General features: G+C 43.4%; 2 protein-coding genes and 1 pseudogene across 16 annotated transcripts; 2 read left to right on the forward strand and 1 right to left on the reverse strand.

Moving 5' to 3' along the window:
- Positions 1 to 9,619: 9,619 nt before the first annotated feature.
- On the forward strand, positions 9,620 to 229,268 carry RBFOX2 (RNA binding fox-1 homolog 2). 15 transcript variants are annotated; one of them, XM_077339652.1, is made up of 15 exons: positions 9,629 to 10,204; positions 57,588 to 57,638; positions 150,913 to 151,137; positions 172,537 to 172,683; positions 186,969 to 187,022; positions 195,104 to 195,196; positions 198,008 to 198,068; positions 204,517 to 204,570; positions 204,695 to 204,787; positions 205,924 to 206,056; positions 209,752 to 209,791; positions 215,752 to 215,828; positions 219,945 to 220,033; positions 221,237 to 221,309; positions 224,466 to 229,268. In XM_077339652.1, the coding sequence occupies exons 1-15, from the start codon at positions 9,992 to 9,994 to the stop codon at positions 224,518 to 224,520; spliced, it is 1,458 nt and encodes a 485-aa protein (XP_077195767.1). In that variant the 5' UTR covers positions 9,629 to 9,991; the 3' UTR covers positions 224,521 to 229,268. The 15 variants fall into 15 exon arrangements, 14 of the variants coding, with proteins under 14 accessions (XP_077195760.1, XP_077195757.1, XP_077195761.1 ...); XM_077339638.1 differs by lacking the exons at positions 209,752 to 209,791; positions 215,752 to 215,828 and adding an exon at positions 212,372 to 212,414 and having other exon boundaries at positions 9,630 to 10,204; XR_013231380.1 differs by lacking the exons at positions 215,752 to 215,828; positions 224,466 to 229,268 and adding an exon at positions 212,372 to 212,414 and having other exon boundaries at positions 9,631 to 10,204; positions 221,237 to 221,304.
- Positions 110,160 to 112,574, reverse strand: LOC143838819 (proteasome subunit beta type-6 pseudogene; annotated as a pseudogene).
- A 37,435-nt stretch (positions 229,269 to 266,703) lies between the features above and the next one.
- On the forward strand, positions 266,704 to 275,179 carry MB (myoglobin). The gene is made up of 3 exons (XM_077340957.1): positions 266,704 to 266,906; positions 271,507 to 271,729; positions 274,563 to 275,179. The coding sequence occupies exons 1-3, from the start codon at positions 266,812 to 266,814 to the stop codon at positions 274,707 to 274,709; spliced, it is 465 nt and encodes a 154-aa protein (XP_077197072.1). The 5' UTR covers positions 266,704 to 266,811; the 3' UTR covers positions 274,710 to 275,179.
- Positions 275,180 to 288,358: the final 13,179 nt, after the last annotated feature.

The following is a 288,358-nucleotide window of genomic DNA, read 5'->3' on the forward strand; positions in this document are numbered from 1 at the left end:
GATTCAGGTTAAGGCAGCTTTATGTGTTCAACTGAATAGCATCAGTTCTGAAGTGCAGTGCTTTGCACTTAACACTAGGTGGCACATGTGAATTTGAAGGGTCTCTGCCATGCACAAATTGATTATGGTTATGTCATTTCCTTATCTAAAATAATAAATGGATTGCAAATCAAGATCTGGTATTAAAAAATAGGAAATTGCAGTACTCATTTTGAAGGCTTTCCTGTGGTTTATTAGCAGAGAACCTTTCTCAGAAACCTATTTTTGTTAACATTTGTAACAGCACTACCCACGGTCTTAATGTGCTTCCTTTGTGCAGTTGTTGGAGCGGTCAGAGGTCACACTGAAGCAGTCCAGATCACAGAAGAGGTATCAGATGCATGGTACTTAAGCAATTCAGGGAAAAGTGCTCTAGCAGCCAGGGTGACAAGCTAAAAAGGTAAAGGTAAAGGTATCCCCTGTGCAAGCACCGAGTCATGTCTGACCCTTGGGGTGACACCCTCTAGCGTTTTCATGGCAGACTCAATACGGGGTGGTTTGCCAGTGCCTTCCCCAGTCGTTACCGTTTACCCCCCAGCAAGCTGGGTACTCATTTTACCGACCTCGGAAGGATGGAAGGCTGAGTCAACCTTGAGCCGGCTGCTGGGATTGAACTCTCAGCCTCATGGGCAAAGCTGTCAGACGGCTGCCTTACCATTCTGCGCCACAAGAGGTTCGGTGACAAGCTACACATATAGAAATTTATGGTCACAAATATATCATGGATTGGATTATAGCAGCACCTTCAGAACTCTGGAATAATTGCTTATATGTGTGTGTGTGTGTGTATACATTATTGATTTTTATACCGCTGCTCTTCCAATCTCATGGCGGCTTACAACGATAAAACCCATAAAATCATCCCTTACAATAATACAATAATAGGCGGCTGGTGATCACATATTAAACTATTCTAATTTCCCAATTCCCATGCTTCCCTGTTCAGCCGGAGGCTCCACTATATATTTCTGATAAGACCTTGGAAGAGGCCTGTGTCTCATGGCTTAAGTGCTACTCAGCCCACTCCTTGTAGACTTTTAATAGGTTGGATAATCGATGTAGATTAAAACAGACATTGAGGGAATCTTCAGAGCAGTTCATAGGCCACATGTTTGTTAGCAGAAACCAAATCTGGCTCTGGTATGCTATAAGGAAGGCTGTTAAGGCAGTGTATGTAAACAATTCTGATAACATCTATATCACCAATGGGATTAGAAATTGGGCAGGAGAGAGAATCAAATACTGTTACCCTTTTTGTAGCGCAAATTATGAAAAATCTTATTAGTTTTACAACCACTCAGCATATTTTCAAGTTTATAATACAAGCATGCTTATAAATAAGCTTTGTTATGGTGTAGCTTTAAACATTGTCCTTTATAGTTGCCTGCTGTATTTTTATTAGAATGTTGTCTGGACATAATTTGGCCATCAGGTGCCTTGGATGATCATCTGACAAACCCATAGTTCCACTTGCAATGCAGACTACATGTCTGGTTTTATGCTACCTGCTGCCATGACACAGATGCAACTGCTGGACCTATAGCCAAAGCCTCATGGATATCCTGCATCTAACTGAATGGTAAACAACATTAATTAATGCTGTGCGGTCAGGAACAAATACTGAAGCCAAATAGTCTTTGCTCCCTCTCCATCTTGGACTGGGAAGGTAATTAATTTGTGATTCTAACTGAATGCACATATAGAGATCTATCAAGCTGTCTCTATTTCCACATGCAGTTCAGCTGTAGCATTCAATAACCAGACTAAGAAAAGCTATCTATTAACCAAGGCTGACACTCAGGCATGTCTGTGTCAAAAGGCAGAGGAAAGCAGGTCTCTTACATAAGCAGGATTTCTCTGGATCTGCGTTTTCCTCTGTCAGGTTAATTGTGCCCTATCCCTAGTCTCCAGAAGTTTTGCCTGATGAATGTGAAAGTTTCCTCTATCATCTCTGTATTCACCAAGCAAAGGAGGAAAAAAACCCATGTGAATATAAGCACTATCATGCATGTACATCTTGATTGCGAGGCTCCATTTGCATATCTAAAAATTTGCACAGCTGATAGTGGCTAAGGAGAAACAGGAATGGGGACCATTCTCTCCCCCCCCCCCCTTGCAGCCAGTACAATATGAAAAAATGGTGGAGGGGCAGTTTCCAATGGACATTGTTGCGTGGCCAGTTGGAGAACTGTTACTAACAGCTTATGATGGATCCTTAACTTGGCATTGGTGTTTAAGAGCTCTCAAAGTTTGTCATCTGAAACATTTCACATACCACTGCTTCTCACCCTGGGGCCTTATTCCAACATACACGTGACGACATATGAGTGGCTGTAGGTCAGTTCACTTATCATGCAGAGGCTAGTCCAAGCTTGCCACAAAGTACATATTCAGTTGTGGTGATGCACAAGTATGCAAAACACAAGTAGTGGGATCCCTGTATAAAGGGGCTCTGCTGGGGCTTCACAGCAAGTTCTTAACTGAGGTAAGATATGAACCGTGGACATTCCCAGTTTCTTGTGGTCCATGGCTTCATGAACAGTATTAGGTGGTTTTCTGTTAGAGCTACACTACTGACATAGAAGCTTTGAACTACACAGAAAATGTAGACATAACTGCATTTCCCACCACTACATTACTAGCTACTCCATATATGGAAGAATCACAGAATAGGAAGGGGCCCAACGCAGGATCAGCCCAAAGCATCCAAGAAAAGTGTGTATCCAACCTTTGTTTGAAGACTGCCAGTGAGGGGGAGCTCACCACCTCCTTAGGCAGCCTATTCCACTGCTGAACTACTCTGATACCTAGCCTATATCGTTGTACTTGTAGTTTAAACCCATTACTGCGCGTCCTTAACAAGACTTAAGAGGCTTGTTAGATATAGGCATTTTTTTGGTGCTAAAGAGCAATTCACACAGGGACTGTGTTCAGTCCTAAAACTATATAGTAAAGGGTATGTGTTAAGCCTGGGGTGGATGCAAGTTGCCAGATTCATAACCTACAGTAGAAATAACCCCTGAAATGGCTTTGAAAGAGCAGTACTTTCCCAGGTCAACCCTTTTGGGTATAATCTAACATTTTAATTAAATCTGCATAATGAGTAGTCACAGCCCCACCCTGATGCCACCAATACCCAGAAGATGGGGAGATGCATTTGGGGTGTCTTGTCTCTGAACTGAACAAGTAGGGCTGAAACAGAGGTTGGATCCAACCAGTTTTTCTGCTGCAAAAACATCAGTGTCTTGAAAGTGTCCATGTGGTCGGCACATGGGTAGTGGCCAATATGTGGGCCACCGACAGGATTGTCATAAGTATTCCCTGCTAGGTAATGGAATCTAATAAAGAAGACAAGAACAATCATTTGACCTTCTATTTCAGCAGACAGTAATTGTACGTATGGTTCCACTGGGTGCGTGCCATTCTATGTAGGATTGAGAGACATTTAAACAGATTTTCTTTTAAAAAGCTTTCCTGTCTGGCAGTTCCTGGCAAAAACTCTGCAGTTTAGACATGATGCCTGGATACAAAAATATATGAGTGCCAATCAAATGTTACAAGGTAGTTAGAATTCAGACTAGAAGGCTGGATAACTTTATTTCTACAATTGTTTAAATTACAACAGAATTAACTTCTAGGTTTCAAAGCGAAATGAGTAACTGAGAAATGGAATGGAACACCACTTAGGTTCCACACAGCATCACTGTTAAAAAATACGGTCATCTGAAATGAGACACACATTCCTTTTAAACTCTGGAACGAAGGGTGGAGATAGGCTACTATGCCTCCCCAGCCCACTGCAAAGTGATTAGTCCTTTCCACAGATATACTCATTATGACTAGCAGCCATTTTTTTCTAAACAAATCTCTAGCCTTTTTTTTACCTTCTTAAAAACTGAAAGCTTGGGAATTTAAGAGAAGCAGAATGCATTATATTGTTCTATCTCCTAATATTGATTTTCCCCCCCTTTAAGCCAAGGGAAGGGAGAAAATGGTTGCTGCAGGTACAAGTGTAGAGAAAATGGCTGTCTTGTGGGCAGACATGGAAAATTTCAAGCTTTCCCACCCATGCACCAGCCATCCAGGCTTTGCTGAGATCTTTCCCAAACCTGCTTTGCAGCAACGTTTTGAGAAAGACTGGAGAAAAGCCAAGTCTGGAGCAGGGTGCTCACATGTACCACAGTGCTGTGGGGGGAGCAGTGGGGGGAAAAAACCTTCCGATCACTGCAAACCCAGGGCAAGCAAGCTATGTGGAAATAATTTTTCCGCAGTCATCTTCAACACGGGATGTACACCACTAATAGGCACCAGGCATATCACACTCGGTTGGCAAACACCCCATTCATTGGGGATCCGTTACCAAGCGCATTCTAAGATTTTGGTTATCACTTAGAAAGTCCCTAATGGCCATGGAGCCACACATCAGTAGTGTTGCCTCTTCTGCTATGCTCCACTCCAACAGCTTTGCTCATCCAAGCAAAGTGCTACTTTGAAAATGGAGAGTATCAGCAATTACTGCACTTTTGTGCATTCTCAATGGTGGCTCCCACCTTGTGGAATGTCCTGTGTGAGGAGGTCGGGAAAACTTCCATACTTCTATCATACCACAGAATGTGCAAAGCAGTAATATTTAAGAGGGTGTTTTAAAAGAAGTTAGTACTATAGTAAAATGAGGGAGTCCAGTAATTAGATTGTAAAGTGTTCCACTGCAATGGTAATAGTAGGTTATCACCTGCTTTTATTGCATTGTCTTATATCGAGTAATCTTTCTATATTGTTTGTAGCAGTGTTTCCCAACTTGTGGGTCGCAGGCCAGCCTCCCTTAATGGCCGCTCCTGCCCTTTGCATCATTCTTTCATCAGCTTTTCACATTCTCACCTTCCACCTCCCTTTGTGTCAATAATGAGGGTGGAAAATCTGTCTGCCAACTAGTAACTTTATGGCAATAGCCAGAAAAAAGTGGGAAAGGTTGGAGAGCTGGTAGGAGCTGTAATGCAGCATCTTACCTGTGGGTGTTGTAGCACACCTCACCTCTTACTGCCACCTCCTTTACCACCATTGGTCACCTTCACACCTCAAACCTCCCCCCCAGTTGTCAGGGAAAGCCTTATCAATTCGTCATTTGGAAGGGAACACTCTTTGTTATGACCTATTATGACCTCTGTGTTATGACCCACAAGTGACATGTTTCTCTTAATTTCTCTACTTGCACATCCTTGGAGCAGCCAAATGGTCTGTTGCTACCATAAAATGGCTGCCATTGCTACAGTGAGCTTGACAGCTGCCCTTTGCTGATGTCCCTGAGATCAGGGAAGGGCAGAGGCTTGAGTCATGAGGACTTAGAGTAGGGATATAGAAGAAACCTTTACAGAGTGAAGGACTGAAGAGGCTGACTCTCACAGGCAAGAGATAAAAAGTTGAAAAAATACTTCTGCTTCCCTGATTGGACAGTGGGAATCATTCTTATGATGTCCTCCATCGCAGAGGGAAAAGTAGTTTTCACAATAGTAAAGTCAGGTGTACAGGGAATCAGAAGCCTTCTGGGAGTCAATATATGCAGTATGTTTGCTGGCACTCAGGGCAGCTGTTCAGTTGCTGTGTAAAACAGTACAATGGACTAAAATGGACTCCTGGTCTAATCCATCAGGTTGCTTCTTATGTACTTGTGCTATTTGAAAGATTACTCACCTAACAAAGGAACACTAGGGTATCTCCTAGGAATTTCAAGAAGAAAAGGGTCATTGCATTGATATACATGTTGTATAATAGTAAAAAAAAAAGTTTGTCACCTTTTAGGACAGCTAGATTTGAGTCCAGTAGCAACTTAGAGGTGTAAGCTTCTGAGAGTCAAAATTTTCTTTGTCTTCTTTTAGGGTGGTCATCTTATAGTGTCCTTTTGATGCCATGTATGTCTGTGGAAGGAACACAGATGTTTGCTGTCTCCTAGCAGTCCCCCTGAAAAGTAGATTGGGGTTTTGAGAGCCGTGGGACCCACATGGAATACCGCTGCACAGGTTAGTGGGTGCAGGGAGGAGAGGGAAAGCAACTGAAATTGCCTTTATGTCACTGCAGCTTCACTGATGAAAAAGGTCAATTTCATCTTGCTTCCTCTTCCCACTACAGCCCACTCAACCTCATTAGTGAAACCAGTCTATGCAGATCACGCAAACCCAGTAATCTACATTTTGGGGTGTTGGAACAGACTGCTAGAGTGAGGTGAATGCCGTGAATATTCACCTTCTATTGACAGCACTCACGGTGAAATTCTATGGCTTCCAACATTTACTTTGAGGTAGTCCTACTGAAGCCACTGTTTCTGAGTGGTGCTTCACACACTCACATCTTCAAAATTACTCAGCTCAAGATATGAACAAGTGGGCTGCCTAACATTCCATGGGAAGACAACCAAGTAAAGATGTAGAACAAGCAGATTAAGTATACAGATCATAGCTGACACATTTCCTGCCTAGGCAGCACAGGAACAAAGCTTGATAGAACACCAAAGAAATCTATGAAAGCTAGACGCCATTGCCAAAGTTATGCATTTCCATTTGTGTGACTTATGATCTCATGTGGCAGTAAACGGACTTTGACCACACAGGAAATAGTGGCGTCATTATGGCAGCTCATCAAACCTTTGTTATGGACTTTACCCCTACTACACCACACTTTTTTCTCACTTCTGGTTAAATTCTGAAGTTGTCTAGAGTTTTTATACCAAGGACAGATCTGCTTGTGCTTAAGCTTGTTCAAAGTCAGAAAAACCACATCATTGACTTGCCAGTCACATCACACAAATACTGTAGAATTTTTGCATTTTAAAGATCCTATTTTTCAACATTAGTTTTCTAGCAACAGCGCTTAAGGTATGCTTTCCTTCAAGCTCTCAGCTCTTACCATTCACTGCACGTGCTCATGAGTCTTCTAAATTCAGCATTATAAACAACACAAATGACATAAAATGCCTGTAAACATAAATGATCCAAGTCAGCAGTTCCTTGTGCAGTCAGGGCCTGTCCATATATATTTTAATGTTTTAACTTTATTGTTTCACAAGATCGAGATATCTGTCCTTGGTGCAGCGCTTCCGCTTACAGTACTGCCATAGGAAGTTCTTGTCCATGGCTCCAGCTTGGACTGGTCCAAGGATCAAGATTGGACAATGCCAGTAGCTTCCAAATGCATAGTGCAGGGAGGCAATGCCAGCAAAACCAAGGATTCACAGGGGCAAGCAGATTCCATCTTCTAAAAATGTTTATGTTACTTTATACACACTTTCCCCAAAGCAGCTTACATGATTTTCTACTCCTGTTTTATCCTAACAGCCATGTGGGGTTGATTCAGGTGGGTGGCTGTGTTGCTCTGAGGCAGCAAAACAAAGTTTGAGTCCAAGACCAGCAAAGTTCTATTCAAGGTATAAGCTTTTGTGTGTGTACACACTTTGTTAGATATGAGGAAAGCAAATGCTGAGTGCATGACTATGCCAGTCACCCAGCAAACCTCCATGACAGAGAAGCAATCTGAACCCATGTCTTGAAGATCCTAGAGTTACATTCTAAACACTACACCACCCTTGATATCATGTCATCTGAAGGTAAGGGTGAGAAAAGACCAAGAGACTGAAATGGGTACAAGATGGCAAGGAGCAGCAAGTATGAGAAACAGGCACTAGGCAGGGTTTCGTTTGCTAAGGCAAGAGGGCCTCAGAGAAGCAACCATTCCTCAGATAAGGAGCATTCTTGGAATAAGCAAGGATCAATTACTTATCTTGGGAGTGGGGTCATGCAAAGTATCAGTGCTGCTGTATCCTGTTGTAAGGATTGGTCAACAACAGAACTCCAGAAGACTATCAGAGGCAATAGGGAAATACTTAAATATGTAATTTCACACATGCAGTACGAATTGGTAGAATTCATAACATTTCTGCATATTTGAGACAGGTTTATAGTCAGTTTGGATTGGATCAGCAGATTCTAAACAGGTAGTTTGTGAGCTACCAGTCCCCCTCCTATGTCCCCTAGAACAGTGGTCCCCAATCTTTTTATCACCAGGGACCACTCAACACTGGGGACCACTCAACGCCTTTTACTGAGGCCTGGTGGGGGGGTAGTTTACTCCTCTACTCTCAATCACTGCCCTAACGCTCTCTGATCGCTATGGTAATGTTTAAACATCCTTTCAAAATAAGATACAAACACCCCACAACAATGAAGTGTGTTGTAAAGGGCTGGGGGGGGGGGGAGAAGGCATCCTTCGGGGCCCACCTCAAATTAGTCGAAGGACCACATGTGGTCCGCAGCCCACAGGTTGGGGATCGCTACCCTAGAATGCTGAGGAATAAATTGTGGAAAGATCTATTCTAGTGTTTTTTTGTTTTTAAAAAAACTTATTTCTTCTAAGTGCTGCTTACCTGGTAGTACCTCTATTTCTGGTGCTCTTTCTAGTCCATGTTCTGTTTGTAGGTCAGTACAAACCTTGATAATATGCACCCGTATGGGAAGTATAGCTCAAGACATTTTTCATGACTCAGAAGGCTGGTGATATCTGACTTTGATGGCACATTAGTATCTGAACTATAATCTATTTCAGGTTTTGGCCTTATCTGTAAGGAGTTTTTTTATAGTATGTTGGCTACCCATTTATTAAAAATCCCACTGCTATGTTCCAAAGTACTGCTTTGTGGAGCGCATTTTCCCATGTAAGGTTCTGGCAGTTTTCTAGAAGGAAGCCTATTCTATAGCAAATTTGCCCCCCCCCCGGTTGTTTTCCCCCTTATGAACTGATCCAGAATTTTCGCATTGCTTAATGAATTTCTCACAACAGAGCAAGGCTGACTTGTGGCCAGAACCAGCAGCCCATTTGGATCTACAGAAGATACATAGTGTGTTCGCCAGCCAAAAGCGTCAAAATGAACGATCTGCCCCCCCGCCCCCCGGGTCCTCCATCAATCACGGGTCCTCCGCCGGAGACAGACCAGACTCCCAATTTCAGTCTTCGCTGCACCCCCACGGGGCTCTGCCGCGCGTGCCTCATCTTTCCGCACACCTCGTGAAGCGGCTCCGGCCCGCAGGCTTCTTTCCAGCGCCGCTTAAATGGCGGCGGCGGCGGTGAGGACGCGCCAAGAAGGGCTAAAGGAGGGAAGGCCTGGCCGCCGGTGCCGTCGGGCGCCCCCAGTCCGCTCCAGCCTCTGGAGCAAGCCCTGGCAGGGCGGCCGCCTGGAGCCCGGGCTCTGCTTCATTTAGATAGGGAAACTCGGGCGGCCAGAGTTTGGTTCCGAGCCCTCCAGGGGAGCGCCTCCGAGGCTGCCCGCTTAGCCGCCCTGAGGGGCTCCTGGAGGCACCACGCGAGGCGCGCTCAGGCCCTGCAGGGGCCCGGACTGGAGCCGCGGCCTTTGAGGCTGTGCGCGGACGCCTGGCGCGCCTTCCCCTCTCCTCTCCCCCCGGCAGCCGAGCCGAGGAAAAAGTGCCTCCCTCGGGCCTCGCCTCGCCCGGGCGGCTCCCGGTCCCACCCAACGGCCCCTTCTAGCCCCGCCCCCTCGCCGCCGTTCTCCCCCGCTCCCCAGGCCCATTCCCGGAGATAGCCGAGTGGCGGGGAGGGGGTCGCGCCGTCCGCCCGCCCGCCCGCTCTCGCCCGGCGTTTCCGGAGATTGCCGAGGGGCTTCGGCCTTTCCCCTCCCTCCCGCTCCTCGGCTCTTTTCGGCGCTGGCCGGCGGGCCGAGTCCCTGTCGGAGTCTCCTGGCTGGGCGTTTGGCCGCTCGCCGTCGCCTTGGCCCGCAGACCGCGTTTCCGAGCCGCGCGGCCGCTCGATTGGGGCGGGCCGGGCTTGGGCTGGGCCGCGGCGCTCGCGGGGTTGTCGCCACCGGTCGGGGCCGCCTCGTCGCGAGGGACTGCGAGGCTACGCGGACGGCTGCGGCTCCCCCGGGGGGAAGCGGGGCGGCCGGGGTCCGGCTCGGATGGCGGAGGGCATCCCACCGCAGCAGCAGCAGCAGCAGCAACAGCAGCAGCTCCTCCTGCCCAGCGGCGGCGGCGGCGGCGGACTCGCCCCTCGAGGGCTCAAGCGGGAGCCCGAGCTGGAGCAGCCGATGCCCGGAGGCGACGGCGCCGAGAGCGGCCAGAGCAAGCGGCTGAGGACGGAGGCGGAGGCGGACGGGGGCGGCGGCATGCAGGTAGCGGCGGGGCTCCCGGGGCCTGGAGCGCGCCTCCGCTCCGCCCGCCCGCCGGCCAGGCGCTGCCCGCGGGAAGGCCCTGCGCGTGGGGCGGACGGGCGAGCCTCGGGCGGAGGCCGCATCCCGTTCTCTTTGCTCACACTTTTTGTTCTTTCCTCCCGGCCAGCCCTCCGCCCCTTCCCCGGTTGGTGGCGGCGTCCCCTGAGGGAGCGTGTGCGCGGCGGCCCTGCGTGGAGCAGCCGCCCGGGGCCAGGGAGTGAATGGCGTGGAGGAGCCCGTCACGTGCCACAGCCCCTCAAGCGCTGCCGCTCGGTTTTTGGGTGTTGTTTTCCCCGTTGGCACTGCCCAGACACGTGCCGGGAAGCCCCAGGAAAGAGCCGGGGAAGAGATCAGAGCTCCTCCCAGCGGGTCGCCGGCTGGGCCTGAGGCAGCGGAACCAACGTGGAGTCCAGAGGCGCCTTTCAGACAGCAAAGTGTTACTCCAGGTGTGAGCTTCCGTGGCATTGGATCTGAGGAAGGGCGCGTGCACACGAAAGCTCATGCCTTGAAGACGACTTTGTGGATCTGAATGGGGCCGCTGCACTCCAGGTTAAAGCAGGTCAGGGAGGATCTCTGTGGGAGCTGCTGGGATCCACCTAGGGAGGAAGAAAAGAGGGTTTTGAAGGGGCAAAAAAGACCCGGCTTTCCTCGTTTGGCCCACTAGCAAGTTTGTAATGTCTCCTAATGCCAGTATATGCTTTATTCTATTATTTAATTTTATTATTTAATTATTTATATATTTTTTAATTTGGATTTCTATACCGCCCATTCTTTGCGGCTCTGGGCAGTTTACATTGAACATTATATTACATAACTTACATGGAACGTTATACAGGCTGTAACATCTGCAATCCTCAGCTTCATTTGCAGCAATTTACAGCAAAAGTGTAGCCAGTGAAGTCGTTGCAGTCTCTTTCCCTCCTCGGTTTGAATGAGGCGATGTTGGGTTTCTTTTAGAAATGGGGGCAATCAGAGTGACTCTTGTGAAAAGTTTTCTTTCTCTTTGTTTGCTGGGGGAGGCCCACTCTTAAAAACGTCACACAAGAGTTCACTCACATTTGTGGTTCGTCCAGGTCAGCTAGTGTGCTGTTTAGCAAAGTACAAATACAGCGACTGAAGGGCGACTGATTCTTAATCCTCAGCAATTGGCATTTATTTATTTCACAAAATGTATACCTTGCCTCCCTGCCCTCACAACGGGCCACAGGGCAGGTGTGCTGCAAGGGCGGCAACTCAAAGCAAAACAAGAATTTACTGGTGTGAGGCAGGTGTGAATCAAGTCATTAATGCACTGTATTGGGAGTACTGTCATGTAGAGCAGGGGTAGTCAACCTGTGGTCCTCCAGATGTCCATGGACTACAATTCCCATGAGCCCATGCCAGCATTTGCTGGCAGGGGTTCATGGGAATTGTAGTCCATGGACATCTGGAGGACCACAGGTTGACTACCCCTGATGTAGAGAATCTCATGGAACAAGGCCTCCTGTGATGGGAGCACTCTGGTCTAAAGAGAAATCTATCTGTAAGTGTGGTGTCTCAACACTGTGATACTCTAACTTCCTGCATGCTGTTTGGCCCTGAAAACAGCCATCAGGAGATGTTAAGGTTTGAGCAGATCTAACCTTCCTTCTGGTGGTGTTTCCTGGACCAAGATCACACCTCCAGGTAAATAGTCTGGTATAAAGCTGGAGACCATATGGGTACCTGTCTTTTTCCCTGGGGCTTAATGCTGGTAGGGGGCAGTTTGATTAAGGAAAGGACATAGGGATCGCTTTCCCCAGCTCCAGAGCTGTGGAGCTGATGGCCTCCCCCAGCCCAGCTGCCATTTAGGCCCCAAACACATCTTGACTTTCAGTCACAGAACTGAAGACTTGCGTGTCAATTAGCTCTAAGAAATCACTTTTAAAGCATTAAATAGATCCTGCAACTGAGAGGGAAGGAGCAGTTAACTTGAACTTATAGAGACTTGCTGCAGTATACTGGCCTGAAACTTTAAAAAATAAAGGACAGTCATGAAATGTTGGGATCAGTTGTATGTGATTGTACTGAGCTTTGATTCTGCAAGGAAAGGAGATTGATTATGGTCTATTGAGCTGTGGTGCTGTAGCACATGGTTCTTGCCAATAAAGGGCATCGCAGTGGCCCCCAACCTTTTTCGGGCTGGGGACAAGGGGAGAGGGGGGGCCGGGGAAGAGGGAGGCACCGGCGCCCACAAACCAGCAGGCGTGCCTCGCCCCCCCCTGGTGCAGTGCTCGCTGCGCCGGGAGCGATCGGCTGCCTGCCTCCCAGCGCAGTGAGCGCTGCGCTGCGGGGGGGGGGGGAGGCACCAGCGCCTGCAAACACACAGGCGCAGCCAATCACTCCTGGTGCATGCACCGTTGTGGGGGGAGGGAGGCGTGCCAGCGCCTCCCTCCCCTCTGCTGCGGCCTTGTACCAAGGCCTCCACAGCCCGGTACCAGGCCACGACCCGGTGGTTGGGGAACACCGTCTTAGAGGACAAATTTTTGACATACTTATTCCAGCAAGCCAGCTCTCTGTATGCTTTTTCTTGGCTATTGATGGGGAAATAGTTCTCTGTGCTTGCAGAGTTCTTTTGGCCATGGCAAGCAGCGGTTGCTCCCATTTGTGAATGAAGCTGAAGATTGCAGTCATTGGCATGTCAATCAGACATGGAGAGTAAACCTAGGTGGGTAAAGAAAGACTATTTCTCTGTTTTATAAGCCAGTTATATAGATTATAATGTTCAATACGGATCGCATCAGTCAACGCTACTAAGTGTAAGTATGTCAGTGCCATTAAGTTACAACTGACTTGACAACTCCAGTAAAAGCCGTTCAAGGCAAGGGAGAAGCAGAGGTGGTTTGTCTTTGCCTTCCTTTACAGAGTCTTCCTGGCTCGTCTCCCATCCAAGTACTGACCCTGCTTTCTGAGACCTGATAAGACTGGACTATGTCAAAGATGTGAGGCAAATCGACTTTTAGTGTACAAATAGAAAGTGCTCGACAGTTGAGAGAGTAAAGAAGCTTGAGTATGTCATTATTTATGCATTAAATGTGCAGAGGATATTACATTCTTTAGCTTCCCTGATCTTGCAAATAGTATATTAAACAGATCGCTTGTAGCTCAACCCAAAAGTTAGATTCTGGAGGTGGTAACTCTGTTTGTTTACTCAGGATCTTACTATAGATATGACATGCATTCAAGGGGATCCAGTACATGTGAATATAATAAACTAGAGAATACTTCATCCAGAAGTAGGCTTGTCACTGGTAACCTCTTTTTTCCCCTCCCCTCAAACTGCTGGATGGCCTCTTCTTGAGTTGTGTGCTTGACTACAGTCAACCTGCTAGAACCAGTTTTAAGTGGAAGACATCAATGCTGTTTATTTTGGTCCCTGGCTTATATATTTCAAACTGCTTAATTTTGCAGTTGTGTTTCTTGGTGATGCTTACACAGAGCAGTAAGTAGAGGGGGTTCTTGAAAATTATTCTGGAGCTGCTAATGCAGCAGGATAGAAAGAGTGTTGTCTCTTACTGGCACCCTTTGTTTCTAGAAGCATTTGTACAGCATTTGTTATGAGGAATGGAATTTCATTCTCTGGTTGTGTGTTATGCTGAATCCATTTGGATGCACATGTAGTACATTGCCATCCAAATAATTGTTTTTATTATCTGCATAATTGATGAACATGCTTCCTTCTCCTCTGTGAAATTATGAGCAAGCAACAACAACAAAAACCTCAAACTACACTGAAACGATATTAAATAACTGAAGTATATTATGTCGCTGAGCTTTGCTGGGGCAGATCAGTGGGTGGCCTCAATGCTTGTTTCTGTTACTGAGGCTGAATGTGTTCCCGTGCTTTGAAAACAGTGTGATTTATTCATATCCATTCGCAGCTTTCTGCTGAAACTTCTGAGTGCCTCTATAGCTCTTGCTGGTGGTCCAAAGAGCTTACAGCTTTGGCTCTCCATACCATGTGACCGTTTTTTGCCCTAATTATACTTCAAGAAAGATAAGCAAAATGATAGAATGTATTGAGATCGCTTTGAACTTATTAATACTACTTTGTGGAGGTATGGACATTCTTGTACATTTCCATTTATTTGTTATGTCATGCTAATAAGGATATTTTGTGATTTAGGACTCGTTACTGCCACTGATGAAAGATATTGAATTGAAAACCGAAAAACCATCTAGACCCTGTTTTGGCTGAATCCTGGTGGAAATTATTATAAAGAGATAACAGAGACACTTATATTTCTAATATTATTTGATTAAGCCATTGGAAAGATTGTTTTTTCTCTCTTTTTTCCTCTTGTTTGTGGTCGAAAGTTGGCAAGGCACAGGCTTGCTGAGATAAACTAACACAGAAACTCTCTGGGATTTGTGTGCTGTTGTCTCCTCATGTGTCGTTATTCATAGATTATTTTATTTTTGTTTTCAAGGTTTGTTTATAGTTGAGATCTTTAAAATCTGTATTGGACTCTTCAGTGAGAGAGCTTGGTGTTACAGTTTGCTTTGTGGATCCTGAGCTCTTAATCACAGACATATAAGGCATGCAGTTTTAGTAAAGTAGGGGGGGGAATTACTACAAGAGATTGAGTTCACAGGGGATTTTAATATTCTTTTGACCAGTGCCTTATACAATGCCTCATACAGTGCCATATATTGTATGCCAGTTATTTCAACCATATATGGAATATATAGCGTGATTCATGTGTTCGTTGAGATGTGGATGAGCTGAGATGTTTGTTGAACCATGATTTGTCAAGCTGTGGATAAGTCTCACAAATACTTACACTTGTGCTTCCTCTCCCTCAAGGTCAGGCTTTCTCAGCAAAGGTTTCATGAAACCATGGGGTTTCTTGACATCCCTGGAAGGGTTTCCTGAATGAATGGGTGTTCATTAATTTCCTATGTATATATATATATATATTTTAAATTTAATATATATTTTTAAAATTTGTTAAACATTTATTGGGTGAACCCAACTGGGGGGTAAACGGTAATGACTGGGGAAGGCACTGGCAAATCACCCCGTATTGAGTCTGCTATGAAAATGCTAGAGGGCATCACCCCAAGGGTCAGACATGACCGGGTGTTTGCACAGGGGATACCTTTACCTTTTTTAATGACCATATATGGTCATGTTGACCCTTCCCTCCCTCACAAAATGGCCAATATTGGGTCTGGAGGGAGTGGGAAGGGGAAGGTCCTCAGATGGGTGTGTACACAGCCCATATTCTGTATGATTGCACCATTTTGGGGGTTTCTCGAAGCCTGAAGAATATTTTAGGGGTTTCTCAACAGTAAAAAAAAGTTTAGAAAGGCTGCTGTAGCCTCTCTTCTTAGGTGAGGCCAAAAAATTATAGTTAGGTCTAGGCCACAAATTATGTGCTGGACTTCATGCTAGATGTATTTTTTTATTACATTTATCCTGCCCTTCCTTCAGCATGAACGTGATTTTTCCTTTCTCCATAATTCCTCCTCTAGACCAGAGGTCCCCAACCCCTGGTCCGGAAACCAGTGCCGGTCCGTGGATCAGTCGGTACTGGGCCGTGGCTCCTCCTCATCCTCCTCCCCGGCTGCTACCTCGGGGGCTGCCCTGCCACTCTGCCACCAGCTCATCTTTGGTGCTCTCTGGCGGCCGCCATGTCTGGGGCTCCCCCTCGGTGTGGCACTGTGCAGCTGCTGCTGGCAGCGCCCCCCAGAGGGCGGCGGGAACTCAGGGGTGCTGGCGGGAAAGCAAGTGGAGCAGGGGCTCAGGCAGTGGCGGTGATGTCCCTCGGCAAAAGACTACCCCCCCCCCCCCCCGGGCCTCAGTAAAGTTATCAAGCGTTGACCGGTCCCCGGTGATAAAAAGGTTGGGGACCACTGCTCTAGCTCACCAAATATGCAAGAATCTTTTAAGGTGCTACCATATTCTGTTCTCTGTGTTGCAATTGACTAGCACAATTAGACTATGTGTTGCAATTGACTAGCACAATCTAGAATTTGTCAGTGATACATTCTCTCCCTGTTGAAAGAAGATTTCAGATCATGGAATCCTGATTTGGAATGCTGGTTTATAAGGAAGAGGATAAATAGTAATATTTGATTGATGTGGAAAAACTAGGGTGGTGCTTTCCCAAAAGTGATTAAAGCTTCAGTCTTAAGAATACTTTCCTGTGAGTAAGCCCTGCTTAATCGAATGGGACTCACTTCTGAGTCGATTTGTTTAGGATTTCTCTTTCTTACAAGCCACGTACAAGGAGAAAGATCAGGGTGTTTTTACTGCTATTGCAGAAATAGTAATCAGTATGTTAAGAAAAACTAGACTCGGTTGAAGACTTTTGATTCAAGATTTTATACAAATCTAGATTTCACTAATAGGGTTTTTTTTTAAGTTTGCCCTTGGGTAATATCTATGCACGGTAACATATGCTTATGGGAATGCAGATGGGTTTATGTAAACACAACTCTCAGGAAATTCAGATTTTAAAAACAAAGAAACCATTTAACAACCAGAGGAAAATGTTCTGAGTTTTTTTTTAAGTATAGTACTGAAAATAGAAAACTTTAGCTTGCATGGTGCCAAGAGAGTGTGTAGCATATGTGGTGGGATCTGTGAGAGACAATGTACAAAACTGGAAGTAAGTCATATCCTGTGATACTCTAACAGTCTTATACTGTAGCCTAATTTATGAAGTGTATAGGTCTGAAAGCATTTTACAGATTATCTTGTCTTTTCTGATTGCCTTAACATAACCTTTTCTATGTTAACCATTATGGGCATATTCTTCTTCCACAAGGATTAAAAGTTTTAGGGGATTTTGGGTGTAGTGGTGTGTATATTCAGTTTTTCTCTGTTCCTTGGTTCAAACTGCATGAGCAGTCTGATGTGTGTTGTCAATGGGCCAATTTGTTGTTGTTGTTTTCCTTCCAAGAGAGAAAGCATCCTTGAACATAGTGGGGCCTGCTTCTGGAAAGACATGCCTAGAATTGTGCTACCTTTAAGACCAACAAAGTTTTATTCAAAGTATAAGCTTTCATGCACACGCACTATGTATATCTGAAGAAATGTGCATGCACATGACAACATATGCCTTGACCAGGGCCAGGGCCTGGTCAAGGCATATGTCTCGACCAGGGCCAGGGCCTTTTCGGTCCTGGCCCCCGTCTGGTGGAATGAGCTCCCGGGAGAGCTGCGGGCCCTGCGGGACCTTCCATCGTTCCGCAGGGCTTGCAAGGCGGAGCTCTTCCGCCAGGTTTACGGTTGAGACCAGGCTTAACATCTATGCCCCCCCGGGACCTGAGGATTGGGATTAAAGAGACGGGTACCATCAGTATCCCCTCTCCACCTGCTAGTGGGGGAATGGGTAGTCGATTAGCCGCTCTTGCCAGGTAGCTTATTAATTGCAGATGTGTCAATGGGATTTTAATGTATTTTATGGGGTTTTATACTGTTGTAACCCGCCACGAGCCGCAAGGGAGTGGTGGGTAATAAATCCAATAATAATAATAATAATAAAGTTGCCCCTGGACTCAGACTTTGTTCTGATGCTTCAGACCAACACGGCTACCCACTTGAATCAAGGATTGTGTGATATACCCTCTACCTAAGGAGTAAGTAAGGAACTAAATTATACCTCATATAACCCTTGGTGATCAGATTTCCTGAGAATAGCTGTACCATCATAGCCATTATTAAATGTAGACTTACAAATGTTGTCATAATTAGTATCTCGCATTGGAAAAGTATATCCATGAGCAAAGAGGCTCATGTATTGTCTGTAATAAAAGAGTGGTGCTATGTCTATATCCAGTCCATGCTGGTTTATGCCAGCTCAGATAGCAACTCGTGTAAAATACTGTGTGGTATGAATACACCTGAGTCTTGACCAGCGCTTGCTGGCAGAACGCTTCCTCTATCATGAAATGTAGAACACTTAACACTGTAAATCGAAAAACATCTTTGTTCTCTAGATATTGCATTAGCTTCCTGACCCTATGTCTTCGTTCACTGTAAAGGTTACAGGTCTTGCTATTCCTGCTGTGATCTCTAATAATATACTGTTGTCACATTTTAGATTGCCATTGACAGTGCTGAGACAACTTATAAAGTTGCAGCAACTCGGTCACTGATCTTCATTTCACTATAAAATGTGACTTGTATACATGAAACACTTTACATTCTGAGCATAGAAGAGGTTTGAAAGCAGTCGTTTATTACCAAAACATTAATTGGGAAGGGTGTGCTGCATGCCCAGATATATTTATATTTCGTTATTCATTATCCCTACCAGCAGCAGATTTCTGCAGTTAGGGTTTCATTATCTAATCCATCTCTGATCAGCCTGGATAAACCCTGTTTGGCCAGTACTGATCTTGTTAGTGGGGTGGCATAAAGCTGCTTGAGCTGGGATTGGGACAAATCCGATCATGGCTCTGATGTGAATCTGGGGCTTGCGTCTCTTAGCCAGAGAGGAGAAGGGAAAGCAGCAGCTGCAGCTTGATGCCTGATTTCAGGGACACCCCCCGCCCTCTCCAATCTTTGTTAAGTGGAAGATGCGCAGCATTAATTTTGGGAAGGATTGGGTGCCTTAATTAAGGCCTCCCTTGTGGGGTGCTGCAGGGGGCAATACTCTCCCCCATGTTTTTCAGCATCTATATGTGCCTTCTGGCACAGCTGGTCTGGGGTTTTGGGCTGGGTTGTCATCAGTGTGCTGATGACAACCAGCTCTATCTCCTGATGGCCAGACTCCCCCCTGCCCCCCGGAAACTTTTGCCAGTTGTTTGGAAGCAGTGTCTGGATGGCTGAGGCAGGGTTGTCTGACACTCAACCCCTCCAAGACGGAGGTCCTGTGGCTGTGTAGGAAGTGCACCTCCCCTGCGTGGATGGGGTGCAGCTTGTGGCTGTGCCTGCGGCCAGGAATTTGTGAGTGATCATTGATGCCTCCCTGTCGATGGAGGCCCAGATCATGAAGGTAGCTCAAACAGCGTTTTACTGTCTTCACCAAGCTAGACTATTAGCGCCCTACCTGTCCCCTGAATATTTAGCCACATTGCTCCATGCAGCGGTCACGTCCAGATTAGACTTCTGTAATACGCTCTACATGGGTCTTCCCTTGTCTCTGATCTGGAAATTGCAGTTGGTGCAAAATGCAGTTGCTAGGGTCTTCGCAAGATGACCTTGGAGGGCTCATGTCCAGCTTATGCTAAGGCAGCTGCATGGGCTACCAATTGGTTTCAGGTTCAAGCTTTTGGTTCTTACCTTTAAGGCCATCCATGGCCTAGACCCGGCTTGTCGGAGGGACCACATGTCTCCTTATGTCCCCTGCAGGGTTCTCCACTCTACAGATATGAATTTTCTGGTGGTCCCCGGCTCCTGGAAGGCTTGACTGGCCTTGACCAGGGTCAGAGCTTTTTCAGTCCTGGCCCTGACCTGGTGGAATGAGCCAAAAGAGCTGAGGGCCCTGACGGAGCTGTCAGCGTTCTGCAGGGCCTGCAAGATGGAGCTCTAATGCCAGGCATTTGGTTGAGGTCAAGCCAGGAAACTCAGGTCCCTCCCTATATATGTGCTGTAGAGGCTTGTAGAGTTACTGCTTTTGGTAATTTGGCAAGATTCTTCTCCTGTGGATGATGGTGGTTATTGGAGATTGATTGTGGCAGAGGTGATTTTTTTAAATTCGTTTTTCTCGCTATTGAGGTTATTGTTGTTCTCTTTATGGGCTTGTATTGCATTATTTTATCACATTGTGTTTTTGTTATTGTTGTTAGGTGCAAAGTAGTGTCCGACCCATCGCGACCCCATGGACAATGAACCTCCAGGCCTTCCTGTCCTCTACCATTCCCCAGAGTCCATTTAAGTTCACACCCACTGCTTCAGTGACTCCATCAAGCCACCTCATTCTCTGTCGTCCCCTTCTTCTTTTGCCCTCGAACGCTCCCAGCATTAGGCTCTTCTCCAGGGAGTCCTTCCTTCTCATGAGGTGGCCAAAGTATTTGAGTTTCATCTTCAGGATCTGGCCTTCTAAGAAGCAGTCAGGCTGATCTCCTCTAGGACTGACTGATTTGTTCGCCTTGCAGTCCAAGGGACTCGCAAGAGTCTTCTCCAGTACCAGAGTCAAAAGCCACAATTCTTTGACGCTCGGCCTTTCTTATGGTCCAACTTTAGCAGCCATACATTGCAACTGGGAATACCATAGCCTTGATTAAACACACTTTTGTTGGCAGGGTGATGTCTCTGCTTTTTAGGATGCTGTCTAGATTTGCCATAGCTTTCCTCCCCAGGAGCAAGTGTCTTTTAATTTGTTTGCTGCAGTCCCCATCTGCAGTGATCTTGGAGCCCAGGAAAATAAAATCTGTCACTATCTCTATTTCTTCCCCATCTATTTGCCAGGAATTGAGAGGGCCGGATGCCATGATCTTCGTTTTCTTGATGTTGAGTTTCAAGCCAACTTTTGTACTCTCCTCCTTCACCTGCATCAATAGGCTCTTTAGTTCCTCTTCGCTTTCTGCCATTAGAGTAGTATCATCTGCATGTCCGAGTTTGTTGATATTTCTCCCTGCAATCTTGATCCCAATTTGTGACTAATCTAACCCTGCCTTTCTCATGATGTGCTCCACATACAAGTTAAATAGGCAAGGCGACAGTATGCAGCCTTGCCAAACTCCTTTCTCAATTTTGAACCAATCAGTGATTCCATGCCTGGTTCTCACTGTTGCTTCTTGACCTGCATATAGGTTTCTCAAGAGACAAATAAGATGCTCTGGTATTCCCATCTCTTTAAGAACTTGCCACAAGTTGCTGTGCTCCACACAATCAAAGGCATTAGCATAGTCAATGAAGCAGAAGTAGACGTTCTCCCTAGCTTTCTTCATGATCCAGCGTATGTTGGCAATTTGATCTCTAGTTCATCTGCCTCTTTGAAATCCTGCCTGTACTTCTGGAAGTTCTCGATCCACATATTGCTGGAGCATAGCTTGTAGGATTTTGAGCATAACTTTGCTAACATGAGAAATGAGTGCAATGGTGCGGTAGTTTGAACATTCTTTGGCATTGCCCTTCTTTGGGATTGGAATGTAAACTGACTTTTTCCAATCTTGTGGCATTGTACTGTACTGTTATTCTTTTATTGTAAACCGCTAAGATTCAGACTGGCTTTGGGAATGGTGGGGATAAATCCAAATATAATATATAATAATAATAATAATTCATACATTCAGGAATCCTCATGTTGCGTTTCTCCCCCTGTTAAGCCCTACTGTTCTGGTATTCTATGCACAGCAGTCTTTCTCAACATTTTAACCACTGAAAAATCACTGAAATATTCTTCATTCTTTGAGAAACCCCAGAATTGATGTGATCATGCAGGATATAGTTGGGAAGCATAGTTGTGTAGATGCCCACTTGGGGGCCCCATATAACCCCCCCCCCCAGGCCCATCATTGACCATTTTGTAGGAAACCCTTCCAGGGCTGTCGAGAAACCCCAGGGTTTCACGAAGCCCTAGTTGAGAAAGCCTGAGTTAGCATATTGAGACCAGGAACTTCCTGATATTTTTCAAATTATCTCCTGTATCCTGAGTGGTTTGATTGGAGACTTCCTGCTTCTTTGAGCACACTTCCTCCCTGCTTGCCTCCAGAACAGACAGAGTGAATGAAAGCAGAACAACCATGAGACAAGCCCTTCCCAATATTTTTAACATGGAGAAACCCCAGAAGTGGTGTGATAGTGCAGAATATGGTTGGGAAGCATAGCTATGTTCACACCCACCACTCTTCCCTCCTCCTCCATGCCCATCATTGGCCATCGATGTTTTTTTTTCAGCATGACCATATATTGTCTCATCACCTAATAAATGTTTAACAAAATTAAAAAATATATAAAAATCAGTTAATTCCCAGCCATTTGAGAAATCCTTCCAGGGCCATCAAGAAACCCCAGGGTTTCATGAAACGTTGGTTGAGAAAGCCTGAAAGACTAGTTTTTATTGTTATGCCGCATGAGATCTGTACACATGCATACAAGATGTGAGGTTTCTCACATATACAACTAATAATCTTTGCACCAGATAATACCTTGGCTTATACAAATTGTTGTATGCCAAGTAGCATTCATGGATATCAGTCAGAGATAGGGAAAAGGTAGCAGTATTATATTTTAAAACACATAATTTGACTTTTATAGTATCATCAGATCCCATGGTGTCTTTGTCATTTGCAAAGCAGAACAATCAGTGGACTGCATAAACACAGAAATAGTATGTTTATATTCTGTATATATTATGGTGAAAAATCAGCATCTCCTAAGAAGCTTAAAGCCCTGCAATAATTTTGTGTATTTAACATGGCCTTTCCCCCCAGTCAGGATCAACAAGGTGGCAAACATAAAAACATTGAAGCAAAATACATTTAAAATAGTAAAATTGAATGAAAACGCATAAACAACAGTAGATGGACCAGTAACTGTTCTTGGGGAATGCCAGATGAAATGTGAAAATCATCACCTCCAGGAATGGTTGAGGCCACTGCTGCTACGGCCTGCACCAATATAGGCATAGATTATAGTTCATATGTCTCAAGCTATTGTGAATTTCTTAAAATTTTCAGTGTGACTTAGAAACTTTAAAATGGGAGGCTTTTGTTTCAGTGTTTCCTCAACATACCAGTATATTTTCTTTGAGTATTCTCAAATTCTATTGGTTTTCAAAAGGCTGTGAATACTCTATCCCAGTGGTCCCCAACCTGCGGCCTGGTGCCGGGCCGCGAAGGCCATGGCGCCGGGCTGCGTTTCCCTCTCCCCGCTCCCCCCCCCGCAGTAAAAAACTTCCCGGGCCGCAAGCTTGCGGCCCAGGAAGCTTCTTAATGCGGGAAGGGGGGAGAGGGAATTAGGGCTGCGCCCGCGCATCACGCATGTGCGGCCGGGCCACGCATGCGCGATCCGCGGCCGCGCATGCGCAATTGCAGGCGGGGCAGTTGCCCTGCTGGTCCCCAGCCTAAAAAAGGTTGGGGACCACTGCTCTATCCTATACCCAAACTCTTTCACTACACATAGTATTCTTGAGCTTTACTGACCCTTCTGGTTTCAAAAGGTAAGGTCTAACAATGCCAAATTAGGGATATTTCCACTCTTTGGAGATATCTCCTTGTTTTAATTGAGCAGGGAAATTCTTTTCTCTCTAAAATTCTTTTCTCTCTTGGCCTGGAGTCTTCACCTAACATCCCAGTCTTCCTTTCTGACCTCCCCAGTATTTCATCTGTGTTAGACTGCTCTCAGTGAGGGCTGGATTCAGTCTGAATTTCTCCTCAGCATTCAGCTTTTGACTTTCTCTGCTCAGCTGATGCTAACCAGTCAGATTCCTTAAGGCAGCCTGTCACTCAAGGCTCCCTGGTTCAGTGAAGAATTAACCCTTCACAGTCCTTCACCTGTTTATGTAGCAGTTCTGAGATTTAACAGTGCAGTCCATTACACATGGCTTGATTTTAAAACTGCAGTTAACTTGTGAGATCACGGGTTGGTTTATATATGATCACTGAAATACTGGTTTGCCTCAGAAATGTTGCTTTCATTCTCTTTCCTCCAAAGACCTGGTTAGGATCCTAGCTTGTGTTGAGGTGAAGGCAGTAATAGATAACAAGCCAGGACATCTGCAATTGTACCTTGTGTGGAGCCATAGCTAATTCTAAATTACCCCTGAGCCTTTGGGGAGGGCGGTATATAAATCTAAATAAATAAATAAATGTTTATTCCTAGCTTTTATCTGCAAGTGGACTCAAGACAGCGTGGTTAATTTTTCAGATCCTGCTCTGAGTGCCCCACTAGCTCAGACTTACTGATGTTGAGGTGATTAGGCTATCCATAGCTTACTAAGTAAAATGCATGGTTTCGTGTGATGTCAGAGATTTGGACAGAGATTTTTATGAACTAGGTGAGCACATTTTTTGTGTCTGGTAGTCTTTTGATTTCCCTCATTCAAATACTAGTTGGTTACACCTTATGTTGTATGCAAGTCTTTTGAGTGATTGCCTCTAAGGCAGGGATAGTCAACCTGTGGTCCTCCAGATGTCCATGGACTACAATTCCCATGAGCCCCTGCCAGTTTGCTGGAAGGGTCTCATGGTAATTGTAGTCTATGGGCATCTGGAGGACCACAGGTTGACTACCCCTGATGTAAGGGATCGGAAGAGCATCCAGGAAAGCAGTGAGTCGGCCAATTATAGGCAACTAGTTCCAGATCGATGGAGTGTTTTATAGTTCCATTGAAGTTACTCTTGAAGTGCAGTTGTCATGAGACATTTCTTCTACTCAAGGATTAGAGCCACTTGGTTGAATTGTAGGATTTAACTTACTCCCCATTCTTTTTTATCTTCTCCCACCCTTTAAGAATAAATAAAACCACTTCTAGATTCAAGACAAATACTCTGCTACTAAATGCATAGTTTTCAAGAGCCAGTTTGGTGTAGTGGTTAGGAGTGCGGACTTCTAATCTGGCATGCTGGGTTCAATTCTCCCCACATGCAGCCAGCTGGGTGACCTTGGGCTCACCACAGCATTGATATAGCTGTTCTGACCAAGCAGTGATATCAGGGCTCTCTCAGCCTCACCTACCTCACAGGGTGTCTGTTGTGGGGAGAGGAAAGAGAAGGCGACTGTAAGCCGCCTTCGGGTAGAGAAAGCGGCATATAAGAACCAACTCTTCTTCTTCATCTTCATCATCATCATCATGGTGAGTCTGTTAGTAGGTTTCATATGCAAGTTTACTAATGGCTCAGAGCTTTCCTTTTCTGATTTTGGGGTATTTATTCTCTGCCTTTGTCTTAGAAAATGTTCTGCCTGTTTAATAGTGCAATTAAATATTGACCTGCAGCAAAAGCTGTCTGTGGGACTTGATAGTAGTCTGATGTTTTGCTCTCTCTTGTTAGGAAATTTCCCTGAATATTTAGGGACAAACTCCACTTGGATGTGTGGCTTGAATTAGCCAGATAATTGGCTTCTGGTAGGCTATTCCCAGTGGATTTGATTGAACAGAGATAGTGATGGTATATAAAGTGATCTAACCATATGTTGGAATGTATCTCTAGCAATGCTGGAATGTACTCTGTACTCTTGAAAACCCTCAATGGAAAAAGCTTTCAGCTTTGATCTAGAAATTGATAGAACCTGATATTAACTGTCTTCATATCTAGGCCCATCAGGAAGCACACATCTGGATATTTTTCTGGGTGTCGTGGACCGAAAGGTCCATTTTAATTTTTTTGCAGATATTCCAGTTGTTTGTGTTTTTTCTGTACTAGGGAAAGTTATATTGCAAGAAATCATTCTGGTGATGGTGATTTAAAACAGGGGTAGTCAACCTGTGGTCCTCCAGATGTTCATGGAATACAATTCACATGAGCCTCTGCCAGCAAATGCTGGCAGGGGCTCATGGGAATTGGAGTCTATGGACATCTGGAGGACCACAGGTTGACTACCCCTGATTTAAAGGATACCCCCCTCCCCCCATGGATTTCTTAGCTTCTAAAGGAACTTGTCTGTAAATATATTTAGTGACGTGCTATAAAAAGCAGGGGGAAATGGCAGAGGCCGTTTCCCTCATTTAGAATATGCTTGAATTCCTTTCTGTATTCTAACAGAAGAGAGCTAAATAAACAACCTTACGTAATGTTTCTCAACATATTCTCTTTCCCTAGAGGCTTTTGAGGTCCTGAGATCTGGACCCAGCTCAGACTCCTCCTTGAAGCTGGAACTGTGAATGCTTTTCTGCTGTCTGCTTATTTTAAGAGGCTTTCGCAGATAAATAGAGTAATTACTACCATCAAGGGGTATGCCTAGAAGTGCAGCCCTGCCAAGGTCTCATTTAGACTTGGTTTAGTACCATGTGGGATGGAGGAGACTGTGACTGCAATGGCAGGCATATCATTTGGTGTCTGTGGTGGTTATTTTCTCTTCCAGAGGAGTGGGAAGGGGGGCCTTCCTACAGATGTCTGCTTCTGAGAATATTTTTTTAAAGCTTGTAGCTCCAAGGCCTTACCTTTTAAATTATTTCCCTCTGAATTTGTTGGTGGAGCAGAATTCAGGGGAAGATTCTCTCTTTGTGAACTTAGAATTTCTGGCAATTTGAGAGTGGTGATCATTCTTCATGGTAGGCTAAAGCACTGGACTTTTGAATTTGAGTATCTTATTTGTATGACTCTCCTAAAACGTTGGGTTAAACAAGATTTCCATGAATTACTCCTAACTATTTGTTTTCGGAGCATAAGTTAATTTTCCAGGAATGTTGCATGGGAACAGACTTGGAACAAGGCTGTGGTTAAATCTTTGACTTCCAAATCTGGAAATGGTTTCACTATCATTCTTTGTGCCTGCTTGAGATGTGTAAAGCAAACAAATGTTGTAATTTTTTGTGGTTTGTCTCTTCCCTTGTAAAAGCAAATATTGTTTCAGGACACAGGGAATAGAGTTGTGAAGATTTCCTTTTTTCCCCAAAGGACTTTTCTCAATTTTTTCCCTATGAAATATGAATGAAAAGCCTTTTAGGATGAAGTGTTACTCAAAAGATATAACTTGAGTGAAATATTTTTTAATACCGGTGGCAGGTGAGCTGTGTAAGGCTCAGAGAAGTGCCCCCCACCCTGATGGGTCTCTGGCTGTGGAGGACAGCCCAAGACCAATGCTAGAAGTCACAGCAAGGCGGAGAAGGAGGCAGAGGAGGGCAAAGCTGAGTCACAATCGGCTCTCAGTGGGGGACTGTCTTTTCCTATTGGACAAATAGCCCCCACTGAGGGCCAGTCCCCTCCAGTTTAAGCAGTGCATCATTGTGGCCACAAATCACATTTTATTAGGGGGAAGATTACTTTGTTTATATCCTGCCTGTCTTCCCAGTAGGATCCAAAGTGACTTACATTGTTCTTCTTACCTTTATTTTATCCTCACCACTGTAGTTTAGGCAGAAAGTGTATGCCCGGCCCAAGTTCACCCAGCAAGCTTTAGTATTTAGTATTGGATACATTTGTTGTTTTGCTTATAGAAAACTAAAGTTTTCATATTTTTAATTTCCATAAATATGCCAATTAATATAACTTTATTTTAGTGGTAGTATTTTTGTTAAAGCAAGCACATGTTGCTTACAACAGGCTGTAACATGTGAACAGGGCTACTGTGTTTCTTGGGGGACAAGTCTGGACTAAGGACATATGATGCAGAGACTTTTTTGAAGGTGAACAGGTCTTGGTGGAATTTCATCTTCTGTAAGTAATAACTTGCATCCTTGTGATGGAGCTGGGTCCCCTGCTCTGATCTATACGGGAAGGTCAGATGCTTTAGGTTGCTTTGGGCTGATCCTGCGTTGAGCAGGGGGTTGGACTAGATGGCCTGTATGACCCCTTCCAACTCTTTGATTCTGTGATTCTATATAAAAATAAAGATTATTTATTAACTCACTTGGTTTTCAGGACTCCCAGGAGGTGGGAGAATGAGGTTCGTGGGGACAGCTGTGTTAGGAGCATGCTTGGTATCATCCTAGCCAGTGATTGGGATTATGGGATCCAGTATCCTCTGATAGGGTAGCTTGACAGATTAGGTAGAAAAGGTGACAGGCAGATGGGGAACAGTTGAAGCGAGAAGGGAAGCAGAACTAGGAGACAGAGCAGATCTAAGAGCAAAGGAAGCAAACAGAATGGGTTGAAGGAAGGTAGATTGGAGAAGAGAGGAGAACCAGAGTGAAATGGAATGAGTGAGGGGAGAGTAGGAGGATCAAGAAGCAGCAGAAAAGTTGGAGATGGATAAAGGAAGGACAGAGTGCCGGAAAGTAATGACAGTTGCCCTGGGGGAGCTAAGCAGTGACCTAACTTGACACCCTTCTTCTTACAGATCCAGCTGAACTGAGCTGTGTAGTGTTTTCATCTTAAGTTATCCACAGGACTACCTATGATGACAACTGAGCTGGACGTATCCTTGAAACCCCTTTAGGGAGTTTAGTCCCCTTCCCCATTCTTATCACAATTCTGTATAATTTTTTCCATTTCTTTTAGGCAGTAAAAGGCAAAAATAATAAGCATTCTTATGAATAATTTTTTTCAAAAAGCAAACAGGAATCCCCTTTTGTGTAATTTCCCTCTTGATGCCATGTTGTTTTTTTCTTAATAGCCACAGGTGGCCAGGCGGGTGACTGTTTAAGAAGCCTGCTATAAAACAGTTACTTTATTTTCCCTGATTATTCTCATGACTGATAATATCGTTTTTTCTATTATCTGTTCTGGTTCTACTTTACTTGTCACACCACATTTTTAAGTTCTCCTTCTGGGGTTTTAAACAATGGTGCAACTTGATAGAGTAATTTCTGCTCTCAGTTGGTATAACACATGCTTACAGTTGGTGTAACACATCTCCAGTAAAGCCCAGCAGGTTTCCTCTCTTACTATACCATTCCATACTATGTATTATGTAGTGATTATTGGTGGCTTTTTGAATATGCTATCCTTTAAGGAAAATCACCTGAATGTTTAATATTAAGCTGCAGATTACCAAGCTGGATCCTAATAATGCTAACATACTAATAAGAAACTTTTCAGAAGGCTTAACTAATGTGCAGCCTTTTTTGCAGCTGGCCTGCCTATGGAAGAATGTGCATGCACCACTTTTGTTGAGTTTGCCAACTTATATAAATTATATATGGCCTTGCCAGAAAGCTGTTCAAGATATAGTTTAACAATAATAAAAACACCATAAAATCCACATAACAGTATAAATTATAATATTTAACATCAAGTTATTTATGAGAGCCAGCTTGGTATAGTGGTTAGGAGTGCGGACTTCTAAACTGACATGCCAGGTTCGAATCTGCACTCCCCCACATGCAGCCAGCTGGGTGACCTTGGGGAAGGCGACTGTAAGCCGCTTTGAGACACCTTCGGGTAGGGAACCAACTCTTTTTCTTCTTCTATTGTTGTAACAACTGTCCTTTCGTGAACCTTTAGTGTTTCAAGCTGAAAATTCGTTTTCCTGCTGTCCCAGGGCTAGCGAGCATTAATGGAATGAATGAATGCATGCATGCATGCATGCAGTCGCCATTCAGCAAATTGGCTTGCAGTACCTAGTGTTGTCAAATGTATGGAACTAGAAGAGGAGTGCATACACTTCCTTGAGAGAAAAAAGAAGGGCAGAAGAACTTTGGATAGCTGCCTAGATGACTTCTAATATAAGTCCTAGGTGGCTTGTTCTGTTCCTTGTGAACTTACCACAGTATGGGCAATTCTGAAACTGTTTGAATGAGCCACTCCTATCTCTGTGGTTAGTAGATCAGCATTTCCAATAGGGACATTTTAATGGGGTTTTAAGTCATTTTTGAGTCATTTTAGAGCCTCTTGTGGTGCAGAGTAGAGCCTCTTGTGGCGCAGAGTGGTAAGGCAGCCATCTGAAAGTTTTGCCCGTGAGGCTGGGAGTTCAATCCCAGCAGCCGGCTCAAGGTTGACTCAGCCTTCCATCCTTCCGAGGTCAGTCAAATGAGTACCCAGCTTGCTGGGGGGTAAACGGTAATGATTGGGGAAGGCACTGGCAAACCACCCCGTATTGAATCTGCCATGAAAACGCTAGAGGGCGTCACCCCAAGGGTCAGACATGACTCGGTGCTTGCACAGGAGATACCTTACCTAAGTCATTTTTTCCCTTTGGATCTTTATGTCGAGTAAGGAGCACCCACTGTGTTCTACAGGGCTGCTAAAATTCTGGAGTAAATGTTGTTAAACACCAGGTCAAGGAAAGTTGTGAGTGCTAAAGTAGATGTCCTGTCCATCTACAAAGGCAGAGGCCGAATTAATTAATGCCGGAAGTAGTGGAAATGGCTAAAGTATTCAGGCAGCAATCATATTTAGAGATTAGAGTCTGCATCCCTTCTACCATTTTTGCTCTCAGTTCATCATTCTGCTTTTAAAAATAATGTATTTCATTGATACTCTCCTACCCACGGAGGACCGCCATAACTTGCATCATTCTCCTTGCTTCTGTTTTATCTTCACAATAGCACTTTGAGGTAAATTATGCTGAGAGTGCCTGTGACTGGCCCAAAATTACCCAGGAAGCTTTCACAGTACAGTGGGATTCTGGCTTTAATCTCCCTAGAATCTTAGCCTGGCACTCTAACTCAGGGTTTCCCAACATGGTGGCCACAAGTACATTTCCTGGTGCCTGCCAAATGGTTTAAGAAAAGGGCTGGAGCCAGTATGGCTTTTTGCCATTAGGGACTCTGGCCATTAAAGATCTCATTTTAGGTGTGCAGATCAAAATAATGCTGTTTTAGTGGCAGTCGTCAACACAGTGCATGTTTCTCATTCCTCTTAGTGTATCTTTTAAAATTACATCTCTGATCCCCTGCACTTGGACTTCCTCTGAGTGTGGCTTCTTCCTCCTTTGGCAGCCAAATTGTGATGGACTCCACCTCTCGCGGCTAATATTTTGTAGTTGCACCCTCTGTCAAAATTCCAAGGTTTGAATTGGTTGAGGGATCCCTGTTCTAACCACTACACATCATACTGCTTTGAATAATTCTCAGATATGGACTCTTTACCAGTATTTGATCTGTAGCAGCAAATGTGTCTTCGAATCTATTTTTCTGTGATCCTTGTAAATTCTGTGCTTTGCAGAAGCATCCTCTCAGTCATTAGATTCATGTAGGCCTCGATTATATTGCCTCTTTGCCAGTTAGTGAAGGGAATCTAAAGTGCTTTGAGAAAGTACTTGATGGTTTTAATCTGCTGAATGCTTAGTAGTAAAGGAATTTTTCTTAGAATGTCATATTGTATTTTACTGCATATGTATGCAGTCGGCCCTGACCAACCTCAGATTTAAGAATACCTAGAGTAGTGTGAGCTCATGATATTGTCTTTGTGTGTCCCTGTATCTCTTTTAAAGGCCCTTGCTGTACTTTTTTTTTTGGTATACACTCTTGTAAAATAGTGACCCAAGAATCTAGATTCTTTTTGTTTTCTGTCATTCCTCCCTGTATAGAAAAGGGAAGACATTTTTCCCTCTTCCATAGCTGCCTTATTTGCCTTTGAATGTTAAACCCCTGACCTTGCTGTTGATGGCAGTAGCCCCCACCCCATCTGCAGTGCTGTCACTGCAGGCATGCATGTGCTGTCCTTGAAAAAAGCAGATTGGATTTATTAAAATCATTGCCTGTTGCCATGGCAGCCGTTGTCACCGTGGGCTAATGGGAAAAGGCAATTACTGCCACACATCCAGAGGAGCTTTCTGAGAGGGAGGGTGGTGTATCCTGCCCTGATTAGCTGTAGGACTGATGGACCGGATGTCACGAAGAACATGTTGTGGGGGGTGGGGATGAGGTTTGACATGTCATCTTCTGATAAGATTTGGTCTGTAGAGTCATTTTTCTCCCAGTTTGTGGGTGAATCCAAATTGGAAGATTTCCATCCGTCTCTTTTAAAATGGGATGCCATTTATTTTAGACTTGAACAAATGTTCTCCTTAGGGAGAAAGAAAATCTTATCTAATTTGCCCAAAGAAACTCATTTCTTGAAAACAGGAAACTTTATGCCGTCTTAAGTAATTTTGCTGTCGTCCAGTTCATTCTGTCTATTGGCTGCTATAGTAGTTAGAGAAAGGTGTTGATTAACATTTGTTCACTTCCATCTTAAGTGTGCAAATAGTAGGTTGCAAGAACTGAGATTAGGGAAATATATTTTGGCAGAGTTGAACATGTGGGTGATGGCAGCTTTCTGTTTTCTGACACACATCTTAGCTTTTGGCGCAGTATCTTGCCATACTGTGTATAAAGAAGGATGCTTTTTTCGATTTGGACCTGAGGCCCTTGACTCTCTGATGGAAAATGAGATTCTGCAGTTTCTTTCTAGGTGCTTTAAAAAAGCAAACACAAGGCTAGCAGACTATCCCTTCTCATCACCATGGCGATTCATACCTTGGATTCATACTCGGCATGTCTAATAGTTGTCTAATAGACGCCATGGAAATGATAGGAATGAATTTGGGGAGCATTTTTCTGTGTAAGCAGACTTGCAAGACTGTTTTACAATCTTTATCCCAATGACTTGCTTTCAAATATGCTTGAGTCCATTCTTTTGGATGTAGGGAAGCAGAAGGTGGTAATAACCCCATGTGAGTTTTTTTTTCCTTTTTTCTTTTTGCTTTCTGCTTAGCCTACTAACATACTTCTCAGCATCTCTAATTGGGGGAGGGTCTCTGTGGCAGATTGAGAGCAGCCTCAGGCTCATTCCCAGGTATCCCTAGTTAAAGGGTTTTGGAGAAGAACCCTCACTGCCTAAGACACTGGAAAGCTGCTGCAAGCTAGAGAAAACAATGCTGAGTCAGAGCGATTGACAGTGTGACTCACCACATGGTCGATTCATATATGATTCAGAGACCCAAATGGTACAGATGAGTTTGCAAATGATCTTATGTCCTGTTATAATTTGTTTTTAAAAGCCTGAGGTGGGTGTTGGGATAGGGCTCCATACCCCCAAAGGCTGGTTTCCTAATGTGGCCCAATCACCAGTTAGTCTCCAGATCAATAGGGGACGATGTTCTTAGCCCTTTGAGCCCTCTCTTCCTGGCTCGCTCACTTGCATCCTGTGGAGGGTAGCTCAGTTCCATCTTTACTGGTGCCCTCCCAGCTGCTTTTAAAGACAGTCTGATGGGCCATACATGCTCTATGCCCCCTGCAGGGCTCTTTGCTCTGCGGGTATGAACCTACTGGTAGTCCCGGGCCCCTGGGACGTTCGCCTAGCCTCGACCCGGACCAGGGCCTTTATGGTCCTGGCCCCAACCTGATGGAATGAGCTCCTGGAGGAGGCCCTGCCAGAATTGCCAGCTTTCCGCAGGGCCTGCAAGATGGAGCTCTTCGCCAGGCGTACGGTTGAGGCCAGGGCAGATCCCTAATCCATCAGCCAGCTTCTTTCTCCTTTTTCTCCTCTCCCTTATGGAACTAACGTTCGACCTCTTTTTGAACAAGTGGGGAAAGCTATGGGACAGAATGCCATCTTTCTTATTGTAATAATGGGTATTTATGGGGTTTTATTGTGATTTTATCATTTTATTGTGAACCGCTGTGAGACCTCTGGTGAACGGCGGTATATAAATCCAACTAATAAGTAAGTAAGTAAGTAAGGCTGCTCCATTCTCTCCCGGGGAGTCCTCTGTGCAAGTGACATGGATGAAGGAGGCTGGTGGGTGATGCTGAGCCCCTCCTGCCTCCAAGCGCCACCCAGCATCTGCTGATGATCTGTAGCAGTAGCAACAATATCTGTCTAAAGAGTCAAGCCTGCCTCACTGCCCCAGACGGATAACTTTTTAGAAGGCAAGATTAAAACATGTTTACTTTATCTTGTGTCTCAAAAGCCCACTGTGTGAATTGTAAAGTTCCTTGGGATGTTTTTTGCTATAATAAAAACAGAGGAAATACCTGGAGAAGGTGGGTAAGCTCCCTTTCACAGGTTTTAGTTTACAAAGCCTTACTTGTGGCTTCATAATGAAATTTAGAGCCCTGTTCCAAGGAACTGTAACCTAAATCCTTTCAGGCCTTGGAGGAATGTTTGTTGTGTGACAGATACCTGTGTTCCAATTGCATTGCCTTTCAGCATGTTATTTGTGAAGGATTTAAAGATGGGGAGTGGACATTTTAATTTAGTCCCTCTCCATCTCTATCTTCAACAATTCTCTCACCTTACACATTCCAGAGAGAAACTAGAGAAGTATTGTGTGGGTGTGGGGGGGGGGGGGGGAGGAGAGAGAGAGAGAGAGAGAGAGAGAGAGAGAGAGAGAGAGAGAGAGAGAGAGAGAGAGAGAGAGAGTTGTGAACATAAAAGGGTGTAGAAGAGTGATTTCTCATTGTATTCATACTGGGATAGAAATAGGAAAGCGGCATGGCCTTAGTGTCAGTCTGGTTTTGTACACTTATAAATGAATCATTACGTTGAATTGTGACTGTGGGTATAATATGTGTGCCGAATTCCAGTCCAGAAGATATGTGAGCTGCCAGGATGCGCTTAGCTTGGTGTAGTGGTTAGGAGCATGAACTTCTAATCTGGTGAGCTGGGTTTGATTCCACGGTCCCCCACATGCAGTTAGCTGGGTGAACTTGGGCTTGCCACAACCATGATAAAGCTGTCCTGACCTAACAGTAATATCAGGGTGCTCTCAGCCTCACCTACCTCACAGGGTATCTGTTTTGGGGAGAGGAAAGGGAAGGCAATTGTAAGCCACTTTGAGACTCCTCCGAGTAGAGAAAAGTGGCATATAAGAATCAACTCTTCTTCTTCAACATGTAGAGATCAAGTATTCAATTTTCCATTTTGTTTGAAAGAATGATGTCCATGTATATGCCTGCCTTAGATAAAATGGCATGGTCTGGAGGCATAGCAGTAATTTGTATATTTTATGATTGCACACTAGATTGGGGCTATAAGTTTTTGAAGGCTTTGGGTTATTATTTTTATTCATAGGTGAAGTGGAGAAGGTGGAATAGATCATGCTAAAGACTGGGATATATGGAGGCAGCACTGTCTCGGCTTCATCATGTTTTTTAACATTTTATTCAGAGGCATTCTAGATATGAATGAGTCACTGAAGGAACTCAGAGGACAGGATCACAGCAGCTGTAAACATCTGTTCTGAACTGTATTGAATAAAGAAATTGGAAGAGGGAGAATTAATTCAGTCGTCAGTCACAAACAATACTAAATTTGCTGTTTCTGAAAGATCACTTGGATAGGAAAGAAATGTTAAGGCCAGGGGTAGTCAAATGCTGGCAGGGGGCTCCTGGGAATTGTAGTCCATGGACATCTGGAGGGCCGCAGTTTGATTACCCCTGGTTAAGGCTGTATAAATGTCGGTAAGATAGGATCTTGGATTGCAAGGATTAATGTAATGTATAGCACACTTAATATATCCATATCCTGCCATCCTTGGGAGAGGGGCACCGGGTGATAAAGTGCTAAAAAAACTAGAATTAGAATTTTTTTTCAGAATCTTGTTCTAGAAATAGTGTGAGGAGGTTTTAGCATGTTTGCTTTGAGTTATAATTAATGAAGACATATTTTTAAAAACCTCATATTAATTGTTATATCCCCAAAGCAGCAAATAATTGATCAAGATGTATATGGGAATCGAACTATGGTTTAAACTTTAAATGATATATTCAAACAAATGTTAAGCATTCAAGTGGAAATTATTTTTATAATAATACTTATAAATATTTAGAGGCATTTCCCTAAGGCATTGAAAACTTTTGACATGCAACTTTAGTACCTCTAAAGAATTGTGCATGATATGTTGTGGATGTGGCTGCCCACTCATCTATTTCAACAGAATTTAACACTCTTCCATGGATGTTGCTAGAATTCCTGACTTTAATGCCCAGTGTGTTCTGTATTAGGTTGGTGATCACAGCATGCCTTCTACTCTGTGAAAAAAGACATGTAAATAAGAATGTTAGCTTTAGTTTTGACTTGCATAGGCAGTCAGGTGAATTGATGATGATGATGATGATGATGTTATCCATTCAGTCGTGTCCGACCCTTGGCGATTCTATAGGAAAGTCTTCACCATGTGTCCCTGTCTCTATGCAAGTGCAGCTGGCAGACTGGTTATAGCAGATAAAATTAATCTAGGAGTTGGAATAGATGTAGGACTATCCTTAGCTTGTGAGTGGTGTGACCAGGACAGTCAACAAATCTCTAAAAGATGAGTTGCCCTCTCTAAGCCATTCCCTTTCATCTGGACTTGGGCTCATTGACCTCAGGCTATGATTCAGACCTAATGTCCATTTTCATTCTGATGGTTAGCATCTTCCAATTTGATGTTACCTAAGCCCAAAACCTTGGAACTTGCACCAAGTAGTTTCATGTAGATATTAATGTGAGAGTCATCTATTGCAGTGGTCCCCAACCTCCGGTCCGGGGACCAGTCCCGGTCCGTGAATCAGTCGGTACCAGGCAATAGCTCTTCCTCGTCCTCCTCCCCGGCTGCTGCCTCGGGGGCTGCCCTGTCACTCTGCCGCTGGCTCACCTTTGGTGCTCTCCAGAGGCCACCATGTCTGGGGCTCCCCCTCGGCCTGTCACTGCGCAGCTGCTGCTGGCAGCACCCCCCAGCGGGTGGTGGGGAATCAGGGGCGCCAGCGGGAAAACAAGTAGAGCAGGGGCTCAGGCGGCGGTGGCGACATCCCTCAACAAAAGACTACCCCCCCCCCCAGGCCTCAGTAAAATTGTCAAGCGTTGACCAGTCCCTGGTGATAAAAAGCTTGGGGACCACTGATCTATTGGATTCTGCTGGATAAATCCCACAGAGAAAAGGAACAATTCCAACACTACTTTTTGGCATGCTGCTGCATCTCAGGATTGGAGGTGCTGTGTTGTAGTTCCCCCCACTATCTCAGAAACCAATGATATCAAAAGCTGCTGAGAGGTCAAAGGGAGCTGATACAACTTACATTTGTAGTCCCTTGGCTTATATGTACGGTGAGGAGTGAGAGGTATATGGAAGGGTACCTTTTGTTTATATCTTAGTTGTAGAACACATTGCACTGTGGCCTGTACATGTTGCATTCCAAATATGTTTCCAAATTTGACTTAGTAAGTAGCTGTTTGTTTATATAGTACTTTAAAATCCCTGTCTTTGCTCCAGGGGCTTGGAGTGGCATACAAAATGGCCACCCTCGTTTTATCCTTCCAACAAACTCTGTGAGGTAATTTGGGGCTGAGAGATTGATCTGGACTATCCAAGCAAACGTAAGCCGCTTGTTGATTCCAAAATAATTTCCATTCAAAATGGCTTAGGTGATCTTCGATATAACAAGATGTTTCTGTGTGGGGTTTTAATTCAGCCGTTCAAAAAATCCTGAAACCAGAAAGCATAGTACAGTGATGCAGGTTTCAGCTGTTACCATATTACATATGGTAGAGCCTGTTTGGTGTAGTGGTTAGGAGTGCGGACTTCTAATCTGGCATGCCAGGTTCAATTCTGCGCTCCCCCACATGCAGCCAGCTGGGTGACCTTGGGCTCGCCACGGCACTGATAAAACTGTTCTGACCGAGCAGTAATATCAGGGCTCTCTCAGCCTCACCCACCCCACAGGGTGTCTGTTGTGGGGAGAGGAATGGGAAGGCGACTGTAAGCCGCTTTGAGCCTCCTTCGGGTAGGGAAAAGCAGCATAAAAAAACCAACTCTTCTTCTTCTTCATATTGGATAAATAAAGTCAGTAAATGTTGGGTCTAGGCTAGCCTTGATAATACCTGTAAAAGAATCGGAGTACCTGAATTATTTACTTCTCAGCCTGCTGTTAATATTAAGTTTCCACTGTGGCTTTGGGGCATTTTGCCAAACCATGGCACAATTGATTTCATTCCTTCTTTGGGAGAAATGTGTGTTTGCTCCTCGGGAATGGAGGAAGACAGGCTGCTTGTCAGTTTAAGGACTTCTTTCCATCAGTTGTTCTTAGCTCACGGCTTTGATAAATGATAATTGTAATTAATTGAGAGTTGCTCTTTCTACTTTTTTGTACTGACCAGTCTTCCCCACCAATAGAGCCAAATATCCTCTGACTATCTGATTAAGCTTATGTAGTTGCAAAGTTACCTTGAGAAATATTTGTCTGATATGCTTATCTTTAACAATGGAGGCAAATAGATGGGGCAAATAGATGGGGAAGAAATGGAGATAGTGACAGATTTTATTTTCCTGGGCTCCAAGATCACTGCAGATGGGGACTGCAGCAAAGAAATTAAAAGACGCTTGCTGCTGGGGAGGAAAGCTATGGCAAATCTAGACAGCATCCTAAAAAGCAGAGACATCACCCTGTCAACAAAAGTGCGTTTAGTCAAGGCTATGGTATTCCCAGTTGCAATGTATGGCTGCGAAAGTTGGACCATAAGGAAGGCCGAGCGTCAAAGAATTGAGGCTTTTGAACTCTGGTGCTATAGAAGACTCTTGCGAGTCCCTTGGACTGCAAGGCGAACAAACCGGTCAGTCCTAGAGGAGATCAACCCTGACTGCTCTTTAGAAGGCCAGATCATGAAGATGAAACTCAAATACTTTGGCCACCTCATGAGAAGGAAGGACTCCCTGGAGAAGAGCCTAATGCTTGGATCGATCGAGGGCAAAAGAAGAAGGGGACGACAGAGAATGAGGTGGCTGGATGGAGTCACCGAAGCAGTAGGTGCAAACGTAAATGGACTCCGGGGAATGGTAGAGGACAGGAAGGCCTGGAGGATCATTGTCCATGGGGTCGCGATGGGTCGGACACGACTTCGCACATAACAACAACAACAACAACAATGGAGGAGTGTGATATTTGAGGCTGATAGATTTTATCCTACCCCCTTCCCCAAAAATCTAAGGGCAAAGTACCTGTCCCCGAATTAGTTATTGCAACCACCCTCTGAAGTGTGTTATTCTGGAAGAGAGTGACTTACCAGTGTCAACCAGTTTGTATTGCAGAATGGAGATGTGACCTACCTGGGTGACAGTATCATGCTCTAATACAACACTGATTCTATACCTTTTTCCAATTGTTATCTTCTCTTTGGCAAAATGGGTTTTTCCCCCTACAAACAGCATGATGTAACTTTGCGTCTCTCCCGTTTTTGCCTTTCTAGGGCAGTGATTCTTAAACTAATGGCTGTTGGCAGTGTTCTTTCAGATGGCTCATGATAAGAGGAAGATGCAAAAACAGCTTCACTAGAGCAAAAGTTTTAGGTTGCAATAGATCATTCTGTACTCTTGTACATCGGTACTGGCTCAGTTCAGCTCCTTTTGAGCTATATTCCATTACCTAGGCTAGAGCGTGCACTAAGCAAGGAATTCCTACTTGTTTCAAAAAGTATTTTTTTCTTTTTGCATGTGAAAAAGCTATGTTGGAATTTTGTCAAATGGGCTCCCATGCAGCAGCCATACCATAAATTGTAGCTTGTTCTTTGCAGTTCACCACTTGGAGTAGTGGCCTTGTTAGAATATCTAAGAATATATGTGTTAAATCTGAACATAAAAATAAATGGGAAGAGGATACTGGGAGGAGTTGGGACTTACTGCCTACCAATCAGGTATGCTGTCTTGACTGGCCATCCATCCAATGAACAGCCAATCAGGAATGATGTCCTGCCCCTGGACTCACCCCCTCCAACGTCTTCCATATGGAAGAAGTGCCAGCCCAGTAAGCGGGAGCTCGGAGGAAGGGTGGAGAGCCTGGGACTGTGGGCCCAGTGGTGGAGGGGGAAGGAGGGAGGGACAGAGCCCCCACCAGCTATTGCCCCCACCCTAAGCAGCCCTGGCTGTGGTCTCGCCAGGCCTCAGCAGTGCTGCTGGGGGAGAGAGGGGGAGCCAATCCCTGCTAGTGTTTCTGCTGCCCTGAGCAGCTCTGGCTGTGGCCTTTCCAGACCATGGCTGGCCTTTTCAGGGTGACAGGGGGAGGAACAGGGTCCCTACCAGCACCCCACCCCCACCCCAGGCAGGCCCACTGAGTCCTCTATGGGCCTGCCTGGGGTGGGGGTGGGGATGGATGAGGGGAGTTCCTGTCAGTGCTCCCCCTGCCCCAAAAAGGCCTGCCTCGACTGGCCTGCCTGCGGTGTGGTGGGTGCCACAGTGTCCGTTGTATTTTTAGGCACAACAGGCTTTATTGCTACTGAAGAGAATAAAAGTATTGCCCATTGCATTCAGCTTGAATACAAGAGAAATTACATGAGTGGTTGTGAATAAAATTTGGGAAGTATTGCAAACTGCTCAGAAATGCAGTACTCTGCAGGTTATATTCTGTGCAACTGAGTAGACTGAGTATTGTATAAAGCAATCTTACATTTAAGAGTTGATACACTACCATTTTAACAACAATTTTATGGTAGCAAGCCCCATTGAATGAAATTATTATTAATTTGATTTGATTTTTATCCCCTCTCTCACTCAACATCCCACTGCAGCTAACAACCCAATTAAGATACAGTTTAAGAACTTAATTAAGAACTTTATAAAACCAGGATTCAGGAACCTCCATTCTCCAAATGGCTGGAGCCTATGGCTTGGTGGAAGAGCTCTGTTTTACAGGCCCTGCAGAACTGCTAGAGATCCAATAGAGCCCTGATCTCACTTGGGACCTTATTCCATGAAACCAGGGCCAGGGTCAAGGCCAGACACACTTCTTTGGTGCCAGGGATCACCAGGCGGTTGGCACTGGCTGAACATAATGCCCTTTGGGGGACATATTCAGATAGGCAATACCTAAGATATGTTGGATCAAGACTGTGTATAACCTTAAAGGCTTGTACAAACACTGGAATTCAACTGGAAGCCAGTAAAGCTGCTGAAGAACCAGTGTTATGAGTCCTCTATGGCAGTGGTCCCCAACCTGCGGGCCGCGGTCCGGTGCCGGGCCGCGATGGCCATGGCGCCGGGCCGCGGCTCCCTCTCCCCGCCCCCCCCCCGCAGTAAAAAACTTCCCAGGCCGCAAGCTTGCGGCCCGGGAAGCTTCGGGAGGGCAGGGAGAAGGAATCGGGGCCGGGCCACACCCATGCGGGCGGGGCTCGCGGGCGCGGCCCGATATGCGGCCGCGGCTCGCGGGCGCGGCCGCGGCTGCGGGCGATGCGTGGGCGTGGCCCGCGCGGGCCGCGAGCCGTGCCCCAATGCCCTGCCGGTCCCCAACCTCAGAAAGGTTGGGGACCACTGCTCTATGGTGTTTGAGTGAGGATCCAGGCAACCGTGTTCTGGACCAGACACAATTTCTGGAGCAAGGATAAGGAAAAGCCCATGCAGAGTGAATTACAGTAAATCAGCCTAGAGGTGATTGTTGCATAGATCATGGTGGTAAGATGCTAGTAGCTTAGCTTGACAGAAGTTTTAAAATGCCAGCTGAGCTACTCTTGCGATCTTGGCCTCCATACTCAGGGAGGCTTCCAGAATCACTCACAGACTCCTGGCTGTTTAGGCAGCTGTAAGCTGCGTACCATCCAGGCTGAAAAGGCATGCTTCCTGGTTTGGCCTTTTCTTATACAGATGACTTCTGTTGTCAAGGGGTTAAGCTTCAGGTTACTTTGCTGAAACCATTCCACCACAGCCTCCAGGCATCTCGCTAAGGAATCAAGGGGAGGGTACCCAGCCTTCTACCCATCAGGAGATAGAGTTAGGTATCATCCACATATTAGTGACATCCTAGCCCAAAATGATGAACCAGTTTGTTGAGGGGCCACATGAAGATGTTAAATAGCTTTGGGGGGAGAATTGCACCTTGTGGAACTCCACATTGCATCGGTGCCACTGATTCTCCCCAACTGCACCTGTTGTCCTTGATCTTGGAGAAAGGAGACCAGCCATTATAAGGCTTTCCCCTGTATCCCCGCATCTACAAGGCGGCAATCAAGAAGCCCCTGGTCAATGACATTGAACGCTTCTGTCAGATCTAATAGTATCAGCAGTACTGATCCGCCTTAGTTCAACTGATGTTGAAGATCATCCACCAGGGTGACCAGCACTGTCTCCACCCTGTGCCTAGGCTGGAAGCCAGACTGGAATGGATCAAGGACAGAGAAGCTTCATCCAGGAATACCATCAATTGATCCATTGCCGCCTGCTCTACCACCTTCCTCAGAAACACCAAAAGCAAGAATGGGCGGTAGCTGACGGGCTTCCACAGATCAAGAGATGGCTTCCTCAGTAAAGGATGCACTACTGCACCTGAAGTGATCAAATTCATCCCCAGGAGATGCCAAAAGGCCTCTAGTTCCCTTAATGTATGGAGCCTAATTCTGCATAGACATATTTGGGATTACTCTTTCTGTCACTTTTTGTAATAATGATGTCTATGGCACTTCAGCTTCAGTGAAAAACAAATGCCAGAAAATCTGAGACACTGCTCTGCTTATTAAACTAGTTCTGTTTCCTAAATCTATACTTGTGTGATCAGTCAGGATAAATTGACTGATCCCATTTACTTGTTCAATTACTGATTTTCTAAAATCTTCTGGAAGTCATTTGGGTATCCCCAGTGTATGGGTTCTGCTAGGAAAATGTGAAATTCTGTGGGATTATCGTGGGCTGAATTGGAAAAGGATATTTGGATGCTTGCCATTTGTTAATATTTTAGGAGGTCACAGTGAACCTAATTAAAAAAAAACACTTTATTATTTAATCATAACCAAATTGAACTATTACTTGAAGATTTTGGCTGAAGCTGAATTGAAATGGAGCTGTAGTTTAAAGAAGAACAACAAAAACTGAGTCAGAATAAAGATTGGACTAAACACTGATGAAATAAAGAAACATTTCCCCCTGTGCTTGCCAGCTCCACTTAAGAGAATCCAAAATATTTAAACATGTCGAAATATTTTTTGTATGATTGGTTTGATGATATTTCTGTCCCATCGCTTCAAAATCTTAATCCAGGTTATTTTAAAATGTCTCATAAATAGTATCCACGAACCTCATTTTCTTGGTACTTGCTAGTAGAAATGAAGAAGAAGGTGTTTGTAAATTCAGAGCCAGAAGTATGGCATAAATTGTAGTGTCTAGATTTGTATCCTGGAAGAAGTCTTGGTGATATCTACAAGTCTGGGGTCTTCTGGCAGGTTGCAGTTACTAGCAGAGTATACCAAAATAAGGGTCCTGCTGGATTAGACTAGTGGAAAAAGGAGATAACCTATCCCAGGCTTTCAAAATCATTATACATCAAAATGTGTCTTATCTCCGTTTTAATGAAGCAACCAGAATAGACTAGATTTGTGCCGTTTTCAATATTGAACTTTCATCAGTGGTTGTTTCCTATGTGCAGAAAATCACAGTAAAATTACAATCAGTGTAAATTCCATCATGGTAAATAAATTAACAAACCCAATTTGCAAAAGAAACATACCTCCTATGGTGTGTAACTTATTCTAACAAGTTTCCAATATATTCAGTATTCATATAATATAAAGAATGTTTTACCAACTAGAAAACATATTTAAGGTTATTTAAATATTATAACCCTTGAAAAATCACCTTACCGACTCAAAGTTGTACTATAAGCTCTACTGATATACCATTGGCCTTCAACTGGCAGGTATGGGAGAGCTTTGTCAAGAGACCGCTCCCATTAGATCATTGTCAAGCTGGAGTAATTATGCTCAAGCCCCAATTGAACCTCAACTATTCCTAGCTTGCTTGCACTTAAAGATATAGCTTTATAAAAAGCAAGAAAGCTCCAAACTGATATTCAAACCCCTACATATCAAAGTGTCCAATGAGTATATATAAATTTTTTCTCTAATGTCCAATTTGTTGTCCAACTTGTACAGTTTGCTCTATCCCGAAGAAGCATAGATCCTCTGCTGTGTGTCCTTCCTCCATGAAGTCCATAATATGATGTCTGAGTCTGGACTGATGCTCTTGGATCTGGACTTTTATTGGGCGACTGCTAATTCCGATGTACAATTTAGCACAAGGACATCTTACACAGTATATGACATTTTTGCTAGAACAATCAATAAATTGGTTCACCTTAAAAGAAAAATCATTCCTTGGCTCATTAAACTCTTTAATTGGGAGCAAAAACTTATGGACACTTCAGGAACCACACCTAAAGTTCCCCTTAGGTAAATTATCAGAAGGTATCTCTGTTGGCAATGCTTTCTTACTGACTAACTCCTCTATATTGTGGTTGTACCTCCATGCTAATCTAAGATCACCTTCACACCCTGGAGCTTGGTCTTCACATCTTTTGCAATTTGGGTTTGTTAATATATGTACCATAATGGAATTTACATTGATTGTAATTATACTGTAATTTTCTGCACATAGGAAACAACCACTGATGAAAGTTCAACATTGAAAATGGCACAAATCTAGAGTCCATTCTGGTTGCTTCATTAACTATTAAAACAGAGATAAGACACATTTTGACGTATACTGATTTTGATAGCCTGGGATAGGTTCTCTCTTTTTTCTGTTAGTACGTTTATTCAGAACCGCCTGTTTTTTTGTGTTGTAGTTGGATCAGACCAGTGGTCCATCTAGTCCAGCATTCTGGCTCACAGTGTCCAGCCAATTCTTCTGGAGACCCAACAAGGGAGAAGAAAGGATGAAGCCTTCTCCTGGTGTTGCCTCCTAGTATAGAGCATGTCCAGAGAAAGGCTACAAAGATTGTGAGGGGTTTTGAGACCAAGTCATATGAGGAAAGGCTGATGGAGCTTGGTCTGTTTAGTCTGGGGAGAAGACAACTAAGAGGTGATAATAACTATGTTCCAATACTTGAAGGGCTGTCACATAGAACAGGGGTCCCCAACCCCCGGTCCGTGGCCCGGTACCGGGCCGCAAAGGCCATCGTACCGGGCCGCCAGCGGCCGCGCCTGCCTCCCCCCCTACAGCAAGAGGGGGGGAAAGAGGCCGGCGCAGCAGCCGGCGCAGCAGCCGGCGCGCCAGCGATGCTAACGCACACGTGTGGAACGGCCGCGAATGCGCGTTTGCGCCCCCTGGTGGCCAAAACGTGCATGCACGTTTATGAGGAACTGCGGCAGCCAAGCCGCTGGCTCTCCCCCACCCCCGGAGGCGGTCCCCGACCAGATGAAGGTCGGGGACCACTGACATAGAAGATGGAGCAGGGTTTTCTGTTGCCCCAGGGGTTGGACCAGAACCAATCAGTTGAAATTAATTCAAAAGGATTTTCAGCTAAAAATCAGAAAGAATTTCCTGACAGAGCAGTTCCTCAGTGGAACAGGCTTCCTTGGGAGGTGGTGGGTTCTCCTTTGGAAATTTTAAAGCAGAGGCTAGATAGTCATCTGACAGAAATGCTGATTTTATGAACTTAGGCAGATAGTGGGGGGGCAAGAAAGGATGTGCCAGTGTTTGTCTCTTGTGGCCCTTCTTTGCATACTCAGGAAATTGCTGATCAACACAGGGATGGTAGATGAATTTCTTCTAGGCCAGGTGGAATTCTGGAGATTTTTGGCAGGGGGGATCACGTGGGCATGAAATTGTGGTCACTGTGGGTGGGCCGGTAGTTGTGAATTCCTGCATTGTGCAGGGGGTCCCTTCCAACTCTGTGATTCTATTCAGAGGTTTACTTACTCTGAATGTGGAGGTCCTGGTCTGATCTGATGAAATAATGAGATATTATTTCTTCATTCATTTGATTTTTAGGGTTTCCAGTTGAGGCACAAGGAGAACCTTGTACATCTAAGCTTCATGCAGTGTGACAGATGATAAATGCACTGTGGGCAACCTTACATAGGAGTTGTCATTAGACCTGAAAATGTTTGACAGACCTCTTTCTGCTAGTTATTTAAGACTCTTAAAATGTCACAGTAAGGATAAATAGCCATAGCTGAACTTAGTACCTGAGTAGAAACAGACAGTTTTATATTAAAAAGTTGGGTTCCCTCTGGTTACAGAAAAGCTTAAACTGTGAATTATTTTTAAAAAGAAATGAACTTTTGTCTTTGATAATCGATATCAAAACATTTTTATGACCAGAACTCCCCTTATATTTAGGTTTTGTTTGAGGGGGAGGAAACATTTTGTAGAGCAATAGTATATTTATAACAGAGCACAGTCCTGTAGAACTGTTGCAGCATCTGCGAGAACCCTGGTGTGCAGATGTGTTCCTATAGACTCATGGGAGAGGCTCATATATGTGTGTGTATGTGTGTTCAAGCCTAGTTATTTTCCGTGGTTTTATGTGGAAATGACAGAGTGTACCAATTTGTCTCCGAAAATCCTTGGGGAATTGGCAGCATCAGTTCCTTCTGGGTCTCCTCTAGTTGGTGACCTGGCAACAAATTCCCAAGTGCTGGTTGATGTAATTGATGAAAGTGGCCATTTTCTCTGAGATGCACCTGGCTCTACCACTAATTAACCATGAAACTGTAAAAGAGAGTTTGTTGAAATCATGGTTACTGCTCATAACCCAGGGTTTAATTTTTTTTAAATAACTTTATTCTATATCATTTGCTGAGTTGCCTTGGTAGTGTTGCCTTTATACCAGATGCTTGTTTATTAAAACATAAAGAAGTCTGTGAAAAATAGTCTGAAAATGCATCGTTTGTGTCAGGTCAGGCTGTATTTGTTGGGATCACTAGATCCTCACATGGGATTGTTTGTTAATTTGTATTTGTGGCATGGCAGGGAAGAGAAGCAATTAGTGTGATGGAGAGAGAAAAAATGGTTTTCTACCATGATCATTATGAAATACTTTTATTTTCCCTTTCCAAATGGTGCTTCTGGGACTGCTTTAATACAACATTGGAAGGAGAGAACAGTATAGAGGGAGAGGGGTTTTAAAATTCTTCCCTCCTCTGTTTTTCTGGGGAAAATGTTTTTCCCCAGCAGGGTGGTAGCAGTCCTGCAAGCAGGACTGGAGTGACGGTTTTCCTAGACAAGCAGAGGAGGAAAGAATTCACCCCCCCATTCTTCCCCTTGGGGAAAAAAAACAATTGTAGCTGCTGCATTTGGAAAAGGGATCTTTTAAAATGATCACAGAATAAAACATAATATGTAGTTGGCATCTGAGAAGGAAAGAAGAAAAGGAGTCAGTAGGTACAAGAAATCTTATCAATTCGGTTTATTTCCCAACACATTTAGAACCCCCATATTCTAACTTCAGGGATACTTAAATTATTAAGAATCCTTTCCAGTTGGGTCACAGAAATTATGCAGTGTACTCTTCTGCTGAAATCCATATAAATCTGTTGTAAAGCCCCCCCCCCCCCGCTGGTGCTATTGGGTACCTTTGACCTGGTGAACGACACAAATATGTGATAGAGAGTAACATAAAGTCCAATTCTTAGAAATGACATGGCACTCATAACTGAATAGTAGAATGGCATGCTATTGATTACATGAAATAGTATGTGGTCAAGAAAGAAAACTGCATTCATGTTATTGCATAATGTACCATCTTGTCAGTCTTATGAATTTTTGAGCACCATACTCTTACTTTCTACACTGAAAAACTGTAGTGTCGATGTGAAGTGGAAGGAATAAGTAAGTTGAAATAAAGTTCAGATTGTTAGAGCCTTGAGTCAAACTCTTGGCTGTGCTTACGAAGAAATCTTAACAACCAGTAATAATAATTTTAAAAATGTAACGGAGTGTTTGCCTGCATTTTGACTGGCTGTTGTTGCTATGATGATTTCTTACTGTTGCACTTCAGTAAGAGTTCTACCATAAAATTAATTGCGGAGACATATATATGTGACCTAGTCTGTGGGCATGTCTGCTTTTTGTTTTTTAATTACAGAAGGCTAGTCTCTCCCATGAATCTTTCCAAGAAGAAATTCACCGCTCTGATTCTTGAAGGTTAATAAAGTAGTAACATTTCAACTCTTAGTGAAATAATTTTTGTTTTAGTTCCAGGAAAAGCAAAGATATTTTCAGGTGTGTTTGAACTTTTCAACCATTCCCTCAAAAAATGCAGAAGAGACAGCACCAACAGCTATCTTACTAAAAAAAATCCCACACCCAAACTGCTGAAAAGTAATGCATGCTTGTTCCCCCCTCTGTTTGTTTATAATCTCATGACCACCCTTGTGAACTGAGAGAGCTGCTGCACCACTGGATAAGCATAGGGTTTGGTTTTCTCTCACAGAGGCCTTTGTTTGGAGCTGCAAGGAGAGCAGGAGGGAAATGAAGTAGGCTAGGCATAGTGGCCTTAAAAGAATTAGGGAGCTTGGGGGGGGGGAGGGACCAAAAGCTGTTTGGTTTTAACTGATTCCAGATGTTGCTGATGGAGCACAAAGCTTGCCAGTGTGTGTAGGGTGGCGCTAACCGAGTGGGCCTCCTGAGTGTTTCCTGTGCGGCCCCACAATCATAGAAGCCTAATCAAAGCCAGCCGTTGCTGCAGGAACTCTTACAAAGCCTTTCCTCCTCTTTCCAGTTTCCATTTTCTCAACAGGGCTTTAGTCTAGCTCTTTACGCTTTTGCATTTTCTGTTAGGGCACTAAGCAGAGGGAACTAAATAAGGCAGTTTAGTTTAGATGGGTTAGTTTTGGTGTATTGTGTTCAAGGTAAAGTTCAGTTGGTGTCGATAATTTGAGAAGGAACTTTTTAAAGCGAAAATTGAGGAGGTCTTTAGAGGTCTAGGAGCTACTTATCTGTGAGTTGTTTCTGTTCAACTGAGCGAACACATCAGTGGGCGAATCATGCATGGGAGGCATGGATCACATGGGACCTCAGTTCCACTCGCTTCTTTGGGAAAGTACCATGTGATGGGGCAAGTCATTGAAACGGTCTAGAGAGAGTGCCTCATGGATAAGTGACTCTTAAAACTGGGAGAACGCTTAAAGGACCACTGAATAGATTACTATGTTTAGCTCAAGTTAAATGTCAAGTGTTTAATATTTTTCTAGTCTGCAAGAGAAAGAAGACCTAAAGAATGGAGTTAGAGACGGACAAGTCAGATGAACACAAAAACAGCAGTATCAGGAAAAAAAACCCCTATGTTTTCAAGGAGAAACAGTGCTCCTGTTTGACTTTTCTGCTTATAAATTCTGTATACCTGTTATTCTCTCCATCCCCCAGTTTCATGTAATTGTTTTTCCTGTTACTCTTATGTGCTCTGAGAGGATGAGTGCTACTGTTATTTATGCCATATTGTACAGAATTTTTTCTTTCCGGTAGTCTCAGCTCATTGTATTCCCGATCTGATCTTTGAAAGGAAATCTCCTTTGCTAATTTGCCTCTCACCTTGCCTTTTATTGAGCTCATTTAAAATGGAGCAAATGGCACTCTAGCCCTAACCATCTGTCAAAAATATTTGTTTTCTTGTTTGAGTGAGCTAGTGTCATGCTCTTGCAATTAGACTGCACTATGTTATCTACCAAAATAGCCAGAGGGCAGGTTATACATTTTTCATTTTCTGTCCAGATACTTGTCTACACCCCACCCCTGTTCAGATTAAGAGTACTCAAATGGCTTTGAGTGAAATTAAAGTAACTCACACAACCATCATCAATAAAAAAGCAAACATATTTACAGAGCATTGTGGATTATAGCTTCTTGAGCATACAAGTAACGAATAAACTCATGTGGGGTTTTTTTGAAGGAAGAGGTTTTAAAAAATGTGACAAATACTGTTAGGTGCAGATGTGTTGTGTGTAATGTAATTATAACACTGTAATGTTCAGGGTAGTGTCTTTTCTTTTTTTTTCCTGTTATCTGATACCGAACCATAGTAACAATGCCAAGAAATGACAAAATGTCTGAAATGTAATATCCATTTTTCAACTCAGAAGCCTACATTGTGAGCCAAAGACCAAAGTATTTCCATCCCGATTTTTGTACTATGTTACCTGGTGATAAAAACCATCTGTTTCTTTCTGTTTTCTTTATCGTACTAACATCCTTTAGAAACTATGTATGTCTGATATGCTTTGCCTGGTAAACTGTTCCAAATTACTGTAATTCTGATAGTAGCAGAAAGCTATTTCTGTTCATCTGTTTCTCCTGGGTCTTTCACTATCTCATTAGATAGCAGAAGTCCCAGCACTAGGATTCCACCTTGTAAATTGAAAATAGATCTAATCGTCTTTTATTATTTTAATCTACTCTTTCTCTTTTATACAGTTCTGATCTCTTTGGAGTCTTTCAGTTACAACTGATGTGTATCTGGTATTTAAAGCCATAGGGCACAGCCACTCGACTGAATTACTCCATGTATTCTGGGTTTTCCCCCCCATGTGCTTATATTTTTCATGTGTACATTTAGTTAAAACTGTACTAAGATATGGGTGTATTAAGGAGTTCAAAGACCACAGTGCTTTTGTGTGTATTCAGTTATGAAGCTGCTGATTTTTTAAAGATTTGCAGATAGCCACTAAACATTATTTCATCATTACAAGATTCCATGCTCCAAGTGTCTAAATTTAGTTGTGGCTACTGCTAAGGAGAATTATCTTCTAGAAGACTGGGAAGCCTTGTATCTTGCTCTTTGAGGCTCCAAAAAAAAAAAAAAAAAAAAAACCCCACACCAAAACCCAGGAGGACCAGAGGTTGCCATGGAGATTAGAACCGTGTGCAGTCGGAGAGCAGCATAGTTTAGAATTCCAGGAAGGAAGAGGGAGTGATGTCATCAGATCTCTGTACACTACTGGTGTATTTGTCAGAAATAGTCTGTTAGTCATTGAGAAAGATCTCAACTATTTATGAGACTCCCCCAAAATTATTACTTTTGTTAGGCTCCTAAGGAAATACTGTGTATTTTCAACAAATATTTCAGGAAGCATTGGCCAGGATTCAATGCTGGTATGCAGAGTTTTAGTGTGCATGAAGATTGCCAGTAATTTCAGAAATTGCCCCATACTCCCAGGAAAATTATCTGGTGGTCTGGAGTCGTCTAGAGCAGTGGTCCCCAACCCCTGGTCCGGGGACCAGTACCGGTCCATGGATCAGTCAGTACCGGTCCGTGGCTCTTCCTTGTCCTCCTCCCCAGGCCTGGGAGGGGGCTGACCCACTGGTGACGTCATGTGGAAGCAGGGAATAGTTCCGCTTCCATATGAGCATCCTTCCGGCCTTTTTCAGTGTAGAATCACTGTAGAATCAGCCTGAATGGAAATAAAGAATATCCTGCAAAGCCGATGGGGTTGAGTGTTGCTCTCACAAAAGACCCCCAAAAGTAGTGAGTTTCTAGGATAAATCCTAGGAGCATTTAAGTGTCTGCCTCCCATAGAGTTTCAGGACTGCTGTGACTAGATCTCACTTAGTGTTCTCGTTCTGTTGCCTTCTGTCTCTTATGCAGCTGTCCTTTAATGGTTCCTTCAGAAGAAGATTCATGGAAGGAAATGGGCTGAGCTCTTCTGTGCTCAGGGGAGTTTGATACAGCTGTTGGATTCAAACCCTATTTATAAGACTGTCAAGGTTATATCGTTACTATTTACTGATTTTACATCTAAGAGTAAAATGGAGCCATCCCATATGGTCCATGATGGTTAATAAAAGATGTGAGAAGTACCTTCTGTTGCCATTTCTTTATCTGAGTGGTTCTTCCACATCTGCTTGTTGTGGCCATTGTTCTTCCTAACTCATCTGTACATACACCATTCAGAAACATTAGCACTGATTAATTTGAAATGCATATAGTTAATATTAAAAAACAATCTGTTCTCATTTCCAAGAAGGTTTGTCTTATTTCTACCACAAGTTTTCTCCACTGGTGTTAAAATAGAGTCTGAGTACAGACTGGTGACCAGCTGCTGATGCCATTTTTTACACCATGTTACACTTTCAGCAGATTATATATCTTGTGAAAAATGCAGTCTGCATCTGACAGTCTGTCCATATTCTAGTCCATTTGCTGGCAGGGGCTCATGGGAATTGTAGTCCATGGACATCTGGAGGGCCGCAGTTTTGACTACCCCTGTAATCTAGTCCATGGGACTGTTGAATTGTTGATAAGAGATTGGTGATGTCACTTTGTTGAAGAATGTTTAAAGTGGGTATGATGTGGTGCTCTATGGATGGATTTTACAGGAGAAGCTAGGACACTTGGGTTTTTAACCTCTGGCCATCACTGAATGGTCTCCACATCAGTTTGTCTGATGAGAGCAAATTTCCAGTTGCAAGTTACTAGTGTAGTTGTACTAGTTCTACTCATGGTGTTGGTGAGACTTTTGTGTGGTGCTCAACTCAAACAAAGTGAGCCCTCGAATCAACATGGCAAAAGCTGTCATTGAGAGGAGCTTGTCTGCTCGTGTGTAGATTTTTTAGGTGTGAAGCTCAGAGGTTTCTGAAGATTCCAGCGTTCAGAGGAACACTGAGAATTACTAAAGGTATACCCATGGTTCTGCTCATTGTCCAGTCAATTCCCTTTTTTGGGTAAAACTCTTAACTTCCTAAAAACCTGCCTTAATCTAGTGATGAAGAAGAAGGAAGAAGAAGAATAAGAAGAGTTGGTTCTTATATACCACTTTTCCCTACCCGAAGGAGGCTCAAAGCGGCTTACAGTCGCCTTCCCATTCCTCTCCCCACAACAGAAACCCTGGGGGGTGGGTGAGACTGAGAGAGCCCTGATATTACTGCTCGGTCAGAACAGTTTTATCAGTGCCGTGGCGAGCCCAAGGTCACCCAGCTGGTTGCATGTGGGGGAGCACCTGGCATGCCAGATTAGAAGTCCGCACTCCTAACCACTACACCAAACTTGGCTCTCCAGAGGGCTACATAGACAGAGGGCTACATAGGTATGCTGCCAATGAACATTAGTGGCACAGAGCTCAGGAATTTACCATCACCTGCCCTAGCTGGGAGTTAGATAGAAGGAAAACAAGCTGAAAATGGGAAGGGATCCTTCATGCTATGATGAGGAGGACATAGCCTGTCTTCCATGGGGTAAATCGGATACATTCTGTCCCTGCTGAATTGTTTTGTAGTGGAATATATACCCCTGTGTTCATACAAATGCACATTTCAATGCACACTGGGATATGTATGTATCACTTCCTTTTGAAAAATTATTAGCATACAAATGAGCAGATGTGAATGAAGCTCCTGATTCAGCAGGATGTGTGCACATTGAAGGCTGATTCGTTGCACAGATATTAGTTGGATCTGGGAGGGAAATGTGTCTGTGAAACTAAGATGTAAGGAACAGGTGGAGAAAGACCTTTTTTTGCCATCCCTGCCTTCTTTGAGGTTGGGAAAAAGAAAGGAAGGACAAAGAAGAAAGACCAGAACAAGTATGCATCTTGCAGACTGTTTGGGCGGATCTATCTAGTATAGTATAAATAATACAAAATCACATGTATGTGATCAAATTTGATATCATCATGCCTTTATTTCTGCACTCTTTCCCCCCTCTTAGATAGTAGAATTTAGATACACCAAGATGCCCTTTAGCAATAAGCAAAATAATATAATATTCCATAGCAGTTGATTTGATATTCTTGGTGAAGACTCTAACTAAATTCCTCTGTAAATGGCTGCCTGCATGCTTGTAAATAGGAAGAGAAATCTAATTCAGCATTGGCAGAAATTAGACATGTGGGAATTGAAGTTGCCTCACCAGGCTGTTTGGTTGTTGCTGGAGAGCAATTTGACTTTTTAAAAACTCGGTCTGTGTGTGTGTGAAGAATTGTATATGTGAATGGCTAATGCCTCTTCTAGCCCCCTCCCTCCCATAAAAGTTTCCATATGTGCATGTAATAAAGATTTTTATTCTCAGTGTTGTACTTTCTACTTCCTTTTTTCCCCCATCTCCCTACTGTTTAACAGGGATTTTCACTGCATTTTGGTTAAAGAGGATTGTTCAGCTGCAGTGCTAAGAGTTTAACTCTTTCTGATAGTTTCTCGCCCTGCCTGCCTGCCTGCCTGCTTTCATTTCCAACAATAGCAACTCCTGTAGAAAATAACTGCTGCACAAGAGGCAGTGGCAAGTTGCTGATCTGTAAAACTGGCAGTATCAGAATCTTCCTGGGGAAATGCCACTGTCACCAGTAACCCCACCCCCTTCCCTGTAGAGAGTGAGATTCAATTAGAGGCCCAGTATGAAAAGCAAGGAAGCTGGAAATAGTACAGGGCACATTTATACATGGAAAGATCCTTTTATCTTTTGGCCTTTATGCAGCTATCATATTTTAACCATTGTCCTTAATTGCTGCCTTTTCACTTTAATGCTCAAGCAAAATGAGTTTTCGTCTTCCATCACTTTTTATATTTGAGAGACCTTGAAATGTCTTTAAAGTGTAAAATGAACAAGCCACTTTGGTGACAGTCAGTGCATGCTGATGTAAAACTGCTATGGTGTCCAGACCCCATTAGACTCTGACCCTGATGTTCAGTTTAGAAATCACTGAGTTGATGGGTTAGCATTCCAGATTGCTTCCGTGGGCCCTCGTACTTCCTCTTTTCCCTTTGTGTTGCTATGCTTGATTCCGTCTGAGGACAAGATGTGGTTGGTTCTGATGTCCAGATTGAGCTAACTAAAAGTAGTCCTGAGAAAATGTATGTTAAGTCACAACTATGAACTCCACTTTTCTGCCTTGGTGGCTTTTATGAGTGCAGAAAGGTGGGGAGTATAGTTGTAAAATCAAATGATCAATACATGCAGAAATTCAGAATGTTAATTTTTGTGTAAGGACGCAAGCCTTTTTCTCTTGTCAAAATTACTTTGATATGTTAACTATCTTGTGTTGGCCAGCTTTTCACACTCCTCCTTTTTGTAAGTCATGCTTAGAATAGTTTTCACAAATGTGGTCAAAAGTAAATTTAGTTTTTCCAAACAGAAAATAATGTGGTAAACTTGTTTCTGGGCAGGGGTACTTTAGGCTGCAGATGAGGGCCCTTATGACTGAATAATATTTTCTACAAAGAGATTCCCTGTGTACATAAACCTAGCAGGTCTGGGACCATGCTACACTGAGAAGTCATTTCCCTGACAGCAAGAGCAAGGATTTCTTTCTCTCTGTGTAGGAAGGAGCATTCAGTTAAGCATCCTGAATTAATATAGTACAGGGACAGATTTCTCCCTGTTTAACAAGTAGGTTATAAAAAACTCTCTAAATGTGGACTATTTCTAAAATATGAAGAAAAGCAAATCATAAGGAGCTCGGCATTCCCATTTGATTATTAGCAGAAGTGATTTTTTAGGGGGGAGGAAATGACATTTCACATAGAAAATCACACACTATAGAAAGCAGATGGAAGGCAGAGAAACCCCTTGGGCAATGAAGTAGTATAATGGTTTCTTTTTTTACTAGTTTGCACAGTCTGAGAGGGTACTCAACCCTAAACTGGACTAGGAAGGCACATCAATTGACTTGAGTTTTTATCCCTGCTAATTATTGTATTTTGTGAAATGAAGCAAAGTATAAAACGTCAGAATTATATGAGACTAGAAATTAAGCCCGCTGTAGCTGAAATACAGCGGGCGCTAGTGGATTGGGGGGAATGAGGGGATAAAGGAAGGTAGAAGAGGGAAGGAGGGATGGGAGTGAGAAAGGAGGAGAAGTTGTGGGTGAAGGGATGAATAGAAGGGAGAAAGGCAGGCAGGCAGGTCGAAAGAGAGGGAGAGAGAGAGACAGGCAGGAAGTAGATAGAGAAATAGAGCTTTGCGGCTCCTGATTGGCCCCTCTGAGTTTTTATCACGGACAGGCCCCACCCCTTTCTCCTCCCACCTACCCCTTAGTGCTTGATTATTACCGCTCCACAGGACCTGTGGATTGAGGTAGCACTTTAGTTATTATCTGCTTCTGTTTAATAATAATGCAGCACTTATGTAGCACTTCCACAGTCCAAAGTGCTGTAGAGCTTTGAATCCTTATAATAACAGACCTGTGAGGAAGATAACTATCATTTCACAAACAGAACGAAAAGTTCCATCTACACAATATTTCTAGTGCCCTACCGGCCCCAGAACACCTAGCCATGGTGATCTGTGACGGTCACCTCTAGACTGGACTTCTGTAACTTGCCCTTATCCTTGACATGGAAATTGCAACTAGTTTAGAATGCAGCTGCACATGTCCTCACAGGAACATCTTGGAGAGCCCATATTTGGCCTATGCTTCAGCAACTGTTTTCATTTGAATTCCAGATCAAGTTTAAGGTATTGGTACTCACCTTTAAGGCCATCTGAGATCTGGGCCCAGCATACTTGAGGGACCACCTCTCTGTCGATGTCACCCTTAGAACACTTCGCTTTGCAAACACCAACCAGTGGGTATTCCTTGGTCCCAAGGAAGTAGGTCTGGCTCCAATCAGGGCCGGGATATTTTCAGTCCTGGCCCCTACTTGGTGGACTGAGCCCCTGGAGGAGATCAGAGCCCTGACAGAACTGATACAGTTCTGCAGAACTTGCAAGATGGAGCTCTTCTGCCAAACTTTTGTTGGGGAAGAGACGACCTGTCAGCCAAAGATGAGTAGACAAGAAAGAAATTTCCAAGCTGGCGATGGCAAAAACTTTATTCAAACAATAGAACGAGTTCCTAGGTATAAAACCTTGTTTTCGTATTTTACTTCGTCAGTGAACTGTAACAAAATCAAAGTATACAGACCTTATATAACATAAAAAATATATAATTTTTATGTAACTAAAATAGTTTTCTACCTTATTTCTTAAGAAAACTATCTGGCAACAGAACTATTCAAAGGGATGGCATTGGGAATACTAGCTGTAATTGAAATTGATATTGCTGTCTATTAAATATGGTTTTAATGAGTTTTAAATGGTTTAATGTATTATTTTGATTGTGTATTGTGTTATTGATGTTGTGCACCACCCTGAGCCAGTGCACCAGGAGGACAGTATATAAATGAAATAAATAGGAGCCAGTATCTTCTAAGATAGTGTTGGCAGCCCAGGCTTGGGAAATACCTGGAGATTTGGGGGTGGGGACTAGGGAAGGCAGAATTTGGGGAGTGAGGGAACTCAAGGGGAATGTAATTCTATGGCATCTGCCCTACAAATATGTTGTTTCCTTTAGTGGAAATGATCTCTGTTACCTGGAGATGAGTTGTAATCACAGGAAATCGCCTCAAGGAAAGAAAAAAGGATGTGATCTGTTTCTATGTTAGATCATTATGACTCTTATTGGGATATATAATCTCTTTTCCATCTTTTAAATAATAAAACTAGCAAAAAAGCCTGTTGTATCTAGAAATTCAACAGGCGCTAGGCTTCCCTCCCCCCACCTCAGCACCTCAGGCAGGCCAGCCAAGGCCTCAAGAAGTCACGACGAGCCTTTTGGGGGCTGGGGGGAGGGATGCTGCCGGGGACTCCCTTCATCTGCCCCCACCCTGAGCAGGACCGCCAAGCCCTTTAGAGACATCGGTGGTCTTTTTCGGAGCAGTGGGAAGCGCTGGCTTCACTCCACTCCACTCCTGCCCCCGCTGCCACTGCAGGCCACAGTGAGCCTTCCAGGGGCAGCAGGGAGAAGTGCTGGTGGGTCTCCTCTCATCCTCCCCGCCACCGCAGGTAGGCCAGCCAAGGCTTCCGGTGGCCTCTGCAGGTCTTTTTGGGGCAGCAGGGGGAAGTGCTGACAGGTCTCTGTTCTTCCCCCCGCTGCCCTGCAGAGGTTTCCGGAGGCATCGGTGGCCCTGCCCACGGTGGGGAGGAGTGCTAGTGGGTCTCCGCTCCTGCTCCCACCACCCTGAAAAGGCCCACAGAGGGCTCCAGAGGTTTTGGCAGGCCTTGCCGAAGCGGCAGAGCGAAGCGCAGGCAGGGATTCCGCTCCTCCCCCAAATGCCCCACGGCAAGGGCTGCTCAGGGTGGGGCCAGGGATGGAACATCACTCCTGATTGGTTGTTCGTTGGACAGATGGCCAATTAGGTATGGGACAGCCTATCTGATTTGTGGCTAGGCGATGAGTCCCAACTCCTCCCAGCACCCTGTTATTGTTTTATTTATATGCTCAGATTCAGTTGTTCATTTCTGCTTTCTTTTTTTTCCAGAATGAGCCTCTGACTTCCAGTTATCATGGATACCCGACAAGAGACAGTCAGGTAAGAGTAATTTCAGTAGTTCTAGCACAGGTTCTTCACTATTATTGTGGGATGAGAGCTGCCACTGTATAATAAAGTTCAGTAGAGATTTGTATATTCCTATTTGGGGCATCAGTACCTCTGTCCCTAAAGGGGTTAGAGCTGGAATGGGCAGAATGGCTAGCCCAGCCACGCTAGGAACGACTCCTGAGTTTCTGCCCTTGCTGAGTCATCAGGATGTGCATCCTGATGACTCAGCACAAATAATAAATAACAAATAATAATAATGTTAAAGGAAAAGTATGGAGAAATATGGACACTGCTGTAAAAATGTAGCCAAGGTATTAAGATGCTAGCTAAATATTAACTTTGCATGGAGTTTTCTAGGTCATTATATACATCAGCACAGTGACAGGGTTATTAAACTGGGAACATATAATGGCTGTAAATTCCTATAAGGTGTTATTCATAGAAATAGATGCTGTAGATATTAGCAGGCATACTTTTTGTGGATTAGGAATCAGTATTTCTGTGGCCAAGGATTCTCCCACACAGAGATAGTTATAGCTAGTGTTGACACCACATAAAGGAGTGTAATCACAGTGGATATACACACAAAGGAGTGCATTTAAACTGAGTAGCTCTGATTACTACTATGTCTTCGGTGGCATATCTTCTTGCTATCTACAGTTCTGCATAGTGAATCTTGAAATAGGATGAACATTTTTAAGTGTCTTTGGAACTGAATAATGGATAGTACATAGGCCTGGTTAATCTGTTCCAGGTAGATTCCAAAAAGCAGGACTCAGATTTGCAGGCATTTAATGTGTCTTTCACTGGTTGCCCACTTTGTAGCATTTTGATCATTTAGAAAGTAGCTTTAATATACTTTTGAGCATGAATACCTTTTCTCCCCTAAAGGGAGGGCTCATTCACCACTGAAATACAGCTGCAAAAGAATTATGTGGTACAAGTCTCTTTGCAATCTACTGGGTTTGCATGACCAAATGGTACTTTATGTCAAAAATGTCCTGTCTGCTTAAAACTCTGCATGTCAGGGAAAAGGGATCAAGCTTTAATATTCTTCCTGATTTGTTAACTTCACATATTCTGGGTAACCATCTCAATATGTAATCTCACCCCCTCCCCATTCCCTCCATATTCTGCTGACTTGTCTTATTTTGTAAGATGTGAATATTTATGTAGTTCTACAGGTCTCACAGAGAGCCTCTTGTGGCGCAGAGTGGTAAGGCAGCAGACATGCAGTCTAAAGCTCTGCCCATGAGGCTGGGAGTTCGATCCAGCAGCCGGCTCAAGGTTGACTCAGCCTTCCATCCTTCTGAGGTCGGTAAAATGAGTACCTAGCTTGCTGGGGGGTAAACAGTAATGACTGGGGAAGGCACTGGCAAACCACCCCATATTGAGTCTGCCATGAAAACGCTAGAGGGCGTCACCCCAAAGATCAAACATGACTCGGTGCTTGCACAGGGGATACCTTTACCTTTTTACAGGTCTCACAGAAGAATTATTTTTGGGAACAGAGTGTTTATTTTTCATAAGTATTGCCTAATTGGCACCTCATCATTCCTAATAGCAGTGTCTCCTGTGATATTTATAAGGTCACCAAGGGAAAAATGAAGCATGAAAACTTACCAATTGAAATCGTTTGGTTTTGCTACTCTTTTATCAGCAGTGTGTTTCAGTATAATTGGTTATCCCAGGAATAATACAGGTGGGCATTAGACAGTAGTTAGGCCAGTGCCTGTGCATACTTCAGAACCAATTTTATTCTTAAACTCTGATTTTTTCCTGTTTGATCTATTACACACAGAAATATTCTCATCTCTTTCTGGGTCTGATTTTTGCCTGCTGTTGAGGGGCTTTTTCTCCCTCTTGGCTCTGAGAAGGATACATTTCAGGCTTGGCTTTCATTAATGAGGCTTCAAAGCTTTTAACTAATCTCATTGGGAGCTGCTAGATCTGATGGGATAGAGATAGCCATATGTAATCTATCACTGAGTCCCATGCTGCATGGGTGGACTGCAGTGTCCAGGTCTTTGTTAAATTTTGCATTAAAAGGAAATTAGTAACTGCTTGTATTGCAACCTTTCCTTCTCCCTGTTTTAAATAAACTGGCTACAAGGCGTTTAGCAGAAATTTCACCTATTATTTTAGACTGTTTCCGCTTGCCAAGTAAAAATACAGCTTTGAGGGTACATCTGCTTTTTTCAAGTTAAATTTATTTCGAAACACAGCCCTTCACTGGCTAACGTGCAGTATCTTTATATCAGTTTGGTATAGTGTGAAAGATCTCTATTTAAGATCAGTGGAAGGGAATGTGTTCATACATACAGTCTCAGGCTCTCCCTTGAACTTGTATTTCCTTTCTTATACATAGCACACCATATGCACAAACGTGTTGAGATGTTCAGGTTTTTGTTCCTGTTTTTCTGGTGGCAACCAGGCTGTAAGAATGAACCATACCACTTTCTCTTTGGTTGTTTGGATCATTACAGTGTTGAAGGCCCTGACAAATTTTCTTTGGCTCAAGGAGCCAGCTCCCAAATTAAGGAGACCAACTCATTTTTTTCCATCTTCTAAGTTTTGTAATAGCAGTATTTCTAATGGTTGCTGTTCAAAATCTATTCACAGTTTCTGATCATTTTATTAAAACTATGACAAAAGTTTGGTATTGTGTAAATATTTGGTATTGTGTAAATAAATATGGGGATCACCACAATATTACAGCTCTCCTTTTTCTCATTATTTATTGCTCTTAAAATAATTTAATTGACTATTGGAACCAGTATAGAAATTAACTGACAAATTTGTTTACCACCACTGACTCGTGTAGAGTTAAAATATAAATAAGCAAACATACGCATATATTTTGTGCCATTTTGGCTGTTCCTGATGGAATGTTTTACACGGATTGTATTCTTTTTCATTTTTCTTTTGAACCAAGAGTACTGTAAACAACGTATTTCTATTTGGGGAATAGTTACATTCAGCCCAAAAAGAGAGGTATGTGTCAATTGGAGGAGAATGGGACTAACAGAAAGACTGAACTTAGGAAAATTCAACATCAGGTAAAACTTTGCAGTTAGGCTTCAGTTAACTTTATACCTTGTGCATCCATCTTAAACTGATCTCCAGTATTAACATAATGACATGCCAATTAATTCACTTGCTTTCCACCTACAAGGGGATAACTCATATCGCTTGGCCTTAGAGAGAGTATTGACCTTTGTATTTTCAACATTTGTTTTTGTATGTTCTGAGAAAGCCAGGGTGCAGCCTGATCCCAGCACCATTTTAAAACTGCATTTGCTCAGCATTATGCATGGGAAGCATTCATGAGAAGTCTTAAGATTGTGGCCTGAGATGTGGCTTAATGTGAAATAATAATAAGCTTTGTACTTCCACTGTTGGTCATCAAGAGACATTCCAGTACAATCATTGCTGAAAATACTAGGAACCATGGTGACCTGCTGCCTGGGAATTGTCGAGCCTTGTTGTATTGTAAGAACATTTCCATGATTCCCATAAACATAAAGTTGGTACAGCTTCCCTTCTGATGGAAGACAATGAAGATTAAATCTGTATGTATTCTTTTCTAGAATGCACTGTAGTAGCAGTTCAAGTCTCTTTTTAAGTATGTGAGAACACACCCGAAGATGGCTTGTGTGGATTGATTCATTCATTGTATTGGTTCACTCATTTAAAAATGGTTTGGAACAGGCTTGAGCTTATTGGCCTTTTTTTAAAAAATATTTTTTTTGTGAGGAAAGTACATTTGATTCAGATTTCATTTTTTTTAAAGGCTGTCTAAGGACTTTTAAGCAATTTTATGATCATACCTGATTTAAAGCATTTTTAAAAGAAGTTGATACTGATACTGAACACACAATTTTCTCTTTCCCCCTCCCATCATTTACAAAAATTCCAAAGATAACTCTTAGCAAAACAGAGGAAGAATTATATTAGGAGGCCCAATTTTCTGCAGATGTCTGTAGCAAGAATAAAGTTTAAGCAGAGTCACCCTTGAGGTATACAGTTTCCCAGGTATATAGTTTCCCATTTGCTGTAGATCTTTTTCTGGAGATTCTGAAGATTTTTGGCATGGGGGGGTCTCAATTCATCATGAAATTGGAGTCACTGTAGGCGGGCAGGTAGTTTTGAGTTCCTGCATTGTGCAGAGGATTGGACTAGTTGACCCTGGAGGTCCCTTCCAACTTTACAATTCTATGATACATAGAATAATAGAGTTGGAAGGGATCTCCTGAGTCATCTAGTCCAACCCCCTGCACTATGCAGGACACTAACAACCCTATCGCTCATCCACTGTAACCTGCCACTGCCTTGAACCTTCACAGAATCAGCCTCTCCGTTGATAGCTATCCAGCCTCTGTTTATAAATCTCTAAAGATGGAGAACCCACCACCTCCCGAGGAAGCCTGTTCCCCTGAGGAACCTCTCTAACTGTCAGGAACTGCTTCCAGATGCCATCTTTGTCGCCCTCCTCTGGACACACTCTAGTTTGTCTACATCCCTCTTCAACTGTGGTGCCCAAAACTGAACACAGTACTCCAAGTGAGGCCGAGCCAGAGCAGAGTAAAGCGGTACCATCACCTCCCATGATCCGCGTGACATGTTGTTTAACCTTTTGCTTTGCACCATGGCATTATCCTTTGCTCTTGTTTCTATGCATTGTTCTTTTCTGTGAGGTATAAGCTTGAATTGCATGATACATTTTTACCTTCTGTTGTTAACCAAACACCCTCTAGTGGCGAAACCATCAGTATTTACATTTTAATGAATGGCTGCTTAGCATCCCTGCCCCAAGGAAGTTATACTGGCCTCAGTGGAACACTCTGCCAAATGTGATCAAATGAGATCAGGGCCTTTCAGGACCTTCAACAGTTTGGTAAGGCCTGAAAGACAGAGGTGTTCCGCTGAGCCTGTCACTGAGGCCTACCAACAACATTATAGTTTGTTAGCCTTCTTGTCCATAACCTATTCAGCTAAATTCAATCTGAATGAATGTGATTATTCCTCCCCCTCTTTGGGAAAGAGACAGCTGGACTAGTTTTAATATTGATTATTGATTTAATTTTTTTAAATCCCTCTGTCTTTTGAATTCTTTTGCAAGATGTCCTTTTTTCTAAGCATCTAGGGAAGGGCAGGACATAAATGTAAAAATACATAAATATTTATGGTGACCAAATAAGCAACATGACTGACAGCAGTCGTGTAGAAGTATGCAACTTGGCTTTACCTTAAAAAATTATCTTACACAATGCAAGACAGGTGACTCAAATGAGTCCTGCAAATCCTCTTAAATTACTATTAATTTCCATTATTATGGTGTGTCCTAAATGAAAGGCACCCAGATATGTTGCTTAGAATGTGTGGGTTGCCCTGCAGCATAGAACACAGCTTCAGTGTTTCAAATGAATTTGTATAGAAAACGATTATGGGTCAGAATAACATCATATGTGGAATTTCTTCCTATGAGCTTTTCAGGTTCCTGTTTTGAAAAGGAAGCTCTGCCAGTTTTTTCACCCATTTTCTACTATTCCTGGTGTCCCGTCAATGTAATCTGTATTGCAGTTTTGGTAAACATTGATTTGTAAGTTAACCCTAGGTGGAAATGTATTGAACTGCAGGAACCAAAAGGAAGGTGAGAGATCTAGTTGTCCTAAAATGCTGCCTTGATTAATGTCTTTTTAAAATCAGAATAACAAACCTGAATCCATTTATCACAAAACAAAAGAAATATTCCAGTGAAGACCCCTCTGGATGCAACAGAAAGGTTTTTAAAAAAGCATTATTTTAATAGTGAGATTAAAGCTTGGGATAAAAAGTGACCATCATCTGAATCACAGGGTAGATATAAGCCAGGAGACTCAAGCTTTGGCCAAAGCTCCCTGTGCCTCTATTTGAGCTGCACTTTTTATATCTTGTCGTCGATCTTATTGCAAGCACTTTTAAATGCCTTAAACCAGGGGTAGTCAAACTGCGGCCCTCCAGATGTCCATGGACTACAATTCCCATGAGCCCCCCTGCCAGCATTTGCTGGCAGGGGGCTCCTGGGAATTGTAGTCCATGGACATCTGGAGGGCCGCAGTTTGACTACCCCTGCCTTAAACAGTCTCTGAACATTTCTAGACCAAATAACTGCAGCCAAATAACTTCTTAGGTGGCATGTCTAGTTGATTGCAGCATCATACTATGGTCCAGTTTTCAGTTCCAAATTGTCATCGCTCCCGAATCCTATGCTTCTTTATGGCCAGAAAAAAAAGTGTGTTTATGTTCAACGTGTACCGCATACAGAAACAAGCTTTGTGGTTGTGACTGTTCTTTACCATAAGAGGGCACTCATCGCCCAGGAACTATAGCTGAAAGTATTGGGAAACATTCATCTCTGCCATAGTCCTCTGCATGGTTTCCTGGAGGGGGGCAGGATGGGGTGGGGGTGGGGGAAACCAAGGCTGTGCCACCATGGTAGGCAACATCCTTCCTCTGTAAAGCTGTTTCCATTTTCTGAAAGCGGATTGTTCTACTTCCTGGCAGTTGGTGGGAGCTTGGAATATGTGGATAATACCTCTAGGTGGGCGGCAGTGGAAATAAGGAACGGAACATGACTGCTTATGTGAATGTGTAGCAATTGGATGGGAAGTGAGCACTAGGACGTAGGTGTGGCAGCATCTAATAAACATCTTTAGCTGCCTTTTAGGAGATGTGTTTGGATAGAGCTGTAGCCGATGAAAAAGAAAGAAAAAATAGTGCCAGGGAACTTGTTTCCAAGCAGGGACTTGTGTCTTTTAAGTACAGCTTATATTTTAAGCAGTGTTATTCGAATGATTTGTGCAGTCTCATTTCAATACAGCGTGGAAACCCCCCCCTTTCTTAAACTGAGGAGCTACATTTATTTAGGATGCGGTATTGTTTTAGGGCTTATAATGGGAGTAGAGAAGGCAGCTGGAATTGAGAAAAAGGCTTTTCCCTCTGTACCTACGGTTGTATTGTGTGACCCCCCCTCCCCTTCTGATAAAGGGTTTCCAGCTTCCAGGTGGGGCGTGGAGACCTCCCAGCATTACAACAGATCTCCAGACATAAATCAGTTTCCTGTGGAGAAAATTTATTTATTTATTTATCATACTTCTATACCGCCTTCCCGGAAGGGCGGTTTACATTATAACAAAGAACCTTACATAAAACAGTCTGTAAAACATATACATCAATAATCAACAATTGCAACCAAACACAACACAGTATAACAGTAAACAGTTGTGATACAAACAGGTCCAGGGCTCGTTGATGGGATTCTGAGGGGGGTGGCTTATTGATTGAATTCTGAGGGGGGGGGGTGGGGGGAGCAGGGGCCCTTGGTTGCTGTAGATTACGTCTGGTCTCGGCCAATGGCTCTTTCAGGGAGTGGATGCTATGAGCATTATACCCTCCCCAACCCCACCTTCCCCAGGCACCACCCTCAGATCTCCAGGAATTTTCCAATCCAGAGTTGGTAATCCTGCTCTGATCTGCACCTACCTTTGTTTGATCAGTGTTAGTGCCTTGAAAGGAGAAATTAGTACTGTTGCTCCACAGAAGTGGTTGGATGCATGTTCAGTTCCCTGATATAATCAGCATGGGGACAGGTGCTTTGAAAGCAGTGGGGGTTGCAGGGAAGAGCAGAAATGGTTCCTGCAACCTCCACTGGCAATCTGAGGACAGTTGCTTCAGTCTGAATGGTGGCATTAATAGACTTGGGAATGAGCTTAAAGCCTTTTGTTGCAAATGCCATAGCTGTCATGCTGAAGGGATCTGGTATGTGTTTCTCCAGGTGTCTGGCAGCTGGTAAGGAGAAGGGGTGTTTTCAGGATAGTTGTCACTTCCTGTTTGAGCCTTGTCAGTACGATGCCCAAGGGAACAATGTCTCCTTTGCCTTGCAAGTCTAAAACAAAGATGCGATGCCTACAGTCTGCTTTGTTGCATGGTTGTATATTGGCACCTAAAATGTCATCTACGCTACCTCAAAGGGGGTCCTCTCACTTGGGATGGGAGTGGGAATAGTGGAATCTTGGTTGGGGAAATGGTACTCCTCCCCACCTTTCATTGATAGCATTTTCATATGTGTGTGATTTCCACCAGGGAAAGAGGTAGCCCTGCTCTGTGTCCCAGCCCCAGTGATGGTCTCTTCTGTCTCACTCCAGCAGCTAAACATGTACTGTGTAGCTGAGTCCTGAGGAAGGCAGAAACATATAAGTACTGAAGGTCAGGGGAATGAAACAATATTTTACGTTTGTGCCTTCCCGTCGTAACATGCCAGTTTGGTGTAGTGGGTAGGAGTGCGGACTTCTAATCTGGCATGACAGGTTCGATTCTGCGCTCCCCCACATGCAACCAGCTGGGTGACCTTGGGCTTGCCACGGCACTGATAAAACTGTTCTGACCGAGCAGTGATATCAGGGCTCTCTCAGCCTGACCAACCCAACAGGGGGTCTGTTGTGGGGAGAGGAAAGGGAAGGCAACTGTAAGCCGTTTTGAGCCTCCTTTGGGTAGGGAAAAGTGGCATACAAGAACCAACTCTTCTTCTTCTTTTTCTCCCTTGGGATTTTCAGCTATGTATGTTACTACATCTGTCTCTGAACAAAGCTGTTGCTGTGAAATCCTTGGACTCTAACTGGCCTCTCTTCACATTGGCCAAGTTACTTAACATATTCAAAGAGAAAGTGTTCATGCAAAAGGCTCTAAAAGGCTCTGATGGTGAGAAACAAGCATGGCTTTATTTATTTATTTATTATATTTATATGCCACCCTCCCCGGAGGCTTTAAATTAAACTCTTAACATGCCTTCTCTACAAGTCCACACAGGACATACTTCACAGATTCTGTTCTGGACAACAAGATTCCTACTTACAGTTGTCTGTGTTTGCATCGCATTTGTGTTCACCTTCAATGTAGCTAGCATACTGAGACTTTCCATTTGCACATCAGGAATTATTTGGCATGCTGTTTTTCTCAAGTGTGGTGGTGGTTTGCATTAGGTTCACATGTGTTGCTGCTTTGATGGATATCACATGTCCACTTCCACACGGGAGTAGTTTGTGTGGGTGCCAGAGTTTCCAAAGAAATGAAGACTCGCTAACTTTCTCTGTGTCTGTAGTAGTGCTTGAAAAACAATTGGTATGAAGACACTAACAGGTCCAGGAGAATCAATGGGGATCCATTGTCACCCAATCAAGATAGTTTCAAGATAGTGTCCCGAACCTAGATTTGAATCCAGATCGAAATGAACAAGATGAGTAGGTTTTTATACCCTGCTTTTCTCTACCTTAAAGAGTATCAGAATGACTTACAATTGTTTTTCCTTTCCTCTCCCCACAATGGACACCCTGTAAAGTAAGCGGGGCTGAGACAATTTTAAGAGAACCATGACTGGCCCACGGTCACCCAGCAGGCTTCATGTAGAGGAGTGAGGAATCAAACCCAGTTTCTCTGCCTTAGATTGTTAACCACCACACTTATACTGGCTCTCAAGCAGTAACTATTTAGGTCATTTTGGTCCAGGGGCTCACAATTACCTCTTTCAAAAAAGATTTGGAACCTTTTTAAGAGAAAAATTTGCCTCTTGGACCACTCAACCAACAAGCCTGTCCAGACACTAATAGCCATGAAGTGCAAGGGTAGAGTCTAGATATGGACTTTGCATTTGTGAGCAGCATATTCACTACATCAGACCTCATCAGTGGAAATTAATCTATGATGCAACTAGGACCAGACTGTGTTCCAATAGCATCCTGAGATTTCACTTAATCAAGTCTAGCATTTAAGTCACAGTGGATATGTAGAATTGTATCTGCAAAGTGTATCACAAAAGCATCACAGTGGCACTTCAGTCAGCTTCTTCAGTAGTTTGGGTTAAGACCTCTCTTACAGTCTGGAAAAGTTCCACTGGCTGACATTGTGTGGATGCAGTGGTGACAGAAGAGAACCTGCTTCACCACCATCATTGCTAAAGAAGGAAGGAGGGCTCTCCAGTGATTTTGTCCACCACTCCCAGTCATCTCTGTATTCATGGGTTCTCACCCCTGGCAAGCTCAAGGAGACCACAAATGGGAGAAGGCTGTGTACACATCTAGAGCTGGTGGCAGCCACAGCACATCACAATTGTGGGCTTCCGAACAAAGGCCAGTCTAATCTGGCAGTCATTTTGTGTGCCCACCTAAAATGGCTTCTGATCAGCCACAGTCCTCCGATTCAACTGAGACTACCAGGTTTGAGGAACCACATCAGGACCTTGCAGACACCCCCCCCCCAGCCCCATCCTGATCGAGTTCACTTGAGTCCCCAGCGACACACACACACACAGTAAATCCAGAATTGATAGAGGCCATTAGAAGGACCATGAGGGAAATTTATCTTCGAGTCATTGAAGTTTCTGATTCAGGGACAGAGTATGCAGACTGGAGGCAGGGTTGCCACCACAGGAAACAGGAAAAGGAAGAACGTTTTTTTTTGTTTCTGCCTCCCTGAGTAGCTGGTGAGAAAACCCAACCTCAAGTGTCCCCCTGATTCCAGAGGAGATGGACCCTTTTTGGAAAGTAACCAATGGTTATTACCCCATTCTTTTCCCTTTCTTTTTCACTTGAGAAGATAAAGCAGTTCTTCCCTATCCTCTGCCTACTTCACTTTCCATGAATGCAGAGGGTTTTTCTTCACTATGAGGAGTTACAGTCCTGCCATTTTGCCAGCAAAAGGATGAATACAGAGAGGAAATGCTACAGACTCTCTGAACAGTCCTTATCTTTTGGCTGCTGCCTGTAGGGCACTGATGATAGTTCAGTAGCTGCTGCCTGGAACATAGGCCGGAATCTTATACAGCTGCAGGCAGTTATGATCTTACTCTTACCTATAGAGATCTGTGCTGAAGGCCTTTGCTTTTGTAAAGTATCAGCTATATTTGTGTTGGCAAGCATAATCTGCAAAATCAAAAGATCTGTATTTTCTCAGAAGTATCAAGATATCTGCCTTGAGTTACACTTTTGGAGCAATACCCCACCCCCTAAAATTGTAGGCTGCGTTTATAAGGAGAGAGAACCATTTGAATAAATTATTTCAGATTGAGAATGGCAGGTGAACATGTATAGTGTGCATTATTATAGGTGCCATTTTGATTAGAAGAGATGATGGAAAGTGAATTTCTGTTCCATAGATTCTAGTCTATAGTGGTACTTCTATTGCATGGTGAAAGCGATTTTCCTGGTTGCTCGTACTAATTGCATGCTGGGTTGTGTGCTGTAAGAAATCTATAATTAGAGGATAAGGGCTTTCTTTCCAACCAAGGTCACAGGCTGTTTTTTTACCAGTTCCCATGTTAAAAGGAATTGACAGTCTAAATGAAAGCCTGAGCAGATGCCATATTGCTGTATACCAAAAAGGGTCTTGTGACCTGTGTCTTCCTCCGTCTCACTCTTCAGCAGTGCAGCCAATCATATGGAAGTGGCTTGGGTTGCTGCCATCACCCGCACAGAAGATCACTGTTTAGTTCTTGGTTCAATTTTAGCAGAAATATTAGCTTTTAACTCATGGGAACCTGTATGGCAACAAGCTGCTTTCTGTTGCACAAGAAGCATTAAGCTGCATTCACACTGCTCTGCCGTGTAGCATTGAGAAGAGAAGGCATTGCTGACAGAGAGAGCTGGAGCTCCAAGGAAGGTTAGATGAAAAAGAAACTGCTTCTGTTTTCTAGCCTATTACTTTTGTTGCTTCCTGTTAACAGCAGAGAAGCTTGTGGTGCAGGCCTTTATTTATTTTTTTCTTTAAAAAATATACATGTTCTATGTTTAAATGATTTGCTGCATCCTGGCAGAGCCATTTTATGGTGATATTTCACACACACTGAGGAGTTGCTAGTCTCTTGTATGTTTTCTCTAATTTAGCCTTTCTGTTGTAGAAAGATATTTTTTCCAGAACTCAGACATCAGTATTTTACCTGGATAATGATTTTTGTCCCTCAGCAGTCTTTGGTGTATGGAATGTGGCTATGCTGCCATTACGGGTCACTTACTGAATGTTACTGTTAATAAAAAGTGATGATATTTATTTCCCAATAACAAAGCAATATATTGCTTTATTCACTTAATTTTTAGAAGCTGAGCACTTCCTTCCGTGGAGATAGATCAAGGTGGGTAGCCAAGTCAGTCCGTCTGTAGCAGTAGAAAAGGGTAAATCCACTTGCAGCTTTAAAGACTACAGATTTTGTGGTAGGGAATGAACTTTCATGACTCACTGAGGAAGTATCTGAAGAAGTGAGCCATGATCCACAAAAACTCATACCTGCCATAGATTTTATTAGTCTTTAAGAGGCTACTGGGCTCTTATTTTTTTATACTTAGAATAATAGAATCATAGAGTTGGACGGGGCCATACAGGCCATCTAGTCCAACTTCCTGCTCAATGCAGGATCAGCCTAAAGCATCCAGAATAAATATCTGTCCAACCGCTGCTTGAAGACTTCATTGAGGAGAATCTCACCACCTTCCTAGTTAGTCAATTCTACTGCTGAACTACTCTTGACTGTGAAATTTCCCCCCCTGATATCTAACCAGTATCGTTCTCCATGAAGTTTAAACCCACTACTGTGGGTCCTGTACTCTGCTCCCAACAGGAACTTTTCCCTGCCCTCCTAAGTAACAACCTTTCAAATACTTAGAAATCAATTATGTCCCTTCTCAATCTCCTCCAGCCTGAACATTCACAAGTTCCTCAGCCTTTCCGCATAGGGCTTGATCCTCTGCCCTCATCTAAACCTTCTGAATTTTGTCCACATCCTTTTTGAAGTGAGGCCTCCAGAACTGCACCCAGTGCTCCAGGTGGGGTCTGACCAATGCGATATAGCATGGGATTATGACATCTTGCGATTTTGATGTGATCCTCTGTTGAGACAGCCCAAGACTGCATTTATCTTCTTTACCGCCGCATCACACTGTCTGCTCATTTAGCTTACAGTCCACAAGTACCCCAAGATCACATTCACACACACTGCTACCCAGAAGTGTATCTCCCATCCAGTATGCATGTTTCTTATTTTTGTGATCCAGATGTAGAACTATACACTTCTTCTTATTGAATCGCATCTTATTCTCATTTGGCCACTTTTCTAGCATATTCAGATTTCGTTTATCTCTATTTTCTGGGGTGTCCTTATCTTCCCTACTTAAGCGTGCTCATGGCCAAGCAATGTGCATTTATTACTCATTTATTACTTTATTACGTTTGCATTCCAACTTACTTCCATCAAAGAGTGATCACCAGACCCAGGCCTGCTGAGCTTCAGCAAGACTTGCTATATCATGCACCCTCTAAACATACACTAGGACAATAGTATACAGGTCAAAGCAGAAAATATAGTCAAAAACAAGCTCAGGCAGAGACCCTCTTTCTTACATAGTATATCGTACAAAGGGTTCATGTTTTCAGTCAGAGCCTTCTTGTATGAGGACTGTATGACTAGAAATGTACATGGCTGGGTTGCTCCAGGTTCTTGTCATTTATGTGAAACATGAAATCCCTGTGCACTGATTTTAAGTAATAACCAGTCCCAGGAGATGTCTAATGCTGCTTTTTGGAGGGAAGTATAATGAGGTCTATCATAAAATGTTAGGGCCAGTACTTTCACTTGGGGAAGAGATTAGGTTTAATTTCTTTTTCCAATTGAGAGAAAGGTTTGCTCCCTGTATGACCTCAGAGATCAGTCATCAAGCCCAGAGAAATAAAGAAGTCCGTGTCCAAACTGAAGGTGCATGGCTGTGTCAAGGATGAGCTTGATCAGCTGGTAGACATGAAGTCTCCCACCCCCTTTCTTTCTCATTCAATATTCTTTGGATATTGGTCTACAGATTCAATAAGCAAATGGAGGCTAGAAAGCACAACCAGAAGTATCATGTTGAGTATGGATAATATACGTATGGTAGACCTCCCCACATTGAGGATTGCTGTCACACCATGTAAAGACTTCTTTTACATCAGAGCTGTGCATTTCCGAGGGTGGTTTCAAGTCTACAAATTCCCATATAAAAACTGAGATATTATAGTCCATTTGTGAATAACATACATCTTGGCTAAACACATTTGAATTGGATACAATGGTGGTAGGTTGGTTTTTATAAAGGCTGCAAAGTCTAGTGCAAATGTATAATCCCATATCTTTTTAACAATGTTTTAGAGATTGGAAGCAGGCTGCTTGCTCACACACTCCATTCTCACAGTGCCTTTCCTGTTTTACTTAATCATGATGTATTATGTCTGCACAGGTTTTAGTGCCAAGAACATGCCCAGCTTTTAACCAGTGTGTAAAGCTGATTTGCAGACTATGGGTAAAATTATCATAGTTCGCAATAACCATGGTATAGATCGACCATCATCATAGCTAAGAGATCAGGAAACAGTATGCCTGTGCTCACCCAGAGCCAAGTAGTGTTCCATTCATTATTTTTTACTTATTTATGCTCACAAACCAATTGGTCATTTGCAAATAAAAGATACAAAATACAGTATTTGATTATTAAAGGTTATAGACAAGTAATTTACCACTGCAAGAGGCACATGAAGGTTGACATCATTACGAATGAGAAGTGTAAGAATTTACAGAAAAGAATTAAGCAAATATCTAGTATCATCAGGAAGGAACATGTCTGTAGATGGACATAGTCTTCACTATCACTACAATATATATTTACTGAACCAATATCTCATTATGAATTCTGTATTTGTTTGAAGTATGGATGTGTTTCTTTCTGAGATTCTGTCTTCCCATGATGTCTTATTTGTAAATGCAAACGTTTAGGGCCAGTCTTAGTCCTTTTTTCTTTTCTTGGCAAGTTATAATGTTCCATGTAAATTATATTATTATTCCAAAAGATATTTACTAAATGAAACCTTTAGGTGTGTTTTTCTCTCCCATATTTCTGTAATCCACTAAGCAAGTTAAACAATTGAATAGAACAGAGAAAAATTACATGAGCTCAACACTGTTCCTGCATTGCGCAGGGGGTTGGACTAGATGACCCTGGATGTCCCTTCCAACTCTATGATTCTATGATTCTACCGAAAATGTAGAATTTGTTTGATTGAAAAGGGAGTTGCCAGATATAAAAAGTTGTCTTTGGGGTTTAAGTTTCTTTTGTATGGGGATTGCACATGGAGATTGATGTATTTCTTCCTAAAAATGCTATTATTCATAATTTATTTTTTTGTGAAACTGGTACTTGTAGTGGACCCAGATCTTGGGGGTGGTATACCAACTACAAGGAATTGATCCAATATCTAATTTCATTACTTGTTATATTTCCCCACACACTTTTGCCACAAGTGATCTACTGAGGCGTCCTTCCAACCTGATGGAGTAAATCCAGTGTTCTGTTAACCTTGTGAAACTAAAAGATAGAGATTGTTATTGTAACATGTTGAGAAACATTGCATAATGGATGCAGATATCAAATTCATCTTGTTTTCATTCTTATTGCACGAGTGCCACAGAAATCATATAATTAAAGTAAGTCATTGGCTTCATAGACTGACTCATCTTGGGTATCAAAATTGATAGGGTACTTTTCCAACTGATAAAATTCTGTAACCTTTTACTTATGTAGTCCAATGTATTCTAGTTAATAATAATCTGAAATGTACATTTTGTATATCTTTCTTCTAAAACTTGGGAAATAAAGTCTGCCTTGGAATGCTTTTAGCAGATGAAAGCTGTGTGTCTATGAAGGAAAGTATGTATGTGTTGGATTTTCCTTTTTGTTCACTTTAGGAGCCAGAAGTAAAAGCCAGGAACATGTATGTGCTTGCCGAGTCAACACTATATTTATTAGTTTAAATTCCAGCTTCAGGGCCAGACTCTTAACATCTGTGCCACAGACATTTGTGAGACATATCTGATTTCAGTGGATTTAAAAGGGTGTAATTCTGTTTAGATTGGACTGACATTTCCCAAAGCCTTTGCCACTTTATTGGTGGAAGTGCTGAAATTCTGTCACAGTGGGTACAATAGGCCATTTCCTTTAATACCTTGGACAAGCTAAACTGAATTTAATATCTAAAGGCTGCATGTAAATAGATGAACGAGTCAGGTGTATGTGTATGAATCACTTCAACAATTAGATTGTTCAGGGAAAGAGAAGAAATTCTGTGATGGAATTAATCTGCAGTACTTCCTGCTCAGTCCCTTTGTATGTCTCTTAATACAAGTGCTATAGGATATTGAATATGCAGAGTTATGGTTTTGTGATTAAAAATGTTCTGAAAAAAGGAAATAAGAGTTGTGAAAGCAAATAAGATCATTTGTTTCTATTGTAGGTTGCTTTGGATCATTTGAAGAGGCATCAAATGAACACATCAAATTAATAGTTGGATCTAGGTTCTACCTCTCAGTTTGCTGATCAAGAATTAACACTAATTTTCTTGCCCCACCGTGGCATTCATTTGTCATATTTATATCTTGCCTCACCTCTCCGGAATTTGTTCCTTATAAAAGTTGGTATGGTAGCTTAAGCTGCTAACCCAAGGCCACCCAGTAAGCTCCGTAGCTGCATATGGATTTTAATCAGGATTTCACAGCTGCAAACCCAACTCCTGCTATTGCACCATGATGGTAGATGAATCCAAGGGATCTTAAAATAGTCTAATGATGGGGGAACACCTGCATACTCAGCAAAAACTGCTCATATTTTTGTAAACATCTCCACCAAACAGGCTTGGGCATTTGTGGTTGTTCAGGATATATATGTGCTCAAACATACATGCTTGTTCCTTTCTCAAACCACAAACTTTATGTTCCTGAAGGGGGAGAGAAACAAGTAGTCTGGAGATCTTCAAATGGGTAGCCATGTTGGTCTGAAGTAGCACAATACTGAAATAGCTCCATTGTTGTGGCGGGGGAGATGATGGAGTGGCCCCGGTGGAGGGAGGCGGTGAATGAGGAGTTCTTAGTCTGAGGAAGTGCTTGCACTCGAAAGCTCACGCCTTGAATAAATCTTTGTTGGTCTTAAAGGTGCTACTGGACTCTGATTTTATTCTGGAGATCTTGTTAGACAGAGGGAGTAGATCTGGCTGGTCCCTATATTTCCTGATTTTTTTTCCTATACTTCCCCAGAAGGAGATTGAAGGGAACTGAAATTTCTAAAGCCTTCCACATTCAATCCAAAAACTGTGGAAAATATATTGTCCCAGTAATCCAGTAACTTTAAAGCATGCATTGAGAGCAGCTACTGACAGGCTGCCTATGCAATAAGCTGCAAGTGCATTTGAAATATTTTACGCAATATTGCTTATGGCATTCTCAGGTTAAGAGAAAATTGGTATTGTGAGCAAGGTAGGTTAGATTTTTAAAAGATCATCAATAGAGAAGACAATATAATCTGGGGGAAAAGAAATTGTGTGGCTTATTTTGATGATATTTCATGAGGCCCAGGATCTGTTGTAAGGGTCATTGTAGAAACTGGTTGGTTTACTATGCTGTGTTTAGAAGACTACTAAGCTACTTACTCCCTGGAAGAAAGATTCACTGTGTGTGGAAGGGATTGGGGATGTGTTTGGTATATGACAGCATGTTTCGCAAACGTCAGGAAAGCCTGGGGCATTTTTTTTTCTTTCCATCAGCCTCTTTATGGGAGAGATGAACAAAGGAGGAATAGAGAATGTATATGTACAGTTAAATCAACTAGAAATATGCCCTTTTGGAGTTAGTGGTGAAATTAGATACAACTTGGCATATTAAGCAACTACCATCTCCTACTATCATAATGGTACGAGAAGACTAACTAGAAATTTTTTCATTTCTCAGGAATAGATCAGTTTTTCAGTCTTTTATAAGGTGAAGAGTTCCATTCCTGGAATTTTATATTTGGCTTAATGCCATTAAGAATGGGAAACCAGGAATTAAGGCAATAAAAACAACCCTGGAACAGGTAAAAACAACAAGAAGTGATGCTCTCCACTGACCATCACAATAGTGGACTCTCTCACTTTAAATATGAAATTAAAAAAATAAAAATATGTTCAAGTCCACATTAGTTAAAATGTAGACTGTAGAGTAGAACATTCCAGCAGGATAAAGCAGGAGATAGAGGAGTTTAAGCAGAATCATGGCTTATTTTAACTGTGCCTCATTTATAATTGGAATATTGGACTTAATATAGGTGTTTCTTCTATTTAGAGACATGGAGGGCATCTTGATTGATGGATGCATTTGAAGGGAGAACAGTTCTTCAGCTTCCTGTCTCTGTGGAGGAAGATTGGCTGCTCCTTGACACTTCCACAGCTGATTTGTGGGCTAGGACAAACAGTGTTTTAATGCTTCCTGCAAAACAAATAACTAGAAACTAAACATAAACACCAGGATAAAAACCAAGGGTAAAGATGTAAGGGCTCAGGGAAAACATAGAAGTATAGAGAAATTTGATGTCTTTCCATTTTTATGACACTTTAAATTTTTTCCAGAGGAGAAATATGTGTGTGTCTGTGTGTGTGTCTGTGTGTGTGTGTGACAGATGTCACAACTGAATTTCTTGTTTTTCATTTAGTAGGGAAATCCATTTTCATCAGTCTTTTCTTTTTTATATTAACAAATGTGAAATGTTGACCAGTGTACCAAAAGGTGTTAAGATTCATATTGTACATCTCAGTAAGTTATATGTTGATGTTTGTAAGATTGATCATAATGGCAAAATTGGGTTTAAAAATATTGGTTATAAATTAGTTCTAAATTAAAAAAAACATGTGTAGGTTAAAGTTTATAAGAAATTTAAAAACATTGCTTCTGAATCGGGAAGGTCAGGATGAAAATGTTTGATTAAGAAAAACTTCCTTTTTACTTATAGAGTGATAATAAAATGATGGTTTTCAGTGTTTTCATTGCCTCTCAAAGAATACAAGGAAGTATTATTTATTTATTTAAAATATTCAACTTGCCTGTTCAATAAAGCCCGGAACAGCTGACATTATGGATATTAACCTATATAGTTAATGATAGCTCATGATAATACAAGGTACTGAAACACAACCAAACTACAAAACAATATCTTTATTCACACCAGTAGCTCTTCGCCTCCCCTCAGTCAAACTTCTGAGTTTGCCAAACCAGGCTTTGGAAGCCCCCCATTGAGAAATGTAAAACCAACTGTATGAAGAGACATCTCCTTTGGTTTGGGATGTTGGTAAGCATAGAGAACAGTTGCTTTTGAAACCATTGATAGAGGTCTAAGTCTTTTGATTTGATTTGGATCTGTGACAACCTGTGTTGGAGAGGAACTTCTGCTTTGTACTGTCTTCACAATTCAACTGGATGTGTGGCTGTGTTTCTATTATTTGAAATTATTCCATCTATGTCTGATGGAGAGATTGAAGACGAAGGAGGTAATCTTCTCTGTTACATTTGATTCCATGGGAAAATACCTGTATCTGAGACTGCATTTTAAATTGTTGGCTGGCAGCTAATCTTGGGGGGATTTAAAACTCAAGAACTAAACCAAATGTGACTAAACTGTATTTTGAATTCTGGGCAAGTCATGCTGACATGATGATGGATACTCCATTCTAGGGGACAAAATAATTTGACGAAACTTGCCAGGGGTCTTTATTTTTTCACGTTATGTCTGTTTAATTGAGCCATTCTAGTACAAAGGTGGAGAAAGTTACACTGTCTACATGGATGACTATGTCTTCCTGTGTACAGTTAGTTTCCCTTTGCTTATGCAGAGTTAGATTTATTCTAGCTCATTAGGGATTGCAGATGTGGTTGGTTTATATGGTTACTCTTACTTGAAGTTCCTTTATTCAGATGAATAACAGCTGGGCGTCCTAGACAGAGCCTGTTAGATTTTACATGTTTGCCATGTGCAGCCTTGCAATTAAAAGTGCTTCTGGCTTCGAAGAGGTAGGCAAACCTGTCTCTCCAGTTTACTGGAGAAATGGAATTAGCAAGATGAAGTGTCACTTTGTCCTGTGAGTATCTGAGGCGATGCCAGAAAAGGGCTTGTTGGGTCTTGTCTCCCTAGTCCTGTTGAATCTCTCAAGAAGAATGCCCCGTTAAAAAAATAAAGCACATTTCCAGTACTCCTTTTGGAACTGAAACTGAGGATGCTAGTGGAGTGGCTTCAGCTGCCGTGAGACAGAGGAGGGCCCCGGGCTCCTGGAACTTAATGCTTTCCATGGAATTGAAAGCAGCCCTGCCTCATTTTTTACAGTTATCAGGAGTTGAATTTTAAAAAATTCCAACCAACCAACAGTCTATCTTGTGCAGAATAATTCGTAAAACACAAATGGCAAGCTTTTTTTTTTGAGTGGGGGGGGGGGTTTGTTTGTTTCTCCTTTCTTCCTCCCAAGATGTTTTTCCTAGCCTCTCTCTTGGTAGCTCGAGGGAATATTGCTCAGACTATCCTCTTAGCTCTTGGGCTCTTGTGGCTTGTTTAGTGCCTTAGCCCAGTGAGTTGTATATTCGCAAATACATACTGATGTTGAACTTAAAGGGCTTTTATACAGTGACTAATGCCGTTGACTGCTAGGCAGGCAGACAGCAGTGTGCTCCAGGAACTTTTTATGAGGGACCAAGGCTTGGAAAGTATTTTGGAGAGAGGCTTTAGCTTCTCTGACCTTGGAAAATGAGGTTTTCATTCATTTTAAAAGAAGCTTTCTTTTTAAGTAGCCGCACTCCCATGCAGTAGTAGGAGATGGATTGTGTTTACTGCTGACCCCACCCTGCCTTGCCTGTTGCAAGCATCTGAAGCGGTGATTGTGTTTTTAAAAGCAGAATGACAAGAGAGAAATTCCCTAGAGGCAAACACAGAGTGTGAGCTCTATTCGCCAATACAGACACACCGGGTTGGGAACTCCCAGAGAGGGATAGAGTGCGAAGGCGAAGAAAGCGTAAGCAGAAGAGACAAGCAGAGCAGGAGGTGGTGGAGGAGGGAGAAAGCGCTACTTCTTTAAAGAACAACAAAATCCCCCTCACACACACACACACACACACACACACACACATCAACTTTGATCTTTAAACTGAGCAATTTGGATTTCCCTCCCTTTCCCCAAAACTTTGGTGTCCATGTTTTATTGAAACCCGTTTTGCATTCTGGGATCAACTCAACTGCTGGGTGGAAATTGCTCAGATTGACATGATGTACCTCTGGGTGAGTAGAGATCTGTGTGAGAGCTTACACGCTTTGCACATATAAGGAGTGGAAAGCTGAAGATCCTCTGCTAGTATGTGCAGCCTCCCTTTTTGGACTGCAGTCTTTTCTGTCTTTCTTCAAGCTAGATATTAGCTTTCCTCTCTTAAAGTACTTTTTAATTGAGATAAGTAACTGAGTTTTATAGGATTGCATTTATTTTACATTTGAATGCTTTTGATCGTATGCCAGAGAGAACGAGGACTTTGTTTTGGAACTGTCATTTCCTGACACCTGTAGGTAAGAGAAACAATTACCTTGTCCTCATAGGTGTCAGGCAATAGTACATATTTTTGTCAGATGCGGTTTCTGTGTAATGAAGGGAGGACTCTACAACTCAAGTTATATGATGATTGAATGCTAGCCAAGGAAGAAATATTCAGAAGTATTTTATAATCATGATTTGTCTGGCGAGGAACCTTGACTATGCTGCTATTCTTACCAGACTCCAGGACACAAAGTGTTGTGTAAACTTTCTTCTTCCAAGTTTACAAAGGCTAGGTTGTTTTGTAACTTGGAAGCTTTGAGCTGTTTTGTTACAGTAGGTCAGTAATTTATAAATAAATAATTGGATAGGCCCCATTCCCACTAGCCAAGATAATATCTGATTTAGAGGCTTGATGGTAAACACCCAAATTATTATTATTATTATATTTTGTAGAGCAATCAAAATTTTGTTCCATGGAAAATATGCTTAAATTCGGATTCTACCATTTCAGAATAAGTGATGCAAAGTTAATATTTCTTGCTTTCCAACACTTTAAACTGGACTTAGTTGATTATAAGAAGAAAGAAGTAAGAGAGATCTGTATATTTTACTGTTATCAAAGTAAACTAGTTATGGTGTCCATATAATTCTGATATCAGTGTTTGAGTTCTGTTGGAATGACAAAAGTTAAAAAGGAAGACCTATGGATGCGACTGGAGGCCTGAAACTAGAGGAATACATTGTAGTCAGTAAAGCAGTCAAAATCTTGTCCATTGTAGGGTTTTCTGAAGGCACTTCCTACAGTTGCCAACATTTTTTTTTCCAGTAACTACTTTTTGTATGGAGACTGTGAAAAGTTTATCTTGCTGATTTCTGCAGATTGAGTTGCTAAGGCCAAAGGACCAGGTATGGGGCCATGCTTTCCCCCTCTTTTCCCCTTTGAAGATCCAAAGCTGCTTACATCATCCCCCTGTCTTTCCATTTTATGCTCATAGCCACCCTGTGAGGTAGGCTAGTCTGAGAGCCATGTGGGACCAGCCGAAGGCCACCCGGTAAGCTTCCATGGCAGAGTGAGAATTCAAACCTGGATCTACCAGATCTTAGCCCAGCACTCTGACCACTACACCATGCTGATCCTGCATTAAATTGTGTGAAATTCTATATTTTAGAATACTGCTGCTAGTGTTGGTTAACGGTGTTAGACTGTCATTTTATTCAGTGAGGAATATAATTTTGAAATTAACACCAGTGAATGTACTGATAGCCACAAACACAGATGTTTTCCACAGGTGATTAGACAGCTCCATGGAGGTGATCTGTCCATGAAGACTAAAGGAAACTGCCACACCCGGAGTCAGTAAAGTTCCAAAACCAGCACTAGGAGGCAACATCCAAGAAGGTCCTTGACCTCTTTGGTCCTTCTGGAAAACTGGCTAGCTACTGCATGAGACAGGTGGCTGGACTAGGTGAACCAGTGGTGTGAGTTAGCAAGATACTTCTTATATTCTTCAAAGAGACAGAAAAGTCCCATTTTCTGAAGGGGAGACTATTGCTGTATAAAGTATATTCTACAAATGAAGGTAGAGCTTTTCTTATTCTTTCCCAGTGCTGAATTTTTTTTAGGTATCTAGGGAGACGGGACTTATACTTGCTCTGAAAAGTGTCATGTACTTTGATAGCATAATCTTAAGAAATGATGGATTATGACTACTGGTCCATTTGTCTCAAATGTTCTGCTCTTGATTGTGGTCTCCTTAATGTCTCATGTGAGTAATACTAATTCTCATTCCTTTCCCACAGCATTTGATTTTCATATGTGGCTTATCTTTGAACATGATGGTTGATCAGCCTGCTTTTGTAGCTACTATGAACCTGCATGGAGATTCCAGTCCTCCCAGTAATCTGTTATTTCTGATTGCTCCTATAGTTGTGCGTAGCCACTGCCTGGTCGCTTGGGTGTATGGTAGTGGCTTCAGTCGCATGATGCACTGCCAGAAAAAGGCAGAAGGAAGGCTTCTCTTTCCATGTTATTTAGGAAAACTGTGTGACATTGAGTTATTGATGAGGGCAGTTGAAGGTGGTTAAGGTCAGCAATTGTGAAACAATCTTTACAGATCTGGCATATTTTTATTGTTAGGTAAGATATGATTGGTTTGGTGACTGGGCTGGTTTAGTGTACGACATACTCTTTTTGTTAGGTGATTTGAACCCCTTTTTTCCGGGGAGGGAGATTATGCTGGAATGTGAGAGCAAACATATTTTAATGAATAAATGTAAACAAAATAGTAAAAAGTCCAAGTAACTTCTTAGGTTCATGCAAGAATGTTGAAACAGTTGATTTCTTTTGTTTGAGCAGTAAACTTCTGTAGAAAATTGAAAACTGTTTTTGAAAAGCAGTTTGCCATGTGGCATGCTTGAGAACAAGTTTGAAACCTGTCTGGTCTCACAGAAATCAATTTGTGATCTACTTAAATCTGGTCTTTTATGTAGGTACCTAGTCTTATGGTGCAGCATTGTTTCTTTGCAAACTTTGTTGTCCCTAAATGTTGTAAGTTCTGTGGCTCTTCTTCTCCTAGTCAGAGTGTTCGTTATTTTATACTTCTCTTCTTCATTACTTTAATTTTGTCTATCGTCTCACTCGCATGCAGAGAGACTGGACCTCTTAAAGAAAGACTTGTTTGTGGTAGCAAACACCCGTCTACTGATAAACACAATCAGTTTATATCTAGGAAATGAATATGTGTCAGTTCTTGCTCTCGCTGTCAAATGTTTGCTAAGCTGACACTTAAGAACTGATCCTTCTGCTTGTGAGCTACCCTTTGGGTAGTGCCATGTGAGCTTCTGTAACCTGTTGGCGAAACCGGTTGCAGCTGCTTCCTAATCCACCAGTAATTATGGTGTGGTTCCCCCCCCCCAAAAAAAGTTGTGATTGCAAGGACAAGTCTCAAAATTGAATCAATTTGTGTTTGATACCAGCTGGAAAAGAACAGGGGAAAAAACATTCAGGTAACCTACGTATTTCTCTTGGTCCAACATTTGCTTCTCTCTTCACTTGTTGCAGCCATATTGCCATCTGAACAGAATGCTATGCCTTTGCCTGTTCAGTACAGTACTGGCTGTTTCTATGCTTATCCCTCAGCTTATTTATTCGGTTTCCAGCTCAGGCATTGCCACTTAATTTGAACTGATACTTTGACAGGTTGCAGTGCCTCTTCATTGTCCAAGGGACAGAGGCAATAGTGCAGAGTAGTTGTTATATTAAAATTTCACCCTTCTTTTCCAGAGGGAAGACTGGAGATATCACATCCTTTATGCCTCAGAACTGTTCTTCATCTGCTCAGCCACATTTACACTAATGTTGGCTGAGGGTCACTAACTCTCCCTGTCACTGAGAACCACAGTTAGCTAATCAACCTATAGGAAAGGGCCACCACCATTTTTTCGGTTGGGATCACATGGGAGGATTGGAGGCTGTCTTCCTCGTCAAGAGCTATTCTTGCTGACACCTTTTATAAATTACTGGATCGGCCAGCCATGGAATCATAGAATTGGAAGATACCCCCCAGGGTCATCTAGTCCAACCCCCTGCAGAAAGCAGGAAATGGCCACAAGAGCCAAGCACTTCCACAATCCCTTCTGTTCACCCACTCTGCCTAAATTCATAGAACTAGCATTTCTGTCAGATGGCTATCTACCCTCTACTTAAGAGCTTCCAAAGAAGGAGAACCTACCACCTCCCAAGGGGTCATCTAGTCCAACTCCCTGCAGAAAGCAGGAAATGGCCACAAGAGCCAAGCACTTCCGCCTCTACATAAAAGCTTTCAAAGAAGGAGAACCTCCCACCTTCCAATGAAGCGCGTTCCGCTGAGGAACCGTTCTATTAGTCTCTGTGACCATGATTAGAACAGATACTCTTATGTGATGGTGATTGATTTATCTATGCTGTGCAAGGTGTATTATATGGGCTACTTCTCATTTCAGTTTCCCACCAATAATATTTCTTCTGACAGCTGCCATATCTTTCTTCAGAGCATATGGGTAAAGCCTATATGAATAAGGAGTTGTTCGTACCATTCAGCCTGCTGTTCTCAGTGTAAGAAATACCCAAGAATCTGCAGAAGAAGTTGGTACATAGCAACTTCTTTTTGGGCTCTATTTTTATTGCATTGAGAAAAGATGGATGTCTCCATCTATCCTGTTGGGGATACATCACCAGTTACAAATTCAATACAGTATCCTTCTAGGCAGTTTGCATTTAGGCATAGGCGTTTGCATCTGTTGATCTAAAGGACCCTCGTTTTCATGTACATGTATGATGGCATCATTACAAATAGTTCTGTTTTGCTATACAGACTGACTGTCTCTAGAAGAGAATTCTACCATTGGGCTATTTTTAAGTGCTCCAAAAATGTTTGCAATATGAATGACCATTACGTCTGGTTGTCTCCATTGTCTAAGTGTGGATGTCTTTCCATATAAAGAGGACTGACTCCTGGTTGGAAACACCCAACTGTGGCTTCTCAACAATCTGCAAAAGACTTTTGCTAGCTGGCATACTTGGATGTTTACATCAACATGGTCAATTCATGTCTGCATCTTCAAATAATTGAATTCATTGGAGTGATCTTCAGCTGTAGGCCAAAAACTGCCTGCTTTGTGACCTCTATTATCCTTAGAATTGAAGGTTTCTCTTCATTTCAGTCTAAATAGTGCATTGCGTTTAACAGATTCCTGACCTTGGTGGCCCCTTTTTTTGTTTCCTATTATTCTACATAAGAAACTTTTCCTTGTGTTTAAACTAGATCCCTAACTATTTTAGTGGAAGATGTTGAGTGTTGAATTTTGTCAATATTCATACAGGGTTTTTTTTATTTTATTCAAGTATTGCCAAGTTAGAAGAACTGTGCAACTTGCTTTCTGCACAAATTGCACCTTCAAACTGTAGGAAGCTTGGTGTATCTGAAGATAACTGGTGTTGGTCATGTTCACTGTTACCTGAACAATGTAGTTCCATATTCATTTTGCATTGTCATATGCATCCTGAATTTTTGAACAGAGTGTACTGGGTGTTCCTATTCTTGCTGTGGGGTAAGATGAAGCACAGGATGCCAGGAGTTCAGGTAGGAAGAATTGTATTTGGTGCCAAAGAGGTTCTTGTTCTACCTTCATTCTTTAGAGTTCTAATACACCCTGGATCCTTTAGCATGCCAGGATGTCTAAAGGTAAAGGTATCCCCTGTGCAAGCACCAAGTCATGTCTGACCCTTGGAGTGACGCCCTCTAGCGTTTTCTTGGCAGACTCAATACAGGGTGGTTTGCCATTCCCTTTCCCAGTCATTACCGTTTTACTCCCCAGCAAGCTGGGTACTCATTTTACCAACCTTGGAAGGATGGAAGGCTGTGTCAACCTTGAGCCAGGTTCAAAGCCCCATTGTGCTATGCATTCTACTGGGTGAAGCTGGGCCAGCTTCTACCTTCCCAGTCTTACCTGCCTCACATGGTTCTTGTGAAGACAGACTGAGAGGGCACTGTGTACTACGCAGAGTAAAAGAAAATCTAAAGGGTGACATTGTTGTACCATTAGGATTTTTTGGCCGCTGATTAATTTTGTAGTCTCAAAGAGCCATAACTAGCACTTCCAAGATGTCCTCATACAAACATTAGAAAATGCATAGTTCTTGAATACTTTATCTCCAGATGACTGCTTGGAACATTATGGGATGCCAATTCTTTATCTCTGGATGACCTGTTTGAAATATTCTGGGATGCCACATCTGTGCAGAAGTGTTTGGCAAGCTACCATCATGTTAAATAAATGGCATTATTGAAATATCACTGCTTTTCCTTGAGGGAAACATGATGTCTGAAAATTGGGTAATGGCACACCGAAGAAAATGGGCAGATGACCAAGAAAGGTTGAAACAGGAAATTGTGTTACCAATGGTTCATTGAAAAACCACTAAACTTTCCCTGGTATCAAAGGTGTCATTGCAAATCACAGGAATTCAATTTCTTCGGAGTCCTGCACAAGACAGCTTACAATTAAAATGACATAACAGTATAGAAACAAGCCATTGGAAATAAACAGCATAAAATCTATGCATAAAGCAGAAGCAGACCATTGAAAAAACTGGCGAGGTAACCTGTTAATTTTAAAAGCCTGGGTAAAAAGATAAAAGATGTATTATTCTTTGTTGGTCTTAAAGGTGCTACTGGATTTTATTGTGCTCCTTCAGACCAACACGGCTACCCATTTGTATCTATCCTTATGGGTAAAAAGATGTAATTGGTGTAGTGGCTATAAGAAAGAAAGGTGCTGCATGAGCCTCAAGATGGAGGGCGGCATTCCTGAGGCAAGATGCCACCACAGAAAATGCCCTGTTTTGTCTCTGAAGGTAGGGCCACAGAGAGGAGGACCTGAGATACTCGCAGGATGGGAGTATGGGAAGAGATGGTCCTTCAGGTCATCTGATTCCAACTCGTTTAGGGCATTAGAGGAAAGAGTACATCATGCCTGGTAAAGGATGGGTAATTAGCACAGATCTTTTGGTATGGAGTGATTTTACCAACAAATAAATAAATTGGGTTTTTTTTCATACTCTGTGCTTACATTTCTAAATTGATAATTAAAAATTCATGTCGCTTGTATACTGCTGTCAGCTAAAATGTAAAAACCCTTCTTAATCTACCATGTTTACTTAATCTGCTCCCTTATAGCCTAGATTAGATAACCATTTTTATATCCCTGAGTTCAGGGAAAGGGGGAGAGGGAAGAAATATCAGTGCCCGTATTTTGTGGAAATGGACTTCATTTTTTAGAATTTATAGGTAAATAATGTTCATTCAACTTTTCAACTGTTTCGCTCACCTAAACGTATACAGTGGGGTATTCCTAAAGGAATTTTCTGTATATCAGCTCAAACGACTGCTTTCTCTAGCACTCTGTGAAAATGCAACCTTAACTTCAACCTTCTGACTCGGACTTTAAGGAAGGATGGTGTCAGTGTATCCTGAAAATGTCTGCTTTGGTCTACTGTAACCTTTTCATTTAAAATATCTTGTACAAGCGAGAAGCTCAATTTCGAGCTGCTTTGGACTGAATAGGATATTTTCTGTTTCATTCCCTTCAGTCTCTGAGCTCATCAGCACCACCACCCTGGGGACTGGAAAGTCAAGTCTGCTGCCAAACCTGGATCTTAGCAACATGGTCTTACTCATGACACTTTTTCATTTGCCCTTCTGCAGAAGGTGCTGTTAGTGAAATGAATAATGATTACAGGGAGAGTTTTACGGAGTACAGCATGTAGACATCTGTGCCTTTGAACTTTGCACAGACTTTGCTTAGGGGACTGTAGCTCTGAAAGCACTGGATGGATGTTGGAAGTGATGCAACACCTTAGTTGGTCAGGCAATGATGTGGTTTCCCTGAATTGTCATTATCCGCTGAAATGGTCATCAGAAGTGTTTGTTTGAAAGAGATGTCTTAATTGGCCTTTCAGAACAAGATGGGACACTGTGATCGTATGCGTAGAATACATTTTGAAAGAGCTGTGTCCTGAGAGAGGGACTAATGATGTAGATTTTATTGATTTTTTTTATTTATGTATTCAATTTCTATTCCTCCCTTTCCTAAACGATGTTTTAAACACGTCCCGTTTTCCCCAACAGCAGCCATTCCCATGAGAATCTATTTGGTAGAGCTGTTCAATTGGTTCCTCTTTCCTTACTTCTATTTCTGCCCAAGCTAGAAGGCCCTCAGCTACTGGTCACCTTGATATTGGAATTTGCTTACAAATAGGCTGGCGCCACCTTTATGATCGGCCGGCATCCTAGGCTTCTAGAGCTTTCTCAGCCATTTGCCTACACAGCTAGAATACTAAGTATTGTCCCTGTAAATATTGCTCTTGTGTCTCCAATATTTCTTCTCTTTCCTGGTCAATAAAGATACCTTGGAGGGTGTTTTATCTAAATCAGGGTACCTTGCTCACTCACTCCCCCCCCCCCCATTCTGACTCTATTTCCCTCTGCTCCAAGCATTGCATGTTTCTGTATTTCCTCTTACCGTCCAGACTGCCTAATTTAATTGGAACAGATTTTCACATGTCTCCCTAGAACGAGAGATTGCCAGCCTTCTTGTCAAGAAGCCTGACATTTCTGCCGATGAAGACGTTATGAAGTGCAGACCTCCTGTGCGCTTTATCCTATTTAAAAGGTTAAAACCTCTTTTTTAGGTATTGTGTAGTGTGTCCATACCCAGAGTTGCCCAACGTGTGGGATGTGCGGCATGATGGTTCTCTGGACACATGGACTGTTTGGGCCCTTGTGATTTCTGCTCTTAAATAAATGACATTTTTATATGCTTATCAATAAAAGGAGATAATATTTGTGAGATTAATATAGATGTTTATTTCTGTGCCCTGTTGTGTTCTCTTTGTTTTCCTTTTTGTAAAAGCTAGCTCTCTTTAACTGCCACTCTAGAAAAGGTCAATGTGAAAGCGGACCAATTTTTGCTAGGCTTATTAATGCCACTTTTAATGTAAACTTAAAGACTCTATTATGAGAATTTATTTGAAAATATTCTGAGAAAATACTCTGATTTTTACTTATATTGCTCCTAGGAATTTTATGGGTTAGTAGTTGCTATCAATAGCTCGTATTTTGCATGTCCCATTATGGCTGTGAATGCCTCAAAACCCCCCCCCCCCTTTATTATGAAGAAATCCTTTCAAATTTTCCTTAAGACAAAATATGACTTGCTAAGAATGACTTTCTTAAAACCTACTCTGTTTAGATGTTTCAACATCCTGTAAGAGGCCAAGTCATACTTCACCTTCTCTCCGTGAATTTGTTTTATAGCTTTTGTTACTGGAACATAAGTATAGCCGGCTATGCTATGACACAAATCCCATCTGATTCCGGTAGAACTCTCTTGCTCGTTAACTGCAGCGGTGGTAGTACAGATGCTATGGATTCAGATGCCGAAACAAAGCTGCTCTTGATTTAATCCCATTACGTGATGTTGATCCTCTGGACCACTGCACTCTTAGTAGGAATCTGGCTCTAATCCTGTAAAGATCAATCTTGCCCGCTACTCTCTCTATCCTGATATTAAATCCCCCTTTAATCTTGTTAATTGCACCAAGCTGTTTTCCTGTTTGCTGGCCTGACCATACTGTACCTTCAGGCTGTTGTTTCTGACCTGCTTTTTCTTCTGTGCTGACAGTTATAGGGAACTGGGGTTTTACTGAGGTTACTTTTTAGAACAGTCGCACCCTAGTGATTAACTCATGTCATCCTGTTTATTTCCAAGACTTGAGCTATTGTAGTTAATTTATGTACTAGAGGAATTCACACATTCAAAAATCCACTCATGCAGTCTGTTGAAAAGATGGTTTGTGTGCTAGGAGAAGGCAGTGATTCTATAATTTTGGCACTGCTGCAGAATACAGTGTCTGGAAAGAAGGCTCATCTGTGGGTAAAAGAAGTTCAAGAAGAAGAAGAAGAAGAAGGGTTAGTTCTTGTATGCCACTTTTCTCCACTGGACGGAGTCTCAAAGCGGCTTATAGTCCCCTTCCCTTTCCTCTCCCCACAACAGACACCCTGTGAAGGAGGCGAGCCTGAGGGAGCCCTGATATTACAGCTTTGTCAGTGCTGTGGCGAACCCAAGGTCACCCAGCTGGGAGCGCGGAATCAAATCCAGTTCACCAGAGTAGACGTCCGTACTCCTAGCCACTACACCAAGCTGGCTCTCAAGGAGACAGAACCGTTCAGTTATCTAGTGAAACTGAGTTCCTGTATAGATATTGCCAGAGTCTTCAAATACCAAGATGTCATACCTCAAAAGTCATGAAGAATTTCAGTTCTTAAACTGGCATCTTTATCTGGTCCATTTAGCAACTTGAGGGAAGGTTGAGAGGAATAAGAGAATGATGTGCACTCAGACTTGGGATTCTTTGTTTTCCCATCTTGTTCTGTTCTGTGAGGCCACAAATGTTTTCTCCACCTGCTGTGTATTAATCCATAGGGCTGTTTTTTTCAGTGTGATGGATGGCTTCTGGCTCGAGAAATTAAAGAAATAAGACGGGATTTAACATTCATTTTAGTATATTCCATAAGCTATTTTCTTATAAGCTGTCATCAGTTTACGCCTTGTTGGTGGGCATGTGTGCCTGTATGCATTGAGGAGGAGGAGGCATGTAGATAAAGCATCTCTTATTATAGTATAGAGGCTCTAGATAAGAAACAATCAATGAGTTTGAAAACTGATCTGTCCTGGGACCCATAGGAGCAAGCTCCATTATCTAGAGACCTACGTTATTTGTAGCTGGTTTTTGTATTGCTGTATGCCATATCGCTGGGATGTAATCTCCTACCAAGTAGTACTGTTTGCAGTATTAGAAAACAGAGCAATATTGTGTTTAATTTAAAGGTGAAAACAATTTTGGGGGTGGGGGTGGGGGTTGTAGCTATTGTTGTTGTCACAGCTGTTTTCTTTCATGCCAAACCTTTAGGAAGCAGGAGTAGTTCCTTGGAGAAAGATTATCTGCATCTGGCTTACCTGATCCCAGCAATTCTTGGGTTAAGGGAATTGCATTTGGGGCAACATGGTGACTGTGTTGCCAGTAGCAAGAAGAGGGGGAACTTTGATTTCTAATCCGCTTTAGAGGAAGCTCCGTATCAGGGCCTCACAGAAACATCCAGTCAAGCAGCTCCTTTATCATAAAGGGGATTTTAATTAAAACTGTTCTCGCATCATGAGCGGAGTGAACGTCAGTGCCAGCCAGCCCAGTATTGGCCATTTATCTCCTTCAAACCACATTACTAATAATTGCTACATTAAATCAAAGTCGGGGAGATTAGAGGTCTGAATTGGGCAGGAGGCTGGTACCAGACCAGGGAGCTCCGTATTGCTGAGTCGCAGGGTATGTGTGTGATCCTTTGGAGTGGAGATGAAGATGCTGCAGATTCCGGGTGAATCCCTCAATTGTAGGACATGCAAGAAACTGGGCCCCATATACGGGAGTTGTTTGTTAGAGATGCCTTCTGAAATGTTGTTGGAAGTCATTAGACTAGTCAGACGTCTGGTTTCAGTCCCATCTTTCGCCCCCCATAAGTTGAGTCTGTGAGGGAAGAATGGATAATACACATTCCATGTAGTACATAGTTTGTTAATTCACAGGGTACCCTGTTGAGGGATATTTTGAACTGTTGATAGCCTACTGTAGGGCAATTGAGTTTTCTAATAGTTCGAAGGGCAAGCCCCTGCTTGTATTTTAAGGAATACAGACTATTGCAAACACAAATGAATACAGCAATATGTACTAGTGGAGAGTTCTTCGGCGGGTGAGCGCTGAATCCTAAGTATGGAAGGGGTTACTTCCTTATGAAGGTCACTTTTGGAATTACACTGTTATGAGGCATTGGTAGCAAAGCTTAATTATCTGCATTTCCTTTGATTTTTTTTTTGTTTTGATTTTTTGCTATCATTTCTTTCCTGCCATCTGTGTCATCTTCTTTTGATCTTCCGATAGGCAATAGAACATATTCCTTGGTCTGTGCTTAATGCTGCCAAATCTTGCTTATTAATTTATATATATATTTCCTCTTTAGGAACAGCGTTTGAACTGGTCCTTAATTCTGGATCCACAGAGTCCCTATCTGTGCTGAGACCTTTGTCATAAAGTATGAGAAAGACTTGTTGACAAGTGCCTGGGGCAGTTTGTAGAAATACTGAAATGTGAGCTGTGTTGTATAAGCAACTGCCTTCTCTCCCTAGAACATGCAAGTAGGAAGCACCCCTTTGGCGCATTAACTTTATTTCAATTGGTCCCTCGTACTCCAGGCATCCATCACACAAGTGGCTTGGTTCCATGCTGAAATCCTGGCCTCTATAGGTAAATGCCATTCCTAAGATCTTGACGACTGGGTGTAGAAATTATTCATATTCAGATTGGCTGCTTTTCCTGGGAGCTACTGTATCCTATAACAAGACGTGACAAATTTCAGCTTTCTCAGTATCATGGAAATGACTTGGAAAGATGGGACTTGGAATATTTCCCACCTTCTTTCCCCCTCATCAGTCTCCTGTGATCCCTCAAACGTTGTTGCTGACAGTCAGGGGAGCCTTGTGGATAGTATAAGGGCAGAGAGCACTGAAGTATGGCAAGATAATTGAGTGAAAGTAGCCCCACCTCCTTTCCCAGTATTACTGGAGATTGTTAGGGGAGGGGGATGGTGGGAAAGATCTACTTCTTTGAGTGACCTTGTACTTGTGGTTCCGGCTCCATGTGTGGCTTCCTTAGCTAGTCCTGTCTGTTCAGAGTTGCCATTTCTAAGTAGCATTTTTGTTATTTTACAACATTTTTTTCTTGACTTGTTTCTTGATATTTGAGCAGCTGCATTCCTTACAATATGGCTGGTCATTTGAGAGCCCTTCTCTTGGAAACAGAGCCCTGTTTCATGTTGTTTTTCTCATCCCACCCCAGAGAGTAATACTATGCACTAGTAAGCACCTTTTGACATCAGGGTTATGCCTATGAGTAGAAATGTGAAAGCTGGAAGTAGAGACAGAAAAATGGGAAATATTGGAAAGCACCAAAACTAATGTTATTTCCCCTCCGTTTTGCAAACAATATTAAGGAAAGGTTTCACTCAGATATCAGAAGAGTTTTATGTAAGACAATGTGTAGCGTTAGCTGTGTATAGGGTAGACATAAGCATTATATTTTTTTAGTATATTTATTCTTTCCATCTGATTTTGTCCACAATTAAGGTCTAGCAATAAACAGATGTATACAGCTGTCTGTCTATCTGAATGTGGAAGCAGAACTCATCAAAAAACAAAGTCTCAAAGTTGGCCACTAACTTTGGGATGTTCATGGAAGCTGCAGTGCCAAATATTAAGGGAATTGAACATCCTGTTGCATGATATCCCCAGAACTTCTCTTTGCAATCTCAGTGAAAGCAGTGGTTTACTGGGAGGGTGAAGAATATCTCCTCCTTTGCAAAGCAAGGGTAATTAACTTATCTGAGCTACGCTGCAATAGCCACTTTTTTCCTGTGACTGTCCTCCCTAGTCAACAGTGGTCTTGGCAACCACAGATATTCTTCCAGGAGTCTATTTTTACAGACATGTGCCCAGATTGAAGTATTTCTGGAAGTTGAAGCAAAGTCTTAGCCATAGTTCCACGAAAGGAGGAGGTGAGCTGTTTGAATGGCCAGAGAAGAAGAGTTGGTTCTTATATGCTTCTTTTCTCTACCCGAAGGAGTCTCAAAGTGGCTTACAGTCACCTTCCCTTTCTTCTCCCCACAACAGACACTCTGTGAGGTAGATGAGGCTGAGAGAGCCCTGATATTACTGCTCGGTCAGAACAGCATTATCAGTGCTATGGCGAGCCCAAGGTCACCCAGCTGGTTGCATGTGGGGGATCAGGGAATCAAGAAGAAGAAGGTTCTTGTATGCCGCTTTTCTCTACCCGAAGGAGTCTCAAAGCGGCTTACATTCGCCTATGTGAGAATACTTCTTTGTAGATAACTGTAGTTTCCTTAGTACAAAATTTGTGTTTTCTATTTTCAACTTCCTTTTTTCTCCCTACTTCTCAGATGGCAGGAAGCAATATATATATGTGCTGTGGTAGCATGGAATACAGTTTGCAGTTGTGTGTTTTGTGTATTGCGCAGACTCACAATTGCTTGTAGCAAACTAAAGCATTTATACTCTCATATCTCATAAATATGCCTAATATTACAATTTTATATGCTGAACTATAAAGGATGCACTTTAACACTGATATTGTCTATACTTCATTTTTCCCAGAGTTCAGTTTTATTTACCAGGGCATCACATTTTCTGGAAATTTTTCCTATGAATATTATTTCAAATGTGGGTATGAATTGGATTGACCATGTGTCCCCAGATAGATCAGATTCAGATATACATTCCAACACTATATCTGCCTGGGTGCCCAATGGGATGACACAAACCAGCACACATACTCCCCAAGTATTCAGGAACATATGGCTTTGAAAAGTAAACTGAAAAAACAACTTCTCTAAAATAATTCAATGATGTCTGAAAATGCTAAAGGAGAGAGAGAGCATCCAGAAAACTTGGGGGGAGTAGAACTGAGCCTCTCCAAGCTCCAGGAAGAGCAACATGGAAGGGATGAATTTTGTGGCTGGAGTGTGATTTCTAAAGTGTCCCCCCTCCCAATATCAGAGCTCTCTCAGCCTCACCTACCTCACAAGGTGTCTGTTGTAGAAAAAGAAAAGGGAAGGTGATTGTAAGCCACTTTGAGACACCTGCTGGTAGAGAAAAGCGGCATATGAGAACCAACTCTTCTTCTCTTCCTCCTCTACCCATTTGTCAGTACTATGGATTCAGATCTCTTCTGCTTGCTTTTGGGAGCTAACAAAATAGGTAAATACATCATGTAAGAATCAAAAACTGAAATTATAATTTGTTTACTTCAAAAGTTGGATTGATAACTGGTTGACTGATCGTACCCAAAGGGTACTTGTTAATGGTTCAGCATCCTCTTGGAGAAGAGTGACAAGCAGAGTGCCCCAGGGATCTGTCCCTGGGCCTGTGTTGTTCAACATATTTATAAATGATTTGGATGAGGGATTAGAGGGGATACTTATTAAATTTTCAGATGATACTAAACTGGAAGGGGTAGCAAACACAACCGAAGACAGAATCAGAATACAGGGTGATCTTGATAGGCTCAAGAACAGGTCTAAACAAAATAAAATGAAACTCAATAGGGACAAATGTAGAGTTCTGCATTTAGGTAGGAAAAACCATAGACGCCAATATAGGATGGGGGAAACTTGTCTTAGCAGTAGTATGTGCGAAAAGAATCTAGGAGTCTTAGTAGATCATACATTGAACATGAGTCAGCAATGTGACTCAGTAGTTAAAAAGGCAAATGGGATTTTGGGCTGTATCGTGTCCAGATCACGGGAGGTGATTGTACCGCTTTACTCTGCTCTGCTTCGGTCTCACTGTGTTCAGTTTTGGGCACCCCAGTTGAAGAGGGATGTAGACAAGCTGGAGCGTGTCCAGAGGAGGGCAACAAAGATGGTGAGGGGTTTGGAGACCAAGATGTATGAAGAAAGCTTAGGAGAGCTTGGTCTGTTTAGCCTGGAGAGGAGACGACTGAGAGTGGATCTGATAACCATCTTCAAGTATTTAAAAGGGTGCCATATAGAGGAGGGAGCAGAGTTGTTCTCTCTTACCCCAGAGGGACAGACCAGAACCAATGGGATGAAATTAATTCAAAAGAAATTCCATCTAAACATCCGGAAGAAGTTCCTGATGGCTAGAGCGGTTTCTCAGTGGCTTCCTTGCGTGGTGGTGGGTTCTCCATCTTTGGAGATTTTTAAACAGAGGCTGGATAACCATCTGACTCCGAACAGAGGCTGGATAACCATCTATTTGTCTTCAAATATTTTAGGAGTCCTGGTCAACTAGACACTCAAACAATGGAAACTATGAGTGGTTTTTGGAGACCACAGTAAAAAGTTCTGAATTTTGCTGATGAAGGCATAGTCTGTACCCCGCTATTCCCTTCAGGCCACTTTCAGCCTTCTAAGAATTACTGGTCTGATCTCAGGTTACAAATAACACACAAGGCATTTGTGGCTCCAAAAGTAACTTCTGAACCTGCTGGTCTTTATCAGATTATCTTAGCATCTGTCCCTGTCTGTTAGATCTCCAACATCCTCTCGTAGGAATGCGTGCTTCTGGAATGGTCCAGGGAAGTTTTCTAAAATGGGAAGAGCAGCTGGCTTTTCCAAACCTAGCCCCCTTTCTCGCCCTCTCCGATCCCATTTGCTGACAGCCAGAATTAATCCTCCCAAGTTTGACTGGAACAGCTGAGAGCAGGCATCCTGCATAGCTCAAGGCCTCTCAGTGGCTTCAGATTGCTTTCTCCCTCCCTTTCCCACTTCAGTACTGATTCAAGCAGCTGTCTCTGTCTGGGTTAAAAGCAGAGAGGGAGGTGTTAAATGATACGATCATATATTTGGTCATGTTAAAAAAAAAAGTGCCCAAACCTTTTCATTGCAGATATCAATGTGGCGTCTCTTTTCCCTCCCTGTGCATCGTCAGAAGGATTTGCTATGCTAATCCCAGCACCTGTCTCTGCTTGGGACAGTGGGGGGGGGGGAAGGTCTGGGGGTGGAGGGCAAACCAGTCCCAAATGCTTTTTACTGTCCTAGATTGAGAGTGTTCCCTCTGACGCACCTAGTGCCCAGAACATATATCCTTTTGGCTCGTATGTGCCTGCCTGTTTCCTCTCTCCTTTGTCCACTGCTGCATTCCCTTCTTCCCAGCTGTCATTCTGCTTCTGGGAATTGCAGGACGGTTGTTTGTTTTCACTTTGGGAATTGTAATTTTTGAGGCTTCTCGTTCTTCCTTGCACACCTCGGTTTAGCGGTGCTGGATCCCACTGGGGAAGCAGGGGGGCTGATCTGAACCCAGTCAGGCAGTTCCTGTATTTTCAGCTGAGCTAATATCAACCTGAGTATAAACCCAGAGGCCTGAGCCAAGTATTTCACAGCACTGCCAGAGTCCTGTGCACAAGACTGCAAGAGGGGGAGACGCAGGCTCGCAGTTTCCAGTTCTTTGTCTGCTATATAACTGGAGAATCTCTTGGCTATGTACGGTGTATACTGTATGGATTACCAGTACCCCGTTGTCCAGGTAAGTACAGGAAAGATCACACTGGGCTGCTGCTTTGTGTTGTGCATGTTTCCCATTGTACATTAGCTTCCTAGGCTGCTTTAGAGAGGGTGATATTTTTCCAAGCTCAGCTGTTTGTTATGAGGTACAAACTGCACACCCTTAAAAGATCTTTTCCTACAGCCAGATCCAAATTGAAAATTTGAGAACCAAGGCTCTTCTGGAAAATTTATATTTCCTTAAAGAAATGGTTCCTGACACAGATTTGAAAGGTGGTTGTGCATTTTCTTGGATGAGAAATGGCTTTCTTACATCAAAATCCCGCATATGGTATTCACTAAGGCCTTCTCATTGGTTGATGGGTGGTGCATCACTAAGGAGCATGTGACTTGAAGATACCTCCTTTCTAGTTCCAGCAACCAGAAAAGTACCATTTCCACTTTGAATTCACTCTTAGCAAAGTGACACGGCTCAAATTTTGTGATCTGCTGTAGCCTTTGACTGCACGTGTACGATTGGTGTTCTGATAGGAACACAGTTATATGCTCATGTTGGCTTTTGCAAGTGCTTTGCAAAAGCTTTCAGTGCTTTTAGGAATTAGTACTACTATAGTGATATAGAGTGTTGGACAATGATGCTGTTCATTTCTTCTTTAGTGGGTGGTGCTTACTGCAATGGGGGATCCTGTATCCCGAGCTTCTTACTATAATAAGCTTCCATCATTATTTAGAAACGTCATAATTATAGGGCAAGTCTGTAGAATGGCACCTTTTTGTGATTTATCTAATAGGGATGAATTCTGTGAAATGGGCTTTCTGGAAACAAATTCTGATGTCCTAAATAAATTTGGGTTCTGATTCAGCATACTGATCTTGACATATTTAGTAAACAAAACTAAAAACATGTGCTTGTCTAAATTGTAATGTTGTGTAAATATATTTTTAAAATTCCCAGTAATCTAAAGTAGTTTAATCAGACAACTTGATTATGATTTCTTTAGCCAGTAATTTCACTTAAATGAATTCAGACAAGTTTAGAACTTTACTTGAAAATTATTTTATAGCAATACTGGTAAATAATTTAAAACATAGCAACTAAGTAGTATTCACTTTGTTTTCATGGCTTAAATATTAAGGATACATATTAAGATCCTGAGCTATCAGCCTTAGCACTCACATGGTATATCACTGTTGCCCATCAGTCTGTTTAATCTAACTTGTACTTTTTCTGAGGGAACCTTAGCTTCATTGTCCATAGAAGAACCTATATGACTAGCTGGTTGCTGTTTTGGTTAAGGTAAACCTAATTCATAACTGCTTGAGCCTCATTCTCTGGTTCTCTTTGTTTGGGCCTATGAGAAACTTGTGCATTATGTTCTTCACTGATATACATACTTCCTAAGGAAATTCTCCTGAAAATTGGCTTTGCAACTTTGAATCTGCTTAATTTGGCTTTATTGTGTCCGTTCATTGTGGTGGTAGAAAGTGCTGCTATGTCACAGCTTATGGTGATCCCATAGGGTTTTCAAGGCAAGTTCAGAAGTGGTATGCCATATATTACTTATTTTGTAAAAACTTGAAAGGATTTCCACCTTTCCATTGCCACTGCTAGAGCTCAAAGAGAAAGGGCTATGTGATTTTTTTTAAAATGTCAAAGCATACTTTATTTCCAAGCTAAGTATTATTTTCTTTTTTTAAGTCTTGCTGATTTCCATCTCATATGTGAAATATAATGATCATTATAATAGCTGATTAATAATTTTCTAATGAATTAATGTATTTATATCTTGCTTTATGGTCACAGGATACTGCCTCAGAGGCTTACAAAATAATAGAAATTTTAAAATATATGAGATCAAGAATAATAAACAGTATAAAATATTAAAGCAGTAAAAATCAACAAGCGTTAAAACCAGCAATGTAAAACTCAACAAAGTGTAGTAAAGAAAAATAGCAACATTTCTTATAGTGGTAGTGTTAGGAGAAAGAGAATCAGATTTTGTTATTCTTTTTTCTGAGGGCATAAAAAGTATTCTGCATTGGTGTTAAACTTAACAGTGGTGATGCCAATTGTACCTCATGGGGGAAGGAATTCCATATCATCAACCTTACTGCTGAAAAGGCTTGTCCTACGTAGACATGTTACATTTTGTGAAAATATTGGGATAAGGTCTCACTAATATGCATATTAAAATCATAATCCAGTAGCACCTTTAAGACCAACAAAGATTATTCAAGGTGGGAGCTTTCGAGTGCAAGCATTCTTCCTCAGTATGAAGTAGCTTGCACTCGAAAGCTCACGCCTTGAATAATCTTTGTTGGTCTTTAAGGTGCTACTGGATTATGATTTTATTATGCTACTTCAGACCAATACGGCTACCCATTTGAATCTAATATGCATATGTTAGTATTGGAAAAAGTAACTTTTGAAATACTCTGGTACAAGTAATTTTGGACTTTAAAGGTCACCACCAGCACTTTGAATTAGGCCTGGAAATAAACTGAGAGCCACTAGAGATATAACAGAGTAAATATAATGTTATCAAGCCAGCTAACTCCTGTTAAGAACTATGCAGTGGCATTCTGGCTGCGTCTGGAATTTCTGGAGAGCTGTTCCAATACAGCCCATGTAGAGTGCATTACAAAAGTGCAGTCTGGAAGTCCCCAGTGCATATATATCTGGCTAAGTAAGATCTCTTCAGAAGAGGCCATAGTTGGTGTATCAGCCTAAGCGGGTGAAAAGATCTCTTTCCCCCAGCATGCACCAGCACATCTAAGATCAAAGCCATGTCCAAGAGAACACCTACATTTCACATCTTAGTCTTTAGGGAGAGGACAACCTCATCCTACAGAAGTACCACCTCTAGAATTACCTGCAATCATTGTTTACCAGATAGCTATATTTTGGTACAAATGGTAATCCTCGTTCCCCACAACTGGGTTGGGAGGACTATACTTGTACTAAGGGAGAAGTTCAAAACTTGTTAGTTGGTACTGCAATACCTATTTGATGGTAGGTGGTATTTGTAGTCTGAACCTGAGAAGAAATTATGTATTGGGCAACCCATTCCTAGACATATTGTTTCTGTCTTTACATCTTCTACAAATTGTCTGCATCTGCTGTCTTGGATTTTAATAATTATTGGTTAGCAGTTGCAATCCTGAATAGCAGTGATAATACCATTTGTTTCTGTTTGATGTCAGCTTTGCTTTTATCCAATTCATAGATGAGATTGCATCCACATTTCCTCTGTTGAGGCTTTCTGGGTATTCCCCATGCAGGGCTTTGGATTCCCATGTTTCAATTCTTTCTTTGATTGATCATGAAGGCTGGCTGGAATGTTTTGTCACTGAGCTTTAGAGCAGTGAAATTTTGATCAGCCTTAATCATTCCTTGAAGTGATCAGGTATCCTGAAGTAGATTCAGAGTTTTGAGGCTTGATTCCACTGCCCCCTGCCCCGGAAAGCCTGTATTAATATTATTCTGATATGTTCCTGTTGCCAGTTCTCTCCTATCCCTTTTCTGTTCCTCAAAATCTACTATGTGCTGAGACCCAGAAGAATTTATCTCCTTCACAGCATTTCAGTTGTGATTGCACTCCTTCTTGGAAAGGCTGGTGGGTTCAGTTCAGTGGAGGGGCTCCATTTATCAGTTATTTGAGTTCTGCTATGCTATTTTGAGAGATGCAAAGGACTTGACAATTTCTAGGGCTACAATTCAGGTTGATGAGCTCAAGAGCTATAAGTTCAGGAATTTGCACAGGGTTATGGAAAACCTCTGGTAGGCCTTTGTGGTGGTGGTACTGGCTAGCCTGACGGCTCCTGTCATCCAAAAAACGTGACCCAAGATTCTTATCTGATTGCTACTTAGGGTGGCAAGCAAACTGGAATATAACCCCCTTTGCACTTCATGTAATGTGATTCTATATTTAAATGTCTCTCTGTTAACATTTATTCTGATAATTGTGGTTCCTTACACTTGATTCTTATTTCCAGCCACAGATCCAGATTTCAGGTTTGTTTGCTCCCTTTGTGAACCCATACAGAAATGAGAGAAATATAAATTAAAATGTAGGTCTTATTCTTTCTCTGTGGAATCTGTTAAGAAAATGGGCTGGCTTCAAGAATAGTACCCAAAACGGGGGGGGGGGGGGGGGCATTCTTTTAGTTAGTCAGGAAACTCCAGCTGGTACAGAATGCTGCAGTTCAGATGCTGTCAGAAGCTAGGCAGAATATGCATATTATACCCATTTTGCAATCATTCAGTTGGCTGTCTATCAGTTCCTGGGTTCAAATCAAGGCCCTGGGTATCTTATACAACCAAGCCTTTCATGGCCTTGAACCCTCCTATCTGCAAGACTGCGTCTTCTCCTGTGCTCCCACATGACGGCAAATGCAATGAAGCAAATGGGTAAGATAAAAAGCTGCCTACATACCTTCATTCTGTGTTGGAGAACAAGGTCTGTGCCACTGTGTTTTTTATTTTCTGTTTTTATTGTCAGGAGGGAAGGTATTCCACCATATTCCAATAATGGTGGCCAGGTGTTTTCTCCTGGTCCCCAGTAGGGGTAGGTGGGGGATTGGTCTGTTGTCATGACCTTGTTGTGTTTGTATTTTATTAACTGTTCTGTTTTAGGGTTTTTTAAAGGGATTTGTGTTTTACTTATTTTATCTTGTAACCAGCCACGAGCAGGCTTTGCCGAGAGTAGTAGGCGATAAATTCAAATGATGATGATATCCTTCGTGAATTTTTTTAGTTTTATAATTCCATTTCCTAATTTTTTGTAATCCTTGTCATATTGCATAGTTTGCCAAATGTCTTGTTCTATTTGACTGCATTTTTTTAATGCTTGGTAGTCCTCCTTGTGTCTCAGGGGGAAAGGCAGTCTATAAATTAAGTAAATAGTAGTTCCAAACACCTATAGGCATAAATCTCTCTAGAGGAAATATAACAGAAAGACTGGGAAAGTACAGTGTCACTGAATATATTCTCAGTCAATTAATGCTTTAAAAAAAATTCCACAAAGGCTTTTGCCCACTGCCAAATAGATTTGAAAACAGTTAGCAAACGGAGAATTCTCAGAGGCAATATATGAAGTAGCCTTATTGCTCATTCTAGGCCTATCTAGATGCAGCCATTCTAGTTGTCGGGTTGTTTTTTATTCCATATCTGTCCTGCCCTTCCTCCAGGGTGCTCAGTATGGCCCATTATGCACGGGCGCCGAAACGGCGATTTCGGGTCACATGGAAAACGCGGAGGGGGAAGACGCGACGCACACCGGTTATGCACGGGGTGGGGCGCAACGGCGGCAAAACCCAGAGTAACCGATTATGCACGCGGCGATTCGGGCGCCGCTTCTGGTTGCGCCCCGCTCACCCGGAAGCTGCGCTTTCTTCCACGTTTCACTGACGCGGCTTTTGGGGCAGCATGCACCGAAGCTGCGGCCGGTTGCAGCCGGCACCGTGCGTTATCCGTGATTTTAGTCGCCGCCATTCCACCCCGAATGTGCGTTATTCCCCCTGTGCATAATGGGTCTATGGCACACGTGGTTGTCCCATGACCGCCTGCCTTTTATCCCCACAACAAACCCTCTGAAGTAGGTTAGTGGAGAATGAGTAGCCTAAAGTCACCCCAAAATTTCCATGCATACTGGGCATTTGAACCTGGGTCTCCCTAGTCCAAATGCAACATGCTAACCAGAGTGCTACATTTGGTTACAAAGGATCTTGTCATTAATTATACATTGGAGTCAAGAGGGTTTCTTATATCAGGGAAAGGGAAGTGATCATTCTTTTCTTATTAGTCTGCTTAAATTGCATGAGTTAATACTATCCCACCTGCCACTGCTGTGATTAATAGAGTATCATCCCTCTGCTGGCAGAGCAGCGTTTTTGAATGACACTGGTACACATGCTAGAGAAGTGCCAGGTAATCATCCCTTTCTTTGCTGGCGTGCAAACTTTATTAGGAGCCCCAGCTGCCTCCTTGGGTATCTACTGATAGCAAGGGTCTGTCAGAAACAGACAAACTTAGATCCTCTGGACTGAGCTGCTGGCAAAATGCATGGTGTTGAGTGTTTAGAAGGTCAGTCTCTCAACATCTCATGGCTGCCATGTTGTTTACAAAATGCAGCATGGACTTTGGCAGCCCTGAATAGCCATTTCACATGGTTCCCCAGCCCCAATATTTCAAGCTATTTTATGAAGCAATGTGGATCCACTCAAATGCCTTGGTTCCCAGGAAGGTCTAAAGCAGGATATAGTGGCCAATGTCTCTTTTCCCCCTGGCCCCCATCTGGTGGAACAAGCCTCCTGAAGAAATCAGAGCCCTACTCGAACTTCCACAGGGCCTGCAAAAGGGAGCTCCTCCACCAGGCATTCGCTTGAGGCTGACCGACTGAGAAAATCTGCTGGGCCCCCCCAGAGACGCCTTTCCATGACTGAACAAATTTGATCTCCCCAGTGTTGTTGTTATTTATGTTGTATTATAATTTGTTACTTGGTTGTTGTGATATTGTATTGAAACTTGTGTGTTATAGATTAGATTATTATAATGTTCCATGTAGAATTACATAATGTTCCATGTAAACTGTCCAGAGCTGTAAAGAATGGGCGGTATAAAAATCCGAATGAATGAATGAATGAATGAATGAATGAATGAATGAATGAATGAATGAATGAATGAATGAATGAATGAAGACATACATACATACATACATACATACATACATACATACATACATACATACATACATACATACATACATACATACATACATTTTAAAAAATGCAGTGCACTAGAATAGAAGGTCATTGGACTCCTTAATTCTCCTGTGAAACCTTCACAGAAAATTGTGCCAGTGTTCCTGGAGGACCTAACTCCAAGTTTATTTGATTTCCTCCAGTACGTATTATGCTACTACTATTCAGTGTTTAGGGTTTTAGATTAGGTGCTATCTGCTAAAACAAAACAGAAAAATAGAAAAAAGGCAGGACCGGATAGTTCCTTACATACCCTCTATTACAATTTTCTGGCCAGGCAGAACAAGTTTAAAAAGCAATGGCCATGTTGCTTGATAATACCCATTGAGTTTATAAACAAATCAGATTATTATTCTAACATTTCCAGATATAGAGAAAAGTAGCTAGTAGCTCTGTAATTATCTCAGTGATCCCCTTCTTTTAAAAGTAAATAGTTTATTAGAACAAGGAAATAGTGTCAATATATCTTGCCTTCAAACGTAGCTCCCCTTCTTGCAGTACTTGTAATACTTGCAATAATGATTTACAAAAATCAATTGTCTGTCTGAGCCATATGGAGGGTGGTATAAAAATCTAATAAATAAATAAATCATTTTTATTGCCACCCTTGGATATCACAACAGTGTCTCATCAACAGAGGATATACAGACTGGAGGAGACCAGAAGACTTATTCTTAATGTATTGATGGTTTCTCATAAAATTCAAGGACCAAATCTGGTGGGCAAAGGAGTTTAACAATCTATTTCAAGCAATTGTTTAACTAGGGCAGCCTTTCTCAATTTTTTTTACCATTGAGAAACCCCTGAAATATTCTTCAGACTTCGAGGAAACCCTAGGAATGATGTGATCATGCAGAATATGGTTGAGAAGCATTGCTGTGTACACACCCACCTGGGACCCCTTCCCTTCCCATTTTCTCCAAGCCCATCATTGTCCATTTTGGGAGGGGGAGGAACAGGTTGACATGACCATATATCAGGGATGGGCAAATTGTAGCCCTCCAGCTGTCCATGGACTACAATTAATTCCCATGAGCTCTTTTCAGGGGCTATACCTTTCAGGGGCTCATGGGAATTGTAGTCCATGGACAGCTGGAGGGCCACAATTTGCCGGCCCCTGCCATATATGATCATATCACCCAATAAACATTTAATAAATTTAACAAATGTTATAAAGAATTAATTAGTTCCTACCCATTTGGAACACCCTTCCAGAGTCATCAAAAAACCTCAGGGTTTCATGAAACCTTGGTTGAGAAAGCCTGCACTAGGGGCTTTGGCTGCAAAGTTGGCCTCAGTGATCTACAATATTTTTTTCATACTGGATTGCAGTTTTCACTAAAGGAATCTGAAAGATCCATGCTGTTGATGCTCTGAAAGCAACCAGAGTATCAGCATATAACTGAAAACTAAAATTGTGAATGTGAAATTACAAGGCAAATGAAGGGTGTATATCAGAATGTTGAATAAGCAAATGGAAAAATCTTGCAATGCAACATAAACCTCAGTTGGTAGAATTTGGCAAGTGACCAGAAAATGTTTTCTGTCCAACCACAAAGTATATGAATCTCCAAGTAGCATTTTGCCATAGGGCAAGGCCTTGTTTCCCCAAAAGAATTCTGATCTTCGCTCAGATACTTTTTTCTCTGCTGCACATATGTGCTTCACTATTATTGAGCACATTAGATTACAGAAAATACATTTTCAGAAGGCATCAACGCAAATTTTTAAGGAACCCAAGCCTGACGGAGCTTAAACAGTTTCGCGGGGCCTGCAAAAAGGAGCTTCTCCACCAGGCATTTGGTTGAGACCAGGCACAACCAACAGCGAATTAAGGGCCCCCGCTCCCCCCCACTCCCCCCCTTTCCCCCCCTTCCTCCCAGAACTCCACCAGAGCGCTCTGGACCTGTTGTGGTATTGCACTGTTCCATCGTTATATTATTTTATTATATTGTTATACTGTTACATTATTCTGTTATATGGTTACAACCACTGTTATTAATCACTGTATGTTTTTAACGAAGACTGTTTCATGTATCGTTGATTAGTTTTAATGTAAACCGCCCTGAGCCTTCGGGGAGGGCGGTATATACATCTAAATAAATAAATAAATAGATTCCAAGCAGTGACAGAGTTATAGGTACCACCTTTCTGTTTGAAATTTCAAGTTATACTCAGTTTGCAGCTAGGCAAACAGTTCATTAGATAGAATTTGCTGCAATAGCTAATGCCTTTCTCTGACCACATTATAGGCTTGCTTGCCAGCTTCCCCAATGAACAGTCATTGTGTGAGAAACAGCGCTTTCACCCAATTAAAGAAATCTTATTTGATTAACCATGAGCATTTTAGTTGATTAAATTGAATAATCTTTTAAATAGGCATAAATTAAAAGTGGAAAAAATTGCATAAATGGAAGGCAAAAGCAAAACCTAGGCAGAGGTACCCTTCTACTATGCCCATTGACTTCAAAGGGCTTACCTCTGCTTAGGACTGCGCCATTTATGTGTTTTCTGATTATACGTAAGTATCACAGCAGGAGTCATCTTAGAAGAGATCCTGCTGGATGGGGTTGAAAGAAGAAGGCCTTTTCTAACATGGTACCTGCCATGTACAATTTTTACAAATACCTATTCAGAAAACCGTCTTTTCTTTTTAAATCTGCTGCCCGATCTAACAGGGGCACCTTTGAAATCAATTACAGTGTTTTAAATGTATCTAATCTAATTTGTTTATCACTTAAACGTTGTGGTCTCATAAGAAAATGTATCAAATCAGAGGAGCGTAGTCAATTATGCCACACTTGCCTGAAAGAATTGATAGCTGATATGTGCTAACGATATATCAGAATTTTATTGAACATATATGAAGCTGCTGCATGGTGAATCAGACTGTTGGTGAGCCAACTGCAGCTGCTGAGTGCACTGTGGATGTCCAACGTTTCCTGCAGGAATTTCCTGCAGATTTTCTACCTGAGATCCTTTTATCAGTGGAGATGTCAGGGGTTGATTCTGACCACACCTTAATACAACACACTTTACTACTGTGCTACATTCAAACTTGTGCCTTAGACCAGGGGTAGTCAACTTGTGGTCCTCCAGATGTCCATGGACTACAATTCCCATGAGCCCCTGTCAGTGTTTGCCATTAATAATTAGAGTTTTTTGAGGGCGATTCTGGACTTCTTATGCATATAGAGAGTTTTCTTTATCATGAATGCATGGTATATGGAATGGTATTCTAGGTAAAGGGTACATGTTTTGTTGAGTAATATTAAACACGTTGATTTCCTCCTGTGCACTCAGAGTCAAAGCAGCCCATTTATTAAAGTCATTTGAGATATATCCATTTCATGTTGATTTCTGTGGGAACATTTAAAAAAATGTTTAATATGTTTGGATTACCAATGAAAGAGCCTTTCAGTGAGATTTTCTTGATGAACAAGATCCACAGCCCCAGACATCTCAGTTCATATAAGAGAGCTGAGAATATCCCAAAAGATTTCTCTAAACTTTGTCAGTCTGAGCAGCAGCATGAACAGCAATTCCTGGTTCTGTTGGCAAACTAGAAACTGTGACCAACAGAAAACATATTTGAACTCTTAGCCCCTGTGCCAGTTCCCAATAGATCTGAACAGTACCAAACAGGAAAAGTGCCTGTCCCCAAGTTTTATTTGCAGTTTACCTTTCCCGCGGACTCAAGGCGGACTGTAGAAATCAAAAGCTGGTAACGTATTAATTCAAAATCATAAATAAAACAAAATCCCATTTAGAAAAATGTGTAGGTAATAACTTTAAAAACTTACCAAAGATATTCCTTACCAAAATGCCCTCCTGGATGGATTCAATTTGTATATTCTAAGGAATGAAGAGGAGAAGCAAAAGGCGAGCCCAGCATCAAACAGGAGAGGACAAGAGGGAATGTCCATTTCTAACTGACTATAGTATAGACTAGTATAGGAGGTGTACTTGAACCCCCATTCAGACATGTCTGGCTACAAGTGCCTCTATTGTGGGATTCCACTTCTGGCTTGTGGGAAAGTTTGTTCACTTCTATCTGCCTCCTCAGCTGCCTGGTATTGCCTTTCCGGTTCTCCTAGCCTTTCCTCAAGTCTTTTGGCTTCCTTTTCATTAGAGCTGTAAAACTTTTGGAAAGGTTGAAGCTATGGAACAAATCCCATTTCCCACCCCCGCCTGGCTTTTTTTCCAGGAAAATAGTGGCAATTTGAGAAGAAGTGTGAAATATATGAAACATTAATTTCCTATTGAACCTAAATTCAAGTGGATAGCCATGCTGGTCTGAAGTAGCACAACAAAATTTGAGCCCAGTATCGCCTTTAAGACCAACAAAGATGTCTTCAAGGCATGAGCTTTCGTGTGCATGCACACAACCCAAGTTGGACTCAAATTTTGTTGTACTATAGAACCTAAGTATGTTGATTTAACAACAACCCCCCACCCTGTATGTTTTATAACTTGATTAACATAGACAAATGTGCTAACCGGAATAGTTATGAAATATAAAAGTATAGATAGATTAGTTTTCTATAAGCAAAATTGCAATTGTAGCATAACCACAAGTAGATGAGAGATAGAGCTGCCAACTACTGACCTCTGTGCTGTGTTAGCACATGTACCTTAATGTTTGCTGTCTGAGCAATAGGAGAAAATAAAGGTTTAAATTAGAAAACAAATCCTGTAGTTCTTCTGTCCCTAGAGTAAGGTGCCTTCTCTCTCTACTAGGGACCACAAAGCAGGAATTTGATGGGATCCTCACATCCAGAGACTAGGGCTGTGCGAGGCTCATGTTCTTGCACATTGTCTATGTATTTTAGTTGTAAATTGGGAAAAGAAATCATGATCTTGCTAAGCTCTGTTACAACATTTGAATGGTTCCTTGGTCCAGCATTTTTTTAAACCAGTGCATAATAGATGACGATACTATACCCAGGGCAATTTTGAGTGTGAGTTTGTATGCTTGTGGGCAGAACTCATCTTTTAAAAACATGTCTTTTGTACTAAATAATATTTTTTGTTATTGTTGCCAAATTTGACTTCCATGTTTGCGTTGTGTGTGTTTTTGACCTAGAATGCAAAATTTGCTTCCATCTTTTTGTTTTGTACTTGTGAACTGTCTAATTGATCGCTAAAAGTTGCTGTAGATTTATGTGCCTTGACAGAATAAGCACACAAATCAAGATGATATACTGGCTTTTCTTCGGGATATATGCTATTCATCTTTTGAACTAGGGAAGGCAGAGTTGTGATGTGTAAGTTTTCCTATAGGAAACCAGTATTTGTGGAGACAATGCGAATTTCAGTCTGTGCCATGTGATGCTTGAGTTGCATTACATATGCTGGATTGGCTCTGTCATTTGTTCAAGGTGTTGTCTGTGATTGGCAAATGGTGCAGCATGCTTTATTGTGGTAGCTTTTGCCACAATTATCTGTGATTTCACAACTTTCTGAATGGCATAAAGTGCATGGGCTTCCCGATTAATATTACTGTCAAATTGGTGTGGGCTCTGAGTCTGCTTCCTTGTTAGACAAGGCTGATTTGTACTTCCTGTGCTGTGTTTGAACTCCAAATGCAGTACGTGGTTCCCTGGATATTTTAGGAGCAATTTGGGCTGAAGAAAATGTCGGTGTTTGCATTTAAGTAACCAAAGAGATTATTTCTCTCCTCAAAGTCATTTTGAATGGCCAGAGATTTTTGTTCTAGGGTTTCCTTGCTCTTGGCAATGTGGTTAACGGTATGATGTACACCGTAATAGACTCTTTTGAGCTTGGCATTCCTTCCCCAGCACAGCACGCTTAGCTTCAGTTCACATGTTCAAAGGGGAAGCATTGAGTATTTTCATGCAGTTATTCGGGGTCCATTTTGTGTTAAGTATCAACTGGATTTATTTTTGCTTTATAATCCCAGATGGATAGATGAGTTAATTCCTAGCAGCTAAATAAAACAGGACTCCAGTACCACCTTCGAGACTATCAAAATGTATTCCAGCATTAAGCTTTCATGAGCCAGAGTTCACTGTATCAAATACTTTGAAGGAGATGCTACAAAGAAAGGCTCATTTAAAAAACCAGATGCAATAAAAAGAGTAACCCTTCTGACTACAGTTGGTAGTGGTCCTCACTTTTTGTTTCTTTTGGAATAAGTTAGATGATTTTTATATATGGTTCATTGAAGCTAGTGGTACGTGCTCCACAACTTGTGACGAGCCACATTCACAGTTATCAACCAGAAGAGCCATGGCTACTGCATGCCCAACATGCCATCCTGCCACACACGCACGCACTTTAAAAAAAACAACAACAGAGTAGCCATGAGCATGTAGTGTTTTCCTCTTGCACTCCTGTTGAACCTTAACCAGCCTTTGCATATCTGGAGTGAGGGGAAGAGAACAAGAAGGCAGAGATGAAAGTAAAGGCCACTTACTTAGGTTTCTTTCTGCAGGGACCTGCTTGAGTCAGTCCATAAGTGTCCCTAAGGGAGTCACTAAGCCAGCGCTTCTGGCTGACTTAGTGGGAAGCCTTTGTACCCTTCACTTCTCTGTCTCTGTCATGAAGCTCACAGGTGCCTGTGGCTGAGGCCACTTCTGTCTCATGCCAGGGAGAGGTAGGTAAAGGGCGCTCATGCTTCCCACTGGAGAAGCTTGCTCTGGACCTGCCAGTAACACTGGGAAGACCTCTTTTTGCAAGAAGCCTGGGCATCCTTGGCTGTCTTGCTGTGTTTTCGGCATAAGGCATGGCAGCTTAGACAAAAGACAGTGAGGCTGCCAAGTTGGCCGGAGGCGAGAAAGCAGACTGTGGATAAAAGGGAGCAAAAAACCCTGCCAGCCCACCACAGCCATCTTGTTGTCCTCTGGTCAGCCATGTGAATGCTGGAATGAGAATGAAGAGGCTATGGAGAAGCCGGGGGGGGGGGCATCAGACCTGCCCCTAAGGGAGGGTCATAGCTTACCCATTAACCAGACCCTCCAGTACTGACTCTTTCACATTGGGTATCATCCACAAACCCCTTCAGAGGGTCCTCTTTTTTTTTTTTGATAGACCAGTGTTATCCAAGTGGAATCAATGCACCCTTTGCCATTTGCCTTAGTTTATGTTATTAACAGAGCAGTCAATCTTGTATGTATTTTTTAAAGAACCTGAAGCAGCCACATTCTCTTAAAGGACTTCTAACCGTGCTTAGGGTAGAAGTCAGACTTCGCCGGCGAGTTCCATTCCAGCCATCGGGTCATTTGCTTTCAGGTAAACGTGGCAGCAGGTGAGACGCGAAATTCTCTTTTATTGCCTGCTTTTATTTTTAAGCAGTCGTACAATGAAATTTTGAAAAACATGCGTTGTCTCCATAAGAGGTCAGTGCATGCTTTTAATTTGCGAGATGCACCATAGTCTTTGGACAGTTTTCCAGCAACTACCGAGAAGCGTGTGCCTTCTTCTCAGTAGTGACCAGCCCACAACTGTGCTTAAGGCCTGACTTTAAATTCCTTTGTTGATCACAGAACACTGCTCCTTAGAGGATTTACTGTACTGTGAAGTTTACTGTGCTTTTGCCCCTGATGTGTGTGCTCTGTCGGCTGTGCTCCAGCTTTTCAGAGTCATGTCCCAAAAGCATGCAGAGGGATCTGGTGTTTTGGAGAAGAACGCAAGGTGCTCACTAAACTCATCCACTCATGTGTCCTAAACAGCCTCCAGCATCAGTGAATGGGATAACCTTAGATAGGTGGGATTGCTTCGAATCTTTTTGGAGCTCCACAGTGGAATGCTCACTTCCTTGCATGACAACCCCGCTGGAGCCATTGCGGTCCATGGCCAGGGACAGGGCGTTGGCAGTGAAAGTCAAGCACTCCTCCTTGGTCATGCCGGGCTTGTAGGAGGCATCAACAAAACCGTAAATGTAGGAACTGCCAGAGCCCCCAATGGAAAACGGCTGCCGCACCATCATGCCCCCCATTGGCACCGATGTACACCTGGCCGCCTTTGCGTTTGTCCCAGCCAGCCACCAGAATGCCCGCTGTCAGGTCCTCTCGGTAGCGGTAGCAGGCCTCTTTGAACAGATTAGCTGCCGTGTGCACCAGGGGGCGCTCATCCAGCTCAATACTGTGGAAGCACAGCTGGTAGATGACAGCTTCTGCAATAGCCTGCGTATCAGCCGCTGAGCCAGACCGGCAGCAGAATATGTGCTTGTGGATCTGCGTCAATTTGTCTGTCACGCGGTTGGCAATGTAGGAGCCAGTGGTAGTCCTGGAGTCAGCCCCAATGACAACCCCGCCGTCGAATTCCACCGCCATGATGGTGGTCCCGGTGGTCTCCGCCTGACGCGTATGTGACCTGTTTTCCAGCAGCTACATTGGCTGCCAGTTGAATTCTGGATCAGATTTAAAGTGTTGGTTCTGACCTTTAAGGCCTTATACGGTCTGGGACCTACGTACTGGAGGGACCATCTCTCTGTACAGACACCCCCCCCCCCTCGATGAATGTGTTGCTTTGCAAGTTCCAACATGTTGGTAGTCCCCAGCTCGATAGAAGTGTGCCTGGCTTCAACCAGAGCCAGAGCTGTTTCAGACTTGGCTCCTGCCTAATGGAATTAGCCACCAACAGAGATCCAGGTCTTACAGAACTTCAGAAGATCCAGGCAATCTACTACTGGGCATTTGGTTGAGACCAAGGCAGCACTCTTATCATCTGAAAGAACCATCCCCCTCTCATCTAAGTCGGGCCAATTATTCTATATGAATGGCTTAATATCTGGCCTGGGGGATTTTTAGCTGACGGAGCAATTGAAGAAATGTTTTATTAGCTTTATCTACCTACCTACCAATAAATACTGGCCTGGCCCAGTATCCTGGAACATGGGGTGAGTGTCACATGGGTTTGAGTCACAGATGGCACCTGAGCTACTGAATGAGTAATGTCACTGATTTAAGACAAAAAGGAGATTTAGCCAAGTGGGCAGATTTCCTCATGGTGTCCTATCTTGAACTGGACAGATTTGTGTAGGCTCTGTGCTCTCTTCCATCCTTAAAAAGCTGTTGGATCTGAATCTTGAAGGGGGAAAGAAAAGTTCCACATGTGTACAGAATTGGTATAACCTTGCTTTGTGTTGAAACTGTGCTAGATAAATATGGAGCTGTGCCTGCTTTCTGTTCTGCCATCCCTGCCAAGTATCAGTAAGAGGTGGAGGGAGCCAGTCTGTCAGCTAATATTTTAGTTTGTAAAATAATCTCAGTATGTGACTTCTGATGTGAAGTTGCTGCTGTAACTTTCTGTTTTGTTTATGCTATTTAACAGGGCCATATAAGTGATTTAATGATGGATCATAGCCTGTGGATATATACAGTATTTTCAAGAATTTCATTTATGTATGGCTATTTTTGTCCACAGTAAGTATGCTATAATGTGCATGAGGACACATTAGAATTATGAATTTAAAAATTAGTCTGAAGCTTTAAAAAACAGCATTACATAATATTCAGCGGCCTAGCATGTTAGCGGGCACATTGGACAGTATAGAGCAGGGGTAGTCAAACTGTGGTCCTCCAGATGTCCATGGACTACAATTCCCAGGAGCCCCTGCCAGCGAACGCTGGCAGGGGCTCCTGGGAATTGTAGTCCATGAACATCTGAAGGGCCACAGTTTGACTACCCCTGGTATAGGGGTATAGGAGGAGGTGGGCCTTCAGGGACTCTTCCCCACGCTGTTGAGGGCTTAAAAGCAGCCCTTTGAATTGTTCCTGGAAACAATGAAAAATCATAGGCAGTGCTCCCTCAAAAATGGTGTTGTTTAGTGGAAACGATTCACAAAGTCAGTGTGAGTCATTAGTTGATAAGACAATATGTGGTGAGATAAAGAGTGAAGGGGTTTTACATGTTGTGAATCAATACTGCATCATACTGAAGGAGGTGGCTGTTCTGCATCAGAGATGTCTTCCTCTTTTGAGGACTGCACACAGAAGTCCATGGGCCTTAAAAGGGTGTTAGCGGTGCTTCGTATTTCACTGTTAGTGAGCACATTCCTCTGTTTTCTTGCTGTTGCAATCAGATACTCAGGGGTGATGACCATCCTGATAGGCCACAGCTAAAAGGACAGCATAGCTCAGGTTTGTGTATAATACTTAACATGAATAAAGAGCATTTTAGTGCGAAAGAGAGAAGGAATGGGCAGTTGTAAGGATTATTACATGGCAAGTACAAGTGTTATTGAGAGGACACAGAGCCACATTGTACCCTTGCAAGGGAGATGGATTCTGAAGAGATTTGGTAGTTCTTTGATATTTCTCCCCTGGCAGTAGAATTCTAGTCTCCAGAGTTTCTTATGCATGTGATACTATGATTATCATTAATCTTTTAAAACATGTAGCCCAGTCTTCCTCTTTAGCTAGAGGAGCTGAAAAGCTATGGTCAGGACTCTAATAATGAACAGTTGTTTGATACACAAAACTGAATTGCTGGGCCTTTTTTGATCTAGAGAAGTAGCTGCTGAGATGATTTAACCTATAAATAGGGATATATTCCAAAATTTCATGGGCTAATTTCAGGCATCTAGCCCTGTTCTGTATATACCACAGTAGGTATCTGTGCTGCATGTCCTTAGTATTCTTAGTATTCTAAGGACATGTAACCACCATCTCAGCCCATGTACCAGCTATTTTCCTTCCATTGATTCTTGCTTATTATCCATCCAACAGTACATTACTTCTGCTTTGCACAATTGTGGCCTTCATTTGTTGACTTGCTCTTGTGGAATGATCTGCCAGTGTGAGTTTGGGGATACACAATTATTGTGATTTTGTTACCAGTTTTAACGTCCTACAGTTGTAGTTTTACTATTTTAGGATTTTATGCCTTGATGGAATATTTATATATTTATTTATTTCAAACATTTTTATGCTACTTTTTCCACCTGATCAACATCTTTTTCCAACCAGGTGTTGTGAGGAAAGGCAGTGAAAATGTTTATAGCATATTTAAATATTTAAAAAGCAAGGGAATCTGCATCGAGGTTATAGTGCAGAGTGAAAAAATTGACTTCTCTACCTTCCCCAGCACTTCATCCATGATCTGACACACACTAGAGATGCCAACCTCCAGGTGTGGCATCTGTAATTAATTTATCTCCAGACTGCAGATCAATTAACTTGGAGAAAATGGATATTTTGGTGGCATTGTACACCCCTGAAATTCCTGTCCAAGTGTTTCCCAAGCTGGAGCTGGAAACCCTACTCCCCACCCTTCACCAGTGACCAGGGGATACCTGGCAACCTTACCCACCCCACACACACACACAAACACACACTGTTGAAATAAAATTGGGAGAAACCTTGCTCACGGATTTTCAGGGTCACATGTAGGATTGTGTGTTGTATAGTTTTGACAATGTAGATGTCCTATGATAAATGAAGAAGAAGAAGAAGAGTTGGTTCTTATATGTCGCGTTTCCCTACCCGAAGGAGGCTCAAAGCGGTTTACAGTCGCCTTCCCATTCCTCTCCCCACAACAGACACCCTGTGAGGTGGGTGAGGCTGAGAGAGCCCTGATATCACTGCCCAGTGCCGTGGTGAGCCCAAGGTCACCCAGCTGGCTGCATGTGGGGGAGCGCAGAATTGAACTTGGCATGCCAGATTAGAAGTCCCCTCTCCTAACCACTACACCAAACTGGTTCTCCTTTGGTTAGGAGAGAAAGGCTGTGGCTCATCCTCAGTGAAAAGCATCAGGCTGTAGGTAATAAGAAGGACCTCTGCCTGAAACACGGGAGGGCTGCTGCCAGTCACAATAGACCAATCTTTTTCAACCTTCTGGACATGAAGGAGCCCAATATAAAATTTCAGGCTTCAAGGACCCCCGGAAGTGATAACAGCTGGCCATACCTCCCTGCCAAGCCCCCGGAAGTGACATAACCGCTCCACACTTCACCGTCCTTTCACTCCCTCCCCCTGCTTTTACTAGTGCTATGGTGGCTTCATCTCATGTATATCAGAAAGATGGGCACAAGCTAAGAAGACAGCCTGAACACAACAGACTCCCCCCATTGATTTTTACATACATGGTCTACTCACCAAGCACTCCTGCCAGAGATGGCCAGTTACCCAGCTTGTGGCCAAGTCCATTAAGGCAGGAGGGGAAAGGTCATGGACAACCCCCCACCACACTGGAGCTCCCATGGACCCCCATGTTGAAAATACCTGCCGTAGACAATAACCTCAGTTGATCTTCATGTGTTATTCCCCCGCCCCATTTATCTGTTGATCTACAATCAGCAAAAGAATTTGAATGAACTCAGCTTTGATGCAGGTTATAGTTATGAACATTTCAAAAATGACAAAAGATTCTGGAATCTTCTTCAATCCACTTGGATAACTCTGTAGTGTTGTTTTGCTTGGCCGTACCCAAAATATTGGATGGCTTTTGACTTTTGGGTAACTGGTAATTCTGGAATTGTCCCCCCCCCCGCCCGTTTATGGGGTTACATCAAGGCAGAAAAGCAAGACTGGTTTTTTGTTGTTGTTAATGAATGGGCAGCCTGAAGACAGTTTGGAAGCAGAAGCCACAAAGAGGCACCTAGTAAGTAAAAGGAGGCCATTCAGGTGGATGAGCAGGTTAACCAGATTCATGGTGTTTCAGCATCAAACTAAATTCCACAAAGGCCATCGAATGTACCTGAAGGTCAGTTGTGCCCTTGCTTTCAAACAAAACAGGGGTAGTCAAACTGCGGCCCTCCAGATGTCCCTGGACTACAATTCCCATGAGTGTTCGCTGGCAGGGGCTCATGGGAATTGCAGTCCATGGACATCTGGAGGGCCGCAGTTTGACTACTCCTAAAATAAAGGCTTTAAACTCCTCTGTTGCAGGTAAACCCCCCCCCCCTTCTCTAGGAGCTCCACTTTGGAGACAGCAGCAAAGCCAAGCAGATCTGGCAGCGCCCTGGCCTAGGCCTTTCCGAGGAAGGCGTTGTGGGAAGCCAAGGTGAGCGAGGGGCGCAGAGAGGCTGGCCAGCAGGACGGGGGGGGGGGGAGGCATTTCAGGGACTTCTGGCGTTTCCCAGCGCGTTGAGGAGGCTCCGGGGCTCCCGGCAGCAGGAGCGCGGGCCGAAGCCGCGATGTTTTCCCGCCTGCGGAGGAGCCCGCGGGGCGCTGTGCGCGGCCGGCCCGGGCCTCGGATGCCAGCAGTCTCCCAGCGGCCCCCCCGTCTGCCTGGGAGCTGGCGCTGCAAGCGGCCGGGCTCGGGCGGCGGAGGGGGAGGCGGGCCCTGGCTCTGATTAATTACCTTCGGCATTCGGGGGTGGGACTTGCCTCAGCCATCTGGCCGAGAGATGGGAGGGCGCTGCGGAGAAGGCAGGCGGGCGGGGGAGAGACGGGCCGCGAGCAGGAGCGGGGAAAGGCAGGGCGAGCGCACGAGAGCGACGAGAAGAAAGGGAGGCGAGCCGGGATCCAGGGGAAACCCCCGCCTCTCGCTGGCCGCGCCGACGCCGAGGGGGACGCGGAGAGGCGAGGAGGGTCCGGCCACAGCCCCGCCTGGCGGAAGGGTCTCTCTGCCCCCTCCGCCGCGCCGCGCCCGTTTTGGTTTATGGAGAAAAAGAAAATGGTCACTCAGGTAAGGGCTGGGCTCGGGGGCCGTGCGCGGGCGCCCCTGCCATTGCCGCGGGAGGAGCGCGAAGGGCTCCCCCCTCCCCCCGCTGCCCCCTGCCCGGAGCCGCAAAGCGAGCGGCCCTCGGCGTTCCCGCGGAGCCGCAGGGAGGTTGCCGCGCGTGGAGCGTGTCTGCGCAGCCATGCCGCCGCGCTCCGCTCCCGAGCAGATTCCCGTTTCCTGGGCTGTGCAGCTGCAGCTCAGGAAAGACCCTGTGGGGATTTGTCTACCTCTTTGTCTTGGCGTGGAGGGCGGGGGGAGGAGGCGGAGGAGGAGGGACTGCGGAGGTGCGGAGGGTTCGCCGCCAGATTGCAATGGCATGAGGGGCTTCTGCCTGGGGACGTGGTGCAGTTTGTGTGGGGGCGGCTAGAGGACCGGAGCCCCGAGCCCCCGCTCGGCTTCCGAGGGGGCATTCTTGAACCCAGAATTGTAGCCTTGAGAATGTATTTATGGTTATTAGCCGGGTAGGTTTCTTCTTGGATAAATGAGCTACGGGGCGGTTGTCAATAGATTTTTGAAAATAATATTGTGGAAGGTTTCTTGAACATACATGTGCTTTACTCATCAAATTGACATCTCCCCCCCCCCATCCACTCCGCATAGCAGCAGTGCATTGGGGCATATGCAGGTCTCCTTGCAGGTTGAGCTGAATCTGCATTTTAATGACTTCTGTGGGACATACAAAGGTAAACATCCCCCCCCCCACACACACCATTTTTTCCAGGTGTCTTGTCTGTGCGGAGTGTCCTCCCTTCTGTGAGCTCTGCTTCAACTGTGCCTAGGCACAGGAAAGGACCTGCTTATCGTTTCCCAAGGAAACAGTGTTTGCTCTGAATGCGAGTGATGTTTTATCAGAGAATTTGTCCAGTGATATAGAGCTGTCATTTTCCATACCCTGCTAGGAATGTTATCTGACAGTGCTTGTCTTTTTAGGGCCCTTGTTTGAGGGGCATGGGCTATTTTTAAAGCAAGAAAACCTAATTGGAAAGTAAGAGGGGAACCAGGGATATTTGTGTATGGGAAGGGGTGACAAACAGGAGAGGTTAGGAAGCAGCACCGTTGGAGCTAGACTTCACTGTTAATAGTTATATAATATCCTGCAGTGCCGTGCAGAGATGGGTATGTTCCCAAGGCAGAAATTATGAGAAACTTTTTAATGATATGAGTTTGACACATCCTTTAGAGCCCTACATCATTTGACACATAACTTGTAATATCCATGCATCAGTATTATTTTTAACCAGAGCGCTCTCCATTATGCTTGATGAGATCATGCATGCCTGACTCCAGGTCAGGCTGAGGAGGAGAGTGCTACAAGTTGTGGTACCCATTTGACTCTTTCAGCCAAGTAGACTTGCACTGATTTCAGCGGCTTAAATAAGGAGAGGTCTTTTGAGGCACATATTCCCACAATCTCCCTGAATTTATGGTCTGCTTTCACTGCTGCCTTTTTATCTGGGATGCTTAACCAGAGAAAAGTTTCCAAAGGAGCAGTAGGCCATTTTCCAAATGGTTTTAAAAGTGTTTCTGCTTTAGTTAGTAAAATGCAGCTTATGTGTTTGTGTTAAAGGACTGGTAGCAGACTATGAACTGTTGTATTATATGTGCCTGAACCATTCTTCTGTATCCCGTGTGTGTGTATTGTGCACAAACATTTCCATATTTCTGTGGCTTTGAACAAGGCATTAGTATGTGGAAGTGACCAAGAACCCCTGAAGTTAAAAAGGGGCAAGAACCAAGGCTTGAAATAAGACGCTTATCGTATACACAGAAAGTGAAAATCTGTAATCTTATTAAGGAAGATTTGAAGACACTCACATTTTGCCTGTTTGTCCCTGACAACTGTGTGTGTGTGTGGGGAGGGGAAGCAAAACAATAGCTAATATTAGAGTTCAGAAAGTCTAAGCTTAGCTGACCTTGACTTGTGACCCTGACCTCTGTGTGTGCCATTTTCTCTTGTTTTGAATCTTTTAACACCATGCTTATACTCGAATATGCATAACAAACAAAATAACAGGTATCCAAGATCCATTAAGAAAGAAGTGGTTTGGTCTATTAGCATTAATATGGCTGCCTTCTAGGGTAGTGTAGGCTGCCTTGGGCTGATCCTTAATGTTACTGTATCTACACAGTAGTCTTACGGTATAATTGGCTGCCATCTTTTAAGAGTTGCAATTCAAATCAGAATAGTTAATCCCAAATCATGTTTCAATCCCAAGTCATGTTTCATGCTGCCTGCATGAAAATTGCTCCCTGAGGCTGCCAGATGCATGTCACTGAGGCCTCAAGATGCACACCCATTTTTGGTCAGTATTCTAATAACAGCAGTATCAGCTCATTTCACAGCATGTTTACACAAGCAAGCATCATAGTAGTAGCATCCTCGTAGTAGTAGTTGCTGTAGTGAATGGGAGGATGTTTCTGTATCCATGTGTGTTAACAAAGTATCTTATGCATGGCACAGTGGTGCTATGCCTTTGCTGGTATAAATTATAAAGGCAGAAATTGGTAGTCATTGTCCTCAGTCAGAAGCCGGGTGAATCCCAATAACAGTGTGTTCTGCAATATATTTTTTAATGTTAAAATGTCATCCTTTTTTTCCTCTCTGGAGTTATGTTAATAGGCAGTGATAACCGATGCTGGATTCGTTCAGTCAAGTTTACTGTAAGATGGTCATGTATATATGAGGTCTGATTGGGAAGTATTGCAGAATCTGTTCCTTACACTTCAAAACCGTAATCTAGATTGCGTTGCTGCATTTTGCTTTGCGTTAGACAAGTACATTTTAATGTGCAAACACATTCTGCCAGTGAAGGGCCATTGAAAACGGAGGGACAACAGTGAAGAGGTTTCTAAAACAACATTCAGTAGTTAGTATGCTTTAAAAATAGGAACCTCACATTTCTAATTATGCACGAAGTCTCCAGCATATAAACAGAAGCGTCCCGATTTGATTGCAATTTTAGTTCAGGGAAGTTGAGTCTGGAGTCCAGTTTGTGGCCTGCTAGTTGGGGATGAAATGGATAGTGAAGGGAGGAGGGTGAGAGTGGGAGATGGGAGAATTATATTTTAAAGAACTTTCCCTCTATTTTCTGTTCTGCTGTAAAATTACTGGCTTCTGGAGGAGCAAAAGCCCTCCTTTTCTTGGACCGCCGAGTGCCTTGCTGGCGTTTTCTTCAGTATCTGTTTCCAATCAGAGCCTGGAAATGGGGGGAAGGTACTGTGAGTTTCTAAGAGAGCCGAAAAGGGTGTGCTGCCCCTTTAAGCCGTTCAGCAAGCCCATGTGGCAGTAGCCTGTTCTGGAGTGTGTTCCTGTGCAATGAATCACCCATTCCATTGTCTGCTCCCCCTCCCCTCCCTCTTGCAGGAATGGAGCCTTTCACCTGGGCCACGGTCTGCTTTTACAGTTTGCTGCTCTTAGCGGGAGGAGGGGCTGTTTGCTGTAATTAAAAGCAGAAGGAGGAGAGCTGCTGCTTTCAGAGAGGCTCTGTGTTGAATGTGCCTCAGGCTGGGGAGTGGCATTCCTGCCCTTCCTGGTGGGGAATAGGTAGTACTCTTGCTGCGGGAGGGTGGGCTGGGCTGCCATTCCCTTTTGTGGAAGTCCAGAATCTCCTTGGAGGATTATTCGTCTCCATTTTGTAAGCCCTCCAAAGTGATGTGACTCCATTCTGTCAGCACTCTCCCCTCCCCACCTCCATTCTTTCTGGGCCTCTAGCGAGCACCGTTTACATTGGCATGTTTGAGGCTCACTGTGCTGTGCCCAGATCTTGAGGTGTTGGGTTTATGGATTTGAGACTGCCCCCTCCCTCTGTAAGAAAGAACCAGCAGCTGCTTCATATTTTCCAATGTGGGTTTCCCCCCCCCCCCTGCCCTCCTCCCTCTTTGCTATAACCCATTCCTTGCCAGGCCTCGCGCCAGCCTCTGACAAACAACCATAGCCAGACTTTGCAATCTCGAGTCTGCTTTTTATAAAAGCACAAATGCAGGAGTTCCTTAAATGGAGATTTGATTTAAATCTGAGCAGCCGTTCTGCTTGGCAGCGTTCTGACTCATTAGAGACTGCATGCGTTTACCATCCCCTCCCCTTCTCTGCTGCCCATATCTATTTTCTGATCTTTGCCTGCTCACCCCTACAGTAATGGCCAGACCAGATAAATGCATCTTTTGTTAACTTACAATGGGATTAATGCAGGTGGTGTGCTATACGTAGAGTGAGGGCAGTTGCAGGGGCGATGGTTATCTTGTACTACCGATACATAAACAATATTCTATTACACAAAATTATATTCTTTGGAGACAGCTGCTCCTCCTCCCCTTCCAATATGTTGCAGGATCTCTCGCTCTCTTTCTCTGCATGTCTGCCCACGCCCCAAGCAATGTATTACAGAGCTTCTTTTATCCTTTCGGAAAGCTCCCCCTTATATCCACCAGCACTATCAAGCACTTCCCCTTCTCATAATTCACCCTTTTCTACTGTCGTTGTCACCTGCACTTGAAATAGCACCCTTTCTGATGCTGTTTCATTTTCTCTCTCACCACATGGATTTTCTCCTCTTCTTTTGATTGCATTTGTTTGTGTCTCCTTTGTAAAGCATGTGGCTGTCAAAGTCTTATTCTGTGACCTATGGTTGTCTTACTGGTAGTTTCCGGCTTTGGAATGGGCTTTTGCTAAATGCTAACTGGTGATCTAAGCATATGACATGTCTTGATTTCAGTCACCTAGGTTTATATCTTGATTTCAGTCACCTAGGTTTATATCTATTCTGTCTCTTACAGACTTTCCTAATATAGTACATGTTTTTTTTTCCTCTGGTTGTCTTCTGGGGTCACACTAAGTTATTTTGATGATCACAAATTACTGTGGCCTAGTCTATTAAGTATACGCTCATATGAAGGATCGTGCAGGTATTGTTGGAGGAAGCTTGGGTCACTCCAGCCGTGCAATTCTAGACTCAGCTTGGGAGCCTCCATGGAAACTGTCTGGTGCCAGGTGAAAAACTTGTCACTGGCAGGTCATCTTTCTAAGAAGAATTTAGTTACAGGTCCTCATGACAGTTTTGATGTGAGACCAAACTTGCATGTGTCCTTTTGGGTGTGAGCCCTTGTCATCTTCTTGGAGTATAGGAATACATGAAAGACCTTTTAAAAAGTATTTCAAGATGATTTTAGAAATATTGTAGCCTACTAAACATCTTCCGCCTTCTTTCTTTATTGAGGACTTCAGACTTACGCCAGAGCATAGGCAAGATTACTCCAGGCAGACTCGGTCAATGGCCTAAGGAAGGCAAAAGTTGCATTTAATGATTCTTAGCAGGAAGTTGTATAAAGGGGAATCTGATACAGCAGTGCCATTTGCTCAAATCCATGTCCCAGGAATAAGCCACAGCAATTTAATACATTTCTAGTTGGGGAGATAAGGTGGCTTAAAAGATGGATCCCAGGACTGGGAATTGGTAGATCAGAATTCTATTTTGGGACAGTCTTACTGGAAAGTAAGTTGCACTCATTAAATTAACGCTGTTATGAGAATGCAAAATATTAGTTCAATATTACTTGAAGAGGTCCCAACATGATTTATTATCTTAATGGACTGTAGAGAGCTGGCCAGAGTCATTTACAGATAAGGGCACATTGATGGCTCTCAGTGGAAATGCATCTTATGGCTATGAAGCTAAAAGCATGAGTTCTTCATGATGGTTGAGATTACAGGGAATTAATACTATGCATCTTCTAATTAGAAAGTCTGGCCTGCTTGTGAGAAAAGCAATCAGAGGGCATGATGCTGGCGTAGGCATTTATCAGCGCTCATTTGCTATCAGCCACCTTTGTTTCTTCTTGCATTCTAAATCTCCCTCCCCACCCCACTTTTGCCCCATAAATATTACGCTACATTCTGAGCTATGAATAATTATGCACCAAGAAAATGATGAATTCTGAGAACACGTTTTGTCCTCAAAAATCCCTGTGCCCATCATCCTTTCTACTACTTCTGAGATTTCTGTCACAGATTTGTGTATGTGCTGCTTCATTTGTCCTCAGTGCTCAGTCAGTAATTCATGGCACTTTCCCTTAGCCACGGAAATAGGCTGTTGTCAATCTACTGCTTAAAAAACAACAACATCCTAACAGAAAAGAGACTTTGTCTCTAATCTGGTTTGTGTGAGAAGGGTGATTAAAAGAGTCATCTGGGAGGGCTGCATAAAAATCTAAATAAATAAATAAAATAAGAGAGTGGTGGTGGACCAACTTCAGATATTCTTGGATAACACATGTCCTTTTGGGACCCTTTGCATTTAAACCTCCCAGAGCTGTAGGGAAGGCTGGTATAGAAATTAAAATGATAAAATAAATAAAATTCTGGTTTCAGGTTGGGCTGTGGGTTGGGCTTATCTCCATCTGAATACTAACAAAGGCTATGTTTCTTTGTTGATCCTCTTGAAACCTGTCTGTAGCTTTTGATGCTGTTGAGTCGTTTAGAAGTGGATGTAGGTATCAGGATGTGCCTTAGCCTGGTTCAAGTAGGTTCTCATACTGTACTTAAAGGGTTGCTGTTAGAGACCGTCTACGTTGAGCCTGGGAGCTGTCTTGTGGGGTTCCATAGGGGGCAATTTTATCCCATCATGTTATTCAACCTCTATGTAAAGCCTTCAGGATAAATCATTTTTAAATTTGGAATTGGATACCACTCATATGTGGGTGACGCTCAATTTTATATATGTCTTTCCAAATCCTGTAGTGATACGATAGATCTTGAGCGACTGCCTGCCTACTGTGGTCAAATAATTGAAAGTGGAGGGGGGAGAGCTTTGGGGGTTATGTTAATTTTGGTTTTAGGTGGGGATGTAAGCCACCTTAAACCTTGAGGGAAGGTGAAACAAACATTTTTTTAAAACAAATAAGTGGAAATTGAACCCAGACAATAGAGAAGTGATGCTGATTATGAAGATGGTTGTGAAGATGGATACTTTGAAAGCCATTGAGTTTCCCACTTCTGTTCAGGTTCATCTAAGGCTTACTGACTCAGAGTTTACAGATTATATTGGACTAGCAAAAAAGACCGTTGTACAAAAAATACAATGAGCATTAGCCTTCCCCCCCCTGACCTGAGCAGGCCTGATGAGGCTGCGGTGGGGCTGCTTGGGGTGGGGGCAACCACTGGTGGAGGCTCCCTTCCTCCCCCCCAACCCGGACAGTCCTGCTGAGGCTTGACAAGTTCTGTGGCCAGTGCTGCTTAGGGATGTTAGGAGTACTGGTGGATGTGGTCTTCCTCCTCCCTCTGACGTGGGCAGCCCTGGCAAAGTTGCATGTGGGGCTGCTCTGGGCAGTGGGAATGCTGGTGGGGTGGTCTCCCTCCTCCCCCCCTGACTTGGGCAGCTCTGGCAAGGCCGTGGCCAGAACTGCTTGGGGTGAGGGGGGAAGCCCTGGCGTGGGCTGCATCCCTCCCGACCCAGGCCAGCAGCCCTGCCCCCCCCCCAGCTCCCGCTCATTGCCTGGTTTCCTATGGGCTGGCACTTCTTCCACGTGGAAGAAGTTAGAGGGGGATGCAGCCAGGGGCAGGAAAGCCTACCCGAGTGGCTGTTCATTGGGCAGAGTTCCAACTCCTTCTACCACCCCAGTTGTACTTTATTCAGTTTACAGATTTAGCATTGCTGCTGGAGATAAAACAGTTGCACAAATCTTTCCACTAATTCTTGGCCATGTTGATCCAAGCCACAGTAGCATCAAGACTAGACTTGATGCATCCCCAACTTAGAGAACACCGCAGCTTAGTTGTTATCAGGAGCTAGGTGGAGCATGCGTATTACTTCCATTTTTGCAGTCACTCCACTGGTTGCCAATCAGTCATTAGGCTCAATTCAAGGCATGGCCATCTCATACAAAGTCTTTTATGGCTTGAATCCATCATACTTACTGGGCTATCTTTCTCCCCTGCTCCAGCATAACATTTTCAGTAACTTAGGCAGGCCCTTTTGCAGGTGGCATTCTCTCTGGTGACACGCATCTTGTGGAAGGGGATGCTTGATGAAGTCAGAAAGGTTTCAACCATCCCACATTTCCACTAATTATGCAAAAACTGAATTATTCAGAGAGGCATTTTGCACAGGTAATAGGTAATAGATAGTAACAATGTTTCAGAAAGATGCTTTAGTAAAACAAAATAGGGGCTGTGACCTAAATTACTACATATAGAATGCGCTGTGTTTCACTAAATGTGTATATGTCATGTTAATGCTATTGTGTTGTTTCCGATGTATTTTCAGATTGCAGGATCCAGGAACCCCTTTGCATTGTCTATTGGCTGTCCCATTCTTGTTGCTTTAATTGTCTCATGCTGTGTGATCCACCTTGATTCCCAGCTAGAAAGACAGACTGTAAATGATGTAAATAAACAACATACTGTGCTCTTGATTAACTGCCCTAAGAAAAAAAGAACCTGGAGCTTCTTGCTGGGTGACTTTGGGCCAGTCATTCTCACCCTAACCTACCGCACAAAGTTTATGTGAGGATAAATTATAGGAGAAGAGAAGGATATAAGCCGCTTTGCGTCCTTATTTTAGAACAAGGCAGGGTATAAATGAATTAAATAAGTTCTTGAATTCTATTCAGTACTGAATTTCACTGACTTGGACAAAAGAGTATGCACGAATCTTACCTGTGCCTCAAAAAGCTCCCTATTTCCAATACTTAGCTAGGCCAGAGCCTTGCCCTTCTTCTGAATTGTTATTCAAGGTAAATTTCTTCAACAAAGCACTTTCTCACATGAACACATGAAGCTGCCTTATACTGAATCAGACCCTAAGTCCATCAAGTTCCGTATTGTCTATTCAGACCAGCAGTGGCTCCCCAGGTCTTTCTCATTATCTACTGCCAGGTCCTTTTCACTGGAGGTGCTGGGGATTGAACCTGGAACCTTCTTCATGAAAAACAGAGGTACTCCTACTGAGCTACAGCCCCTCTCCTCCTTTCTGCATCTTCTTGCATCCTCTACCTCCCACCCCACTTTCTTTGCTGTGACTTTCTAGATCAGGGGTGGTCAAACTGCGGCCCTCCAGATGTCCATGGACTACAATTCCCAGGAATTGTAGTCCATGGACATCAGGAGCTCCGCAGTTTGACTACCCCTGATCTAAATAAACCGTATTCGCACACTCATGGTTAGGGTTGTGCACCCCCCCCCATACACACTGCAGTGCTAGTTGTTTTGGTGGTGCTCAACCGTTTATATGTGATGACGAAGTTACATGTTACAGGCTAATTTCAGATCCGCAGCAGAGTTAGTCTGTAGCAGCGAAATAAGAGCCCAGGAGTACCTTCAAGGATGAATTTTGTTAGTCTTTAAGGTGCCACTGGACACCCGTTTTATTACATTATGGGATAGGATGTTATTTCAGGGTCAGACATTTTTATAGTGTAGAGATAATGGGAGTATCCTACCCTGCTGTGAATAACTGGTTAATTGATTGTTTTTCTTTTGCTGGGGTTTCTTCCTAAGGGACTCGAAAGTACATCACTCTACGCTTTCTCTTTTTATGGATCAGACTGTCCTCGTGCCTACAAAGTGTGAACTATGTCCGCAGAATATTAGTTTTGTTCTAGTTACAGTTTTTTTCTTGACTTTGGGAAGTTTGCTCCATCAGTCACAGAACACTGACTTGCTATAGTCTTAATCTGGAATAGTAATTTGTAAAATGTAAGTAATTTGTGAGGTATAAAATGTCCACTGTTAAATAATTCCAAAACAGGGTGTCTTATGTCTGCTATAAAGCATTTATGTATACACAGATTGGCCAGTTGCTTCACAGTTATCATCTGTTTTAAACCTCTACCAGAGCCTGACCCCATTAAAGGACAGCTTCTCTCAGAAGTAGCTGAATGCATGAAATGCATTTTCTTTCCATCAAGTACATGTAGTCTCTTTAGACTCTTAGCCCATTTCAGTGTTTCTCATAATCTGTATTAAAAAAACCTATAATTTCTGTTGATAAAATTATAGCTGAATTCTTCAGAGCATGGAAGTCAAGGTCAGAGACTGATCCTGACACCCCCCCCCCAATAAAACCCCCAGAAGATTCATAGCTCTTCAGTAAAGGTAAAGGTATCCCCTGTGCAAGCACTGGGGCACGTCTGACCCTTGGGGTGTCGCCCTCTAGCGTTTTCATGGCATACTCAATACAGGGTGGTTTGCCAGTGCCTTCCCCAGTCATAACCATTTACCCCCCAGCAAGCTGGGTACTCATTTTACCGACCTCTGGAGGATGGAAAGCTGAGTCAACCTTCAGCCGGCTGCTGGGATTGAACTCCCAGCCACATGGGCAGACAGCTTCAGACAGCATTTCTGCTGTCTTACCACTCTGGGCCACAAGAGGCTCTAGCTCTTCAGTAGATTGCAACAATTACAGATTTTAAGTTAATGCATCATTCCCTTTTGCAGCTTGCTTTACTTGACATTTTTGTTAGAATTTTGGGATCCTACTAATATTTAGACTGCTTTCTCCGAGATCAGATTTGTGCTAAAGTACGCCAACCATTGGCGGTAAATTGAACCATTTTTTAAACTAGGTGGCTGCCAAGAATAAGCCCTATGGTCACGAAATGAAAAGTATGAACTATCATATGTCAAAACTGCAGTATGGGAAGCCCAAGTGCTGCTGAATGAGTGCTGCCTTTTAGCCAGAGCCTCTATAACAGCAGCAGCCTCCTTATAAATCATTGTATAAATAAATTAAATAAATAATGACTTGGCTGCCTTTCTAACAGTGAGGTACTTAAACTGACTTGACCTGACTTCACCTGTCCATTCCAATTGCATCCATGTCCCTTGTTGGTCTGGTATCCTTTTTCCACTGACCAATCCTAGCATAATAGCTTTCTCTACTGGGTTGGATCGTATGATATCGGCAAAGTAAGTGAGCCAGAGTTCCGTGATTTTGCTTACTAGTGATATATCAGCCTTTATGCGCTGTAGTATTTCCTTGTTTATGACTTTTGCTGTCCATGGAACCTGCAGAAGCCTTCTTTAATACAAGAGTTCAATTGAATTGATTCTTTTGTCTGATTTTTTCATCATCCAACTTTCACAGGCATAAGTGGTTATTGAAAATACGATAGATGTAACTAATCTACATTTGGTAACCAGGTTTATGTCCTTGCTTTTCCATGTTTGGTTCAAGCTCATCATTGCTGAGCAACCCAGAGCAATTTGATGTTTTTTGACTGCAGTAAGCAGTAAAAAGCTTAAATAACCAATGAGAAATAGTGACATTCCCTTAAACATTTGGATGTAAACTTTATTCTTTTGAGCAGACCATAGAAGAGTGCAGTGATTTCAGCGAGTAAAATGCTCACCAAGGTTAGCTAACATGTCAAGTATCTTGCCATATTCCTGTACAGTCATGCATAAGGTTTAGAAGAAAATAACTGGTGATAGGCATGTAATTAATATGGTTAAGTGAGTCATTCAAATTTGATTACCATTCTAGAAGCAATTTTGAATAAATATGAGAATGTATAGCATGGTACTCTTAAAGAAGCATGGTTATTTTAAATTTTGTTTAAATGTCTTCTGCTTGGGAAAGAAAAATTAAATATTAGATCATCTCTTTTTTGATTTGTGTGTTTGACATATTGCACACGAGAATAATTTGTCAGAGGGTATGAGCAAATTACTTCAGTATTTTCTAACTTGAAACTATACATATTCACCTACCTTGTTCCTTGCCCTGCCAGCAATTATAAATGGGTTTTTAAAAGTTCTGCCTTCTCTCATGGCTTAAAACAACTTAGGAGTCATAGCTTAGAATGTTACAATTTAAAACCAATAGAATAAAACCCTAGATATCCTGCCCTCTCTCACCATTGTGGCTTGTGATTATTGGTTTACTGCAGTAACGTCCTGTGTGCATACTTTCAGATTAAGTTGTCTGGTTGATATTTATTTTTGTATTCACTCAGCCTGCTATTGGTGTCAAACATAGAATCATAGAATAATTGAGTTGGAAGGGACCTCATGGGTCATCTAGTTCAACCCCCTGCAATGTGCAGGACCGTATCGCTCATCCACTGTGACCTGCTACCCCCTTGAGCCCTCAAATATACCTCCTATATCTTCTCAGTTCCCTTCAGTACTTTCTGTTGTTCCACTTTCTGGAACTGTTTCTAGCACTCATACTTGCTTCCTGTACCCCACCATCTCATAGTTGCTGTCTGGCATTCCTGGGCATAGGGTGAATTTTTAACCTTTCACCATGTGTATGGCTTTTTCATGTGTTGCACATTTTTGTGTGCCAGCCCTGAATAAGTTGAGAAAGGGAAATCCTTGTTGAGTAACACACACTGCCCACAGGAGAGCTCCTTGGTAGGCATATTCAGCAGCAGTGGCTTCTGCAGGTATTGTTACAATATACTTTATGTGTGCCTGCCCTTGGTGTTGAGTTGCAAGATGCAGCATGCTGCTGCCTGCCTCTCTACCAACGTAAGAGGTGAGATTATATTCAGGTGTGGTTGTAGCAGTTGTATCGGCTGCCTTTCAGCTTGCTGGCCCATTTCAGGTACCTATCTTGCCGTTAAAGTCCTTCACAGCCCGTGAACTATATACCTCAAGAGACTGCCTCTCCTGGCATAAGTCCTTCATGATGTTTGTATTCTGCAGGACTGGCCATTCTTCAAGTTCCTTCAATGCAAAAGTTAGAATTCCAGCTGCAAAGAGAGGATTCTTTTATCTTAATGACTCCAAGGTGTTGGAGTCAATTTCCTGAGGACCAAGGCTTTTCTACTATCACTGCCTTCCAGGTGGATTATAAAACCCACTTATTTTAGATGGTGGTTTGCTTATTTCTCCCCCCCCCCTCCTCTTGCATCTTGGATAGCACTTTGTCTCTTATCAGTGCTTCTGATCTTATATTATTACTTTGTGTTTTTACATGAACAGCCCTGAGCTGTGGAATCGCAGCATATACATATATTAAATACATTTTCCAGTGATATTTATCTGGGGGAAAAGGCCTCCCTCTCTCTCTCTCTCTCTCTCTCTCTCTCTCTCTCTCTCTCTCTCTCTCTCTCTCTCTCTCTCTCTCCCCCCCTTTTTTTTTTTGCAGGGAAAGAAATTAGAAATTCTGTATTTTTAAAGGGACAGCAAGACATATTGTGTCCTTATCACTGTTCCTTATTGTCTCAATTTTTTATATGTCTGGAGTAGCATTATTTCTAGGGCATTAGAATTCGGTAAATTGGTCTTGCCATTTTCAGAGAATGAAAGGATAACTCAGTGTTACTATTCTGAGTTCTTGAGTATGGAAAGAGATGCACGGAATAACAAATGAATAGAAGTTTTTATTCAAGCATCTGGCTGGTAATGAGCATTCAGGTAGCCTCATTACCTCTTCCCTTGATACTTACAGGGCAACCCAAATCCCCATATAGGGATAAAAATAAGTTAAAATGTGCTGTTTAAGGCTATGTAGAAGATTTGAATTTGACATTAAGTGTACCTCTGGGCGTTTCTGGTTTATACCGGAGGAAGACTTATGTGGAGCAACCGGTACTTTTCAGCTCTGCTTTCAAGACAACAAGTCCTAGATGCAATTGTGAATTAAAAATAACATGTTTGTAGCCTGGAGTGGCTGTGTTTCCTTTTCTTTTAAAGGGATTTGCTAAAGTGTAGGTGGTTGACAATTGTTCTAATATGGCAGATCAGTTAGAAACATAGAATCATAAAGTTGGAAGGGACCTCCAGGGTTATCTAGTCCTTATCCCCTTTACTGTATTTGATCATTTTCTTAGGATGTTCCAATTTCCAGATCTAGTTCTCTCCTCATACATGAGATGATTGCATTCTGCATTTTTGAGAGCACACACAAGTGGAGGTCTCACTCATTCCTTGAAAAGTCAAATGATGATCGCTATCTTAATTTAAAGTGAGTTAATAGACTATATGCAACAAAATACTTTAAAACTTTATGAGGAACCTCAGGTTAAACCGCTGTTTCATTATTCTTTCAGTAGTTTTAATTTTTATTGAATTTGTTATTTTGATATATTATTTACATTGTAAGCTGTCTTAAGTTCCTATAACATAGAAAGGTGGCTAATAAAGTTTTTTTAAAAAATAAATAAATACTATGAGAATCTGAAAAGGGAAGATGATTGGGTTTTAATTTTTAAAATCCTGTTTCTAAATAGTAGTACATTAAAAACAACGCTGACTTCACTTGGTATAATTTTGTGGTATTCAGAACTTTACAGATGTTTTCCTTCTTCGTTTGTCAGTCTAGACCAGTGCGTATGGTGTAGTATTAATTTCTGCCTAGTATTCAGAATGTGTCTGGGTTAGGTAAACCCTGGTTATTCCCTGGCCCTTTTGCTGTCATTTGTACTGAATATTTTTGATAAAGAGGAAGGACCAATATGATTAAGTAGCTAGATACTGGATTTGGAGATGTGGTAAACTTGGATTCACACTCCCCTGGATTAGTTATTTCACTAGATCTCAGAAATGAAACAAGGTTGGCCCTGGTTAGAATTTGGACAGGAGACCCCCAAGTAAATCCAGAGTCACTACACTGAGGCAGGCAATTGCAAGCCATCTCTAAACCTCTCTTGCCTTGAAACCCCAATGGGGCTGCCCTCAGTCAATTATGACTTGATGGCTAAACCCCTTGGATTCAAAGCTCCTTGTTTATGGAGCTCACAAGGTAGTCCTGAACTCATCACTTATACTTCAGGATGGATATGATGGGGTTGTATCTCTTCTTCTGTCTCCTCACGCCGCTCAACAAAGTTACCCATGTTGTGATTTCAGGGGTCTATAGGCTGTTTCTAGTCACCATCAGCTCCCATGTTCAGGAAACCAGAAAGGGTGCCCTTTGCTTGCTTTTTGCATATGACCAGTACTGACATAGCTTGTGTCCATGTTAGGAGACTATGAAGGAGAGGAGTTCTTTGTTCGGCTTTTGCGAGTCTCACTTTGTCTACCTTCTGTTCAGTGTAACTCATACCCCATAAGTTCCCTGCAGTTTTCAAAGAACTTACAGAAAGAGGTAATCATGCTAACTGGCTGTGGTAGAGGCAATCGACAGATGGAATTTTTGAAAGCTCATGTATGACGTTATCACATTGTTGGCTTCTCTGCTGTTAGTTTATGCCATTAATAGTGCCGGTGGGGAAACAACCAGGGTAAGTCCTTGGTATGAGACTTAGGGTGGAAAGTTTTTCCATTTTTTCAGTTGGAGGTGTGTGGAAGTTTGCAGAGCCATGTGGAAAAACCTTCCATGAATTATTTAGTTTTTGAATAATTGAAATGCCTTTAGTTATTCAGAACATTTTAAGATTTGTATATAAGGGAGTCTATTCTGTATACTATCCTTACCCTAAGTTGCACTATATATTTCTGAAAGGGACATCTGGGCGGCCCTGTCTGGGTGGTGTCCTGCTTGCCCTTCAAGGAACTCTCACCGCATCGCAGCCACGGACTCAGTTCCTTGCGCCCCAGGCGCCCCAGGCGGGGAGGGAAAGCCCCCTCCTGGCGGCTGTGCTCCTCGCCTGGCCCCTCGCAGCCCCTCCAGGGAGGGAAAGCCCCCTCCCACTGGCCTCTGGCCTCTGCCTCCCAGCCACAGTGACAGCCCTTCGCTGCTGAAGCCACGCCGCCCCAGGAGTACGGCCGCCAAGAGGGGGCTTTCCCTCCCTGCTTGGCCCACAAGGGGCTCTCGCCCTGTCGCACAGGCGGCACTAGCTCTTAGCCATGCCCCTCAGCCTCCCAGCCGTGCTGTCCACCCTTTGCCAGTGAAGCCGCACCAAGGAGTACAGCTTCTGGAATGGGGCTTTCCCTCCCTGCATACCCCCGCCTCCGCAGCTGGCCGGCTTCGGGCCTTCCTACTAGTAAACATATAATTTAGTTTCAAGCATATGTATTTCTCATCTCTACTTTTCCATCTCTACTTCTGTTATTTGTTAGAGATCACAGTAAATCAAGATTTATATTTGTGGTTCTGTTCCTTACTCCATTTATTTACAAATCAAGAAGACATACGGGCATTCTCTTACCTGATTCCTGTGGATGATCCCTGAAAAACTTCAAATGCGACTGCCAACCCTTATCATATATTGTATTGACGTCAGTGTCCATTGTCATTAATTCTGTGAAAGAAATGAATAATTAGAAATAATCTGTTTCAGAAACTTTTTCACCCCACATCTCTTCATAGAAGCAGTAAATAATTGTTTACTGTTTACTACATTGTCCGCTACCCATGAAGTTCTAATTTGAGAAACGCTTTAATTTCATTTGGGGGTTAATTCATACCACAGAGCAGGGAAAACATTAGGGAATTTATGAAATATATTCAGCAATTTTGTTTTTCAAGAAATCATGATGTAAAGCAATATTCCCCCTTTGATTCTGATAGACTTTTTTGCTTAAAATGTAGATCCGTAACTTGTTATTGATGAAAGCTGTGTGTGCCGATTACAATTTGTTATAAGAAATTTCTTCCCTGAAATTCAGTTTATAAGTCAGCAGTAATCAATATGGAAGTATTTTCTCTCCCTAGAATCTTTTTTATGACTGACTTGCATTCTTACAACCATCTTGCGTTCTCATCTGGAATTTTAGAAGCAGCCCACTTTGATGTAGTAGAATCTGAGAGACCCCTGCTTGAATGCCCAACTTGAATGCCCAACTTGAGCTAGTCACACACCAGGATGTTTTCATGTGTGTTATGGTTTTAACCCCAATTCCTACTTTTTCAGAAAACTTTATTTCTGAAGGAGGAGGGCCTAGAAGAATTTGCCTCTGGCAATATATAGCCGAGTATAATTCCCGAGTGGATTTTGCTAAATGAACAGTATGCAACAAAGTATAAAATTAAATTATTTTAAAGGCATGCAAAAGATTTTCCTGTTTAAAATGTCCAACATGTTTTTTTAAAGGAATTGGAAAGCTTTGCAAATTTATTCATAATCTGTCTTTCTCATAGGGACTCAACATAGATTACAAAGAGTGAATCAATAGGATGGGGCATTCAGTGAACAATGAAATCAGATTTGGGTTGTCGAACCAACCAGAAGTCTAAGAAACAGAATTGAAGCAAAGCATAAGTGTTAACATGACACATTAAATGATGCACAATTGTTTTAAGTCAGTTTCTATATATACAGTAGTATATACAGTCCCTAATAATTGCTTGCAAGGGAAGAGAGTTTCTGTAGGAAGACACACACCAAAGAATGGCTTGAAGCAGAAACTGAGGCTTGTATTTCAGTGTCCCCTGGGTGAGTCATGTCCAATCTGCAGGCAAGATTTTGTTATGTAAAAACAAAGTCCAGTCTTTGGGGGATAACTAACAGCCGAAAGTTGGGAAGAAAAATTCTGTGCTTCCCTAAAAGTTTTGTGCAATCATTTGGTTGACTCTGCCCTTGGAATGGGGGTGGGTAAAGAGACAGGGTTATCCCATTCTTCCTTTAATGTACTGTCTTGTGCTGTTTGCCAAGTAACTGAAGCTACCATGCTCACAAATCATTTGAACTTCTCAGGTGCCCCATGGTGACTTTAGGAAGGAGGGGGACTGGGCCAAAGAGCGGTCATGGCCCTCCAGTATTAGTCTTTGCTTTTATACTAATAGAGTTCTCATCGGGATGACTGTGTTCTGAAATATTTATTGGTCTGTTTAAATATTAAATACCATGAAGGTAGTACAGCATGATGGTAATCCTTGTGCCTCAGGGGATGGATGGTCTGCATGTTGGCTCTTTTTCTCCCCAGTAATAACAAGCACACTTGACTGTTCTTTCTCTTCTGTTACCATCAAAGTAATGAGTTTCCTCTCAACCCATGACTTATGCTGTATCCCTATTTTGGCATCTCTGGTGGCTAGCTTGCTTCTAAGACTGTTTCCTGTTGGCTATGAGACCTGGCTCCTACTGATTCAGCAGTAGCTGTGAGGTGGCAAAAATGGAGATAAGGCACTCCTGACAAAGACAGAACAAAGTGAAGCATCAGGTGAGGTAAATCCTTTTGTTACTGAGGTGACGATGGAAGCCTGACTTGAAATCTCTCATCTGACTTTATTCCTTGTTGACTTCTGTCCCGTTGGATATCTGGATGGCTTGATTTGGCATGGCAAAACTCACTGGGCACACATCCTAATCCTTTTTCTGTTACAACCAGTTAAAAAATTGTGGATTTGAACCCAGAGAGGATCCAGTGGCTTCAATGTAATATTGTAAAAATCCTAGAATCAAACACCCTAACTTAGCAGCAACACCAAGAGGTGGGCTGTTGACTGGATAGTAATACAGCAAAATAATATTTGTATTTTATTTTAAAATAGTTTTTATATCCTACTTTTCTCCCAATCAGCAGGAATCAAAATGGCTTTCTTCAGTTAAAACCAACCAAAACCTAATTCATAGAAGAACAAAGTTTGAATCCAGTGGCACCTTTAAAACCAACCAAATTTAATTCAAGGTGTAAGCTTTTGTGTACATACACACTTCTTTGTGTAACAGTGTGCATGCGCTTATACCAGGCTTTCTCAGCCAGGGTTTCATGAAATCCTGGGGTTTTGCGACATCCCCAGAAGGGTTTTCCTGGTTGAGTGGAAGTCAATTAATTTTTAGTATATTAAAAAAAATTAGAAATGATTAATGATATAACCATATATGGTCATGCTGACCGTCCAATGATTGGGGGTGGTGTGTTGGGGAGAGGCCATACAAATCTTTACCGGCTGAGGTTTGTTGTTAGTGGTAGCAGCTGGAGTACAGAGAGGTAAGTACTCTCATTTTAACTTAAGGATCAATAGCCCCAGGTGTACCCCTTCCAGCTCTGACTTCCAAATGATGTTACAGACCCACTTTTATATGTTTGGTGTCAGCGGGCCTGGCCGTCAAGACAACCTTGTTTTGATTGTCATGGAGACAGAGTCTAGACAGCTAAATTCATCCTGAGGACCTTCAGTTAAGATCTGATCTCACTCTGAGCCTCCTGCAAAAAATCACAAGAGGCCAAAACAGAGACAAGCCAAAGTCTGCTCCCAAGTCCTTCCATGCAGTTTGGTTTAAGGTTCGGAATCTGTACCAAGACTTAATCTTGGTTCCTCAACATATTCCATCACCTCACTTAACCTCATTTGCATATTCCTACTCTGATGAACAAAGATCATGGCATCCGGCCCTCTCAATTCATGGCAAATAGATGGGGAAGAAATGGAGATAGTGACAGATTTTATTTTCCTGGGCTCCAAGATCACTGCAGATGGGGACTGCAGCAAAGAAATTAAAAGACGCTTGCTCCTGGGGAGGAAAGCTATGGCAAATCTAGACAGCATCCTAAAAAGCAGAGACATCACCCTGCCAACAAAAGTGCGTTTAGTCAAGGCTATGGTCTTCCCAGTTGCAATGTATGGCTGCGAAAGTTGGACCATAAGGAAGGCCGAGCGTCAAAGAATTGAGGCTTTTGAACTCTGGTGCTGGAGAAGACTCTTGCGAGTCCCTTGGACTGCAAGGCGAACAAACCGGTCAGTCCTAGAGGAGATCAACCCTGACTGCTCTTTAGAAGGCCAGATCCTGAAGATGAAACTCAAATACTTTGGCCACCTCATGAGAAGGAAGGACTCCCTGGAGAAGAGCCTAATGCTGGGAGCGATCGAGGGCAAAAGAAGAAGGGGACGACAGAGAATGAGGTGGCTGGATGGAGTCACTGAAGCAGTAGGTGCAAACTTAAATGGACTCCGGGGAATGGTAGAGGACAGGAAGGCCTGGAGGATCATTGTCCATGGGGTCGCGATGGGTCGGACACGACTTCGCACATAACAACAACAACAACTCTGATGAAGAGCAGCCTAGCATCACTGCAGGGCTGGTGATCCAACTCCGGTATCTCCTAATGAAAACCTCCGCCTCTATAAGGAACAAATTTTAAGAATGGCAAAGGCCCTCAATATCAACATGGATACTTTGGAGTTAAGCAAGAGTCTTGTAAATTCCCCTGCTATTTTTATTGGTCACAGGAGACATGCCAATGACCATATCAGCACTCATCCCTGACGGACAGAGAAAGCCACTAGTTGGACACTTCAAGAAGAAAATTCTATGTTTAATTTACACATAGTGAACTACCAAATGATTATGGGATAATACCAACTATTCCTCTGGGAGAGTCTTTCCCAATATTTAGACAGGCTGCCCGAGGAGTCCAAGTCCCTGGATAAGCTTATTTGGTCAGAGACTATTAAACAAGAAATTAACTCTGGAAAGCTCTCCAGATGTATCAGCTAGAGCTAGGGCTTCTTCCATAATCCTCCTGGTTACTCAATACTTCTCTCTCCATTGAGTGAGTCTATGGAGTAGGAGAGTCTCCCTTTTGAGGAGTCAACTCTTCTTTCTCAATCCACCAGTCAATTCCTTTGGACCATGAAAAGGAACCAACAGCCAGTCAGACTGCTGAATGTGTTTCCTCCAGCTCCAACCCATAGACAATTTCCCTAAAGGCAGCATGGTTTCTCTACCCCCTTCAATAGGAGTCTGAGTTAGTTTCATAATTCCTGTATCCTCAGTGGCAGTTTCAGTCACCCCTCCCGTTTGGAAAACAAAAAGGCACACAGCGATTGAAGCCCCTGCAGCAGAACCTCCAGAAGGATCAGCAGCCAGTAAAATTTTGACTAACTATTCCAGTTTTTCTGGATATGTTTAGTTTTAGGGATAGGCTAGTGCCTCAGGATTACTTCAGATAGTTGGGTGTTGTCTATTGTTACTGTTGGTGACAGGTTAGAGTTAGCTTCCCAACCTCCATGTCTAATGCAGTAGACAACTCTTATCCAGAACTTAAAGTTCAGTGAAGGGAGTTCAAAAAGGGGGTCACGAGGAAGATCCCAGGCGTTCCACTCAAGATTTTTCCTACAAGATAAAAAGGATAGCTGGTGCAAGCCTATTTTGGATCTTAGAAAAATAAGCATTTTTTTAAGTTCTAAAGTTCAGAGGGGTTTCATTTTCTTCTATGTTTTGCAGTTCTTTATTTAAAGGATGCTTATTTTCACATTTCAATTCACCTCATTGAAGATTTCAAACAAGGTTATCAGTTTTTGGAGTAAACTTTCTTCCCGTTCAGGTTAGCTACATCACCTAGAGCAGTGGTCCCCAACCTTTTTATCACCGGGGACCACTCAACGCTTGACAATTTTACTGAGGCCCATGGGGGGGGGGGATAGTTTACTCCTCTACTCTCAAGCACTGCCCTAACGCTCTCTGATCGCTATGGTAATGTTTAAACATCCCTTCAAAATAAGATACAGACATGCCACAACAATGAACATAAGGAACATTTTATTTACATGGAAATTTTAACTCATGACAATGACAAATCAATGGGAACCCTGAGCTTGTTTCTCTGCAACGAGATAGTCCCATGTGCGCCTGCCGGATTGTGGATGAAGTAAAGGGCCGGGGGGCGGGGCGGGGGAGAAGGCATCCTTCGCGGCCTACCTCCAGTTAGTCGAGGGACCACATGTGGTCCGTGTCCCACAGGTTGGGGATCGCTAACCTAGAGAGTTTAATAAGTGTACGGCACTGATGGCAGCACACCTACGCACACAGGGCTGGTCTAGACAACTGGCTTATTTTGGCACACAGTCATGAGCTATTGAGGGACCACGTTCGTTGGAGAACCAGTGTGAAGTAGTGGTTAAGAGCAGCAGACTCTAACCCGGAGAATCAGGTATGATTCCTCTTTCTTCCACATGAAGCCAGCTGAATGATCTTGGGTCAGTCATAGTTTTCTCAGAGCTCTCTCAGCCCACCTACATGGCATGGTGTTTGTTGTGGGGAGAGGAAGAGAAGGTGATAGTAAGCCTCTTTGAGACTCCTTCTGGTAGAGGTGTCACTCTTGATGGCCACTTTAAACAAAGACTTTTTGCCTACTCACAGAGCCAGAACCATTAAGATAATGATGTCAAGCTGTAGCAGGAAACAAACACACATTCCCTCCCTCCTGCCCTGCCTTGAGCGCTTGCTAGATCTATTTTTGCCAAAGAGGGGGGGATGCCCACTATTTTGAAGCACATGACACATTGGCAGAAATCCCATGGATGTGTCTGCTCCAAAAGGGGCAGGGCATCCCCCATTTTGAAGTTTTTCAGCTAGAAACAAAATGGCTGCAGCTGGCCTGCTCAGGCACAGTCCGAATATGTGTCTACACAGAAGATGTCGATGAACAACAGTTATAGGCAAGTGAAACTCTGTTCCCTTGTCAAGCAAATGTTAGAGAGAGAGAGAGAGAGAGAGAGAGAGAGAGAGAGAGAGAGAGATATCTTTCACAGTAATGTATGTTTTAAATACATCACCCTTCCCTTCCCTTCCCTCCCCTGAGTGTTTGTAGCTCTGAGCTTTTAGGGGGTATGTTATGTTTCCTAGTGGCCTTGAGGGGTAGCTGAGGGAGCTTTTCTGGCTTGACGTGGGAATTGCTCTTGGAGAAAGCTATAGTATCATTGCAGCAAAAGGCATACTTGTGACAGGTATGCCAGAGGAACTAGACGACTCTTGCAAGCAGACATTAAACCATTTTAAATTTGCATCCCTGTTGAGAGTATGTATTGGGTTTAATGGGATAGATTGATAAATAACACTACTTGATCAAAAGCAGGGTTTTTTTCTTGCAGAAGACGACTGAATAATTTTTTGTGGAGAGGCTTTTTTCTCTGGCAGCTTCTGAGGCCCTCCTGCCACACTAGCAGTATGCACTAGCAAAGAAGGTTCCTAAGTAGAAAGCCGGTTCTGATTTTTGAGCTCTGCTAGCAATAGCTTTCATACAGGAGAAGACTGTATGTAAGATTATAGATAGGAACTTCCTATAGTCCCAGGAATAAACGTTAGAACAGGGGTAGTCAAACTGCGTCCCTCCAGATGTCCGTGGACTACAATTCCCAGGAGCCCCTGCCAGCATTCGCTGGCAGGGGCTCCTGGGAATTGTAGTCCACGGACATCTGGAGGGACGCAGTTTGACTACCCCTGCATTAGAACATGTGTGAAGGGTCAATATAAGTAGATGTACAAAGAAGCCCATAAACTTCCTGGGATGGGTAGCTGCTATTGTTATTGTTATTAAAAGAAATAACAAAGAAAACCACAGGCAGATGTACCTTTAAGACCAACAAAGATTTATTCAAGGCGTGAGCTTTCAAGTGCAAGCACTCTTCGTCAGACTGTGATCTTCTTACGAAGAGTGCTTGCACTCGAAAGCTCATGCCTTGAATAAATCTTTGTTGGTCTTAAAGGTGCTACTGGACTCTGATTTTATTGTGCTACTTCAGACCAACACGGCTACTCATTTGAATCGACTACAGTACAGGCAGATGTGGAAGCTTAGTTCCTTTCAATTTCTGTGTGTGTTAAAGGAAAGCAATCACAGGTATCCTGCATCTGCCACCCATTTATGTGGCACTGTTTTCAGCTAGCTTCATAGAAATAATTATAGTGATTGCATTGGTTCAGTTTAATTCATGTGATGCAATTTACTTTGTGTCAGGTTTTGTTGCTGGGATTGCTACACATGTCTTCTTTGTGTATGTAGCTGACAGCAACCATAACTTGATGGTAAAGAATTTAGAGCACAAAATGGAGGCTCTGAGAGGAGTGAGGCTTTTTGTAAAATATTCCAACTCTCATACCCTTTCCCCCTAGAGGGAAACAAGCAATGCCCATCCATCTGCAGTTCTGGCTCATTGTGCTCTTTCAAGTTTTGCAGTCCCTTCCAAGACATTCAGGATGCTTACCAATTGGATCCAGATGCCTTTTCCAGAATCCCCTCCTTTCTGCACCTCCCATTTTAGCAGGCTGTTGAAGTAGATTTCTATTTTTCTCCTGGCTTCTCATTTGGAATTGTTAGCTTAAAGGGTGGGAAGGGCCAGTGAACATTGTTTTCTAGCCCAATCTGTATGGCAGGGTGCAAATTGCTCTGTCATATAAACAGCACACCAGATTTTCTGATATATGGTTTTATTTGCTGCCAATGACTAAAGCAAGTGCCCTATACTGAAACACAACAGGAAGCATGTGTCAGAGAAGGAGTTCTGGATTTTGTTCTTGCTATATACTGATATTTCTTATCAATATACCTAATTCTGGTCTGGAGACTCTGGGTATTACTAGATTTTGCACTGGAGGTGATTTTGAGGGTGCAGGGGTAACTGAATACAGATTGTTTGTATCTTCTTTTTTGTGTAAGATTCGGTGATGAAGCAGAATGATGAAAAATGGCAAATCCATGGTAGTGATGTATATGATGCGCGGGGGTGTTTAACCCAAACTACAGAGTGGAGGTGCGGCTGACCTTGATCTCTAATATAACGTATTGCTCAGAATGATGAAACTTCTTGGAGCTCTGGTTCCCATGAATCCTCTTTGTTTTATTTAGATTGTAAACTCTTTGCCCAGGGACCATGCTGCTTTTTGTTGTGTACTGTTTATTTGCATGCTGCTGGAGCTATTTATTTATTTTATTCATTCAGCCCCTCTAGTGTCCCTGACTTCACATCTCGGAGCTAGTGGTAGTAGCAAAGAGGAGTGATATTTAATGTAGAACTAGTGGTGGAGAATGGTGGGAATAATTATACCTTGGGAGAAAAGGGAACCCCTCTCTGTCTGCCTTGTACTACAGGAAGGATGCTTCCAGTTACTGTACTCTTTTTGCAAATAACTGGAATATGTGTGCACATGCATGCTGGATATGAACAAGGTTCTGTCAGCTGTATTGATCTTTGTGCTGATTGCTGTGAGTTCTGTCAAGATCAGTGGAGGTGGGTGAGCAAAGTAAGCATCAAGCAGAACCAGTAAAAAATGGCTTTTTCATGAGACTGTCTTTGAACCAGTAAGGTTGGCTTTTTTTAATGCCATTCCCTCTGAACCAGTAAGGATGGCTTTTTCATGAAATTCTCTCTGAACCACTAAGGGTGGCTTTTTTTCCCTTTCTTTTTTGTTTGAGATTCTCTCTGTTCTGCTTCCAGATATGCTGGGCTAACTCTCTAAGCAAACGTAGTTCTTCAAATAAACTGTCCCTTGTCATTACCTGTGTGTGTCTCTTATTTTTAGACTGTTAATTCCCAAGGGGCTCTTGGTAAACTGAAAGAAAGGAGGTAAATAGTGATTAGATGTGCTCATGCGTTTATTATGGTGGCTTGATATACAAACCTTGGGTGTGGTACTAGAACAGTGGTTTTACTAAGCCTGCTGGACCCTAAGGTCACCACAGTGAAATGACAGCTGTTAAGGGCAAAGAAATGTACCACATAGGATATTGCATAGCCTTGGATGCTGAAGACACTTCTGTATTTAAATAATAGGATAGTATTACTGGTGGTCCAGTGTATTTAAAGAGTGAAGACCTCCATTGGGGCTAAATATATTCATCCTCCAAATATATTGTTTTCTTTATTTGCATTTACTTGGTTATTTTCTTCAGGGTCATGTTACTTAATGCAGTGGTCCCCAACCCGCGGGCCGCAGCCCGGCAAGCTTCTTGTTTCGGGGCGGGGGTGGAAGAGAAGCTTGCCGAGCCGCAAGCTAATCGGCCGCTTTGGCGGCCAATTTGCTGGCGGTCCGGAGGGGCCGGGAGGGGGAGCTGCGGCCGCCGGCATGGCGGCAGCGCAAACGCGCGGCAGTCCACGCATGCATGTTTGCGCTGGGGCTGCCGCACGTGCGCGGGCCCCCGGACCGCTCTCTCGCCCCACTCCGGAGCAGCGGTCCACGGCAGCCGAAAGGTTGCGGACCGCTGATTTAATGCATTTCTTTGAGGGGGACCAGAATTTATCACAGTATTTTAACTTTTTCTTGTCAAATGAAAACAGAAATGACCAAATTCCCAGTGTCTGAAGCACAGAATGTATAACTGCATAGTTCCAATAAAGTAGATTTGTCCCAGTAGAATTCTACTTGCAATTTAAAAAATGTAGAGTTTTGTGTGTGGTGGTGAGTGATTGTTGTTAAAACAGTACAGGCAAGAGAAGTGTTAGAATAGGGCAGTATGAAGTAAGAAAATAGTTAATTGGGTACAAAAACTACTTCTCACACATGAGACCAGACCAAGTCATGTTGTCTGACTTGGGCCAAATGTTATATGGTTTGCTTAGTTTTTTAATCCTTTTCTTTCATTGTCATATGTAGGTTATAGAGGAACTGGTTGGCCAGTGTGTGAGACAGAAGGCAGGACTACATGGACCACTGGTCTGATCCAACAGGGCTCTTATTTTATGCTCTTATCTTTGTTTCATGTAATACAAAGTGAAACATTTTGTTTCAGCAAATTTAGTGAGAGAGCAAGTGAGAGAGACACCTGTCAGTTGTTGGGCGGGAGGGGGGGGGATCAAATTAAACACTAAAAGATCTGCTTGTCATGAGCATCCTGTACTAAACCCATTGAAATAAGTATTTGGGAATAAATTTTCCTGTCCTGTTTTTCTAAATGGATATAATTGTACTGAAGGTAATTTTCTACCGCATAGATTTTTGTGCCATTGCATTTTTATGGGAGTGATTTCAAGTAAAAAAGAGGAAAGTATACCAAAAATTAGTAAACTGGAAAAAAGAATTAAAATCACACACACAAATTAGAAATGAAGGTGGTAGAGCGAAAGGAATTACTGTTTAGGGAAATGTATTTCCAAGAGCACAACAGAACCAGTGCAAGTGGGAATTAGGATTTGAATATTCAGGTGATCAATCTGTTACCATGAGGGTATGGAAATTGGTTATGGCAGCAGCTCTCAAATGTTAATGACTCAAAGAGCTTCATTTTGATTAGATAACAACTGGACTGCCTGGCTCTCCCTCCCCCTGATCAGCATATAATAGTGCCTTTTTGAATTATGTGCAATAAACCACATGGGCTCTGTGGAGTTTTCCTCTTCTCATATCTTAAGCTGAACCATATAGTGAAACTCTTGTCTGGTATGCCATAAAAGCAAATTTAAGAAAAATGTTTTTATTGTCTAGGTCAAATACCATATGGCAGCTGATCTATTAGGGCCACCACTCAAAAGACCCGGCCTCAAATTTCAACCAGTCTCACCCGTTTACACTGGAGACAGCAAGAAGCTTCCTTATTGGTTAATAATTCTAAATAGAGGTGGTGATTGTACAGGAATTTGAAGTGGCCCATGTTTTTGTATGTATGTCTGCCTGTGCTGAAATCCTGTGCATTGGTAAACAAAGGGAGAGTGTTCTATTAAATATTAACTATTTCAGTGTTTAATAGAAGTTATTATGATGACTATACCTCTTCAATTCTGCTCAACTAATTAGAGTTCTTAAGCTTGTTGTCCAGTAGCCAATCAGTGCATTTTCTTGCTCGTGATCTGGAATCTATGTGAGCACAGGAAGCAGCAGCTCATACTCTTTGAAAAAGCAGGAAGCTAATTCCCTCCTTGTCCCCTGAAGTGGCGAGTCCTTGCCCCCTTTCCTAGAAATCTGAGAGCTCTATCTGCACATTAGCCAGATGGCACTTACCTTCTGTCTTGGCAAAGGTTTCAGAGACCCCAGGGTTCCTGAAGCCCAGTTTAAGAGACACTAGGTTATAAATGTAAATGGTAAGTATGAATGCACTCAATAAAAATTGTAGACAGAATTGTTCATATTGCTTTTCGGTAACAGAGCAATGAGCAGTTTGAATAGCCATGACTAGTCTTGTCTTGTCAGTTCTTGGAAGCTAAGCAGAGTAAGCTATGATTAGACTTGGATGGAAGACTGCATAGCAATCTCAGTTTTCATTAGCAAAGGAAGGCAATGGCAAACTACCTCTGCTCGTCTCTTGCCCTGAGAAGATCGTGGTATTAGGGTCACCTTGAATATGTTGTGATTTGATGGTACATCACAGTTGTTAGTAATAGTATAATTGTGTGAGCCTGGTATTATTGAGTTAAATTGTGGTGTGTAGCCTTAGTTATCAATTGCAAGTTTGTGGTGGACCAGAGCTCCCGAGGAAAGTCTAGTTGAAGACAGTATTAAGGAACCATAAGACTACCTGCAAAGGATTTTGTTTGGAGTGTGTATAGAATATTATTCTGGAAGTGGTATATGCTAGGAAATAGGGATAGGTTTCTTTGACTGAGACTCTGTAAGCATTAATTCTTACATCTTCCATCGCCTTTCTCAACCTTACCTTCTACTTCTGGTAGAGCTGTTGTAATGGTCAAGCAAACTCTTGTACACGATGAAGGCTATGCATTCCAAGGTCAATCAGATTGTTCTCTTCTCCTTTCCAATCAGGGTTGGTTTTCATTTATTTCAATCTTTTTTACATTTGGCCCATCTGTCATAATTTTGCAACTAGTATATTAGACATGCCTTCTTGAAATTTCTGAAGTTCTTCATTGGTAGAAGCTTAAAGAAAAAAACACAGGTCAGGTATGGTGTGAAAATTTATTACAAGCATATAAAAAACTCAAATTGATTCCTTCCCATTATTAACGCTAAACAGGCCATTCAAAACAAGTCTTTCCTCATTCTGTTCATCTCCCTGATATAGAAAACAAAACAGTGCTGTATGCAAATCATGATGACAAAAGGAATCAAGCTATGAGCCCAGGTGCCCGTTACCCTTTAAGCTGAGGCTACTGCCCTGGATTGTGGGAAGGGGCTAGAGCAGACTTTCTCAGCTTTTTTACTGTTGAGAAACTCCTGAAACCATTCTTCAGACTTCTTCAGGCACCTTCCATGGGGCCTCCAAGTCTCCCTCCTATGAACCTCAACGTCCATGAGCGTCAATGTCTTGAACTGATCAATCATGGGTCCATTGTATGTTACGGTTATAAATTTACTGTTCTCACTGTTTATTTATTGTTCCATTATTATCTATGCTTACCAAATTCTCTGTATAGTTTGTTCCTATGTTTCTTGTGAACCACCCTGAGCCTGTGGGGTGGGCGCTATATAAATGTAATAAATAAATGAAAAAAACAAATTTGGCAGAATATGATTGGGAAGTTTAGCTGTGTACATGCCCACCTGGGACCCCTCCCCTCCAGGCTCATCACTGGTCATTTTAGGAGGGAGAGGGCAGGTTGACATGACCATATATGGTCATATCACCCGATAAATGTTTAAGACTGTCAAGAAACCCCAGGGTTTCACAAAACTCTGGTTGAGAAATCCTGGGCCAGAGTTTAGGATTCTGCCACCCACCACTGCAAACCTCTCCATCTTCTTGTTGCCTTTAATGCACCTTGATACAGGCTGGAGAAGCAACAGAGAGCTGGTGTTAGGGATAGAGACTTGAAGGAGAAAGGGCAGGGGAAAGGAAAGAAACGAAAGAGGTGAATGGGATGGAATGTCGTGTGGATGAAGTGAAAGAGGTTCAAAGGGGATTTGAAAAGGAAGACGTATGGACAGAGTTAGGAAGGGTGATTACAAGTGGCCACAAAGACATACACTGGCTGGGACCACATTGTCTGTGGTTGCCACATTGGAGGATTAATGATTTAGAGTAAGTAAAGGGAGAAGTTATAAGCTAAAGCCTTATGGCAATTTTATTTATTTAATTCGTTTTTATACCGCCCTTCCCAGCGGCTCAGGGATTAGCACTTAGAAAGTAGTTGTGAATGTTTGAGGCAGAGAAATTGACATTTACATTATTTGGTTTGTGTACCAGCAGTGTAAAATACATTTTGCTACCTTTCATGTATTGCCAATTTTTTGTCATCAGAAAAATAGCGTATAAAGCCTCCGCAATCGAGATGCTAAGCTTCGCCTGGTATGCTTGCTCACAGACCTGAAAACAGCACAGCATGCTGGGAACACTGAAAGACTCCACAAAGAGGGAGGAAATAGTGCTTTAGCATAAGGTACAGGATTGCTGATGTGTTTCTCCAAAGGGAATCACTGCACTAAGTAGTTTTGCAGCACAGAAACGGAAGGGGGCTTCACACAAACAAAAAAACCTCCTTTCTATCCTATTATCAAAGGTCTTGCAGCCCTCAGTTTGGGCAAAAGGACATGATGTGAAATTCTAGCTAACGCCAGGTCATTCAGATATTGGCTGAATCCCAAATTTATCTGGCCAGTGTCCCGTGGAAGTCACACGACCACGCATGCTTGTAGCTGGAAGAAGGAGAAGGAAGGGCATTCAATAATAGAATTGCAAAGATGCATTCTGAAACACCATAGAATGAAGATTGTTGGTTGTTATTTTTTTTACTGAATTCCCAGTTCTTACAGGATACAATCATTTGTTACCTTAATATAAAATACTGTTCCCCAATCTTTGCATTTGCAATATAGAAAATGCTCTCACTGCCTTTCAAATAGTACAAATTACGTGGAATCCTTGATGGAAAAAGTTATGCATTTAAAAAAAGTAACGAGTAAAGCAGTAAGACTTCAATACAGTAGAAATTTTCCAAGCTCCTGATGGGATATCCAGAATGTTTGGTTTAACTGGAATGCTGTGCATCTAAGAGCTGATGTGTATGTTCACAGAGAAAACTCATATGATGTAGCCCTCCTAGGAATGTACTGCTGCAGAATGCCCCAACAATGGAGAGGAAAATCTAAGCCTAACTTTGTAGAAATGAAAGTTGTCCTGGTTACTTGCAATCATTTATTTATTTTGCTTTCTACAATCATCTTCTGCAGTTACCGCTTTCCCGGGGCTAGTTATAGTTAATCAAGGTGACTTCCTGGGATATGTTCTCTCTACTGTGCCTCAAAATCAGGGTGGTGCCCTTGAGGGACTGATTCTAGGGCAGAGTTTGGGGGGGGGTCTTAATTATGATTTTGTAAGAATGCCCTGTGCATACTCCTAGTTCTTTTTGGTCCCTAAGACTGTTTATGCACTAGGAACTTCACTGCCCCAGCTCCCATGCAGGAGCACAAATTGGGGGCAGATGAGGCACACCAGGCCAAATGCTCCCCTGTGTGGGTACAGGAAGAGGTGGGGCAACCTGCCACGACTAAAACTCCAGCCTGCAGCCCGGCATGAAACGTCCAGTGGGTTAACGGTCTAAGAGAATAACTGCTTTGCCCAGGCCAGCCTGATCTCATCAGTTCTCAGAAGCTAAGTATGGTGACCCTGGTTAGTATTTGGAAGGGCGAGACCACCAAGGAAGTCCAGGGTTGGAGCACAGGGGCAGGCAGTGGCATACCACCTCTCAAGGGCTCTTGCCTTGAAAATCCTACGGGGTTGCTATAAGATGGCTGCAACTTGACGTCACTTTCTACCACTACCAAGAAAATGCCTGTTTAACAGTTTTGACCAAATCCTATTGTTTGAATTAATGGGGGTGGGCACACATGAGGAATAACTGGGGAGGAGGAAATAGATTGTTACAAAATCACCCCCCTCCCTGTAGTGTAATAGCACGCCCCTGTTGCTGTGTGGAGTTAGATTAGTTTCTGGCCTATTTTGAACCTAGTGCTGTAGCACAGTTGCTGTAACTGCTGGATACAAAGGAGGATGGGTTTTCTTTTTCTTTAGACAGCATAGTTTGTGGGTGTGCCTTGTCCTTCAACCCTAAGTTCAGTTTTCATGCTTAACATGCTAAAATCTATTAGGGAGTTAGCCCTTTTCATATTTTAAAAAGGACTGTGTGCACACGCATGTATATACACACAAGATTAAATCGGACTAGGAAAAGCACATTTTCTTGGATCCTAATACACCCCTCCTAATTTGGATTCTTCATAAGTTTCCCAAATGTACTCCAGGGGGGAGCGGTCTTTCTCCATACTACTGCAGCCTACTGAGAGCTCAAGCAGGCCAGGTTATTCTCTGTTTTCTATCTCTAAGTGCCCTCACTATTCCATGCTGGTCGGTGAGCAAGCTCACTGATTATTGTGCCACAGTGTAATGTGTGTTGATTTACCAGCTAACATTTTCTGCATGCTGAGGTTCTTTGGTTGTCATATCTCTTTAATAGAGGTCAAGCATCTGATATCTCTGAAGCAGGATTTGTGGGAAAGTGTGGCTAAACACTCATTGTAACTGCAGAGCCATCTCTGTGGGATACCATAAATTGGGGGATGAGTATAATTAATGCCTTGTTTGAAAGTAGTGATGCTCATGATTGGCTGGAGGGAGGGGAAGATTGTGAGTCATGTTCTCAGTTTCTTCATAACTCCTTTCCCCCCAAAAAAACATGGAAAGAGTGATGATATATGTATTCCAGTAAATAGGCACTTTGGATTCTATTTGGAATAATAAAACCTTTATTTGTAATAAAAGATTCAGATGGGTATCCTTGTTAGGTTGAAGCAGCGAAGCAAAGTTTGAATCAAGTGGCTCTTGTAAGACCAACAAAAGTTTTATTCAAGATATAAGCCAACCTTTCTCAATTTTTTTTACCACTTCCTGAAACATTTTTTCAGGGTTTACAAAACTTCAGAAGTTGTATGATTGTTCAAAAATATGGTTGGGAAGCATAGCTGTGTACATGGCTACTTGGGGCCCCTCCCCTTCCCATCCCCTCTAGACCCATCATAACCCATGACCATATATGGTCCTATGCCTGATAAATGATTAACACATTTTTTTTAAATATAAAAAAAAAAAAGAGTTAGCCCCACCCATTCAGGAAACCCTTCCAAGGCCATCAAGAAACCCCAGGGTTTCATGAAACCCCGGATGAGAAAGCCTGGTATAAGATTTTGTGTATATGCATACCTCTTCATCAGATACAATAAAATGGAAATTACCAGTCCAGACATATAGGTAGCGGGTTAGCAGTAAATTAGTATACAGCATACTGCAGATATTTAACAGATTTAAGGACCAAACAGGAATAACAAGTTTTATTATCATTTGTGTTGGTTTAATTCCAGGGGGACAACACAGTGAAGGAAAGAGGAGATGGAGACGGCTGTGCAGAAGTCTCCTTAATTGTGAGATGCTGAGAGTAATTAACTGAGACCCTGCCATTATGCTCCACCTGTCTCCTCTCAAGCATGGAGGCGACCTTGAAGCATATTCTTCTTGGAAGTGGGGCAATTGGCTATGTAGAGTGGTCTTCCCTGTCCCCAGACCAGAAAAATATATTCCAGTCTTCTATTCCAAATGACACTATATTCATTACATTACACTGCAAGCTAGAATTCTAATCTATTATTCCAATTCCAAATAAGATATTATGTATAGACTGGTAATTTTCATTTCATTGTATCTGAAGAAGTGTGTTTGTGTGTGCACATGAAAACTTATACTTGGAATAAAACTTCGTTTTTCTTACAGGTGCCACTGTCCTCAAACTTTGTTTATTTGTGAAAGTCGAAGGGTTTTAGAAACACCTTGCAAAACGTTTAAAGCAGTGGTCCCCAACCTTTATTAGGCTGGGGACCGGCAGAGCATCGGGCCGCGCCCGCAGGGACCGCGCTGGCCACGCCCACGAGCCGCGCCCTGCCGCGCCCGCGAGCCGCAACCGGCCGCGCCCGCGGACCGCACCCGCGGATCGGGCCGCGCCCGGCCGCACCCGCAAATCGGGCCGTGCCCGCGAGCCGCGCCCACGGGCCGCGCGGGCACGGCCCGGCCCTGATTCCCTTCCCCGCCCTCCCCGCAGTAAGAAGCTTCCCGGGCCGCAAGCTTGCGGCCTGGGAAGTTTTTTACTGTGGGGGGGGGCGGGGAGAGGGAGCCGCGGCCCGACGCCGGGCCGCGGCCCGCAGGTTGGGGACCACTGGTTTAAAGGATTATTAAATATGCCATAATGCAAAACTTAATAGAATTAAACAATTTTTAAAAAATAATCTACGGTATTCCTGTAAGAGTGATAAACTGTAAACCAGAGTTAAAACTCAGCCATCATCTCATCTGACAGAATACTTTACTTGGAAGGGCATTTTAAAGATTAGGGGACATTCAGCTAGGCTGGCTTCTTTTTGCAAGGATTCCATGGGGAAGGTGTCGACTAAGAAGGCCTTATATTTGAGTAGTAACAGTTGAGACTCAGGTGATAGGGACAACCTATGGAGAGCCTTCTCTGAGGACCTTAAATTGAATATGTATTGGGGGGTGGGGTTTTGAAGAACAATGAAAAAGAGGCATTCCTGGCCTATGATGGCCAAACCAGACATGTTGGTGTCCGTAGGGCTGACATGTAGATGCTGCTGCTATTTTTAAGGGGGCTGAGTTGCTTTGAGTTGTCCATACTTTTTCAACTGTAAAAACAGGTGGGTTACCATTTTGGTGCTTGAAAATGCTGGGGGAGGGCAGGGGAAGAGCACTTCAGCCTGCCCTGTTGCAGACCCCTTCTAGCACTTTTAAATTCCTTTAAAATTGTGGTTGGTCAGACGTGTGGACACGTCTTTGGCCTTGGGGCTAGAGTATTTAGGACTATGTTCTTCGCATTTACCATTGCCATCAAATGAAAGTGAAGTCTACCGCAGCAAATAGAAAGCATAATTTGAGCTCAGATCTGTGTCCTGTGATGCACTAACTTCACTGCCTGATTTCTGTCTTTTTAAAAGAAAGGGTAAAAGCTGCATCATGATACCTTGTGGAAGAGCTTAATATCTCAACTAAATAGATAGCTTTTTCAGTTAAGCAAACAGATTTGTAAGATGCCTTTGATTTTGAAACGTTGATCTGATCACTGATTCTACCCATTAAACTTGCTAATGAAAAGTGTGTGCATGGTTTCCAGGAGACAGGATTGTTTGCTTTTTCTAGTGGTTGTTCAACAATAGCTGAGATAACTTATCTGGATAGGAGTAGATCACCCCCTCCCCCTCGAAAGAATGTTTCAGTTTTATGTTCCATTTCATGTTTGTTTGTTCACTGATATATTAAACCTTCTTCCCCTTTTTTTCCTCTCCAGGGTAACCAGGAGCCGACAGCCACTCCTGACACAATGGTCCAGCCATTCACCACAATCCCATTCCCACCACCCCCACAAAATGGGATCCCCACAGAGTATGGGGTACCTCACACTCAGGACTATGCAGGTCAGACCAGCGAGCACAATCTGACAATCTATGGCAGTACACAGGCGCATGGAGAGCAGAACACGAATTCAGCCACCACACAGAATGGATCTCTTACGGTATGCGTTGTAAGGCATAAAACAGCAAAGTTCAGTGTTGCTTCTTTGAAATGTAATTGCATTTGTCTTGGATCAGATGGTACCCGTAAAGCCTTTTAATATACAGGTTTGGAAGGAGCACTTCTCATTTCAGTTTGGAAGGAGTTCCTGTTGTTGGCCAAAGCTGTGTTTTTGCTTTATGTCAACATCCTTGTTAAAAGCTGTGATCGAAAAGAGAGAATTCTTTCCAATCACTGCAGAGAGCAGATAAGCAGACTCACATGAGCTGTTTGTAAAACTGTTGAAAATTGGATTAAGACAATGTACATTAGATGTCTGAAAATGAGTCCATGTCTTTCTTCCCCTCTCCATTAATAGCTAATCTGTTTGTGCCCAGTGAACTCCAAAGGCTGTTCCATAAGTTGGATCAAAATGGCCAGGCATCTAAAATGTGCCACCCACATATGGGAATGGCTCAGGCAGAGTCATCTGAAACTCAACCCCTCCAAGACGGAGTTCCTGCGGTTGAGCAGGAGAGGAGAGGACCAGGAAGCTCCCTGGATGGGGTACAGCTTGTTGTTGTGCCCTCTGCCAGGAACTTGTGGCCGATCCTTGATGCCTCCTTAGCTGTGGAGGCATAGATCACTAGGGTAGCCCGGGTTGCATTTTTCCATATGCACCAGGCCAGGCTACTAGCACCCTACCTATTCCCAGAGCATTTGGCCACAGTGATCCATGCAAAGGTCACTTCCTGATTAGACTTCTGTGACTTGCTCTACCCTAGTACCTTCCCTAGCACTTGACCTGGAAATTACTGTTGGTACAAAATGCGACTGCCAAGGTCCTCATGAGATCACCTTGGAAGGGCCCATATCCAGCCTGTGCTGAGGCAGTGGCATGGGTTGCCAATTGTGTACCGGCCATTTAAAGCCATTTGTGGCCTGGACAGCTTGTTGCCTTATATCTGAGGGACTGCTTGACTCCTTATGCTCCTTGCAGGGAGCTTTGCTCTGCAGATTTGGATTGGCTGGTGGTTCCTGGCCTCCGGGAAGTATGCCTGGCTTCGACCAGGGCCAGGGCCTTTTCAGTCCTGGCCCCAACCCGGTGAAATGAGCTCCTGGAAGAGCTGAGGCCCCTGACTGAGCTATAACAGAAATTATTACAAGGAAACCATTTTGTTGGGAGTTTCTGGGTTCAAGGATGGGGAGGAAAGAACAACAGGAAGAATTTGTTCCTTTTAGTGAAGTATTACAGCAGTGATATGCATTTTAGGGTCATGATGAGAACTGATAAGCACAGCGATGAATAAGGAGACTCTCTGTCTGCGGTACATCCATTTATTGATTGAATATTTTGTCTTTTTCATTCATGTTTACATCATCCTGTAGTTCTGAACTGGGCAGCACGCCTGCAGATTATCCAAACAAAAGCTTTATCCACCCGTTAAGCCACTTGTTAAGTCTTAACTTCCTAATAAAGAGCATTATAGTTAGAACCTTAGGTGCACAGAGGTGGCTTTAATCTTTTAATGCTTTCAGTTCTCTTACAGTACAGCTGTTCCATAGCAGGGTTCTTTTTCCCTATTCAGAAATAGGTCTCACAACATTTCCCGTTGCTTATTCCTAGGTAAGTATTCCCAGAATCACACTCTTAGTGAATTCCAGGTAAACCTGGGACCGGTCAAAGCTTGATTGGTGCCTTAAGTTCTATATAGTAAGTTAGAGAGTAGTGTTGTCTATATTAAACCAGCAAGTACAACACTGGTTGACATTTTTCCATTTAAATAAGTGAGACCTACATTGTGGTACTGGAAAAGAGAACTTTGGGGAATGAAATCTGGATCACCTATATGGAAATGCAGAACTGCCCTTATGTGAGTTTCATCTGTGTCCAGACATGTTATTTAATCAACAGGGTCGGGGATGAATAATGTGAGCTGTGACCTAGTCACCAGCTGTTGTAAGCCTCCTGTTCCTCTTCCATATTAGGAGCCATCTCCACTGTACTGCACAAAAGAATGCTGCATGCTCTCCATTAATACAGTTGTGCAGAAAGCTGGTGATGGCAGTGTGAATAGGAGCTTGCACATAGCAGCCCATGAACTGAGGTGGTTAGAATCATCCCCTTAAAAAGACAGAACAATGCCATGTGTATTTTGACAGAGGGCCGGAATGAGCTTTCTGAGAGCTGGAAAGTATAAAAGCAAAATGCTGATAGAGGGGTGGGGTCGAATCTCTTGGGAGTGGTAAATCATTTCTGTGAAATTGACAAAGATTCCCACACAAAAGAAAGAAAGAAAAGGATACCATTACTGTACAGAAATCCAGCCAGAAACAAAGATGCAGACATGCCCAAGACAGGCAAAAGTTGTAGTGGTCGCATACATTCTCTGCTTCCCATTTTTCTTCTGTTCTTTCCTACTATATTCTACAACTTTTTATCTCCAGTTTTTTTGTTCTTCCTTACCTGCAAACCCATTAGATATTCCCGGGTTTATTTTTTTTAGTCTCTTGTTCTATTGATTTAATCTAATAAAATTATAATCTTTGGCGACATACAGTTGTTTATCTAGATTAACCAATGGGGGCAAATTTCACAGATTCTCCCTGCCTGCTACAGACCAAAAGGGGGAGCAGTATTTTGGGCAGATCAGTGAGAGGAGGGAGGGAGGAAAATTCCATCCCATTTATTGAAATAACCTCAATTTGTGGAGGTTATAATTGGAATCCAACCGTAATCTAGATACTGTTAGCCAGCCATAGTTGCCATCTGTGGATACCTAAATCTCTGGATCAGGTCCACATGGAGGCTAGAGTTTTCTGCGCATGGGGCACTATTCAAGCATGAAAAAAACATCTGAAAACTAATATTTTGTGATGCGGCATTTTAAAAGGCAAATGCAGTCTTGGGCTGTATCAACAGAGGCATCGCATCAAAATCACAAGATGTCAGAGTTCCACGGTTATACCGCATTGGTCAGACCCCCACCTAGAGTACTGTGTACAGTTCTGGAGGCCTCACTTCAAAACAGACATGGACAAAATTGAGAGGGTACAGAGGAGAGCGACAAGAATGATCCAGGGCTTTTGAACCAAGCCCTATGAGGGACTTGGAAATGTTCAGCCTGGAGAAGAGGACAAGATTGCTGTCCTTAAGCATTTGAAAGGTCACTTGGAGGAGGGCAGGGGAAAGTTCCTGTTGGCAGCAGAGGATAGGACCCACAGTAATAGGTTTCAATTATGTGTAGAGTGATATCGAGTCGGTACCAAGAAATTCTTTTCACAGTCCGAGTAGCTCAGCTCAGTAGAATTGACTGCCTGGGGAAGTGGCAAGCTCTTCCTCACTGGCAGCCTTCAAGGAACATCTGGACTGATACTTATCCTGGATGCTTTAGGCTGATTCTGCACTGAGTAGGCAATTGGACTAGATGGCCTACATGGCCCCTTCTAGCTCTATGATTCTATATATATGTATTGGAGCTGCTCTGGGTGAGCCAGCACATTCCCCCTACAGCTCTCTCTGGCTTGATGGAATCCTCCCCCCCCCCCCACCAGCAAATTTCATGGGTCATCACTTGTTCACATGGCTTTAAAGAGTTTAAGGAAATCATTTTATCACTCTTATTAGTATGAAAATGTAAATTCATTTCCTAAAACTGTACTACATTAAATGATCAGGAATATGCATAACTTCATGGGTGGGGGGAGAAGAGCTCACCCAGGCCTTGAAAATAAGGAAGAGGTACCTTAAACATTTAGGGCTGCATACTGCTATTTCTAGAAACACACTAGGTTGTATTTGCTTTAGGATGCTTTGGGCTGAGCCTGCGTTGAGCAGGGGGTTGTACTAGATGGCCTGTAAGGCCCCTTCCAACTCTATGATTCTATGATTATATTTGTGATTTTATTGCAGTCAGTGCAAAGTACTATATGTGAACAGTGGCAGGGCAGAATTAAAAAATAAGAAACAGAGCTCTTTTCTAATGTCCATTATGCTTGGTTATTGTTTGTCACATTTTAAGGGCTTTGCTAAACATTTCTCCTAAATCTTGGTTAACCCTGCAATAACAAACCAGGAATAGGGAAATTTGGCATCCTCTCAGAGGCTAGCACTAGGAGTATGCAAAAAAAATTGGCATTTTTCAATTCAGATCTACTGGACCTGAAAAAAATTCCAGTATTTCTGGAAAATCCCAGATCCCAATTTGGTATGGTATTCAAATCTGGGATTTTTCAGAAATCCTGATTTTTTTCAGGGTCTATGGCCGTGAGAAGAAAAACACCAAACAAAGAAACAAAAAGCCAGCCTGGTGCTTAAATCAGACTACAGGAGAAGATGGCCCCAAAATCTAAGCACAGCAGAGAAGTGTCTCCCCACTGCAAGCAGTCGTGGCTGAGAGCTCTCAGTTCCTACCACCATGGCTGGTCCTGGGCCGGCTCCTCTTGCAGCTTGGCTTAAATCTGTATTCAGTTTAAGTAATGCCCCTACAATATTTTTCTGGCTTGGTACACACTGCTAAGTAGCACAGATCCCCATTTGTTTTATGGCTGCTGCTCTTGGTGCTGGGGGGGAAACCCTCTGCTGGAAACATAGTTCCTAGCCATTTGCCATATTATGTCTGGGGGGAGGAAGCAATCTGATGGCTCTCTGGGTTGGCTGTTTTCATTATTACATGAACTGCAGACTGAATCTATGGCTATAGTCCTCTACAGCAGTGGTCCCCAACTTTTTTATCACTGAGGACCGTTCAATGCTTGACAATTTTACTGAAGCCCCTGCTCCTGCCGCCTGAGCCCCTGCTCCAATTGCTTTTCTGCTGACACGCCTGACTTCCCACCGCCTGCTGGGGGGTGCTGCCATCATGCTTACCTGGTCTCTGGAATGCTTGTTTCCTCCCTTGGCTTTGGTTATTCGAAGAACAGTGAAGATTGCTGCACTTAGATACCTATACCTGGGCAGACCCTTACACTGTTACTTTTCCTACTTCTTTGTGTTTACTGCAGGAGGGAGGCTGGGGTTCAGCACTGGAGCATCTGCTTTGGATGCAGAACATTTTAGGTATAGTCCCTGGCATCTACAGGTAGGGGGGTCTGATAGAAGGTAAAAGATATGAGGTAAAATGAAAGACTTGAATCTGAGACCCTAGAGAGCTGCTGCCAGTCAGAATACATGATACAAACCTTAATAGATTATAAGTCTGATTCAGTTTAAGGCAGCTTCATGTGTATCTGTGCCATGCATAAATGATGCCTCCCTGAAAGCCTGAGGAACATCACAGAATAGGTAGCTTGCAGTCCCAAATTATAGTTTGAAGTCCATTAGCCCCTCTAAAAGAATCCTTATATTCCAATTCTAGAGTCAGTTTCTAGAAATGCAGTGATTCTCAAAGATTATTCAGTTACTAGGAATAAAGCCCATTTTATGTTGAAATAAAATGGGCGCTAGGGGCCAGTCCCTGGGGAAGCCTTCACAGGGCGAAGGCTTGCCAGTGGTCTGGGATGCGGGGGTGAGTGGGCCGCGACCTGGGGCGTTCTCCTGGCCGTGGGCTGGTCTCCTGGGGCCGGGAGAAGGTGGCAAGCCACCCCGCCCCTACCCCGCAGCGTCCCGGGGCCTTCTCCTGGCCCCAGGAGCAGCCTCACTGCGTCAGAGACGCGGCGAGGCTGCTCCTGGGGCCAGAATAAGGCAGCGAGGCACCCACCCACCACGCACCATCCCGGGGCCTTCTCCCAATCTGCGACATGGTGAGGCTGTCCCTTTGGCCGGGAGAAGGCCCCCACCGACGGCGGCTCCCCCCCATCGCCAGGGTTCCCGGGGCGGGAAAGGAACAGGGACACCGCATCTTCAACGCGGTGTCCCTGCTCCTTTCTGAAGGTGGAAGAGGACCCGGGCCGGAGGACTCACCCTGCGGGCTGCCAGCTCAATCTTCGAGGTGAGTCCCTGGCCGGGCCGGTGAGGCCGGGCCAAGCTCCCCATTGGCGGCTTGGCCCTGGATGGACACTCGGAGGGCCCAATCAGAAGCCGCTTCGTGGCTCCTGATTGGGCCCTCCGAGTTTTTATCCCGGACAGGGCCCGCCCTAACTCCTCCCAAACAGCCCTTACCATTTTATTTAATCCACTCCGCAGGAGCAGTTTAAGACTAGTTCATTCTTTCATGTACTGTCAAGGCTTTGAAACAATGTCTCCAAAGCACTTCCTTCTTTCAGAATTGCCATAGCGTCACCCTTGAAGAATTTAGGAGAACTTTCCTCTATTGGTAGAAGTCTTGAATAACCACATCATGGCTACTTTGGTGTTAAAAACATTTGTATTGGATTTCAGATCTTATCACAAGACTTGCCCTAGAACCTTCCTCCTTTTTTAAAAAGGAAAAAAGATCCTTCAGGCTTTGTAACACTGTTACAAAGGCAGAACTGCAGTAAGAACCTCAAGCCCCTATGAGTGAGTGAGTTTAAACACAGAGATTTGTTTAGGAGAATACATTTGACTTGAAATGTTTGCCACATAAAAGCTTTTGACATGTTCATATTAATCCAGAGAGTCTAATGCATGGTTCTGCAGTTCCTCGGATTACTTAAACAAAGCATAAGCCATCAAGCCTTTTATTTCTTATTAGGCTGTGGCAGGGAATGGGAATGGAAAAGAAAATGGGGGGCATTTTGGAGGACCTATTTCTTTCAGATTTTTCCATTAGCAAAATTGGACATTTGGGAGAGCAGTGAAAAAGAATCTATTTTTTCTACTTTGGAGTCAGCTTTTGATGTTTTTTAAGTCCCTTATAATGTATAGTATGAATATTTTAATGTAAGAAGATAGATATTATCTGTACACATTCTGGGTATATGTGGCATATGTCCAAGGATATACTTATTGTACAGATGCTTCCACAATTAATTTGCTAACACATTAGAAATTAAATAACAATATAATTTGATGATAAAACACTTTTGAAGAGTTCACTGTTATCAAGTTTAGCCTGATACCCAGCTCCATTTAGAGATTTATACACGCTTTCCTCCCCAGCAGTGATCCAAAGCAGATTACAGGATCATTCTCCCCATCAGTTTTTTAACCTCACAGCAGCAACCTTTTGAAGGAGGTTAGCCAGTGGCTAGTAAGCTTCCAGACCTGGGCCTCCCAGACTGTAGTCTAACCACTACACCACACTGGTGTATATTGTTGGTCTGTTTGTGACTGTATAGAACTGTTTCTGTCCAAATAATACTCTTCCTTTTACTTGCTGCAAAATTTCTGCTACTTCTCGGATGGCAGAAATGAAGATGTGTGTGTTAAAGTAAATGAGGGTACAGTAGCTTGTGGTGCTATCTCTGTAGTATTGAGTAGGTCACCAATTTTGCTTGCAGAAAATGTATATTTATACTTTTTAATTTTCATAAATATGCCAAATAGCACAATTTTATAAATGTGTGTTTTGTGTGGTTGAAGCAATAAAATTACTTTCATAGAATCATAGAGTTGGAAAGGGGCCATACAGGCCATCTAGTCCAACCCCCTGCTCAATGCAGGATCAGCCCAAAGCATCCTAAAGCCCAAAGCATCCTAAACCTAAACTTTAGGTTTAATAAGAAAGTAAATGACATCTGTTTCAATATTTTCCAAATGTTCTTTTGTTTCTGGAACATCTGTTAAAGTTTCCCACCCACCCTACTTCAAACTTTCAGAAACTCTAGCTTTCCTTTAGCTATGAAGGCTAAAGTCTGCATGTATCTTAGTAATACTGTCATTGTCCAACTTTTAACTTTTGTATTTGTGCCAGCCATTGCTCTTGCAGTGCAGGACTATATGTTCAGCAGACACCGGGAACATGGATCTCTGTCGAATATGTAGTTCTGCCTTTAGTGATTAACACATACCTGTGTTAATTTAGAATACTATACAGAATCACTATATATCATTCTTTTATTTGCATAATTTAGACTAGTAAACTTGTATCCCTATTATACTATTTAATTATAACTTTCCCATTAATAGATAAGTTGTTTCCATATATTCCTCGAATATACAGCTCTGAAAAGGAGAGAGAGTCTTACCATACAAAACAAATATTTAAGCTTTACTGAAAATCCCTTTTACTAGAGATCAAAGGCTTTTATCCAGTATTAGATGAACACTGCATTAATTATAATAGGAAAGAGGTCCTTGCAAGCCCCAGACATGCTTCGAGTCTCCAAGCCATGATTTGAATGTGTGTGTGGGTTTTTTGGTCACATCTGAATTAAGTTATTGACCTCGGAAAAACTCACAGAAATCCAGCGGTGGAAAGCTCTCATTTTCTTTCTGCTCTCAACTGCCTCAGTCTACTATGTGGATAATTTCCCCCTTAATAATTCTCCACCTTCAGCTGCCTGTGATTGAAACTCCTCAATTAGGCTGATTTATGTGCATCCCTGTAATTTGACAGATATTATCTCAGGAGTACAGGAGCAGAGACCGAGGTGGAAGACAGCAGTGTTTGAAATAAACTTCTGCAGGTTTCTTAAGAGTATGAATTGTAAATAGGGATGTGCAGTTTGATCTACCCAAGCAGAAAATATACCTGGAAAATACCTCTGATATATTTTGGATATATTGGGCTTTCCCCAATATATCTGGATTTTCTCAGGAAACATCCCAGATATGCTAATGAATTACCAGTAGATCCCAAAGCAGCAGCAAGGTGAAAGTGGATTGCTCCCACCTCTCAGCTGTTTATCAGGCTTCTATTGCAGTCTTTTTAAAAGGGACTGCAGAAGACAGCCTGAGGATCAGCTGTGCCAAGGGAACCAGACTGTTCCTGCCAGCTCAGCTCGGGGACTGGCTTCTCAGACTCAAAATACCTTTAATAGCATCATAAAAACAAAATTAAGAAAGATGGTTCGGCACAAATCAGATACATATAGTCAATCCGTATCATAAGGATAAAAAGCTTTACATAGAAAGCGAGCTTACAGCTGCTGAAATTTGGGGATCTTTATCTTCCAGCAGATAATGGGTTAGTAACTCATTGGAGTGCCAAGTTTTTGTTTTCAGCAGCGGGGTAAGATAATGCAAGCGGATGAATGTTTAGGGCAATAAAAGAGGACTGGCTTCCTTGTGCAGCTTGCTTTAAACCGGGCTGCAGGTGAAGCTGCTGTGCTGCAGAAAGCAGTTTGTTAGCCATGGCACAGCAGATCTTGGGTCCAGCTTCTCCTGCAACACGGTTTAAACCATACAGCAGGAGAAGCCATTCCAGCCACCTCTCCGTGTTGTGTGGAGATACCTCAGTGCAGCACACAGATCATAGGGCCAGCTTATCCTGCAGTGTGGTTTTAATTGCTAGAAAAGCCATCCCAGCCAGGATCTTTGTTCCACAGGGACTGTTTATGCACTGGAGGTTTCATGCCAGGCTGCAGGCTGGGGTTTTAGTCGTGGCAAATTGCCCCGCCTCTTCCTGCACCCATATGGGGGAGCATTTGGCCTGGTGCACCTCATCCACCCCCAATCTGTGCCCCTGACAGGAGGGGTGGGGCAGTGAAGTTCCCAGTGCATAAATGGTCAGGGAGAGACCCAAGGCACACAGATCCTGTTGCCAGCTTCTCCCACAATGCATTTTAAATCCATGCCACAGGGGATGCCAAGCCAGTTCCAGGATTGAGCTGTTTTTTTTTTTAACTGATATTTTTCCTCTTGGGTATACCATACCCCCCAAAATTCAGGATTTCTAAAAAATCCTGGATTCCAACACCATACTAGTATTGACATCCAAGATCTTTCAGAAATACTCCCAAAATTTGCCCCCTCCCCCAAAAAACATTTGACTAAAAATTGCACACTCTGAATTTTAACGGGTGTTGTGAAATCACCTGATCCCATTCAGCCATCTGTGCCTCAGTCAGCTTGTTCACGAAAGGCATCAATTGTGCTCTGGCCTGTTGCTTTGCCTTCTGAAGGAAAAGGTAAAAAACAGGATAAAATTAAATTCAATTTTATTTAATTTTATTTAATTAAATAATTTGACCTTCAGTTTATACAATATTTTAATCCTAGATTTTTTAAAAAACTTAAATGCTGTTCAAATTGTGTGAGGGAATTATGATATTATGGAAGCATTTTGTTAGCAGGGATGTGTCAAGTTTATTTGATGATCTGCAGTAACACTTCAGGTTGGACCCTTAGTCTACATGGAACTTGCTTTGCATTTCTTGGTCTTCCCTTTCCCTTCCCTCTATATTTGTCTGTTGTGCTATAGAGATGAAAAATGTAGGTAACAATTTAAGCCACCCTCACACCCATGTAAGAGACTGAAATTTAGTTGTAGTGAAAGATTGTAGGGTGGGGGGTTTGCATTGCGTATGTTTAGATTTGATTTGTTGACAAATACCTTGATTCCTGCACCTATAATGACTTCTTGGGTCATAAAGTGTCAGGCATCAAAGGAAAGTAGAAGATAAGCAAAGGTATGAATTTTGCACTGCTGCCTGTTGGCAATGAATAAACTAAATTTACTAAATGGTAGTGCTGGCAATGCAAGTATATTTCTAGAGCAATCAGTGCTCTAGAAATATGCTTGCACTTCCAGTGCAATCATGTAGTGTATTGTTCTTTGCTCAAAGGCAGGAATGCACTTTTTTCTTTTCTTGCAAGATTAAGAAGCCAATGGAATTATCTAAGAGTTGAGTTAGAGGGGAATGATAAGAAAATCTGAGGGATGATGTCGAGGCTCAAACTTAATTGGCATATGTAGATAGATAGTCCTTCCTCCAATGAGCGACTACTAATTTTATTCATACATCACCTTTCTCCATAAAGAGGAACCAAAGCAGCTTACATCATTATCCTTACAACAGTTCTTCGATATTAAGTTGACCCAACAAGTTTCCATGATCAGGTAGGGTGGGTCGGGTGGGTTGGGGATTGTTTTAGGTGTTTTATGTATTAGGGGTTTTATGGGTGTTTTACATGTTGTTACCCACCGCAAGCCTCAGGGGAGCGGCGGGCTAGAAATCTAATAATGATGATGATGATGGAATGAGGATTCAAACTTTGGTCTCCCAGATCCTAGTCCGACACTGACCACTACACCATGCTGGTTCTCTTGTTGACTCCTTTTTCAGAGAGGGAATTGAAAGTCTGAATTGCTTGGGGAGCCTGTTTTGAGGAAGAGTTACTACATTCTAATAATCATCATGTTTTTTATTTTTAGCCCTCCCTTTCAAAATGATTAGGACAGATGACAACAGTAAAATCAACATATAAGTTTAAAAATTTTAAATGGTTACAATATACAAAATGACTGCCTCTAAAATTTCCAGATAGGGGAGTCCTCTAGCAAGGCACCAATCTTCTGACATCTTTTCTTCCTCCTAGGTCAGGCCTTCTCAGCCAGGGTTTTGTAAAACCTTGGAGTTTCTTGAAAGTCCTGGAAGGATTTCCTAAATGGGTGGCAGTTAATTTTTAATATATGCCTTAAATTTGTTAAGTATTTATTGGGTGATATGACCATATGACCATGGCAAATCTAGACAGCATCCTAAAAAGCAGAGACATCACCCTGCCAACAAAAGTGCGTTTAGTCAAGGCTATGGTCTTCCCAGTTGCAATGTATGGCTGCGAAAGTTGGACCATAAGGAAGGCCGAGCGTCAAAGAATTGAGGCTTTTGAACTCTGGTGCTGGAGAAGACTCTTGCGAGTCCCTTGGACTGCAAGGCGAACAAACCGGTCAGTCCTAGAGGAGATCAACCCTGACTGCTCTTTAGAAGGCCAGATCCTGAAGATGAAACTCAAATACTTTGGCCACCTCATGAGAAGGAAGGACTCCCTGGAGAAGAGCCTAATGCTGGGAGCGATCGAGGGCAAAAGAAGAAGGGGACGACAGAGAATGAGGTGGCTGGATGGAGTCACTGAAGCAGTAGGTGCAAACTTAAATGGACTCCGGGGAATGGTAGAGGACAGGAAGGCCTGGAGGATCATTGTCCATGGGGTCGCGATGGGTCGGACACGACTTCGCACATAACAACAACAAATGACCATATATGGTCATGTCAACCTATCCACCCCTCCCCAAATGGCCAGTGAAGGGGAGGGGGCATTGCTGTACATGTATTCTGTCAGGGGAAGCATGACTACCCAGTTGTCCTGCTGGTACTTGATAAAATACCAGAGATACTACCTGATTCACCTGTTCAGTTTGGCCATTGCTTGCGGGGTGGTAAGCTGAGTTCATCAACTGCCAGCGTCCAAATCTCTACTGCAGGTTTGTAGAAATGTGTGTTTTGAGTTTGTATGACCCTGATCCACAGATTTTAAGTACTGACTGTTGAGAAGTATCTGTATTAATGATGATGGGAAGGAAGCTTTATTCAGCCATTCCTTAACCATACTGATTTTTAATGGACAGCCATGGCTAATTTTCTTCTTAGCATTTACCAGAAAACAAGATGTCCTTGCCTACATGCTCTTGGGTTTCTAGGTACAGTGCCCTATTCAAAAAGAAGATCAGAACTTAAGCTTATAGTGACGTTTGTATTAAATGTTTTGCGAGAATCCAGAACAGAAGTTGGAAAAAACAAAAAAACACTACAGTGAGAGGATTCCACAACCTGGGTAATTAACTTTTTCTTTGTAGCTGTTGCTTCTTGATGATAAGTCTATTTGGTGGGTCCAAGTTCTGAGCTGTAGTTTCTCTTTGCTTTGTAGGTTCAGATATGTATGAACCTATGTATGAAAATTGTCACTTTTCTATGTGAAATTTCTATGTATGAAAATTGTCACTTTTCAGAGTGCATCATTTTGAGCATCTCTTTAAACCCCCAAGTTTTGCCAGAGGAGATAGAGATCCTGATGAAGAAATTAAAGTTGGGGCCTGCCTTAATTACTTCAGAAGTTTTTTGAACCAATATCTCATGGGGGGGGGGCTCAGTTTCTAGCTTTTCTATTTACACAAGTCAGTAGTACAGGTGAACTTCCTAGAGCATCAGGCCATTCTTGTCCCAATTCACAAAAAAAGGGATAAAACTAATCCTGCAAATTACCATCCAATTAGTCTTTTATCAGCACATGGCAAACTATATGCACAATATCTGAGAGAGAAACGTGAATTCTGGATCGAGAATGAAATTATTGGCCAAGAACAGGCGGGGTTTATGTATGGTCGATCTACATGGGTCCAGTGTGCAATTTTATACCATCTAGTCGAAAAATATATGTCATCTGGTGACTCCTTATATGTTGCTTTTATTGATCTACAGGCAGCCTTTGATTCAGTCCCAAGGAAACAGCTATGAGCTATGGACTAAGGAGTACCACCAATGATCGGAGTTTGCTATGGCTCATAGAGAAATTATATGAACCCTCCTATGCATGTGTGTGATGCAGTAACCATGGCTACCTCTCTAAATTCTTTCCATTACATAAAGGAATTGGCCAGGGATGTGTATTGGCCCCATTACTGTTTAATTTGTATGTGGAAGATCTATGCCAATTTGAAATCACCACACTTTCACTCTTCCACTTTAGCAAATGCTAGTGTCCCAGCACTCTTATGCTGATGATTCTCTTCTATTACTCACTCCAGTTGATCTCTGATGATCTCCCTCACTCCAGTTGATCTCTGATGTCTTTTAGATGCCTTCTCCCAGTATTGTAAAAAGGGGAAATTGGACATTAATAATTGCAAGTCCAAAATTGTGGGGTTTTTTTTACAAAACACAACCTCTTATATACAACTGGGAAGTCCTCACAACTGGGAAGTCATCAAAGAAAGTTAAGTACCTTTCGAGAATGTTCTGTAGAGGTCAGATGCTGTGCCATAGAGAGTTCCTCTCCTTCGATTAGAAATACTTGGCAGCAGGATTAGGATAGACAAAAATGAACTTGTACATCCAGGGTTTGCTAGCTTAGTTTACTTAGATTTTTAAATAGATTAGACAGACTCGTGGAGGCTAGACTTATCAATGGCTATGATTTGTGATCAGTCAAAAAACAAACAAACCAACGAACCTCCATACTTGGTGGAAGTGTGCCCCTAAATACTGAAACAGGCATTCAGCATTGGGTACCATAATCAAGTTGTATTTTTTTCCCCAGAGTCATCTTATTGGCTGCTAGAAGAAAACTGATACTTCTTCAGGGGCTCAGAAACCATATATGGCTCTTTCACATGCTACATGTGGTTCTTCTGAGCATTCTTCCCTAATTTGGCTCCTAAAACATGGGGCAGGTTTCAATATGCATTGTAACTGACAGATGGATTTCATATTCTAATAGTCATATCCAGAAGAACATGTAAGCCACAGGCCTCCATGAGGTACAGGTTTGACAGAGAATACATGGATCACAACTAGTATGCAGGTAGATTATTTGCAATAAACAGGTTTTTAGGTTTTCAATATGACTGGCCTTGTTTGTTTTTTCCTGGGGAGAAGATAGAGCAGCATATCATAATGAGGCACTGACAGAAAGCTAGCCTGAAGAAGCTAAAATTCAGTTGGGGGAAATGAGTAGTTTTGTGAAGTATATAAATTTATCAGTCACACTTGAGGTGGTTTTCTGCTGCCAGGCCCCCATGTAAGCCATCTTCAAAACAGATTCGAAGACTGAGCCCAATATATCCATCTGCCTAGCGGTTATTGCTAAAGTGAAATTAAGATGTAGAGGCAGAGTTCAGTTTTATAATAAGCTGGTTTGTGATAGCTGGTTTTTTACAATAGTTTAGTGACCATTAAAAGTAAATTGTATCTTGGCAGGTTGTGTGGCATTTAAACTTTTATTTCATCCCTAGGGCCTTAGAAGTCCGAAGTGAATGTACCTATTAAGACCATTGTTATTTGCTCTTATAAATTAATAGGACTAGTTCTTCAGAAAGTCTTCTGAGGAGTGAAATAAATTCTAGGAAAGCTATACCTCAATTTCAGAACGTGGATTTCTTTACATAAATGACCGTTCAGTGGAAATCCTGCTCTCATCACCTCTGGGAGAAGTTTCATTTTAGTTAGGCAGTGGTCATTATTACATATAGCACAACAGTGTGCAAGTCACTGTAAAAACATATTGCAATTTTGCTGAAGACAGGTTTAAGGTTCTACGTTTTGGCCACATGTTGGATTGATGTCTCAAGAATTACTTTCCCGCATATGAGTTGCCACCAAGAAACTGACTTCAAGGCAAGGGGGTGTGGCAATGAGGATTCATGAGATTGTTTAGGCAGTTGAGAGCAAGTCCTAGAGAAGATGATTTTTTCCTTAAAGGGTAGTTTCTCTAATTCTTCCACAGCTCTAGCAATCAGGATTGGATGGTGTGCGTAGGTTCCCCTATCACCCTGATTGAATAGTTCTCTGACACCTAGTGGAGTAGAAGGTACTAATTGAAAGGAGTCTGCAAGTAAGTGGCATATTTCTGGCAAGCCTAGAAAGGCCTGTTACATACAATGAGTACCACCAGTTTAGACAAGTTCCCAGTTTCCCTGCTCTGTCTGCACGGTTTGTGACTGCACTGTTTGTGACCAAGAGTGGGGATGATGGGCAGAATGTCTGTGGCCATCTGGAGGGCTATGATGACTTGCCAATTTCACCATCTGTTGTAAGAAGCTCAGAATTTGGAAATTTGCATTAGCAGTGCTCCAGACTGCAAATAAAAAACAATTTGAAGAGCGATCCCTTGGACCATGGGCGTCAAGTGATATTTGAGAGTTGTTTGGGGAGACGCTTACCTAGTCATTGTCTACGGGGATGATGGATGAGACACATCATGGGTTCTGTCCTTCTTCGTGGATAGTTTACCCCTGGGGAGTCGAAGGCTCTGACGAAGTCATAAAAATGAAACTGCCAAACAGCATGGTATGTTTTAATCACAAGCCAGCCACATTGATTCTCCCCTCAGGGTGCGCCATCCATTTGTTTGGGCATAATTTTGTCAGAGTAGTGAGGAGGGAAGTGGAGGCAGCTGTAAATAGTATCTTTGTTAAGCGATCAGGTGGACCTTTGTTGGGATGCTTGTGTGTGCCTGATATTTGAGGCTGGTTGAATGGAATTAGTATATCCCAGCTGTTTGGTGTCTTGTTTTGCATTGTGTGGCCCACGATGCTCAGGCAGAGTTAGTGTCTCAGTCATTGCTTGATTGAGGCAAAGCTGAAAACTGCACTTGATTTTCTCAGCATCCTTAATATGCTTTTGTTTCTTCTGTAGAACTCCTATACAAATCCAAGGTCATGTCTGAAAGAGAGGGAGTGTCTGACAAGAGCTCTTTTCTACTTTTAAAGAGATCTATCATTCGTTGCTTTTGGATAGTCCCTAGTCCGCCTCATCTGTCACATATGCTTAGATTAAATTACATAAAAATACTATTTTGTGGTTTCTGTGGACAAAAATGTAGCATCTTTACTTGACCCTTTCACATTATATTCTTAAATTAGACACTGTCCAAATTAGAGATGGTAATAAACATGGACTTTCCTGTTTATTTAGTATATATTGCCATCTTGCTTTTCTTCCAAGAGCTCAGCATGGTGGCTTTCCACCATCACCCCACAGAAGTCTTGTGAGGTACATAAGTGGTTGAATCCAGACTAAAATTGGAAATATTTGCTGATCTCCCTTGTCTCACTGGAAACCCATGTCAGGTCATTATTCTGACTCCTCTATACCCTCCAGAGCAGTATTTTGTGGATATCCATGGGCTACAGAGGGAAAGGGAAGGCAGGAAAATTCCATTCTGCCACTGGATCCAATACTAGGCTAAGGTCATCCAGAGAGCTTTATGGCTCTATTCATTTAGCTAGTTTCAGAAAGTTTCATATTTTTAAGCATACCTTTATTTTAAATATATTATACATATGCTTAATAATGTATTACTATGACCTTAAATTTATTAATATCATACAGTGGCCAAATCCATTTTTCCCCTCTAGATTTCAACAGATTTCAGCTGTTTTTTGAGAGGAAGCAGAAGATGACAATATTAAGCTGACTTGAATAATTATCATTGTCTTCGGCTTCTGCTCTGGCTGGCCAGGTTTTCTTGCTTGCTTCACGTTTTGGGGAGGAAAGCATTTGTCATACAAACAGGAGAATTAAAGCTTGATACTTTGTGCCACCAAACCGGATTGCTTGTTTTACACATCACCAAGAAAAATCACAAAAGATGGGCATGCCAGTAAGTGTTCCAGTATATTTGGCATAGCTGCTGTAAGGAGCAACTCGAGTAAAAACTGATGTAGTTATTATTGATTTCACTTTGACTCTGCCAGCTTCCATCAGTCAGTCAGCACAGTCTTCAAGCCTCACAATAAATAAGCTCTCTCATGCAAATCTGGAGGAAAGATTCAAATGGTGATTAAATAAGAGAGATTTGACACTCCTCCTCTCCCCAAGACTGAGAGTCTTCTGCCAAGATGATTAGGTCATAATGTCATCTGTAAGGCACTGTAAGTTTGAGAGACAGAACATGATGCAAATCATGATGCTTTTTCTTGTTTTACGTTTCCAGGTAGATTTTATAGCAAGCCAGTGCTCTGCTTCAAATAACTGGAATGGCCAACTCGAGCATTATCATCTTACCAACTAAATGAGTACAGAGAGGGAAAATGGGGTGGAATAGTTGCTCCAGAGTGGGTTATTTAATCATGGAATTCACTAATGAAGACTTGTCTTTACTGTAGGTGTGCTTGGTTTATAATGCACTTAGTATGGAGATATACCTGGTAGTCATTTCCTTTTCGACATTAATATACATGCAAAAATAATAGGGATTATTCCGGTGTCATTGGGCTCTGCATATGTGTGTAGCTTGTGTTCCACTGTCTTGTATGTTGTCCCCATCTCTGTTAAAATTAATAATGATGATAAAATGCAGCTAAACTCTCACTGGGAGAAAATATCAAAACTAATGTAGGAAGGGGAAGGTGTGTCACTGACAACAGTTTGGGCACCAGACATCGGAAGGAGGCCACCCCTCCAAAGCTGCAGGGTTCATGGAGTGCTAAGGTGCATTGCTGGCAGAACAGAGCAGTAGATTGAGGTGCTGGTAGAGGTCATCACAGCCTTGTTTTTCCTGGCTAGAGATGCACGCCATGGTAGAATAATGGGATCGCAGCACCAGGAGCTGCTGCTATTTGGGGTCATAGGGCTCAAGGACCCAGAAGCAGTGTGTTTTAGACCAGGGTTTAGACCCTGGGCTGTTTCTAAAGGCCCTCCAGATATACTGTGGCTTCTAGAGATCAGATGATGTTTAAATCACTTTAAATGCAGAGCTGCCTGTTGAGGATAAGTGTGTCTGAGAGAGTCTGTGCTACAAAACCGGATATTCGATCTTGGTTCTGTTTGGTTCGATCTTGGTGTTAGGCAAACCAATTTCTCACTTCTTTATCTTTAATCAGTAATATGGACATGAAATAGTTTTTAATGTTCTGATATGAATGACCTGCTTTAAATGCGCCCAATAAATAAATGTTATTGTTTGTGCGCATGCCTGAAAAAGGGCCACACCTTCTCACTCAGTTCTCTACTCCCTCCATATGTCTTTGTAAGCAATAGTATTTTCTTGTATTTATTTATTTGGTCTGTTTTATTTACATAATTTGACATTGAAAAATTTTCTTTTGGGTCCCCCTCATTTCCTTTTTGGTCCACATGTTTATGGCTTACTAGGCAACAGGAATCTTTTCTCTTGTGCCTCCTTTGTTTGAATGAGGAATACAGAATTGAAGTTCATCCAGGACACTCATAGAAGTTCTGTTTGCTGCCAGTGTTTTAGAAGCACTGTCCTTAACTAAGAGGTTCCATTATCATGCCTGATTAAGTGATGCTTGGGTACATGGTATTTTCAACTCCCATTAATAATCTGCCAGCGGTTCATCCATTGGAGCCGGTGGAGAGGTTCCACCCTCTTTGATATCCTCCTTTCCCAAACCACACTATTCTTACCATCTCTCCTTCTCCAAGGATATTGGAGCCATACAAGGTGAATAAAAAGAATCCCACTGTGTTAATGTGCCTTTTACCCACAGGAAGAGGGCCACAATGATGATACTATGATAACGAAAAATGGCACCAATCGTAGTGATATGACAATTGGGGCAGAGGGTATCAGATAAAGTTTGGCTTACAAAAAACTACCCCGGTATATCTACTGAGGTGAGGGGATGGGGATAGAAGCAGATACTGCTAGGGTCAGGATTATGCATCACCATATTATTCTCATTCTCCCCTGGGATTGTAATGATTCTTATTAGAATATTGTGTGTTCCAGAACTTCATACCACGTGAATAGTCCTACTACCTTCCCCCACAGGGGGGATGTTTGGCTTCTACTGCTTTGGCTTACTATTTTATTTATTTATATATTTGAATTTATATACCACTGTTCCCTAGTGGGCTCACGGCGGTTTACAACAATAAAGAGTAAAACACATTAAAACCCCATAAAACGTCCCTTATCATAACCTACAAGTACTACTTCTACTAAGGCGGCAGGCGAAAAACACATGAAGACCGTTTATGCACTGGGAACTTTACTGCCGCAGCTCCCATGCAGGAGCACAAATTTGGAGTGGATGAGGCGCACCAGGCCAAATGCTCCCCTGTGTGGGTACAGGAAGAGGTGGGGCAACCAGCCACGACTAAAACTCTAGCCTGCACCCCAGCATGAAACCTCCAGTGCGTAAATGGTCTTCATGTCTCACCCCCTCGTCCAGCCAGGGACCACCTTCCTATTGTTCTACCGGTGGAATTGAGGTACCAGATCAGATGTTACCATAGGGGAATCCTTAGATTGAATATCGGGACCCCGCTGATATTCTATACTATCACCAGTCACTGTACTACCTTTGGTGTGGACTCAAATATTTAGTGTTCTGCCACATTTCTGCCCCTATTCCAGTCTATAGCACTACTTGTTCCTCTGCTCCCTTTAACGATTCTGTCTTCCATCACTGCTTTGACACCATTGCCACTATGTTGATGCAAAGCCATCCAGTTGTGTGTTTCTGAGATGTGAGGTGGCATCTCCATTTTGCCCCAATCATGTACATTTGGCAGTTCAGTGGCTTGCTGTAACTTTCATCTGCAGTGATTTGATCTGCAGCAGGTTAAGCTCAATATTTTGCAGTGTATTATAAAATAGATATTCTAAGTGGCTTATAAGAAGATTTAATAAATTAGCAGTATGGCATTAAAGCAAAAAGAATTCACAGTAAGCCAATAGCATATAAAAACCTCACAACAGGCTAAAACTGTAAAATGCCAGCAGCTGAAGTATGCACAGTAGAAGCACCACAATGTCCAGAAAAGTTTCATCGTCACAAGAAACAATGATAGGGGATAGAGGACTGCCAGGCCTGGGGTAATTTTAAACAATTGCCTGGCATCGAAATATTTGTAAATCTGGTGCCGGGCAGGTATCTCTGAGTGCTATAGTCTGCATCACTACAAAGGAAGCTCTTTGCTTTTGCCAGCAAGTGGCACACACAGCAAGGGGTGTCTAAGCCAATGAGTAGGTTCATATGGGAGGGGGCAGTTGTTCAGATACCTTGGACTGGGAACACAGAGAACTTCACCAATGGTGAGGAGTAGAAGAAGACAAGGAGGAGTCAGTTTTATACCCTGCTTTTCTCTACCCGAAGGAGCCTGCAAGAGGCTTACAATCACCTTCCCTTCTTCCCCCTGCCAACAGACACCTTTGAGGTAGGTGGGGTTGAGAGAGCGCTGAGAAACAGCTCTAATAAGCCTGTATAAAGGTGGTACTTGCCACGGATCTGTATCTCCTCCTTCTGTAATTCTGGATCTCTTCCCAGACAGTGAACATGCTACTCTAGGGGGATTGCAGCCCAACCAGCACATGCCGACTCCACAAATGACTTGGTTTTATCAGGAAACAGCAGCTTACCTGGATTGAGTTTTGTAGGCTGTTATTGCTTCCAGACAACAGTTAAGGACTTCCACTATCTCAGTTGACAAAGAGCAAGGAGCAAAGGTGCCTGTATTCTCTGGATGCCGAATGTAGAGTAAAGTTTCCAGCCAGCACCTATCGAAATAGGTAACTACTGCTGTCATCCTTTTAAGTTACCAGCTAGCCTCTCCTTCATTTGGGCTCAGTATACCAGATCCTGCATCCTTTGACTTTCTCCAGTAGGCTGTGTAGAGTAGGCTACCCCCATCAGCTTTCATTTTCCCATTTTATTGTTGATGCTGGAATCCACACTTTACCTTAACCTGTGTGCAATTGATGACCCAATACTTAGTGCTATAGAGATCCTCTTACTTATTTGTGCAAAAAAGGGATGGGGAGGGAAAGAACAAAAGCTAGCTTGTTGTTAGGGTTGGTTATGCTTTAACTCAAAGGCGCTCAGATACCAGGTGAATAAGGGTGACTTAAATACCCAACATAGACTTGAGAATATTGGATGGATTTGTTTCTGATTGACTCTTTACTTTTTAAAAAAAAATATTGCAGCAGACAGAAGGAGGGGCACAGACGGATGGCCAGCAGTCACAGACACAAAGCAGTGAGAATACTGAGAGCAAGTCCACTCCAAAGCGGCTGCACGTCTCCAATATCCCCTTCCGCTTTCGGGATCCCGACCTCCGGCAGATGTTTGGGGTATGTTACCTTTGTCATTTTTTTTTGGACGGGGGGAGCGAGCGTTGTACTGCAGATCTATATATTTGTTTATGTTTATATCAGACCCCATCTGGAAGACTAGGAATGATGAGTAACTCGGAAAACCATAAAGCACAGAATGCCCCAAACACTCAATTGTCCCTAGGTGTGTCCTGTGGCAGGTGCATGACAGCCGCCTTCTCCAGGGCTGCTGATCTTTTTTTGAAGTCTCTGTGGTCAAGCTAAAATGAAGCAAAGTGCATCTGTGCCTCAGGTGTATTCAGATGATAACTGGCAGTTGCCCGGGTGCACAATCTGCTTTCTCTGTCTCAGGGCTGCAGATAATTTTCCCAAAGGCCAAACTAGGAGGAGACGGATGCTGCTTTTGTGTCATCAGAGGTTAGGTACTGTAATGCTTTCAATGGAAAGGATATCATTTCTGAAACTAAAGTTCTTTCCATTCCACAATGCTATTTTTCAAAAAGAATGCCTTCCTTTCCTGGGTTTTCCATCCTGACAACTTCAAGCAGGTTTGGTTATATATATATTTTTAAGTCGCCCCTGTGCTTGGCAATTATGGTTCTAGGTAAGTGGGTAAGAACACGGTTAGGAATGCAATTGGTAGGCATTGTCACAGCCCTGGGCACACATGGAGTGGGGGAGAGAAGGGGCATGGCCTCTAAGGAAGGCAGCAACTCATTTGCAGAGCCAAGGAAAGTGTTAGCTGGACCTTGTAAGAGCAAGGGAGAAGAGCAGACAGGAAGAAGGCCAACCTGGATACTTAGAAGTCAATGTTACTGGGCCAGAGAGAAGACAGAAGGAACTTCTCCCTCTTGAACCAGGCATACCAATTTCCCCGTCGGTTAATCCTGTAGGAAGGGTGCAGTGGCTAGGACAAAAGAAGAAGAGTTTTTACAGCCTGCTTATCTCCACTAGAAAGAGCCTCAAAGCAGCTTAAAATCGCCTTCCCTATCCCCACAACAGGCACCCTGTGAGGTAGGTGGAACTGAGATAGTCCTGATGTAACTGTTCTGTGAGAGAGGCTCTATCAGGGCTGTGACAAGCCAAGGTCACCCAGCTGACTGCACACGGAGGAATGGGGAATCAAGCCTGGCTCACCAGATTAGAAGCTACTGCTCTTAACAACTACAACAAACTGGCCCTAAGCCTTTTAAAGGATCAAAGTAATTTAAGTGCCTCTGTTACATGTCTGGCATGTTGATTTGTCTTTGGCATCATTGGAAGAAGATGGCATCTCCTCAGGGGGATTTAGGTGTGAAGTTTTCACAGGCATGTAAATGAGGCTGCCATAATGAAGCATTCTTTGATGGTATTTTCAAGTTAGAACATGGGTGCTGAGAGGGAGAGGGAGGCAGATCTTCCTTGGGTATTGTATGCACTAGTTTTAAGTGCTAACCATGAATTAACCAAAAAATATTCTTCGTTCTGTGGTTATAATTACTGTGACAATTACTGTGAGTTTCATATGTTTGATGGACTCACTGATGAAGTGCTGTCAGGTTATAGGATGAGATTTCCATGAAGGGGTGCCTTATTTTGTGTAGCATTGTGTAACCACCTAAAGACTATACATTGAAAGTTTTTTTTTAAATGAGAGCAGAATGTATCTTCATTTCACAACTGAAGTTCTAATGTTTCAGTTGTACTTGCTCATTATGCTGACCTTAAAGCCCTCCCATAGGTTATTGTACTTTTATGTAAGAGGTCTTGATTTTCAACTCTTATTTCATAGAATCATAGAGTTGGAAGGGGCCATACAGGCCATCTAGTCCAACCCCCTGCTCAACGCAGGATCAGTCCTAAGCATCCTAAAGCATCCAAGAAAAGTGTGTATCCAACCTTTGCTTGAAGACTGCCAGTGAGGGGGAGCTCACCACCGTCTTAGGCAGCCTATTCCACTGCTGAACTACTCTGACTATGAATTTTTTTTTCCTGATATCTAGTCTATATCGTTGTACTTGTAGTTTAAACCCATTACTGTGTGTCCTTTCCTCTGCAGCCAATGGGAACAGCATCCTGCCCTCCTCCAAATGACAACCTTTCAAATAGTTAAAGAGGGCTATCATGTCCCCTCATAGAATCATAGAGTTGGAAGTGTCTTCCATAGTCATCTAGTCCAACCTCCTGCATAATACAGGAACTCACAACTACCCGCCCACCCACGGTGACCACAGTTTCATGCCCAAGTGATCCCTCCACCAAAAATCTCCAGAATCCAGCCTCGCCTGAAGGAAATTCATCTACCCACAGCAGCAATTAGCAATTCCCTGGGTATGCAAGGAAGGTCCACAGGAGACAAACACTGGCACATCCCTTCCTATCCACCCACTCACAATCTGCCTAAGTTCATAAAATCAACATTTCTGTGAGATTACTATCTTGCTGTTAAGTGCAAAGTCATGTCCGACCCATCGCGACCCCATGAACAATAATCCTCCAGGCCTTCCTGTCCTCTACCATTCCCTGGAGTCCATTAAGTTCACACCGACTGCTTCAGTGACTCCATCCAGCCACCTCATTCTCGTCCCCTTCTTCTTTTGTCTTCAATCGCTCCCAGCATTAGCCTGTTTTCCAGGGAGTCCTTCCTTCTCATGAGGTAGCCAAGGTATTTAAATTTCATCTTCAGGATTTGGCCTTCTAAGGAGCAGTCAGGGCTGATCTCCTCTAGGACTGACTGGTTTGTTTGCCTTGCAGCCCAAGGGACTCGCAAGAGTCTTCTCCAGCACCAGAGTTCAAAATACTTAGAAGTCAATGTTACTGGGCCAATGTTACTCCCTCCTGAACCATACATTGCAACTGGGAAGACCATAGCCTTGACTAGACGCACTTTTGTTGGCAGAGTGATGTCTCTGCTTTTTAAAATGCTGTCTAGATTTGCCATAGCTTTCTTTCCCAGGAGCAAGCGTCTTATAATTTCTTTGCTGCAGTCCCCATCTGCAGTGATCTTGGAGCCCAGGAAAATAAAATCTGTCACTACCTCCATTTCTTCCCCCATCTATTTGCCAGGAATTGAGAGGGCCGGATGCCATGATCTTAGTTATCTTGATGTTGAGATTCAAGCCAACTTTTGCACTCTACTCCTTCACCCCCATCAAGAGGCTCTTTAGTTCCTCTTCACTTTCTGCCATTAGAGTGGTATCATCTGCATATCTGAGGTTGTTGTTATTTCTCCCTGCAATCTTGATTCCAATTTGTGACTCATCTAACTCCACCTTTCTCATGATGTGTTCTGCATACAAATTAAATAGGCAAGGCGACAGTATACAGCCTTGCCAAACTCCTTTCTCAATTTTGAATCAATCAGTGATTACTATCTAAAGGTAAAGGTAAAGGTATCCCCTGTGCAAGCACCGAGTCATGTCTGACCCTTGGGGTGACGCCCTCTAGCATTTTCATGGCAGACTCAATACAGGGTGGTTTGCCAGTGCCTTCCCCAGTCATTACCGTTTACCCCCCAGCAAGCTGGGTACTCATTTTACCGACCTCGAAAGGATGGAAGGCTGAGTCAACCTTGAGCCGGCTGCTGGGATCGAACTCCCAGCCTTATGGGATAACTATCTAGCCTCTACTTAAAAACTTCCAAAGAAGGAGAACTCACCACCTTCTGTGGAAGCCTACTCTATCAGGAAGGTCTTCCGGATGTTTAGCCGAAAATTCTTTGGAATTAATTTCAACTGATTGGTTCTGGTCTGACCCTCTGGGGCAACAGAAAACACCTCTGCTCCATCTTCTGTATGACAACCCTTCAAGTATTTGAAGATGGACCTCTTAGTTCTCTCCAGGCTAAATAGACCAAGCTCCCTTAATCTTGCATCATATGACTTGATCTCCAAACCCTTCACCATCTTTGTAGCCCTCTTCTGAAGATGCTCAGTTTCTCTACATCTTTTTTCAGCTGTGGTGCCCAAAACTGAACGCAGTACTACAAGTGAAGTCTAACCAGATTGAAGTAAATTGGTAATATCACCTTGTGTGATTTGGACACTATACTTCTTTTAATACATGCTAAAATCCCATTTGCCTTTTTAGCTACCTAGTCACACTTCTGACTCCTGTTCAGTGTATGGTCTACTAAGACCCCCAGACCATTTTCTCATGTACTACTGCCAAGACAAGTCTCACCCATCCTATAGTGATGCATTTGATTTTTCCTACCTAAATGCCAAGCTTTACATTTTTCACGATTAGTATTCATTTTAGCCCAGTTTTCCAGCCTGTCAGGATCATCCTGTATCGCAGTGGTCCCCAACCTTTTTATCACCGGGGACCACTCAACGCTTGACAATTTTACTGAGGCCCGGGGGGGGGGTAGTTTACTCCTCTACTCTCAACCACTGCCCTAACGCTCTCTGATCGCTATGGTAATGCTTAAACATCCCTTCAAAATAAGATACAGACACGCCACAACAATGAACATAAGGAACATTTTATTTTCATGGAAATATTAACTCATGACAATGACAAATCAATGGGAACCCTGAGCTTGTTTCTCTGCAATGACATAGTCCCATCTGGCAGTAATGGGAGACAATGACACCCGAAGTGTGTTGTAAAGGGCCGGGGGGGATGAAGTAAAGGGCCGGGGGGGGGGAAGGCGTCCTTCGCAGCCCACCTCCAATTAGTCGAAGGACCACATGTGGTCCGCAGCCCACAGGTTGGGGATCGCTACTGTAACGTGATTCTGTCTCTAGTATACTTTCTCTTCTGTATCACCCCAAGATCACACTGCTGAGGGCTTGGGTTTTAATAGTACAGAGGTCTGGAAGTAAGTTTTTCTAAAATTTGATGGCAATGTTATCGGCTTACAAAAGGGAATGAGAATCTTAACAAGGGTACTAGTTGAGAGAACAGCCCTAAGCAGGTCTACTCAGAATTCTGCTTGGGTATGTTCCATGAGACTTACTGCCAGGAAAATGCAATTCTACCGTTCAAAAAATTATTCTCTGTGGATTTCTGCTCTCTTAGATCCAGAGTAATTAATGTTCTTTGCAAACATAATGCAAACAAAATGTTCCGTGAAATATTGCGGCACAGAATACGAATTTTTGGAAACTCTCGCTTCTAGTCTTCATTGATATAGATCTTTAAATAAAACAATGTAAGCAGTGCTTGTAAAGACCCTTCAGGTCACAGAGCAAATATTCGTTATGCCTCTGCCTCCTTGCTAGAGATGTAAAATTTCCAGAAATTTTGAAGCAATTGATACAAATTTTTGTTCAGGGGTGTGTGTGAAATATATGCAGTAATTGCTTTCTTGTCAAGCTTAAAACTACCTCTATCAAACTTCAACTTCTTTTGACAACATAAAATGTCTCATTTATAAGTTAGTGTTTAAATTTATTTATTTATTATTTTATTTATTTGATTTCTATACCACCCTTCCATATAGCTAAGAGTGGTTTACATACAACAACATGGAATTAATTAATATATAACATAAACAAATACAACAACAACAATCTAAATACAACAATTTCAGTGATCTTAAACAACAATATAACAGGAACAGGAACTTAGCTTAGGCCCTTAGAGAGGTCAGATTGGTTCAGGCCATGGAGGGGATGTCTGAGGGGGACCTGTGGCAAATGCCTGCGGGAGGAGCTCCCTTTTGCAGGCCCTGTGGAATTGTGGGAATTCTGTTGTACTGTTTGGCATATTTTCTGTAATAAGAAATTGCCAGAATACTGCAATTGCAAGTTGCATTTTTTTGTCCTCTGAGAGTTATGAAAAAATAAAACCTGAAGGTAGAAAAAAATTCTAAAGAAACGATGGTGTATTATTTGGGCAGAAACTCTCACAGAATCCTAATTGGTTGGACTGCCAGCATGGTTGTATATTAAAGTAAGCTGAACTCTTCAATAATGTACTATATGCCAAAATTATTTATATATTTTTTGTTTTAAAAAACTCGTAAATCTTGCATGTGGCTACAGTATAAGAAGGCCTTTTGTCAGGACTTATAAAAAATGCTCCAATTTTTCTATGAGGAAAACAGAAAAAGGCCTCTGATTTTCCAGGGTTTTTTGTTAGTGTGCCAAATCTCAAAGTAGTATTTTACTGATTCATAGGAGGTCCCCTGCAACTGCTCCCTTAAAAAAATTCCATTGGGAAAATGGTGGGGGGTCCCTTGGGAAGGCATTGATTCTCCCAGCCCCCTCCCGATTTTTCTGTTTTTCCCCAGGCCTCCACAGCTAGCCTCAAGATTATACAGCATAATGTTCCCCAAACTCTTGACTGTATGTGCATAGATTAAAATTTGAAAGGACGTTTTATTCTTTAATGCCAAGAGATATGTATAGCATTTGATCGCTGTCAATACCAAGAACCATGGGTAGGTGGCCTCCTTGCAATTGTGTTAATATTTCAGTCTAATTTTATATTGCTTCCTGGCATCACTCCTCCTTCACTAGTAAATCCACACTTAAGATGTCTGGCCACAGTGATGCTTTAGGAACTGTACTGAATATTTCATTTGTAGCTCAGATTGTATCAGGAAATTTTATTTCTTTGCTTGGACTGATGATGGTGGCCATATGCAGTTTGCAGATGACACCAAATTGGGAGGACTGGCAAATACTCCGGAAGATAGAGACAGAGTTCAACGAGATCTGAACACAATGGAAAAATGGGCAAATGAGAACAAGATGCACTTTAATAAAGATAAGTGTAAAGTTCTGCATCTGGGTCAGAAAAATGAAAAGCATAGGGCCCATAGCTGGATGGGGCTTTCAGCAGGCATAGAGTTGGTCATGCATCCAGCATGGTGGCTTAAATTTTTCAAAGCAAACCATAGTATCTCTCATGACACGATAATGTGCCCAGCACATGATGTGAAACCATTAATTTTGCATTCTTAGTATTCAGGTCATGTCTTGAAACAGTTCTGATAAATACTTTGATGTTTCATGGAGTTTCTCCTTAGTGGCACATTAACTATTTAATACGTGTAAAGGTGGAAAATCTGCACTGAACTAACGTTTAAACAAGCTAGTTTACACTCGCGTGGAACAAATGCTTCATAATTTCTAGTCTCCACCAAATTACAGGTTACTTGAGCATCGTTCTGCTTAAAATACACATTATGTTTATGGCTTAGATGGAAAATGGGAAATACATATGAACTCCGTTGCCTCTGGGGTTTAGTCTTTGCTTTTGCTTAATGACAAGTTTTGGTTTTCTTGGCTGTGGCATAAGTCATAGGACTGGAGTCTGCCAGAAGTACTTTTACTTTTTGGACACACATCCAAGAGCCATTTTGTAGCTTGCAGTAGCTCTGCAATCGGAGCAGAAAAGCAGTCAGTAACTCAGCCCTTATTCTGCCTGTACAGCATTTCTGAACAGCATAAATAGAGCCTGAACTATAAAATAAGATGCTGAGGACTTTTTCACTTACCCCATTCGCTATCATTCTTATTTGCAGTATAAGAAGGCTCTTGGGGGAATCATGCTGAAAGTCAACCTTTTTTTCCTGTAGGAGACCGATTGTTGTTAGCAGCTTCTGCTGTGCGTATCTGAGTACCCTTCCCCCCCCCCTTTCCAATGTCAGATGCGATTGTTTCACTGGCGTCCGTGAAAGACTTTTGAGGGCCTTTGCCTCGAGTGGATTTCCAAAAATACCGTGAACATAGAGAAATTGTGTAGATTGCAAGAAAATGGGCCAGGAGATAGCATTACGAAGTGGGAGTAGTGAAGAAGCCCTGGAGGCTAAAAGAGCATCTTGGAGGTCAACTTAATCCTGGAGCCTAGAGCATCAACCCACGCTATTGTACCAGTCCAGAGAAGTTTAGTAGCATGACCAAATATTAAAGGAACTGAAGTATGGGAGAATTTGAGTCTCAGCAAGATTGAACATAATGAGCTGTGGTGTTATTTAACTTTATTTTTTAAAATTTAGACAAGCAAACACTGCTTTCAATCCATGCATGCAGTATTTTGAAACAATCCATTGTCCTCTATCAGATTTCTTTAATATTAAAAGGCTAATGCAGTATTGTATCACAGAATCTTGCAGTCCCAGTTCAAATGTCACCTCTGCCTTGAACTGACTAGCTGACCGCAGGGAAGCTGTATGGGGATGCCTGCTTACAGGGCTGTTGTATGTATTAAAAAGTGCATTAAAAGGTTGAGAACAAAGGAGAAAATGCAGTGATTGTTATGTTGATAACACTGGAGGAAAAGTGGTTAATAATAAGACAAATTGTGGTAGCATTATCTAGTGAAGTTCTCCAGGTTCTTTTTTGTCCGTTTGAAATGTTCCTTTCTCTAAATTCCAACGTTCTCAAAATAGACAAAAAAAAAGCTTGTTGTTATGTTCATTCATAACAAAATAAGTGACTTTTAAACTACCTTTTATTGTTTGTATTTTAAAAAAACAGTTATTTAAATTGTCTTGATTTAACTCTACCAATCTTCGAGGTACCTTTGACTTCAGAGATACAAAAATTCTGACCCCTGGAGTTCAGAGCCCTGAGTTTTCATATGGAAGGTTCATTTAGTGGATAGCTGAGTAAAGATAGTGTCAAATAAACCAAATCTCAGTCCTAGCAACTACTATGTCACCATGCCTTTTTGGAAGAATCCCAGAACTCTTCGGTCTAAAGCTGACGGTAATTGCAAACTACTTCTGAATCCTTGATTACTTTAGCTCACATGTGCTATGCTTTCTCAGTAATCAGTAAAACACTGTCAACTCTTGCCTTTTGTTTTGGACTGGTATGGTTTAAATATGGAAGTGAGCTGTATTTGAATACAAAATTTAGCTCAGTGGCTGACTATTTTGGCTACACAGTTGTGATAGCAAAAAATCAAGTACTGTAAGTCAGTGGTCCCCAACCTTTTTATCACTGGGGACCACTCAATGCTTGACAATTTTACTGAGGGCCCGGTGGGGGGGGTAGTTTACTCCTCTACTCTCAAGCACTGTCCTAATGCTCTCTGATCGCTATGGTAATGTTTAAACATCCCTTCAAAATAAGATACAGACACATTCAACAATGAACATGAACATTTTATTTTCATGGAAATTTTAACTCATGACAATGACAAATCAATGGGAACCCTGAGCTTGTTTCTCTGCAATGACATAGTCCCATCTGGGAGTGATGGGAGACAATGACACCCAAAGTGTGTTGTAAAGGGCCAGGGGGGGATGAAGTAAAGGGCCGGGGGGGGGGGAGGCGTCCTTCACGGCCCACCTCCAATTAGTCGACGGACCACATGTGGTCCGCTGCCCACAGGTTGGGGATCGCTACTATAAGTTACCTTTTGTTGCTTGCTCTAGATGTCAGCTCGATGACCTCTGTGAATATGGCATCTTGCACTTACCGCACAAAACACCTATCCGCATACCTTGATAGCTGACTAGCAGCGAGGTGTTGGGCATGAAGTGCACTTCCTTTGAGCAATGAAGCAGTGGAGCTTGTAGCTGCCAGATAATCTCTTTTGTTGAGAGCTATTAAAAGCATAGGAAGCCCCGTTGGATCAGGAATTGAAATCTCCAGTGACTCCTTTCTTTACTGTATGTGCAACATCTAGTTTAGCACTGTCCACATAGCAAATGTTGCTGACCTAGTTGGTTCATCGCCTCTAGGGAAAGTCATGTTGTTTGCAGTTAACGTTTTTGAAGAGTTGACAACAAGACTTGAAATAGTTACACTGAATGCGGGCCTGTCAACATCGCAGAGCAGGCAATGGTGCCTGCTTTTTATCTAATAATACTTTGCGGGCGTGACTCGTAATGTCAGGGGCTGGACATTCTGAAATCATGTACTCTTTGATAATAATGCAATATTTTCACAGCATAGCAGAAACATTCTAGATAGTAGAGTCCTAGCAAATGGGTTATGAGCATGTGAAGCACCATATTATCATGGGTAATGTTATGTCGTCGGAGAGAAAAACAATTTATAGTATAGTGCAACAAACTGTCCAAATGGTTGATAGTAGTTTTAAGACAAAGCTTTAGAAGGTGTGAGTGACCTGATGAGAGGGAGCCATGTGGGGGCCTGGATTAATGATGAAGCCCTTGAAAAATGACACAGTCATGCAGATTTTCTGGCAATGTGATGTGTGTTTTGGAGGCTAGAAGAGGATAATTTTGCTTTTCAGCAGTTCAGCTGTACTGAATTGCTCCAAAGGGTATTGTGGTCGCAGCAGTGATTAAGGTTCTAGTTTATATTAGCTGAGCTAAATTTACCTACTGTAGCCTTTCTGTGCCATCTTTGAATTATTTGCTCTTTTTGGCCACTGTAGAACAAATGTAACAAGGGGCCAGATGAAAATTGAATCACGGGTCAAAGGAAGGGTCCTCCATTCTCCCTTTTTCTGTAGGGCAGCTGGCCCCGCTTAGCCACGAAATAAAAAATCTTTCATCCAGGTCTAGGGAGAGGGGGAATCATGTAAGCTGCATAGGAAGGCTGAGGACTGGAAAGCTTACTGAGAACAAAATTCAGGAGACAGTGAAACTTCAAGGGGAAGCAAGCTGGAGGAAGGAGCAAAGCCGGCCAGGCAGAAAACCTAAGGAAAAGATACAAGGCAGGGCCCAAGGGGAAAAGAGAAAATGAGGTTCCAATAAAGGGTGTGGCTGGGAAAAAATCTACACACAGCATAGAGAGTAGGGGACAAATGCTGCTGACAGGAAATATAGCTGAGCATGCAAGGAGCCTGATTCAGAATTTGGTATTGCAACAGATTCTATTCTAGGTACTGTAGGCCTAGCAAAGGGGCTTTGGGCATGTGAAATACCATAGTATTATGGCTGATGTGATGTCTGTAGGAGGAAAATAAAGCAGGAGTTCTACTGGCACTTTAAAGTCTTAACGGAATGTATTTCAGTTTACCTCTGTGAGTGAGAGCTCAGTGAATTTGGTTAGCTACAAAAATGTGTTAGGGGAGGGTCATCCAAAAAAAGGCCTGTTGAAATAAAATTGAATCAGAAGAATAAAAATAATTGATTTTATACCCTGATTTCTCTACCATAAGGAATTTCAGAGTGGCTTAAAATCACCTTCCTCTCCCCACAATAGGCACCCTGTGAGGTAGGTGGGGCTGAGAGAGTTTTGGGAGAACTGTGACTGGTCCAAGGTCACCCAGCAGGCTTCTTGGGGAGGAGTGGGGGTCAAACATGATGCTCCAGACTACAGCCCACTGCTCTTATCTATGCTAGCTTTCAGAATTTGCTCAGGATGGGGGAGAACCTTTCCTAATTTGCTAGAAAATCGAAGCAGGATGAACATAAACTCTGATACATCCAGGTTTGAGTCTAGTAGTACCTTTGTGACCAATAGAGTTTAATTGGTTTTAAAGGTGCCACTGGACATCCAGCTACACTGAACGAATTAATATCTGTTAAAGATAGGGTATGCAAGATATCAGCTACTGTAGTTAGTGAGAAATCTTAAGTCCTTGATAATTTGGAAGGGGATTGTTGAAGCAGAGAATTTTAGATTAGCAGCAGCATTTCCTGGAAGATTGAAATGTTTAATCACAAGTTTCTTAGTAAGCCTATTTAGTTTAGTGTTCGATTATTCTTTTGTGTAGGGTCTAGCCTCTTTGTGTAGAGAGTAGAAGGGCAATGCTGGCGCTTGATGGTTTGTATAATGTTCAAAGATGACTAAAGTGAATGAGCCGATATGATACGAGCGATGTTCTTAATTACTGTGATCATGTTGTATGAGTATATATGAAATGTTGGCATCTAGTTTTGTTGCAGAGTCTTATTCCTGAGTGTCTGCCAGGAGATTCATTGTTCTAGGTAAGACGTTGTCTGTAACTAATGACCTGCCACCGAAGGCCTTTGTGAAATAATGTCATTCTCTTGGATAGCTGCAGATTTTTAATTATATGTTGGTCTGATTGAGTATCAAAGTAAAACGTGACAACCAGTGTTGTTTATAATAAGCCAAAATGATACCCAGAAGTAGTCTATTACTATTAAAGGAAAATCCAACATGAAATCATTGAGCCAGAGTGCATTAATAAGTTTCCAGAGATCCAAGGCCATCTAGTCCAACCCCCTGCATGATGCAGGAACTCACAATGCAGGATGTAAATACATAAATGCAAATGCATTTAGAGGCTGTACATGGTACCCCTGATGAAGCAGATACCCTACCTACCTAGCTATCTGTGGATCTGAATAGGACTTCTACATACTTTTAAATGGAGTTCCCATGGGGAACTGATCCTCTATGGCTGGGAGTTTCCATGGTGAACCGCAACTTGTAGACTTCAGTAGCAACTTAGAGGCTAACAAAATTTTTGAAGTAAAAGCTTTTGAGAGTCAAAGCTCCCCTTTGCCTCTGAACGCTTATGTCCTGAAAATGCTGTTGGGCCCTTGAGGTGCTCCTGAACATGAATCGAACTGTTTTCCTGCAGTGTCACAGCTTGTCTCTGAAACTGGACCATGTCGGTACGGATAACTCACATCCTCAAAATGGCATAGTAGGTTTCTTGTGGTTCAGTAAGAGATCACATCTTCAATTTTGGTGTGTTTAAAATTACCATGGCTTTATTTTTTAAGTTTTATTTCATAAAAGCAAAACAACTTTAAAGATCACTCAGAGCCATACATTTTTGTTTTGTAAATATGTTTTTATTGTAAGTATCTACTAATTTTGCCCGTTGCACAGTTTGTTTGTTTGTTTGTTCATATATTTCTTTACTTATAGTAACCTTTATTGACTGCTATTCCCGGACCCTGCCAACTCATGGCGGGTTACAAAAATTTAAAACCATATAAAATGCAATTACAAAAAATACAATCCTATAATCAGCAGCAAAATCTCATCTAAAACTTCCCCTCCCTTCCAACCCATGTCCGACCACAGTGCATACAGCCCCACACTGCTGTCGGTAGGGGGGGGGTAACTTCTGCCCAGATACATTTCTGTTTGTAGTCTTTTCAACTATGTAAGCCTTTTTGTATATTTCTGTAGTGATGATAGTGATGGTCCCTCACCTGTAGAGTGCTCATTCCCATGAAGCTCACCTGGCCCCTTGTGTGCTTTCTTTTAGGTGCCAGACAAAAACATTTCTTTTTAGGCTTTTAACTGTGAAGTTCCCTCTATATTTTTATGGTCTGCTTGTAGCCGGAGGACGGTATAATGAAAAGCACTTTAGGCTTCTGGGTGGGAGTTTTATGGGTTTTTTTTTAAGCTTCATTTAATGCTGTTGAAGGTATTGTTTGTTTGTTTTTAATTTGTGAGCCACTTTGCAGTTGTCTGGAAAGGTGATATACGAGTCTTCTAAATAAATAAACCAATATTCTAGAAGGAAGTGAAAGGATTTTGATTTATTGTACAAGGTTCTTACTTTAAGAGGGAAAAGAATTCTTAGCTCCTCAGTGAGAACATGCCAAAAGTACACTTGACAGGCCATAATCAAAATTTGTTTTCTGTCCTGGGCAGGAAGCTTGGATAGTGAAGAAATCACTAGAGTTCCTGTTCCTTGAGGAAACACACCCTGATAAGAGTTTAGCGTTGCGAGGGACCAATTAGACTGACCCTTGGGAAATATTGATGATTCTTTGAGATTTTCCAGCAGACATGGTTGGTTGTCCTGAAGCAGTGACATGGGAGGAACAGTGGCTAGATAGCAATAGTGAAATATTTGCAACGAATGTTCATGAACATGGGATGCTGCTGAACTTAGGGGCTATTTTGTGGTGGGAATAACATGAAACAACATTTTCTCTTACCATTGAATTGGCAGTCATGCCACCCAGCAGAGTTTTTCTGAATTGGCGACCACACCTGTCCCAGCTTCCTTGCCTCCTTTCTGTCCCCATTCCCTCTTTTCTTTCATTTTATTTTCCATCTCCCAATCAACCCCCACCCTCCTTGTCTTACCTGCCCACTCTTTCTTTCCCCAACTCACCTGCTGTGGAAAAGTGAAGCTGCAGCGGCCATTTTGGGTTACCCTATTTGTATAGGCAATGCAGAATCTTTCTCCCTGTGCTACAGGTTAAGCTTTCCCCCCCACAAATGTGGAAGCCCCATCAGTTTTGCAGAAACATTCTGCTGTCTCTGCGTGGCCTGACTTTGTGGATTTTTGTGTTCCTCGTTTTGAATCCGTATTAGTAGTTTTCTTTTCAGCTTGGGAACTTTAGCTGCTTTAGTAAAATGTTCTGGATTGGGATGGTGGGAATTAAGACCTCTGGGTTTGAGAAGTGGGAAATACTTAGTTTAAACTAATGGATTACAGAATTTACAAGGACAAATGAAAAGACTAAGGGTCATTTCCCCCCCTCTTTTTTGTCTTTACAGCAATTTGGCAAAATTCTTGATGTAGAGATCATCTTTAATGAACGCGGCTCTAAGGTAAGCTTTTAATTTCTGTTTTCAGTTTCCCTCTCCCCTCCCCCTTCCATTTGATGTGACAAGGCAGCTTGTTGCCCAGATAACATATTTTCCAGAAAGAATTGGAATCAGGCAACATATATAGGAAAGTTATCTAAGAAGTTCATGTTGCCTTTCCCTATAATTACAGGTGTTGAGTGCAGCCAATAACTGTCTGCTAGTATGCTAGAGGGCGTCACCCCAAGGGTCAGACATGATCCGGTGCTTGCACAGGGGATACCTTTACCTAGTACTCCCATAATTATCCCTTTGAAAGATCAGGATCCCAATCGTTCAAGATCATTTAAGAACGAAGGGGGTTACTGAAGCCATTATGGCTTTTTTCTCCATACTTTGGACTAGCGTATGGGGAAAGATGACTCTTGCAGTGTTTTTCCCCCCAATTAATAAACCATACACATATATATGTGGAAATATAAGTGGTTTCACAGGATACCTTGTGTAAACGAAAACTGTTCACCCCTTTGATAGTATAATGGACCTTTCAGCATTGCTGAAACATTGATCTTTCATAAGTTATCTGTATAACCTTCCAAATCTCTAGAACAGCATTGTGTAGCTGCTTGTGATGTGATAGATAGTTTGGTTGAGGGTTAATGCCAATCAGATTCTCTGGAGAAAGGTTTTCAGCCATTAGGGTCACAAGTGCAGTGATTTTGAGTGATATATCCTAACTGGTTCTCATCACAAAATCGATATCCCTTCACTGAAGAATTGATATGATTCTCTCTCTGCCCAGTAGGTCCAGCACTGGAATAGCAGGGAGTGTTGCAGGTCAGGAGCAAGGTGCATTGGCAGAGCTCTGTGGGGGAAGCTTGCACAGTGCATGTCTATACTCTGCTTGACTTAATCAATGCTAAGTTTTCCACTTTTAATTAAAAATGAACATCTGTCCCCCCCCCACCCCATCACATGACAGTTTAAAAGTGCAACTTGGCTAGTACTTTATTTTTAACCCCTCTCGTCACTGTCTTGAGGTTCGTATCCCCGCATAGTGGAACCCCTGTTGGATTTCTATCTTCAGGTTTAAGTTCCTGTCCATATTTAGCATGTTGAAATTCCTCTGCCTGTGTTATCTGAAAACCAGAAAAGGGATTATTTCATGTGCAAAACTGCCTACTCTGTATATCGGTAAATTCTGAAATAGGCTCTTTTTTTTTTCCTTTTCTTTTTTGCTTTGTTCTTTATATCCTTTTGGGACAAATGAGCCACTCTAATTTAGTTTATGAAATTGTCATACAAAATATATACAATTTTGCCTGTACTGAGAAGGCTCTGCTTCAAAGAGAACTGCAGAATGGCAGCAGGCTGTGCCTTGGGAACACATGGAACACTGTGCTTGACTACCCTCTTTCAACCAGTTGCAGGTACTGTGTGGGAGAAAGCCAGCAGGTCATACGAAAGGCTACTGGGGAGAGTAGCAGCCTGAGCAGAGTCCGGCTGGCAGGCTACCTGAGTTATGCAGCCCTCTTCAAATGGAGTGTGTCTCATTTAGAACATCAAAAGCAAGCCACTAGATGCTTTTCTTTCCTGCACCAAAGTTTGGTATTAGGGGACCAACACTTTATGTGAATCAGATTTGCTGCAGGCATATCTGTCACTCTTGGGGAACCACATGTATGCAGTCCCTTCTCTTTAGAGTATGCAAAAAGGATGCAAAAGTAACAAACCTGTCAGAAGCACTTTGTTTAAGTCTTTGTTATTATGTACTTTGAGTCCTTCACATCATGTGCCCTGCCTTCTTCATTTTACACACAAGCTAACCTACCCTTTTGTTCAGAATATTCCATAAATTGCAAAATTCTGACTATAAATACCTAATCCTACAGTTTAATAAGATCAAGGCTTCTGGTTTTCAGTTAAAACAAGAACTATTTTCTGTTAATTACCCTACTTGTTTCATTTAGTACATATTTTAGTCCATATAGTTCTTTGCCAGGTAATACATTTTCCGACTCCCACCTGTCAGATTCACAGCAGTTTATTAGTAGCTTCAAAACTGAGGCTTGCTGTTTCAATGATAGTAGACAGCATAAATGGGACTCAAGACACTCCCCGAAATTTCTGCCGGTTGTGTCACTGAATATTAAGCAGAGCATCTGGGATTTGCAGTTCTTTGTTAACCATCCCAATGAAGAAACAGATCTTTTTAGGGACCCCCCCTCACTTGTCACCCCCTCCCTTTCTTTTGCAAAAGAGTATGCCAAAACTTGAATGCTTTTCTCCTACCTTGTGGTTTCTGTTCTAACCTAACGATATGGAACCTCTTTTTTCCTCTCTCTTGGGAATCGGAAAGCAGATGCTCCCGCTGCCTGCCTTGTGCTGTGTTCTCAATATTACCCCTTCCCTCCCTGGGTTTCTAAAGGGTGTGTTCTTGGATATGTATTTGATAAATGAATGTCTATTAGGTGAACATGTAAAAAAAAATTGACTTGGATCCCCACCCTCCCCCACCCCCAGTTTGGGGAGCCCTGTAGGCTGGGCAGATCTTTATCTCTTCATAACTTGTAAAGGGCCTCTATTATAACAACTGTTTTCTCATGTTGATGAATCTGTGAGTTCCTGAAAATGTTGCATCTTAATTTATTGCTCCATCTGAGATGAGATGATAACTGAAACTGCAGGGGAGAAACAAGTGGTTGGTGTGTTTTCTGCATGTTTGCATCATTTTAAAATGTTGATCCTTCATAAGAGCATCACAACTAAAAAAGAAAAAAATGTGTGTGATTTCCCTTAAAAATAAGGAGAATCTATTGGATATTCGATTAATTGAATGAGAACTAAGAAAAAAAACTATAGTTTGCAGCTATTTAATACAATTCTCATTTCAGTTTGGCCCAAAATGCTTCCGTATGCTCTAGGAAATTTTCATATGTGCTTGTTAGTTTTCTGCTTGCAATGTTCCTGGTAGAACACCTAATTTTACAGGTCTTTAAGCTCCAGGTTCTTCCAGTTTCAGAGGTTGCTTGCCATTGCTTGCCTCTGCATCACAATCCTGATCTTCCTTGGTGATCTCCCATCCAAATATTAACCATGGACTTTCAAGATGTGTTCTTGGATCAGGGCATTCACTATATAACTCATCTGTATTTGATTAGAAGGGAAGAAATATGTTGATGATCTTCTTTTTCCTGGCCCAATTCAAGATATGGGTTGGCAATGCTCAGTGAGGTCTTGCCCCTCCACAGCAGCTAATATATAGAGTAAGCAGCCTGACTTTGGAGAAAGTGCTGTATAACTTCGCTATTTCCTGTGCCACGCGTTGCTGAAAGTGTGCATTGCAGATGAAGAAGTCAATCTTGGCACCTAAGAAGCATACACTGTGTACTAATAATTTGGATGAGAGTTCTTTCGTGTATAAATTGGACCAAACCCAAAGTGTTTGATTTGATTACAATCAGGTTTGAAATATACTCAGAATAGTCATAGACTAGTGTAGCCAGCCAATCTTGCGTGTACTCCATGGCCATATGAATATATGTATGCTAATCTTAAAATGCAACAAATTTGTTCTCTTTCTTCTGGTACAACTATGATAAGTAAACCAAAGTGCTGTTCATTGTTTCACACCTCTTTTATATTGCATTCTATCTTGTTCTGTATGACTCTAAAGGAAAGTCCTGTCTTTCTGTCAATACAGATTTTAAAGCTCTGAACACACTTCAAATAGCAAAAATACCTTTATATAATTTTGAGCTCTCCATTCATTAATTCATTTATTCATTCATTTCATTTATAGCCTGCCACTTCCACACAGTGGCTCAGGGCAGATAACAACCCGGATAATACCCTCAATTAAAATAAACCAATTAACCCACCCATGAGTTATCTTCTTTCACAGTGAAGTGATCTTTCTTATACTGCCATGTACAACCATTGTCATCATTTTTAACATGACGTAGGAACCCTGAAGAAACTAAGCAACTCCTTTTCTGGTCAATGCTTGGATGGGAGACTATTGGGAGGTAAATCCCATGTATGGTGCCTTGAGTTTTGTGGAAGAACAATAATACAGATCCTTGAATTTGGTCCATGCTATTCTTAAATGGAAACTCCACTTCCTTTAAATGCTCGCTTTAACAATAGTATGTCCTGTTCCCCCCCCTCCCCACACAAACGCACCTTGAAACAGTTCCTATCGCTCATCTCAAATGGAGTATGAAGGATGGCAAAAGATGCATATATGCTTTTAAACAGGTAACCCTAACCCTGGGATTTTGTTATCATTAATGCAGGCTTCTGGATGTTGACTGAGTCTTTAAAGTGTGTCTGTGTGTATATATAGATATATTTTTTAAAACTGAAAATATGGAAAGTCATTTCCAGCACCATAAGATAAGGATTCTGCTTCTAAGGTGAATGTTCTAAACACAATGGGGGAAAAAAATCAAGGGTTAACAATGCATGGATTTCAAGGGGCTCTGTTTTTGTTTCCTTTGGTTTTTAGTTGTTGGGTTTTTTTATTTCCCCACCCCCCCTTAATTTCTGTGTTCTGGCCACACCCAGGAGAATCGTCTGCTTTTGATTTCTCCCTTTACGGTTACATGGTAAATTTTCTTTCTCATTCTTCAGAGATGGAAACATTTTATAAACTCTGTATAATTATTATTTTTACACTGCTCATCCTGTTGCTTGTTATTTATTGCCGAATCTGAGGCCAGACTAAAAGGGTGATGGTTATTCGGTCTCTTGGTGGCCTTTCAGCTGCCCCTGAAAGGAAATGGGGAGCCATTGGGCTGCTTCCAATAACCGCCGAATTGACTCTGGCAATCAGTGGGGTGACAGATATCTCAGCCAGATTGCAGTCACATCCATCCAGTCTCCAATTATAGGAGAAGTGCCTTTAAGAGTCAGCAAGTTACATGTTCTCAACTTGAAGGCTGTTGTTGGAAGAGCAGACAATTTAATCTCAAAATCAGCAACAAGTCCAATTTTAAAACAGGCTGTTTATAATCTATATTTCTGGATTCAATGCTTCTCCTTCTCTTGACCTGGCCCTTTTCATAATGTATAGTCAATTTTCCAGTGACAAATGTCGCTTGAATATAATAGAGGTAATTTAGACAATCTCTCTCTGAATCCAGTAGCACCTTAGAGGTGCAGATAACTTCCAACTCTTGAAAGTTTATACTTGTCTAAACTTTCAGTAGAAAGGTGCTACTGGACTCAAAACCAGCTGTTTTTTTGCAAACCGACTTTACTATGTTCTGAAACGAGGGGTAATTTAGGAGTGCCAAAGGAAGGTATATAATATATCTTTAATAATAATAATAATATATCTTTAATAAACTTGTTGCTTCTTGCAAGCATTATATGTTTTCATGGGTTCGCAGGATTTTTTTTAAAGGGCAGACAAAAATGTAAATGATTGCAGGGAAATAGTCTTGTAAATGTACGCACTCATCTCTGGCATGTATTTATTTAACTGTCATCTTTGCATCATCTTTGCATCCTGCCCCTGATTCAAGAAGCTCAGGACAGTGTATGCCCAATAAGCACATCTGTGGAAGAGACAAAGCTTGAGGGATGCTGACTTTGGTCCAGATGGGAACAGTTGTACTGCATTTCTTTGTTTGATTTTTGTTGTTGTTGCAATGGTGACACTGGAATCATGGTCTGTGAAGATGCATCTTCGTAGCCTACACCAGTTTGAAGTCGCTCTTCATGGCGCTTTGTAGAAGGCCAACAAAGGCAACAAATGAAGGGCATGACTTTCCCCACAATATGCTGTTTTGTAGCTTTATAATTTAATTACATTTATTTATATTCGCATTTATATGCCGCCACTCTCAGACCCATCCGGCTTGTGACGGTTTACAGGAAAATATCTTTACAGGAAAAAACCTTACAAAATATAATAAAATACAAAATGCAATACAAAATGGTGGTACAAACCAATCTATGAACCTCCCCCTCTCCCACCCATCCTTGCCCTACAATAACAACCCCCAGTACCCCCGGGGTAATTCATTTGGTATAGTATTTGGAGGTAGTCATTTCATCCTGATGAAGATATGCTCATCTATGAGCGTATCCAGGTGATCAGGTTATACCTTTAAGTTCCCCAGCAATCCGATGGCAAAAGCAAATTCCCCGGAAATCAGCCCTTCTGGAGCGTTTCTACTTTCCCCTGAAAGTAGCCTCCAGAGGGAACATCCATTGGAAATGAGCTGTAATTGAAACAGTGATGGGAGCCATAAGAGAAAGCAGCAGTTGCCAGGAGCAACACTTCTTTTAAGATGACAGGAGTTCTGTCAAGGTCTGAGAATTGCTGGAGGGCAGGGGTGTATGGGTAAGGCACTGTCTGTACTCTCTGCCTCCAAAGCCTTCAAACGCACGTGGACAAGCAATGCTGGGGTTTAGTGGTAAAGGTCCATTGAAAGGAGCTGGGCTTGTGTGCCTGTCGAATGAAGCCCTTCAAGAAAGACACAAATTCTTTGAACACAGGATTTTTTGGAGGGGGTAGAATTCAGTTGTCATCTACATTTCGAAAAGATTTTTTTTAAAAACCCTCTTCCCTTGAGTACTCTATTGAGCTCTACAAGACGGCTTATGACAGGAAGCCTAGCTATGAAGTAGAAAATCCAGATAGCAAAAGGTTTGAGCCTAACAGGTTTTTGTTATGTTTTAAAATGCTGCTTCTTCCTGGTAGAAAGCAAAGATGGTTCCCTAGCCACCCCTGCATTAGGAGGATATCTGCAGTGGTGAGTTTTCTGCGAATTACAGGCCTAGACTTGCATCATGCCGTGCATTCCTAAATAGAGCTGCACTCTTCTAAACATGCTGAAAGTCAGTTGCCGTAGAACAGCATAACTTAGAACTGCTGTTTTAGCAAGCAAGGCTTTCTGTTTGATATTAGCCATTTCCATAACACGGAACATATGCTTTGTTTTTTCCCCCCCTCCTGGGATCATACCACCAGCAAAGAACAAGGATAAACTGGTGGTGTATTTGACATCAAAGAGCAGGAAGTCAATATTCCTCAAGTCTCTTTAAAAGCTAACTGTAAAATGTTCGTGATGATCTTTGCCTAGCAATTGGTGGGAAATGTCTGAATTCTAGCAAAGGATCCTGAGCCGCAGATGTTGCAGTGGTGCTGGGCCTGGTCAGTACCTGAATGGGAGACCCCTCAAAGCCATATATAAGCTGCTCTGGGCTTTCTAAAGAAAGATAACACTCTTTTAAGTAAACATAATAATAATAACATTGATTTTTCCAATTGCATTTTTAGAATGTGCTGTTTTCTAGAAGTTCCAGATGTAATTGATTTAGCTGTCATAGCCCAGCCCCTAAGAAAGTGAAGCTGTCCCTTTCAGTGCTATTTTTACATAGGTCCTAACATATTTATAGACTGGCGATTATTTACATACTGAACACAGAAGCCCTGATGTTCAAAATAGGAGGCCTGTTGTGTACAAACCCAGAGATATATATGATCGCTGCTGTTAGGAATGCAGAGTAGCACTTTTTATGTAAAACCACTCACATTTCTTTAAGATGGGCAAAAGCTGTGTGAAAGGTGATTAAAAAAAACACATGAGGAAGAAGTGTGATTTTTCACAGAGTTGAGGGGGATGCCTCTATCTGGTCCAGGATTAGAATCTGGAGGTTTTTGGCGTACCACATCCCCTTTCTTGGGGCAGCTTGTTCAAAAGACCTGGCTGATTGGATCCGTGCCATCTAAAGGTGACTGTTGACAGTGCTGCAGAAGTAGGCATTGAACAAGGATTTCTATCCAGGGTTTAACAAATTTCTCTGTCAGGTAAATTTTTCTCGAGTAACTTTGTACGACTTTTAGTCTGGCCTCAGTTGCTTTATGTTTTATTATTTTAATCTGAATACAACTTCTTTCTTTTTTTTTTTAATTGAATTTCTTTCATGAAACATGCATGAACCAAAAATGTGACTCTAGGAGAGTATTGCTAAGTTGTGCTGATGTCAATTTCATACTGTGATATTTTTTTTCTCTATTTATCTAGATATATCAGTATTTCAATATATAACGATGTGCATGTTTTCCCCCCTTCTCCCGCTGCATGCAGGGATTCGGGTTCGTAACTTTCGAGAATAGTGCTGATGCAGACAGGGCCAGGGAGAAATTACACGGCACCGTGGTAGAGGGCCGTAAAATCGAGGTGCATGTCTTCAGTAATTCAATTTCTTCTTTATATTTATTCTTTTGTTTTCTTTTTTTGTGTCTTGCCTCACTTATTTCACATTTGGATTCCTGTCTTGTGTGTGCGTTGTGTGTGCGTGCGTGTGTGTGTATGCGTGTGTTTGTATCTCTGTTTTTTCACTCCCTTTCCCTGCACTGATGTATTTAAAATAACACCCCCCCCCCACTCAAATATCTTCTATATCTATATATATTTTGTTACTTTAGGTATTTTTTCTTTATTTTTTTTCCTTTCTGTTGAGTTTGTTTCCAACCCACTCCAAATTTTTGCCCTTCTGCTGACTTGATTTTCCTTTGCTTCAGTTCGAGACTCCAACTTTTCTTGCCAAGCCTTATCAGAACTAACTAAACGAACACTGTCCAATTTCTAACTTGGTGTCTTAACAACAAAAAAGGGGGCCAGCCAGAATATTCCCTTTCCTTAGAGCAGGGATAGTCAACCTGCGGTCCTCCAGATGTCCATGGACTACAATTCCCACGAGTCCCCTGCCAGCAAATTCCCAGGGGCTCCTGGGAATTGTAGTTCATGGATATCTGGAGGACCACAGGTTGACTACCCCTGCCTTAGAGGCCAGTTCTCTTCCATATGAGTGTGAAATGATGATGCTAATGGTGGACATGGATAGAGAGAGCAGAAAGAAGTTTACTTGGGGTCATGAGTAACTTTATTAATATGATCTCAGTAAAACAATATATACTCAGAATTAACTCTTGCAGTGAACACTGATAACTGTGGCTGGGCAATGTAACCTACATAGGAGGAAATTCCTTAGTGGCTAAATTTCTGTTCCCTCATATTGAAAGATAACTGACCCCTTTTCCTTCTCCCATTCTCTTTTTAAGAAAAAAAGTACTAAATATAGGAGGGGGAAAAAACTTGAAAGCCGCCGTTTTGAGTAAGATGTTTGCATATTTTGCTTTTTTTCTTTTCTTTTTGTTTTGTTTTCTTGTTTTATTTCCCTTTTTCGATGGTTTAGTGTTTAGGGCCCTTCACTTGACTCACTCTTTCCATGGTAACTATACACAATGCTGGCGATGGTACCGAGTTGGCGGTAAGTGAAACCAAAGTGCTAGAGGAGAATCTTATTTCTTTTCTTTTCCTTTTTTTTAAAAAATGCAAACCAAAATTAAGAAAGAAAAAAAAATCCATCTGCCATTTCACATTAACACTACAAAATGTGATTTGACTTGTTGTCCCACCCTTTCCTATTTCCTCACCCCCTCCCCTTTTATTTTCAATGCTGTTGAGTAATGCCCGCCTGGACTTTGGATGTACATATACTGTTTTGTATCAGTCTGAGCTGTTTGATTACTGACTTCCTGGTGACTTCCCTTGCACATCTTACTCAGAGTTACTGAGCTCCAGTTTGGCTGGTTTTATTAATGCACCATCCCCTTCCTCTCTTTCTCTTCACCCATTCCCCTTTTTCTTTCTTCTTCTGCCTCTTCCCAAACCTGCGATTATGCTTCCCCCCCCCCCTTATTGTCCCCTTCACTCAGTTCAATGCAGCTGTTGGTCTTTGCTGACTGGTGGTTTTTGATTGGTTTTGGCCATTCCCCCCCCCCCTTTCAGTGCTTGTGTTGCACTCTGCTGTAGCAGCTGGTTTCAGGCATTCGCTCCATCTTAATGATTGTCTGTGAGACCTTCTTCCTCTCCCCCCTCCCTCTAGCCCCATTAATCAATTGTTGTTGTTGTTGTTGTTGTTTTCTTTTTGTATGTGTCTTATAACAGCATGCCCTCAGTCTCATCACTGTTGTTTCCCATTCTTTCTTTTTAAATGTGTAATGTTTTATATTGTTTGAGGGCTAAAAACAGAGTCATGAGATTCCAGGCTCCCTTCTCCCCCTGCCAAAGCTCACTTTTCCATTAAGCAAAGGGCATTGAATGCATCTCTTCAAAAAAAGGAAGAAATTGGCATTGGGGCATGTTCCTTGGGTTAGGGTTTTGGGAAGTGACAGATCCTGGCTTAGCCTCTTACCCTCTTTGCAAGAGCTCTTGGGCTATGCCTGGCACAGGGCTGCTGTCATTTGGTTTGCCCACCCCTCCCACATTTTACCAGCACCATCTCTGCTCTAATGCTCACTTGCTGTACTGTTTAAAATGCTTGGAGCTTTAAAGAGCTTCTGCATTGAGGGTGGGGGGCACTAGGAAATCAAAAGTCGCCTTGTTAACTTTCCAAACAGGGTGGCACCCCTGAGAAATTAGCAGCTGGGGATAGATCCCTCAATAAGTCGATACCCTGAAACTAAGATGCAGGCCAGCCAATTTTGGTTAGGAATCCAAAGCTCTTTAGGAACAGAGGGAATTAATCCTAGGCACCTGGGTTCCATGTTATCCTCCTCCTGCCCAAATACCTGTTTACTGTGTAACATTAGTCAGCCGCTGCAGTTCAGTGGAATGCAGCCGAAACATGGTAACAGAGTTGTGTTTGTTCATTGCTTCCTACTTGTCAAGCTGGGCATGAAGAAGGGAGCAAGAGATGAGGCTTTGCCCTTTGAATCAGTGAGCAGCAGATACTGGGGCTCAAGACCAAGATGACAGGGATGCCTGAGAAGATCTGCTCTTTTTGGCCTTTACTGCATAACTAAAATGTCACAATTAAACCTGTTACAATTTCAATATTTAACAATAAGTTATAAAGTAAATTTAAATGTTTCATTTTGAAAATTCTTTTTGTTTTGTTTTTGTTTTCAGAAAACAAGAAACATGTTTTTTTCTAAAGTCCTGTGCTTCCTTCCCTCTCCTCCATATCCCATTTTTTACTTTTAGGTTAATAATGCTACGGCACGAGTGATGACTAATAAGAAGATGGTAACACCATACGCAAATGGTAAGAGGGAATGCTGATTCGAATGAGGAATGAGAGAGATTTGGGGGGGGGGGGAAGCAATTATAAGCATATGAGTTAAGTTCTCTCTCTCTCCCCTGGAGTTTCAGCATAATGAAAAGCTTTGTAGAGAAGGGGTTTGAAAGCCTCCTGTGTCTGAGTGTATATATACATTAAAGCAAGTTTATTGTTTTCAATGGAGAAAAGTACCGTAGTCCCTGTTTAGTTGTATTGGAAACTGCTACCGTGGGGAGGGACTTAACTCAGAGCAACAGTTTACAACCATTCCCCCTACAACCATTCCCCCTACAACAGGGGAGGTGGCGGCATGCGCAAACATCCGCCGCCACTACCCTTGCTCACAACAGCATGGCAGCGGCCTCTTTTGTGCCGCCTCTGTGAGCTCCAAGGCATTGGAGCTGAGCCGAGGCATTCTCTGGGGAACACTGGGCAAGGCATTGCTTCCTGGGACAGTGGCGGTGCCATGGCGCTGGCCTCCTCCACGCCGCTGTCTGGGAGAGCCCAGGAAACAACGCCCCACCCAGCATTCCCCAGAGAATGCCTCGGCTCGACTTGGCTGCTTTGGAGCTCACTGAAAAGAGGCTGGTGCCACAGGCGTTGGGCGGGGCATTGCTTCCTGGGCTCTCCCCAGACAGCAGTGCAGAGGAGGACAGCGCCATTGCTCTGGGGCCGCCCTTCTCCCAGCATTCTATGGGGTCTGCAGCGACCCCTGTGAGAGGGTCAATCGACCCCCAGGTTGAGAACCTCTGTCATGTATGTGAATGAATAAATAAGTCTGTCTTTAGGAAACCTCATCTTGAAATCGTTCAGTTAGTGAGAACTGATTCATACCAAAGCCTCCACTGCTGATGGGCAGTAACTACAGGTGATATGTAGGCCTACATAATTAAGAGTGCGCATGAAGTTTTTGGCACAAAAATTCTCCTCCAATTTCCAGATAGCTATAATTTGAAAATGCTTAAAGGGATTCAGTACAGGACCATGATACTTATGCAGAACTGTAGAGCTGTCAGTCTTCTGTTGCTTTACAGAAGGCTTTGGGAAAATCACAATGTCAGGCCTGGAAGTCAGAAACCCAATTACCTTGAGGTTTATGAAACTTAATAATGAAGGGAAAAGTCTGCCCACTGGCTGCCATTCTTTGACATGCCTCACATTTAAGGGCAATCCATAGTTTGCAGTTACCCTTCAGGCTTGCAAATTCCCTCTTCTGTTCTCCTTCCCTTGCTAATGAGTTGTTTCTGTGTCCAAACAATATTTTTCTGTATTGGCCAATTCTTCACAAAAATAAGTTGTCCATACAGGTGAGGAAGAGAAGGCGAGAAAGCATGAGCCAGAAGGCCCTGTAGGCATGTTCACATAACAGTAAACAGTATTTTGCTGTTGTGTCTGAGTGCACCAGCACTAGCCTTACAGCTCAGGATGAACGTTCTGGTTTGACAGTATGTCTGTTATGTTGCATCTGAGCATATAATGACGATGGCCTTCATATTTTCAGTGTTTTCCCATTGAGCTATACTAGCTTCTTAAGAGGTTTTTTTTTTAATGAGCAGTTTGGCTTTTGATCTCATTGAAAACACAGCAAAATAAGTGGTATGGGCTTGGAAGCTGCTGGTGCAGAAGTGCCAATTGATGGTTAAAATAATTCTTGAGATCGAAGATGTGAATTTTCAGTCCTGCTGTGTACCCTGAGAGTATTTGTTGGTCCCATGGACAAGTGATTTTATATGTTTTTGTCTTTTAGTTAATTCCTCATGAATGCTGGAGGGGGGAGGGAAGAAAGTTTATGAAATAGTTTAAATATCTAAAATGCAAAGCAGTATACAAATGAAAAGTGAGTTTTAAAAGTAGCATATTTGAAACCAGATTAATTGTGAAGGATATCTGTTAGCTATATACTGTTTGCTTGGCTGGGGGCAGGATGGTGGAGGGTAGCTGTGTTATACTCAGGACTGTAAAAAGTCAGCTTTAATTTCACAGTTGAATTTTACCATTGTCTGTTCAGATTTTTGTGCTGAATTCTTTTGTATAGTTTCTGCTCTGATAGTTCACGGCCATTGTTCCAAAGGTGTACTTATATAGCATACATCACCTCCAGCAAACATATCAGTGACTGATATTAAAGATGTCTAACTGTGTATAATTGCCAGTAATTGGACTGTAAATTTTCAAGGCTGATAGAAGTAGGCAGTACAAAGTTAACTGTATTATATCGTGTAACAAAATTGGATGTTTTCTGAAAGCTGCCATGAAAAATCTGAATGTTGACCTTGCCTTTGAGTTCATTCGAAAATATTCTTCCATTATTCCCCATTGTATGTTCGATCATCATAATTGCACCTTCTGACTCCGACAAATGAACAATCTGTGCATCTACAAATATGCATCTATGTATAGAAGAGCCAGTTATCTGTAGTTATGACCCTCATTTGCTTTATACAGCTAAAGGCACTGGAGATAAAGGGGCTGTGCAAATAGAGGCTGTCTTCATTCTTACTGGCTGTCATTGAATTTTTTAGGTCAAAGTCCATAGGGCTGCAATCTGGGACATAGTTTAAAGGGAATCAGCAGAAACAAGGTATACATAAGTGGTGTATTCTCTTACATTACCCCACATAAATGAGTGCAGAAAACAAAGTTTGGCACTTGGGGAGAAAACTTCCCCACACCCACTAACAAGAGCATTTTGAGAGATGGAACCATGTATATCTGTGCATGGAGCTGCAATGGCACACTGTGTGTGTGAGAATGTATAGGTCCTCCCATCTTACATCAACATGTCTTCTTTTATAAACACCACAATTTTTACTAGTATAAATGAAACAGTTCAGCTAAACAGCTTGCATCCATACCCAGGAGTGTCCAGAGCTGTAGAGGCATTTGTCCAGATCACTGTGTAGCAGAACATGCAGAAGGGAATTGGCTGGCTTGCCCTCTGAACCCTCCAAAAGACTTGAGGAAGACACTGAATGATATGGTATACAGTGGAAAGCAAGACTGTTGGTGAAAATTGCCCCTTCATCTGGTTCTTGTTCATATGGAGTAGGAGCTCATGCAAGTGTAACAAGGAGGGACCGTTTATGCATACTCCCCCCTTGCCATTGCAGCCTTCCTGTACCACATCTAGGGGAAGCTGCTTGGAGAGCATAGGAGGCGAGGGCTACAGAAAGATGAACAAGGTGGCAAATGTCCCAGGGTCTTTGCAGTTTCCTGATTCTTTAGTTCAGTGATACATCTTTGAAAACAAAACTTTCTAGTTACCCAGCTGAACAAAGCCATTGTAATCACAAAATGTCAGATATTATACAGAATTCTGTAAGAAATATGGTTCTGGCAGTGTAGAATATATATATAGAAATTAAATGATTTGCATGATGTATGGAATTTAATTTTTTTCATTTCCATTACTTAATCCAAATATACTACCTACTCAGACTTCTTTGCTCTGTATGCTTCCAGTAACGAGTAGTGCTGTGGTAGGTCTACAGCAGGGGTAGTCAAACTGTGGCCCTCCAGATGTCCATGAACTACCATTCCCATGAGCCCTTGCCAGCAAATGTTCATGGACATCTGGAGGGCAGACCCCTAGTGTAGATGTATATTCAAAATCTAATGGATTGGAAAATCAAGATTTGGAGATTTCAAAATGAGATCATAGAATCACAGAATTGGAAAGGACCTCCAGGGTCACATAAGTCCAACCCTCTGCAAAATGCAGGAAATAGCCACAAGAGCCATGTTGACTGAATGCAACAAGAATGAATGTACGTTTTGCAAGAAATGTGATTTTGACCACATTTTATAGAGGGATGTGTCCCTACCCACAGTGACAGATTTTTTTTTTTAATTGACACTCATTTCAGCACATACACATTTCAACAAAATCTGTTTTATGTTGGGTTTGCAAGGAGTGCCCCAAGTGTGGAATATGCATTAGGAAAGGAATTCATGCCTTCAATATAGTTGTTTTGGCTTCCTTGGGAAGACTGCCTCATGCTTTTGGAATCTCAGGCAGTACTTTTCCCACTCTGCATTAAAGCTAACAGCAATGACAATACTTAGTATTTGTGTAGCATCTTCAGAGTTCAAAGCACTTTGAATACATTATCCAGCAATCCTTATTGGAAGGTAGTTCAGTGCTATTATCACAGTCCTGAATATGGATCTAAGCCAGGAGAAAGCCTGGTGCAGCCAGGCTTCAAGAAATCCCAGAAGTGGTACAATCATGCAGAATATGGTTGGGAAGCAAATAAATGTTTCACAAATGTACAAAAATACAACTCCCACCCCTTCAAGAAAACCTTCCAGGGCTGTTGAGGAACCCCAGGGTTTCAAGAAATCCTGGTTAAGAAAGCCTGGCCTAGTGAGATTGTGTCAGGGGTTCAGGTTGAACCCCGATCACAGCTCATTCTTTTAGATTTCAGTAATTTTTTTTCTGCTTAAACCTGTATGATCTTTGGGCAGGCTTTATACTGAATCAGACTTTGTTTGTCTTAATAGAGTAGTGATTCTCCAAAGCTCTTAGCAGCAGTTTGTGCCAACTCTGCTATCTGATGTCCTGTAACTGGAGATGCCAAGAAGACACAAAATCATACCTTCTTAACACTGAGCGGGGCTCCTCCCCACAGGGATGTACAGGGATTCCCTTTTATTCTGAGTAATAATTTATTGGTATCTAGCATAGCACCATCCATTTGGTTTAGCATCAAGTTCCCAGGATCTTTGGCAAAGGCGTTTGCCAACGCTGCTACTAATTGAATATGAAAGTGGATTGAGACTGGGTCATAAATGTTCCCTGGCATTGAGTTACGGCTTCTGATGTGGAGCAGCAAGTGGCAGTATAGGGTATTGAAGCTTCCTACTTGACCACAGAAAGTGCTGTGAAGTTCCATCTAATCTAGCATTTTATGACCAGCAATAGTCAGCCCTATCTCCATTTTTGTGTGTACTGGTAAGACTCACAGATCTAGGAGAATGCATGTGGCTAAGTTGCACCAAACAATTTTCTGCAGCCATTTCTATTAAAAAAAAAAAAAAAAGCACCCCCCAGCAACACATACTCCTGGATCAATTCTCCATTATACCCTATGGGGACTATTGATTATAATGGTCTCCATAGATTATAATGGAGCTGAAAAATTAAGTATCCCTGAATGTTTAACAGTATTTTTCAGGTTCAATATACCCAAACCTGAAAAATACTGGGGGGGGGGGGGGGTTGTTTTGTTTTTGGGTGGTTGTTGTTATTTTGCTTTCCCCTTGCTAGGGAAGTGCCCATTACCAGACCACTTGTTTGTGGCCTTTTTGTTTATGATTTCCTGTTTCATGTTAAATTTTCTAAATTCAAATCGCTTTTTTCAGGCCAATCCCACAGAGATGCAAAAAAAAAAAAATCCACCCTTTCAAAGTGAAGGCGAGAGTATGCGTTAGTTTCTTAGAAATATATTTGTGTACTTTGCACTTTTTAATTTGCTCATCAGCATAGTTACATTCCAGCTTTCTGTTAGTTCTCAATAAGCACAGCTGGCCTCTTTGAGAGGTAGAGCCAGCAGCTCTTATCAGCCCATTTAGACCTGATCAGGGCATAGCCTTTTTTTACAACTCCAGCTAACTCTAAAAGAGTTAGATACTCTTTTGAAATAGAGATGCTCATGTTTAGCATCAGGAATTGCATTAGGCCTGCTCAGAAACCTAGACCTTCCCAAAGAGGAGGAGGAGTAGATGGTAGAAGGGATGTATTCCTATTAGTATGTCTGTCTGGCTGATTTGGAAGACAAGTGAAATGGGAATGGATCAGATACCTTTTCCTTAATAATGTATCAGAATGCTCCACGTGTGACTGTGTATTGTGAGTAAAGTCTCATATGACAGGTTATCACTCATCCCTATGTCTAGCTATTGCCAATAGCTGTAAGTCCTGGAGGGAAATCTCCCTATCATGTGCTCAGGAGTTGTCAAGCACCAGTTTCATAACTCTCAAGTCCCTACAGTAACACCTATCGCAGTTGTTGTTTTAGACATGTCATCAAACTGTTGATATGTTTCCTTATTCCCACTATGTCTTCCGCAATAACAATAATAACATGGTGCAGTTGGAGTGTTGCACAAGAATCTGGACAATCCAGATTTGAATCCGCACTCCGCCATGACCTTGGGCCAGTCACGCACACTCAACCTAATGTACCTCACAGGGTAAAATGACTATGGGAAGCCCACCGGGGAGAAAAGCCAGACTGGAAGTTGGTTGGTTTTTAGTATGGAAAATAATCACTATTTTGCACCATATCCCAAACATGAGAACAGGAAAATCATAGTACTTTAGGAGCAATCTGCATGGAACAGAGACACAGAGATGATGATGCTCACACAAAACTGTTTGTCCTTCCCCTGGCATTGACTTCGATGCTCACTCCTGCCTTTGTTGTTTCAGGATGGAAGCTGAGCCCTGTGGTCGGAGCAGTGTACGGCCCTGAATTATACGCAGGTAGAACTTAATGTGGATCGCTTCTGTTTCTGCCATTTAACTGCAGTGGTGTTTGTTTGTGTTCTCAATCTGCTGTTTCTTTATAACCTTTTTACATTTTTTATTCTTTTTAAAACTAAATTAGCATCCAGTTTTCAAGCAGATGTCTCGCTGGGCAATGACGCTGCAGTGCCCCTGTCAGGAAGGGGGGGTATTAACACTTACATTCCTTTAATCAGTAAGTAGCCCCTATTGGCCCCTGTATTGTTACTGTGCTTGAGTAAACAGTGATCTGTTAGCCCTCTTCTTTTCAGTCTGTATAATATGTACTTAAAAGGATGGGCCTCGGTAGAATGACATGCCCGCTTCTCTGGGCGGTGGCCAAACAACCCCTTTCCAATACAAAGAGTATTTGCATGCTTGCTTACGACTGGGGCTTGCTCAGCCGATAAGAATATAAACGCGTATGGGAGGATTTGTATGGAAGGCCCAATTGACTTAGCTTCAGGATTAAGTGAATGAAACGGGCTGCACTTGGAAGTACATATTATTCAAGCTACTAAACCGAGAGTCCACTGCAGGCCCCCTTGTGGCACGCGCCTGGAAGCACCTTGGGTTGGAGGTTGAGCCTTGGAATGACTGGCGCCTTCTGGGTTATCTGTTATTGCATTGTGTTTGCCAGCTGCCTTCTGAGATTTGGACGTCCTTTTGCCCTGAGCCAGTTTACTCCAGCATGAAGTGTAATAAAACAGGGCCCAATATACAGTGGAACCACTTAATGGTCACCTAATGCCAGAAGGTGGGCTCTTGGTAAACTGGCACGTTATGATTCATTTTGGTGGCCTTTCAGAGGGTGGGGTTCTATAACTTTTTCTGAGTTTAAATGAAAGTCAGTTGGGAAGACGTAGGTGGTGAAAAGGGAGACCAAAAAAGTCTACCTGTTGCCAGCTGACCAGTTTAAGGGGCTCATGACAAAGTCCATCCGCCCCCCCCCCCAATATGGAAGAGTCACCTGCCTTTATTTAGTAGCAACTCTCCGTGCTTCTTGAACTCTTTCTAACCAGACTGCATGGCGTTATCAAACTGGGGTAGAGGAAGGGGGTGGGTGGGGAGACTGTTTGCAGTTTGTGATGAATGAGGCATGACAAAGCATTTAACCCCTTGCATGCCAGGCCTCTGCAACCCTACCTCCCTTGGGGTCACGGTGTAGCAAGAGATATGCGTTGTCATCAAGGCTCTTGGCATGCTCCTTTGCAGGACTGATGCGGAACATTCCACAGCTCTGGAGTTGCATATCGCTCTAGATGACTTTTTGTGAACTGGGCAGATGCAGTGATCCCTGTCATATTTCCTCTTGTCTGTCTGTCTTCGCAGTTCCCGGCTTCCCTTACCCAACTGCAGCCACCACAGCCGCCGCTTTCAGGGGAGCCCACCTGAGGGGTCGAGGACGAACAGTGTATGGTGCAGTGCGGGCGGTGCCTCCTGCAGCCATCCCAGCTTACCCAGGGTAAGGGTCGAAAACCAAAATGGCAGAGCTGTGCCCTGCTCAGCAGTAAGCTGATTGGCTTAAACATAAAAGGTGGAGACGTGATGGGTGGAGAGAGCCAGGATATGCCAACACCAAGACACTCTGCACCCAACTGCATTTGAAAGAGCCAATAGAAAAATCTGACATGAAATGTTTGGGGCCACATCACTAAAAAAGGCATTGCCTCTTTTTCTTAGTATATGGTAGCAGTCTTGCTGCACAGATACCATCCGACCGTGGTACGATGGCGAGTATTACTGAGAGAGCCACGGAAAGGGTGTAGAGCAGGGGTAGTCAAATTGCGGCCCTCCAGATGTCCATGCCAGGGGCTCATGGGAATTGCAGTCCATGGACATCTGGAGGGCCGCAGTTTGACTACCCCTGGTGTAGAGTCTGTGGAGTGAGGCGGCTTCTGCTCTCTGAAGTCCAGGATTGTTCCCTAATGCAGAAGTGGCAAGTGTTGTGTGATGCACTGCCTTGGGAGTAGGACACAGGAGCCTCAGTTACCCACAATGGATATGCTTTCCTGGTTGGAGATGTTTTAAAATGGGTTAAAACAAAGAGATTAACCAAATCTGGTGTTTTGAAGTCCAATACATATAGATCAAGGAAGCAGCCTTGCTAACATGCTTTAATACACTCACAGACAGAAAGAGAGAGAGAAAGTAGATATTAATATTGGGCTTTGCTTAGATTTTGATTATTTCCAAGACATGGAAATTGGTTTGTAGCAATCAGTTTCTGTTGTTAAAAAAAAAAAAAAGAAGCAAACTTTGAAAGGGTGCCAAAAGTCCAGGAGTTGTTCTTGTTGCTTTGCATCTCAGGACACTACCTGACTTCATGTTTCTTCCTTAAATTCAAATCCCTCTCAGAGGAAACTTGAGCAAGAGCTTTTAGTGGAGGGCAAACTGAATCTTGCTTCTCATTTTTCCTTCTGACTAGGATCATTCAAAAATATGCCATGTCTAGTATACAGTGACATGCTAGAATATCCTAGGAGATGATAGTTCAATTCGAAACACCTGAAATAGGATGGGATTGCTGTGCCCAGAGCTGAAAAGAAGTATTAAACAAAACTGTGTTCACTTACCTGCTTGGAATGTCCTCCTTGATCTATCTGAAGTCCACACAGGGATGCAACTATCCACTGAAGTTTCTCACCTTCACATGGCATCCTTGTTCACTGATTTATGCCTGAGTACTGATACCTGAAAAAAATTAAAAGCAATCTTAGGAACATTTTTTGTTGTTATCCCTGATAGTAACGGCTAGAGTATTCCTAGAAAAGAGGGTGCCACTAACCGTGTGCTGGAAGAACTTATTTGTGAATTCCTTAAAATTACATTTTGACTACTAGAATCAATCTCAGTTGTATAAAGATAAAACTTTCATAAGATAATCGAATATATTCATGAAACTTTAAAGTTGCCCTGTTGTGGAAAAACTACAGCAGAAAAGTATCAGCACAGTCTTAGATTAGCCAGAACTGTAGAAGTTAATTGTGTAAATTCACAAGTTGTATTGTTTTCTAGCTAGAGTCAAGGAAATTGGGTTCCTGGTGACTGAATAGATCAGAGTACTTATTGTGCTACAGTGTGCTGTGTATAGCAAGAGGGAAAAAAAACAGGTTTGCAAGTTTAAACAAGTCTCACATTTTTTGAGGGATATAGATATTTGTTGCTGTGAAGAGTATCCCCCTTAGGCTTTTGGCATAACTATTGTGTGAATTGGATTATTTTATGAAATGGTAAATTGCATTTTCATGCAAGCTTCTAAAATTACGGTGGCCACTTTATCAGACTACCGTGGTCTGTGGAACTCATTGTTACACGATTAACTTAAAGGACTTCTGGGAGGTGTTTTATTCTAGGCAAAATGAGTTTCCACTGGTACGTTCTGAGAGAGGGTTCTGTGAGAAAGATTTAGTTAAGTTACAAGTTACTACGATTAAGCCCTATTTCGATGAAAGCTTGTCAAATGCGTACTGTGTTCATATAGTGGACCCAATAAATCCTAGCCAGCAATAAAAGATAAACCACTGTTGCCGTTGTTTCAAATGACATCTTTTAGCTAGCATAACTCTGTAAGAAAGTGCTCTTGAAGTGGTTTATCCACCTTGGCTGTACTCATAGGTTGTTGAAAACTGAGTGCAGCTCTGTCCATAGGGAGTGGACCATTTGGAGCCTGATGACTCTGTGCTGTTCTGCATCACTGCAGGACCTTGGTAATTGTAAGGCAGACTTATAGCCGAGATATCGTGGCCTTGTTCTTTGTAACTTCCTGTAGGTGGGTGTGTTCTGATCAGAGTGGGAGAATCTTGGCATCACTTTGCTCTCCAGTTGGCATATGGAAAAAATTAGAAGTAATACTGCCTCCTTCCTCCTAGCCTGTGATAGCGATAACTGGTAAGCCAGATACCATGCATAGAAGAGTCTCAGATACGGGGGACTAATGCTTTTTAACATGAGTGACTTTAGCATATAGCTATCGAGGAAAATAAAGCCAGAGACCAAGCTGTGCAATGCTCAAGCATGTGTTTATAACCAGGGCTGTGGAAAACCCTCTATTCCTTCCTTATTCTCCCCTGGTTCTCTTCCAAAGCAAACTGCTTTACACTATGAAACGTCCTCCTAAGTGCTGGATTTTCTGAATCTGAAGTGGGGGTGTCCTTTTTTGCTTTTGGAAGTGCTTTGGAGATACTAATGATTGGCTGTTAGACTCAAAAGAGAACCCAAGCCCACCTAAACATTGCTACTCTCTGCTGTGGAATGTGTCGTTACTATCAGGGATCTCTTCCCACCCACCCCAACTTTGCCTTTAAATACTTGGGATCTTGGATCAATCACCTAACTCTATTTGTAGCTCATGATCTCTGCTTGTGAAAGCAATGCATTGTGGGTATTTCTTTTTTCATTACGTTTCTCTGTGTTTATCAAAATTTATTGTCTTGGGGTGTGTGTGTGTTTTTTTTCTCCTGAGGTATTGCGTAAGATGATAAATAATAATACTTTGCATGCTTGTGTGATCAGCCAACTCTTATCGCATGTCTAATGTACAGGGTAAAATAAATAAATAAATAAAGGAGGTGATGTATGGATATTACAAAGGATCGCACAAGGCTGCAAGATGCGTAATTATACACAACTCTTGGTATGTTTCTGACCTAGGTGGATTCCAGCCCTTGATGAACTCCTCCTAAAGGACTGGTTTTGTTCTCCTTGAAGCCCATTACATGAAGCCAGTTTGTCCGTGTGTTTAGTGGGTTAACTAAATATTTTCCAGGTTAACAGCTAGCACTGAGGTTTCTCAAGTCATGTTTCTCTTCTTCAGGGCACTGGGTCCTTTACTATTTTATTTTCCTCTATATTGTATATGATTATAAAGGTTGTTCTCTTCCCCAGCCTCCCCCCACCCCTTTGCATACTGTCTTCCCTTCTGCCCTGCCCGCCTGCATGCCATGGAAGATGACATGGAGCTGTTTTAGCGTGCGTGCGCACACACAATCTCTTGCTGATTTTTGCTCCTGCCCGAAAGCCCAGGTTATGGATTCATACATCACCTGCCTGTGTAAAATGCATGTGCATGCTGCCGTCCTCAATAACCGGAATGTGTTTTCTGTTCTTTTTGTTTTGTTTTGTTGTTTTTTTTTTGTTTTTTGTGTGGATTTTCTGCAGTGTGGTTTACCAGGACGGATTTTACGGTGCTGATCTCTATGTAAGTACACACACCGGAGCCTTCTCATCCCCCCAACTCCCAACAAGCCAGCCTTTTTTTTTTAATTGATGTTTTTGATTTGGTTTTGGTTTGTAATTATAATTTACTTTTGGTTTTCTTCTCCCTTGTGGATATATACCTTCATATATATTTAAGAATGCAAGCATGTTTCTCTGTCATTGCACTTGCCCCTGGGTGCAAGACTCCTGGGTTTCCTGACCGCTGCCAGGGTCAGCTTACTGGGTGTCCTCTTTGTCCCCATACAGCATAATCAAGCTGAGAGATGATTAGCAAATTGAAATTTTGATCCGTGCTGCTCTCATTTGCATAATTGGGTTCCAAAAAAAATAGCAAGATTGGATTGACCTCTGATATTTTCTTTCCTACACCCCTTCCCACTCTCTGTCTTGGGGAATCTTTTGCAGACTCAAGTATATGTAAGGAAATGTATGTATGCTAGGAGAATTTAGGGTTCTCAAAAGTTCATACTGCATAGAAATGTGAATGCCAATCATTGCATTTTATCACTAATAGCACTAGGGTAACTGTGTGTGTGTGTGTGTGTGAGAGAGAGAGAGAGAGAGAGAGAGAGAGAGAGAGAGAGAGAGAGCTGTCAAGTCACAGTGAAGTTATGTCTATCTCAGCTGCGAACTTCCAAGACAAGCATGAAGCAAAGCTCATTTGCCTTTGGTTTCCTCTATAGAGTCTTCCTTGATGGTCTCCTGTCCAAGTAATAAAACCTCCTTAACTTCCAAGATCTAATAAAATTAGGCTATGCCGTGCCACCTTCCTTAAACCAGCCTTAATCCATCCTGCTATTTCATTCCCTTAATATGGCAGTACATTTCTTTGCCCTCTGTTTGTTTCCCCCAAAGTAGAAGTATTGGGTACGAAGTCACCATCCCATTGTACCTTTTTCAACGTCTTGTTAACGGATTGGGATGGTGCTGCACATGCATGTGCCTCAGAGACAAAACGTACAAGAAGTGTAGCATGTTCTTTCCATCTCTGCTTTAAAGAGAATTTTAAACTCTTCCACATGTATCAGCTGGCAATATAAATGTTCAGCAGACTTGCAGACCCAGGTGGGACTGCGTTGGTCCTAGTGGCAGTAAGAGTGCAGCCTTGACGCTACAGAGGCCATCTGACCATATATATTATAGTTAGGAAAGGGAAATCCAGTGCTTCCATTACTGTTCAGGGCAAAAAAAAATCTCTTCCCATTCATTTTTTAAACAGCACATACTTTGTTGATAGTCATTCCTAGATAACGGATAGGGCAGCCTTGGCTTCCCTCTGCTCTGCACAAGTCAGTTCTCATGCTTCATAAAAGGCAATACAGGCTAGCTATAGCTAGTGGGAGGCATTCTGAAAATCTGGATGCCTGACTGTCAGCCTTTCAGCTCCCTGCAAGCCTCGCTTATTTCTGGGGTGTTATTTTTTTTGGTGTACAACACTATTCTACCTTGGCCAGATTCCGTTACGTGGTTTGTGTAAGAATGCAAAAGAATGACAGAGGGTCTCCCACTAGCACTCCTGAATTGCTGTCACATGCAGAGGAGGCATCAAGACAGGAAAGGGGAGAGCATCTTCTGCTGAGCATCATCCCTGGCACAGCTAGGAGTATGAATGAAGAGAGTTGTCCGGTGAGGTAATATCCGCACTCTCCATGTCCGTTTTCTGCCTACACTGAAAGCAGTCGCCGATGACAGATGGCAATTTTACACACTTGGCAGCTCCTTATAGTGCATACTGGTGTTTTAAATGGGCCTGAATTGACTGAGATAACCCTGATTGGCTATTTGGCTGTAAACTGCTTAGGTCGCCATCATTAGAGCTTGTGGGGTAGTGGTGGTGAGAACAGAACTGCAGTAAACAGAAGGCGCTCAAGGTAGATTAACCAAGCTTTTCCCCATTGCTTTTCATGGCAAGAGTTCTCAGAGCTGCACAGAAATGTGTGGCTATAGCTCAGTCAACTTCTACATAGCACTGCTTTTTGCGCTCTTCAGCTGTCATGAGTCAAGTGGGGTCTGTCTCCTCAAAAGAAATTACTATATGCATTTGTGAGAGAATTGCTTTCCTGAAGCGAATGAAGTATAACTGTTTCAGAAGGGTCATAGAGAAAACTTTCCTAGACTCTGTCCTCCGTATTGGCTGGGATTAATTGGAGCGAGGAGGAAGGTAATTTGAGGGTAGGACAGGAAAGATAGGGGAGATTCCAGAGGTTTCAAGCTTTATTTCACTGTGTGTTTTGCTTTCTTCTTTCCTCTCTTCATCTCATCCCTACCCAATTGCTTTATTTTCGTAATAAAGGCAGTCCAGGCAAGATTTATTGCTGTCTGGCATTAAAAATTCAGGTAGCTAGCCCCAGGGTGCAGAAGGTATGAGAAGTAACCACTTCTGTTAGTATGGATTTTACTTTGCAAGAACAGCCACCTCAAAAGATAAAACTTAAGCTATGAAAAGCGTGCTTGCATCCTCCGGAAAGAAAAGGCTGGTATGCCCTTTGGTGGGCTCTTTGTGTGATTGTTTCCTTCCACAGCTGTGTTTTTGAACTGCTCTTCCTGTGTTCTGTTATAGAATAGTCTTACAGGAACCAATCATTAGCGCTAAAATACCTCAGGTAGGAGTGCCAGTGTGACCTGCCAACCAATCAAATTGTGGATTGCAGTGAAAAAAGAAACCCTTGAATTAATACTAACCATTCCAGCGCCACATTAGAGATGGGAACAGAGTCTTTTTTTGTGTGTGGTCAAAAAATACATAAAATTAAAGGACAGTGTACATTTGTGAGCATGTGATCAAAACTGTATATCTCAGTGTTGCACAAATCCTGCTTTCATGACAAGTAGACGGCTTTCAGCCAGAAGCCTTGCATTGCCACTTACATGCAACCAGAACAGCAGGAACACTTGCCCTTTTCTCTTTTTCCCTTCTTTATCCATGCTTTTACAGGGCGCATCTGCTTACCATCTTGCATGGATGCTTTGGGCTGATTACAGCCCAGTCTGCCTTCTTTTATCACCCGCTGTACAGATGTTTGAGAACAGAGACTTTCACTTAGTACAAGCTGTGTCCTGCTTGTGGCATAGAGGCAAGTCGCAGAATTTCAGCAACATTCTTGGCCTTTGTGCCTCCTCTGGTTGCCTTTGGCCACTGCGTTTTGCACATTTGGATTGTGTCACAAAGCACACTTGTCAAGTTATTGACATGATAGCTCTTAGGGCTTTTTAAATCCCAGATTCAAGTTCAATAGCACCTTGAAGACCAAGGTTTCCAAGGCAGAAGCTTTCAAGAGTCAAAGCCCCCTTCATCAGATACAAGTGAGAATGGAGCTCAGTCAGAAGGTTGGAAGAGTGTTTCAATGAAGGCACCCCCACACACACCCCTTTTCACTGTGATATGGAGCTCAGGGATTTTCATTCCTACTTGCATCTGACAGTGGGGAGCTTTGACTCTCAAAAGCTTATACCCTGGAAATCTTTAAGATGCTCCTGGACTCAAATCTACCTGTTTTATTGCAAACCAACATGGCTACTCACCTGAAACTGTTTGTTTCAAGAAAGCTGCAAGACTTTAAATCCATCACCTGACCACTGTGAAATCTTGCAAACAAAATGTCTCCCACGAGAGTTTAAAGTACTGCACTCGTGCATTCTTTAGGTTGGTTCACAAGATATTTCTCTCTCCATGAGCCATTCTGACCTTTTCTGGTTACATACTGGCAGGCCCACAGATATGCTCAGCAGCCGTTCCTGTGATTGCAGTTGCAGGGTTTCCAGCTGCTAAGATCATAGGAATTGCTGCTGACAAAGACAAATATAGATGACCTCAAGTTCACGCTGTACATTTCTCCACGCAAGGAAATACTCAGGAAATGTCAGGATTCTGTGAAGTTGGCCCTTGACATTGCAGTAAACCTATAGCCAGTGTCAGGCAGCCAAGGGCAACCTTCCAGCTGATGGTGCTCTGTCATTCCAGGTCCTTGGACTGACTGTTTCAGAGAGATAGGAAATGAGATCAGTTGCTGAAATTATTTTGATCCTTCAGTGGACTGGATGGAAAGGTGTGCTATGAACACTGATACTGGATTTTTTTTGTTGAGTGGGTGGGCTACAGTGTCAAGCAGATGAGTATATAAATACTTTTGGAGCCATGTAGCTGTAATAGTTATGAGATTGGAAGCTGCAAGCATGGCCATAGGTTTGTAATAATATTTTAAAATAATCATTTGAATCATGTATATCAGGGGTAGTCAAACTGCGGCCCTCCAGATGTCCATGGACTACAATTCCCAGGAGCCCCTGCCAGCATTCGCTGGCAGGGGCTCCTGGGAATTGTAGTCCATGGACATCTGGAGGGCCGCAGTTTGACTACCCCTGATGTATATGATTTAACCTTGATTCTCCTGGCAGCAATGGGTGGTTTTGCAGCTTAAAAAACTTCCACAGAATACAGTAAAAATTGTATTTAGTCTTCTATGATTTAAAAAATGCAGGCAACACAGTGGGCTAGCAAAAATAAAAGCACAACAGAAATCCTAGCTTTATTTAAAATCCCAGCTTTATTGAATGGCTTCTCTGCATGTTGAAAACCTGCAAGCATCTGTGATAGCTTTGTTAGATCAACATGATATTGAAAGAAATACTGAAAACTCAGACTGTCTGTTGATGATATGCCACACATGCACGGAGCCTATAGCTTATGTCAACTCCTGTCTTCTGGGGCCTTAAACAAAGCACTACAGTTGAGTTGAGTGTGTGTCTGCCATATTGCTCTGACTGACAAAATATAACCTGGTGGCAAATCTGTAGGGCTCTCCCTGGACGTGTGTGATGGGAAAGGATCATTAAAGAGAGCTAGCAATGCTTGACACATACCAGGTCCCAGGTCCAGACTAAATGAAAACAGTCTCTACTCCCTCCCCCCATTTTGCTAAAGTAGCATTTGGGCATGTAGAGATGTGGAAAATTTTCAATGAGAGACCCAAAGTGGGCAGGCATGCAGGGAACATCCTGTGCTACATAAAGCCCGATTAAGTACTCTTTCTCCCCCCCCCCAAAAAAAAATTATCTCTCTCTCTCTCTCTCTCTCTCTCTCTCTCGTGCTCAGCTCCCAGGCATTTGTGGCTTGCATGGAGAGGTATCACATGCTCACAGTTGCCCAATTGGTTTTCAAGATGAAAATAAATGGGCAATGCCTTAACCTTGAGAGTTGGAGGATTTTGGCACACATCTTCCAGGAATTGTCTCTCCTTTGCTCTGGTTGGTAGAGACACTCTAAATTCCTTTAAAATGCCTTCCAGTAGTTACAGTTAAATTTCCCAAAGGTTGATATGAATGACTGCAAAAACATCCAGGTATATTGGGGGTGGGGGGGGAGGATATAAAGTGATCTACAGTGAGCCCTTTTCTAGCAAAACTGTAGGCCAACAAGAAAGGTTAAGTAATAAACGTACCCTGAACAGCTCTATGAAAGTATGGATAACTTGGTAGAGAGCTGTGTGGGGATCCCCTGAGACTTGGAATATCAGAAATTAAATGAAGACTCTTGCACCAGTGGGGGGTTCTTTGTGTCCACCTGTAAAAATTGTCTAGATTTGGAAAGAAACAAAGAAATGTAATACAACTTACGTGCGTTGCACTTATTACCTGCTAAATTTCAAGCAAGCATCGTCCATCCAAAAGGTTACCTGCTCATGCTCTTTGCTCTTCAATACAGAGCATGTCAGAGACATGTTGAAACTTGGCTTGTAGTTTTATTTAATGTCTACCTAATGAGTATGTGCAGGCTTTCACATCACACCGATGTGATCATACATGCATACGCATTCCTTATTTTATATTAACCGTTTCACATCTGCATCAGTGCATGCTTACCAGAAAATACACATCAGCTATTTTTAACTTCGTTTTTCCAATGAATTATTTTTTCCTTTTTTTTTCCGTTTTGTTGTGCAGTCAGCTGAAGAAATGTTAACATCTCGCTCTAAATCTCTCAGTGGAGTCTCTGTTCCCTTCTCTGATATAACAGATGGGTCATTGCTTAATTATTAACATTTTGTGGTGTGGGACAGGGTTAGGGTGGGAGCCTTCCCCCCCTCCTTTCTTTAATTTGGGTTTATACGGGACTTGTTTAAGATTTGGAATGTTAACTCCAGTGGTGACTGACTGTTTCCGTAATAGCAGGTCGTTGTGGCTGCACGCTCTAGTAATCGAGGCTGTGTACTTCACCGAGCTTGTGGTAGAGCCTAGGGCAAAAATGCTGTCCCAAGAGAATGCTGGGATAGATAGAACTAGCCAATATGAGTCTGAACGTGGTGATCTTGCTGGTTGTTTTGTTTTTGTTTTAGTTCCAAATGTCAAGCATGCTTAGTTTTTAATTTGATTAATAAATGTTACACCATTCCCCCTTCTCCCAACCTGATTCCAGTCCCCTCTTTCCTTTTACAATAAATGCAAGTTAAAAGAGATTAAATTGGGGGGGGGGGGAGACTTTTCCTCAAGTTTCAAACTGCATCTTGTCCTCATGTTCGCAATCATACGGAAAACTGATTTGTCTGAAATGCCAGTAGAAAATATTTTGGGGAAGGGGATGCACTGAGCAGGCGGCAAGCTGCTCTGGCAGCCAGCGTTGCCAAGGACAGAAGAGGCACGGTACATTTGCTCATGCTTGAATATCACATTTCTTTGTAGTTCTGTAGCCTTTTTAAAAATAGCAGTGATTCCAGCAAATATGTCTATATCTGTATCTGAAGTTTTGATAGAATTTTGTTTCTTTTACTGTGAAATTCTCTTTGGGGCTTCCTGACAGTCAGTGCTTGTGGACCTAATTCAAAAACTAAACGGCAGTCCAAAAGCGAGAAGGTCAGAATAGCGTGCTTCTTTGTCTGTTTGGTGAGCAAAGCAGTGGTGGCTATTCTGCATTTTGCTGCAATAATGTTAACGCACCACTGAATCTCATTGCACATGTAAAATAGGGGGAACGCCCCTTCCAAAGCTCCAGTTATCAGTCCTTTTGAAAACTCTTTCCTATGGATTTGTTTTGCTATTTAAGCAGGTAAACTCTCAAATTCTGCATACATTTAATCGCAGACTCCTCCATCGTAAAGCAGACAGACGGAGAGAAAATGTCATTGGATTGCTCCATATGCAATGTTCTCCAAAAATGTCTTGAGAATTTCTGGATAATTCCATATCACTGGATGTCTGCCTTTAAACGGCTGATGGATGGAAAGAGTTTCTGTTTTTGTCCATGTTTTAGATATTGAACATCTCTGCACTGTTTTGTCTGGAGCAATTCTTACCCAAAGTACAGTAGCTCACTCTTGGTCCTGAACAGTGGAGGAGCCAAGAAATAATTCCCTGTCTTGTTGTTCAATTCAATAAATAGGAATTGCCACATTGTTCCCAAAGAGAAGGAGGTACAGATAAGATCAAATAAGCATGTGCACGCTTTTGAGTTCATAGGTAACTTCATCAAGCATCACTCAGATGCCGTTTTACCTATTTTAGTCTTGCTCTTGCTTGGTGGCAGGGTGCAAACCTGGGAATCTGCACCTGTTGTCATCTTCCCATTTAACAGAGTGAGTTATTTTTACTTGGTGTTAACATGGTTTCAAAGTCCTTAACATTTAGTATCATGGCTTATTTCTATAAAACATCTGGATGAGTTTTAGAGTATTTTTCTTTCTGAAAAGCGAAAGGTTTTCCCACACCATTTTAACACATTATTTGAATGTATTGTTTTAAAAATATTAAGTGTGTTATCAGAGGTACGTGGAAATTAGAGGAGGATGATACAGCCAGCCTGGATCCTGTTGGCCATGATTGTACTCTTAGCCGATGGCATTTTAGTGACCTTAAAAGTGTAATTTTTATTCCCAGAGGAATAATATCACGGGTCCATCAATAAATAAATATTGTATAAAATCCCCCCTCCCAAAGCATCCAGCTGAGCTGTGCTTTGGAAGGGGAACAAAATTGTGTATTTTCATATTTAACAAATTGCTCTTTAAAAGCAAGACTTGCTGCTATTCAGTATTGGTAACAGTCGCACTAGAACTGTGGCATGCTGCTTGGCATGAAGGCTTGACCCAGCCTTTGTTGACTGGCCTTCAGTTTCTAAAAAAAGACAGAGGCAGGATGATGGTAGTGGAGATTGATAAAGAAATAATGCCATAATGGAATGCTAATGGAAGTTAACAGCCAGTACAGGAAAAAAGCTGAAGTGTGTGCCCTCCAGAAAGGTTTTTGTGGAGGATACCAATGGATCATTGTCCATGGGGTCGTGATGGGTCCTCTTGGGAGCCTCTGCCAGTCAAAGTAGACCTTGACAGACCAATGGTCTGACTTTGTATAAGGCATCTTCATAAGGCAGCGATCACCTAAATTCAAGGAGAGACCCAACTTTCACTGGAAAGGGATGCAGGTATTCAGGCATAGAAGTGAAGGAAGGAAATAAAGGAGGACAGCTAACCAGAGGCATAAAGACTGTGACTCAGACCCTGAAGTGGCCCAAAGCAGGATTATGGAGTTGCTGGGAAGGCTGATAGGAAATATCAAGAGTGTCGTTAAGTTCTGGAAAGTCATTCTGGAAATATTGGAACAACATGCCCAATACTCCTCCTCTTGACTTTCTGATACAAAATTATAACGTGCCTTCCTCCCACCAGAGACAGCAAGACTGAGCGAGGGAGGAAGAGAGGAAGGGCCTCTGATTCCCAGATGCCCTTTAATCCTGAAGGGGCACTATTTTCGATGGGCAGGTTGGTAGCCAGCCCAGCTGCAGCCTTCCCTCTCCTCTGCAGGTAGCAAGGGTAACAAGGAAGAGAGATCTCTCTTTCTCGCTCTCTCTCTCTCATGACTCCAGGCTACCTGCAAGGGAGGGGGAAGCCTACAGTTTTCTGGTTTCCTCCCCGAGCATTGAAAAGAATGGGTGGTAGATGGCCAGGTCATCCCATCAACAATCACGGAACTTTAGAGCCAGTGTGTTTTGAACCTGCTGTGAAGAATAAAAGGCTTCCCAAGCTAATTCCAGATATTCCTGTATTCATTGGGAGAAAAATGGCAGAATCAGGAAACCCTCGCACAGTATCCGGTATTGCCAATCCAATCAGGAAATATTGGACATTATATCAGGTCAGCAATATTTCGTTGCATACCCCAGCCAAATGTTCCCAAATTTGTGGAAAGGGAGTGATGGTATAGAGCAGGGGTAGTCAAACAGCTGCTCGCTGGCAGGGGCTCATGGGAATTGTAGTCCATGGACATCTGGAGGGCTGCTGTTTGACTACCCCTGGTATGGAGGCTAAAAGATACTCTTGACTGGGCAAAAGGTGTGGAGAGAGAAGAGAGAGCAGGAGTTGGGATTCCATGAAGAAGAGCGACATTTTCATATTGGGACCACCCCAGGGCTGCAGTCAAAACAGCCCCTCCCACATTGAAAATTCTTCTGAATTGCCTTCTGCCTGCGTAATTCTCTATAACCGAATGTCAGGGCGAAGAAGTCTTAGAAAACCTACTGGAAATTGCTCTTCACTGCAGATGTGACTGGCATGGCTAGTATTCTACGGTAGGCCCGTTGGCATTGATTGCCTTTTCCATTGGATTTCCCCCCCTGCCTTGCTTCTGGCTAATTCCAGAAATTGGGGCTATTAAGCAAACAGCCTCAGGCCCAGGTCAGCAGTGGCCCATGTATTTCGTTTGCGGAGCTGGATTTGAACATTTGAATTTTCCCTCCCTCAAAACCAGCAAGGATCTCTGAGGTAGTTCTTGGGTCAGCTGCATTCCTTTATCTTTTTTTCCCCCCCTGTTTTTAATGTTCATTGGGTAACACTTCATCTCTGTTTTTTTTTTTCCTTTTTCTTTTTACCCCTTTTGCTTATTTAATCTCCTTCATAGAGGATCCCCAGCCATGGTGGTTTTGTCCCCCCCCCCCCCTTGAATTATCTCACAGGCATATTGTGTCATGCAGAAGCCATTTGGATGGGGAAGGGCAAAACACAGAAGGGTTTTGGAAGGCTTTTCCTGATCGTGACGACATGGGGATTGATGCAGTTTGAAACATTTCTTCTCTCTGTGTTTGTGTGCGTGGCTCTATTTTGGGTGAGGGGGACGAGTATCTATAAAGTCAGTTCTCTTCTTTCCCGCAGGGTGGATATGCAGCCTACAGATATGCACAGCCTGCTACCGCAACAGCAGCCACTGCTGCTGCAGCCGCTGCAGCGGCTTACAGCGATGGGTATGTAAGCAGTGAACCTGGGGGCCAAGAGTGTGCTATTCTGTTTAGTGCCCCCTTCAGCCCACTTTCTCTTAGCACACTCCGGATGCAAATCTTCAAAGCTTTGCATCCAGTCATTGCTACCAGATGTGTATAACAGTAGACCAGAAGTGCATGGTTCTGCATTGTCACTTCCGTTGTCGGTCGGGGGGGGGGGGCAGTTGGTGATTTGCCAAGAGTGAACTGGCAACTCTATTCTTTGACCTTGGGCAAGATTCTGACCTTCATGGTTGCCACTTCTTGAAGGTAGGGAAGGACTTGAAAATCTGGGCATGTTTTCATTTATATGCATTGGAATTGCCATCTGTGTGGCAGGGTGGTATAGAAATTTAATAATAATAATAATAATAAGGAATGGTGCATTTTCTTTACTGAGAGCCAGTTTGGTGTAGTGGTTAGGAGTGTGGACTCCTAATCTGGCATGCCAGGTTCAATTCTACGCTCCCCCACATGCAACCAGCTGGGTGACCTTGGGCTCGCCACGGCACTGATAAAGCTGTTCTGACCGAGCAGTGATATCAGGGCTCTCTCAGCCTCCGCTCCCTCACGGGGTGTCTGTTGTGGGGAGAGGAAAGGGAAGGTGACTGTAAGCCGCTTTGAGCCTCCTTCGGGTAGGGAAAAGCGACATATAACTCTTCTTCTTCTTCTACTTTGAGCAAAGGAGCATCGCAGTTGTCTGGAAGCACTGTTTGTATCTTTTACTCCTCTCATGTGTGACTTCTACCCAGAGCACATCTCAGATTGCTCCTTTTGGCAGGCCAGTGATGCTTGCCTTAATGCCAGCAGGTTCCTCTTCATCTGTGAAGGGCTGCAGATGCTGGCAGTCCACTCCTCACCTGTCCCTGCTGAACCAAAATGGTCATGACTGTAGTGGAAATCTCGGTATGGAAGAAAGCCCATGATCCTTTTGTGACCAATCTTATGAAACCCAAAATGCAATTTGGGCAATGAAACGCGTATCATGTGTACAGCATGCCAAGAAAAATGTGCTGTTTTTAAAACCCAAGTTTTTAATTTACTTTTGTCACGGGGCAGGCGGGCTTGTGATTTCTGAGTATTTGAGCTTGTCCCCTCTTCGGGAGTGGAGGGCCCCATTTTCTTTTGATGACTCCACTCTCATCCTGTGGCTAACTTGTCTTTTTCTTTGCCCCTTCCTTTCCTCAGCTATGGCAGGGTGTACACAGCAGACCCTTACCACGCCCTTGCCCCTGCCGCTAGCTATGGAGTTGGCGCTGTGGTGAGTCTGACCCTCTTTCTTTCCTCTGAAACGTTTTGGTTTTACCCAGAGATCTTTGACCATGTGGCTCATTTCCTGTGTTGTAAAAGAGATGAAGTGACAGGCATAGGGTTGGGTGCTTCAGTGTCCAAAGCGGCCATTTGTGCCCAAAGCAGCCAACACCGCGGCATGGGAGGGGAGGCATGGCTGCACCAGTCGGTGCACACATGCAGGTGTTGCGCCTGCATGTATGCACTGAGCAATGTGCTCGCATTCCCCCCCCCCGCCACATGCTGCGGTGCTGGCTGCTTCAGGCGCAAATGGCCGCTTAGGACGCCAAAGCACCCAACCCTAACAGGCATACCCGTTACTATTATGGACGGGGCCGGGGGGATAAGGTGGCACACAGTCTTTCCCTTTGTGGAAAAAATGTGAGGATAATTTATTTTAAAATGAGGGAAATAATATTGCTCCCCAGTGGATGCGTGGAGTGTGCTTGCATGAATATAATACAGTCCTGCCATGTTTAACAAACGTGCTAGATCAATTTTGAGAAGGGAAATGAAAAAATAAACACTGAGCAGGAACAGAAGCGGAGCCTGTGAGAGGGTAACAGATAATTAAGCTGCTCCGAGGCGTCACTCATTAACTGTGTTTGTATATTGCCTTTCAACAACTGTTTGCACAGCAGTTTGCAACATATGAAATCAATCAATACCTGCAAAGAGTAGTCAAAATTGAAAATAAAACAAGCAACAAATCAAACAGTATCTAGGAACAGACGTTCCAATCCTGGGCAAGAGATATTCTCAGATGCCTGGCAGATCAAGAAAATGTCCCATCCCCCCCTGGAAACAGGCAAATGACACAATCCTCAGGGGGAGAAGTGTTTCCGTTGAATGGGAAATGCGTCTTTCAAAAATGACTCTGCTCCTGCTGGCTGCTGCTTTTGCATCCATGGAACATGGGGCCACTGAGCTGGTCACTTCTTCTTAAAACATATTCTGGGTTTAGAGGGCCACAGCCAGAAAGGCTCAAAATGTGCAAGTGCCACCCTTTAGCACCCCATCACAAGGAAGATACAATCAGCTGCCAAATCAAAATGCAGCGCTAGAATCCCCAAATGTGAGACCCCATCTGAACATTAAGTGACTACGTATTGTCCACCCGCTCAAGGTTCCCGGAGCAGGCCTTACACTCCATTGGAGCCTTAGACACAGTATCATGCCTAAAGCAAGGGACACAATTTTAATCTCTGCCAGTATCACTTAGTTTATTATGAACAGCAACATATTAAGTAAACGTTGCTAAATTTTTAATTAAAGTAGACCTCTTAATTTGTTGGTAAAAACACCTTGATGCCATTCTGTTTTCTTTTTTTTTTTTTAAGAAAGGACAGCTCTACAGCTTCCCCAAAGATTCCAGGGCTGAATAAAGACAAAAAGATCTAATAGTGCCAGGGTGGGACATTGAACTTCATTATTATTATAACAAAGGAAACCTTGCTACAAAGGTAGCTCATTCTCTGAGGGAACAGCTTTTCATTTTGGAGGGAAGCTTTATCTCACAGTTGGGGAGGTTTGTAGAGGCTACTGTCATCAGAGGATGCTGTTAGTGCCCTGTTTAAGATCAGGGCCTTTTAGTTTTGCTTTTCTTCTGGTGCAGAATTTTTAAACATGTTGAATAGAATTGCAGTGCTAGACACAGTGTGTGCAAGGACAAAGCTCTGTGTGTGCCCCTAGTTGGAGGGATAGGTGGGCAGGTTTATTTATTGCTGTTTAAAAAGTTCTTTAAAATAAAATAAAAGTCCAGTTCACTGTTGCACAGTAACGCACCTGTGGAACTGAAAACCACTGACCTGACTCTAATTATCCTTTTCTGTATTGGAAGGATGGGGGAGTTGAAGAATTTATTTCAGTGTTTTTGAATTCCCAGATTCTGTAGGGTAGTTTTTGGCCCTGTTTCCCCCTCCTCCATACACTGTCAGTGTTCAATACAAATCCATGGAATTGCAAGGTCAGGAAATTGGTAATTAAGGGATGTTGTAATATTGTCAGAGGCCAAAAAGAACCAGATCACATTACAATGAATGGTGCATCTTTCTGAGCTTGTGTGCATGGATGGAGCATAGTTAGATTTTAGTAGGGATAAAGCATAGCTAGGTGCCACGCGGAACTTCAGTTCCTTTACCAGTGGACAGCAGAAGAGTAACAATTTCAGTATCACAAGACAGTCTTGGTGCGGACAGTCACAGAGTGCTCCTGAGTGGGATAGGTGCTGCAGCACACTATTCTCAGAAGGTTTATTTGGGAAAGGAGCCATGGAATGTGTGCCTGCAGATGCTTTGCATGGCCAAAGGACAATTTTGGGTTTGGCTTTAACTCAGTGGCAAACAGACACCAGTCTTGAGTCTGGCTCTGGGAGGTCTAGCAAATGGAGCTGCTGGCAAGACACAAACCAAATAGTAATCCTAGTCCTATTGCATTGTTCATTGAATGTTTTATGTTGTTTCACTGCATAGTTTGGCACTGTGTAACCCACCTTGAGTTTCAGTGAGAAAGGCAGTAAGAAGTAAGAAAATAAATAATATAAATAAATAAAATTTAAGTAAGAGTAGCAAGATTAACTGTATTAGACTAGGGACCAAATATATCATACAGTGGGTTGGATCAAACAATGTTTTCTGCTGGTGAAAAAAGAAAAGGGTCCCTTTGACATAGAAAAGACAATTCAGGGGTTCATAAGAATGCATGAACAAAATTAATGCCAGACACTGGCTGTAGAAGGGAGAAGAACTGGATGAGATGCAGTGGAAAACATGGCTGTATCCAACCCATTGTCCCCTGGATCTGAGGGACTTGTTACTCTGGAAAGAGCTGGACAGTGCTTGAGAAAATGCTGGCCTGAGAGGCAGAAGGCTTTAGGGCAGAGGTAGTCAACCTGTGGTCTTCCAGATGTTCATGGACTACAATTCCCATTACTGGCAGAGGCTCATGGGAATTGTAGTCCATGAACATCTGGAGGACCACAGGTTGACTACCCCTGCTTTAGGGTTTCTTTAATCCTTGGATTGTCTTGAGAGTGAAGCTTTCATTGCAACCATTGCAACCACCAGATTTGGCACCCAGCTCCGGAGTCTTTTAACCTCTGCTTTCTTCTCTCCATTAACTTCTGCAGGCAAGTTTATATCGAGGCGGCTACAGCCGGTTCGCCCCCTACTGAAGTGACGTGACCCCCCTGCAAGTGGGACAGCCCCCCCAGTTCATGAGGCCTGGCTATTGCAATATTTACTAGTAGAGGAACTCTATAGCAAGAAGAGGAGGAAAAACAATAGAAAAAGAAAAAAAAACAAGAGAAATACTTTTTTATACCTCACTATGTTCTTTGAATATGTATTTTTTTTTCCTTTAAATTTCTGCCTTTAATTCTTTTGTTCCAAAGATTGTGCATTTTTGGGTTTTTTGGTTGTTTTTTTAACTGTGGTAAACATAATGCATTTCCATGTCTGTATATGCGTAGCTTATCCTACCAATCACAAAAGAGATGAATAGTGCTAAGGAGCACCATTAGGAACCAATATCATGGAACTCAGATCAGGAACCTGCAGACGTTTGCATTACCTGGGTCTGGTGCCTGAGGCCCATGATGGATGAGGAAGAGCCTCTCTACCTGCGGACAGCAGTGCTGATTGGCTGCAGCTGGAACCTGCACGCTGGTTGGAAATGCAACCCTCCTCCTCCTCCCCACCCCATTTTATTACCATCTGTCATACATGGGCTTGGAGCAGTTCCAGAAGATTTTACAGATTCTGCAATGAGACCCCCCAGAGCTGCCCAAAGACTTTGTCTGAGAACGGTTTTAGGGGACGAGACTTGAAATAAATTTGCAGTCCTGTTTCTTCTGTACACGCACCTAAATTTAGTGACTGATGTCTACTACCAAGGCTCTAGCTCTTAGTTTCTGTCACTTGCTATGGTCTTCCTCTCTTCCCATCTTCTTCCCTCTTTTTCTTTTCCTGGAGGAGCAGCAGATGTGGGACAGTGACTGCGGAACATAAAGCCATGGTTTTTTCTTCAATTAACAAGGAGTGTAATGGCAAACTGGACATAGCCTACAGCTTTTTGGCCGAAAAAGCTTGCACCAGTACCACTCCGAGCTACCCAGTGTCCAGGGTCCTTCCTCTTCCCCACCCCCACCCACCAGAAGATACTTAGCTTTGCTGCAAGTATGCCATCCAAAAACTGCATGAAGAGAGTGAATGGATCGTGACCCCAGGAACAGGGCAGGGGGGATTTCTTTGTGTGTCATAACACTATTCTGGAAGTAGTCATTGTACAATTCCATCATCCCAGGGGCAGATGGAAAGAGGTTTCAAGTGGTATATGAAAGCACCAGAGAGCCTTGCCTTGGCATTTGCGCAGTCACTATTTGAGTTCCAATGGGTCCTGGTGCCTGTTCCAGTGAGAAATCTGCATCCAGGCTTGGCTTGGGTGCATACAAATGGAGAGACTCAGCAGGAAGACCCTTTCCATTTCCTTATGAAGAAATGGCCTATATATTTGCCCTGCAGAGATGCTTGAAAGCTGCTCTGGGAAGCATGAGGACAAGTCAAGCCACCTCTCTGACATGAATTTTGGAAATCTGAGGGGAAGAATGAGGATCTCACTTTGCCCTCTTGGCCATCATAGTTTTCTTGGCGCCTGTTGCAGGTTCTCTGCAGCTCTACCTTTAAAACCCTGAATGTTAGAGAAGCACAATTCCCTTTGACTCCCTGGCCTGCCTGAATTGGTACTGGGTGACCTCTCACCCTTTGAAGGGCAGGTAGGGGGTGGACTTGTAGCTGAAGCCTTTTCAACTCCTGTCGCCACACACACCGGCCGGTGATGTCAGCATAGGAACAGAGATGTCCTGAAATGCTTCAACAAGCAGGGCGTATCGAGGAGGGCCACTGGCCCAGTTGCTCTCCGTTTGCCCCTCTGCTCCCATTCCCATGCATGCCCTCTTAGTGCTTGCTAGAGCAGGGGATGCCTAAAGCGAGAAGGGCAGGGGGACGGGAATCTTAATGAAGCTAGTAGAAACTCTAATGAAATTGATTCTCTGGAATGAGGTGACAACCAAACTGCCAGCCTGTTGGCCATTTTTTTTTGTTTGTTTGTTTTGATTGTCTTGTGGGTTTTTTTTTTCCAAGCCAAAGTTTGGTTTGTTGCTGTTATGACAATTTCTGGGTTTTGTATATAAATATTTTAGTTAGGTTAAAAATGGAATGGGGAGAGGGAAGTGGGGCACCGGTCTTTCACAAAATTGAGGAAATGGGGAAGAAGGCGGGATTTTTGTTGTTGTTCTAGAAATCGCTCAGTGTCATGTTTGCTGATAAGCCTGCTTCAATCATAAGGCCGGGTAAGGGTTGGAAAGGGACTCCTGCCCTGGGGAGGGAGATACAGCAAAAACCTGTGACCTGAATAATCAATTGCATGAGCTGCGTTGCATTTTCCTGGCCTTACTGAGAAAGATTGCCTCTTCCTTGCAGAACCCCCCCCCCCCCCCTCCATCCATCATGTCGATGGCTCTGTTACATTTGAAAATCCGAATATTCCTGATTTGGATTCCATTTGGATTGTCCGTGCTCTGTAATTCCTGTAGTAAGGAAAAGGTGTCCTCCAGAACTGGATATAGATGACCAAGCAGAGTCTGTAATACATCCCATGACAAGCAGCTTAAGAACCAGCCCGCTCGGGTGGTCCTCTAAGGCTGGGGTAGTCAACCTGTGGTCCTCCAGATGTTCATGGACTGCAATTCCCAGCATGGGAATTGTAGTCCATCGACATCTGGAGGACCACAGGTTGACTACCCCTGCTCTAAGGGGCATCACCACAGTACTTGTTGACCATGGCCAAGTATTTGCTTCTCCGTGGTTTCTTTTGTGAAACACAGCTTCATGGCAGAAGGAAGAACACTAAAGAAATATTCTCCATTTCTGAAAACCAGTGCACCAGTTTTTCTGCATAGCTGGTTTCTTTTAAGATACTGCACGCTTTACTGTTTGATTTCTCAAACAATCCTAATATCTTAATAGGTGGATACAGTTGGGGCTTTCCATGTCCTACATCTCCTCTTTATAGATACCTAGTAAACTAGTAAATGGAGGGGGGCGAGTTTGCAATTCGGGACTCGATTGTGGAAACCAAATTCGGCAAACGCATCTTTTGCTGTGTCCCCCTCCTGAAGGGAAATTCACAGGCCTCCCGGGAAACAGACCACACCTCCAGCATGCCAGCATTTGAGGGAGCCCTCGTGCTAGGGCAGGGGAGATTTAAAGAGTGTGTTTTGCACTGGTTTTAAAATAGGAAAATGGAAATCCTAGTGAACAAAGCAAAAAGCCAGTGTGAAGTTCTCTGTGTGTGTGTTTTTAATTTTGTCATGCTCTTGAAAATGTCAAAACGTCGTAGTATGCACCAGCGTGACTTGATTCTTTGTTGCCTAAAACACTATTTTGATGATGTTACTGTCCGAACAGCCCATCCCTTCTTTCCCCTATCCTCCCTCTCTCCTCTTTGAAGTTGCTTTTATTCTGTAATGAAACCTCCCGTTAGAGAGGCAAGCTGCCTTCTGGTAGTCCAAGTGAAAGGGGTTCTCTCCGCCCCCCCCCCCCAGTACTTTCCTGTTGTTCTTTCCCTTAGTCTGGCTAATCTCAAGATACGGTGTGGAATCACTTCTCCTCCCTGTCAAGGGAAATACAGGAAGATGTCCATTTTTAGAGTGGGCTGCCATGACGAAAAGCGTGGATTAGGACACACACCAGTCAACATCCGTAGCAACATTGTCTGGTTGACGTTTCTAAATTGCTGCCAGGTAGGGCTATTACTTGGGATTACTTCTAGATAAATTAAACCCAAGGACTGCCAGATGTTGAGGTTACCAACTTGCTCATTAGCAGTAGAAAATCTGTTCTGCCTACTCCACCTCCCCCAAGCCGTCCACTGGAGTACTCATTTGGCTAGCATTCTTGCATCATGATACCACTTATTTAACGGTTGACTTCAAAGGCAAATTGGAAACCTCTTCTTGAGCTTTCTCTCTTCTAGGGGTGAAACATTGAAGTGCGTTTGTTGCTGCTTTGAGAAATGACTGTCAAGGAACCTAGCTTATATATATATATATATATATCTGTGTATATTCCCCAGTGTAAGTCATTTAGGAATTCTCTTCCCAGTATTAAGTATGCATTGCAGTTCTGGCAATTTGTTTATAGTAAGTGAAAAAGTAATCATCCAGGAACTTTGATTTGGATTTTTTTTTAATTATTATGAAATCCTTATTTTTTTTTACATTTTTTTGTAAATAACGGGCAAAATGCTGGTCCAACGGCAGACGCCAGCCAGGACTGTAGGGCAACGTCAAAATGATGCTTTACTGACCTTCCAGGCTTAGCTAATAACATTTGGAGTTCTTCAGTTCAAGGCCTAGAATGCCCCAGACTCTGATGGTAATGACTGACATGTCTCTTCATGCAGTATCTCCTGCACCTTCCCCTTGCCAGGTACCCTCGGGGCCATAGGACATATTGTAGTTAGATGCTTTCCCCTCCTGGATCATTTCCCAGGATGCCCAGGCTACTTGCCCTGAGTCCCAGATCCCTGTCGACTCTGGGGAAGCAGCACCTGCATCCTGGAACTTTGTGGCCGCCTCTTTAACATCCCTTTCCCTCCCCACTCTCCCTGGTTAAGTATCATATTGTACAGTAGCTTTCAAACCATACAGTATTCATTGGGTTACTCTTATTATTATCAAGTAGCTGGAATTGTGAAGGTCGGAGTAGTTAGATCTTTAGCTTTTATTCCTTTTTTTTGTATTACTATCCATGTGTATAAATTATTGATCATGTTGCTGGCTTTTATAAACTCTAAGCAAGGGAGGAGTCCTTCCTCACCCTTTGCGAATGGTAATGAAGCACTGTTTTTAAATAAAAAGAGAGAAACACCACTCCTGGACTCCTGGCTGTTTGTTTTGTGAGCCACCCCTCCCTCCCCCCACCATCCCTTTTGTATTTTGGGAAGATTAATTTTACCTATTTAAACGTGAAGCTAAGAGAAACCAGTCATAATTGCTTTGGTAAGTTTACATGGGAAGCCTAGATAAAACACCTGCAGTCAGAATAAATTGGGGATGTGATTCTTGACAAGTCTTTGAAGTCTTTGATGTCGTCTATCCAGGTATTAGGCAGGTGGAAAGAAGAGTGTTGGAGACTGTGAGAACTGGGTGAGGATGAACATGGTATTGTATAAGCTGTTTGGAGAGGACATATTCATCCCCTACCTAATGGAAACCACCACCTGCCCCACTCCTTGCTTCTGTCCCTTTAAGGTTAGAGCAATGGTTCTCATCCCTAGGGTCCTGACCCCATTTAGGGTCACCTGCTCCTTCTGTGGGGTACCCAGGTTAGGTGCTGCTGTGGGCAGCAGGCAGCGGGTGGTGGAGGAGGAGCCATGGCAATGGCTGCCTCCTTGCCACCCTGTCTGTTGTGTGCCTGCACACACGTTTGGACATGCACACACGCACTCTGCCCATGCATGTGCACACACTGACCCTGCCGTTGCTGAGTTGGAGCGGTTGAGAACAGTGACAGTAGCATCATACAAACTATGAACCATTTTCCTTGCAGGTGAAGAAGACTGGGCCTACGCTAGGTTTTAGAGTCATAGAGCATCGCTGGATTTTCCTGCCGTTGGAATGTTACTCTGTGTTTTAATCACTATTCTAGTTCCAGCATTTAGCAAGTCTCTCAGGATTTTTCTAGAATTCCACTGAGGTCCTGAAAGGATTTGGGGAGCAAATTCCTGAGTAATATTGCCAGTAGAGCAACAACAAATTCTGCTGCTGGGGAATGGGTATGGGTGGGGTTCTTGCAGTGATCAAAGATAACTTTGGCTGCTCGGTGTGCAACGCACACTGCTATCTGGTGGCTGACAAAATAGGGAATCTGCCTTTTAATTGTAGAAACTCTTAAGGGTAAACAGTACTAGTTTATTGGGAAACCTCTGCCTCTTTAGGCAGATCAAGAAGAATCCATGCGATAGCACTTTCTCTTCCTTTATTCACCAAAATGTGCTGATGCAAGGAGGCCTAGAGACTTGGATGTAGGAAAGCTAGGTCTGCATCCCAGCTGAGAATTCACAGGGCCAGTATCCTCAGGGTCAAACCTGCTTCATTGGGCACTGGCAAGGCTTAAAATAATACTCCGAGGAAGGACAGGATGCAAGTGAATCATTTCCTAGTTTTTCAGGAAACCAAATCTGCAGTTGTATTGTGAATCTCCCTTGGGCCCTCTTAGAATCATAAGAGTTGGAAGGGATCTCCAGGGTCATCTAGTCTAACTCCTTGCCGAATGCAGGAAACTCACAACTACCTGCCCACCCACAGTGACCCCTACTTCATGCCCAGATGATGCCCGCCCCCCAGAATCAAAACAGAATCCCTGGCCAGTCTGTCCTGGAGGAAATTCGCCTCCCAATCCCAAAGTGGTGATGGGAATGCAAGAAAGGGCCACAAGAGCCTAGCATCAAGACAGTCCCTTCTGCCTCCCTGCTTACAATCTGCCTAAATTCACATAATCAGCATTTCTCTCAGATGGCAATCTAGCCTCTACTTAAAAATTTCCAAAGGAGGAGAACCCACCACCTCCCGAGTAAGCCTGTTCCACTGAGGAACCATTCTGTCAGGAACTTGTGGGTGTTTAGCTGAAAATTCTTTCAAATTAATTTAATCCCATTGGTTTTGATCTGACCCTGTGAGGTAGCAGAAAACAAATCTCCATCCTCTATTTGAGAGCCCTTCAAGTACTTGAAGATGGCTATCTCTTAGTTGCCTTCGCTCCAGGCTAAACAGACAAAACTCCCTCATCATTTCCTCATCCATCTTGGTCTCTAAACCCCTCACCATTTTCGTTGCCCTCTGGATGTGCTCCAATTTATCTACATCCTTCATTTGTGGTGCCCAGAACTGAACACAATACTTAGTGATGTCTAACCAGAGCAGAATGAAGTGTTACCATCACCTTGTGTGATCTGAACACTGCTTTTGATACAGTCCAAAATCCCATTTCCCTTTTTAGTGTTCAGTATATGGTCTACTAAGACCCCTAGATCCTGTTCACACATACTACTGACAAGACAGGTCTCCCCCAACATATAATGATGCAATTTTATATCACTATTGAAATGCATTTTATTAATTTTCGCCCAATTTTCCAGCCTGTTAAGCTCATCCTGTATCCTGATTTTGTCTTCCCCTGTGTTTGCTACCCCTCCCAGTTTAGTATCATCTGCAAATTTAATAAACACCCCCTCTATTCCTTCATCCCAGATACTTTATAAATATGTTTAGCAACACAGGGCCCAGGACAGATGACTTGTCACTCCGCTCCAAGAGGATGATGAACCATTAATAAGCACCCTTTAGATGTGATCTGTCAACCAGTTATTGATCCACCCAACAAAAACCATCATCTTCCCAATGAGAATATCATGTGGAACCTTATCAAAGGCTTTACTGAAATCAAGATAAACGATATCCACAGCAGCTCCCTGACCCAGCAAGGTAGCAACTTTCTCAAAAAAAGATAAGGTTAGGCTGACATGACTTGTTCTTGAGAAAGTCGTGCTTACTTGTAGTAATCACAGCCATCTGCTCTAGCTGCTCAAGGACCGAGTGATTATTTGCTCTAAAATTTTGCCAGTTATCAACATCAAGCTGACGGATCAGTAGTTCCACCTTCTTGAAGATGGGGACATTTTCCCACCTCCAATCTTCTGGCACTTCACCTGTTCTCCAAGAATTGTCAAAAATAATGGACAGACATTCAGAAATTAATAAACAAGTTGTTTTAGTACCTTTGGATGCAATTCTTCTGGCCCAGAAGACTCGGGTTCATTTTTTAAAAAACTAGATGCTTCTGAATTAGCCCTATAGTGATCCTAGGCTGCAACTCCCATCCCTCATCATGTGATATGATTTTGCCATATTGAGTATGATTTCCCTTGCAAGAGAAGACTGAGTAGAAGTAGGAATTGAGGAGTTCAGTCCTCTCTTCATCACCTGTTACCATTTCACTTTCTTGTCTCCACAATGGTCCTGCCATGTCCTTTCTTTTTTTTCTCACTTTGAACATTTTAATTTCCTAAATGAGTCTTTTTTATTACTCAAATCTTTTGAAAGTTGTTTATGGAGCCACCCTGGCTTCTTTAGGCTCCTCCTGTTTTTTGTTCTCAAGGGAATTGTTTGTGATTATGCCTTCAGTATTTCACTTTTAAGAAACTCCCATCCCTCTTGGAACTCCCATCTCCTTATGTTTTCTGGCCACTGGGTTTTGTGCAGCATAACTTTCAGCTTGTTAAAATTTGCTTTCATTAAGTCCAACCCATATGTTTGACTACGTACAGTTTTTCTCTTCCCCATGATTGTAAATTCAAACATCACATGGTCACTACTACCAAATGTGCCCACCACTTTCACCTCATCAACCAGTTCCTCCCTACTGGTGAGAATCCAGTCTAAAATTGCGGACCCCCTAGTTGCCCACTCCTCCTGGGAAATGAAGTTGTCAGCAAGACAAATCAATAATTTATTGGACTTCTTATTTTTAGCAGAGTTGGTCTTCCAACAGATACCTGGGTAAATGAAATCACCCATGACTTCTATCTCCCGCCTCTTTGAGAACATCATAATCTGGTCTAGGAGCATCTCATCCAAGTCTTGAGTCTTGATGGGAATGAGCATCTTCATTTTTTTTAAGTGCAGCTAAGTTGCACATGATGAGAACTGAAGAAATCCATTTTAGTGTGTACTGCTTTCTTGTTTTGCAACTTCTTTGTTTCCTTTTGTTGAACTTGTGAATAGGACTGACTGGGCCCATGATGGAGGAAATGTAGGTTTTCAATTTCTATAATACTCTCTAGAAATATGGCTATGTAGTAAGCATGATCTGTTTGGGTGTGTCCCCTTTGTGCCTGTGAACAGGCAGTGCCTTAAAAATGATCTTTTAACTGTGGATCACACACAGAGTCATAATAGTTATGCTCTTTCATTCAGAAAATAGTGGGTATGGCATTTCTCGGAGTACAGAGCATACTAATGTCCGTGTGCTCATTTGATTTGAGTGTTCCTTATTCCAGTGGGCTCACATCGTTGCTTGTTGCTTCCTCCAAGTTAGGTGTGCTGCTGAATTCAGGACTCCGCATCTGCTATTCTACTATTCATCCCGCTGGGCCTCGCCTTTGCATCCATTAGACCCCCATTAACAGTAATGCTCGCTGCCTTTTACTGTAATGCCTTGGGGGCCTCAATCAAGCCACAGACTTCACTATCTTGAGTAGCTGTATAGAGACAGGGAAATGAATAAAGCTGTTCCATTGCTAAGCCTCGTAATGGAGCTTTTTGGCAAAACGGATGGAGCAAACAAGCATCTTTCCATCCAAGCAGTGCTGCCAATTTCTCAATATGTGCTATGCCAGAAGGCAGAAGTCAACCTTTTCCTCCGAGAGACCAAGTGACAGTTGGCTCCCTTGTTGCTATGAGCAAACCAGCCTTGGAGTCATCTGGAGACCCTGCGTAGCTCGTCTTCTTTCCTGTGTGAGCTGAGACCAGCTGTCCCACTTTGTGCCCCTCATTTCCCCTCTTCATTATGTTTTCTTAAGGGCACATGGTGTGCCCTGCACCAGCATGCCGGCCTCGGTCTGTATTGACTTGTTTTATTAATGGAAAGGCATGAATTCTTCCAATGCATTTTCTGCCTGTGTCTAGAAATAGGCAGCTAAATCTGCCTGCTTTTTTTGATGCATGAACCTGTCCAAAACCTTATGCATTCCCGGGGGGGGGGGGTCTATTTCCCCCCTCCTGCTGCAAACTTCAGATCATTCCCAAGGTATTTGGGGGTACAGGACCCACACGAGGGTTGTTTTAGGCTCCTGTGGCAGCCATTCAGCAGGAAAATCCAGCCATTGAAGTTTTAGGCGGGATCCAAGACAATATTTATCCAGGACCTGGATAGCCCAGGCTAGCCTGATCTCATCTGATCTCAGAAGCTAAGCAGGGTTGACCCTTGGTCAATATTTAGATGGGAGACCACCAAGAGATACCAGGGTTGCGATGTAGAGCCAGGCTACAGCAAACCCACTCTGAATGTCTCGTGCCTTGAGAACCCTCTGTTTTGCTTGACAGCAAAAACAAAACCTTTTTCTAAGTACATCACACTGGATTCCTTATGACAATCCTGTGGGTTGGGCTAAAGGTAAAGGTATCCCCCTGTGCAAGCACCGAGTCATGTCTGACCCTTGGGGTGACGCCCTCTAGCGTTTTCATAGCAGACTCAATACGGGGTGGTTTGCCAGTGCCTTCCCCAGTCATTACCCCCCAGCAAGCTGGGTACTCATTTTACCGACCTCGGAAGGATGGAAGGCTGAGTCAGCCTTGAGCCGGCTGCTGGGATTGAACTCCCAACCTCATGGGCAAAGCTTTCAGGCAGCTGCCTTACCACTCTGCGCCACAAGAGGCTCCTTGGGTTGGGCTAGTGGCATTCATTTATGACATTTCTGGCTTGCTGTTTTACCCAAAGAATGTAGTAGAGAAAACAACTAGCAAATTAAAATCAACTGCAACCCCTCCTCTTCCATACCCACTAATAAAATGAACAGTGAAAAACTGCAGCATCAGATTATTACTTAGAGTATGTATATTATAATTATCCCTAGCAATAAATACACAATAAGCAGCTGGCAGAATTAAAAACACAGCAGAGTGTCATAAAATCAGGGTGAAGAACAAAGATGGCCATGAGCAAATGCCTGGGGAAATTAAAATAATTTTACTTTGGCACCGGCAGACTTGATGCCAAACAAATAGGTTGGGGGGGGGGGGTTGTTGATAAGTTAGATATCACCACAGGGGGTGACCTATTTTCATCAGGTTTCTACCTCACCTGTATTACAGGTGAAGTTGAGAATGGGGGATTTACATAAGATCACACAGTACATGAATGGCCAGGCTGAGTTTTGACCTACGGACTTCCAGCTTGTAGTTTTAAGCCCTTTGCCACATCCTTTGTATTGCTTTTGTAAGGTCCTGGTTATCTCTCACCCCATGTAAAAAAAGCTGCCCCCTTGTTTTTGTAGAAATCCAGCCAAACTGCCCAGAGGTGGCTTTTTACCAGCTTGTGTTTATTTTTATCTTCCTTCTGCTCCACCCCAAAGCTCCACTCTACCTTCTACAAACATGACTTTCCAGGGCAAATAGTGCCTTAGACCCAGGGTCACAATGCAATATGTGACTCATTCTCAAGCCCTGTAAATTTCGATGTGGTGCTAATAGCTTCACCACTCTTGTTTCCATATCTCCGGGTTCATCTGCATTTGCATGGAAGGAATACAGCCTCCATGAATATCTCATGGAATTGATCAAGTGCATGTCGTGTGCGTTAAGTGGCTGACAGCTGTCCCAGGGGACCTGCATCTTTTGAGTTGGAAGTCACAGCAACCCTTCTGTTCCCCAGATGGAAAAGATGCGGAGGCAGCTCTCTTCAATGACCCATGAATATTTGACAGGCTTCAAAAATTGCAACATCCAACTTTCCTTTGCCTAAGCTAACTGTTCTGCAATTAAGATTTGGAGAGAAGCTTCCAATTTCAAGAATATCATCAAGTGCTGAATCTTGAACATTTCTTGTTATAGCTTAAATTGACTCAATACCCCATTTCCCCCCCTGTGCAGACCATGCAACATTCCTTTGGGGGAAGGGTGCCCTGCCAGCTCTAATTTGTATGCTGTGCCTTGCATTCCAAGTTGCCCAATCTGTTCCCTGCATCTTTGGCATTTATTGCAAATAGCACCATGTAGAGCCAGTGTGGTGGTTAAGGGCAGCGGCTTCTAATCTGGCAAGCCATGTTTGATTTCCCTCTCCTCCACATGCAGCCAGCTGGGAGACCTTAGGCTCATCACAGCCCTGATAGGGCTGTTCTCACAGAGCAGCCCTGTCAGAGCTCACTCATTCTCACCTACCTCACAAAGTATCTGTTGTGGGGAGAGGAAGGGAAGGCAATAGTAAATTGCTTTGAGATTCTTTTGGGCAGGGTATAAAAACCAACTCTTCTTCTTCATACAAGAGCATTTGGGTTTATATTAATGTCCCTTAATATTTGCAATGGCCACTGTACTAGATAACTTCCTTCAAGTGTGGCCCCAGACAGTAATGCACGAGAGTGGTCAATGGAGCTGTAATTGTGTGCACTAAGTGCCATCAAGTTGCTTCTGACTTAAGGCAATTGATAACCTCCAAAATGCCCAGTCCTCAATGGTTTTGCTCAGTTCTTGCAAACCGAAGGCCGTGGCTTCTTTCATTGAGTCTGCGCATCTCATTTGGGCTCTTCCTCTTTTTTCTACTGCCTTCAACTTTTCCTAGTGTTATTGGCATTTCCCATGACTTTTCTCATGGAGTGGCTAAAGTAGGGTAGCCCCCATTTAGTCATTTTAGCTCATAGGGGGAATTCAGGCTTCCTGGCTGGCGCCAAACAGCAGGAAGTGTTGTCAAGAAGATAGTGGTATGTGGTCCTCTGCATTGCCAAGGCAATTCTTAAGGTTGTATTGGTGGGCGGAGAACACACTGTGGGATCTTCCAGTGGGTTTCATGCCTGTTCCTACAAAGAAATGCTTTCCTGTAGGAACAGTATAACACAAGAAATATTCCTGTAGAAGCAAATGGCTTGCATTTCTAGGGACAGTTCCTTTTGGCCATCCCTAAAGCTGCCTGGAATCCAACTTGCTTCCTCCTGAAGACAGCAGCGCTTCAGTTAAGGTGGAAAATGCTTATTGCAGTTGGCAAAGAATGGAAATTAGGCTCTCCACTGTATTATACAAATGCAAGGAAAAGAACTAGCTGGTAATTTCAGGCTAATAATCTAAAGCCCTGCTTTGGAAATTACTCCACAGACTCTGACCTGCATTTGACTTGCTGACTTAGTGCACCAAAATGCAGAGCTTTAAATACGCACATGCTGGTGGAGTCTGAACTGAGCAAAACCTGGATCAGAAAGGACCTCAGAGGTGTAGAAAGTTTGAGGGAAATGTCGATGCGGTGTGCCATGGCAGTGAAAAATCCAATTCCGTGCTGGGGATTATTAGGAGACTGAAAATAAAATGGCCGATATAGCAGTGCTACTGTATAAAACTGTGGGGCAGCCTCATTTGTCCATTCATAGAATCATAGAGTTGGAAGGGACCTCCAGGGTCATCAACCCCACCCCCCTGCACAATGCAGGAAACCCCTGTGTGCAAAACACAATGGATTCCTGGACAGCATATATCAAAATATGTTGCAGAGCAGGGAAAAGCATTGAAGAGGGCAACCAAGATAATTAAGGGATGGGAGCAGCTCTCCTAGGAACAGCATGAGGTGAAACATTTGGAAAAAGGGCAAGGGAGGTGAGACATCAGTGAGGTTTATAAATTATGTGGTGGAGGAGGTGGACAGTTTTTTTCTCCTTCTCCCATAATATTAGAAGTCAGGGACACTTAATGAAATTGATGGGTGATAGGCACAGGACAGGCTAAAACTTGTACTTCTGTAGTCAGTGAGTAATCAAGTTGTGGAATTCACTGCCAGGGGGATGTTGTGATGGCCACAAATATAGAGTTAGACTGACTCATGGAGGAGAGGTCCACCAGTGGCTACCAGTAACAGTATATTAAATGAACCTCCATGGATGGAGACAGCAAGCTTCTGAACACCAGTGGAGGGAGGCAGCGTCAGGAGATGGCCTTGGCCTCTATATCCAGTTGGTTTGATCTCCTACAGCAGGAATTCCCAACCAGGGTTCTGGGGAATCCTGGGCTTATGTGAGAGCTCCCTGGGGGTAACGTGGTCTTTCCCAGAGGTTCAGATGGCTGCTGACATCACTAGATGTCATTGGAGCCCATTTCCCCTGTTGCTCTACAGAACTAGTCTTTTTCTCCACAATGGAAATGATAAATGATCGATTGATCGGCTGGCTCCCTCATCTTGCTTCAGTGCCCACTTCCAGGGCTCCTCAAAGCCTGAAAAGTATTTCAGAGGTTCCTCCACAATCACAAGGTTGTTCTGAGGCAACTGGTTGGCCACTGTGTGAAGCAGGATGCTAGATAAGGCGGAGTTTGATTAATTACTTATTTGTTCTGATCCAGCAGGGCTCTTCTTAAATGCTTATGTTTCATTGCAATAGATGTTCTTCAGGAAGTGTCACTACAGGTGCATGCTGCATTGTGTGAGAATGGTCCACAGGGCTAGCAGGAAGCAGTCTGTGTGCTTTGACCCAAAAGGGTGGAATGGGATCTCTGCCTGTGCCCTCCTGTGGGATCCCCCTGCATACAGTGAATTGCAGCTCAAGGGGAAATCATCAGAAATCACCTCTGTCTTTTTTGTTCTCATTCTTCTGTCAACACAACCTTGCATGAGCACTGAGCCTTATTTGCATCCTCCATAGTTGCTCTGAGGACCGTGAATATTGCGATGTGCTTTGGGGCATTTGGAGGAGAGAAGCTTTCAACATGCTTCTCTTCTTGACCTCAAATGTCAGTTTTTTACGGCACAGTGTCAGTAATTTTCCCCGAGGGCTTCAATAAAACTTAGATTTTAGATTGCAATCAAAGCATTGTCATGGCCTTTCCATGTGTTTGATTATGCAATTGTTACTTGGCCACTATGGGAGATGTAAACGTCAAGGTGGTTTCACAGACATCCCATGTTACCCACGATGGAAGTTAGGCTGCAATATTCCTAAGAACATGAACAACTGGCCCCATCTAGCATATCAACATTACTGTTCACAAAAACAGCAGAGATTCCACTTTGTTTTGCGATCCTTTGTATGTTCTTATATGTATTTTGCGAGGGAAAAGGACTGCTTCTTCCCTAACAAACTTTGCTGCTTCTTGACCCTTCCCTCCCCTTAAAAAAAACTCCTCTGAATCCTGTGCATTTCCTCTGCCAGCTACTATAACTCATACAATTGGTGGGGGACATGACACCCTTCCCTTTCAGCACATCTGCCTTCTTTCTGCTGTGTGTGTGAGCAGGATGTGGCCTTACAGGAGCTGAATCTTGGTAGTGTAACACTAAACAAATTGCAGCAAGAGAACTGGTCATCTGGGAAGACTTTGAAATTTGTGTCTTGAACAGAACCTGGAAACATTATATTTTCTCCTGCTGTCCCGCAGTATGTCACATTACTTAATTTGAAGGCTGTGGACATTAACAGGGTTCTCATAACGGTGCTGTAATTTTTGTGTGTGTGGTGGCAGCAGTGGTGGTAAGCAATACTCAAAAGTACCAGAGGGAAAAAACCCCTAAATTACAGGATTGCACTAGCAGCTAAAATTAATACTTGATAGACTTCCAGTGGGCAACTGCCAGCCCTGTCCAATCCCATTTCTCTCAAAGATACATTTTCTTGTGGAGGGACAGTGGCTCAGGGACACAAAACCACGTTTTCTTGCAAAAGGTCCCAAGTTCAATCACTTGAATCTCCAACTAAGAAGCTGAGGTGCGAGGTGAGGTGAAGGCGCCTTACCTGAGACCTTGAAGAACCACTGCCAGTCAGAATGGACAGTACCGTCACTGAGAGTCGACTGGTTTGATTCAGCATAAGGCAGCTTCATGTGTACGTGGAGTACTGGGAAATTATCTTTTGTCCACTTGAGGCTTGCAATAATGCAGAATGAATAATCCATAACAGGTGTGCTTTTCATAGCCAGTAAGTCATCTCCAGGCATGGGATGAAGTCGCCCTTGCTGTTCTGGGAAGCGACCCCTTCCAGTTAGTGGGAAAGGAATTTGTGGAGACTGGTGCGTGTGAGGGGGAGGAATTGAGAGCTCTTGGTGGCTAAAGGTGAAGCATCAAGAGATGCCCTTGTTTTAAGTATCTGATGCAAGATCGGCAGCGATGCTGTCTGCTTACAGGAATGCATTTGCTTCAACTCTATTTTTGTAACTAAAGCAAATATTTCAGAGCTAGTCCCCAGTGTGTTCTGACACAAATGAGTCAGATGAGTTTCTTTATGCAATAGTGTGTACCCCATCACTTTACTACATTCTGTATCATTATAATATAAGTGTCTGCGTCAGTACAAGAGAAATAAAGCGGCAGTATGAATTTTCTGGTGCTCTAGGACAGCATTTCAGGGGTTAGGTACTGTACTTCCTGGTGGCAAAGACCTCAGCCTTTTGTATTGGACCCATCAAAAAGATGGCACAGGCTCTGTTCAGGAAAAAGTCTCAAGGAAAAAGTCTCAAGGAGCCGCCTCAGTGCTTACTTCTGCAAGGAACTCCCGTGGGGTAACTGGACAGTGGCAGCAGAAATGAACAAGCATCTTGTGATCCCTTGAAGACCAAGAGGTTTCTTGCAGACATCGAGAGCTTGTGGGCTACCAGTTCATCAGGTACGTTAAGTGGATTCCCAATCAGCAAATGTATATGTGTGTGGGGGTGGGGGGTGGGGAGGGATGTGAGCAATCGGGTTAAAATGTCATCTCTTAACATTTGCAGAAAAAACTTAGAGGAGCACATTCACCATTCGCCAACAGCTGAAATGAGTCACAGCACTCCTTCCCTTGTTGTGTTAAGCTTTCTGTGGTGGGTGAGAAATCATTTATCTATAGGGATGGATGCAAACCAGTTCACAAACTAGAATTCAGCCCAAACTTGGGCTGGCTAGGCATTTGCAAGCCAATGTTCAGGGAAGAGACTTTCCCCAAATACTTACTGGAGTTGTGGCTGATTCACCTGTTTGGGGCCAGCCATTTAAGCTTGACAGCAGAGGGGGCGTACATTCAACACTGAACAAAAACGTTGAGCACTTTTCATTTAATTTATCAGACTGGGAGTAGCCTTCCTGACATCATAAATGAAAAGTTAACTTCCCCATCAATGCTTTTATGTAAAGACTGTCCTGTTTGTCCTATATAGATGATGGAAGGGCATTGTTGACAGATGACTGCATATAGCCAGTGGAAGATGAGCAAATGAATGAGATCAGGGCTGGTAGATCGCATGTTATTAGGTCCTATCCAAGTGTTGCCTGGTGGACAGAAGACAGAGTTAGCATCTGGGTTTTTGGCAGGATCAGTTCACTGGGTTAATGTTTTGGTTAGGGTCCTTTGTTGCTGGCAACTCTTTAAAGATTAGAAGGCTGTCTGCAAGCAGCTAAAGGCCTGTGAAAAAGAAGTATTGTATAGACTGCGTTATAGCTCATTCGTGATATGCCAGGTGGTAGAACAGATGCTTTGCATGCAGAAGGTCCTGAGTTCAATCCTTAGCATTTTTAGTTAAAATATAGCATTTTAAGTTAGGGGTTCCCAAAGTGGGCAGTATGCCTCATGGGCACGGTGGAAGGATCTAGGATGGTGGTGAGAAATTTGGGGGCAGTAAGGAGTTTTCCTATTGCAGTTGTGTTTTCCTAGAGAAAGACATTCCAAGGTGGATTGCCATTGCCTGCCTCTGGGTAGTACTGACCCTGGACTTCTTTGGTGGTCTCCCATCCCAGTGCTGACCAGGACCAACCCTGCTTAGCTTCTTGAAGGAAACAACAACTCCAGAAGGTGGTCTGGATGGGGTCATGTTCCTGGCGAGCTCCTTCCCCTCCTCAGACTCTGTCCTTCCCTAGCTCCATCCCAGATCTCCAGGAATTTCTTAACCCAGGATTGTCAACCCGTCACCCAAAGTCTCCAGCTTTGGGAGGCTTGAAAAGCATTCTCCTGGTTGCTCCCAGCCATGGAATTTTTCCATTACACGTCTCTCTCTCTCTTTCTCTCCTCCTCCCCCCATCTGTCTTTCTCCCCAGTGGGGACCCAAAGTGACTTTTCCAAATGAAACCATTTCCGCATAGAGGTCTAAAATACGTGTGGCCTCCTGCTTGGAAACGCAAGATGGTAAACCACAAGTTTGCAGTCTTCCTCATGGGGAGACCCCTCCCGCATTTTCCCTCTGTTCGGTTGCAAGGGAAAACAAGCCGAACTTCTCCCCGCACACCTTGGCTTGTGAATCACAGCAAGCCACCAATCACAGCACAGCAGTTTTCTTGTGGATTGAAACTTTCTCTAACCCCCAAGCACCAACATTAATTTTTTTTAAGGCACTTCTGTGTTGCTATGTGGTAATGCCACAACACAGATGCATTTTTAATTTTAAAAATTAACACTTCCGCATTGCTATGGAGAAATGCCAGAACAATATAGCACCCCCCCTTTTGGGATTCGTGGTTTTTTGGATTTTATTTGTGTCTGGGTGGATTCTTGAGAGGCTGAACATAGGAAACTGGAGCCCAAAAAGTCATTTTATGTAAATGGAAGGATTTTAAACAAGGGGCATATATGCCTGGATGATTGGGAGCAAGTTAATTGACACCCCCCCTTCTGTTTTCATTCCTCAGCTCCAAAAACACAAGTGGGGCTGTGTTTTGCCTGCCTGATCCCAAAAAGACCATGGACACTATGCAGAAGATTTTATTTTACTTTGACAATGTAGCTTTGCGGTCACACTACAACGCAGACCACGGCATTCAAAAAATACTTGGAGTAGGAAATGGAGAGGGGAGGGTGGGTACAAGGGTGGGACAATGTCACAGAGACTATCATGCCTTTCCCCCTCCATAAAGGCTTGTCTCTGGTCGCTCACTGGTCGCTCACTGATGGGATGCAAGATAAACGTGGCTAATCAACTTTTTGTGATTTCCCTCATCCTGAGGTAAATCTGGACAGCCTCAGGATGTAGGCGATGTGTCAGGATTGTAGAATCTCTGTCATAAATTAGCCTGAGTTCCTCCATGTCAGTTATATTGTTTAATTGGACCTGGCGCCTGCTAGCCCCGGCCTTGTAGGTTGTAGCAATAAAATAGAATAGTGATGTTATTTTAACCTTATCTTGTTATGGGCTCACAGGGTTGTTGTCACTTCTCTCAAGGATGGGAGTTTGGAATCCTGTTGTTGTTTCACATATGTCTTTCCTCACTAACCCCCCTCCTTGGGAACTGTCAAGTTTTGGGCGGGAGAAATGTATTGATAAGCTGAGGCAAATCTGGCTTCGAGTCAGATTTGACTTTCAGTCCAATGCGTATAGTGCTAATCAATAAAACTATTTTCTTTTGAATAAGTTTTGTTGTGAGTTTCCTGTGCGTCTGACATCAAGTCAAATCTCACAACTCCTTTCACCTGCAAAATGCAGGGCGAGGGACATACTTTTTCTGAGCAGGGAGAGGGCCTGGATTGGGACCTCTCCCAGGGCGACGGCGCGGGTGCCGGCCCGCACAGCTCGGGCATGATGCGGGCAATCTCGGGGACAACCCCGGGGCCCGAGGAATTTTTGGAACGACACGTCACCCAGCGCAGGCGATTGTCTAGATACGACCGCCCTACTGGGGATGAGAGGTGGCCGGAGCACCTGGGACTGCCTAGCTACGCGCTGGAGCCTGTGGGTGAGACACAGGACTTGCAGTACAAGCTGGACAGGGTGACTAACTGGCTGCAGGATCTTTCGGGTTGGCTGGATCCGGAGGAGAAGCGCCGAACGCAACGCCTGCTGAAGGAAGTGCTTGGTGGTAGTGCGCACGATACCAGCCTGCGAAGAGCGAGTGGTGGGCCTGCACTGCGGGAACACGGCATGGCGGACACGCAAGCAGCAGCGGATGCTGAGGCGTTGGCCAGGGCCAGGGCGCAGCTGGAAATCGAGGCGGAGGCAGAGGCTCGAGCGAGAGCGCAGAGGGAACGAGAAGGCGAGGACGAGGAGCGAGAGGACGAAGGCGGCGCGGGCGGCGATGGAGCCGGAGGGGACGGCGCGGACGGAGGCGAGGATGCAGCAGCGGCGGCGGCGGCGGACGTTGCGGGAGCCGAGGCGGCGGCGGCAGCAGCGGCACGCGAAGCGGCGCGAGCGGCAGCGCGAGCAGCAGAGGCGGCACGGGCAGCGGAACGAGCCAGAGTGGCGGCGGGGAGAGGACGAGGCATCGGCCGTGGTGCAAGACCCCTAGTACCGGCCCCGGCACCGGCGGATTGGGGCCCAGGGCGCCTACCTGCCCACCTCCGTGGTGTGGAGATGCGGAGCACCTATAAATTCAAGGCTAAGTTTTCCGGGGACCCCTCCGATTTTCCTACGTTTCTGGTGCACCTCCAGGCCTACATGATGGAAATGGGGTTCACTTTCCAGGACGACGCTGAGAAAGTGCGTTTCGTGGGTCAAGCCCTAGAAGGTAAAGCGGCCAAATGGTTCGTGGACTTGTACCGTTATCACCCCCAAGCCATCCGTGACTACAACCATTTTATGAGAGCCCTGCGCCAGATGTACGTGGAACCGTTCGAACGAGAGACTGCGGAGAAAAAACTCAGGGCTCACCGGCAAGGGAAGTTGTCAGTGGTCGAGTACGCCCGGGAGTTTAAAGAGCTGGCTTCCTCGGTGCCGGACTGGACGGAACCCCAACGCGTGCTGTCGTTTGTGGGGGGCCTCAATCCTACCCTGGCTGACAAATGCCTCCTCCTGGAAGACCCGCTTACAGTTGAAGGGTGGGTCCAATTGGCTGGGGAGATGGAAAATCGATTGGAGCGAGCTTCGATGGTGCAGGTCCTGGCAGGCAAAACCGTGGCGAAAACTTCCACCCCGGCGAAAGTCAAGCCCCGAGCCAAGTTGGAGCCGTCTGAGCGCACCCGGCGCATGGAAAAGGGGCTGTGCTTGGGTTGCGGCCAAGCGGGGCACTTTCTCGCACACTGCCCGACAAAAGCAACAGCGGCCCCGAGGGCAGTGAGCAGCGCCCCACCGAAAGCCCAGCCCGCCAAGAAAACCACTCCAAAGAAAAGTGCCAAGTCTCTCCTGGTGCCAGTGGCTGCCGTGCCAGCAGTGGACGACTCGGAGGAGGGAAGCGGGCTGGAGGACGAGGATCAAGCCGAGGAGCAGTCGGGAAACGAGGACGGTCTGCTGTAAAGGCGCCCCGCCAGCAGGCCGCCAACAGGGGCAAACGCGTGGTGAGTGATTCCCCCTTGCTACTCCTACCTGCCAAGCTCTCCAACCCCAAGTCGGGGAAAACAGTGGGAGTCCGGTGTATCGTGGACTCGGGGTGCACCCAATCCCTAGTGAGCCCGGCACTGGCCGAGACTTTGGGGGTGGGAAAGGTGCCGCTGAGGGAACCCTTGCCAATCACCCAATTAGATGGGAAATGTGCTCCCGGAGGGGAGGCCACGGCGAAAACGCGCCCAATGGACTTGGACATAAAAAAACATTGGGAGCAAATCCAGCCTTTGGTAGCCCCTCATTCTGCCTTCCCTTGTGTGTTGGGGTTGGATTGGCTGAAGGAACATGACCCCCTAGTGAAGTGGAAAGAAGGGACTGTGGACTTTACCTCTCCCGCCTGCGAGCAGCACGCTCGACCGCGGGATCCCCCACGCACGGGGATTGTGGCCGCTTTGGGATCGGGGGGGGCAGCGCTCCCTCCTGAGTATCGGGACTTTGTTGATGTGTTCGCGGAGGTGGAGTGCAACCAACTTCCTCCCCACCGTAAAACTGACTGTGCCATTGAATTGAAGAAAGGGGAACCACTCCCCAAAGCCAAACTTTATTCCATGAGCCCCCGGGAAATGGCGGAGCTTAGGGAATTTTTGGATAAGAACCTGGCGAGGGGTTTTATTAGACCGGCCACATCTTCATTGGCGGCCCCGGTCCTTTTTGTGAAAAAGAAGGACGGTTCGCTACGTTTGTGTACTGACTACCGTGGGTTGAACGCGGTCTCCACCTGCAATGCCTACCCGCTCCCCCTGATAAAAGACTTGTTGGGCCACTTGGGGAAGGCACGAATTTTTACGAAATTGGATTTGAGGGAAGCCTATTACCGAGTTCGGATCAAGAAGGGGCACGAATATCTAACGGCTTTTAATACCCCCCTGGGGCAGTTTGAGTACACTGTAATGCCGTTCGGCCTCGCCGGCGCTCCGGGCGTGTTCATGAATATGATTAATGAAATTATGCATGATTTATTGTACCAGGGGGTGTTGGTTTACATTGATGATATTCTTGTGTATTCAGAGAATGTTGAGAGTCATGCTGATCTGGTACGCGAAGTGCTCAACCGCTTGCGGAAGCACCAATTGTTTGCTAAACTGTCTAAATGTGAGTTCCACCGCGATGCGGTGGAGTTTTTGGGGTTCCGTGTCTCCCAGGCTGGGATTGAGATGGACCCTGGCAAGGTGCGCGACTTGCTGGCTTGGGAACCTCCCCGCACCAGGAGGCAACTGCAAAGTTTCTTAGGATTCGCTAATTTTTACAGGACTTTCATTCCCAATTTTGCCAAAGTGGCGTTGCCCCTCACTGACTTGTTGAAAACCAAACAAGGGGGAAAAACGGCGAGCCGCCCGGGGACGCCCCTTTTGTGGACTCCCCCCTGTCAAGACGCATTTGACAAACTAAAGTTGTTGTTTACGTCCGAACCAGTATTGGCCCATGCTGACCCTTCTAAGCAATTTACTGTACAAGTAGACTCCTCGGACGTAGCAATGGGGGCCGTGATCCTCCAAGAGGGGGAGGACGGGAAATTACACCCGCTGGCCTATCTGTCAAAGAAATTCTCGGGGGCAGAGCGAAATTGGGCAATTTGGGAAAAGGAGGCGGCCGCAGTAAAATTGGCCCTTTCCACCTGGAGGCATTGGCTAGAGGGGTCCGCGATCCCATTTGTAGTCTGGACGGATCATAAAAACCTTCAGGCACTCAAGCAGCCCCGATCGCTTTCCGCCAAGCAAATGCGATGGGCGGAGTTTTTCGCCCGTTTCAACTTCTCCCTAAAGCATCTGCCGGGTAAAATGAACTTTTTGGCAGATGCATTATCACGCCTGCCCCAGTACAACAGCAAACGAGACCCATTGGTGGACACCGTTTTCACCCCCGCCCAACTAGGGATGGCCGCCGTGACGCGCAGCCACGTAAAGACTGTTACGCCCATCCCAGGGGGCTGGGTCCAGAAGGAGATGTCACAAGATCCGGAGTTTGGCTCCCTCCGCCCTGATCTGACTGAGAAGGGGGGGCTCTTTTTTAAGGGCGAGAGACTCTTTGTTCCTGTGGTGGCCAGGGGAAAAGTTTTGAAACTTTGCCACGACGCAAAAACTGCTGGACACTTTGGTTTTGTGAAAACTCTGCACCTAGTCAGGAGACAGTATTGGTGGCCGTCCCTGCGCAAAGATGTGGAGAAATATGTGCAGGGATGCCCTATTTGTATTGCCTCAAAACCGGTTGGGGGCAAGAAAAAGGGGCTATTGCAACCACAGCCCACCCCCTCTCGTCCATGGACAGATGTCACTATGGACTTTATTACGGACCTCCCTCCCAGCCACGGGAACACCGTCATATGGGTGGTAGTGGATGCTTTTTCTAAACAGGCTCACTTCATTCCCTGCACGGGAGTGCCTTCAGCACCAAAATTGGCTTCTCTTTTCATTGAACACGTGGTACGTCTGCACGGGATCCCGACACGTGTCCTGACGGATCGGGGCCCCCAGTTCGTTTCCAAGTTTTGGAGGGAACTCCTGAGACTCTTGGGGGTGGAGCAAGCCCTCACTTCGGGCTATCACCCTGAATCAAATGGTCAGACCGAAAGGGTAAACCAAATCCTGGAACAGTACTTGCGTTGTTTCATCAATCACCAGCAGGACAATTGGGTCTCTTTATTACCGCTGGCTGAATTTGCCTACAACAATGGGGTTCATGCCTCAACGGGGGTATCACCCTTCAAAGTAGTGTATGGGACTGATTTGGCAACAGCCCCCACCTGGGAACTCAGCTCCACTGAGACTCCTGACATAAATAAATGGGCATCGACCATCAGTTCAGGTTGGCCAGAAATTGTTGCTAGCCTCAAGGAGGCAAAGCAAGCCTATAAAGCTCAAGCAGATAAGAAAAGAGTACCTGCACCTGATTGGAAAGTGGGAGACCTGGCCTATTTGTCTACTAAGAACCTGAGGTGCCAGCAGAAATCAAAGAAACTTGGCCCTAAATACGTGGGGCCATTTAAGGTGGTAAAACTGATTAATACTGTGACTGTTGAGCTAGCTTTACCAAAGACTTATAGGAATGTGCATCCGGTTTTTCATTCCAGCCTGCTGCGAAGAGCTCCGGTCCCAGACGAGTGGCACCCTCCTCCAGACCAGCCTGTGCCAATTTACATCGACAAAGACACCCACTATGAAGTCAACCAAATTTTAGACTCTCGTTTGCACAAGGGTCGCCTTCAATATCTGGTCGATTGGAAAGATTTCCCCTCGGGGGATAAAGAGTGGGTGGAGGCAGGGAATGTGAAGGCACCCCGCCTTCTCCGGGCTTTCCATCGAGCATTTCCTGATTGTCCTCGCCCGGTAGATGCCGGCTAGGTGGGGGAGTGAAGTTAGTTTTAATGCGGAGGGATGTCAGGATTGTAGAATCTCTGTCATAAATTAGCCTGAGTTCCTCCATGTCAGTTATATTGTTTAATTGGACCTGGCGCCTGCTAGCCCCGGCCTTGTAGGTTGTAGCAATAAAATAGAATAGTGATGTTATTTTAACCTTATCTTGTTATGGGCTCACAGGGTTGTTGTCACTTCTCTCAAGGATGGGAGTTTGGAATCCTGTTGTTGTTTCACATATGTCTTTCCTCACTAACCCCCCTCCTTGGGAACTGTCAAGTTTTGGGCGGGAGAAATGTATTGATAAGCTGAGGCAAATCTGGCTTCGAGTCAGATTTGACTTTCAGTCCAATGCGTATAGTGCTAATCAATAAAACTATTTTCTTTTGAATAAGTTTTGTTGTGAGTTTCCTGTGCGTCTGACACGATGCAATGCAGAGGGGGCTCTAAAACCCGTGAGCAACCAGAGGCTGTCCAGGGGCAGATTCCTCATGCAGATACTGTCTGATTTCCTCTAGGCTTAAATATGGCCACTACACAACAACCAAAAAGGAAGTGTAGGCAATTTAGTATGTTTTGAATTTGCTGTAGACCTAACACCAACAAAGAAGTGTGTTTGTTATGTGGGGCGGGGGCACTAGGGGTATGGCCAGGGAGCCAAGGGGGCAGCAGCCAAAAAAAAGTTTGGGAACCACAGTTTGAAGTGATGAGAAAGATCTCTGAGACCCTGGAGAGGTGCTGCAGTCAGAGTAGACAATATTGACCTTGATAAATGAATGGCCTGATTCTGTATAAGGCAGCTCCATGTCTTCCCCTAGGAGCTGTAGCTTATAGTGTTGTATTATTACCTCATTTCGGCTTGTCTGCCCATTTCTCTTGAAGAAATGGGAGCTCCGTTCCAGCTAGGTGACGTGAGGAACAAAGCATGTGCCTCAAATGAATGATTAACTGCTGTGTCAATGAAGCAAAATCAGCTTCTTTGGAAATGTGTTAGCAGCTCCAAGCTGTGTCTGCAGGGCTGGCCATAGGCCAGTGCTTTACTGAATCACAGTACATATGTTGTTCTGGCTTTTGCATCGCTTCCGAAACAATACTAGTGAAGCTGGATTCCTCAGACTCCTTGGTCTCCCTGTCTACCAGTGTCACAGCTGCAGGCCTAACTGAGAATCTCAGGAATGCTTCTGACACTGTGCATTTCTTATTGGCAAAGCCTTTCTACACATAATGTACATCATGCTGTAGCAGTTGCACACAACTTGTGCATTTTGTTAGTACACCAGGCCACACACCCAGAGCCAGCTTGGTGTGGTGGTGAAGAACGATGACTTCTAATCCGGAGAACTGGGTTTGATTCTCCATTCCTCCTCCACATGCAGCCAGCTGGGTGACCTAGGCCCAGTCTTAGCTAGCTCTCTCAGCCTCAACTGCCTCACAGGGCTTCTGTTGAGAGGCGAGGAAGGCTAAGTGATTGTAAACTGCATTGAGACTCCTTCAGGTAGTGAAAAGTGGAGTACAAAAAACCAGCTTCTCTCTCTCTCTCTCTCTCTCTCTCTCTCTCTCTCCATGTTCAGAGAAGCCATTGTCAACCATGTTGTTGTTGTTAGTTGTGAAGTCGTGTCCGACTCATCGCAACTCCATGGACAATGACCCTCCAGGCCTTTCTGTCCTCTACCATAACTAGTAGTAATTCTGAGAATGCTACTTTTGAAATCCTGGCCTTTAACTTTCTGCCTGGTATCCTCCATTTTCCCTCCAAGAAAACCTTATTGTATTTATGGATGTCATGGGTGCCAACCTGCTCCAGGGCTGTTGACTCATCCCAGCACTATCCACTTATCTTGATAGTGTGTGATGTCCGCAAACTTCGCACCAGGCAAGCCATGTGTCCAAATTGTCTGTCACTGACCCCACTCTGTATAGTCTTAATAATCAAATCATCCACCACCAAAAGCTCACCTCCCTCAATGTCAGGGGGCCATCCTGGGTATGAGAGGATATTGGTCCATCATCCAAAGAAAGGGATCTCATCCCTCCTTCTCAGGTTGACACAGTCCAACCCCAAGATTTTCACTCTCTGCCAACAGCAGAAGAGCTGTCAGCACAGGAGAGGGATTGTTCTGATAAGTTCTTGAGGGTCTTGTCCTCAGACCTTTCTCTCTCTGTTAGCTTCTCCAGGTCAGCTACTCTAGCTTCTGGGGACTTCTGTGGCAGGAAGGAAACAGAAACACATCTCCCTCCTTGCTGATGCAGAGGTTGCATATCCTTCAGCAGGAACTTGGAATGCAGGTTTGCCTCAGCCTCAGCCTCAGCCCTAGCCCTAGCCCTAGCCTTGAACTCTGAAGCTGAACTTCACCTCAGAGCCAGCTTGGTGTAGTGGTTAGGAGTGCGGACTTCTAATCTGGCGAGCTGGGTTCGATTCTGCACTCCCCCACATGCAGCCAGCTGGGTGACCTTGGGATTGCCATGCTGTTGATAAAGCTGTTCTAACCGAGCAGTGATATCAGGGCTCTCTCAGCCTCACCCACCTCACAGGGCGTCTGTTGTGGGGAGAGGAAAGGGAAGGCGACTGTAAGCTGCTTTGAGCCTCCTTCGGGTAGAGAAAAGCTGCATATAAGAACCTACTCTTCTTCTTCTGTTCAAAAGCTCTGGAAGCAAGCTCCCAGGCATCCCAAGTGCCTCTTATACAGTCATCTTTCTAATGAGCTATGTTTGACATCTGTGGTGACACCCTCACAAATCAGGCATTAGAAGGCAGTTGACTCACCTCATAGGGACATGTGCTTCTAGTGCACTCTCCAAAGCAAGAAGATTTTCGCACAGACGCACTCCAAACAGCTCAGAAACTCCACAACCTCAAGCAAAAACTTACTTTCTCGAAGCCTCTTGAACCCGTCCCAAGCTCCACTCCTGTGTGGGAAATTCTGTTTGAAAACATTAGAAGGAAGTCCCAGGAAACAAGCCCCCCAGAGATCTCTTGGATTCACACACCCACAGCCATCAGTTCAACACACACACGTTTTAGACAACATTTTTCTGCAAAGCAGCCCTTAACATATCTGCTTGTTAAGAGCAGTGGCCTCTAATTGGGCAAGCCATGTTTGATTCTCTGCTCCTCCACATGCAGCCAGCTGCGTGACTTTGGGCCAGCCACAGTCCTGTTAGAGCTGATCTGACCAACCAGGATGTCTGTTGTGGGGAGAGGAAGGGAAGGCGATTGTAAGCCGCTTTGAGACTCCTTTGGGGAGTGAAAAGCAGGTATAAAAACCAACTCGCCTTGCTTTTCACAGTCACCATGAGCAAAACATCATTTATATTTTGCTCATGGTGAGTATGAAGACTCTGACATCCCACAATGTCAACAGTGGAATTGAGCTTGGTGATGAGTAATTATGCAAAGGATGGTGCCTTTGGCTTCTCTTTGGCTTCTCTTACAGAACCATAGAATTGGAAGGGTCCAAAGAGGCCATCTAGTCCAACCCCTGCTCAATGCAGGATCAGTCTAAAGCATCCAGGATGAGTATTATTTATTTATTTAATTAATTTATTTATTTAGATTTATATACCGCCCTCCCCGAAGGCTCAGGCAATGTAGTATGTTTTGAATTTGCTGTAGACCTAACACCAGGAAAGAAGTGTGTTTGTTATGTGGGGCGGGGGCACTAGGGGTATGGCCAGGGAGCCAAGGGGGCAGCAGCCAAAAAAAAGTTTGGGAACCACTGTTTGGGAACCACTGATAAAACTGTTCTGACCGAGCAGTGATATCAGGGTTCTCTCAGCCTCACCCACCCCACAGGTGGGTATCTGTTCCGCCACTGCTTGAAGACTGCCAGTGAAGGGGGAGCTCACTTCCTCATCAGGCAGCCATTCAGTTTCACATAGTGCTCCTTGAAATCCTCCAGTTTCTGCTCCAGGTTGCTCTCTGTGTGTCTGATCCTGGCTGCCTTTTGTGCTGTGGCCCCCTTTGCCAAGTGTCTGGCGTCTTGAGCAATGCTAAAGGCATCATGCAAGACACACTACCTGGCACAGTCTGGTTATTTCCAAGGAGGTTCCAGCCTAGCCTTTTCCTGCACGCTCAGTCCTCCTGATGCAGTCCTGGGCTTGGCTTCCCGCATACTGTTGCTGAAGTCTTCAAGCCAGATCAAGCTTCAGCATACTTCAATGCCACTGCAGTGTTTTTAATTCCCTTCACGTCCTTGTATGAGCTGCGAATACTTTTCTCAAGAGCAGGAATACTTCTGCCTGCACAGCCTCATGACTTCTAGGCCGTTCTCAGTCCAAACTGATCTCATTGGAGCACATCATCTCTCTTAAGTGTCCCTTGCATTGGTTCATCGGCTCTCGTGCCTCCTCCCTGTCCTTTAAATCCCTCACCATTTCATCTATTCCAGCAGAAAAGCTCATTGCTGACCCTGCCGCCTCTAAGCCAAGTTCTTTGGGTGTCAGGATCAGCCTCCTGTTTGCTACGGTTAGAGGCCAAAGTCACCTTGACGATGGCTGAGATGCTGGATGAGGCACCTGTAGAACGGGCAGCAAGGCTGGCCATAAATCAGTTCCCATGGTGGGGGCGGTGTCTCATCAATATCTGCTGTTTTATGAAAGCAACTGGGGCCTCTTTCCAACTCTTTTTTGCCGGGCAGGAAATTGCTTCGGAAAGAGGGCAGTGCCTTTTTTGCCTGCATTTCCATGCTTAAGCTCATTACCTCAAGTTCTGCCGTATAGATTTGGGCCTAAAGGAGAGCACAGGTAGGTACACCTAAGTGTAGAGCAGGGGTAGTCAAACTGCGGCCCTCCAGATGTCCATGGACTGCAATTCCCATGAGCCCCTGCCAGCATTTGCTGGCAGGGGCTCATGGGAATTGCAGTCCGTGGACATCTGGAGGGCCGCAGTTTGACTACCCCTGGTGTAGAGCATGCCAGTCTTTTAGTGCAGCAGCTGGAATGCTGGATTTGGATTTACATAGAACCAAGTCCAGATCCCTCCTCAAAATAACGAAGCACAGAAAGTGGCCTCGGGAACAGCTGCAGAGCATTTCCCCAAAAAGCAACTGTTAGCCTCTCTAGGGTTATTTATATGTGCACAAATGCGTTGTTAATGTGAGTCAGTGAGTAGCAAAGAATAGTTTACATTGTAATCCAATGTACATTTGTTGTTACCTCCTTCAAGTCTTTTTGCAATATGCTGGGGACAATGTAGGAGAAATGTGCTGCTTCTTCCCACCAGTGCGCATCAGCAGTGAAAACGATAACTTTCTTCTGGCCGGTACCTGTTCTGAAGAGAGCTATAGTTAGTTAATGGTTTGCTAGATGGGGTGCTCCTGTAACCTGCAATACAGTAAAGGGGCTTGTCTAGGTCACTGCAGAACCAACTGCTGCAAACACAATAGCTGCAGAAAGGTCACTGCCATACAGCGCTGTCCTAAGCAGAGGCCCACCTTTCTAAGACCCTTGTATTGCCCTCTTAGGGCAGCAATCATTAGACTGGTCTCCTGAACATATAATATACAGGAAGGCAGAACTCTTGCCTTTCTATTCTCAGATTGCCAGCTCTGGTTTGGGAAATTCCTGGTGATTTTGGATGTGGAACCTGGAGAGAGCAGGATTTGTAGAGAGGAAAGGAACCTCATTGTGGAATAATGCCAGAGAGCAGGGGTAGTCAAACTGCGTCCCTCCAGATGTCCATGGACTATAATTCCCATGAGCCCCTGCCAGCGAATGCTGGCAGAGGCTCATGGGAATTGTTTTCCATGGACATCTGGAGGGATGCAATTTGACTACTCCTGCCATAGAGTCAACCTTCCAAAGCAGATTTCTCTTCCAGGGGAACTGTTGTCCGCCATCTGGAGACCAGGTGGAAATCTGGGAGATTTCCAGCCAGCCCACATACTATGGCCCGGGGAGAATGTACATCTGAGAAGGGGTGTTATTTCCCTTGATGATTTTACATGGGCTCCATATAAGGTTGCCAGGCCACTGGCAGGGGATAGGGGAAGGGTTGCCAGATGGGAAATTCTTGGGGATTTGGGGATGGAGCTGGTGAGGATAGGGCCTATCAGAGAACAATAGCATAGAGTCTACCCCCAAGGCATTGATCTATTTATCCAAGGGAACTGATCTCTGTAGTCTGGAAATGAACTGTAATTCCAGGGGATCACCACGTTCCACCTGGAGGCTGGCATCCCTAGTCCCATTACAGCAGCGGTGGTGGCAAGAATGCCAGAGAGTTGAGGAGAATATATCTTAAACCCCTCCCACTCCAAGGCAAGAGCTGTGTTCTGTGTCCAGGTTAAGAAGCTCACCTGCCTAGAAACATACCTAGAGCAGCCTTGCAGCATACTGGAGGGGGGGAATGTTCCCGGAGTTTCCATTTGCCAATCTTTCCTCATCTATTTTGTAATAAACCACCTTGGAGATTACTGGGGGGAGATTCTAATATCTTGTCACACAGGATGCCTGAACAGGTTATAGTGGTTGCTATCACCTCTCAGTCATTCCAGCCTGCTATCAGGCCTCAGTCTCCCTCTGTTGCCAAGGCCATTATGGTTGATTGCCTCTCTATCACTTCTGTTCCTTGAGGTGACTGTGGAGGCAGACGAGGTTTATCACAGGTCATTCTGGGATACTGAGGGACTGTATGCTGGCAGAATCCTTATCGTTAGCAAGCCCACTGTTTTAATCAGCTCATAGGAATGTCAAAGTAATGAGGCTGCTGTGAATGGAACACCTATCATAAGGCACCTGACTCTGCTTCTGGAAAAGAGCAAGTTCAATACAACAGACACTCTGTTCTTTTTATCTTCTATGCATCTATGACAGCCCTGCTGACTTCCTTCCCTCAGAGACAAGGTTTTCCTCTGTTTTTCTTTCCCCTTACTGACTGAGCCTCCTTAGTTATGTGTTCTATTATTTGCTGAAGAACTCTGGATGTCCCACTCCGTCATTGTACAATATTTTGGCTCAGGTCAGGAACCTGAAGAAAGGATCAGGAGCACACTTTAAATTAAATGGTGCTCGAGGTATTTTGAAATGCAAAAATAATAGAATATTTTATTTAACATAAAGGGGAAAGATCAGGAGAAATCAATAGTTGAAATTTTTGAGGTATAGCCAAGACATGCACAGACTTTTTATGTTTCAGGCTAATTAGATTTTCTTAAGCTATTCACAGTTACTTAAATCTTTATCCTGAGACGTTTTTGTTCCAGTGTTTTCTTGAACACTCTTGTATATTTTCTTTGAGTATTCTCTAACTCTTTTGGTTTCCAGAAGGTGAGTACACTCTTTTCAATATTCAAATCCATTCCCTTGGAACACTAGTATTTGGTTTGAGGTTTGAACTGATTCTTAAGGTCTCCAAAGGCAGTTTCTAACCACACCAGACCCGGGATCTCTGCATTTTTAGAGATAACTTCCTGTTTGACTCTTTCTAGAAGATTTATCCCATTAACTTGGCCCAAATGGGAGTATCCATCACACTACCCACTCATCCTTGCCAGCTTTCCCCAGTTCTCCTGTCTTTATTAAACTTTTCTTAGTCAGGACTGAATTCAGAAACTGTCAGCACTTGACTCTTCTCAGCTAGCTGAAATCAGACTAAATCCTCCTTAGCATCCAGTTCAGAGGTCTATCTCTACTCAGTTGATGCTAACCAATCAAATTGCCTGGAGCAGCTTGTTACTCAAGGCTCTCTGGCTGGATGAAGAATTAACCCTTTGCGATCCTTTATTTTTTTACACAGCACTACTAAGCTTTTAGAAATGCAGTCAGTCACAACATTCTTCCTGAAATTGTGTAAAGCCAGCAGCTAACAGATGATTTTAAATGTCTGTTTACAAGCAGCCACACTTCCTCCATGTTCCTCTTTCTTTTGACTGCTCTGCATATGTATGGCTCATAAGAGATTAATTTGGCTGAAAGTAATCCTCTAATCCTCCCTAGAGGGAAGAGATAAACTGGCTCAAGACGTAAATAGGATGGAATCATCAAAAGGTAAAAGGCATGAGCCCACAAGAAGCTTATTACACATCCAGTGCCTTGGAAAGTTGCAGTCCCCTCTCCAAAACTCACCTGGAGGAGATCTGCTGTTTTTAAAAGGGGCCTGGCCCATTTCATTCATTGTTTTTTTCCCTATCTCTGGTCCAGTCTGCCACAATAAACAATGCTAGGTATACTGACTGAGACCGAATGTACAACTTTGAGCAAGGCTTTTATATATCCAAGTGCTGCCCAGTTACAACCGATTTATTGCAATCCAAGCAATGGGGTTTCAAAGCAAGTGTGAAGCAGAGGTTGTTTGAGAAAAAATGTCTCAAATAGGCTTAATTTTGGCCTCCAGACATGCTCCAGACTAGTCTGACTGCTACATTTGCATCTTACTTGCTTCTTATTCATTGCTATTACTAAACTTATAAGATTTCATCATTTCAGATTCTTTGCACTTTGGGGAGACAAATTCTATAGGTATCGAAAAGGACATGACCTGGGAAGACAGTGTCTGATGAGCAAAGGTGAAGAGATACCATACGGGACCAACAGAACCAGGATATAAACAAGGACTGAGGTGAAGACTATGGGTGAGATGTGATAGCAGGGATAGAATGGGCTGAAGATCTAAAGGCATGCAAAAGCCGAGTGGTGACATAGATGTGCAGGCAGGTGCCCAAGTTGTTTTATAGAATGTGGAAGCTGCTTGGACATGACCTGGACAATGATAGAAGTCATATAGACCAGGGGTAGTCAACCTGTGGTCCTCCAGATGTCCATGGACTACAATTCCCATGAGCCCCTGCCAGCAAATGTTGGCAGAACCTATTGTGCATGTAAACAAAAGCTTATTCCCAGAATTTAACTTGGTTTGTCTTACAGGTGCCAGCAGAATCAAATTTCAAAATATACGTTGTTAGTCTTCAAGCTGCCACTGGGATTTTATGTAGCTCTGGGTGTTGTGCAGAATTTAACACATTGAATTTCAGGTATTATATATAATCCATTTTGGAAGATTGGAATGGCCCTGTTTGGCAAAGTTGTGGGGATATAGTGGTTGTTAGTTACTGCTGTAGTAGGGTTCTCAACCTCGAGATAGTGGCTGGAGATGACCTGGAATTACAACTTACCCTCAGGCTACAGAGATCATTTCCCTGGGGGAGAAAGGCTGTTTTGGCAGGTGGACTCCATTGTACTCTGTTGAGGTCATTTACCTCCCCGAACTCCACCCTTCCCAAGTTCTTCCCCCAAATCTCAAACCAGCCTTGGGCTGGCAACTCTAGTAGGTCTCAAACCAAGGGAACTTTTCTAAATGACATGGATCTCCTAGCTTCAATTCACAGCGAAGTTTCCTTGGTTTGAGACCACAGACATTTTGTTAAGGCTCTTCAGTGTGGAAGGTGCTACTTTGTTTGTATGTTGTAATTTTCTGCTAAGAGAGCAGAAAGAGACTTTGATTCCTCACCCAAAGCAGTTGCAATTCACTATAGGTGTTTTATTGCCGCCATTCCTATTGTATCAACTGGGGCAAAAGTGAAGCTGAAACTTTCTTTCCTGTTTTATGCCTCTGTGTGTGATTCAGTGTTCCCTTTGTTAATAAAACCAAATTCTGGGTTAAGGAAACCTGTGTGTTCCTGCCGGATTGTAATTAAGTCTTGTTTCATCCCACGCTAATGCCCCCTTAGTGCTTTCGGCTACAAGTTATTGAAGATTGTACATGAGCCCTCTGAGGGTGCTGGTTGGTTACTTCCAGAAGGCGATACCGCAGTTAGATCCTCTCATGGTGCATAACATTCAAGTGTTGTTCAGCACTAGTGTTGCCAGCTTCTAGGTAGGCTTGAAGACCTCCTGGAAGAACAAGTGATCTCCAGATGACAGAGACAGTTCCCCTGCAAAAATGGTGCCTTTGGGGAATAGACTCTCTGGCATTATATCTGATTAGGGGCCAAACCCATTCAGGAATTCAACAGGTGCTAGACTGGGGTGGAGTGGAAGAACTCTGTGGACGGCCTCCCCCTCCTCCCAGGACCTGAAAAGGCTGCAGGCGGCTGTTAGGGAACTCACTGGCAGGGGCAGCTCTCACGCAGCAGGGATCTGCAGCCTCCGAGCCTCAGAGGGAAGTGGAGGGAGGAGGGGGTGTTCAGGGGTGGGGGACGAAAGGCGATTGGCTGGCTGCTGGACAGACAGGGAAGCCAGTTGGAGGAGGAGGCACTCAGAGGCAGGACAGCCGCCCTGAGTGGGTGTTAAGCGCTGAGTGGCACTTAAGCCATAAGACATGCTCCTCTTCCAAGGCCTTAACAGAAATATATTATGTGGAACAGATATCCCTCCCCAGACCCCACCACAACATCTCTGGGAATTTCTCAGTCCAGAATTGGCAGCCCTATCTTCAACCTAGTGGGTGGTATAAGCTCCTAGGGCTTGTGAATTCCAGAGCAGGTCTAGGCAAACCCCTCTATAATTTGGCCATCTGGAAGCTTGCATGTTACCCCCTTCTACAGACTTTTCATCTGTCACACTTAGATCCTCTTCTCTATCTTCATTTAAGGTTTGAAAGAACACACATGTTTTGTACACCCGCTGTCCAAATACCATGTTTTATTTTGGGTTGCACCTCGGGTCCATACAAAGCAGTTCTTTAAGGGTGGCTGTTTAAAAGGTTTGTCTGTTGTGGAAAGGCAGTCCTTCTTAAGGTGCCCTGGTTTCCCACATGAGTGGTAAATCCACGGTTCAAGTCTATAGTGACAAAAAACAAAAGTGAACAATAAAGAATCATAGAATAATAGAGTTGAAAGGGACCTCCTGGGTCATCGAGTCCAGCCCCCTGCATTATGCAGGACACTCAAAAACCTATCACTCACCCACTGTAACCTGCCACCCCCTTGATGGCAGGTTCACAGAATCAGCCTCTCTGTCAGATGGCTCTCCAGCCTCTGTTTAGAAATCTCCAATGATGGAGAACCCACCACCTCCCAAGGAAGCCTGTTCCACTGAGAAACCGCTCTAACTGTCAGGAACTTCTTCCTGATGTTTGGACGGAATTTCATTGAATTAATTTCATCCCATTGGTTCTGGTCCATCCCTCCAGGGCAAGAGAGAACAACTCGGCTCCATCCTCCATATGGCAGCCTCTTAAATACTTGAAGATAATTATCAGATCCCCTCTCAGTCATCTCCTCTCCCGGCTAAACAGACCAAGCAAGACAGCAGCAGGATGCAGATGGGTATTCTAAGAAGAATTCCAGAAGTCTTCACAGAAGAAGATGAACCTGGAGAACTTTATACACTATATCTTGAGAAGAGGTGTTGGACTGTGCAAGATCTGTAGTATGGATGATTCAAGAGTGTATGAGGAATATCCTGCAGGGGGCATCAGAGGAGATGGGTACTTAACATAGTTAGTTTAGGAATTTCCTGATATATTTCAAATAATCTCTTCCAGCATCCTGATTGGCTCAGTTGGAGACTTCCTGTTCCTTTGAGCACCCTCCCTCCTTGCCTCCTGCAGGCAAAACAACAGCCAGTTAGTTAGTTATTGCTTGATAACTATTTGTTGATAAAGCTTGCTTTTGCTGGGACAAGCCACACAGTTGGCTGTGTATCCTTTATGAATGAAGGGTACAGCTGTCAGTGGTTGCCACACATGTGCAAGGATAAGAGCAAGATTATTAATTCTTAGTATATATATCTCAGGATAATCTTTCAGTTTCCACCCAGTTCCCCAATAGCACCAAGGATCTCATGCCTACACCAAGATGACCTTGCTACTGTTTGTGATAGAATTTGTCTGGCAGAATCTTTCCCAAGATGTCATCATACTCAAAATCAAAGGAAAAAAGAGCTTTCTTGTTTTCCTGAGAATATTCAAAATGAGATGCCAGCTGAGTAAGGCTAAATTCATGGTTTTAATTGCTGCAATTACTGCCAGGGCTCAGCTGCTGAGCTGATTTTCATTCTCAGTGCTCAGTTCCAGTGATGGAACATGAACTAATAACAATACAGCCCTCTGAGCATGTGCAAAGGTGTCACCATAATCACTGCATAATCCAAACCTGCCTGAAACAGCTGAGTTAACACACACACACACACACACATATATATACTAGCTGCAAAGCCCATTCCTAAGAACGGGCTTTCAAAGGCCCCCCTGGCAACTACAATATACATATACATATATATCCATAACTGACTTGTACCGATTTAGGAAACAAGAATATATTAAAAGACTATCTGGAAAAATTTAAAAAATTTTTCTTGCACTTTTCACTTCCTTCCTGATTCTGAATCTGTTACGTTTTCTCATCCAGCTTCTATTACTTTAAATCCAATCTGAATTGAATATCTAAAGGACAGTGTTTGCATGTATAATTTTCTTTATCATTGCCTCTGTCCATCTTAATAGTTGCAAAAACAAACTTTATTAACAACCTGCCAGTTCACAGTTCTGGTGTACACTGAGATTTCCAGGGACTTTCCCAAGAAAAGACAGAGAGACCAGATCTTAGTTTATCAATAGAAGTGGAACAGCACCACCTGTTGTTTGGAGGCATATAATAAACCTTTTCTCACACCAGAGGTTTAAACAAGATGGTATATAACCTACAAACAGAAAATGTTTTGAGTTTTCTGCCCACTCAAGTTCTATTTGCAGAGAATGCATCCATGTAAGGTCTCACTAAGGTAGGACTTTGTTGTAGGTATGTATCAGAGGTTCCCCAGTGGTAACACATGTAGCTGCCTTATGCTGAACCAGATCATGGTCTATCACTGTTTTTACCCCAGACCAGCAGTGGTCCTCTGGGATCTTTCACATCTGTTTCTACTTGATCCTTTCAACTGGAGAGGCTGAGGACAGAACACGGGGCCTTCTGTGTGCCAGGCAGATGCTCTGCCACTGAGCCATGACCTGCCACTTCCAGAACCCATTGCCTGCCCATGCTGCTGCTGCCTTGGTATAGGCCTCCCTACAGCCTTATGGTACTGCCTCTTTTGATCTAGATTTGAAAAGGTTCAGTGAGAACAAGGGTGTTTTATTTTACATACCAGATCTGCTATTGATGTCTTCAAATGAAATCTATCCCAAGAACAATTGAACCAGAATTTCTTTTGCGGTTGCTATGAAAGACAACATAGAACGCAAAGTTCCCACTTCGACTGAGGGTCAGTTGCTCTGTCTGTTCTCGATGGCTGGTTACTAATGGCTACAAGTTTAATCTCAGCTGCATCTGTTGTCTTTTCTTTGACAGAACTGATGCTCCTGTTTCCATAACAGCAGGTGCCTGGGCAACTCTTCCCATCTAGGCTCCTCTTATCATGGTTCATAGTAGCTCTTCTCCATCAACAACAGTTAGTGTTTCTAGTATATCTTTCCTCTGCTTGAACAAGTCCTCTTCCAGTGGTTTTTCCTCTGCATCACCATCAAAGGTTTCAGACCTGGAAATCCCTTGGGAAACTTTCGACATCCTCAAGCTGCCGATGGCATTGAAAAATATTTATTCCAAATCAAAGTGTCAAAATGGGCCCTAGGTGTATTGCCCGTTTTTGGTTCCTTGGTCAGTGACACTATGTGTGTGTTGTTTTCTCCTTGCATTCATCAATCCAATATTCCATTAGTAAATGAGTCTACAATTATCCAAATCACAACAGTGTATTAGTCTTACTGTGGCTTCAGGAACCTGTGGACTTGGACTACAATTTGGTTCCCCTCTGAAGTCTGAAGTCCCTCACTTCCAACATAATGCACAGGAGGCAGTCTTGAGGGTGGAGAAAGAAGCTTGTACATGATTGAGGTGGATGCAGCTGCTTTCCAAACATGGCTCCTGGAAGAGGACCTCCCACACAGTAGGCACTGAAGCTGTAGACCCTTCCTGTGGCTCTACCCCCCCCCCTTATATCTGACTTGTACAGGACCCTTGCGGTAAGGACGAGGGTTGCTTTCAAAGGATGCTACCATCAAATCTGTGCACACCCCACTAAACAGATCAGGCGACATCAGTATGTAATGAGCCGCCTTTGCCTCTATTTTGGTCTGGCTCCATTCTTCTATTCCATTGATGATGAGAAGCTCTGGAGATGGCCTGTGAATTCATCTAGGATTGTCTGAAGGACAAGTGACACTTAGGTCTTAACATCCAACCTCCGGATCATTTTAGTCACCTTTTCTGAACCATTTTTGGCTTTGAAGCATCAAGGGAAAATCCCCATCTGCTCAACTGATATTAAGTTGGGTGGATCGAAAGGCCAAATAAAATCCTATTAGGCTAACCTTTCAGACTTCTATTTCACATCTGGCCTGGAAGCACAAACCTGTCTGGAGGCAGGTGAAGTTGAATTTGTGGTTAAAGTATAGATAAGAGAAATCAAAACCATTCTCATAAAGGGACTTTCGTTTTCCCAAACAAGCAATGACAGGCCAATAACATTAAATCATTGTCTGATTTGAACAGGACTGAGAGGCAGGAAGAGAAGTGAGTAAAATACTTGCCAAAGAGGTAACCTGAATACTCACACCAACCCAGCAATAAAAGGGAGGGAAATGAAAAGAAAAAGCTCTTATGACACCTCAAGAACCATCAGAGCTATTGAAGCACAAGCTTTGGTGGTCTACAGCTTCAACAAAGGTGACCCAGATAAGATGTTAAAATGCTCCTGTTTGTTTCTGTTGCAATGCGGTTGTGAACTCTCTGGAATAAGGTGGCCATTGGCTTCAGAACTAACATGTTCTTAAAATCTAGTAAACAGACTGCTCAGCTGCTCAGTTTTGTGTTAAGAAGCCATTCCAAATAGTACAGAATCTGTCCTCCTTTTACTGTCTCTGAGAAAAGTAGTAAGCATCTAATCAGCTCTCCCGGCCCAAATTGCCTGTAAGTCAAATGTTTTCACATCTCTCATTGGGCTTGACTTCAACGTACACTCTTTCCAGCTACATTAGAGCATTCAGAACAGCCTAAAAGCCTTCCATTCATAGAGAACTACCCAATTTGGCCATTTGTCCAAAGATATTTCAGAAGGTTATTAGAATAAGTATGATCTGAAATGCTGATAGGCTAATGAGAATAGTTGTTTCACTGGTTTGTATTTTTGTGCTCTTAATAAAAACTAGCTCTCTATCACGCTTGGCCATGTTCCTTCTTTAGAAGAAGAAGATGAGTTGGTTCTTATATGCCACTTTTCTCTACTGAAGGAGACTCAAAGCGGCTTACAGTCACCTTCCCTTTCCTCTCCCCACAACGGACACCTTGTGAAGGAGGTGAGGCTGAGAGAGCCCTGATATTACTGCTCAGTCAGAACAGCTTGATCAGTGCTGTGGCGAGCCCAAGGTCACCCAGCTGGCTGCATGAGGAAGAGGAGTGGGGAATCAAACCTGGCTCTCCAGATTATAAATCATAGAATCATAGAATCATGGAGTTTGAAGGGGCCATGCAGGCCATCTAGTCCAACCCCCTGCTCAACGCAGGATCAGCCCTAAGCATCCTAAAGCATCCAAGAAAAGTGTGTATCCAACCTTTGCTTGAAGACTGCCAGCGAGGGGGAGCTCACCACCTCCTTAGGCAGCCTATTGCACTGCTGAACTACTCTGACTGTGAAAATTTTATTCCTGATCCACACTCCTAACCACTACAGCAAGCTGGCTCTCACTTGCAAAGCTCAAACTATGAACAGAACAAATTCTGGCTGGGTAGGCAAGCGATTAACTTGTATGAGTGTGCAACCAGCCATACTCCGTAAGCCACATCACTACGATACTGTTCAGTGATTATTTCCCAAATCACAAAGAACTAAGGACGGGGAACCTTCTTAGTGATGAGCCAAAACCACGTAGAAATGCAAATTTCATTCATCCACCAAGGAACACTCTTTCTTCATCAGTAACAAGACAACACTCGAGTTATTATGAACAGAGGTGAAACTTGGATGCTTTTCAAATCCATTATTGAGAGAATGGTGGGTCAGAAACATTTTCATCAATCAGCATCCAAGTCCAGCTTTTATTTATTTATTCATTCACACGATTGTTAAAATTCGGCAGTTATTTATATTTCAGAGCTAGGTTTCACTGTTCCAGCTTATATTTGTTGTTAATTGTATAATATAAACTGTTTGAGGACTGCAGGCCCAGTCGATACTATTTTAAATAAACAGACAGGTCTCTCTTCCTGCACTGATGCTTGTAGCTCAGAGACAGAGGCGACAGGACGATTTGCCTCCAGTGCTTTTAATGTCTATTTCTACTAGATGCACATCACGTCTGCCTTTCCTTTCATCACGTTGCACAGCTGAGTCTTGACAATTGTTCCCGCCTCATTGGCCAGTGCTGCACATTCATTCCAGGGTGATTTCACAGTGAACATGAAATGAATCTTTCACACACCGCGCTTCTCATCCAGAGCCACCAGGTGACGGTAGATCTTGCACAAAATCTGCAGGGCTGAGTTTAGTGGCGATAAAGTTGTGTAGGAATATTCAGCTTCAAGTCTAGGTTTTAAAGCACATCTATTCCGTTTCGTTGGAAGTAAAAATCCATCCTGATCTCACTGTTCCTGACGCAACCCCTCCTGCCGCCACAGAGCTCCCATTTGCCACTGTGTTTCTTTCCTATCTTCATTTAGGGTTTCAAAGAAGCCTCTACCTCCAGACATGTGTATGGAGCATGCACTGTCTAATTATTTTGTCTAAATGGTCATGCAATTTCCTTTTCTTTGACATTTTAATGCTAAAGAGTCTATTTTGCAGATACAGCTGGCTTTTCAGAGAGGAATTAACATACAGCCATTCTAATTCTGGCCAGAATGCTTTTGCTGTCTGCATCTGCATGACTTTCAAAAGGTCTCTATCATCTGAAGCTTTCATCAATGCACACCTCACCTTCTCACTGTTAGAGTCCCAAACCATTTGTTATGCAGGATTGTCATCTCCCATTTAGGGGTCTTTAAGCACATGCCATAGTCCCATCTCTAGCAGGTGGATCTTAATTCTCTCTTTCCAGATCAGGTAGTTGCCAGTAAGCAAATCCAGTAGGTAATTATCATGAGTGTTTCAGGAAACTGCCATATCCCGTTTACCCTTTGCTATCAAAAATATTCTATCTATTGTTTCACAGCCTGAATTCCCCCACTGGACCCAGAACCCTGTGGGCAGAGTTTAAATCTGCAAAAAGGGATAAAAGCACTGGACTGCTTAAAATAATAAAGAGATTTATTATGAAGATAAACAACTTTGTGTAGAAAGGAGAGAGAGAGAAAGCTAACTAACTGTCTAATTGTTGTTTGCAGTCATTCTGTCTGTTCTGGAAATAAAGAGACAAAGTATGCTCAAAGAAGAAGGAAATCTACAAAGAGATAATCAAGACACCAGGAAACACCAGGAAGTTCCAAAGCTAACTGTGCAAACCACACATCTCCCCTGAGGCCCAGTAGGACATTCATGGTTCTGAATCATGCATAGGTGCATAGAATCACGGAAGGGGCCATACAGGCCATCTTGTCCACCCCCCCCCCCCCTGCTCGATGCAGGATCAGCCTCAAGCAACCAGGATAAATATCTGTCCAGCCACTGCTTGAAGACTGCCAGTGCAGACTACAGATCTTGCCTATTCCAACAAACCGAACCATGGAATGGCTGCACCCCCATATTGTTTGGCATTGCACTGAGTCACAAATGAATGTTTCCCGAGTGGACAAAGCAGACCAATTGCAAATGATTGCTACAGCTCAATGGTAGAGTGCAGTGTGTAGCCAAAGCCAATGTGACTTTGTGTTCTTGGTTCTCAGGATGGGAGCTGAGTAACAAGTTCCTGGCTCTGAACCGGGAAAGTGCCCTTTCTGTTCGCCGTGGGACCTATGCCAGTTGAATCCCAAACACAGCAATTATTTCATCTGGGCTTGCTACAATAGTGCCTGGCTTAAAATAGCTTTCTAAGGAGCGAGGGAGGGAGAGGGAGGGAAGCTTTGACCAGAGTGACCTAGACTCGAGCTGTCGACTGACAGGTGTCTTTCTGTAAGTCAGATCTATTATAAATCATCAAAGTGTCTCTCCTCCCACACTGCACTCAAGGAAGAGCGCACACAAGCTGCTTATCGAATCTGCCGCACAACTTGCTTTCTGCCATTGTTCCTCGAGCAAGTGACCTTATGGGGCTCAGTGATCAGGAATGGCAAAGGGTCTTGGACATCTGGGCAAAAGTGGAACCAGATCTCCCTGCACATGGACAGGAAGTTATCATCAGGTAAGCAGAAGCTGGCGGCAGAAATCTGAGAAGCATAGTGCCTGAAATAAAAAGAGAGTTTCGTGCCCCTTTAAAGGCTAACCGGTTTATTACAGCCTATGTTTTCATTGACTAAACTTTACTTCACCAAATGCACACTCTGATTCTGGTGGGTAGCCGTGTTGGTCTGAAGCAGCAGAACAAAGTTTGAATCCAATGACACCTTTAAGGCCAACAAGGTTTTATTTGAGGGATAAGCTTTTGTGTGCACGCATGCTTCTTTGTCCACACATGGGTTATGCTTGAATGAAAAAAAAAAGATATAACCGTGAGTACAAAAGAAAACAAATTTGTAAACTGTGTGGCTCAAAAGCTGAGACCTCTAAGACAGGGGTAGTCAACTTGTGGTCCTCCAGATGTTCATGGACTACAATTCCCACAAGCCCCTGCCAGCGTTTGCTTGTGGGAATTGTAGTCCATGAACATCTGGAGGTCCGCAGGTTGACTACCCCTGCTCTAAGACATATGGCAGCATATTAATTTAGACTGCAGGAAGCAAAGCCGAGAAGCTGCCATAATTGAGCTTAAGAACCTGCCTGGCCTGTTACCAACATGGGATAATCACATGGGCAAAAGAAAAAGGATGAGAATCTTGCAATTAGCCCTGTGGACTTCAGTCCTTTGTATTGACTTTATCAGATGATTGTTGGAGTAAAGAAATCCTGCTTCATCATTCAGATTCTCTGCTTTAGGTGTTTTGATCCACTGCTGTTGTAACTGGCATTGCTGAGTAACTCATTAGCAAAGGTAACAAAGAGTAAACAAGAAGATTAGAGCCTCAGACTTACCCTATTTGCATTTTATTACATGCCAGCAGAGTTGAGAGGTTTGCATTCTGTCCAGGAGACTGGGGTAACTAACCCTGACACACAAGCAACCAGCAAAAAACACCAGAATGCAGTTATTGGTTGCTATTAGTACTGTACGGGTGATCTGAATATCTGTAACATAATGTGGGAGTTAACATAGCATGTCTGCTTTGTATCCTGCCCATTTTCCATCCAGCACAGGACAGCATATATGATTATGTCATCTCACAGCAACCCTGTGAGGTAGGCTAGACTGAGTGAGAATGACTGGCCTGGGAGGCTGTGTAGCACAGGGGGGATCCTAGTTGGGACAGTCACCATGACATTTGTATTAAAATCTGCTTCAGGAAAGTGGGAAACAGCAACATAATGCTGGTGGGTCTCTTGCTACACCACCTTGCCCATATGGCCACCACAGAACTACAGCATGAGAGCTCTGCTGTGCCACGTGCCAGCCAGGAATGCTTTTGTGCTGGCTGGGGGTGGGGGTGGGGGGGGTCACGGTTGGTGCTGCCACAGCAGCAGCACTGGTTCAAAGGAGAGACCTTGAGTGGGAGCCGCTGCAGAACACAATCTGGAATGGGAACTGGGGTTCCTGCAGCCACGCGCTGAGCTGAAAAGAGTGTCCAAATGAGTAGAAGCTGTGAAGTCAACACCAGGGGATTACCAGAGCCAGGAATGTCCAAAAGCAAGCTGAGGAGTCAGAGCCGTGTAATCAAGGTGCCAGTCAGGGAGGTTCTAGATTCAAGGTTCTAGATCAGGCTCAGCAGAAGATTCAAGGCATGCAGGTGGAGTCAGGTGAACATGTTGCTTCCACATTGTACTCTTCCTGGCCTGCCTTAAAACCAGTTGGCCTGGGGATTGCTTTTGCAATCACCCAGAGCCTACGTCTTGCAAACAACGCTGGTTTTGTAGGCGAGCAGATCTACACCTCCCCTGTAGTGCTACTCTAAGTTTCCACCTGCACTTAGGAGATGGGGGAGGGGAGTCAGAGACCTCAGTGTCTGAAGCCTGACCAATTACCTCCAGCTGTGAGCATTCTCCATCTCCAGCGCCTTGCCGCTTGCTTCTGGTTGGGCTGGAAGCTGATTAATTTCAAGTGCCTGCTCTGCACCTGCAGACACCTCCAAATCTTCCTCTGAGGAGCTCTCGGTGCTGACCAGAGGGGCCGTGACTGCTTCATTGTCCTAGCACATGACCTGCAGAGTGTTCATGTTCGGGATTTGTTATGGATGTAGACTGGAGAGCTGTATGATGCTTAATGCACTAGGACAAGATCACTGAACTTTGTTTAGAGGCTGCCCATCCAGCCTTCTCTCCAGCGCTGCTAAGGGGAGGTTTATGATCGCCTTCCACTCCCAAACTTGAGTGCCGTAGACTGGTGGAGGGAAGGTTTTAAGTACATCCATATACGCTGTTAACTCACTATGGACTTATGGCGAGGGGCTTTCAAGGCAAGTGAGAACAGAGGTGGTTTGGCATCGCCTTCCTCTGCAGAGTCTTCCTTGGTGGCTTCCCTTCCAAATTTGAAGTCTAGCCCCCAAGGGACCCTGCTTTGCTTTTCAAATAAGTTGCAACTGGGCTACACCATGCCACCTTCCCTCCCTGGAAGGTTTCTTTGTTGGGGGCTGGGGTGGGGGATAAAAACCTGAATTCTCCTTCCTTCCTCATTTTCTCTCTCTGTTATTTACCTGAATGCAGCAGTGTGCAAGTTTGGGAGATGCAGACAGCCTCTTCCTTTATCAGAACGAATGTTGAACAAGCAGGAGTTAATTCCCTCTCACAGCTAATGGAAGGTTTGGGGCAACCAGCCCCAGACTAAACCACTACAGCCCTGGGCATTAGGATTGGAGGCCAGGAGAAGAAATTGGATGCACTGCCAATTCTAACTCACCCTATTATTCCAGGGACCTTTGGACTGTGAGGGCCTCTTCCCCTTTCTAGCTTAAGTGTTTGTGGGAGGTGGGTGGGGAGTGCACCAAGATTAATTTGGGTTGGAGAAGATAATTTCCCCACAGATCTCCATTACCCTCCCCCAAGGGACCCATTAGGCTGCAAATGGAGCAGAGCCAGAGTATAAAGCGTCCTTGGAGAGAATCTGGAGTCAGGGGACAGGGACATAAAGCAGGCATTATAGCCACAGGGAGATTTTTCTCTGCCTTGACTTCCAAACTGGCATGCCTTTCTTTTTCCTTTTCCTTTTTTTGAGCCTCCACGTGAGGTCACCTTCTAATCATCCACTGGCCAAGACTCCCCCATTCTTGGTGTGCTCTTTCTCAAACCGACTCTGACCTTTTCAGAACGAAGGCAGTCCAAGCACGTAAGCAAGCCATTTGTATGGGAAGCTGCACCTTGTCAGAAGTCTAGCCCACAGCAGTGCTATCTTCCTCCTAACAACCCCGCACAATTGCCATATTCCCCACCCTGCCTCCAGATGGCTTTTTGAAGGTTCTCAAAATAAGTGGTAATTGCTATTTGCACAGCAGCACAATCATAACAATCTAGTGCCACGATCTACCAGTTCCTCTGAACTCCTAACTTTCCCCTTTTTTAAAAAGTTAGTGCTTTCTGCTTATATGTCTGCAACAGAAAAAGGGTCCCAGGTAGGCTGACAAGCTCTGACTTGGGAAATTCCTAGAGATTTGGGGGCAGGGGCAGCACAGTTTGGGAAGGGAAGGAAGTTCAATTAGGATGTGATAGAATCCACCTTCTGAAGCCGCCATTTCCCCTGGGAATCTGATCTCTGGAGTCTGGATAGCAGGGGTTATGCCAGGAGAACTTCAGGCCCCACGCAGAGGATGTTCTTATTTTATTTTATTTAGATTTGGATTTTTATACCACCACTCTCGGACTGACCATCTTAACCTGTACAGCAAGTAAATCATTTATTACATAAAACATACATAATTACATAATTTAAAAAATAAGTTAAAAATACTCAGTCTTAGTCCTGATGATGTCCCGTTCTGGTCTGTTAATAACTTACAGGTAAGGAGATAGCATGCACGGGAGGGAGAAAGGGGGGAAGAAGAAGAAGAGTTGGTTCTTCTATGCCACTTTTCTCTAACTGAAGGAGTCTCCAAGCGGCTTACAGTCACCTTCCCTTTCCTCTCCCCACAACAAACACCCTGTGAGGTGGTTGAGGCTGAGAGAGCCCTGATATCACTGCTCGGTCAGAACAGCTTTATCAGTGCTGTGGCGAGCCCAAGGTCACCCAGCTGGCTGCATGTGGGGGAGCGCAGAATCAACCCAGCTTGCCAGATTAGAAGTCTGCACTCCTAACCACTACACCAAACTGGAGAAGGAGACACAGTCTGCTGTTTGTCGGGATTTCCACGGGCATCAACCATAAGCCTGAGGGAACAGCTCTGCCTTGCAGGCCCTGTGGAACTTAGAAAGTTCCATCAGGGCCCTGATCTCTTCTGGGAGCTCATTCGACCAGGCGAGAGTCAGGGCTGAAAAGGCCCTGGCTCTGGTCAAGGCCAGATGTATTTCTTTGGGGCCGGGGACCCTCAGCCGGTTGGTGTAGGCTGAGTGTAGAGCTTGGGGGTAGGACTCAGCCTGGCAAATGGCAGCAGAGTTGAGGGTGAGGCTATAATGAGGACTGGCACTGCCAGTGTGATGACATCCCTTCTGGAGAAAACCCAGAGGAGATGGGAGTAGCTCTAGGAATCACTAGTAATTCTATGGAAACCGCTGATTCCTAGAGCTATCATGGTCACTTCCAGGTTTTTCCTCCATTCTGCTGGCAGGATGTTTCAGAGCTATCCTGAGACCATGGAACACTTTGGCAAGTTTAAACACCTGAAGACGACTGATGAGATGAAGAGCTCAGAAGGTGTGAAGAAGCATGGTGTGACCGTCCTCAGTGCCCTGGGCAGAATCCTGAAGAGGAAAGGGCAACATGAAACAGAACTCAAACCACTGGCCCACAGCCATGCCACCAAGCACAAAATTCCCATCAGACACCTCGAGGTAAGGAAAGGTTGGGTGGTGGTGTGGAGTACACCTGAACTGCTAGGATGCAGGCAGAACATCCCAGGCTTGCACCCCTTTCTGCGCCATGCGTCTGTGCATGTGTGTTTGTTCCCTCTCTGAAACCTTTAAAATCGATCCAAGAAGCCGTATAATAACTGAGCTGGCAGTGGTCCAATATTTTATATTTCGCTTGGTTATCCCTTTGGACTGTCTAGCCAGCTCTGATTATTATTGCTATTTTGTTCTCTATTACTAATTCCTAATATTCCTGAGATCACACACTAATCAAAGTAAAGCACTTTGAGGTCAAATGACCCATAAGATCCACAATTGGGATTTCCCATAGTTTTAAAAGGATATCAGCAGCTATGGACGGGGACACGGATCTGGATCAGGAGGTTTTTTCTTTTTGCAGTATAACCTTGAACCAATTTTATATCATTGCTCAAAAAGATTGATTGGTGCTTTGAATCTTGTCCCTTCAACCTGAAGTTCTTTACCTTCTCTTATTGAAGGTGCTTTCAACAGGGAGATCATTCCCTGTGGCTTCACTATTGCTACCCTGACTACCATTTCTGCACAGCAATAATAGGGCTGCCATGTGATGGAAACCATGATTGCTATAGTGTTATGATGCCCTATTGCCAAGGTCGCCTAGTTTGCAGCTTGCATGCTTTCTACATTTGCAGCCCTTTTCCTTTCTAGGCCACACAGTTCTGCAATGGCAAGGCCTTACTTTTTAAAAATGGAATCTAGCAATGAGTACATTTTAGCAATATATCATGACCATATTATAATGCTATAGTGATCTAACAATGTGCGCGTATGTAAAATGCACTCAAGTCTCAGCTGACCTATGGCTACTCTTGAAAGAGGCTTTCAAAGCAAGAGAGAAGCAGGGGTGTTTGCCATTGCTTTCCTCTGCAGAGTCTTTCATGGTAGCCCTCCTGGTTAGCTTCTGAGATCTGACAAGATCACACTATACCAGGATGCCTTCCCTAATAAGCTGATTTTAAAAAATGCTTCTGGAGTTTGGGGTGGGGGAGAAATGGCAGCTACAGGAGGTGAGGGCAGGGGAAATGGAGCAGGACTGGGAAAGAACCACACAGCAGCCATGTCAGATTTGATTTGTTTCTCTTCCTGCTAAAGGCCAGTCCCTATTTTACCTTTGGGGTAAACATTTCTGGGCTCGGGGTTGGTTGCACCTTGACTCTAATGTGTCTGTATGGAAAAGCATAAACAGTGCTGGTGCTGAACCAATTTAGAGTCCAGTGGCACCTATAGACCAACAAGGTTTTATTCAAGGTATATGAGCTTTCGTGTGCACACACCCTTCCTCAGATACCGTGTTCAAACTCATAGGTAGAGTCTGAGAGTAAATTAACATACAGCATAATGAAAATGCTTGCGCCAGATCTTTTCTTAATCATTTCCCCATTCCCATCTAGACGGAGAATAATGGTTGATGAAAGTGTCTGGAGTTGCAGCTTTTCTACACCTATTATAGGATTCTTCGTGAAAGTAAACATTCTATTAGCACATTCTTTAAAAAGCAAACTGTTATGGTCAGCGTAATGTGCAGTTGATAACTTCAGATATTTCAGCTCTCTCTGTGTGTGAGAGAGATTAGAAGCAGTGATAATTGCTAAGAGAATCATAGAATCATAGAGTTGGAAGGGGCCATACAGGCCATCTAGTCCAACCCCCTGCTCTACGCAGGATCAGCCCAAAGCATCCTAAAGCACCCAAGAAAAGTGTGTATCCAACCTTTGCTTGAAGACTGCCAGTGAGGGGGAGCTGCCAGTGAAAGAACAGCCTCATCCTTTAGACCAGGGGTAGTCAACCTGTGGTCCTCCAGATGTTCATGGACTACAATTCCCATAAGCCCCTGCCAGCATTTGCTGGAATTGTAGTCCATGAACATCTGGAGGACCACAAGTTGACTATCCCTGCTTTAGACAAATCTATCTGTAAAATCCTGATAGGTCTCCAGTTGTGCCCCTAGGGACAGACTCAGTTTTAGAATACCCGTTCAGAAGGAATTTTTGTGAAGAGGAATTTATTTTAGTCAAATTTCTAGTCGTTCCTTTCCCTCATGCAAGCGTATGGAGAAGACCAAGGCTGTACAACACATAAAATGCTCAATTAAAACCAGCTTCAACTAGATAAAATATATTGAAAGTTATCCTCTCACTCCAGACTCGCTTAATCCCAGTCACTAAAAGGCGACTTCATTGAAAAGGAATTACACATTTTCTGAAATATGATTCCGTTTGAGATTTGGCAAGTTTGAAGACTCCAAAATGGCTGGGGAGGACGGTGGCCACACAACTGCTGGTACAGCAGACAAAAGAACCACCCCCTAGGACAGGAAAACCGAGACCTTTTCTGCATGAACTCCTTACTGCAGATTTCCCTAGCCTTTAAGCTGGGGAATTTGGTGCCTGCCTTTATGCACCATTCTTTTTTCTCCGGTGTATTCATTCTGCACTGCAAGCCAACCATGCAGCGTAGCTGAACCTGTGGTGAGAGGTCTCCTTACAGGATCGGCCCCTTTTCAGGCTCTGTCAGGCAGTCTGGTTTGGTCGAGGCTGCCAAGCAGAGCCTAGCCAAACCTGTAGGCTGAGTTCTTCCTCCAGGACTGGCTCCTCTGTGGGCTTTTAAAAAAGAGTGGTCCGAGTTTAGCGATTAAATCACCTATTGCTGAACTCATCCTACTTGTTAAAAAAACAAGGAAGCATCTCCCCTGCCTTGACTTCATAGCTACATTACGTATAGCTACACCTACATAATAGCATTGAATAACTATCCTTTTCTTCTTTCTATGCAGTTCATTTCTGAAGTGATTGTTGCTGTCCTTGCTGAGAAATACTCTGCGGACTTTGGGGTCGATTCCCAAGCGGCAATGAGAAAGGCTTTGGAGATGTTCCGGAATGACATGGCTAGCAAGTACAAGGAGTTTGGTTTCCAGGGCTAGTGAGGACACAGAGAAACAGTGCCTCCTTATAGAGAAATGCTGACAGACGCAGACGCACAGGTCTTGTTCAAGGAGAAAAATGTTCGGATTTAATTACGTAGGAAAATAATTTGGCACTGGGTTGAAAAATTCACATCAAACTAATGGTCAGTCTATATGTGATGGTAGCAGATCTACCTACATCTTTATAAACCCCACTGATGTGTAAAGCTGAGGACTGGGTCTGTGACATTTAAAGGGCCAAAGGGATCTGCAGGCAAAGTCTCTGTGCAAGTGCTGACCTCTTACCTACATTCCACTTTTATTCCTTTAGTCTGTTTCCCCCTTCCCACCTCTGAGATCTTTTCTTCCCTGATTGTGCTCCAATACCAAAAGTGATTCCAGCTGTGATAAACTATGCAAGAGGTGAAGGTAGATAGGCTTTCATGGTGTAGAGCAGGGGTAGTCAAACTGCGGCCCTCCAGATGTCCATGGACTACAATTCCCAAGAGCCCCCTGCCAGCAGTCGCTGGCAGGGCTCATGGTAATTGTAGTCCATGGACATCTGGAGGGCCGCAGTTTATCCCTGGTTAAATGAAACTGCGAATGCTGGCAGGGGGATCTTGGGAATTGTAGTCCATGGACATCTGGAGGGCCGCAGTTTGACTACCCCTGGTGTAGAGGGAGGATCCGGTGCTCCTGCCTATGTGTCCCTTTGCCTCCATGCTTTTCATAGAGCTCCCAAACTCCAAAAAGGGCCTGGAGATCTCCCAGTATCAAAATTTACCCCAGACTTTAGAGATCCATTCCCCGGGAGAAAATGGCTGCTCTGTAGAGGGAGCTCTATGGTATTGTACACTGACGAGGTCTATCCCCTTGCCAAGCCCTCCCCTCCCCAGTCTCCACCCTCTCATGTGGCATAGCCTGTATTTAATGCAGCTCTTCTCGTGTAATTCAGGCCATCAGTTGGGACTGCTGCATGGTTCTTCTCCAGACAGCAATTAGTGTGTTTTTGAATTAAACTCCCATTTCTGCACTTTGTGTGTTCTGTTCTTATTTAGTCAAGCCTGGGGGAGAAGCAAGAAAAACAGAGGAAGAAACTTAGTTTGGTTTGTAAACTTCCAACAGATATGGCCAAAACATTCTCCACAACTGAGACAGAAAAATAAATTTCAGATTCATTCCTGGCTGATGAACAGTTTTGCTTATCTCAGAATCTTGGGTACTTGGCCATAAAACTGGCTCTGTAATAGTGTCTCCTTAGCCAGCATTATAGTCTGTTCTGTGCAGCCTGACCCTTCCTGGGGTTCCTGAAGGAGGAGGAGCGCTTTAAATAAAAAGCTGAATGTGTACTGTATGTAATGTGTACTGTATGTAAAAGGAGAGCTTTTGATGAAAGACTAGAATTGGTGATGAGCCAAATTTTGTATCTCTTCTGGTTGCTCTTGTTAGTTTAAATCAGGGGTAGCCAAACTGCGGCCCTCCAGATGTCCATGGACTACAATTCCCATGAGCCCCTGCCATCAGTCGCTGGCAGGGCTCATGGGAATTGTAGTCCATGGACATCTGGAGGGCCGCAGTTTGACTATCCCTGGTTAAATGAAACTGCAGCTATATATGGATAGTGTCTATATAGTAGAACACTGTTCATTACAGAGGGCAAAGCTGCTTGCAGTAGCCATTGGTACAAATGGAAATCACTTGTTGGATAACCAATTCCTTGTCTCAACCTAATTACATTGTGGCTCCCTGAGGCCACATATTTGTGTGAATATAGGTTTGCCCCACTGGAGCAGATACCAGCTTCCCGAGACTGGAATTATGCAGATGGAAGAGGTGGTGGAAGCTTAACCCTCAGATGTGCGCTGTAGTCTTATTTGGAATCCCACGGATGCTTTCTTAAAATAAAACAAAATCCAAAAACTAACATTGTATGGTTTGTTCATGGAACTCCCCCCAAATTACCCACTGGGGTATCTGATCCCAGATTCTTGATGTCATGTGTAGTTTATCCTTGACTGCATGGACCATCACACACAGAGACTGTAGTTATCTTTTTAAAAGAGAGACCAAGATCACTGGCTACGGGACAGAGAAATAATTGTGTCCTTAACAATAAAACAGGTTTTATGGTTTGTGTTCTCTTCTTCAAGATCCACTCAATAAGCTGGATATTCACAAATGACCTCAAGGCATGGCTTCTCTCCAGCTACAAAGTCCTACCATAGTTTTGACAGGGCAACATTGGTGGGCAGAGAGCCAGAGCTGAGTTTCTCCCAAGGTCATAAAGATAGCAATGAAGTGATAAGGCTCTCCTCAGCACATTTTGGTTCACCTAGGCAGCTGTAGAGCCATGAAAAAATGGGGTGCACAACACTACTAGAGAAGATGCCTGTTATACCCCTGAAACTGGGTAAAGAGTTTATCTCCATTAGCGTGAGGACTTGAGTGCATTGGCAAAACAGTGTGCAAGTCCCAGGGTCTGAAATGTCAATGTGGAAATACAACCCTTCTTCAAGCTGCCTAAGGAAGGCTTAAAGGCCAGTTCTCACATTACTCCATACCATAGGAGTTGAAAAATACCCTGTTAAGGAATTTTGCTAGCCAGTTTGAACAAGGAAATCCAGCTTTATTTATTTATTTTAAAGTTTCTGTACTGCTCCTCATGATGAAGTCATTTTGGTGCAACACCAAATTAGAATATAAAAATATTCAGTAAAACACATCATTAAAACATCAAACATATAAAACCATTTTACATCAGTCACCTCATTGAGGGGTGAGAGAAAAGGGGGAGAAGTGAAAGAATACAACCAGACTGTCCGTAAATATCAATGTGGGCAAAGTAAGACAGTAACTGTGACAATAAATGTTTAGATCATGTTAACACCAGGCATTTTACTGGTTCTTTTGGAGTAGAATTGGTCCTAGGTCCCTCTAGAAAAAAATGGAGTTGCAGAGTAACAGAGCATTTGAAAGTATGCAGTTATTAATTACCTTTGCAGATGAGGCAAAGATCTAGATTCTCAGAGCTTTGAGGTTTAAAAGAAAAAATAATCTGTACTGGAAAGATTATACATGAAAATATATCATATATCTATCTGCTTAAGTCCCCTTACCAAAGCAGAGTACAAAAGCTTAGAAGATAGTTACAAATACAGAACACTGCAAGCCTCTATGGCTAGGCTGCAGGCAGGCTACATGCCACACAGCAGCAGATGTAGTGAGTGTAGAGCCTGATTGAGGACACTGCTCTTACTAGCAGAAACATACACTCTCTGATCATCTTCCTGAAGAAAGAGGAAGTGGGTAGGAGCCCACAAACAAAGGAATCCCCAGAGCATATGGTGGTTTTTTCCCCCATTGCAATCTCACCTGTGACCACTTGATGCACTAGCATCAGAGGTACAGCTCAGCTGCTTAAATAGCTTAACAATTGCCCTTCAAGGCTGACTTCACCTAATTACTTGCTGATTGCAATTCCAACACATTTCCTTAATTGTAGATTGCAGAGCCTCCATCTTCTCTCAGCTCTGCTTGGTGCTTCCATTGTTACTGCAAGCAGCCTCTAGTCACATCTGGGATTTATTCCTGGAGCCAGGGGAATAGATTTCTCAGTTGAAGGTCGGGGGCACAAGGTTGAATCAGGCCCAGGTCCATACTTAGCAATGTATATCAAATTATTTCAATGTGAAATGATTTATGGTTCTAAAAACCATATGCATTGTGTGGTTTTAAAAATTATGTAGCTTATGATTCCTGCATCCCACTCATGATAATTTGAATAGCAGTCTAAGAAAGAGGACTCTCTAAGAAGAGAGGAAAGATGTCATGAGCTCCTTCACTAAGACAATTTGAGTAAGTACTTTGTGTATGAAAGGGAATAGTTCCTCCCTCCTTCTCTTTTCCTCGTATCTCAGAGCAGGCTTTCTCAACCAGTGTTTTGTGAAACCCCAGGGTTTCCTGACAGCCCTGGAAGGGTTTCCCGACTGGTTGGGAGTTAATTAATCTTTATATATATATATTTTTAATTTGCTAAACATTTATCAGGTAATTGGACCAGATATGGTAATGTTGACCTGCCCTCCTCTCCATGGCCTATAATGGGCCTGTAGGTGATGGGAAAGGGAGGGGCCCCAGGTGGGCATGTACACAGCTCTGCTTCCCAACCATATTCTGCACCATCACACACTTCTTGGAGTCCTTGAAGCCTGAAGAATGTTTCAGGGGTTTCTCAATGGTAAAAAAGTGGAGAAAGACTGTCTTAGAATGTGGGATTGGCCCAAGGTGTGCTTTGTGGCTGAATGGGGATTTGAACTCTTGTCTGCCCCAATTTTAGACCAGCACTCTAACAAGTACATCTACTCACATGCTGGATACTCCGTGTGAATCTCCAAACACATCTTAGAATCTGCAGTAGGGACTGACTTCTAAGATACCTTGACCTGAAAATATAGGAGCATTTGGTTGAAGTAGGGCCCAGGGCAGCAGAACTATTTCTCTTTCCAAATCTAGGGAAACAGCTTTATCTTCTCCTTCTCCTCCTCCCTCCTCCCACCCTCTGCATGTACAGACAAAGACAAGAAAAAGGCTAAAGAAATATTCCCATTGCTGCCATTTATTTTTCTCTAAAGCTGCAAGTCCCACGATACCAAAGTCACCGTAACTTACAGTATGTTGACTGTTTCAATGATCCACAAGCTGAGAGTAGGAAATTTAGGCAGAACTTCCAAAGATCCCAAGGAAAAATAAGGTTAAGGCAGTGGAGTGAGTGTTCCTGAGCGGCAGCTCTATATCCCAAGGAAAGAACAGTGGTATTGTAAGCCTCTGTGCAAACAGAGAGGCTGCATATTTTTGGCTGGCAAAGCAGCAATAGTTATAGGAGCCAGCACAACAGAACCTGAAAGAAATAAAATCCAGGAATTCAGGGTGAGTTCTCTCAGAGCTCTCTCACTCTTATTTATCTCACAGGGTCTCTGTTGTGGGAAGAGGAAGGGTAGGGTATTTACCACTTTGAGACTCCGAATAATAAAAAGTCGGGTACAAAAAACACAGTTTTTTTCTCTTTACATCTCATGATCCCCATCTTATTTTATTTGTTTGATGGTATTGTTTGAATAAAATACTTTCATTTTGTTTTTTCACCTGGAGACACTGGTGTTTGTTTCATCTCTGATCCCCTTTCAAGTCAATACCTGCAAGGAACTAAATAGATGGTTGCTGATGCTGACTGAGGTATATATTTGTATTCCTCTCAAGTGCAGCATTTTCAAAACTGCCACTTAAAAAAAAAGGAAACATTTTTTTTGACTTTTTTTTCCTTTGGGGGCTTTAAGCAATCACTTTTTAGAAATCTTTATCTGAAATTATAAAGGTAAGAAAGTTTTGACGGTTAGGACCAAACTATATGTTACATGTAAATGTGCATATTAATGAATGAAAACAGGGTGTCTGTCACCTTATACAGAATCAGACCTTCAAGGGCAGTGTTTTCTGTTTGGACTGGCAGCAAATCTCCCAGGCCTGGGCGGGATCAAGTTTAATATGGCTTCTTAGAGCAGGGGTAGTCAACCTGTGGTCCTCCAGATGTTCATGGACTACAATTCCCATGAGCCCCTGCCAGCAAACGCTCGTGGGAATTGCAGTCCATGAACATCTGGAGGACCACAGGTTGACTACCCCTGTTCTAGAGGACAAACACATTCAGAAGGGGTTGATTTGGAGCAGAGAAATGGGTGGCGGGAGAAGGGATGCTTAATCTTTTCTTCACTCACTACTTTTGACTGCAGCTCACCCTTCATTTCAAGGATTTTGTTGCGAAGGTAAAGGGGTGTCTAAAACAGTGTGAAGATGAGGTGTGTGGGGAGGTGCAGTTGTCTGCTGCTTGTCCTCTACCTGCTGAAACTATTCCCCCCTGCCAAAAACACATGACGGGGCAGGTAGAAGGTGAAGCAGTTGTGTTCTTGCTCCACCATCCGTTCAGCTGGCGACTACAGCTCAGCCCAGATTTGCTGTACAGCTTGAGCTGAGCTGTCAGAGGACACAGAGTGAATAAATCAACCGTTTCTCCCCACACACAGCTTGGCATTCCTCCAGTCAGCCCCACACTCTGTGCCAATTTGACAATTAATGTTGCCACTTTGCCAGGGTTGTTGTGACTCTTGAGCGACAGCAGCCTGCCTGAGGCACACAAATGAAGGGAGCGTGGGCTACTCTGACCAGAAAAGACCTCCCTACCCTGCGGCATTTCTGTCTCCCAAATTGCTGCTCAGAGTACAGGAGCAGAGTGGCAGCTGGGTCATGTGATTTGGACCCGAGCGGATGAATCTATGGGAGCTCTCCCCAGGGGTTTGTTGACTGGAAAGCAGCATTAGACATCATGCAAAAGCATGGTGTGAGTTGGAAGAGAGAGATGCTTAATGATTTTCCCCCTCGCAGGCTCCTGATGTTGTTTCTTTGGTGGAGAGAAAAAAATACTTGAGAGGGCGATTTTATACAGATATGGGAAAAAAGGAAGAAGGGTTAAACTGTCAAGAAAAACATGCACAGGCAACACACTTTATGAGGCAGTGGGGGGAGGGGGAGGGGGAGAGAGTCTGAGGGATCGCTTGGAGCGGCTCCAGGCAAGCCACAGAGGGTGAGGTAGGGGAAGGGAAAAGCCTGCGTCCATCCTTCTCATTGCAGATTATCCTCATAGCAATAATCTTGAGAGGCTGGTAGAGAATGGCTGGCCCAAAGCCACCCCCTGAGCTTCCTGGCTGAGGATGGGGGTTTGAGCACAGGTCCGCTAACCACTTATACACAATATGCACAAATAACATTGGGAAATATGTATATTGGTGCTGGGAAAACTTGGTACCAGAAAACAAAAATGGTTCAAATAAAGACTTACTGGATTTGCTTCTTAAAATGGAGAAGGGGAATCAAAATGGGGCACTCAAACTCATGAAATTTGGTCTCACACAATTCCCTGATCATCTTGTTTGGCTCAGAGATTTTCCTGCCTTTAAGTCATGACCGTTTAGAGACGATGCAGGAATGAATGCCGGGAATACCAGAGTGAGGAGTGACAAAGAAGAGGAAAAAAGAGACTCCGTACGTTTGTTTGGGAGAAGGTTGGTGTTCATTTTGTGGGGCCTTATGTTTGAGGATGTGACTTGGGGCTTTGCTGTGAGCTGGGAGGAACAAGGAACAGGGGAAAGTGTGTGCTGTACTCTGTATTTTCTGCTTTCCTTGGCTTGCTTGCCTTTGTTTAGTTTTCCTTCCCATCCCTGGCAGGTATTTAAAAGGAGATGCTGCTCTCCCACTGTCTAAATCAATCTTTGCTTCTAAGGCATCATGTCCACATGCAGGAGGCATGACTGCCAGGCCCAAGTTCTAGTTTAAGAACAGTCAAAGAGGCCTTATTCTGAAATCCACAGTTGGCCTCCCAAATCAGAATCCCTCTATGTGTGTGTGTTCAGGTTAAGAAACTCACCACTTTGATATGTGGTCGCTGTGAGTCTTCAAAAAATCTCATTTTAGCTTTGGGTGCTTTTGTGATTAATAGAAAACTGTGCAGAGTGTTCAAGGCCCTGCTGAGTCATACTAGGTGCCTCACTGCTTTTTCCTCGGCATTAGTCTTTACAGCCAGCTTGTTGTGGAAGTTGGCAGGGGTAACAGGACCACTTTGCTCCCTCCCATCTCGAACCTGATTCATGACCATTTATTAGAAGCAAAAAATCCACATATTAGCAGCTGCTCGGTTGTTGCACCCTAATGGAAGCATAGAAAAGGTAGTCACCTTGCTTTGGCCAGGATTCTGGACTTTTAAAACAGCTATGTAATGGGCAGATTTTCAATTTGATGAAGTGTCCCCCACTGTTGTATGTCTCTATGAAGGAGGGTACTGCATCTGTTTAATTTCTGCCCATCAGGCAACTAAACACATTGGAGCATTGCCAGAAACAAAATGGATACTCTTCTAGTGCCTTGCAAAGGAGCCCTACAAGGGTGGGGGGAAAGGAGGGATTTTACACTGACACTTAAGTTATACCCTGCCTTTCTCCCCAATAGGAACTCCAACTGGCTAACATTGTTCTTCTCTCCTCTATTTAATTCTCACAACCTATGAGGAAGGTTAGACTGAAAGAAACTGTCTGATCCAGGGTCACCACACAAACTTCCATGAAGATTTGATCCTGCCTCTCCCAGTTTAAAAATCCAAGGCAAATGAGGAATCCCTATTTAAACGAAAGGGAAGGGAAGCAAATTCTGTATATGGAAAATATTTACATCTGTGTCATCAAATGACTACAGGGCTCCCCTCTTGCATGTAAAGACAGCCCTTTTTCATGACAGCTCTATCTTGGGCTTTCTTGCATTGGTGGTTTCCCTTGCTTTCACGGTGCATTTCTGTTGGGATTTTTTAAACCCATTTTCCTTTCCTGTTGCTTTCAATATGTACCTCAATTGGCGTTAATTTTGCCTTTTCATCACTTAAGCCCTCAGTTCACTTTCTGAGGGGGAGGGGGGCCAGCCCCCCCACTGATTGCTGATTGGGGTGGACACCTCCTCACACAAGTAGGAGTATTTCCCCCCTTTTGGAGGCTGGCAACAAGAGAGGCTTTGGGTTAGCCCAAGTGACAGTCAAAAGTGCAAAGAAAACCAAAGAAGTACATGTGCATGGGTGGTAGAAGAAAATCACCAAAGAAATGTGAAGTGGGCAGGGGTTTGGTGTTCGGTAGTGGGGAATCTCCCTGAAATGAATGGTGATGTGGTATCAGAAGAGCCTACTTCCTCTCTCTCCCACCCCTACAATAAATGGGGAAAGATCTTCAGATTTGTTTAGGATACAAAAAAATTACAGGTGAGGGAGGGAAAAGATGGTTGACCTATGCATGAATCCAGAGCCCACCCACCAACCCCGCATCATAAGTGACATGGCAACCTGATTAAAGAAAGCTGCGGGGGGGGGGGGGGGTTGGTTGCAGCTGCAGAATAAATAAACAGGAGAAAAAAGAATGGTGCATAAAGGCAGGCACCGAGTATGTAGTCAGACAAATGAGCAGCTTGCAAGGAGTCACAGGAGGATGGGAGGAGTAATTGGGATATGAGAAGTCCCTACTCCCTTTCACAGCACTATTGCTCAAGGTCATTGAGCTCTGGGTCTAGAGGCATAGCATCCTCTTCTCTTTCCTATTGGCATAGATCCCCTGAATGATGAGGTGTGGGGAACAGAAGCAGGGAACTGCTCATCTAAGCTTTCCCCCTGTGCACAGCAATGTAGGAAAAATGGTGTTTTAACCTCTGTATCATCCACTATGCAGTATAGGCAAGTCTAGGGAGGGAAAACTGGAGCCAGAAAGGGAATCCTAGCCCACTCATTCCAAAAGCCTTTAAGCCAGGGGCTGTCAAACTTTTAGAAGTGGGACACATTTCTAAACCTCCTCCCCTTACAAGGACCCACTTCCTATCCCACTGACCTCCTCGCTACTTTCCCTCCCTACCATCAAACACAGGAAACAGTTAATATTGAATAAATTCAAATAGATTAGTACTGATAGCGTTGTTCCATGTATTTGATGGGCTGCTGCTCCATGGGGATTTTCTCCCCACATGGAAAGCAGGAAGGCTTCAGATCAAAGGAGAATGTTCACATGATGTTATGCTCATTCTATGCAGTTCCTGGGGCTGTGTGCTTGGAAACAAACCCTGCTTTTCTCCAAGGCAAATCACAAAACCTTTGTGTTTAGGGGAGAGCAACAGGAAGACTTCATATCATATGTGCAATGGGAGCCTGGTTCCATTGACATCAGTACTCAGGTGGCTTTATCTTCTCCCCACCCCACTATTTTGGCAACCTCAGACCACCCCATTAAAGTCACTGTTTTCAGATGTTAGAGATTTCATTCTATGCAGATGAAAAGGTCTCTTGTGTGTGCAGGTGAGGTTACTGACTAGTCATTAGTCCCAGGAGTCATTTCAGATAGGAGTTAGAATCATAGAATCATAGAATCATAGAGTTGGAAGGGGCCATACAGGCCATCTAGTCCAACCCCCTGCTCAACGCAGGATTAGCCCTAAGCATCCTAAAGCATCCAAGAAAAGTGTGTATCCAACCTTTGCTTGAAGACTGCCAGTGAGGGGGAGCTCACCACCTCCTTAGGCAGCCTATTCCACTGCTGAACTACTCTGACTGAGAAAAACTTTTTCCTGATATCTAGCCTATATTGTTGTACTTGAAGTTTAAACCCATTACTGCGTGTCCTTTCCTCTGCAGCCAGCAGAAACAGCATCCTGCCCTCCTCCAAGTGACAACCTTTCAAATACTTAAAGAGGGCTATCATGTCCCCTCTCAACCTCCTTTTCTCCAGGCTGAACATTCCCAAGTCCCTCAACCTATCTTCATAGGGCTTGGTCCCTTGGCCCCAGATCATCTTCGTCGCTCTCCTCTGTACCCTTTCAATTTTATCGATGTCCTTCTTGAAGTGAGGCCTCCAGAACTGCACACAGTACTCCAGGTGTGGTCTGACCAGTGCCGTATACAATGGGACTATGACATCTTGTGATTTTGATGTGATGGCTCTGTTGATACAGCCCAAAATGGCATTTGCCTTTTTTACCGCTGCATCACACTGCCTGCTCATGTTTAGTTTACAATCCACAAGTACCCCAAGGTCTCGTTCACACACAGTGCTACCTAGAAGCGTATCCCCCATCCAGTAGGCATGCTTTTCATTTTTCTGACCCAGATGCAGAACTTTACACTTATCTTTATTAAATTGCATCTTGTTCTCATTTGCCCATTTTTCCATTGTGTTCAGATCTCGTTGAATTCTGTCTCTATCTTCCAGAGTATTTGCCCGTCCTCCCAATTTGGTGTCATCTGCAAACTTGATGAGTAGTCCCTCCACCCCCTCATCTAGATCATTAATAAATATGTTAAAAAGTACCGGGCCGAGCACCGAACCCTGAGGTACCCCGCTACTCACCTCTCTCCAGTCTGATGAAACACCATTGACAACAACTCTTTGAGTGCGGTTCTCTAACCAATTCCCTATCCACCTAACGATCTGAAAATCCAGATTGCAGTCCTTCAACTTATCCATCAGAACATCATGGGGAACCTTGTCAAAAGCTTTACTAAAATCCAAGTAAATGACATCAACCAAATTTCCCCGATCCAGCAAACCTGTTACTTGGTCAAAAAAGGAAACTAGGTTGGTCTGGCAGGACCTGTTGGAGACAAATCCATGCTGACTTCCTTGGATCACCAAATTGTCCTCCAGATGTTTGCAGATCGCTCCCTTTAATATCTGCTCCATTATCTTCCCCACAACAGAGGTCAGACTCACTGGTCTGTAGTTTCCCGGGTCATCCTTCCTCCCTTTTTTGAAGATCGGAATAACGTTTGCTCTTTTCCAGTCCTCCGGGACATCTCCAGTCCTTAAAGAGGTTCCGAAGATGATGGACAAGGGCTGTGCAAGTTCTCTGGAAAGTTCTTTGAGTACTCTCGGGTGCATTTCATCTGGACCAGGGGATTTGAACTCATCCAGTGCAGCTAAATGCCTCTCGACCACCTCTCTATCCATGTTAACCTGCCACCCAGACACTATCCTTTGGCTACAGCCATCTCTAGATGTGCCTAAACACTTTGACCTGTGGGAAAAAACAGATGTAAAATAGGCACTAAGCCTTTCTGCTTTCTCTGCATCTTTCGTTAGAGTTTGTCCATCCGCACCCAACAGCGGGCCTATTGCCTCCTTTACTTTACGTTTGCTCCTCACGTAACTGAAAAATCTTTTCTTGTTACAATGGGCTTCCCTGGCCAATCTTAGCTCACTCTCAGCTTTGGCCTTTCTGATGATTGATCTACAGTGCCTAGTAACCTGTAGGTACTCTTCTTTAGAGCTCTGTCCTTCCCTCCATTTCCTGAACATTTCCCTTTTCTTTCTTAGTTCCTCTTGAAGTTCTCTGTTCATCCAAATAGGCTTCTTAGAGCTCCTGCAGTGTTTTCGTATTTCTGGAATAGTCATTGATTGAGCATGCAATAGCTCTTGTTTGAGTAGCGCCCACCCTTCACATGCTCCCTTCCCTTCCAGCATTCTCGTCCATGGTATGACACTCATCATGTCTCTGAGTTTATTAAAGTTTGCCCTACGAAAATCCAACATCCGCGTCTGGCTACAAGCTTCCTTGGCTCCCCATCTCAAAAGGAATTCTATGAGGACATGGTCACTTCCCCCTAGGGTCCCCACCTCCTTCACCTCATCCACCAACTCTTGCCTGTTGGTCAGTATTAAGTCCAGTATGGCTGAACCTCTTGTGGGTTCATCTACCATTTGATAAATGAAATTGTCAGCCAGGCAGGTCAGAAACTTGCATGACTGAGGACGCTTCGCAGAGTTTGTTTCCCAGCACACATCTGGGAAATTGAAGTCACCCATGATGACAAGGTCCTGCCGTTTGGATATTTTCTCAAGCTGCTCACAAAGTGCAGCATCCACATCCTCTCGTTGGTCAGGCGGTCGGTAGCAGACACCAACCACCACACTGTTTGTTTTCCCCTCGCTTATTTTCACCCAGATGCTTTCCACTGTAGATATACTCTCCTTCACTAGAATTTCCTGACAGGTAAGCCCTTTCCTCACATACAGTGCCACTCCTCCACCTCTTCGATCTATTCTGTTTTTTCTGAACAGTTCATATCCATCCACCATTACATTCCAGTCATGAGAATCATTCCACCAAGTTTCTGTGATGCCTACTAGATCATACCTTTCCATCAGCATGAGAAGTTCCAGCTCTTCCTTTTTATTGCCCATGCTTCGGGCGTTAGTATAAAGACATCTGAATCCTTTTACTTTTGGTTCCCTATGAGCTGGCCTTGCCGGTTGGGCTGCCTCCGATAGTTTTCCTTCCATACACTCCCTATGTTGATCGTCTCCTTCCCCTAGTGGCTTTAGTTTAAAGCTCTCCTGATGAATCTCCCCAGGTTCCTGCCAAACACATTCTTCCCCAGTTTCGATAAGTGTAGTCCATCAGGTGCTAGTAGGCCTTCCTCAAGAAAGCCTATCCCATGGTCCCAGAAACCAAATCTCTCCTGCCGGCACCAACTACGCAGCCAGTGATTCACCTCCATTATCTTCCTCTCCCGACGCATTCCTCTTCCCTTGACAGGCAAGATTGAAGAGAATACCACTTGTGCCCCCATTTTCTTGAGCTTCCTCCCCAGATCTTGATAGTCTTTTTTAATAGGAGCGATGGTATTCAGGGACATGTCATTCGTTCCCACATGGACCATCACAAATGGGTAGCGATCCGTAGATTTGAGGAGTTTGGGAAGCCTTTCTGAAACATCTTTAATTTTCGCCCCTGGCAAGCAACACACCTCTCGGGTTAGGGGGTCGGGCCCAGCCACATGGCGATCCATTCCTCTTAGCAGGGAGTCTCCAATTACCAGTACTCTCCTTTTTTTTTTCTTCTCAACTCCATTTCCTTCTGTCCCCGTGGTCTCTTCCCTTTGTCTTAGAGTTTGTTTTGGGACCTCTTCCCTTGTTGACCCTTGCACCTCCTCTGCAAGGGCCTGAAATCTATTCTGGAGCTCCAAAGGCCCCGAGAACTGTCTCGCCCTTCGCCGTTCAGTCTTTTTCCGAACTGCCTTCAGAGGCTCCCTATTGTGGTCAATC

The sequence above is a fragment of the Paroedura picta genome, chromosome 5, assembly GCF_049243985.1.
Source record: "Paroedura picta isolate Pp20150507F chromosome 5, Ppicta_v3.0, whole genome shotgun sequence".
Classification (NCBI taxonomy): domain Eukaryota; kingdom Metazoa; phylum Chordata; class Lepidosauria; order Squamata; family Gekkonidae; genus Paroedura; species Paroedura picta.

Coding starts and splice junctions, on each gene's coding strand:
- RBFOX2 (XM_077339652.1), top strand. CDS start 9,992: ATGGCGGAGGGCATCCCACCGCAGCAGCAGCAGCAGCAGCAACAGCAG. Junction 195,197..198,007: donor TAGAGGGCCGTAAAATCGAG/GTGCATGTCTTC, acceptor TTTTACTTTTAG/GTTAATAATGCTACGGCACG. Junction 204,571..204,694: donor CGGCCCTGAATTATACGCAG/GTAGAACTTAAT, acceptor AAACTAAATTAG/CATCCAGTTTTCAAGCAGAT.
- MB (XM_077340957.1), top strand. CDS start 266,812: ATGGGGCTCAGTGATCAGGAATGGCAAAGGGTCTTGGACATCTGGGCA. Junction 266,907..271,506: donor GGACAGGAAGTTATCATCAG/GTAAGCAGAAGC, acceptor TTCTGCTGGCAG/GATGTTTCAGAGCTATCCTG. Junction 271,730..274,562: donor TTCCCATCAGACACCTCGAG/GTAAGGAAAGGT, acceptor CTTTCTATGCAG/TTCATTTCTGAAGTGATTGT.